At 40.2% G+C, this 276,959-nt stretch overlaps 1 protein-coding gene across 1 annotated transcript; it reads left to right on the forward strand.

Moving 5' to 3' along the window:
• Nucleotides 1–77,252: 77,252 nt before the first annotated feature.
• GOLGA1 (golgin A1) lies at nucleotides 77,253–243,159 on the forward strand. Its single transcript, XM_053695664.1, has 24 exons — nucleotides 77,253–77,410; nucleotides 117,487–117,778; nucleotides 126,352–126,442; nucleotides 128,019–128,093; nucleotides 156,143–156,240; nucleotides 156,330–156,362; nucleotides 159,315–159,443; nucleotides 160,094–160,263; nucleotides 171,305–171,416; nucleotides 171,785–171,880; nucleotides 177,320–177,439; nucleotides 185,168–185,263; nucleotides 188,581–188,676; nucleotides 190,848–190,943; nucleotides 198,769–198,921; nucleotides 199,001–199,096; nucleotides 200,608–200,697; nucleotides 202,293–202,395; nucleotides 202,488–202,648; nucleotides 209,308–209,460; nucleotides 218,834–218,893; nucleotides 223,835–224,008; nucleotides 232,283–232,369; nucleotides 240,785–243,159. Exons 2-24 carry the CDS (start codon nucleotides 117,644–117,646, stop codon nucleotides 240,863–240,865), a joined length of 2,505 nt encoding a protein of 834 aa, XP_053551639.1. The 5' UTR covers nucleotides 77,253–77,410; nucleotides 117,487–117,643; the 3' UTR covers nucleotides 240,866–243,159.
• Nucleotides 243,160–276,959: the final 33,800 nt, after the last annotated feature.

Genomic DNA, 276,959 nt, shown 5'->3' on the forward strand with positions numbered 1-276,959 from the left:
TAATGAGCAATGGAGAAGGTGGTGCAGTTTCACAGTGTCTGTGCTGCCACCATCAAAGGATCACCGGTTGTAATAATTGTGAGGTTTACACTTATGATAACAATTTTTCTTATGTAAATGTGTAATCACTTACACTTATTGGTGTGTTAGAGTTAAATTCACTGTTAATTCTCACTCTATTTACTATAACTTGACAGGGGAATTATATTTTGAGTAGTATTTCTTTTTAACTAAGGCAAAGACGTAAGAAATAATGATCGCCGCCATTAACACCAACCACCCATGGTACATAGCTTTGGAACAATGTTGGTTAGCATGTCCATTTTTTTTTGATGGCCTAGAACCACCGTCGGTTAGAACATCTTAGATTTTGGATTCAAATCCAACAAGTAGCATTTAATATGTTCTTAGATGCCACATTTTTAGAATTTGTTTAGAGGTTGTTTTTTTCGAGCAGATGCAAGCCTTGAAGAAATAAGTATGTGGAAAGGTAACCATTGTTTTTCAGTATTCAATACATGTTTATAAGTAATAAACACAATAAAGAAGGGTAAAAGATCTATGCAAAGGATTAATTTCAGTACGGTTATATAACTTGCAATACTAGTTAAGTTGTACCTAATGTATACAAGTTTAGGGAAGAGAAATTTGATAAGCACACAAAAATTAGCCACATTCTTCTGTGATCATGAACACTCCTATTTGTTGTTACTTTGACTCGTTTCCTCCGTGTGTTTCTTTAGCCACAAAATAATGGCTGGGATTTTGCAGAGAGAATTAGTAACTAGCACAGTGTACATTGTCTAACGTTTTAAGATGTTGTATAGCAATTTAGAAAAATTAGTATAAAATTAAAACAAAATCATGTTCAATCTTTGTAAACTGAATAATGTTGATGTTTTACTACCGTGAAGTAATGTTTAAAGATTAGTTTACATTATTTTAGTACTGTTCTCTTAGGAATTTAAAAGTATGGAATATTTTCATACCATTAGCATACGCTTGTTTTTCTTTGAAGTTCAACAAAGCCTTGACCGAAGCCTCATGATTTTATTTTGTTTGTCTTGCTGTGGAATGTATTTTGTATTTAAGTCTCAGCTCAAGAAGATCTGAATAGTGTTAAAATTTGATATTATGCAGGCCTCTCTTGCAATAATGGGTTAAATGACTGATGTCGGTAACCATAGCTGTCTGTTTAATGGAGCTGATGTTTTAAAGCCAAATATATTTAGATTAATTATGAGTGCAGTGTCGTGACAAGGGGGGACCTTGTTAGCTTAGTATGTGTTGGTTTGTGAGATAAGTAGGTATGACGTTTTGTGTTGAATGTTTGCCTCTTTATTTTAACTAAAAATTCAAGGTTTGATATTTGTATTCAAGTAAGAGTTCTGTGCCACAGGAAGGACAGCACGGTCTGTAAATGTTCAAATCGCCGTCATAAAAACGATACAAGTGTGAGTTGGGTTGTTTTCTGTGTTAGTCTTGAAAGTTTAAAACCGCAAAATAAACAACAGATACAGATGTGGTTATTCATTTTGACATATTGCTTGATGTCTGTGATTAAATGTATGGACATTCTCCTTCAGAATAAAGTTTTTTTTCCATAAAATTACCATTGTTATTTGTTTTCTTTTTGTTACTGATATGAGAGTACCAAATGCCAGAATTTTTCCTGTTTTGCCAGACAAGTATAATTTTTTTTCTCATTTCACTGTGATATATACACTAGCCTATTTTTGTTAAAAAAAAATCTCCTTTCCTTTATATATATACACCCTCTTTCCTCCTAGTTTTAGCTCTGTTTCTACCTATATGGAATATGATAGTGTAGACTGTAGTTCTGCTCCTGCCTGAAGTGTTTTGTGTATTGAAATGAAGAGTATAAACCCTCCTTGTATGGTTTCCTGCTGCAAGGGTCAAGCCACCTCAAGAGCTTAAAGAATTGTCTCTGGTTAGCAGGGACCAAATAAGCAGGACCCTGCAAAATAAGAATATGTTTTGATTTGGTCTTATAAGTCTGTTGGAGAAAAATTACTTTGCTAGACCCGCAACTGACATGTGAAAATGAGAAGATCTTTATGTCATTGTTCCTCTAAGAAAATGTATACTAACAGAGGTGGTCATTCTAAATGGACTTAGAACATATTGCATGGCCATTTCTAGAAAATGAGGGGAACCTGTTCAATTGTTATGGACTATGATAAGGCATTGGAGAAATTGAAGAAAAGGTATTATGTAAGAAACAATTTACATGTATACATAAGAGTAAGGATTTATTGAAGGAAAATTTGGAGAATGTAAAATTCCTATAGAATCCTCTAATCAAAAATAGTATTTATTTTGTATAATGATGGTGGTCCACATTCCTCCATAGCATATGGGATATATTTCCAGCCACAAGGAGTAGGTCAATAACCCATATCACAGTTTAAAATCCCTCCCATCTCTCTTAGTTTTGTTCTTGGCTTTGTAGGAGAAGGCTGATAATAGAATTGTTCCAGTTACTTGCTTATGATTTTAAATTTGGGAGCTCAAACCAATATGAGACTCATAATCCCTTGGAGTTAACATTCATAAAGAAGATAGAAGTGAGACTTCACAGCAGCTGAATAATACAGGGCCATAGGAATACCATGTTATGTGCACAGTATTTCCCTGTGGGACTTTAGCCATAACTACCCTCAGGCATCACAGGGACTTGTCCTTAGCCTCCACCTGTGGGACACAAGTATACCCTACATATATTTACCGCGCTTACCTGTTGTCAGGGTTTTTTCCCTGATCTGTTTGCCATGTGCTGCTGGCAGCCATTTTACTCACCTCTCTTCCTGACTCTGGTGCATACTGTGTGATGCTGCTCATTTCCTGCACTTCCTTTTATGGCCAGACTGGTGTACATCATCCGTGTGAGACAGGATGCAGTCTCAGAATTGTGATGTCATCACTTATTATTAAAAGGGCCTCTGTTTAGTATGCTTTGCCCTTGCGTTTTCTCAGACCTGTTTGTGAGAGCTCCTGTGTATTACCTGGCTGTCTGACGTCCCTCCTGGTTCCTGATCCCTGGCTTATTCCTGACTCTGCTGTTCTCCTTGTTCCTGATTCCGGCTCGTCTGACTATTCGCTTTGGCTCCTGACTCGGCTCGTCTGACTATCAGTTCTGGTTTTTATTCCTGGCTTGTTATTTGACTTGTGGACTTTTTATTATTTTTTGCTATTAATAAAGGTGTGATTATTTTTGCACTTCTTGTCTCAGTCTGATTCCTGGCACGCTGACATTACGCAAGGGCCATGAATCCTAATGGTGCTAATAATCCACCTTTACCTGCCATAATTTCCAGGATGGATGAACAGGATCACCGTTTGGATCAATTTGCACTATCCCTGCAAACCCTGCTGACTCGCACTGCACATTTGGACCAAAGTGTCCCGCAAGTTATATTAGAAAAGATTGACCTCTGCGCCTATTGACAACCTATATGCCCGGGGAAGGGGTAATCCTAGCTGTTACCCAATGTACAAGAAGAAAATTGAGGTGTAACCCAAGGCGCCTACCCTAAGGAGGCTAGGTGTATAAAATGTAAAATCTAATTAAGATTTAAACTTCAGTGTAGTCTAAAAAATGTTTTTAATACATAAATAAAAATGTTTTACAGATAAAACAAATATACATATAATGTCTCAGGTAAACATACAATGCTTCATGGATCCATGATAAATAACAGTGAAGTAAAATCAAATTTAAATAGAGTAAAACAGTAAAATAGAATGTAGAGGTAATAATATACAATACTAAGTTATACAATAGCAGCGAAAGATATAGTTTCGGATGATTTTGTTTGGGGATTCTCTGATGGATAAATTAAAATGTGAGGAGAAAAAGTTGAAGATGTGTAAAAAAACTCCTCTAATTGTGTAGGTGAAAGGAACTTCAAAATGTGCTCTAAAAAAATCAAAAATAATCCTCAAAAAATATATCTCAAAGAAATATACATATATATTCCACAACAGTGTAGTCCAAATTATTGTGTAGATCAAAACCGGTGAAAAAAATGGAAAAATTAGTGGAGTGAAAAGTCTGAAATGATTCTAATTGTTCCGGTTGCTGAGTTTCCTAAATCCCAGTGGAAAGTATAATAGTTTTTTCAGAAAAAACAGTACAAATGTTGAAAATAAGAGTGTCAATAATGGTGTGAAAAAATATATTGTCAGTAATCCATTATTCCTAAAGGTCCTTAACCTTCAATCCAATAAAAAATATTTGCGCAAAAAAGTAGTAGTGCAAAAAACAAAAAACAAAAAAATAAAAATTAAAAAATTAAAAAACAGAGAACGATAACCTGTAGAGAGAGAAGAGAAAAAAATATAGTGTAGATTGTCCTAAATGTTCAGCAAATAATGAAATAAGGCTTACCAGCTGGTCAACGCGTTTCGGCCCGTGCTAGGCCTTTCTCAAGACCCTTGAGAAAGTCTTGAGAAAGGCCTAGCACGGGCCGAAACGCGTTGACCAGCTGGTAAGCCTTATTTCATTATTTGCTGAACATTTAGGACAATCTACACTATATTTTTTTCTCTTCTCTCTCTACAGGTTATCGTTCTCTGTTTTTTAATTTTTTAATTTTTATTTTTTTGTTTTTTGTTTTTTGCACTACTACTTTTTTGCGCAAATATTTTTTATTGGATTGAAGGTTAAGGACCTTTAGGAATAATGGATTACTGACAATATATTTTTTCACACCATTATTGACACTCTTATTTTCAACATTTGTACTGTTTTTTCTGAAAAAACTATTATACTTTCCACTGGGATTTAGGAAACTCAGCAACCGGAACAATTAGAATCATTTCAGACTTTTCACTCCACTAATTTTTCCATTTTTTTCACCGGTTTTGATCTACACAATAATTTGGACTACACTGTTGTGGAATATATATGTATATTTCTTTGAGATATATTTTTTGAGGATTATTTTTGATTTTTTTAGAGCACATTTTGAAGTTCCTTTCACCTACACAATTAGAGGAGTTTTTTTACACATCTTCAACTTTTTCTCCTCACATTTTAATTTATCCATCAGAGAATCCCCAAACAAAATCATCCGAAACTATATCTTTCGCTGCTATTGTATAACTTAGTATTGTATATTATTACCTCTACATTCTATTTTACTGTTTTACTCTATTTAAATTTGATTTTACTTCACTGTTATTTATCATGGATCCATGAAGCATTGTATGTTTACCTGAGACATTATATGTATATTTGTTTTATCTGTAAAACATTTTTATTTATGTATTAAAAACATTTTTTAGACTACACTGAAGTTTAAATCTTAATTAGATTTTACATTTTATACACCTAGCCTCCTTAGGGTAGGCGCCTTGGGTTACACCTCAATTTTGTCCCGCAAGTTATGGCTGCTCCTGTTTCCGCTGTTGCACCTAGTCCTACCAGGAGCATGTCTGGTTCTGCACCTCTAACTCAGCGATATGGAGGCGATCCTAATCAGTGCAGAGGGTTTTTGAACCAGGTTGGCATGTTACCTCAGGCGTTTCCCTCTGACAGAGCTAAGGTGGGATTTCTCATCTCGTTACTCGCTGACACAGCTCTTGCCTGTGCTAATCCCTTGTGGGAGACTAATAAACCTGTGATTTCAAATTTCCCTGAATTTGTGGCCTCTTTTCGAAGGGTATTTGATGTTCCGGCTCGCTCCTCCTCTGCTGCTAAACGACTCATGTCCATTCAGCAAGTTACAAGATCTGTTGCTCTGTATGCCATTGAGTTCCATACGCTTGCAGCAGAGGTAGGTTGGAACAATGAAGCCCTTGTTGCCGCCTTCTTTCATGGGCTCTCTGATGCACTTATGGACGAAGTTGCTGCCAGAGATTTACCAGAAGATCTCGAGGCATTGGTGTCTTTTTTGATTCTAATTGACATCAGACTAAGTGAGAGGCCCTCTTTCAAGGAGCGCTTGTGGAAGCCTCCTGTTCCGTTGTCTCCTACGTGTTCGTTCCCACCCATGCCTCCCTCTCCTCCCATGCCTCCTGGTCCAGAGTCACCAGGTACTGCTGAGCCGATGCAGTTGGGATTCATGCGTCTCTCCGTGGCGGAGAGGGCCTTTAGGAGGAGGGAGGGGCTCTGCCTCTATTGTGGGTTACAGGGCCACCTTTTGAAGTCTTGTCCTACACGGCCAGGAAACGCTAACACCTAAGGTCCTGTCAGGGGCAGACCTTGGGTGGTTTATCCTCGTCCCCGGAACCGCTAAAAGAGAAACCTTTGGTCACAGTTGTCCTTTCCTGGGTGGACTCCTCCATAGTCACCCAGGCTCTTGTTGACTCCGGTGCTGCGGGCTATTTCATTGACAGTGCTTTTGTATCAAAGCACTGCATTCCTGTTTTGCCTCAGTCCGTTCCGCTTGCTATTAAGGCCATTGGTGGCAGGCCCTTTCAGCCCGCATTCATTACTCACGAAACTGCTCTCTTATCCATGGCTGTTGGGGCTCTCCATTTTGAAACCCTCCAGTTCCAGGTGATAAACTCTCAGCATTTTCCGGTTATTCTGGGTTATCCCTGGCTCCAAAAGCACAATCCCCTTCTCGACTGGCGCAGGTCCGAAATTTTGTTGTGGTCTCCGCAATGTATTTCCACTTGTCTTCGCAAACCAGTTAAAGTCTTGTGCACATCTTCGGTATCTCAATTGTCAGAGGAGTACCGAGAGTTCCTAGACGTTTTTGACAAGGTGCGTGCCAGTACGTTGCCTCCTCACCGGTCTTACGATTGTGCCATAGACCTGCAACCCGAAGTCATTCCTCCTCGGGGCCGGGTTTACCCTCTGTCTGTTGCGGAGAATTGTGCTATGGAGGAGTATGTTGCCGATGCTCTGTCACGGGGGATCATCTGCAAATCCTGCTCTCCTGCAGGGGCTGGCTTCTTCTTTGTGAAGAAAAAGGGCGGCGAGTTAAGACCATGCATCGATTATAGGGGTCTTAATTGTCTTACCTTTAAGAATGCTTACCCTATTCTGCTCATTACGGAACTCTTTGACCGTCTCAAGGGAGCTACGGTCTTTACTAAACTTGATTTGAAAGGAGCGTACAATCTCGTTAGGATCAAGGAGGGCCACGAATGGAAAACAGCATTTAACACCAGTAGCGGGCATTATGAGTATCTCGTAATGCCCTTTGGCCTATGTAATGCTCCTGCTGTTTTCCAGGAATTTATTAATGATATCCTACGAGATATGTTGCAACAGTGTGTTGTGGTGTACTTAGACGACATCCTCATACACTCACCCACACTTGAGGCTCATCGTTCTGATGTTACACAGGTTCTTCAGAGACTACGTGAGAACGGCCTGTTTTGTAAACTCGAGAAATGTGAGTTCCATCAGACTCAAGTAACCTTCCTAGGTTATGTTATCTCTGTTGCAGGGTTCTCCATGGATCCTGACAAGTTATCTGCAGTTCTGCAGTGGCCTCGCCCAGTTGGTCTTCGGTCTCTTCAACGTTTTTTGGGGTTTGCCAATTACTATAGAAAGTTTATTAAAAACTTTTCTTCCTTGGTCAAACCTATCACAGACATGACCCGTAAAGAGAATGATCCACTCCATTGGTCACCTACTGCCATTAAGGCCTTTGATAGTCTTAAGACTGCCTTTGCTGCCGCTCCAGTTCTGGCTCATCCTAACCCTGTCCTGCCTTTCGTTCTTGAGGTCAGTGCGTCTGAGACTGGAGTAGGTGCCCTCTTGTCTCAACGTCCTACGCCTGACGGTTCCTTGCATCCGTGTGGTTTCTTCTCTAAGAAATTGTCTCCAGTGGAGTGCAATTATGAAATTGGCGACAGGGAATTACTGGCCATAATTTTGGCACTCAAGGAATGGAGGCATCTTCTCGAGGGTACTAGCGTGCCAGTGCTCATTCTTACTGACCACAAGAATTTAACTTATCTATCTGAAGCAAAATGTTTGTCACCCCGACAGGCCAGATGGGCTCTATTTTAGTCTCGGTTTAATTATGTGGTCTCCTACCTGCCTGGTAGTAAGAATGTTAGGGCTGATGCCCTCTCTTGACAATTTTCGCCTCTGTCCAAGGAGGAGTCTGTACCTACTCCTGTTATACCTTTTGACCATATTTTGGCTACCATACGTACTAATCTGACTTCTCCCTTGGGGGAGGAGATCCTGGCTGCACAAACCAATGCACCTCCTGAGAAACCTAGTGGTAAGTGTTTTGTTCCTGAGAATCTTCAAACTAAACTTTTGCACACTTACCACTATCCTAAAGCCGCAGGTCACCCAGGCAAGAACCGAATTATTTGGTCTCTCACTCAACAATTCTGGTGGCCAGCTCTTCGTTCTCATGTTGCTGCATATGTTGCCTCCTGCTCAGTTTGTGCACAGAATAAGACTCCTCGACGTCTTCCTGTGGGTCTTCTTCAACCTATTGCTAATAGTAAGCGTCCTTGGACACATCTTTCCATGGACTTCATTGTCGAGCTCCCTGTTTCCAATGGCAATACTGTTATCCTTATGGTGGTTGACCGTTTTTCTAAAATGTTGCATTGCATTCCCTTGAAGAAGTTGCCTACCGCTCAGGAGCTTGCTTCAATTTTTGCCCGTGAGGTCTTCGATTTACATGGGTTACCCAAGGAGATAGTGTCGGACCGGGGTAGCCAGTTTGTCTCCAGATTTTGGCGTTTCCTTTTGTGCTCAAATGGGGATCCAGCTTTCCTTCTCCTCGGCATATCACCCTCAATTCAATGGGGCTGCGGAACGGTCTAATCAAGCTCTGGAACAGTTCCTCCGTTGCTATGTCTCAGATCACCACAATAATTGGTCTGAACTGTTACCTTGGGCAGAGTTTGCTCATAATAGTGCTATTAATGCTTCCTCCAAGTTATCCCTGTTCATGGAGAATTATGGGTTTCAACCATCCTTGTTGCCCGATTCATTCATGTCTCAGGGTATTCCGGCTTTGGAGGAGCATCTCCGGCAACTCACACGTTCCACGTGTGTGCAGATTCAGGATTGCCTTCATCGTTCTATGCAGTGCCAAAAGTTCCAGGCTGATCGTAGGCGTCTGCCCTCGCCTTCCTACCAGTTTGGTGAGAGAGTTTGGCTGTCCTCCCGCAACTTGAACCTTCGTGTGCCTTCCAATAAACTGGCTCCCCGTTATGTTGGTCCTTTTCGAATACTCCGACGGGTCAATCGTGTGGCCTACGCTCTTGACCTTCCTCCTGCAATGCGCATCTCCAATGTTTTTCATGTCTCCCTCTTGAAACTATTGGTTTGTAATCGGTTTACCACTGTGTTGCCTCATCCCCTCCCTATCTTTGTTTGACAACCATGAGGAGTATGAGGTCAGCAGCATTATTGACTCTCGTATGTCCATGGGCCGCGTACAGTATTTGGTTCACTGGAGGGGCTACGGTCCGGAGGAGCGTTCATGGGTTCCCTCCTCTGATGTTCATGCTCCTGCCCTCCTCCGTGCCTTCCATGCCCGTTTCCCCAATAAGCCTTTTGTCCTCCCGCGGGGGAGGGGTCATTGAGGGGAGGGTACTGTAAGGGTTTTTTCCCTGATCTGTTTGCCATGTGCTGCTGGCAGCCATTTTACTCACCTCTCTTCCTGACTCTGGTGCATACTGTATGATGATGCTCATTTCCTGCACTTCCTTTTATGGCCAGACTGGTGTACATCATCCGTGTGAGACAGGATGCAGTCTCATAATTGTGATGTCATCACTTATTATTTAAAGGGCCTCTGTTCAGTATGTTTTGCCCTTGCGTTATCTCAGACCTGTTTGTGAGAGCTCCTGTGTATTACCTGGCTGTCTGACGTCCCTCCTGGTTCCTGATCCCTGGCTTGTTCCTGACTCTGCTGTTCTCCTTGTTCCTGATTCCAGCTCGTCTGACTATTCGCTTTGGCTCCTGACTCAGCTCGTCTGACTACCAGTTCTGGTTTTGATTCCTGGCTTGTTATTTGACTTGTGGACTTATTATTTTTTGCTATTAATAAAGGTGTGATTATTTTTGCACTTCTTGTCTCAGTCTGATTCCTGACACCTGTACCTGCACTGTATGGGCTCTCTACTGGATACTGCTGCAGCTGCTTTGACAAGGGTTTGCAATGCCTGGTAAGCTGGTGGAGAGGTACTACTTTAAGGTAAGTGACTTGGCACAGCACACATACAGCCCAGATACTATTTGCAGGTACTCTGACACAGATACAGCATAGCCAGGAAACTAAGCTTGCACTCCTCGTGACACACTTTCTTTCAGGTCCCTGTTGGTCATATCCTTATCAAGGAAACAGCCAGGTAAGACTGAACCCATTAACAGCCCTCTGGTAGCTCTTGGGAACCTTTTTGGGCACTTTATTTATAATAGGTGCCTGGCCCTTTAAGAAAGCAGTTAATTATTGCACAATCCAGTTAGCATGGGGTGGGCATTTTATTTAAGGTTTTGGGACTGTATTATGCATGGTGCACACTATTCTTATTTTTATCACACTAAAAGCCACACTGAGGCATTGGCATTTCAACGGGCAGTAACTCCACCCCACTACAACTTATAGTCAAACGAGGTTGACAATTTTCCTATAGAAGGGTCGTTTCTTTGGGGAATATTTTATCACCCAGTGAGTTGAGGACTCAGACCCACTAGCTCATGGTTGGAGGTGAAGGGAATGTATGGATGTGGAAATAGTTCATGCATTCCTTGTAGTTGAATCTAGAATGACAGGAAGACAATATCTAGTTCAGTTGTGTGTAAATTGTAGAACCACAAATGTTGTTTATTTGATTTGGTGCACTTGTTGTGACAAACAGTATGTAGGGGGGCGGAGCCTGGCCACGCAGGAAGATGGCTGCTTGAACCTTGGCTCCTAAGCCCCACACCCGATTTAAACTTAATAAAAGTGCATCATTTTATACACATTCTGCCTAAACTTGGGCAATCACACAACAACATGAGGAGACATTGACCGACAAGCTCAAGATGGAGAGGTGGTAAATCTTAGCACTACCTGGGCGTTAGCGGCCTACACGGCCCTGAAACCTTACCTCAGGCGCAACACCCTCAGGCCACTACCGACACAAGTGCTCAATGATCGGAGCAATCACCCAAAATAAGCGGCAGCCGAACATATAGCCGCCCTGCTGCACCAGATAGCAACCAAGAAGTACAGGATTCAAGCGCGGCCTAGACAAGCACCTGACAGAAGCGCGGAAGACGTGCTTCCCCGCAGACAGGACATTGCTCTGTTGCACGGGTGATGCTCTGTTGCACGGGTGACTGCAGGCACAGCCAGTTTTGTCGAGGCGGAGACGAGGTCCGAGCACTAGGAATCACACATCGGCAGAGAGAGTCTCAGCCGTCACCACACGTGGGACAAGAATCCAGCGTACAGAGGTGAGACCACATTCAGGGACAGATTAGCACAGGCTAACTACCTAAACTAATCACTTGGTGCTGGGGCCCTGGGACAATTATACACCCAGTGCAGCCTTACCTCACAGATATAAAGGCCTCAATAACAAAAGCCTCACTTTGCTCCCACATCTCACAGCGCGTGTCGTGAGGGTGCAGAGGCTCCTAACTGATATTATACAGATTCAAAGGCCTCTTTAACAAACGCTGAAGGGGACGGTAATAGAAAAAGCAGGACATTAGTACATATAGGACACTGCTTTACATGGAAGCATCATACTTTTCCCTTGTTCCACAACACAGTTCATTCATAGTGAGTTCATTGAGACGTGATAAGTCAGGCTCCTAACAAACATTATACAATAGATTTTGAGAAACCCGCCCCGACATACAGGCAACAAGGCTAATTGACATACATAGAGAAGAAAACTGCCTTTACAACAAGCGTTCTCAACCACAACTACAGAGGTGATTAAGCTCCTGAGGGTACTACAAAAAATAAAACTACAAACTCGAGATTAAGACATGTCTAATAGAAAACAAAACAGGGCAGACAAGGGCCCGAAAAATATAGGCCTTGATAGCTATCTCAGGCCGGTTATACTGAGAGCAGATAAGATGAGCACAGAACCCCCTCCAACTGCGCCATTGTCACCTACTGAGAGCCCCACATTAGAACCACAGCACATAGAACCCTTAACCAGAGAAGATCTCAATGTTATTTCCTCAAAAGTGGACATACATGCTGTGATGACGGAGATGTGATCATTATTTGGTGACCTAAAGAAAGATTTCTATCAGGTCAGTCACCAGGTTCAAAAGCTGGAAACTAAGCAAGAGGCTCTGCAATCGCAGGTCACCTCCAACTCACAACATATCCAAGATCAGGAGGAGAACATACAATTCCTGCTGTCAAGGATTGAAGACTTAGATAACAGGGGGAGACGGAATAATATACGAATCAGAGGTGTCACTGAGACAGTCACGCAGACCGCACTGTAGGGGTACCTACAGGCCTTGTTCAGAACAATAAAAGGTACCCCAAATTCGATAGATATTCCACTGGAAAGAGCACATAGGGCTTTAAGACCAAGACCTTCCCCTAAAGCGCCTCCAAGAGACGTTATAGTCAAGTTTTTGAGCTACAAAGCCAAGGACACCATATCACAAAAAGCGAGAATTCTCAAAGACGTGACACATGCTGGAATGCCCATACAGATCTTCTCAGACCTGAGTCAAATCATGTTACAGAAAAGGAGAGAACTTAAGTTCATTACCAGCGAACTACAGTCACATAAAATCCAATACAAATGGGGCTTCCCAGTATGTATAATTGCAACACGTAATGGGACACACGCCATCTATAGAACACTATCTGACCTGCCGGATTTCTGTAAAGCACTAGATATTGACATACCATTCCCAAATAGAGGGATAAATCCCTCACAAAACCAAGACATACAAGAAGATGGCCCTGCTGGGTGATTGTTTAGTGCTGGACAGACTTTTAAAGCTTCAAAATGCTGCTACAGCATTCTTCCACAAAGAAGTACTGTTTTGTTTTATATGCTTGTCTGAGATCTGTTTTATGTTGCCTTATTTTTGCACGTTCCTTAAATGTAAGCATGATGTTGATGTTTTAAGTTGTGCAATTCTGGGTCACCACTAACTGTAACTAAACTGTAATTAAAAGATCCGAAGGCAATTTTGCACATTGAACACTTTTTTAACACAGCTCATTGTGTTCCCATTTTGTCCATCCATACGCACATATTCAGGATTGTTTCAAAAAGCGGGACACTAATATTGGACATTATTAGCAACTTTTTAGTATTTCACTGGATACAAAGCAGCAGCTGTATCCGCTAGCTTTTAACGATAGTTACAGCTTTTATTTTTAACATGGTATTGTGATTTTAGGATGTTCATATGTATTTTGGCATAATATTTTATGTATAATTATTTTTACAAGTATTTTGACCACCGGTGGTATTAGGTATTTTAATTATTTTCCATTGTTCTATAATAAACATTACAGTTTTAATCTCATTAGCTGCTTTGATTTAGCGCTCCTTAGATATACGGTTGTGCTGTTGTGTGTACTCATGTAGAGCCTTATGTGCTGTTTTGTTTGTATGTTTGTTCGAGACTTGTTTTATGTTGCCTTATTTCTTTACATTCCATAAATGAAAGCATGATGTTGATGTTTTAAGTTATACAATTCTAGGTCACCACTAAATGCAAATGTGAGGGTCCATGGGTACACACTTGACAGACACTTCTAGCTACTAGAATGGGCCGAACGGCTATCAATCCCTCCTGAGTGGGGGTATAAGCAGGACTCCCTTAGATATATGGCAGTATTATTATGTGGACTCATGTAGAGCTTTATGTGTTACCTTTAAGACTGACCAATTGCCTTCTTTGGTTATGTTTCTTGTATTCGATATATAGCCAAGTTTATTCCCAATATCTGATTGACTCACAATCTGATGACCCTATCACCTTACATTGACATACATCTTTCCTTTCGGGTGTGGGGATACTGATCCCACACTTTACTGTTCTGATCTATCCCTTATTCTCTGAAACAACCAGGATAGGTTGTTCTTTCTTTGCTCACTGCATTCTTCCCCTATACACACCTATTACACCTGAACTAGCAGTCACTACTGCAGTTAGCTGACCTTAGGTAACCCTCATATCCAGCTGGGGACACTGACTTTAGGTGACAGTCTCTTGTCTCTCCCCTTCTTCTTTAACCAACTCTAACCTCTTTACCTTATTCCCCCTCCCCCCCCCCTTTCCCTTTTTTTTTCTTCTCCTTTAACAAAAAATGCCCTCACACAGTGTTCATAACCTGACGGTGATGACCCTAAACACCAAAGGACTCAATATTCCAGAGAAGAGAACCCACCTGATTAGAGATGCCACTAGATTGCATTGTGATATACTATTGATACAAGAAACCCATTTCAAGAAGGGCAAGGAACCAAAATGTCTCAACTCCAAATTCCCAATCTCCTACTTTGCATCAGGCAACACAAAAAAAAAATGGGGTGGGAGTACTAATCAATCACTCATCCCCCTTTTCCCCAATTCACATAGAAAAGGATATGGAAGGGAGGTTTCTAATAGTTGTGGGCAGTCTACACAATAGAATAGTCACCCTGGTCAATGCATATTTCCCGAACCAACACCAAAACAAATTTATGACCTCCCTAATGAATAAAATCTTAGAACTATGAAAAGGAGCACTGATCATCAGCGGCGACTTCAATCTCCCATTAGACCCCCAATTAGACACATCTAGAACTACTGCATCTATCTAAAAAAATAATACAGTGTAATGCCAGACTTGAAGAGCTAGCAGTCCATGACACATGGCGAACACTACACCCAACACACCGGGACTACACCTTCTTTTCACACCCCCATGACCTTTTCACAAGGATCGACTACATTTTCATGGACCAATCCACTTTAGCCTCGGTCACAAACACACAGATACTTACCATGACGTGGTCTGATCATGCACCAGTATTTGCAAATTAAAATGGCCCACTATCCCTGACTGTCCCTTCATTTGGAGATTCAATGACTTCATGTTAAACAACCAGGTAATCAAGACCCAAGTGGAGAACACACTTAAAGAATACTTCCAACATAATGACATTGGTGAATCACCTAAACATACTGTTTGGGAGGCGCACAAGTGTGTGATGAGAGGAGAGCTTATTAAACAGAAAGCTCTGCTCTCTAAACAAGCTAGGATTGAATACTCTTCCATCCTTTCAAAGATACATGGATTAGAAGTAAAACACAAAAAAAACACCCACTGACCCCTCAATTAAATCCGAGCTTCAGTACGCAAGGGCAGAAATACAAAATCTACACTCGATAGAACATCAAAAAACAGCCCTAAAATTACAACAGAAATATTATGAATTTGGAGACAAACCTGGCAAACTATTAGCCAGGGCTTTGAAGAGGAAACGGCTCAAAACACATATTCATAAAATAGACAACCAACACAGCCACACGTCCTCTGATAGCCTAGCTATAGCGGAGGTGCTGCGAACATATTACCACAACTTATACAATATACAAAACTCCGGGGATATTCAGGGAGGGGAGGATAAACGCCCAACTTTACCGGAAATTGACTTGACTTGTATCTTTCACACTCCCCTCACTATCACAAGAGGAGGCTGCAGAGCTAGAGACCCCCTTCACAGCAGAGGAAGTAGCGCACACGATAGACACACTACCGGTAGGTAAAAGCCAAGGTCCCAACGGTTTTAGTGTCAAATACTATAAGCTATTCAAACACATACTTTCACCACATTTGGCATCATTATTTAACTCAATAGAGGACACACAGGGGTTTCCCCCTTCTATGCTACTGGCCCATATAACCACTATCCGGAAAACCACCTAACTGTCCGGAAAACTTCAGACCAATATCATTACTGAATGTAGATTTGAAAATCTATGCCAAAATACTCTCGACCAGACTAAATACATTTCTTCCACGACTAATATCTCCTGATGAGGTGGGATTTGTCCCTGGACGCGAAGCCAGGGACAACACCATAAAAGCCACTCTCCTTGTGAATTATGCACAGCATAATAATATTCCATCCATTCTTATAAACACTGACGCAGAAAAAGCCTTTGACAGGGTTAGCTGGACCTTTCTCAGGGCTACCCTGTCAAAAATGAACTTTGGCCAACATTTTATAAATAAGGTCTTCTCATTGTACTCAGCTCCTACCGCACAGGTTTAAATAAATGGCATCCTATCAAATCCCTTTCCCATTAGCAATGGCACCCGGCAGGGATGTCCGCTATCGCCACTGCTATTTGCGTTAACGATCGAAGTATTAGCACAAAAATTAGAGACAATAGAAAAATCTCGGGAATTACAATAGGCAACCAGGAACACAAATTATGTTTATACGCGGACGATGTCCTACTGGCCGTCACAAACCCCCTAATTTCACTCCCAGAGATCCTTCGTGAATTTGAGGAATATGGCAAAATGTCCAATTTCCATCTGAATCATGCCAAGTCAGAAATATTGAATATAAATCTCCCCCAAGCGGACCTATGCCAGCTAGCTGGCATATGTAATTTACGGATCCAAACTCGCACACTCCGGTACCTAGAGGTTAATCTCACACCGACCGTAGAAGCTTTATTTGATGCTAACTATACACATTTACTCTCATTAATAACTTGCGATCTCTCCTCCTGCAAAAACAAAAAAACATAATTTATGTAAGAACTTACCTGATAAATTCATTTCTTTCATATTAGCAAGAGTCCATGAGCTAGTGATGAATGGGATATACATTCCTACCAGGAGGGGCAAAGTTTCCCAAACCTCAAAATGCCTATAAATACACCCCTCACCACACCCACAAATCAGTTTAACGTATAGCCAAGAAGTGGGGTGATAAGAAAAAAGTGCGAAAGCATAAAAAAATAAGGAATTGGAATAATTGTGCTTTATATAAAAAAATTATAACCACCATAAAAAGGGTGGGCCTCATGGACTCTTGCTAATACGAAAGAAATTAATTTATCAGGTAAGTTCTTACATAAATTATGTTTTCTTTCATGTAATTAGCAAGAGTCCATGAGCTAGTGACGTATGGGATAATAACTACCCAAGATGTGGATCTTCCACGCAAGAGTCACTAGAGAGGGAGGGATAAAATAAAGACAGCCAATTCCGCTGAAAAATAATAATCCACAACCCAAAACAAAAGTTTTAATAAAAACTGAAATTATAAGCAGAAGAATCAAACTGAAACAGCTGCCTGAAGTACTTTTCTACCAAAAACTGCTTCAGAAGAAGAAAACACATCAAAATGGTAGAATTTAGTAAAAGTATGCAAAGAAGACCAAGTGGCTGCTTTGCAAATCTGATCAACTGAAGCTTCATTCCTATACGCCCAGGAAGGAGAAACTGACCTAGTAGAATGAGCTATAATCCTTTGAGGCGGATTTTTACCCGACTCGACATAAGCATGATGAATCAAAGATTTTAACCAAGATGTCAAAGAAATGGCAGAAGCCTTCTGACCTTTCCTAGAACCGGAAAAGATAACAAATAGACTAGAAGTCTTTCGGAAATCCTTAGTAGCTTCAACATAATATTTCAAAGCTCTAACTACATCCAAAGAATGCAACGACTTTTCCTAGAATTCTTAGGAATAGGACACAATGAAGGAACCACAATTTCTCTACTAATGTTGTTAGAATTCACAACCTTAGGTAAAAATTTAAAAGAAGTTCGCAACACCGCCTTATCCTGATGAAAAATCAGAAAAGGAGACTCACAAGAAAGAGCAGATAATTCAGAAACTCTTCTAGCAGAAGAGATGGCCAAAGAAACAAAACTTTCCAAGAAAGTAATTTAATGACCAGCGAATGCATAGGTTCAAACGGAGGAGCTTGAAGAGCCCCCAGAACCAAATTCAAACTCCAAGGAGGAGAAATTGACTTAATAACAGGTTTTATACGAGCCAAAGCTTGTACAAAACAATGAATATCAGGAAGACTAGCAATCTTTCTGTGAAAAAGAACAGAAAGAGCAGAGATTTGACCTTTCAAGGAACTTGCAGACAAACCTTTATCCAAACCATCCTGAAGAAACTGTAAAATTCTAGGAATTATAAAAGAATGCCAAGAAAAATGATGAGAAGTATTAGCACAAAAATTAGAGACAATAGAAAAATCTCGGGAATTACAATAGGCAACCAGGAACACAAATTATGTTTATACGCGGACGATGTCCTACTGGCCGTCACAAACCCCCTAATTTCACTCCCAGAGATCCTTCGTGAATTTGAGGAATATGGCAAAATGTCCAATTTCCATCTGAATCATGCCAAGTCAGAAATATTGAATATAAATCTCCCCCAAGCGGACCTATGCCAGCTAGCTGGCATATGTAATTTACGGATCCAAACTCGCACACTCCGGTACCTAGAGGTTAATCTCACACCGACCGTAGAAGCTTTATTTGATGCTAACTATACACATTTACTCTCATTAATAACTTGCGATCTCTCCTCCTGCAAAAACAAAAAAACATAATTTATGTAAGAACTTACCTGATAAATTCATTTCTTTCATATTAGCAAGAGTCCATGAGCTAGTGATGAATGGGATATACATTCCTACCAGGAGGGGCAAAGTTTCCCAAACCTCAAAATGCCTATAAATACACCCCTCACCACACCCACAAATCAGTTTAACGTATAGCCAAGAAGTGGGGTGATAAGAAAAAAGTGCGAAAGCATAAAAAAATAAGGAATTGGAATAATTGTGCTTTATATAAAAAAATTATAACCACCATAAAAAGGGTGGGCCTCATGGACTCTTGCTAATACGAAAGAAATTAATTTATCAGGTAAGTTCTTACATAAATTATGTTTTCTTTCATGTAATTAGCAAGAGTCCATGAGCTAGTGACGTATGGGATAATGACTACCCAAGATGTGGATCTTCCACGCAAGAGTCACTAGAGAGGGAGGGATAAAATAAAGACAGCCAATTCCGCTGAAAAATAATAATCCACAACCCAAAACAAAAGTTTTAATAAAAACTGAAATTATAAGCAGAAGAATCAAACTGAAACAGCTGCCTGAAGTACTTTTCTACCAAAAACTGCTTCAGAAGAAGAAAACACATCAAAATGGTAGAATTTAGTAAAAGTATGCAAAGAAGACCAAGTGGCTGCTTTGCAAATCTGATCAACTGAAGCTTCATTCCTATACGCCCAGGAAGGAGAAACTGACCTAGTAGAATGAGCTATAATCCTTTGAGGCGGATTTTTACCCGACTCGACATAAGCATGATGAATCAAAGATTTTAACCAAGATGTCAAAGAAATGGCAGAAGCCTTCTGACCTTTCCTAGAACCGGAAAAGATAACAAATAGACTAGAAGTCTTTCGGAAATCCTTAGTAGCTTCAACATAATATTTCAAAGCTCTAACTACATCCAAAGAATGCAACGACTTTTCCTAGAATTCTTAGGAATAGGACACAATGAAGGAACCACAATTTCTCTACTAATGTTGTTAGAATTCACAACCTTAGGTAAAAATTTAAAAGAAGTTCGCAACACCGCCTTATCCTGATGAAAAATCAGAAAAGGAGACTCACAAGAAAGAGCAGATAATTCAGAAACTCTTCTAGCAGAAGAGATGGCCAAAGAAACAAAACTTTCCAAGAAAGTAATTTAATGACCAGCGAATGCATAGGTTCAAACGGAGGAGCTTGAAGAGCCCCCAGAACCAAATTCAAACTCCAAGGAGGAGAAATTGACTTAATAACAGGTTTTATACGAGCCAAAGCTTGTACAAAACAATGAATATCAGGAAGACTAGCAATCTTTCTGTGAAAAAGAACAGAAAGAGCAGAGATTTGACCTTTCAAGGAACTTGCAGACAAACCTTTATCCAAACCATCCTGAAGAAACTGTAAAATTCTAGGAATTATAAAAGAATGCCAAGAAAAATGATGAGAAAAAAACCAAGAAATGAAAATCTTCCAGACTCGATAATATATCTTCCTAGATACAGTTTTACGAGCCTGAAACATAGTATTAATCACAGAGTCAGAGAAACCTCTATGGCTGAGAATCAAGCGTTCAATCTCCATACCTTCAAATTTAAAGATTTGAGATCCTGATGGAAAAAAGGACCTTGCGATAGAAGGTCTGGTCTTAACGGAAGAGTCCACGGTTGGCAAGTGGTCATCCGGACAAGATCCCCATACCAAAACCTGTGAGGCCATGCTGGAGCCACCAGCAGAATAAACGAACGCACCTTTAGAATCTTGGAAAAAGAACTAGAGGCGGAAAGATATAAGCAGGATGATACTTCCAAGGAAGTGACAATGCATCCACTGCTTCCGCCTGAGGATCCCTGGATCTGGACAGATACCTGGGAAGCTTCTTGTTTAGATGAGAAGCCATCAGATCTATTTCTGGAAGTCCCCATATTTGAACAATCTGAAGAAATACCTCTGGGTGAAGAAACCATTCGCCCGGATGTAGCGTTTTGGCGACTGAGATAATCCGCTTCCCAATTGTCTATACCTGGGATATGAACCGCAGAAATTAGACAGGAGCTGGATTCCGCCCATACAAGTATTCGAGAGATTTCTTTTATAGCCAGAGGACTGTGAGTTCCTCCTTGATGATTGACATATGCCACGGTTGTGACATTGTCTGTCTGGAAACAAATGAACGACTCTCTCTTTAGAAGAGGCCATGACTGAAGAGCTCTGAAAATTGCACAGAGTTCCAAAATGTTGATTGGTAATCTCACCTCCTGAGATTCCCAAACCCCTTGTGCTGTCAGAAACCCCCATACAGCTCCCCAACCTGTCAGACTTGCATCTGTTGAGATCACAGTCTAGGTTGGAAGAACAAAAGAAGCCCCCTGAACTAAACGATGGTGGTCTGTCCACCACGTCAGAGAGTGTCGAACAATCGGTTTAAAAGATATTAATTGAGATATCTTTGTATAATCCCTGCACCACTGGTTCAGCAAACAAAGCTGAAGAGGTCGCATGTGAAAACGAGCAAAGGGGATCGCGTCCAATGCAGCAGTCATAAGACCTAGAATTTCCATGCATAAGGCTACCGAAGGGAAAGATTGAGACTGAAGGTTTCGACAAACTGAAACCAATTTCAGACGTCTCTTGTCCGTCAGAGACAGAGTCAAGGATACTGAATCTATCAGGAAACCTAAAAAGGTTACCCTTGTCTGAGGAATCAAACGAACTGATTGGTAAATTGATCCTCCAACCATGATCTTGAAGAAACAACACTTAAAAAAGACTGGAAAGGTTCTTTCTAGTGAAAATGAGCAAAGGGAATTGAATCCAATGCTGTGGCCATAAGACCTAAAACTTCTATGCATATAAAACAACTGAAGGAAATAATAGAGACTAAAGGTACCGATAGACGGAACCCAATAAAAATTATCCCTTGTCTGATAGAGACAAGGACATTAACACAAACTATCTGGAAACCTAAAAAAGGTGACCCTTGTGTGAGGAATCAAGAGCTTTTGAAAAAAAGATCCTCTAACTATGTCCTGAAGAGCAAGTGAATCATATGAGATTCCGCATCCTCAGAAAATAATCTGAATGAAAACAGAAAAATGAAAATATGCATTTATTGTATCTAATGAAAACAAATAATGCTATCAATGACCATAAAAAGGCAAAATAGTTTGAATAAAACTCCAAAACCCGGTTCCTCAAAAGGAACTGGAAGAAGAACCCCAGAAGATTCCATGTCTGAGCAGAGCTTGAACCCCATGGGTGCCCAGCCATGCTTCAACAGTACCCAAAATATATAGGACAGAAACACAGTTAAAGTGTTAGCCTTACTGGAATAAAATCAAAGAAATTTGGAAAAAATAAATTTCAAAGAAGTCTTAACCTGCCCCTTACCAGCCAAGCTGGAATACGGCACGTACATCGCAATATTAGGGAGCTGATTTCGAACTCCAATTATAAACATGTTACTTGGGAAAGAACTCAGGAATTTATTCCTTAATAAGAACAACCAAACTAGTATAAGCTTAAAGTTTTAGTCTTAGAACTCAATCTTGAAGCCCAGAGTAACAGTTAAGAATTGAATACAATTATAAAACAAATAATTGATTATCTCAAAAGAAATAAGGATTTTTTTTTTATTTTTTTTAAATCACAAAATTCTTCTAGCTAAAAAAGCTAAAGACATAGATTAACCCTCATTTGCGAAAATATTCAATAAAATAAAGGCACAAATGAAATTATTAGCATGATAGTCCAGTTTAAAGGACCAGCAAACATAGCGGACCTGCATAAATCAACAAATGCAAAACAACAAGACAAATGCAACAGCACCTAGTCTAGTAAATGTTGTCCCTTAAACAATGCTAAAATAAATCATAATCTGATACTTGATCTTAAAGTAAACAGAGAAAATTAAGCAATTGCAAAATCCAAATAAATCACAGGACCAAGAAAAGTACCTGAAACTAAATAATTTTCCATAAAAAAGATACAACTATCTAAAGGAAAATAAATACTATTTTGCTATAGAAACAATAGCATAATTAGTAGAATTAGAGATAGCCCCAATAAATTGAAGAACCCTCCAAATTGAATTTAACTGCTGGCAAAGAATATAGTTTAAAACCTTTGAAGAAGGAATAAAAGAAAATTCTCAGCCTATTCCATTCCCTAGTATGGGGAATTGGAAAGAAAAACCTCTGAAAACACAGAAGAAATAAATAGGCAGAAATAGTGTCAGCTAGTCTAAAGAACTAGTTACCTTAATATCCAAAATAATCAACACCTTTTCAACAAAAAACAAATGTATTTTAACAATAAAAAAGTATATTTGTTAGTGTCAATATCTGATGAAGAAAATTTCTGAAAGAGAAAAAAACATCATCAGAGAAGGATAAATCAGTATGTTGTTGGTCATTTGAAACTTCAATAATTAAAAAAGAAGTGAAAAAGACCTAAAAATTTTATTAGAAGGCACGAAGTCAGACAAAGCCTTTAAAATAGAATCAGAAAAATATTTCTTATAAATCTTCTAAATATTTCTTGTAAGAATGGAAATATATAAAGCATAAATACTAATGGATTCCGCATGTAAAAGTATATCATAATAACTTATTACAAAACATAGCTAAAGATAAACATTTATAACATTTAAAATAAATGAACTTAGCTTTGGTAGAACTGATACTCAGTTAAGCGTTTTTCCAGAAGTGGCTTCTGATTCAGGGACAATCTGAGACATCTTGCAATATGTAATAGAAAAAACAACATATAAAGCAAAATTGATCAAATTTCTTAAATGACAGTTTCAGGAATGGGAAAAAAATGCCAATGAACAAGCTTCTAGCAACCAGAAGCAATAAATAATGAGACTTAAATATTGTGGAGACAACAATGACACTCGAATTTTTTAGCGCCAAAAAAGCCGCCCACATTATTTGGCGCCAAAAATGGCAACGCCGACATTTTTTGGAGCAAAAACGTCAAAAAAATGACGCAACTTCCGGCGACACGTATGACACCGGAAATGACAAGAAAATTTTTGCGCCAAGAATGTCGCAATAAAATTAAGCATTTTCAGCCCCCGCGAGCCTAACAGCCCACAGGAAAAAAGTCAAATTTTAAGGTAAGAAAAAAATGAATTATTCATATACATTATCCCAAATATGAAACGGACTGTCTGAAAATAAGGAACGTTGAACATCCTGAATCAAGGCAAATAAATGTTTAAACACATATATTTAGAACTTTATATAAAAGTGCCCAACCATAGCTTAGAGTGTCACAGAAAATAAGACTTACTTACCCCAGGACACTCATCTACATGTAGTAGAAAGCCAAACCAGTACTGAAACGAGAATCAGTAGAGGTAATGGTATATAAGAGTATATCGTCGATCTGAAAAGGGAGGTAAGAGATGAATCTCTACGACCGATAACAGAGAACCTATGAAATAGACCCCGTAGAAGGAGATCATTGAATTCAAATAGGCAATACTCTCTTCACATCCCTCTGACATTCACTGCACGCTGAGAGGAAAACCGGGCTCCAACCTGCTGAGGAGCGCATATCAACGTAGAATCTAGCACAAACTTACTTCACCACCTCCACGGGAGGCAAAGTTTGTAAAACTGATTTGTGGGTGTGGTGAGGGGTGTATTTATAGGCATTTTGAGGTTTGGGAAACTTTGCCCCTCCTGGTAGGAATGTATATCCCATACGTCACTAGCTCATGGACTCTTGCTAATTACATGAAAGAAAATGTCATGGCTGGGTAGAATCGAAGTAATTAAAATGAACATCCTTCCCAGAGTATTATATTACCTACAGACTCTTCCAATATCCTTCCCGTCACACTACCTACAAAAATTACAGGGCACAATAGAAGATTTTTTCTGGGGAGGGGTAAAACCTAGGATTGCGAAGAACACACTTTATCAAACAAAAGAAAGAGGCGGCACAATTCTTGGGGTGCAAAATGTGGGCTCCCTGGGGTGGATCTCCCCTAGAACTAGGCCAAAACTTATCAGCTCCTACCCACTTTTTAGAGAGTTCTTTGCACAATGGGACAGAACACTAACTGAATCCCCTTATATCACTTCAAACCCCTCCCCCCTGACCCCCTTTGTCCACAAGCCAGACATGCCTTTCACAAACACACATCAGGTGAACTTAAATTAATCACAACTGGCTCAAACAGCTTTTCATAGACTGATCTTAGACAATAAACTCAAAAAATAGAGGACTTGGAGCGAAGTGGCCTAAAAATTCCCTGGTATTTCCACACACAATTACAACACTACTTATTGACCCACAAAAGACAGATAAGTATAACCAGACAACCAACCTTACTGGAAACACTTTGTTTATTACCCCACACACCGGGGCACCTTATTTCCATACTGTACTGCCTGTTAACTTCACACAAAGACACACCTTTGCCATCCTACAGCAGACAATGTGATAGAAAACTAGACAACTCCCCCACAGACAAGGAATGGTTGAAAATATTCCATAACCACACCAAAGCTTCAGTCTCAGCCAGACTCCTTGAGTCCAATTATAAATTTCTCTCCCGCTGGTACCTTACGCCAGTCAGGATTAACCAAATATATAAACAGATGGATGGGAGATGCTGGAGAGGGTGTGGGGAGCAGGGAACATTTTCCCATATTTGGTTGTCCTGTGGATTAATTAAAGCATATTGGCAGAGTGTTCTGGACACCATAGATACTAAACTACATATCACAATGGACAGAGGGCCTGGCCTCCTGTTTTTTCATGGCCTCCCCAAACTTATTGAAAAACATAAAAAGCACCTTCTGTACATCATGCTCAATAGTGAAAAATCTCTTGTCCCCAAAAATTGGAAATCCATAAACGCTCCCACACTCGACGACTGGAAAACGCAAGTCGACAGGCACTTACAACTAGAAAGGTTCCGATACCTTAGAGACGACAAAATTGAAATCTATAAATACATGCTGGGGATCTGGAATCCCTAGGTCACATAGAGTACCAAACTCACCACCACGCCCCTAGGGTTATGACACAGTTCACACCTGGCCTTATGATTTCCCCGCTCTCCCCCCCCCCCTCCCCAAAAAGGGGAAAAGAGGAAAGAAAATAAGGGAAAAGCTGCATCCTCCTACTTCACACTTCCCATGTTTCTCTTCTTCATCCTATCCTTCCCCACTCTCATTATTATTATAAATAACCGACTTGCGTCAAGGTTCGACGTATGTCGGGATTTGAATATATTGTTTGAAGTACGTTATTATACCTTTAAAAAATGGTGTACAACATTTACTAGACTACTACCTATGTATAAGGGTTCTCAGGGCAAATCAACACTTGACAAAACCGAGATGAGTTCTTGGAAAGGGACATTAGCTATGATACACGGTCAATGAGATAACATTATAGACATCCACTGTCCTACTATATGAGAAATGTGTATAATAGAGACATTATCTATTCCAGCTGACCAATAGCAAAATTCTAAAAGGCGATTTTATTCTCACTATTGGTTAATGCACCTGAGACCCTCAAATATGTAACTGTTGTTTTGTGATTATGCATTTCTTTTTCATGTACTGTTATTACGAAATTTAAATAAAGCTTTTGAAAACTCAAAAAAAAACCCCAAAAAAAACAGTATGTAGGGTGCACCTCTCATTAGATGAGAGAACGAATTAGAGAGCATCTCTCTGACATTAAAAGATCGGATGAATGCTCAGAGCTTACTAAACACTTTTTTCTTCTTAAATGGAAAGAGTCAACAGCTGCATTCATTACTTTTGGGAAATAAGAACCTGGCTACCAGGAGGAGGCAAAGACACCCCAGCCAAAGGCTTAAATACTCCTCCCACTCCCCTCATCCCCTGTCATTCTTTGCCTTTCGTCTCAGGAGGTTGGCAGAGACGTGTCTGAATTTTTTACTTTTTAATTTTTGTTTTTGTCTCTTATGGAGTTTTAAGTAGTCCTGTCAGTCTCTCAGTGAGGGCTTGGATGAAAGTTAGAGTCCGAGATGCAGGAAGTCTCTTTCTTTCCTAAGATATGGTGAGTCCACGGAATCATCAGTTACTAGTGGGAATATCACTCCTGGCCAGCAGGAGGAGGCAAAGAGCACTATAGCAAAGCTTCTATATATGTCACATCCCTTACCCATAACCTCCAGTCATTCTCTTCGCCTGTGGTGCAAGGAGGAGGTGAAGTTTTGGGGGTCGATCCGATATAAAGCGTCGCCCGCAAAAGCCGGCGACGCCAATAATTGCGCGGATTTGGTATCCTATATACGGCGTAAGCTAGAAGTTACGCGCGTATATTTCTGCCGTCGCCCGCAGTTTTTTGGGCCATAGGCAGGTATACCAAACCCGCGCAGTTTGGTATCCAATATGCAGCGTAAGGACTTACGTGGCGAAAATGGAGAAAACTTACTCCATTTTCACCTCGCCACAAAAAGCAGCCGTAAGAAGCCTTACGCTGACTATTGGAGCCCCGTAACTCCCTAAACTAGCTGCTAAAATAAACCTAACACCTAACGCATGCGCAATGTCTATCTCCCTGTCAACCGCGATCTGCTAAAATAAACCTAACACCTAACGCATGCGCAATGTCTATCTCCCTGTCAACCGCGATCCCCCCCCCCCGAAATCCCTAATAAAGTTATTACCCCCTAAAACGCCGCTCCCGGACCCCGCCGCCATCTACATAAACTAACCCCCTACTGTGAGCCCCTAAAACCGCCGCCATCTACCTTATCTATCCCGTAATCTGACCCCTTACACCGCCGCCACCTATATAAAAATGATTAACCCCTAATTTAATCTACCTACCCCGCCGCCAGCTATGTTATCTATATTAACCCTAAGTATATTATAGTTAATATAGTTATTACATTATATATATTAACTATATTAACCCTAATTATATTAGGGTTAATATAGTTAATATAGTTACTATAGTATTTATATTAACTATATTAACTCTATCTAACCCTAACACCCCTAACTAAATTTATATTAAATTAATCTAATTAATTTATAAACTAAAATATTCCTATTTAAATCTAAATACTTACCTATAAAATAAACCCTAAGATAGCTACAATATAATTAATAATTACATTATAGCTATGTTAGGGTTAATATTTATTTTACAGGTAAATAGTTAATTATTTTAACTAGGTATAATAGATATTAAATAGTTATTAACTATTTAATATCTACCTAGTTAAAATAATTACCCAATTACCTGTAAAATAAATCCTAACCTAAGTTACAAATACACCTACACTATCAATAAATTTAATAAACTACAAACATCTATCTAAAAATACAATTAAATTAACTAAACTAAATTACAAAAAAAAACAAACACTAAATTACAAAAAATAAAAAAAAGATTACAAGATTTTTAAGCTAATTACACCTATTCTAAGCCCCCTAATAAAATAATAAACCCCCAAAATAACAAAAATTCCCTGCCCTATTCTAAATTAAACAAATTTCAAAGCTCTTTACCTTACCAGCCCTTAAAAGGGCCTTTTGTGGGGCATGCCCCAAAGAATTCGGCTCTTTTGCATTCAACAAATACAATCCCCCCCCCCATTACAACCCACCACCCACATACCCCTATTTTAAACCCACCCAAACCCCCCTTAAAAAATCCTAACACTACCCCCCTGAAGATCTCCCTACCTTGTCTTCACCACACCGGGCCGAACTCCTGATCCGATCCGGGCGATGTCGTCCTCCAAGCGGCAGCAAAGTCTTCATTCTTCCGGCGGCATCTTCAATCTTCTTTCTTCGCTCCGCCGCCGCGGAGCATCCATCCCGGCCGACTGCTGAACTTGGAATGAGGTACCTTTAAATGACGTCATCCAAGATGGCGTCCGCCGAATTCCGATTGGCTGATAGGATTCTATCAGCCAATCGGAATTAAGTTAAAAAAATCTGATTGGCTGATTGAATCAGCCAATCAGATTCAAGTTCAATCCGATTGGCTGATCCAATCAGCCAATCAGATTGAGCTCGCATTCTATTGGCTGATCGGAACAGCCAATAGAATGCGAGCTCAATCTGATTGGCTGATTGGATCAGCCAATCGGATTGAACTTGAATCTGATTGGCTGATTCAATCAGCCAATCAGATTTTTTTAACTTAATTCCGATTGGCTGATAGAATCCTATCAGCCAATCGGAATTCGGCGGACGCCATCTTGGATGACGTCATTTAAAGGTACCTCATTCCAAGTTTAGCAGTCGGCCGGGATGGATGCTCCGCGGCGGCGGAGCGAAGAAAGAAGATTGAAGATGCCGCCGGAAGAATGAAGACTTTGCTGCCGCTTGGAGGAAGACGTCGCCGGAGGAAGAATTCTTCTTTGCCGCTTGGAGGATGACATCGCCGGAGGAAGATTTCTTCTTTGCCGCTTGGAGGACGACATCGCCCGGATCGGATCAGGAGTTCGGCCCGGTGTGGTGAAGACAAGGTAGGGAGATCTTCAGGGGGGTAGTGTTAGGATTTTTTAAGGGGGGTTTGGGTGGGTTTAGAATAGGGGTATGTGGGTGGTGGGTTGTAATGGGGGGGGGGGATTGTATTTGTTGAATGCAAAAGAGCTGAATTCTTTGGGGCATGCCCCACAAAAGGCCCTTTTAAGGGCTGGTAAGGTAAAGAGCTTTGAAATTTGTTTAATTTAGAATAGGGCAGGGAATTTTTGTTATTTTGGGGGTTTATTATTTTATTAGGGGGCTTAGAATAGGTGTAATTAGCTTAAAAATCTTGTAATCTTTTTTTTATTTTTTGTAATTTAGTGTTTGTTTTTTTTTGTAATTTAGTTTAGTTAATTTAATTGTATTTTTAGATAGATGTTTGTAGTTTATTAAATTTATTGATAGTGTAGGTGTATTTGTAACTTAGGTTAGGATTTATTTTACAGGTAATTGGGTAATTATTTTAACTAGGTAGATATTAAATAGTTAATAACTATTTAATATCTATTATACCTAGTTAAAATAATTAACTATTTACCTGTAAAATAATATTAATTATATTGTAGCTATCTTAGGGTTTATTTTATAGGTAAGTATTTAGATTTAAATAGGAATATTTTAGTTTATAAATTAATTAGATTAATTTAATATAAATTTAGTTAGGGGTGTTAGGGTTAGATAGAGTTAATATAGTTAATATAAATACTATAGTAACTATATTAACTATATTAACCCTAATATAATTAGGGTTAATATAGTTAATATATATAATGTAATAACTATATTAACTATAATATACTTAGGGTTAATATAGATAATATAGCTGGCGGCGGGGTAGGTAGATTAAATTAGGGGTTAATCATTTTAATAGAGATGGCGGCGGTGTAAGGGGCTTACATTAGGGGTTAATAATTTTAATATAGATGGCGGCGGTGTTAGGGGCTCACTTTAGGGGGTTATAGATATAATATAGCTGGCGGTGGGGTACGGGAGCGGCGGTTTAGGGGTTAATAACTTTATTAGGTTGCGGCGGGGTACGGGAGCGGCGGTTTAGGGGTTAATAGCATTTTTATTGTTAGGCTAGTGAGGGGGGATAGCGGATAGAGGGTTAGACAGTGCGGGCTATGTTAGGGAGGCGTGATGGCTTTTAAGCAATTGGGAACTTGTGGGGTGTAATCCTCACTGCGTTTTACCAAAACATTTTGCTGCCCTATTTAGATAGCCTGAGTAAGTTTACTCAGGCCTAGATTTGGAGTTTGGCGGTAGCCGTGAAAACCAGCGTTAGAGGCTCCTAACGCTGGTTTTAGGCTACCTCCGGTATTTGGAGTCAGTCAAAAAAGGGTCTAACGCTCACTTTTCAGCCGCGACTTTTCCATACCGCAGATCCCCTTACGTCAATTGCGTATCCTATCTTTTCAATGGGATCTTTCTAACTCCGGTATTTAGAGTCGTGTCTGAAGTGAGAAATCTAACGACAAAACTCCAGCCGCAGGAAAAAGTCAGGAGTTAAGAGCTTTTTGGGCTAACGCCGGTTCATAAAGCTCTTAACTACTGTACTCTAAAGTACACTAACACCCATAAACTACCTATGTACCCCTAAACCGAGGTCCCCCCACATCGCCGCCACACGATTAAATTTTTTAACCCCTAATCTGATGACTGCCACCTACGTTATACTTATGTACCCTAATCTGCTGCCCCTAACACCGCCGACCCCTGTATTATATTTATTAACCCCTAATCTGCCCCCCACAACGTCGCCGCCAGCTACCTACAATAATTAACCCCTAATCTGCCGACCGCAAAGCGCCGCCACCTACATTATAGCTATGTACCCCTAATCTGCTGCCCCTAATACCGCCGACCCCTATATTATATTTATTAACCCCTAATCTGCCCCCCACAACGTCGCCTCCACCTGCCTACACTTATTAACCCCTAATCTGCCGAGCGGACCGCACCGCTATTATAATAAAGTTATTAACCCCTAATCCGCCTCACTAACCCTATAATAAATAGTATTAACCCCTAATCTGCCCTCCCTAACATCGCCGACACCTAACTTCAAACATTAACCCCTAATCTGCCGACCGGAGCTCAACGCTATTCTAATAAATGTATTAACCCCTAAAGCTAAGTCTAACCCTAACACTAACACCCCCCTAAATTAAATATAATTTTAATCTAACGAAATTAATTAACTCTTATTAAATAAATTATTCCTATTTAAAGCTAAATACTTACCTGTAAAATAAATCCTAATATAGCTACAATATAAATTATAATTACATTGTAGCTATTTTAGGATTAATATTTATTTTACAGGCAACTTTGTAATTATTTTAACCATGTACAATAGCTATTAAATAGTTAAGAACTATTTAATAGTTACCTAGTTAAAATAATTACAAAATTACCTGTAAAATAAATCCTAACCTAAGTTACAATTAAACCTAACACTATACTATCATTAAATTAATTAAATAAAATACCTACAATTACCTACAATTAAACCTAACACTACACTATCAATACATTAATTAAATACAATATGTACAAATAACTACAATGAAATAAACTAACTAAAGTACAAAAAATAAAAAAGAACTAAGTTACAAAAAATAAAAAAATATTTACAAACATAAGAAAAATATTACAACAATTTTAAACTAATTACACCTACTCTAAGCCCCCTAATAAAATAACAAAGCCCCCCAAAATAAAAAATGCCCTACCCTATTCTAAATTACTAAAATTCAAAGCTCTTTTACCTTACCAGCCCTGAACAGGGCCCTTTGCGGGGCATGCCCCAAGAAGTTCAGCTCTTTTTACTGTAAAAAAAAACATACAATACCCCCCCCCCAACATTACAACCCACCACCCACATACCCCTAATCTAACCCAAACCCCCCTTAAATAAACCTAACACTAAGCCCCTGAAGATCATCCTACCTTGTCTTCACCTCACCAGGTATCACCGATCCGTCCTGGCTCCAAAATCTTCATCCAACCCAAGCGGGGGCTGGCGATCCATCATCCGGTGGCTGAAGAGGTCCAGAAGAGGCTCCAAAGTCTTCATCCTATCCGGGAAGAAGAGTAGATCCGGACCGGCAACCATCATCTTCCAAGCGGCATCTTCTATCTTCATCCGATGAGGACCGGCTCCATCCTGAAGACCTCCGACGCGGACCCATCTTCATCCGGCGACGTCCAACTGAAGAATGACGGTTCCTTTAAGGGACGTCATCCAATATGGCGTCCCTCGAATTCCGATTGGCTGATAGGATTCTATCAGCCAATCGGAATTAAGGTAGGAATATTCTGATTGGCTGATAGAATCAGCCAATCAGAATCAAGTTCAATCCGATTGGCTGATCCGATCAGCCAATCAGATTGAGCTTGCATTCTATTGGCTGATCGGAACAGCCAATAGAATGCGAGCTCAATCTGATTGGCTGATCGGATCAGCCAATCGGATTGAACTTGATTCTGATTGGCTGATTCCATCAGCCAATCAGAATTTTCCTACCTTAATTCCGATTGGCTGATAGAATCCTATCAGCCAATCAGAATTCGAGGGACGCCATCTTGGATGACGTCCCTTAAAGGAACCTTCATTCGGCTAGTAGGCATCGGGAGAAGAGGATGTTCCGCGTCGGATGGAAGATGATGGCTCCCGAAGAAAGAAGATTGAAGATGCCGTTGATAGAAGACTTCATCCGGATCATGGACCTCTTCAGCTCCCGTTTGGATGAAGACTTCAGCCGGATCATGGACCTCTTCAGCTCCCGCTTGGATGATGACTTCAGCCGGATCATGGACCTCTTCAGCCCCCCGCTTGGGCTTGGATCAGGACATCGGAGGAGCTCTTCTGGACCGATCGGTGAACCTGGTATGGTGAAGATAAGGTAGGAAGATCTTCAGGGGCTTAGTGTTAGGTTTATTTAAGGGGGGTTTGGGTTAGATTAGGGGTATGTGGGTGGTAGGTTGTAATGGTGGGGGGGGGGGGTATTGTATGGTTTTTTTTACAGGCAAAAGAGCTGAACTTCTTGGGGCATGCCCCGCAAAGGGCCCTGTTCAGGGCTGGTAAGGTAAAAGAGCTTTGAACTTTAGTAATTTAGAATAGGGTAGGGCATTTTTTTATTTTGGGGGGCTTTGTTATTTTATTAGGGGGCTTAGAGTAGGTGTAATTAGTTTAAAATTGTTGTAATATTTTTCTTATGTTTGTAAATATTTTTTTATTTTTTGTAACTTAGTTTTTTTTTATTTTTTGTACTTTAGTTAGTTTATTTCATTGTATTTATTTGTACATATTGTATTTAATTAATTTATTGATAGTGTAGTGTTAGGTTTAATTGTAGGTAATTGTAGGTATTTTATTTAATTAATTTAATGATAGTATAGTGTTAGGTTTAATTGTAATTTAGGTTAGGATTTATTTTACAGGTAATTTTGTAATTATTTTAACTAGGTAACTATTAAATAGTTCTTAACTATTTAATAGCTATTGTACCTGGTTAAAATAATTACAAAGTTGCCTGTAAAATAAATATTAATCCTAAAATAGCTACAATGTAATTATAATTTATATTGTAGCTATATTAGGATTTATTTTACAGGTAAGTATTTATCTTTAAATAGGAATAATTTATTTAATAAGAGTTAATTAATTTCGTTAGATTTAAATTATATTTAACTTAGGGGGGTGTTAGTGTTAGGGTTAGACTTAGCTTTAGGGGTTAATCCATTTATTAGAATAGCGGTGAGCTCCGGTCGGCAGATTAGGGGTTAATAATTGAAGTTAGGTGTCGGCGATGTTAGGGAGGGCAGATTAGGGGTTAATACTATTTAATAAATAGTTAATCACAGCACCACTAAAGCATTCTATCCACTGTCGAAAAAATAAGTAAAAGATTATATATATATTTAGGGTGCAAGAGTTTAGTAAAACCTCCAATTCTACTATCTACAAATAACAAAAAAAGGAACTCAGCACACCTCAATTTAGCAAAAGTGTAAATGCAATTTATTATAAAGTATCTAAATACAATTCTATGGTATGAATCCACAACTTTCAGTCCATCCACACATGCAAACCACTTTCATTCATAAAACAATTGGATTCAACCCAGGCGTCCCTGGAAGAATCAGCCAAGGCTCTCAGAAAACCGCTATTTATGTCTTAGAAAGTTCATATAGATGAAAAAATGAACAGTCCCTTATACATGCAGAACTTTCACAGTTATTTTGAATATAAAATCTTTGATGCAATTTTTCAGATATAGTTGCTGTAAAAAGATTCTTTTCGATTACAAATATATCTTCTTAGGCATGAGATTTGAATAACATTCTGAACTCTGTAATCATTCCCTTGTTCCGCATACACCTTTTTATGATGAGTATAAGCACATTTATGGGTTAGTGCAGAACAAGACAAGAAGCCGTTAGTTCATCCAGCATATGCATTCAACTTTATGTTAACACTCAATATACTCCAAGGCTCTTTCCAAATTCCCCTCTTTAAACCACACTTGCGGTTGGGTAGTATTCAGCCCGGGTATCGGTGCTTAACTATTCTAACAGTTCATGTTGTAACATATGCATAAAGTTTCTAACACTTCCCAGTATTAGAGTGTTAATGAATTATAGCGTCTCTAATGTGGTAGAAGCCGTGTGTTAAATCAGCAAGTGTATCACCAATCATCTGTATTGCGTCTGTATTAGTATAGAAGCTGGCCAGTTAGAACATGCATGTTAATTAGCTTTATAATACTTGCGATTTCATATCCTTTTGAATAAATGGAGATGCCCCCGACTTTTATCCACTCGTGCGGACGGGAGAACAAATACTTGATTCGGTCTTATGTCTTTATGGAACAACGGCTCTTTTCTGTAATCTTTTTGCATCAAAGTCCTTGTATCGACAAGCGGTTCAGTGAGCTGCCTTACACTCCGACGCGCGTTTCGGGACTCCGCCCTTTCTCAAGGAGTATACGTCATCATGGAAACGGCCTCTTTTAGAAAGGCCCAAGCGTGATTCTATTGGTGCATACACACACACCTATCTAATGCGTCACCCATTCAGCTATTATATGAAACAAAAATAATGTGACTTAAGACTATTTTAAAACTAACTAAATGTGATAATCTCACTACAAGAGATTAATAATTATTGATGCAGCAATGATGCAACAAAATGACACAGTTATCGCAAACCAAACGAACATATGAAAATAAAAGTTCGTTCTTAGTCTACATATTTTTTGTTACTTAAACATGTATAGACCCGATTACGCGAATAGGGTCTCTTTATAAGGGATTAAATTCTCACTCAACTTGTTGAATATTATGCTAGATTCAATCTACCTGTATTGTTACGAACCTAAATTAGACTCTATATCACCATTACTGTTTGCTGACTAGGGTTGTAAAACAGAGAGATGGGGGCAAAACAAATATCTACATAGGGATTATTTTATGCAAACTATCTAAATATTTGTTATTGTGTTCTAAGATCCCATTGAATATTTAGTTACAATGGGAAAATCTTATTCATACAAAATGCCCCCAGGAAATATCTCTATTGAGACCCCTAGGTGACAGTGTGTCCAATTTTCTTATCCATTGGGCTTCTTTCTTAAACAGTGCTTTTTGTCTATCCCCTCCTCTCCTAAAAGGAGGGACATCGTCTACTATTTGAAACCGCAATTGGCTTTTATTATGGGATGCCATTGTGAAATGATGAGATACTGGAGCATCCCAGTCTGAGTTGCCTATGGCTGCTTTATGTTGTCTGACCCTGTCACGGACACATTGGGTGGTCTCTCCCACATAGGCAAATCCACACGGACACTTAATAACATATATCACATAGCTTGAGTTGCATGTGTATGTGTTTTTAATTTCTATCTTACGTCCAGTGTGTGGATGTGTCACAATATCGCCTTTTATCATAGAATTGCATTGTGCACAATTATAGCAAGGGAAACAACCTTTCTTTTGTAAAGATGGAGCTGGACTTCTAGTCCCTAGATCAGCTCTAACGAGTACATCTTTCAGGTTTTTGTTTCTCTTGTATGATAAAAGGGGCGGATCTTTGAAAATTTCTGCCAATTGTGGTTCCTCTTTAAGAAGGTACCAATGTTTGTTAATACAGGTTTTAAGTTTTCTACTATGGAACCCATATTGTGTTACCAGGGGTACAGAGAATTGTTTCTTTTCCTTGAGTTTAGGTTCAAGGAGAGCAGTTCTCTCAATCTGATCTACTCTTTCCAAATTTTCTTGTATTACTTGATTAGGATATCCTCTTTCCCTAAATTTGCTTGCCATTTCATCTAATCTAATTTGTAATTTGTTGGAATCAGATACGATTCTTTTCGTTCTGAGTAGCTGGCTATATGGTAAGCTTCTTATGGTATTAGGAGGATGAAAGCTATCAAAGCTAAGTAAATTATTGCGGTCTGTTGCTTTTGAGAATATATCACATTCTAATCTACCTTCTTCAATATATACCATTGTGTCTAAGAAGCTAATTCTCTCTGTACTGCTTTCCATAGTAAATTTTAGGTAATCTGTTTTTGAATTAAGGGTCTCTAAAAAATGTGTAAGAGTATGTTCTTCTCCTGTCCATAATAGGAATACATCGTCTATATATCTATACCAACATTTTATGTTGGTCTTAAATGGATCCTCATTATAGACAAATTGTTCCTCAAATTTTCCTACAAAAAGATTTGCGTATGTAGGAGCTACATTAGAGCCCATCGCGGTCCCTTTGGTTTGTACATAGAAGGTGTCTTCAAACATAAAGTAACTTTCATAAAGGATTATTTTAAATAAATCAGATATCAATCTTCTTTCTGAAGGTGTAAATAGCCTTTCTTTATCAATGTAATAGAAGACACCTTCCATGCCCAATTCATGAGGAATAGAAGTGTATAAATTTGAAATGTCCATAGTAACCAAAATTGCATGGGGGGGTACCCTGATCTGTTTAATTTTATTTATGAAATCAGTAGTGTCTTGTAGATAAGATGCAATACTTCCCAAGAGCGGTCTAATTAAAGTATCTAAGAATATGGCAATAGGTTGAAAAATTGAATCTGTGCCTGCCACTATTGGGCGGCCAGGAGGCTTTTTCAAATTCTTATGAATCTTGGGTAAGATATAAAACACTGGAATAATAGGATGTTGATTATTTATTACAGGGTTAGTGAGGCGGATTAGGGGTTAATAACTTTATTATAGTAGTGGTGCGGTCCGCTCGGCAGATTAGGGGTTAATAAGTGTAGGCAGGTGGAGGCGACGTTGTGGGGGGCAGATTAGGGGTTAATAAATATAATATAGGGGTCGGCGGTGTTAGGGGCAGCAGATTAGGGGTACATAAGGATAATGTAAGTAGCGGCGGTTTACGGAGCGGCAGATTAGGGGTTAAAAATAATATGCAGGGGTCAGCGATAGCGGGGGCGGCAGATTAGGGGTTAATAAGTGTAAGGTTAGGGGTGTTTAGACTCGGGTACATGTTAGGGTGTTAGGTGCAGACGTAGGAAGTGTTTCCCCATAGCAAACAATGGGGCTGCGTTAGGAGCTGAACGCGGCTTTTTTGCAGGTGTTAGGTTTTTTTTCAGCTCAAACAGCCCCATTGTTTTCTATGGGGGAATCGTGCACGAGCACGTTTTTGAGGCTGGCCGCGTCCATAAGCTACTCTGGTATCGAGAGTTGGAGTGGCGTTAAAAATGCTCTACGCTCCTTTTTTGGAGCCTAACGCTGACATTATATGGACTCTCAATACCAGAGTTATTTTAAAGGTGCGGCCAGAAAAAAGCCGGCGTTAGCTACGCGGGTCCTTACCGACAAAACTCTAAATCTAGCCGTCAGTCTTTCTGTATTTCCACAGGTCCATGTGAGGGATGGCATCCTCTCAAACCAAGTGAGCTGTCCTACTGCCGGACAGAAAAATGTTAAGGTAAGTGCCATTTTTATTTTTCTATGTAAGCAGGGAAAAATTTGGCACTTATTCAGCTGAAACGCTGCAAGGGACGTTTTTTCATTAGCAGGTTTTTATGGCAGTTTTTGCAGGCACTGTTAGTGTGAGGAGTTATTTATTTTATTGATGGCTCAGTAAGGATCCGTTTTTTGGTAACGGATTATGTACTTTTTTTGGGGGGGGGGTATTGTTTGTTTTTAAGCCTGTTTTCAAGAAAGTTGTTTTTAAAAAAATGGCTTTTTTGTTTGCTGTAGGACCGCCCCTTTTAGGGAGGTTCTGATTCTTTGATGTCAGAGGTTTTTTTGGCACTTTTTTCACTTCCTGTAAGAGTGAGGTGCGCATATTTCTGATGCTCTGCTGTTTAGAAGGCTTCATGTGTTTTTGCTTCTTTGGAAATCCGGATTGTAAACAAGATTGTTTTTTTTCCTCAGTTTGCTGTGGGTTGCAGGACCAGGTAGGGCACCTCAGTAATTCTGCTGAGGTGTAGAGTGGTACCTGGGGTATGTTTTCTGGATTTGGTAAATTTAAGGGCAAAATTTATTTAAGAACATTTTTTTTTTTGGGGGGGGGGGGGCGGGGGTTTTGTTCTGTATTATATCCTTTAACAGATTAAACAAAAAAAAAAGTTAGATTTATTTCCTTCTTTTTTTGTGTGTATTATGGTTCAGGAGGCTGTGCAGGATGTTACCTGTAGCTTATGTTTTGATGCCCAGGTGGAACCCCCAGTACGTTTTTGTACTTCATGTATTGAAAGAACTTTAGCTTATAAAAATAGATTTTTTGATTCTGAGCCATCATTCGCTAAGGCGGATGCTGTTCAGGAGCCTCCTGTTTCAGATGTGCCGCAGCTTTCTACTCAAGCGTCCCAATCCTATTCATCTGCACATGCAGTGCACTGTGTTTCCTCTCATGCTCCGTCTGGAGTTACTTTGCAAGATATTACTGCCCAGGTATCTTCTACGGTATCTGAGGTGCTGTCTGCTTTTCCCATGCAGGGAAATTGCAAAAGGAATTTTAAATAAATGGTAAGTAAGGTTTCTGATCCTGAGGTGGCTAATCAAAGTCTTTCCTCTCAGAAGTCTGATTTTTGTGCATCTGAGGGTGAAATTTCGGATTCAGGCAGTATAATTCCTTCTACTGATGCTGAAGTTGTGTCCTTCAGATTTAAGCTGGAACACCTCTGCTTGTTACTTAAAAAGGTTTTGGCTACCTTGGATGACTCCGATACTACTATCGTTGTTAACCCTAAGAAATCTAGTAAGCTGAACAAGTATTTTGATGTTCCCTCTGCGGTGAAGGTTTTTCCGGTTCCAGACCGTGCTTCTGAGATTATTGCACGGGAGTGGGAGAGACCTGTTATTCCTTTATCTCCATCTCCTATTATTAAAGAAAATGTATGTTCACCAAGCTCTTCAATGGCAGCCTGTGGTGTGTATTGCTACTGTTACCAGCGCTGCAGCTTACTGGTTTGATGCCTTTTCTGATTCTATTCAGACAGATACTCCTCTTGAGAAGATTCAGGACAGGATTAAGGCTCTTAAGGTTAGCCAATTCCTTTATTTCGGATGCTTCCTTACAGGTTATTAAACTGGGAGCAAAAAATGTTTAGTTTTGTGGTTCTAGCTCGCAGAGCCCTTTGGTTAAAATCCTGGTCTGCGGATGTTTCTTCTAAATCTAAGTTATTAGCTATTCCCTACAAGGGTAAGACCTTGTTTGGGCCTGGTTTGGCTGAAATTTTTTCAGATATCACAGGAGGAAAGGGATCTTTTCTTCCTCCTGTGAATAAGCAGAAATGGCATCAGAGTAATTTTCGTTCCTTTCGTAACTTTAGAGGTAAACCCTCCGCTTCCTCTTCCAAGTAGGAAACTATCCAAGTCTTCCTGGACGTCTAGTCAGTCTTGGAACAAGGGGAAACAGTCTAAGAAACCTGCGGCTGACTCCAAGTTAGCATGAAGGGTCGGCCCCCAATACAGGAAGGGATCTAGTAGGGGGCAGGCTTTCTCAATTTGCTCAGGCTTGGATACGAGATGTCCCAGACCTGTGGGCCGTGGAAATTGTATCTCAGGGGTACAATATAGAATTCAAGACTTTTCCTCCCAGAGGTAGGTTTCTTCTCTCAAGATTATCTGTAGACCAGATAGAGAGAGAGGCATTCTTAAATTGTATCAAAGATCTTTTTGCCCTGTGAGTTATAGTTCCAGTTCCTCTGCAGGAAAAGGGTCTGGGATTTTATTCAAATCTGTTTGTGGTTTCCAAGAAAAAGGGGACTTTCAGACCTATTTTAGACCTAAAGTGTTTAAACAAGTTCCTTAGTGTACCGCCCTTCAAGATGGAGATTATACGTTCCATTCTTCCTTTAATTCAGGAGGGTCAGTTTATGACAACCATAGACTTAAAGGATGCGTACCTTCATGTTCCCATTCACTGGGACCATCACAAGTTTCTAAAGTTTGCTTTCTTAGACAATCATTTCCAGTTTGTGGCTCTTCCTTTCGGCCTTGCCACAGCTCCCAGAATTATCTCTAAGGTACTGGGGGCTCTTTTGGCAGTTATCTGGTCTCGGGGCATTGCTGTTGCGCCTTATCTGGAGAACATTCTGGTTCAGGCGCCGTCTTTTCAACAAGCAAACTCTCATATGGAGATCTTGTTGTCTTTTCTTCGCTCCCACGGTAGGAAGGTAAATCTAAGAAAGAGTTCTCTGATTCCAGCCACAAGAGTAGTGTTTTTAGGGACCATAATAGACTCCCTACTAATGAAGATATTTCTGAGAGGTCAGAAAAACAAAGATCTTCGACTCTTGTATTGTCCTTCAGTCCTCTCCTCGGCCGTCAGTGGCTCTATGTATGGAGGTAATTGGTCTGATGGTAGCTTCCATGCACATCATTCTGTTTGCTCAGTTCCATCTCAGATCTCTGCAGTTATGGCAATGGAACGGGGACTATGCCGATCTGTCTCCGCAAATAGTTCTGGATCAGGCGACAAGGGACTCTCTTCTGTGGTGGTTGTCTCAGGATCACCTCTCCCAGGGAACTTGCTTTCACAGACCTTCCTGGGTGATCGTGACCACGGATGCCAGCCTTCTAGGTTGGGGAGCAATTTGGGGGTTATTAAAGACTCAGGGTCTTTGGACTCAGGAGAAATCAGTTCTCTCTATAAACATTCTAGAACTGAGAGCGATTTTCAATGCTCTACTGGCCTGGCCTCAGCTAGCCTTAGCCCGGTTTATCAGGTTCCAGTCGGATAACTTCACTTCAGTGGCGTACATCAACCACCAGGGGGGAACTCGGAGTTCCTTGGCCATGTCAGAGTGGCCCGGTTAATAAAAGTGGGGGGAGTCTCACAACTTGTCTTTCTGTGATCCACATCCCAGGAGTGGACAATTGGGAGGCAGATTTCCTGAGCAGACATACCTTTCATCCGGGGGAGTGGGAACTCCATTCGGAAGTATTTTCCAGTTTAATCCTCTATTTGGGGGCAGCCAGAACTGGATATCATGGCTTCTCAGCATAATGCTAAGCTTCTGAGGTACGCCTCGAGGTCAAGGGATCCACAGGTTTTTTTGATAGATGCTCTGGCGGTTCTTTGGCATTTCAGTCTAGCATACATATTTCCTTTCGCTCTCCTGCCAAGAGTCATTGCTCGGATCAAGCAGGAGAGGGTTTGGCGATTCTCATAGCGCCGGCGTGGCCTCACAGGATCTGGTATGCAGATCTAGTGGATATGTTGTCTCTACCTCCGTGGAGACTCCCTCTGAGGAAGGACCTTCTACTTCAGGGTCCTTTTCTTCATCCAAATCTCGTTTCTCTGAAGCTGACTGCTTAGAGATTGAACGCTTGATTTTATCTAAGCGTGGGTTTTCAGAGTCGGTCATTGAGACCATGATTCAGGCTTGTAAGCCTGTGACAATAAAGATTTACTATAAGATATTGCGTAAATATCTGTATTTTTGTGAATCCAGAGGATTTTGTCTTTTCTCCAGGAGGGTCTGGAGAAGGGTTGTCAGCTAGTACTCTGAAAGGTCAGATTTCTGCGTTGTCTATTTTGTTGCATAAGCGTATGGCGGATGCGCCAGACGTGCAATCTTTTTGTCAGGCTTTGGTTAGGATTAGGCCTGTGTTTAAGCCCGTTACTTTTCCTTGGAGTCTTAACCTTGTTCTTATAGTTTTACAGCGGGCTCTGTTTGAACCTATGCATTCCTTAGATATCAAGATGTTATCTTGGAAGGTTTTGTTTCTTGTTGCTATTTCTTCTGCTCGGAGAGTTTTGGAACTCTCGGCTCTGCAGTTTGATTTTCCTTATCTTATTTTTCATTCTGATAAGGTGGTTTTACGTACTAAATTAGGTTTCCTACCTAAAGTTGTTTTAAACAAGAATATTTATCAGGAGATTGTGGTTCCTTGTTTGTGTCAGTCTTCTGCTTTGTTTGTTTGTTTTTCTGGGAAGCGCAAGGGTCAGAAAGCTACAGCTACTTCTCTTTGGCTAAGGAGTATTATTTGTTTGGCCTATGAGACTGCTGGACAGCAACCTCTTGAGAGTACCACTGTTCATTCTATGAGGGTTGTTTCTTCTTCCTGGGCATTTAAAAATTAAGCTTCTGTGGAACAGATTTACAAGGCTGCAATTTGGTCCTCTTTGCATACTTTTTCAAAGTTTTATAAATTTGATACTTTTGCCTCAGCTGAGGCTTCTTTTGGGAGAAGGGTTCTTCAAGCGGCGGTGCCTTCTGTTTAGGTCTACCTGTCTTGTCCCTCCCTTATCATCTGTGTCCTCTAGCTTGGTGATTCCCACTAGTAATTGATGATTCTGTAGACTCACCATATTTTAGGAAAGAAAACATAATTTATGCTTACCTGATAAATTTCTTTCTGGATATGGTGAGTCCACGGCCCACCCTTTATTTAAGACAGTTATTTTTTCTAAAACCTCAGGCACCTCTACACTTTTGTGTTATCTTCTTTTTCCATTGTTCTTTTGGCCGAATGACTGGAGGTTATGGGTAAGGGAAGTGACATATATAGCAGCTTTGCTGTAGTGCTCTTTGCCTCCTCCTGATGGCCAGGAGTGATATTCCCACTAGTAATTGATGATTCCGTGGACTCGCCATATCCGGAAAGAAAGAAATTTATCAGGTAAGCATAAATTATGTTTTCTGCGAAACCACCCCGAATCATGTTAACAGCTCCTCAAACAATCAGCGTTGTCGAACTTCGCTCCGCTGCCTGCTTTCTTCTCTCAAGTCCATGGCGGAGGCAATGCCACTATTCATCACACTTGAAAGGCCGTGTTCCTGTTCCACGGCGTTGATCCCGGTAAGATCGTTTAATTTTACTTTATTCAATGTACTGTATTATGAATGTTTTCCGTGTGGCTATCACATAAGGGTCTCAGTGAGTCTCTGTTAGTATCTTGGAATCAAGGATTAACATCTCCTGAGGGGGGTTGTTGGACAGGGGGGGTTTATAATCATGTTTGTTATGTGATTCAACCTGCTTATGTGTAGGATTTATGGGCTTGTGGTTTTGGAACTTTGAGGCCTTTTGGTAGTGACGCGATCTTTTGACTAGGCGCGCTTTTTGGACTGTACAGTTCACCCTGTGTCTGGGTGTGGTTACGCTCTGTTCTCATTTCCGCATTCCTGTACATCTGGCGACTGAGATATTCTAGTCCGCAGGGTTCTGGTCTTAGGAGGTGGTGAGTGCCCCAGCCATTGGTAGTGTAAGGTGCCGTTTTTGTTTTTTTATTGTTTATAGTCCATATTCCTATATCCTCTTTACAGTTATGGGGGATGCTGATGCTGAGCCTGTGATCATTTCAGATTCAGTTTCAGAGGGTTCTAATACCGAGACGATTATATAATCAGATTCAGATTCTGTGTCCGGTGCCAAATCATGTTTGGCCTCGTTGATTCCTGTCAACCAGTTTTGTTCCATATGACATATGAGAGCTCCTGGTTCCTCGAGCACGGGAAATCAGGGATCTGCTGAGCCATCCGCCTCTGGTGGTCCTGTCTTCCAGGGGGCGAGTTCCCTACCGATTATTCCTCCTACTCATGCGGGTAACCAAGTTTATGGTTTCTCCACACAGGGTGGCATGTTCCCCCGGGAGCTTGCAGCACGTTTTCGTTTGCCAATCTTGTTGCTGCTTGCTCGTCTGCAGGGTCCAGACGTTTCTATGAGAATGTGCTCATGCCCTATTGTCCTGTCATGCCCTATTGTCCTGGGTGTTCCACCTTGGGGGGCCTCCGCAGCCTGAGGTTGCTGTTTCGGCGTGTTGTGCCTTTCGGTACCAGATTGTGCACCTACGCGTTTGCTCAGACATCTGTTTGACTTATTGAATGATCCTGTAGTTCTCAGATATGGAAATTTTCAGACTGATAGTCCGAATGGTACAACTCGTTAGACATGTGAGGATGAGGTAATATCCTTTTGTCTTTGTTTTAGAGTTCTTTCCTAGTTTTGACAAGAGGGCTCTGTTTGGCTGGTCCTATGGGTAGGCCTGTGTCTTTTTTGGGCGTTAACCTTTGGGTTGCCTTATATTTTATTTTGTATCTGATGGGATGTCTTTTATTTTCGTTCTGTTTCCTTCGGGAACCTTGTGGGATTGATACTCTTTATTACTTCTTCGGAAGTTGTTTGGACATGTTAGTCCTATGTTTAATAATGTCTGTTTTCCTTTTTTCCCCTATGTGCGAGAATTTATACAGCTTGCTGGTTAGGACCCGGGGTACAGGCTGGTCCTGTCGGGTCCATCTTACGCTCGTTCCTGTACCAGTTTCGGGATTCTTTTGTTACCCTATTTTGGATTCCTGTGGCTGGGTTGATCCAGCTGAGTGTGGATCTGCAGGTCAGGACGTCAGAGCGGTCTCCGAGTCGCAGTCTCCTCTGGAGGTTGCACTGTGTCTATCCTGATAGCTCAGTCTCCTAGGAGATGGTATTTCCTTTCCCCTTGTTCCTTTGACAGGAGAGGGTTTACTCTTCCTTCAGGTTCTGAAGGGATACTCTCCTTCTCGGGGGGCCTCAATGGAGGCTTTGTGTTCCCTTCTTTAGGGACCTGTAAGTAGGTCCGGCGGCTTAGATTGCCTGGAGCATGCCCTCTGTCGAGGAGCTGTTTTGTGCGGTCTGTTTTCTTGATGACCGCCTCCTTTCCGTTGCAAGCTCCCTTTGTGTCGTCTTGTTGTGGACTCTGTGTTCTCAAACTCAGGGTTTTCACCTGGGTCTTTTACACGCTTTCGAGGTCAAATACTTTGGTATTCTAGGGACTGGCGCTGGGAGAACTTTGTCTCTTTTAGTTGCGTCCATGCTTGCAGAATGATGGGAAGACGACAGCTTTTCTGTCTCCGTGCCTGGTGGTATCCCGGGTTTCAATTGGTATAGGTGTGGCCTCCTTCCCTGTTTGGGTCCTGTGAGCTGGGCCCACTCTTGGAGGTGTTCTCTTTTGTATTAAGGGACCTTTCGGTTTCCTCGGTCCTTCTTTGCCTCATCCCTTTGAGGATTTCAGCTGGTTTCCCCTTCATTGGTGGGGGACCGTCTGTTGGCAACTGTCAGGACCATAGTCAGGAAGAGAGGTGAGTAAAATGGCTGCCAGCAGCACATGGCAAACAAAACAGGGAAAATCCTGACAGTACCCTCCCCTCAACGACCCCTCCCCCGCGGGAGGACAAAAGGCTTATTGGGGAAACGGGCATGGAAGGCACGGGGGAAGGCGGGAGCATGAACATCAGAGGAGGGAACCCAAGAACGCTCCTCCGGACCGTAGCCCCTACAGTGAACCAACTGTATTGTACACGGCCCCTGGACATACGAGAGTCAATAATGCTGCTAACCTCATAATACTCCTCATGGTTGTCAACAAAGATAGGACGAGGACGAGGCAACACAGTGGTAAACCGATTACAAACCAATGGTTTCAAGAGGGAGACATGAAAAACATTGGAGATGTGCATAGCAGGAGGAAGGTCAAGAGCTTAGGCCACAGGATTAAACCGTCGGAGTATTCGAAAAGGACCAACATAACGGGGAGCCAATTTATTGGAAGGCACACGAAGGTTCAAGTTGCGGGAGGACAGCCAAACTCTCACCAACCTGGTAGGAAGGTGCAGGCAGACGCCTACGATCAGCCTGGAACTTTTGGCGCTGCATAGAACGATGAAGGCAATCCTGAATCTGCACCCACGTGGAACGGAGTTGCCGGAGATGCTCCTCCAAAGCCAGAATACCCTGAGACATGAATGAATCGGGCAACAAGGATGGTTGAAACCCATAATTCGCGATGAACGGGGATAACTTGGAGGAAGCATTAATAGCACTATTACGAGCAAACTCTGCCCAAGGTAACAGTTCAGACCAATTATTGTGGTGATCTGAGACATAGCAACAGAGGAACTGTTCCAGAGCTTGATTAGACCGTTCCGCAGCCCCATTGGATTGAGGGTGATATGCCGAGGAGAAGGAAAGCTGGATCCCCATTTGAGCACAAAAGGAATGCCAAAATCTGGAGACAAACTGGCTACCCCGGTCCGACACTATCTCCTTGGGTAACCCATGTAAACCGAAGACCTCCCAGGCAAAAATTGAAGCAAGCTCCTGAGCGGTAGGCAGCTTAATCAAGGGAATGCAATGTGACATTTTAGAAAAACGGTCAACCACCATAAGGATAACGGTATTGCCATTGGAAACAGGGAGTTTGACAATGAAGTCCATGGAATGATGTGTCCAAGGACGCTCACCATTAGCAATAGGTTGAAGAAGACCCACAGGAAGACATCGACGAGTCTTATTCTGTGCACAAACTGAGCAGGAGGCAACATATGCAGCAACATAAGAACGAAGACCTGGCCACCAGAATTGTCAAGTGACAGACCAAATCATTTGGTTCTTGCCTGGGTGACCTGCGGCTTTAGGATAGTGGTAAGTGTGCAAAAGTTTAGTTCAAAGATTCTCAGGAACAAAACACGTACCACTAGGTTTCTCAGGAGGTGCATTGGTTTGTGCAGCCAGAATCTCCTCCCCCAAGGGAGAAGTCAAATTAGTACGTATGGTAGCCAAAATATGGTAAGGAGGTATAACAAGAGTAGGTACAGACTCCTCCTTGGACAGAGGCGAAAATTGTCGACAAAGGGCATCAGCCCTAACATTCTTACTACTAGGCAGGTAGGAGACCACATAATTAAACCGAGACAAAAATAGCACCCATCTGGCCTGGCGGGGCGACAAACGTTTTGCTTCAGATAGATAAGTTAAATTCTTGTGGTCAGTAAGAATGAGCACTGGCACGCTAGTACCCTCAAGAAGATGCCTCCATTCCTTGTGTGCCAAAATTATGGCCAGTAATTCCATGTCGCCAATTTCATAATTGCACTCCGCTGGAGACAATTTCTTAGAGAAGAAACCACAAGGAACCATCAGGCGTAGGACGTTAAGACAAGAGGGCACCTACTCCAGTCTCAGACGCATCGACCTCAAGAACGAAAGGCAGGACAGGGTTAGGATGAGCCAGAACTGGAGCTGCAGCAAAGGCAGTCTTAAGACTATCAAAGATATTAATGGCAGTAGGTGACCAATGGAGTGGATCATTCTCTTTACGGTTCATGTCTGTGATAGGTTTGACCAAGGAAGAATTTTTTTTAATAAACTTTCTATAGTAATTGGCGAACCCCAAAAAACGTTGAATAGACCGAAGACCAACTGGGCGAGGCCACTGCAGAACTGCAGATAACTTGTCAGGATCCATGGAGAACCCTGCAACGGAGATAACATAACCTAGGAAGGTTACTTGAGTCTGATGGAACTCACATTTCTCGAGTTTACAAAACATGCCATTCTCACGTAATCTCTGAAGAACCTGTGTAACATCAGAACGATGAGACTCAAGTGTGGGTGAGTGTATGAGGATGTCATCTAAGTACACCACAACACACTGTTGCAATATATCTCATAGGTCATCATTAAATTCATGAAAAACAGCAGGAGCATTACATAGGCCAAAGGGCATTACAAGAAACTCATAATGCCCGCTCCTGGTGTTAAATGCTGTTTTCCATTCGTGGCCCTCCTTAATCCTAACGAGATTGTACGCTCCTCTCAAATCAAGTTTAGTAAAGACCGTAGCTCCCTTGAGGCGGTCAAAGAGTTCCGTAATGAGTGGAATAGGGTAAGCCTTCTTAATGGTAAGACGATTAAGACCCCTATAATCGATGCATGGTCTTAACTCGCCACACTTTTTCTTCACAAAGAAGAAGCCAGCCCCTGCAGGAGAGCAGGATTTGTGGATGATCCCCCGCGACAGAGCATCGGCAACATACTCCTCCATAGAACAATTCTCTGCAACAGACAGAGGGTACACCCGGCCCCCGAGGAGGAATGGCTCCGGGTTGCAGGTCTATGGCACAATCGTAAGACCGGTGAGGAGGCAACGTACCGGCACGCACCTTGTCAAAAACATCTAGTAACTCTCGGTACTCCTCTGGCAATTGAGATATCAAAGAAGTGCACAAGACTTTAACTGGTTTCCGAAGACAAGTGGAAATACATTGCGGGGACCACCACAAAATTTCGGACCTGCGCCAGTCGAGACTGGGATTGTGCTTTTGGAGCCAGGGATAACCCAGAACAACTGGAAAATGCAGAGAGTTTATCACCTGGAACTGGAGGGTTTCAAAATGGAGAACCCCAACAGCCATGGACAACGGAGCAGTTTCGTTAGTAACGAGTGCGGGCTGAAGGGGCCTGCCATCAATGGCTTCAATAGCAAGTGGAAAGGACTGAGGCAAAACAGGAATGGAGTGCTTTGATACAAAAGCACTGTCAATGAAATAACCCGCAGCACCGGAGTCAACAAGAGCCTGAGTGACTATGGAGGAGTCCACCCAGGAAAGGACAACCATGACCAAAGGTTTCTCCTTAAGCGGTTCCGGGGACGAGGATAAACTACCCAAGGTCTGCCCCCGACAGGACCTTAGGTGTGAGCGTTTCCCGGCCGTGTAGGACAAGACTTCAAAAGGTGGCCCTGTAACCCACATTAGAGGCAGAGCCCCTCCCTACTCCTAAAGGCCCTCTCCGCCGTGGAGAGACGCGTGAATCCCAACTGCATCGGCTCAGCAGTACCTGGTGACTCGGGACCAGGAGGCATGGGAGGAGAGGGAGGCATGGGTGGGAACGAACACGTAGGATACAACGGAACAGGAGGCTTCCGCAAGCGCTCCTTGAAAGAGGGCCTCTCTCTGAGTTTGATGTCAATTAGGGTCAAAAAAGATACCACTGCCTCGAGATCCTCTGGCAAATCTCTGGCAGCAACTTCATCTTCAATCGCATCAGAGAGCCCATGAAAGAAGGCGGCAACAAGGGCTTAATTGTTCCAACCTACCTCTGCGGCAAGCGTACGGAACTCAATAGCATACTGAGCAACAGATCTTGTACCTTGCTGAATGGACATGAGTCATTTAGCAGCAGAGGAGGAGCGAGCCGGAACATCAAATACCCTTCGAAAGGTGGCCACAAATTCAGGGTAATTTGAAATCACAGGTTTATTAGTCTCCCACAAGGGATTAGCCCAGGCAAGAGCTGTGTCAGAGAGTAACGAGATGAGAAATCCCACCTTAGCTCTGTCAGAGGGAAACGCCTGAGGTAACATCTCAAAGTAAATGCCCACCTGGTTCAAAAACCCTCTGCACTGAATAGGATCACCTCCATATCACTGAGGTAGAGGTGCAGAACCAGACATGCTCCTGGTAGGCATAGGTGCAGCAGCGGAAACAGGAGCAGCCATAACTTGAGGGACACTTTGGTCCAAATGTGCAGTGCGAGTCAGCAGGGTTTGCAGGGCTAGTGCAAATTGATCCAAGCGGTGATCCTGTACATCCATCCTGGAAATGATGGCAGGTAAAGGTGGATAATTAGCACCATCAGGATTCATGGCCTTTGCGTAATGTCAGGGTGCCAGTAATCAGACTGAGGCAAGAAGTGCAAAAATAATCACACCTTTATTAATAGCAAAAAATAATAAAAAGTACACAAGTCAAATAACAAGCCAGGATTCAAAACCAGAGCTGGTAGTCAGACGAGCCGAGTCAGGAGCCAAAGCGAATAGTCAGACGAGCCGGAATCAGGAACAAGGAAAACAGCAGAGTCAGGAACAAGCCAGGGATCAGGAACCAGTAAGGACGTCAGGCAGCCAGGTAATACACAGGAACTCTCACAAACAGGTCTGAGACAACGCAAAGGCAAAGCATACTGAACAGAGGCCCTTTAAATAATAAGTGATGACATCACAATTCTGAGACTGCATCCTGTCTCACATGGATGATGCACACCAGTCTGGCCATAAAAGGAAGTGCAGGAAATGAGCAGCATCCCCCACAATGCACCATAGTCAGGAAGAGAGGTGAGTAAAATGGCTGCCAGCAGCACATGGCAAAAAAAACAGGGAAAACCCTGACAGCGACGGTGTCTCTTGGTGAACTGTTGGCTCAGTTGAGTCCGTTTTTGCGGTCTCTTGTTTGGCTCTGGACTAGCTGGGAGTCAGTGTCATTGGGACTTTTCTTTTAAAACCTTTGTTCTCAGCTTCGGTTGAAGCTGTTTTTTTTGTGGGGTGGAGGTTCAGGTCTGGTACCCTCAGTAGGGGCCGCCTTTTTGTACCCTCTGATCTTGGCATTCAGTGTCCTCTATAGCTTGGGTATTGGTTTCCCAAAAGTAATGAATGCAGCTGTGGACTCCATTTCCATTTAAGAAGAAAAACATAAATTATGCTTACCTGATAATTTCCTTTTCTTCTGATGGAAAGAGTCCACAGCTCCCCACCCGTAATTTTATGTGGGGACGTCCTTATTATTCTTCTGGCACCTTTTCACCCTGATATTTCTTCTACTGTTCCTTGTTCCTCGACAGAATGACTGGGGGATGAGGGGAGTGGGAGGAGTACCTAAGTCTTTGGCTGGGGTATCTTTGCTGCCTCCTGGTGGCCAGGTTCTTATTTTCCCAAAAGTAATGAATGCAGCTGTGGACTCTTTCCATCAGAAGAAAAGGAAATTATCAGGTAAGCATAATTTATGTTATTACAAAACATCCTAACGTTAATTCCACATTTAGATGGATGGTAATAGAAAAAAAATAAACTACCCAAGCGTGGAGGTAATGTAACAAAGCTAATGTACAAAAGAGAAGCTTTTTAGATTTTCACCATTTGCACTAGTGTTCCCAAGGGCTTTAATTCAGCCTATGATGTTACTAATTTTTGGGTATAATACATATATATCCCTTTGTGAGAGATTTTTATATTATACTATTCCAGTTCGTATACAATGTATAATTATTAACATTAATATAGAAATGACTGTAACATTGGTTATGAATGTTTATTAATATTAGAAATAATCACTAGACAGAACTTGAATAGTCCTCTTTAACACTAAATGAGAATGTGTCACATAAGTTGTGATCCAATAATATAATGGTGTGCTTTATAAATATGTACATTGTTTTAATTAGGTTACATCTATGATTAAGGTTTTCAGCCAAAACATGTAAGGCCTTACCTTGCTGTTTTTGTGTTTTAATCTATGTGACAATAAAGTCTTGATTTTACTGGAGAAGTGCCGAATTTTCAAAAATTTTTGGTAACCCTACCCTCTTGGCTTTCTAAGCTTCCCTCTTCACACAGTAGCTGTTGCTGGGCAGAAAAAACAGCTCAGAAGACTTCGGGGTAGTTTATTTCTTATTTAGTAATCCTTTCTCCAAGCACTTCCCCTTGCAGGAGCTGCCAGGGGCTTACTTGGTCTAAAAGTCTGGAGCCTGGGAGCAATTAGTGTGGATCTTTGGGGCCTAACAGATATAGATCTGAGGGCCTCTCATTTGAACATCAAACTTTCCAGGGATCCTTAAGAAGAGGTAGTGGATGCTCTAGTAGTTCCTTGGTCATTTCAACCTGCTTATCTGTTTTCTCCTCTAGTTCCTTTTTCCTGAGTGATTCTCAAGATTGGAATTAATTTGTAATCCTGATTGCCCTATGGTGCCATTACAGGATTTGGCATGCGGATCTGTTTCAAATGTCTAGTTATCCACCTTGGCCTCTTCCTCTGCGGTCTGACCTTTTTGTCTCAAGGTCCTTTTTTACATCTGGATCTTTAGTCTAAAACTTCATGAGACATAGAAGTTTCTCAGAAAACTTGTCTCAAGGAAAATGTATCACACAGTTTCGAAAACTTACAATGATGTATAGATCATAATTTTCCTGACGTTCTTTTAGAATCCCTCAGATTCTTCAGTTTTTGCAGGATGGTTTAGATAAAGATTTTGCTGCCAATTAACTGACAGTGCAGATATCTGCTCTTTCTTTTTATTTTTTCGGGAGATTGCTAGTCTTCCTTATATTACTTGTTTTGTTCAGGCCCTGGTCCGAATGAAACCTGTTATCAAACCTTCTACTTCTAAGAGTTTTAACCTAATGTTAAAGGGTTTTACAGACTCAGAACTAAGATGCGTCTTCTCTAACACCGCCATATGTGTAGTTTGGATCTCAAGGACCTTTAAAATACTTTTCAGTTTTATAGGGGAGGTAATCCCCCCATGTTTTAAATTAATATGTTAAGAGTGCTATCCATCCTAAGGGTGGAATCTCTTCACGTGTATTAGGGAAGGATGCAAAAGAGAGTATAGAATACATAATAGTTGGAGTAGGGTGGGTATGTGTTGTTTAACCTTACTAAAGCATCGGTGGGCAGTCAGGATCATTAGGTTTTTTTAAGTCTCCAGGAAGGGAAGTTTCAATTAACTTCTGTGTCTTAGAAGGAGTATAACTATATCTAACAAACATATAAAAATAAAAAAAGAGAGGAAAACTAGCCACAATATAACTGTACAAACATTTTTGATAAACTAAGTGATGTCTCACTCGACCAGCTAACCTTGCCCCACCATCATGGTAAAGGATACAGTGTGCAAGAACATTTTTCTTAAAATATATTTTCAAGGGTAGGTAACCCAAACAGAGCTTTATGTAAGTCTAATCTTTAAGGGCAGACTCATGAGTCATTTTCCTGGGATGCCTCTATCAAATCTTCTTGAGCAGGCCTCATTGCACTGTCTTCTGTTTCTAAATAAATTTGCAGAAGTTTGTATAAAAGAAATTCAGTCCTTTTACCATTTGCCACTTTAAACATGCTGGATACAAGAATGCCACAGATCTTCCCTATGCCAGTTGTTGTTTACAATAGGGATAGAATTCCTTACAACGTTTTGAGATCTCAAAATAACTATCTTTTTACTTTCTTACTGTAGGTGGGCTGAGTTGTCTGTAGGTTCTCAAAAGTCAGATTCTGTCCTTAATATGAAGGTATTTAACCAAGACACAAGATTTAGAATTCCCTGCAGCTGTACGGGGTTGACCCACACGATGAGCCCTCTCAGTCGTGCAAGTTGTTTCTGTGTCTGAGAGTTTAAGCAAGTTAGGCAGAGTCTTCTCAGCAAATTGCAAAAAGGAGGCACCTGTCACTGTCTCCGGCAGGCTGACAATACGTAGATTATTTCTTCTTGATCTGTTTTCCAGATCATCCAAGAGTGCCATCAGCAGTTCTGTAAATTTGTGACTCTAGAGGCTAACTCACGTTGTCTATCTTCATGGTCTGAGATGCGGTATTCTGCATGCGTGAGTCTTTGGGAGAATTGTTTAAACTCCATATTTAGTGAGTCCACTCCTGTTTGCATTTGTTCTATCTTTGGTAAAAATAAAGCATACAACTGCGTTACTATAGGATGAGTTTCTGTGCCAATACAAGCATTGGAAGCCAGATCAAAGGTCATGAAAGTTTGGTGGACCTCTGCTTGGTGGCACAGAATCTTTTCTGTTGCTTTAGCCTTTGCCGCCATTGTGTTAGAAGATTTGGGAAAACCGGAATAGTACTTCTGCATACAGGGTATCAGTGATCATATTAAAGACACAAGTTTTATCAGGAATGTTCCTTTGTGCAAAATCTGACAATATCAAAATGTTGTTTAAAAGATTTTCTGCTTGATGTCTCACAATATTAGTTAAATGGTTCTGTGTAGTAAGTCAGCATTAAGACCTTATACTCAACCTTCGTGAGCAGTAATTATTTAGAGATTCCTTCTCAATACAGAGGCTAAGGTGTTAAACTAGGGTTCCCATATATATATAAAGTGCATATCCAAGGTGAGGGGGGGTTAGCTGTGTATTTTGTCCCTTTCAGCACATAGGGTCTGGAGAGCTTGAAGTAATTAAAAAAAGAAAAAGAGAAGCTGAGCCCTTTGTCTCATCTAGTGTACTCCACCACCCAATATCTGCAGTTAGTAAAACTAAGGCTGAAATAGGATGACAATTGTAGCGTTTCAGGTTATGAGTAACGTGTGTCACACTTCTGAATAAAAATAAAGCACAGCTCTACACAGCTGTTATGCTTACATGCAAGATTCCGTCTCTGGCAGCCCCTCCTGGAACGATGCTGTGCTGTAGCTGTGTGTCAGACCTTTTTTTTCAAGTTTATTATTTTATTTTATTAGTTTTTCAAAAAGATGGTGGAAATATACAACAATGTTATAACAATTACAACAATATTGTAAATAAAGAAAATAAATCTGGTACAAAATATGCGTTTACAATCATATTTTAAAGTCAAGTTTGTGCTTTAGGAAGTAAATCAGCACAACGTTCAGGGCCGTCTTTAACACAGGGCAAAAGGGGCAGCTGCCCAGGGCCAAGTTTCTGTTGAGGGGCCCAAGAGTCCTAAAAAAAAAAAAAAATTTTTTTTTATGGTTCATACCATGTGACATGGGGAACACGCACATTCAGTCCTAATACTGTCACAGTCAAAAGTACTCTGTTTATATATATATTTTTTTTTTTTAAACTGTGCCAGACCGTGCCGGTGTCATGTGACAAGACAAGCTATTGCCATGTGCTGTTTTAGATGTGCACTGTGCAGCACTGAATGCAAAGCCCTAACTAGGCATCCAGCCATTCCCACTGCATCAGAAAAGGTCCTACTGGGGTTACCACTGTTACCAGGTCACTGCTCTGGTGGTGGGGATTTTTTCTGGGTAGGGCTGACTGTAGGCACATGCAGCAGAAAGATGGAGCGGTAAGGATGTGAGGATTTCAGCATATGTGCAGCTGCATACACTGCTCTCTTCAGTCTTGAGGCTGTGTGACTAATCTCACAGTGTATCCATGCAGCCTTGGACAGACAGCATCCAGTCTGCTGGTCCCTTTAGCCCTGCTCTTTCTGCTGTGGCCCTAAGATCAACTAACTGAAGTTTGTTAGGGGAACAGTGCTTTGTAGAAAGGTGTCAGTGGGAAGAATAAGTGAGTGCACACACACCCCTCCCCATGCAGCATTGTCTAGTGCAGGGTGAGAGGGAACTTGTTCCTAGCAAAGACGTGACATGTACTGCTGTGGCTGATGTATAGTGTCATGCTGATAGTTCACACATTAATGTAAGGTTTATTTTTATAGTTTTTGTTTTCTCTCTGTCTCAGATTTTACAGTTTCCCATAGTAGTTCTGCTGTTCCAGTCACTAAACTTATATTTGTCTGCACCTCTATGCTTCCTCCTCAGTCTTTTTTAAAAATTTTATTTTTATTATAAACATAAGTTATCACAATTCTTTGAAACGTTACAGATATGAGGTAAACACAGCAATCACAAAAAAGATATCTCACATGGCATTAACATGACATAAATATTGCATAATTAAACCAGGCGTTCATCTCCATTCCTAATAGACCTAAAGATCAAACTATAACTGAGTGGAAGGTGAAATGAGGAGTGAGTAGCAGTGTTCACAGATTGGGTGAATCGTTGTCAGATGGTAGAGTAAGATTTTGGCGTTTTTCTCGCCTTTTGTTCTGCTTTCTTTAAAAGCGGAATTACGCTAGTAGCTAGTTATCATGCGGGTATTGCCTGTATAAGCAATGGAGCGGAAGCTAGGGCCGACGAGGGCCACCGCTCCAAAGAAGTGAAATCAAGCTTCAATCATCTTTGTAGTATCGTGGGCGAAAGTACCCCCTATGAGGGGGGAGAGGGTAGTATGTAAGGGGAGGGGGGAGGAGGGGAGGGGGGGGGGCTCATTGAGTGGGGGGAGGGAGGGGGGTGAGGGGGGGGGGGGAGGAGGGTGGACAGATCATCCTGTACCCGAATCAAGGGCCTGTAATACTAAGGGGGCAGGAAGTCCTAGGATTTAGTTCTGAGACTCTGCAGGTAGGCTTCCCAGGGTTCCCAAACAAGACAGAAATTTTCCGACTTGCGCCGGACTCTGTAGACATAGTCTTCCATGGACTTGACATAATTCAGGTATTCCAAGACACTCTGCCACTTTGGGGGGTGCACTTTTTTCCAGTTCCTGGCAATTGTCATTTTAACTGAGGTGAGTATGTAAATAAGAAGGGTTCTCTGGTGCGGAGGCATTTTCTCCAAACCCAGGTGTAGGAGAGCCATTCCAGAGTCTTTTATCTCTGGGAGACCCATCAAACCACAGATCTTACTGGTCTTATCCCAGAGTGACTTTAGGTTAGGACAAGTCCACCAGGTGTGCAGTGGGGTGCCAATGCCACCACAGTTCCTCCAACAGGTTGGAGGGTGATTAGGGTAGAGGGTTTGCAATCTGGTCGGGACCAGATGCCACCTAGTGAGCATTTTAAAGTAGAGTTCGTACATCGTGGTGCAATGTAAGGCGGCCTTGGTTGTAGCAATAGCCAATGTCCATTTCTTAGGCGAGTATACCTTTTGCAGCTCTGCCTCCCAGGAGAGCATATGTCTCGTCTTAGGAATTACGGGGGGAACCAGTAGGCAACGATAGTGTGCCGTGAGGGGTTTATAGGTCTGAAGGCCCGTTTTCCATCGCGCTTCCCAAGCTGTAAGAGGCCGTGGGGCATCACTCAGGAATCCCCAGGCTTTCAGTAGAGATCTTAGTCTTAGAAGTTCAAATGTCAGTTGCCGCGGGACCTCAAAGTTTGCCACCATCTCTTCTTGCGTTAGAAGCTGATCTGCTACATAGAAATCGCCTACTGTCAAAATTCCGGCCTGCCGCCATAAGTTCAGTCTCATATTGGGAAGGGTCTGAAGTATGGGGAGTACAGGTTGGATAGGAGAAGGATGGGGGGCGATCTGAGTGTGGTGTCGCAATTTATACCATAGCATTTGGCATCCTCTAACAATTGAGTTAGAGATGGTGTGAGCGGTGGCGAGATGCGGGGGAAACCACAACAAATCAGCCAGATCTATATAGGCGGGTAATGAAGCCTGTTCCAGGTCCCTCCATCTCGTGGGGGGGAGGTCTCGTCCCCAATTCCTCCTCAGTCTTTACCTTGCTTTGCTCCTATTGGCTGCCCTAAATCTCTTTAACCAGCTAACCTCACACCAGATTCACATTCAAAAGAATATTAAATTAATCCACAGTGGAGGAATTTATATATTTATTTACTTATTAGTACTGCTTAGGCCAAGTTTCACATATTGCAATTTATTTAATTTTTTTAAAATGATTAGCCCAGCAGTGGATGATCCACTGCTGGGCTAATAATGAAAAAAAAATTGATTTAGTTGGGGGGGCGTGTCTAACCACCGATCGTGATGGCTGCTTTCTAACTGGGGCTCAACAGAGAAGTGCTTAAAACTGCTGTTTTTCACACCTATTCACCACATACTAAGTTTAATTTGAGATAATTTGTGTTTGTGGAGCAGTATTGGACATTATTTACTGTTTGACTTTAGCCCAGCAGTCCAGAATCAATGAGGTACGCAGCAGAGGCCTGTTGACGGCCTGGAACCTCATTCACCCCTCCATAGTTCTGAAGATATCAGATATAATCAGCCGGTTGTGCTGACAATTGAACTGTTCTCTATGCATCACCTTGTCATAAGGGTAGGATGACAAATTGAACACGGAACAAACCTGAGATATATTGCGTACAATAGTGCATCTATAAGTTTTGGGAAGTACAGTCCTAATACTATAACTTGAGCAGTGGTGGGGACAATATGGCGGCGTCAAGTACTTGGCAAGAATCGATGATACAGCTACTAGATAGACGCTTTGAGGAACTGGAACGAAGCCTCATCAGTATACTATCACATGTTTCTGATCACTCACCCCCGGTAGAGGGAAAGCGAAGCCCACAGATGCAGGGAGCTTCTTCGGACTCATTGCTCAATGTGGCGGCTAATGAGAGAGGACAGTTGCTGTTGGATGCGGAATCCATTTGTGTCTACCCGGGACTTTGTGCCTACCTACATGAGGAGAATCCTATTTACCCAATTGCCGCTACTATGGTGAGTCAATTGCCCTGCTCCTTGGCTTTGGACGGGGGAGATTTGACCAGCCCCTTGCAATCCTACTGCACTTTTACCTCAGACCTGAATGATGCGATGCATCAGCAAGCCGCTCAGACCACAGCTGAAGGACCTGCGCCAGACATACTTGAGGCTGCGGTGTTGATGCAGCGAGCCCTATATAAGCCGGCTCTAGTCCTTCATAGTCCAACGGAACAGGGAGAAGATCTGGACATTTTGCCCTACCTGATTGAGCCGGGCGGCATGTTGAGCACGCTGAGTAGCAGCTATTACATGAAGGACACACTACCGGAGACCTGCCCTATCATACTAGCGCTGGAGTGGGGCGCAGCTACGGACTCCGACAAAAGTACATTACTGAAGATCCATTATCAAGAGATGGGGGAGAAAGAAAAATTGGTTAAGCTGGTGCGGGAGTCCTGGGAGCCGATATCTGACCAACCGCAACTTACTCTACAAGCATCACTGACATCTACAACGGCTGCAGCTATTGAGCAGATACAGGGGAATCTTCATTTTAACTCAGAGCGCAAAACACCCTCACATCCCCCGCAGCTGTGGCTATCAGTATACCATACAGGGGTAAGGCACTTGACTCCTGCTCTAGCAATAAATCAGAGTGTTTGGCTAAAAGGTTTATATTCTCATCCAAACCTGTACCCTGGCATGCCGGAATATCAAGCCGCTTTGTTCTTCCCTCTTACTACCCCCTCTGCTATGGAGAAGATTGGCGTGGGCTAAAATGACAATCAAAGAGAAAAGTCTGGTTTTATTGGACATCGACCCTTAGCCTCTGTTATGACCTAACCAGGATTATTATACTGAAGTGACTAAGAAATTTCAAGTTTTAATTTAGTTAATGTTTAATTTGTTTAAAGTCTATTCTCAATTTAGCATCTTGCTGTTAAGTTCTTTTTATTATGACAGTTGAAGTATGCACATTGAGGTCTATGTTCTGATGGGATATATTGTTTGGACTGCTGTGGGGAAAGTGGGGAGAGCGTTTAAGGTGTATGTAAAAGCAATATATAATAGTCTCCATAATGCATCCCCCTACTACTACAGCTGCACACTTATTGTGTTGTCTTATCTAAGCTAAGATACTTCTTAGATTATACTAAAGTATGAGTCTCCATTGATGTAAACAACATGAGGTGCTAGAACTTAGTTCAACTACTAGTTGTTTATCTATCCCTCTGGGTCTTGCTGATGTTCTATATCTGATGATGTGAAACTAGGTATGCTCTAGGAAACGTTAAGTTTTGTTTGTCTTATTGCGCCCTCTACTGGTATATAGTCCCATACATATAATCTGGCTGAAGTGTGAAGGCCCCTTCTTATTTATCACATGGGTATATTGTGTGGTATCTAGTAGTAGGTAGCATGTAATTTAATAATTTGGTTATATCTTTACTCTATACATTTTTATAATATACCATGCATAGTCCCCATAAAATATTATTAGCCAGCAAGGCTTAGGTTTAATGGTTATTTTTAAATATCTGTATCAAAATCCCTGTGGTATATAACTGTAAGTGTATCTGCCTACTTCGCCAAATTAATTTATATTACAACTCTCAATGGGTACAGTCCACCACCCCCTGTGCAATGTCAAGCATTGTTTACATTACGAGGTCCCTTACTGGCTTGTGCTTTTATATATTCACTAGTTGGGTTTGTTTCAAATAGATATTAAAATAAAAACAATAAAAAATGAGGTTAGATATTTGGGACCCAAAAGTGGTCTCCCTTGACCAGGATAACTTCCTGTGAGACTGTTCTTAGGTTGCAGGGTTCAAAAGTGGCCTTGGGTGTTATTCAGGAAGTTGACGCACTGTTTGGCATACTGCTTATATAATAATTTCTGTAATATTTTCCTATATTGTTTACTGTCAAATGGATCTTTGTATTTTTTTCTCTTCTTTTAGTTTTTGTATGCCTTATATGGAACCTCAATAAAAAAAAAAATTAAAAAAAAAAAAAAAAAATTTGATTTAGTTGTTTTTTTGGGATGATGGGGGGGGGGGGCCCAAGAACATTTTTGCCCAGGGTCCAGTCAATATTAAAGACGGCCCTGACAACGCTTGCCTATTTATCCAACATATCCTGAGAGTGAAGGCTTGCGACGGACGGACCCCATAGCTTGTAACCCTCTGGTAGATGCCTGGAGAAGGATTAAGGAGCGGGAGAATGTTTACTATTATGTTGAAGTGCATAATGTATTTGCCTTCTTCTCGTCCCAATAGAACACGACCTGGGCAAAGTAATCATTTTTCCCTTTATAATTATATGCCATTTGTTCTAATTTTAAGGTATAAGTTACTTGATTAAAGGAACATTAAACCCAAAAAATGTATTTCATGATTCAGTCAGAGAATACAATTTTAAGCAACATTCCAATTTACTTTTATTATCTAATTTGCTTCTTTATTTAGAAATCCTTTGCTGAAGAAATAGCAATGCACATAGGTCAGCCAATCACACGAGGCATCTATGCGCATACACCAATCAGCAGCTACTGAGCATATCTAGATATGCTTTTCATTAAAGAATATCAAGAGAATTAAGCAAATTAGATAATAGAAGTAAATTAGAAAATTGTTTAAAATTGTATTCTCTATCTGAATCATGAAAGAAAAAAAAATTGGGTTTAATGTCCCTTTAATCCACTCTTTTGGGCTTGGAGGTTATAGTTTTTTCCAATATCTAGAGATGAGCTTCTTGGCCACATTTATTGGTATTCTAAATAGGGTTCTACGATGGTGGCATGGAAGCTCAATATGGCCATTCAACATTAGTGACAATGGAGTTGTGGGGATGGAGCAGTTCAATAAGTGTTCTGTTATCTTATGTATAGTGTTCCAATATGGGGTTATAGCTTGAGACTCCCACCAAATGTGTAATAGAGTTCCTTTGTGTCCACAATTCCTTCAACATCTATCAGAGTCTGAGGGGTATATTTGATGTAGTCTTTGAGGTGTGAGGTACCAGTGAGAAAGAAGTTTAATATTAGTTTCCAGTGTGCTTACTGCCAATGAACTTTTGGCTGCTGTTTGTAGTATTGATTGTCTTTTGGTGAAAGGGAGATTTGTAAATATATTTCCCATTTGGTTAAATATAGGGGGTCAGGCATGTTGTCTGAATTAGCTATCAATTTGTAAAATAATGATAATAGATGTCTTGTGGGAGTACCTGTGTAGCATACATGTTCGAATGTGGTCAAGGGGCGAGTAAGATTGTTTTTTGATTTTTGCGTATGTATGTAGTCTCTAATTTGGAAATATGATAGCCAATGAATGAAGGGAGAACCAGGTTCACACTTGAGTTCTGTCATTGTTTTTAATGATCCTGATTGCAGGATGCTGTAAATTGGAATGTTACACATTAAATTATCGCTGTTCATTTGGGGAGAGGTGTTTGTAAATGGGAGGTCTGGGTTTCTTAAGATAGGAGTTAGAGGAGATGGTATTATGGACAGTGTTTTATGTTTTTTTTATTACATTGTCCCATATTTTGAGAGTGTCTATTATTGGATTGTTATTAAGTGTATGGATATGTCTGTTTTTTTCACTAAGTCCACAAATGCTGCCCAAGTTACCTACATTGGCTATTTCTTTTTCCAGTGTCACCCATTTTTTTCTGTTCTCCACCCCTGTGCCAGTTCCATATACGGACCAGGTGTGACGCTTGATGGTATAAAAGAAGGTTGGGGATTCCCAAACCTCCTCTTTCTTTAGGCCTATATTTTTGGTGTTTTGCCATCCTAGGTCTCTGGTCCAGACACTTATAATTATGTAAAATGGGATTGTATTGTGCGGAAAAAGGAGCTGGGGAGTGCTATTGGGATGGTTTGAAATAGGTATAAAAATGTGGGTAGAATATTCATTTTTACTGCCGCCACCCTTCCAAGCCAGGGCATCTGTTTCAGGCGAAATGAAGTCCGTTCTTGTTTTGTGGTTGAGAGAAGTGTAGTGTGTGTCAGACCTTTTATGGCTGGTAGGGATTTCTAATGCGGTGCTTCAGTATATTTGGTTTTATATTGTATCATAGGCTAGAACAATATGTATATTTCATATTGACCACTAGTAGGAGGTATTGGAACTGAATACTATGAAAAGGTTAATATACAACTGTATAGGTAATTAGCTCCTCCTAGAGAGGGTATAAAATGTGTGCTTTCTTTCATGTAATTAGCAAGAGTCCATGAGCTAGTGACGTATGGGATATACATTCCTACCAGGAGGGGCAAAGTTTCCCAAACCTCAAAATGCCTATAAATACACCCCTCACCACACCCACAAATCAGTTTTACAAACTTTGCCTCCTATGGAGGTGGTGAAGTAAGTTTGTGCTAGATTCTACGTTGATATGCGCTCCGCAGCAGGTTGGAGCCCGGTTTTCCTCTCAGCGTGCAGTGAATGTCAGAGGGATGTGAGGAGAGTATTGCCTATTTGAATGCAATGATCTCCTTCTACGGGGTCTATTTCATAGGTTCTCTGTTATCGGTCGTAGAGATTCATCTCTTACCTCCCTTTTCAGATCGACGATATACTCTTATATATATACCATTACCTCTGCTGATTTTCGTTTCAGTACTGGTTTGGCTTTCTACAACATGTAGATGAGTGTCCTGGGGTAAGTAAGTAAGCTTATTTTCTGTGACACTCTAAGCTATCGTTGGGCACTTTTTTTATAAAGTTCTAAATATATGTATTCAAACATTTATTTGCCTTGACTCAGGATGTTCAACATTCCTTATTTTCAGACAGTCAGTTTCATATTTGGGATAATGCTTCATTTTATTGCGTCATTCTTGGCGTGGACTTTTTTGGCGCAAATTTTTTTTTCTGTTTCCGGCGTCATACGTGTCGCCTGAAGTTGCGTCATTTTTTACGTTCTTTTGCGTCAAAAGTGTCGGCGTTCCGGATGTGGCGTCATTTTTGGCGCCAAAAGCATTTAGGCGCCAAATAATGTGGGCGTCTTATTTGGCGCTAAAAAATATGGGCGTCACTTTTGTCTCCACATTATTTAAGTCTCATTATTTATTGCTTCTGGTTGCTAGAAGCTTGTTCACTGGCATTTTTTTCCCATTCCTGAAACTGTCATTTAAGGAATTTGATCAATTTTGCTTTATATGTTGTTTTTTTCTATTACATATTGCAAGATGTTCCACGTTGCAACTGAGTCAGAAGATACTTCAGGAAAATCGCTGCCCGGTGCTGGAGCTACCAAAGCTAAGTGTATCTGCTATAAACTTTTGGTATCTGTTTCTCCAGCTGTTGTTTGTATTGAATGTCATGACAAACTTGTTAATGCAGATAAAATTTCCTTTAGTACTGTTACATTACCTGTTGCTGTTCCGTCAACATCTAATTCTCAGAGTGTTCCTGTTAACATAAGAGATTTTGTTTTTAAATCCATTAAGAAGGCTATGTCTATTATTTCTCCTTCTAGTATACATAAAAGTCTTTTAAAACTTCTCTTTTTTCAGATGAATTTTTAAATGAACATCATCATTCTGATACTGATAATGGTTCTTCTGGTTCAGAGGTTTCTGTCTCAGAGGTTGATGCTGATAAATCTTCGTATTTGTTCAAAATGGAATTTATTCGTTCTTTACTTAAAGAAGTATTAATTGCATTAGAAATAGAGGATTCTGGTCCTCTTGATACTAAATCTAAACGTTTAAATAAGCTTTTTAAATCTCCTGTAGTTATTCCAGAAGTGTTTTCTCTCCCTGTTGCTATTTCTGAAGTAATTTCCAGGGAATGGAATAATTTGGGTAATTCATTTACTCCTTCTAAAACGTTTTAAGCAATTATATCCTGTGCCATCTGACAGATTAGAGTTTTGGGACAAAATCCCTAAGGTTAATGGGGCTGTCTCTACTCCTGCTATATTTTTAGCGGATGTTGCTGCAGCTTCAACTTTTTGGTTAGAAGCTTTAGCGCAACAAGTAACAGATCATAATTCTTATAGCATTATTATTAATCTATAACATGCTAATAATTTTATTTGTGATGCCATCTTTGATATCATTAGAGTTGATGTCAGGTATATGTCTCTAGCTATTTTAGCTAGAAGAGCTTTATGGCTTGAAACTTGGAATGCTGATATGTCTTCTAAGTCAACTTTGCTATCCCTTTCTCTCCAGGGTAATAAATTATTCGGTTCTCAGTTGGATTCTATTATCTCAACTGTTACTGGAGGGAAGGGAACTTTTTTACCACAGGATAAAAAATCTAAGGTAAATTTAGGTCTAATAATCGTTTTCGTTCCTTTCCTCACAACAAGGAACAAAAGCCTGATCCTTCATCCTCAGGAGCGGTATCAGTTTGGAAACCATTTCCAGTTTGGAATATATCCAAGCCTTATAGAAACCCAAAGCCAGCTCCTAAGTACCCATGAAGGTGCGGCCCTCATTCCAGCTCAGCTGGTATGAGGCAGTTTATGTTTTTTTCAAAGAAATTTGGATCAATTCCGTTCACAATCTCTGGTTTCAGAACATTGTTTCAGAAAGGTACAGAATTGGCTTCAAGTTAAGGCCTCCTGCAAAGAGATTTTTTTCTTTCCCGTGTCCCAGTAAACCCAGCAAAGGCTCAAGCATTTCTGAAATGTGTTTCAGATCTAGAGTTGGCTGGAGTAATTATGGCAGTTCCAGTTCTGGAACAGGGGCTGGGGTTTTATTCTATCTCTTCATTGTACCAAAGAAGGTCTATTCCTTCAGACCAGTTCCGGATCTATCAATATTGAATCGTTATGTAAGGATACCAACATTCAAGATGGTAACTGTAAGGACTATCCTGCCTTTTGTTTAGCAAGGGCATTATAGGTCTACAATAGATTTACAGGATGCATATCTGCATATTCCGATTCATCCAGATCACTTTTAGTTTCTGAGATTCTCTTTTCTAGACAAGCATTACCAGTTTTGTGGCTCTACCGTTTGGCCTAGCATCAGCTCCAAGAATTTTTACAAAGGTTCTCGGTGCCCTTCTGTCTGTAATCAGAGAACAGGGTATTGGTATTAACTTATTTTGGACGATATCTTGGTACTTGCTCAGTCTTCACATTTCGCAGAATCTCATACGAATCGACTTGTGTTGTTTCTTCAAGATCATGGTTGGAGGATCAATTTACCAAAAAGTTCATTGATTCCTCAGACAAGGGTAACATTTTTAGGTTTCCAGATAGATTCAGTGTCTATGACTCTGTCTTTGTCAGACAAGAGAAGTCTGACATTGATATCAGCTTGTCAAAACCTTCAGTCACAATCATTCCCTTTGGTAGCCTTATGCATGGAAATTTTAGGTCTTATGACTGCTGCATCGAACGCGATCTCCTTTGCTCGTTTTCACATGCGACCTCTTCAGCTCTGTATGCTGAACCAATGGTGCAGGGATTACACAAAGATATCTCAATTAATATCTTTAAAACCGATTGTACGACACTCTCTGACGTGGTGGACAGATCACCATCGTTTAGTTCAGGGGGCTTCTTTGTTCTTCCGACCTGGACTATAATCTCAACAGATGCAAGTCTTACAGGTTGGGGAGCTGTGTGGGGGTCTCTGACGGCACAAGGGGTTTGGGAATCTCAGGAGGTGAGATTACCGATCAATATTTTGGAACTCCGTGCAATTGTCAGAGCTCTTCAGTCTTGGCCTCTTCTGAAGAGAGAGTCGTTCATTTGTTTTCAGATAGACAATGTCACAACTGTGGCATATATCAATCATCAAGGAGGGACTCACAGTCCTCTGGCTATAAAAGAAGTATCTCGATTTTTGGTTTGGGTGGAATCCAGCTCCTGTCTAATCTCTGCGGTTCATATCCCAGGTATAGACAATTGGGAAGCGGATTATCAGTCGCAAAACGTTGCATCCGGGCGAATGGTCTCTTCACCCAGAGGTATTTCTTCAGATTGTTCAAATGTGGGAACTCCCAGAAATAGATCTGATGGCTTCTCATCTAAACAAGAAACTTCCCAGGTATCTGTCCAGATCCCGGGATCCTCAGGCGGAGGCAGTGGATGCATTATCACTTCCTTGGAAGTATCATCCTGCCTATATCTTTCCGCCTCTAGTTCTTCTTCCAAGAGTAATCTCCAAGATTCTGAAGGAATGCTCGTTTGTTCTGCTGGTAGCTCCAGCATGGCCTCACAGGTTTTGGTATGCGGATCTTGTCCGGATGGCCTCTTGCCAGCCGTGGACTCTTCCGTTAAGACCAGACCTTCTGTCGCAAGGTCCTTTCTTCCATCAGGATCTCAAATCCTTAATTTTAAAGGTATGGAGTTTGAACGCTTGATTCTTGGTCAAAGAGGTTTCTCTGACTCTGTGATTAATACTATGTGACAGGCTCGTAAATCTGTATCTAGAGAGATATATTATAGAGTCTGGAAGACTTATATTTCTTGGTGTCTTTCTCATCATTTTTCCTGGCATTCTTTTAGAATTCCGAGAATTTTACAGTTTCTTCAGACTGGTTTAGATAAAAGTTTGTCCGCAAGTTCCTTGAAAGGACAAATCTCTGCTCTTTCTGTTCTTTTTCACAGAAAGATTGCTAATCTTCCTGATATTCATTGTTTTGTACAAGCTTTGGTTCGTATAAAACCTGTCATTAAGTCAATTTCTCCTCCTTGGAGTTTGAATTTGGTTCTGGGGGCTCTTCAAGCTCCTCCTTTTGAACCCATGCATTCTTTGGTCATTAAATTACTTTCTTGGAAAGTTTTGTTTCTTTTGGCCATCTCTTCTGCCAGAAGAGTCTCTGAATTATCTGCTCTTTCTTGTGAGTCTCCTTTTCTGATTTTTCATCAGGATAAGGCGGTGTTGCGAACTTCTTTTGAATTTTTTACCTAAGGTTGTGAATTCTAACAACATTAGTAGAGAAATTGTGGTTCTTTCATTATGTCCTAATCCTAAGAATTCTAAGGAGAAATCATTGCATTCTTTAGATGCTGTTAGAGCTTTGTAATATTATGTTGAAGCTACTAAGTCTTTCCGAAAGACTTCTAGTCTATTTGTCATCTTTTCCGGTTCTAGAAAAGGCCAGAAAGCTTCTGCCATTTCTTTGGCATCTTGGTTGAAATCTTTAATTCATCATGCCTATGTCGAGTCGGGTAAAACTCTGCCTCAAAGGATTACAGCTCATTCTACTAGGTCAGTTTCTACTTCCTGGGCGTTTAGGAATGAAGCTTCGGTTGATCAGATTTGCAAAGCAGCAACTTGGTCCTCTTTGCATACTTTTACTAAATTCTACCATTTTGATGTGTTTTCTTCTTCTGAAGCAGTTTTTGGTAGAAAAGTACTTCAGGCAGCGGTTTCAGTTTGAATCTTCTGCTTATGTTTTCATTAAACTTTATTTTGGGTGTGGATTATTTTCAGCAGGAATTGGCTGTCTTTATTTTATCCCTACCTCTCTAATGACTCTTGCGTGGAAAGATCCACATCTTGGGTAGTCATTATCCCATACGTCACTAGCTCATGGACTCTTGCTAATTACATGAAAGAAAACATAATTTATGTAAGAACTTACCTGATAAATTCATTTCTTTCATATTAGCAAGAGTCCATGAGGCCCACCCTTTTTTTGTGGTGGTTATGATTTTTTTCTATAAAGCACAATTATTCCAATTCCTTATTTTTTATGCTTTCGCACTTTTTTCTTATCACCCCACTTCTTGGCTATTCATTAAACTGATTTGTGGGTGTGGTGAGAGGTGTATTTATAGGCATTTTAAGGTTTGGGAAACTTTGCCCCTCCTGGTAGGAATGTATATCCCATACGTCACTAGCTCATGGACTCTTGCTAATATGAAAGAAATGAATTTATCAGGTAAGTTCTTACATAAATTATGTTTTTTGTGCATACAACATGATTAAAGGGATGGTAAACTCTTCAATATAACTTTAAAAAAAATTAAAGTTCATGCCATAATTTTTCTAAAAACCTCTTCATTTTTTTTTTTTATACTTCTATTAAATTAATTTTTATTCACCTATTAGCTTATAGATTATGCTTCCCTGCCAGCCTCCCTCCTCTGTTTTAATTTTTTCCCTTTTTTTCTGCCCAATCAAAAGCTCAGCCATCTGGTCCTTTCAAGCTTGCATAGTAACCACAGTCTGTCAGTGCTTACTACTTTTCTACACGAGTGGCACAAAAAAACAGGATTCCTAATTTATCTCAACTGATTGATGCTCATCAAAATTTCAAATTTTTGTAAATGCTCTTTTTTTCATGATCAAAGCGTATTTTTTTTTCATTCTACTTTCAATTTTTTTTATTTTAGACAAGCTGATTGGAGGTATGATAAAAAGCGCACACGATTGCAGGATGAGAAGCAAACCAAACAACTAGAAAAACTAATTGTATGAAGAATACAATAGAATTCACAGCAGAGATTGCCACAGATTATATATCATATGAACTCCAAATAATGGATTCAGATAAATATTACTTTATATGTTTTAAAAAGTTCCATAACATTCATACCTTGGAATCTTTATTAAAGCAACTAGGAACCAACATTCACACAGTAGTAGCGGTTGGAAAATTAAAAACACTTAAACCCAGTCATACATATTTGTTTTGTTGTATATAGATATATAGATCAACATGGGCATACTTGGAATTATATAAAGAGTAAGCTAAGCCCTTACAATCCGAGGGCTGATTAACTTTTAACTATTAGTCTAAAGTAGGCACCATGATTGACCCGCTATTAGCAGAACATTTCTAGTTTTTAGACAAGGGTAAGCAAGTTAAAAACGGCAGACAGGAGAGACAGAGCTGCTCCTGCTGGACCCCTGACGCGCGTTTCACAGAACGCTTCCTCAGCAATACGTTTGAAGGGGAGGTGTCTAAAAGAAAAAAAATATTTGAAAACGTTCATTTGTTGTGAACGTGCGGCTCTACTTCTATTGATGTGTACTCAAAGTAGTTGTCCACAGCACTATAATTCTTCTTTTAAGTCTTTATTAAAGTACAGACATGGAAAAAAGCGACGTTTCGAGTATAATAACTCTTATTCATGTGGGCAGGACTGCTGTACACGTCACTTTACTTTTGAGGCAACGTTTTCTGAGGGAAAGAGATCATAAAAATAATTGATCGCTTTCGCCTAATTGATTTTCATTGATGCAAATCACTCTGATCATAGTGATGTGTACAGCGGGCGGGACTGCTGTACTCGTCAGTTTACTTTGAAATCAATATTTTCTGAGGGACCGAGGTAATAAAATTAGGGGAATAACTCTACTAGCGATGTGCACAGCAGGTGGGACTGCTGTTCATGTTTATAAGGTGCTAAGAAGCTACATTGATGGGCGGAGCCAAAGAAGTGATTGACAGGAATTATAGGATACAAAAATAATGAATATATAATAATGTAAGATTTTAAAAAAAAATAATAATAATGCAATTTGTTTATAAAACATGAAATAAAACATTTGGCAAATGTCATTAATTATACAATTTACCATCCCTTTAAGGTCAGTTGGACTGAAACGTGCTGATTTATCCTTTGGTGATGTCCAAATAAACAGAGTTTGAACAAGACAAGTGGTGTTGCTTTTTAGGCTTTTATATCGCTTATGCAATGGCGGCCATGGGACTGGCAGTCCGTTATTACCTTCCTTGTAATGGATTGTGGGCCTCGGGGGATAGAGCGGATGGATTAAACTTCCCACCCCATGTCCAGGCATGTCTAAAATGGTGCACACCAAGAAGCGCAGTTGAGGGCTCGATGACGGATTTGTTATTTAAACTTAGAGCGTGGCTAACGGAGCTCTTGTTCTTTGCAGCTTCCATCCATGCCCTCCCACCGGAAGTCCTCCAGAATCTCACCATCTTATGAAAGAAACAATCTTAAGACTTGTAAACGTATGTGAGTCACCTCAAGGCTATAGTGTTCATAAAAATCATTACTCAGTCTTTGTATCTTTCAACTGAACTTTCTTTCGAAGAGACATTTAAATCCAAAAATGGCATGCTCTGATTAATTACAGCATGTAGTTTTTGCATTATTGACCCTAGATAACTATAGATTACTTTCTGTAGTTTGATTATTATTATATCACTATTATTGTTGAAAGCTGCCATTTCATTGTTGATGAAATCACAATCAACCATTTTCGTTGTTTATTTGCAGCACTTATTTTTAATAATAGTTCGGTGAAAATGGTCCTATACTTGACATGTGCCAGCCCTGTTTTCCTGATAACGATCCAAATTCTCATAACATAACTACAAGGCCATTATTCACTTATCAAATTCCACAACTATAAGGACTTGATAAACCTAGGACAAGACTTTTCAAATTCTTAGCTAGTATCTTAAAACGTTTTTGAAGGTAAAAGTATTTTTTTGTATGGACACTAAAATTATCCACCAACATCTTCAATGACATTATAAAGTTATGAACCCTATTTGCCCTATCAGAGTGAAAAGAATAATAAGCACTTTTAAACTAATAAAAATTATTAAACGTAAATATGCCAAACACCGAGACGAGATCTGTAGCTAAGATCCATGGCTGAGAGCGATCCAAGTGACTTCACAAGAGGACAGATGAGGATTTTCTTCACTCTTTCGGAGCCTATACCTTACCTCATATGATTGAGGTGTTATCTGGTAAGCATACATCCACTTACCTGTGTACAACTGCTCACATTGGATATTTGGATTTAGTGAAATATCTACATAGATTCAAAAACTACAAATTTTTCCATCAATCACCGTCCTTTTTTATGTAGAGACTGTTTCTGTGCGCTCACCTTCCAATTGATTTCCTCTTTATTATTAGCATAAAAAATATATATATTTAAAAACAAAAGCTCAAATCCATCTTAGCACCCAGGTGGGAAATGGCTTAGCACTCAAATGGTTTAAGTGTATATACTGTATATTTTATAATTAAAGGTTTATAATCCTAATTGGTATTGTGTCCCCCCCCCCCCCCCTTCATTTGCTCTTTTGGCTGGACTGTGATGTATAGAGCAGTCCTACCCACTCTCTACATAGGCTTTCTAAGGACTTTAAAGGGGCCTGACTTCAAGATTGTCAAATGACACACATGCTGATTGGATGTTCACTTGAATTGCCATTAAAAAAGAAAAGAGTTCTTCCAAGTGGGCCGGCAATAACATTGCAATAGAAGCATTACTATATGCACTCATTTAACTCTTTCACAGATGGATTAAAAACAAAAAAGGGTACACATATACTTTTTTAAGGGCAAAGATTACATTTATGGCATTTAATTAGTAAAAGTTGGCCATCACTTTAACATGCCCCTGTTTAAATCCCTTAAAAAGACATACACATATATCTCTGGTTTTGGAGCAAAATAGGATAATTGTACACAATGTAGTTTGTCCTTCATATGTGCATTTGGTTTTTGGATTACAAAATCAGGTGGCTAACAATGAAAATATCAATATCATGTTGCTTTCAGAAGGTAACTATTTACAGTTTATGAGTAATTAACATCAGAAGCATTTTAGAATTGTGATCAATGGAAAATTGCACTAACAATATTGGCTGAGGGTCTGACATCATCATCAAAGATAACAAGTACAAGTTTGTGATTGACTCCTTTATGTTTAACCCTTACAAGGGAAAGTGGTCAAGAAACGATCCCTGTGGCACCCCAACAGAAAATGGAAAAGAGGTAGAGCATGGCTAAACAAATTTGTTTAAAATCTAGGAGCCATTCATAAATTTAGTGGTCCTCTCTTAAGCGCGGATATGATAGAGAATTGCTGTAAGACAATCTCTCAGTGGTATTTAACTCCGGTCATTACTTCTCACACCACAAAAGAAAGTTTAAACTTATGTTACAGAGGCTATGGGGGATATATAAACATAAAAACATATGTGGTGGGATTGCCCACACTCAAGAGGGATATGGGAGGAACTCTCTAACAGGCCCATTTATCAAGCTCCGTACGGAGCTTGAAGGGCCGTGTTTCTGGCGAGTCTTCAGACTCGCCAGAAACACAAGTTATGAAGCAGCGGTCTATAGACCGCTGCTTCATAACCCTGTCCGCCTGCTCTGAGCAGGCGGACAGGAATCACCGGAAATCAACCCGATCGAATACGATCGGGTTGATTGACAGCTCCCTGCTGGCGGCCGATTGGCCGCGAGTCAGCAGGGGGCGGCGTTGCACCAGCAGCTCTTGTGAGCTGCTGGTGCAATGTTAAATGTGGAGAGCGTATTGCTCTCCGCATTTAGCGAGGTCTTGCGGACCTGATCAGCAGTGTCGGATCAGGTCCGCAAGCCCTTTGATAAATGGGCCCCCAGATGTCTTAATTCTATTCTAAATGAGCCTATACAGTTGACAATAGTACAAGCATTATGTCAGGATATCTGTGAGTGTTATTAAGTGATATATATATCTATATCTACACCAAATAATTTATTTATTTGTGAAGCTGTTTGTAACACAACCCCCCTTTCTCATTTGTCAAGGGCGCATTGCAAACATGTCCCAGTCTATAAAGAGTCTGTGTTCAATACCTTGGCTTAAATAATTGCCCTAATAAAAGTCCAGATAGATGATAACCCCATGCAGGAAATACAGTCGCTCGGTCTAGAGCTAATCCTTTGAAGCACAAGTATATGTAAGAGTTAATTACCCTATGATGAGTTGAATACACAACTTCCTCCAGACAAACTGGAAATGTAAATCTTTATTTTAAAAGGGGAAATTAGAACTCCATGTAAAATGAATTGTGTAATTTTCAAATGTTTCCTTGATACTCAGACTGTATAAATGAGATATATATATATAATATATATTAATATATATATATATATATATATATATGGATCTGGGAAATACATTTCAAATTTGTAATAGATTAAATGAACAACTGTATAGCCTTATTTTAAAGATGCATGACACAAATAACATCATCTTGATTTTTTTTTCCAGGGGTATAGTGAACCACTCAGAGGAGATAGATACTGACCAGATAAGTTTATTGAACTGGAAGATATGAATATATCAAATATAGAGAGAAAAATACCAATGCAGGAAGACTCATGCAATAAGTTGTCCCATAAATTGTACCTAAATTGTGTTTTTGTGCATTCAGAGTGACACTGTAAAGAGATGTACAAATATGTGGGCTATATTTATATTGAAAAGAAATGTGACTTTTAAACGCATCTTTTAAAATATTATAAGTAGTATATCACGTTTAGTATGAAAATACACAGGGTAAATAGTATAAAATAATCCCATATATACTGTATAATAAACATATAATTTATTAATTACCTTTGATGAATTAAAGCCCGTTTTTTAAAAATACTATTAAAAACAGGGGCACTTTCATTCATCAAAGTTGAGAAAGCAGCCGATTTGTTTAAAAACTTACCTCTCTTCTTTGCACAGCCAGAGCAGCTTCCCCCACCCGGAGATCTTCTCTACACACGTCAGCAATGACTAATCCGGCTTCGTCCAATCATGGCACAGCCTCAGGCAATAACTCGCCTGGGGGGAAAGCCGTGATTGGAGGAAGCCGGATTAGTCATTGCTGATGTGTGTAGAGAAGATCTCCGGGTGGGGGAAGCTGCTCTGGCTGTGCAAAGAAGAGAGGTAAGTTTTTAAATAAAACGGCTGCTTTCTAAACTTTGATGAATGACAGTGCCCCTGTTTTTAATAGTATTTTTAAAAACCAGGCTTTCATTCACCAAAGTTTACCTTCACTTTAAAGGGCCATAATACCCAAATGTTTAAACACTTGAAAGTGATGCAGCATAGCTGTAAAAAGCTGACTAGAAAATATCTCCTGAACATCTCTATGTAAAAAAGAAAGATATTTTACCTCAAAAGTTCCTCAGTAGCCACCTCCCATTGTAAAGGATTTCTAAGCAGCATTTTAGTGTGTCTGTCCTGGGACATCTTAGGGGATGAGCCTCGTGAACTCTCATATTATTTCACCAATCAGGTAAAGGAAGCTTACTATGAAATCTCATGAGAGTTAAGTCAAATCTCATGAGATCACAGTAAGAGTTCATGACCTCAGCACTGCTGATGCTGATTGGCTGCTGTACATTTCTTCATTTTTTTTATTTTTACCTGCAGCTGGGAGCAGGTGAAGTATAACTTTTTACACAGAACTTACTCTGCTGAGCTGAGGAGATTGTGAGGTAAAATATCTTCCTTTTTTACATAGAGATGCTCAGGTGATATTTTCCTGTCAGCTTTTTACAGTTATACTGCATCAGTTTCAAGTGATTTAGCATATGAGTATTATGTCCCTTTAAGCCTCCTTTATCTGCACTTCACATTGCCTAAAAAAAATCCAATTGTGTGTTGGAAACCTTAATATGTCATTCATTCATTGTAAAAAAACTATATATGTTTTGCTGAAATGACACCTGATGTAACTATCTTCTTTTTCTTATTTCTTTAAAATTCAATGAAAATTATTTCAACATAAATTTAGTGGCCCAGCATCTTTTGGCCACTCTTATGATATTTACAGTGTGTGTGTGATATATATAAAATATCATGTGTTTCCACTATATTACTGACAGCTCAGTCCAGCCTCACACATCAAATCAAGTGACATTAACACTGTCCTCACTCCCAACACACATATCTCGTCATTGGTAAAGAGGCTTCGCAGGAAGTATAGTTACATTTGTATTTTACAACTGTGAAGCCTATAAAGGATCCAGCTGCACCAGGCTACAGGGATGGGGGGGGGGGGGGGTTATCAGTGAGTGTTGATGCTCCAAACCAGGGCACCAGTGACTCCCTGGCAACTGAGTTTGTTGTGTCCTGGGGTAGAGGATGCACTATAAAAGGATGCATACAGTTAGAGGCATAGTATTTGTTTTGTTCTTCCTGTGTCACAAATGCTATAGGATTGAAGTTTTATTTACAGTAGAACAAGGTAGTTAACAGCAGTAATGGCTGCTGAGAGATCAAAAGGAAGTAACAGATACTGCCTTAAGACTTGACTGTGAGTAAGTCATTTGTGACCCTAAAGGGACATGATACCTAAATGTTGAAGGACTTAAAGTGATATGAAACCCAATTTTTTGTTCTTTCATTATTCAGATAGAGCATGCATGCAATTTTCTAATTTACACCTATTATCAATTTTTCTTCGTTCTCTTGCTATCTTTATTTAAAAAGCAGGAATGTCAGCTTAGGATCCGGACCATTTTTGGTTCAGAACTTGGGTTATGTTTGTTTATTGGTGGCTAAATGTAGCCACCAATAAGCAAATGATATCCAGGGTGCTGAACCTAAAATGGTCTGAATCCTAATCTTTACATTCCTGCTTTTTAAAATAAGATAGCAAGAGAACGAAGAAAAATTGATAATTGGAGTAAATTAGAAAGTTGCTTAAAATGGCATGCTCTATTTGAATCATGAAATGGCTAGAAAATATCACTTGAACAGCTCTATGTAAAAAAGGAAGATATTTTCCTCAAAATGTAAAGGGACTTTAAGCAGCCAATCAGGATGCAAGCCCCAGGACTTGCAAGGGGGTGTGCATCTAAATTTACAGGAACAGTCATGTTATTTTCCTATTCAATTTAAGGACGTTTTCTATGGAATCTCACAAGATCATAGCAAAGCATAGCATGACCTCAGCACTGCAGATGCTAATTGGCTATTTTTTTTTTCTATTATGTTCAACTTGCAGCTGCACAGTAGCTGAAGAATAGCTGTTACTAGAGCACTTACTCTTATAAGCTAAAAGAAATGTTAAAGGGTCAGTCTAGTCCAAAATAAACTTTCATGATTCAGATAGGGCATGTCATTTTAAACAATTTTCCAATGTACTTTTATCACCAATTTTGCTTTGTTCTCTCTGTATTCTTAGTTGAAAGCTAAACCTAGGAGGTTCATATGCTAATTTCTAAGCCCTTGAAGGCTGCCTCTTCTCTCAGGGCATTTTGACAGTTTTTCCCCACTAGAGGGTATTAGTTCATGTGTGTCATATAGATAACACTGTGCTCACGCACGTGGAGTTCAGGTGAGCCAGCTCTGATTGGCTAAAATGCAAGTCTGTCAAAAGAACTGAAATAAGGGGCAGTTTGCAGAGGCTTAAATAAAAGATAATCACAGAGGTAAAAAGTATATTATTATAACTGTGTTAGTTATGCAAAACTGGGGAATGGGTAATAAAGGAATTATCCATCCTTTAAAAGAATAAAAATTCTGGTGTAGACTGTCCCTTTAAGGTAAAATAGCTTCCTTTTTACATAAAGATGTTCAGGTGATATTTTCTTGGTGTTTTACAGTTATGGTGCATCACTTTCAAGAGAATTAGCATTTGGGTATTATGCCCCTTTAAAGGTTTATAAAAAAATGCATGCTTTAATTCATTAGAAATTTTAATTGATCACTAGCAACTCTGCAATGCTATGTATTTTACCTTCACAAAGGGGTTAAATACATAGTTAAAATAATGCTCTGGAGCACAAAGCTAGAATATTGGATTGTTTGGCTCAAATTCCAAAGGGTCAAGATGTGAGTTTGATCTGAAAAGATGTTATAAACATGTATACATGATCTTTCAAGATTTTTTTTTAGGCAAGAGCAATTAGAGATGGTTGGGGTGGTAAGTACAAGTGAAAAATAAAATGTGAAGTATCCAGTCCTACATCTGCCAAAGGGGCTGTAGCAGCAAATAGTTTTGCTAATACTAAAGCTATGGTTGACCGCACAGTATATGTACATGCAAGCAAGAAAGAACCACAATCCCTTACTAATGGGTGCACAGGTCAGCCGAACCATATCACGTGATTTATGCAAGCTGAGAGAAAGACTACAGATCTGCGCCTGCGTGTGACATTTGACATAGCCGATGAATGACAACAATTCTAGACCAATCAGGTGCCATTTCACGAGAACTGCACTCCACACCGCCTCCTCCGCGCTCAGCCAATCAGAAGGCCTTTCACCTGCCCAGTGATGTGATGACGACATCAGCCACATCTACCGTACATTTGTGCTTACCGGGGACAGCTGGAGACCGAAAACTTGAGACATTGGACTGACTTATTGATACCGGCAAGTGGTGACACAAGGCTAAAACACTCCCTATACGGATATATAGTGAGAAAACACCGGAAACAGCTACACCGAGGTAAACAGACCTGGGTATGCTCAGTGTCTTTGTAAGTGTGTCTATATGTAAGTGTATGTGTGAGTATCAAGGTGAGTTTGCTTGTGACTATGTAATGTATTGTGAGTGTGACTGCTAGTGCATGTGTATATGTGTGTTTCAGAGAAAGTGAATACATGTGTTACCCTTTCTTATTTCATAATGTATATGAGTCTATTAGCATGTGTCTGTGTCTAATATATATATATATATATATATATATACATATACACATATACACACACACACACCTCTGTAAATGTGTATACATATATATACACTGTATGTATACAAATGTGTTTGTATGTGTGTGTGTGTATATATATATATATATATATATATATACACACACACCTCTGTAAATGTGTATACATATATATACTGTATGTATACAAATGTGTTTGTATGTGTGTGTGTGTATATATATATATATATATATATATATATATATATATATATATATATATATATATATACTATACTATAAAAGCAATGAAGAGGTTTATATATATATATATATATATATATATATATATATATATATATATATATATATATATATATACTCCTGTATATGTGTATACACACACTTCAGTATATGTGTGTGTGTGTATAATTGTCAGTTAGTGGTTGAAATGTGAGTGGTGGTGTTGACGACTGCACTTTTGTCAATGTGGTTTTGTTATTGTGCCACAAAGAGACCTTTTGCTTAAATGTGTCACTACTGATCTGTTCCCATCACAAATAAAAATACACAGGTCACTATATTCAGCAGTATTGCATGTAATGTATCAGTTTTCTGGCTGTTAATGATATCGTCATGTCTTTTGAATGGATATGTTTATCTGGTTGTATGTACAGTAGATATACATTTCTTTGCTGAGAGAGATAGTGAATTGAAGTCTATTTGTCTACTATTTACTTAAAGAGACACTGAACCCAAATTCTTTTCTTTCATGAGTCAGAGCATGCAATTTTAAGCAACTTTCTAATTTACTCCTGTTATCAATTTTTCTTCGTTCTCTTGGTATCTTTATTTGAAAAATCAGGAATGTAAGCTTACAAGCTGACCATCTTTGGTTCAGCACCTGGGTAGTGCTTGCTGATTGGTGGGCAAATGTAGCCACCAATCAGCAAGCGCTATCCAGGGTGCTGGACCAAAAATGGGCCGGCTCGTAAGCTTACATTCCTGCTTTTTCGAATAATGATACCAAGAGAACGAAGAAAAAGTGAGAATAGGAATAAAATAGAAAGTTGCCTTTAACTTGCTTATTTGTATTGGTATTGACACCTTAGCATAACAGATTGCTAGGCTTATATAGTTTTTTAATATATGTTTGTCAAGGTTGGCTAATATATCATCAGTAGATACTAATAGACCAGTGGTATCATATATTTATACAAATGTGGTTATGTTTTCTCTTCATAAACATGTACATGAAATAATATTTGAACTTTTTGATATTTTTATTGAATAAACTTATGCCCCAATATATATATATATATATATATATGCAACCACCAATCCGCAACTAGAACCTAGGTTCTTTGCTGCTTCTGAGCTTTCCTAGATAAACCTTTCAGTAAAGGATAACACGAGAAGGAAGCAAATTAAATAAAAGTAAAATGGAAAGTTGTTTAAAACTGGATGCTCTGTCTACATCATGAATGTCTAATTATGACTTTACTGTCCCTTTAAAAGAAATTACACAACTGATATGTCTGTATTTCAGAGATTCACAGAAAACACTGAATTAAAGGGCCAGTCAAGCCAAGATTAAACCTTCTTGATTCACATAGAGCACACAAGTTTAAACAACTTTCCAATTCACTTCCATTATCTAAATGTGCACAGTCTTTTTATATGCACACTTCCTGAGGCACCAGATCCTACTGAGCATGTGCAAGATTCACAGAATATATGTATATGCCATTTGTGATTGACTGATGGCTGTCACATGACGCATTAGGAAAGGAAGGAAAATGTAACTGACATTTGTCTGAAAAAAATCTACTCATTTGAAATTCAAACTAAGCGCTTTTACATTTTCTCTTTATTATGCATGTATTGATTATGCTATACTACTTTTAGTGGTTTAGTACTCAGCCTGACCCATATAAGTAACATGTTACATAATAAATTATGTTTTTAACTTTATGCAATTTGCCAATAGTGTTCTGAGTTAAGAGTACCGCACTTCTGTGTTTTCCAGCACTCTTTATTACTAGCTTATACTAATTTAGAGTGTTTTGTGTGATAATCGCACACATTTTACTCACCTGTCTATCAGAAGTTGCACGCTTACTTTGTGTTTAGTATTGAGCACCGTATGGAACTGTATTTCAGAGATCATCAACTAGACATGAGAGTTTAATCTTTGATTTCAACCACAGTTGTCTGAACTATGTTAGACGATATGTACCACATCTTTGGGACAGATAAGAATTTGTGGCAATTGGTTTTTCTTGTAGGCTCTTCATAGCGATGTGGAAGACTCCCATTTCTTCAACAGGGTGCGGATGAGCAAGGCAGGCAGCTTGACAAGGATTTGTTTTTGGAAAAGACAAATTTAAAAGAATACTAAACACAATATTTTTTTTCTATCATGATTCAGATAGATCATGCAATTTTAAGCAACTTTCTAATTTACTTCTATTACCAATTTTTCTTCATTCTCTTGCTATCTTTATTTAAAAAGCACAAATTAAAAAAACGTAAGAGATGGCTCATTTTTGGTTGAGAACCGGGGTTATGCTTGCTTATTGGTGGCAAAATGTCAGCCACCAATAAGCAAGCACTATCCATGGTGTGGAACCTAAAATGTGCCAGCTGCTAAGCTTTACAGTCCTGATTTTTTAAATACAGATAGCAAGAGAACAAATACAAATTGAAAATAGGAGTAAATTAGAAAGTTGCTTAAAATTTCTGCTCTATCTGAATCGTGAAAGAAAAAAATCTGGGTTTAGTGTCCCTTTAAAAGTCATTCAAATAAGGAGAGCCAACTTTTCAGGATTTGTTTGTTTTCCAAAAGTGGTCAACTTAATGTTTATTTTAGATTGTTATAGTATCATTCTGTTTCAGTCCTCAGAATGATGAGAAGGTTCTGCTTCATTGGCCGTACTCATGTTTTTTCTTTATTGCTGTGATAGTACCAATGCTGTTATATAAGAGAAAGTTTTGCTCTCTGTTATTGCTTTTTAATAAGGCAGTAAACTTGCAAAGGGGCTCTGGTTGGCTGAATTGAGTTTACATTCATATTATTGGCCTGTGTTGACAGGTTGCAAGTTTGATTGGACAGCGAAGCTTCAGTTGGACAACTGTGCAAAACTCTCATTGCATGTCCAGTTTAATATGTTCATATCATTGTCTTCATGTCTTAAGACCTATGCAAGGTGTCTGTATTGTCCCCATTTGTATGTTCATATGAGAAGCTTTGGAAATAGCACAGCTAATACCTGGAATGGACAATATGATAAGGACACCGCAATGGGCTAAGCATATCCTATTTCTCTAGAATGAATTGAATGGGTGACAAACAATAAACATTCTTGATGACACCTCTTTAACTATGCTGAACTTGATTCTCAGACATGGTAACCTTACTTGCATGAAACCAATGGCTTCAACCTCAAATTCCAGGACATTCAGCTACAAATCATTTACAGTAGCTTAGGATTTGTGGTGCAAACCAGAACTTCTTAAATTTTATTTCATCCCTTTTTGCATTGGAATTTTTTTTGGCGACCCATATTATTATAATAAAGTCCAAAACAAACCGTTTGTCAGATGGGTATACATTTTGTTCTTGTTATGCATCAATATGTCACACAGGTTGGGGGAATATTAGCGAAAATAAGTAAATTCAACTTTTGTAGTCATTGCTAATGGCTAATATTTGGTCTCTATTTATCTAGCTACAGTGTTCTCCACAGAAAAGCTTGCCAGCGTTGTGGCATTATGAAGTAACCGGGTGTTAGCAGTGTAATACTTTGCTATATTATAACATTTTCTGTTACTTCAAGTGATGGTAAATCCTAGTGTTTCAAAAACGCTAATATTGACAGTGCTGTAAATAAAAGGTACCTTCATTCATGAAGTTTAACCCCTTAACGACCAAGGACGTGTCAGGCACGTCCTACAAAAAAATACAGTTAAGGACTAAAGACGTGCCTGAAACGCCCTCTGGGGTTTCAACCACTGGAAGCGATGGTGATCGCTTCCAGACGCGTTCAGGGTATTGCAGTGATGCCTCTATTGAGACATAACTGCAATACCCTTTTTTTACCCACTGATGCAGAGAGGGCCACCCTGTGGCCTTCTCTACATCGGCCATCGATGGTGCTGATCGTTGGTGGGTGGGAGCAGCATCAGGGAGGCGGATGGGCGCACGGGGGAATGTGGGAGGGGGTACGAGCCACATTCATATTACATTAATAATAGAAATGTTTTTTTTTGGCAAACTGGGTACTGGCAGACAGATGTGGGAGGCTGATCTCTACACTAAAGCTAAAATTAACCCTACAAGCTACCTAATTAACCCCTTCACTGCTGGACATAAAACACGTGTGGTGCGCAGCGGTATTTAGCGGCCTTCTAATTACCAAAAAGCAATGCCAAATCCATATATGTCTGCTATTTCTGAAGAAAGGGGATCCCAGAGAATCATTTACAACCATTTGTGCCATAATTACACAAGTTTGTAAATAATTTCAGTGAGAAACCTAAAGTTAGTGAAAAAGTGAACAATTTTTTTTATTTGATCGCATTTTTCAGTGAAATGGTGGCATGAAATATACCAAAATGGGCCTAGATCAATGCTTTGGGTGGTCTACTAAAAAAAAAATATACATGTGAAGGGTTATTCAGGGATTCCTGACAAATATCAGTGTTACAATGTAACCATGGCTAATTTAAAAAAAAATAAAAAAATGGTTTGGAAATAGCAAAGTGCTACTTGTATTTATGGCCCTATTACTTGAAAAAAAGTGTAAACATTGGGTATTTCTAAACTCAGGACAAAATTTAGAAAACTATTTAGCATGGTTGTTTTTTGGTGGTTGTAGATGTGTAACAGATTTTGGGGGTCAAAGTTAGAAAAAGTGTGTGTTGTTTTTTTTCATATTTTATATAATTTTTTTTTTTTTTATAAAAATAAAAAATTATAGTAAATTTATATGATTTGATGAAAATAATGGTATCTTTAGAAAGTCCATTCAATGGCGAGAAAACCAGTATATAATATGTGTGGGTACAGTAAATGAGCAAGAAAAAAATTACAGCTAAACACAAACATCGCAGAAATGTAAAAATAGCTCTGGTCCTTAAAGGGATAGTAAAGTCCAAATTAAACGTTCATGATTCAGATAGGGCATGTCATTTTAAACAACTTTCTAATTTACTTGTAAATTCAAATTTGCTTTGTTCTCTTGTTATTCTTAGTTGAAAACTAAACCTAGTTACTCTCATATGCTAATGTCTAAGCCCTTGAAGACTGCCTCTCAACTGAATGCATTTGACAGTTTTTCGCAGCTGAGGGCGTTAGTTCATGTGTTTCATACAGGTAACACTGTGCTCATGCATGTGAAGTTATTTAAGAGTCAGCACTAATTGCCTGAAATGCAAGTCTGTCAAAAGATCTGAGATAAGGAGTATGAAGAAAGTACCTTTTATTTTGCTCTAAACTAAGCGCCTCTGGCTAACCATGGCAAAACTTAAAAAAAAAAAAAAAAAAAGATTTGTACAATAAAAACATTTCTTATTAGCTAATTTAGCTTTATAGTGGCTTATATTTTAGCGGGATGGTCAATAAAAAAATTAAAGGACCCCTAGGGGTCCCAACGCCTTGTTTAAAACGCACTGGCTTAACCTCTAGTTAAAGTGAATGTAAATTTTTCAGTTATTCAACATAAATATAGCTTCCTAATAACTCTATTATTGATACCGCATTCTGATTTTCTTAAAAGATTCTAAATATAACATGATATTTTATTGTTCAACTTAGCTCCGTTTTCAGTCAGAGCTCCTCCCATCCATTACTTCCCTTCTTTTCTTCGCATAAAGTATAGAGCGGTCCCACCCACTCTATGACGTATTAGCAAAGCGAGTTCACGATCGCTCGTTTTTGTGCACATGCGTTTCCAATTTCCTGCCGAATATGCACATGCGTTTACATTTTACTTCAGAAATTGCACATGCGTTGATAAACAATGGTGTACTCGCGAGCATAGATACTTACTTGCTGTTCCGAGTAAATCTAGTCAAGTTATGGCAGCGGGCTTTTTATGCGCATGCTTACAGCGTGTACGCGCAGCGCTTCAAAATCCAAATGAAGTTTGTTTAGAAAAGACGCATGCGCATAAAGTAAGAGTGACGTTTTTATAAAGGGGCTGGACGCCACGGGGTAAAACAGATTATTTGTTTAGTCAACTGTCAATCAAAGTACTAAACGTGGAACAAAATGGCGGGCGGAGGGAGAGAGCAAGACGATTATAAAGAGATAAGTATATATATCGATATAATATAATGTTTTAAAAAAAACGATGACTTAAACTTTTATGCTATTTTTGGGAGATAAATCAGTTCGCATTGTCTACTATGAGTGACTTTACATCCACTTTAAAGAGACAGTAAAGTCCAAATTAAACTTTCATGATTCAGATAGGGCATGTCTTTTTAAAAAATCTTTCCAATTTACTTTTTCATCAAATTTGCTTTGTTCTTTGGTATTCTTAGTTGAAGGCTATATCTAGGTAGGCTGATTTCTAAGCCCTTGAAAGCCACCTCTTATTGGAATGCATTTGAAAGTTTTTCCCAGCTAGATGGTGTTAGTTCATGTGTTTCATATAGATAACATTGTTGCTCATGCCCGTGGAGTTATTTAAGAGTAAGCACTAATTGCCTGAAATGCAAGTCTGTCAAAAGAACTGAGAAAAGGAGGCTGTTTGCAGAGGCAAGGTAATCAGAGGCAAAAAAAGTATATTAACCCTTTCGTGACAGGGTTAAAGTGTCTACATCGGAACACCTGTTCCGATGTAGACAAATTGAAACTACGCGATCGTGCATACGATCGCGAGATTTCAATTATTGGATCGCATCTGGGGGGCGTCCCTACAACCCTAGGAACGCCCTCCAGACCGCGATCAAGTCCTTGAAGCGCAGAAGGCTTCAGGACAGCCGTTTGATATGACGTTCTATTCCGTCATAACGGCTTTAAAGCCCAGTGTAAATATGACGGAATAGAACGGCATAACGGCGTTAAAAGGTTAATATAACAGTGTTGATTATGCAAAACTGGAGAATAAATAAAGGGATTATCTAGCTTTTTAAACAATAAATTTTTTTGATGTTGACTACCCCTTTAAAGGGGCATAAAACACAATTTTGTTTCTTTAATGATTTAGATAGAGGATACAATTTTAAACAACTTTCCAATTTACTTCTATTGTCACCTTTTTCTTAATTTTCTATTTATCCTTGGTTGAAAAGCAGGAGAATAAGTTTAGGAGTGTGCATATGGAAGCAGTTTTGCAACAATGTTATACATTACTCCATTCTATTTTGTTTTATCAGCAGAAGGAAAATTCCCCACTATCCTGGATTTAAAGTGATGGTAAACTTACCTCTAGTTCTATCAAGCATACCATTATGGGTGCAAAATAAGTATAAGGTTAATTCATCATTTTTAATAAGTTATTGTATATATCAAGTTATCACCTTTAGAATGGATTACCTGAACGTTCTCTAATTCAACCCCGTATATGTATTTTTTTTTCGCTCTTTGTCACGTTTTTTTCGGCACCAATTGAAAATTCGGCCATTAGGCGGCCGTCCCACCGCGTCACCCGCCCCTTTACTCCTCTACGCATGCTCTGTTAAATAGATTTAAAGATTTATTATTATTCGCGCTCCTGTTTTGCGCATGCGTCTTACTTCCAAGTAAGGAATCCTTTCCTACGTCATCTGCTTGTTACGGATGTCTTCGATACAGAGAAGATCATCACTTGATTTCCCACAGTGTTCATCAGAACAAAGTGCTGCATTTGTTCGATAATATAATTCTTTAAATCAGTGATTCTCAACCAAAGTGATCTCAAGGCCCGGTTAATTTGAGCTGGACATGTCCAGGGCCCGGTAGTTATAGGCCCACAAATGGCATCTCCATGGATCCTGGTGCGTTCCTTAAAGGGACACTGAACCCATGTTTTTCTTTTGTGATTCAGATAGAACATGCAATTTTAAGCAACTTTCTAATTTACTTCTATTATCAATTTTTCTTTGTTTTCTTGCTATCTTTATTTGAAAAAGAAGGCACAGGACCCTGGACAGCACTTGTTTATTGGTGGGTGAATTTTTCCACCAATCGGCAAGAACAACCCAGGTTGTTTACCAAAAATGGGTCGGCATTTAAACTTACATTCTTGCTTTTTAAATAAAGATACCAAGAGAATGAAGAAAATTTGATAATAGGAGTAAATTAGAAAGTTGCTTAAAATTTCATGCTCTATTTGAATCACGAAAGAAAAAAATTTGGGTTCAGTGTCCCTTTAATCTGGAGTTTTCAGTTGCCCTATCAGTAACTAAGCAGTTAAGTGTGGGTTTATTGGGGGCCCTGGAGTGTGGGGGATCCTGCCGGGGGTCTGTCGCTGTGAGGGCCATGGAGTGTGGGGTCTGGCCCTGAAGGTTGGAGGCCCTTTATCTGGCCCTTAATGTTGGGGGTCCTGGCTCTGGAGGTTGAGGGGCATGTTGGGGGCAGGGCAGGGAGGCTACCATGTTCATTTGCATTACATTGAATACTGTTGGGTCAGTGTGAGACAGTTTTCCTGGGGCCTTGATTGGTCTCAGTCTGCCCCTGGTGTGCAGTGGGGTAAGAGTGTGCAGTGGGGGCATGACAGGTTGGGGCCCACCAGCAGGGCTATCACGGCCCGGTACTGGGCCACGGCCCGGCTGTTGAGAAACCAGGCTTTAAATTATATTTTAACATTGACGTTTTGCGCATGCGCAAGTGTGACTGCAGCGTGAACGCGCATTTGAGAAACACAGAGAGCGTGTCGGAGCGCTCAAGACGTCACAACCATAAGAAGACGGAAGTAGGGCTTGGGAGGAGTCGTGTGCTAAGCGGTAGGGACTTTAAAATATAATTTTCAAGGCAAAATGTTGAAGTAATCGAAAAGAAAACTTAGCGACTAGATTAGGGACATATGGATAAATTCTAGGTTGTGTTGAATAAAGTCAAACTTTACCTTCACTTTAAGCAGACATGAAACCCCATTTTTTTTCTTTTCTGATTTATAGAGATCATACAATTTTTAAATAGTTTCCAATTTAATTTCTTTTATCAAATTTTCTTTGCTCTCATGCTCTTCTTTGTTTAAGAGATATCCAGATACGTAGCGTGCTCATGAAGCACTACATGACAGGAAATGGTGCTGCCACCTATTGCTCTTTAAAATGGATAACATTCTTCCAAAACTGCTGCCATATAGCAGATACGTGCGCACTCTGGGGCTTACGTCCCTGCCTTTTAATAAAGAATACCAAGAGAACAAATACAATTTGATGATAGAAGTTAATCAGAAATTGTATGTTTTTTTCTGAATCATGAAAACTTTTTTGTTTCGTTTCGTGTCCCTTTAAAGGGACACTGAACCCAAATTTTTTCTTTTGTGACTCAGATAGAGCATGAAATTTTAAGCAACTTTCTAATTTACTCCTATTATCAAATTTTCTTCATTCTCTTGGAATCTTTATTTGAAATGCAAGAATGTAAGTTTAAATGCCGGCCCATTTTTGGTGAACAACCTAGGTTGTCCTTGCTGATTTGGTGTATAAATTCATCCACCAATCAAAAACTGCTGTCCAGAGTTCTCAACCAAGAAAAAAGCTTAGATGCCTTCTTTTTTATATAAAGATAACAAGAGAACGAAGAAACATTGATAATAGGAGTACATTAGAAAGTTGCTTAAAATTGCATGCTCTATCTGAATCACAAAAGAAAAATTTGGGGTTCAGTGTCCCTTTAAGCTTTTACTTATGTCATCATGGGATAGTAACAATGAAGAAGCCCATTAAAATAGTTATATAATTGTCTTTTTTTATACTTCTATACTTTTTAAAAATAAATAAGGAAACAAACGGCTTTATTTATATTTTAGCTTTATCATTTCAGGCAGTTGACAATCCTGATTTCAGATTTTGTAGTGACATTGCTATGGAAACGTAACTTCACATATACATGCAATAAAAGATACTAAAACAAGCATCTTGTTTTTTTATCACCTAGAGTGGCAGAATCTGAAGTTTCACTTAAAGGGACAGTATACACTTATTTTCATATAACTGCATGTAATAGACACTACTATAAATTATAAGATGCACAGATTCTGATATAAAAGTCCAGTATAAAACTGTTTAAAAACTTACTTAGAAGCTCTCAGTTTAGCTCTGTTGAAAAGGTAGTTGGAAAGCCCACTGCAAGTGGGAAATAAGACCCTCCCCCCCTTCTTTTGCATATGAAAAGACCCTTTACACAAACAGGAGCAAGCTGGAGTAGGTAGCTGACGGTATTCGCATAAAACTTTGGGGCTTGGTTCGGAGAAGAGCTGCAACAACTAATCGGCATAATCGATAATAAATTATGAAAATAGTTGTCAACGAATCTCATAATCGATTAGTTGGTCTCTGCACTGCACCAGCTGCTTTACTCCGATGAGCTCCTGCACATGGTATTGTGTTTTATGGTTATGTCCTTAGCCTAAAGGACGTCTGCAGATGTTTACTTTTCACTTTTTTAGGACACTATAAGTTTTTTCTTTTTAAGTTTACAACTATTCCTGTCTTATGTGCAACCCAGAAATAAAATAGGAGTCATAGTTTGGATTGTTTATATAAAATCAGGTGATTTGGGACTATGCTTTGCATGATATAGTGCTGAGCTTGTTTTTAACACCTAGGGCTCCATGTACTAAGCCGTCAATTCATCCGTCATTGTAGACGCGGATAAACTCGCCGTTACTCGCCGCGGGCGAAATGGTGTCCGCTGTCGCTATGTACTAATATTCCCCCAATAAATAGACAAGTCTAGCCCGCCGCGAGCAGTTGCGGATTGTTGATAAATTTGACGCCTCGCTCGCCGCGACTAAGCTGATGGTACTTAACTTTCAGTTGAATTGTCTGGCCAATTATTAACACGTGACATGCAAGGTGTCACGAACATCATAGTAGTCGCGGGAATAGAATTTTGCTCCTATAAAAGTTCAACTTATCTAAACAACTTTATTATTGTTCAAAATTTTTTGAAGAGTGATAACAGAGCGTTATTTTTGTAATATTTATTTACAATTTGGATATGGCTTCATCTGGATCTGATAATATATAAATATTAATATAAAAATAATTATAAAGATTGACAACTAACAATACAAATTTAAATAGATTACTCTTTTTATTTACAGTCGACAAATTGGGCGCAATTTATGTACATGGAAATGAGAGACAAATTAGACGCCAGTTATGCTGTAAGTACAATGCTGATATTACTGCCTTTTATATATGTCTAGACTGGCGTCCAGATTGACTTTCCTATTGTTTTGTACCTTGCCCGCCACCTAAAAGGTGGCGAGGCAAAAATAGCGAGGTGGGAGCGGAAATTGTAGCGAGCGGACAAATAGATTTTTTAGTACATTCGTTTTTTGGCGAGTTGGTGGTCAAATGTGTCTAATTACAGTGAAAAATGGAGCGGTAGCGAGGTTTGGCGGATAAGTACGCTCGCAATTTTAAAGATGCGAGTTTTAACATAATTGACGGCTTTGTACATATCAGTTTGCGAGTTTTGACGCGAGATTTGTTGCGGGTAGCTCGCTGACTGCTTAGTACATGGAGCCCCTAGCCCTAAATTGATGGCATTTGTTATATGAATTGATGTCACTATTACCTGTTTGTTCAATTTTTAGCGGATCGCTTGCTATTGCTGATATACTGTATGTACTCTATAGATAAATGTGTAAGGCTGTGTCCTGTTACTGATATAGTATTTAGCCCGTTTGCCTTTTTTATTCTTTCTATTGTTAATTAATTGGAATATGTACCCAATTCAACCTCTAAGTGTATGTGTATGTATATATATATATATATATATATATATATATATATATATTATTATTAATAATAATAATAATAATAATAATAATAATAATAATAATAATATTATTATTATTTTTTTTTAAGAGCGGACTAGAGATTTTTCCCCCTAACCCTAACATTTTTGCATTTCAATTCAAAGTTTCTGAAAGAGTGAATAACAGAATGTTATAAACAGTGGTAGCCTCTCTCTTTCTACTTCTACATCTTTTCAAACAGTTTGTGGTTTTGTTTTGCATAATTATAAAAATGTGTTCTGCTGCTTAAAAATTTGACCAACAGTTGTTTTAATGTAAAGTTTTAGTATGAAGTTTATATTTATAACACTCTATATGTGGATTTTATTTTAGTTTTAGGAATTTTTTTATTTTTTTATCCGATTAGTCGATTAATCGAAAAAATAATCGGCTGATTAATTGATTATGAAAATAATCGTTAGTTGCAGCCCTAGTTAGGAGTCTAAATATCAGAGCAATGTTATTTAAAACATTAGCAAAACTATACATTTAAAAAATACAAAAAAAACTTTATGGGCTATATAAATAGATCTACAAAACATTTATGAAAAAAAAAAAAAGTGTATAATGTCCCTTTAACAATTTTTTTAGCTTTCTACAGCTTGTCTGCCCAGTTTTACTTCCTTACGCTCTTTTGTTTCTTTCTCTGTGTAGCTCTTTGACAACCTCAATATATGTAAACTGACTGAACCGCTCTCTGGGAGCACAAGGTAGCGCTATGTACTTGACGATAATAATAATTGCAATATAATCAAAACTTGAAGGTAAAAGTAAATATAAAAATCAGAAAATAAAAAGTATAAAATATAATAAATAAAAAAAAAAGATATGAGATATATATATATATATATATATATATATATATTTATATATTATAAATAATATTAAAAGTTAATACTTCAGTCCAAAAGATGTTCAATACAGTCCATCCTAAGATAACGTGGATTTTGAATAAATCAGTCTATCAATCCAGTAATCAAGGAACTGTGTCTTGAAGTATAGAAATGAAGAACAGGGATCTTCTTAACCCCAAGTCACACCAGGGTACGGCTGCGCCTTTTCTTAACCCCTAAAGGTAGCGGTAATGGTCAAAGGTTCCTGCAAAAAGAACAAACAATAGGGCGCCTCCTGTGTGTATCAGTAATTCCAAATGGTACTCCTATTGTGGTTTGTATATGTGCAGGTAGCAAAACTGGGACCAAACGGTTTGTTTAAAATTTAAATGTGAATGTAATCATAAAGATAGAATAGATAAAAAGGTCATGTAGGCCCATAAAGACCAGGTTAACCCTTAATGCAATGCAACGCGTTTCTCTGCTTCCCAGCAGTTTCTTCAGGCATATAATATTAACCTTCCAAGCTACTTTCATATATACAAACATAAAAACATTTTGCAGCTGCCAGGTGTTGGTGTAATCAAGGGAATGGTAAAACATCACTGACTCCTCCCTCTGCAATCGCAATGGATCACATATAAAAAAACAAATGCATAAACCATCAATATAAAGCATAAAAATGCACAAACATATCATAATTTGTACATCAGAACAAATGAAAATAAAATACAATATCCTAAACAGTTAAAAATAGTAATTAGAAATGTAAGGACGCGTGAAACCCACATGAACTTAAAATATACACAAGCTGGATGTCATAAATCTGAACATTACAAGTAAGAAAGTAACTAAATCCGATAACGTAGTAACAGTTGTTAAAACCCAAAACAAAATACACAATTGGATACATTGATACTCTCCAACTCCATGTGGCCAAATTTTTATTTTATTTTTTAGAGATTTTTAAACTGGGCTAAGGGATAGCATTTAGTAAATATATATTTGTCTGATTTAAGATTGTAAATTTGGCCACATGGAGTTGGAGGATATCAATGTCTCCAATTGTGTATTTTGTTTTGGGTTTTAACAATTGTTACTACATTAGCGGTTTTAGTTACAAGTAAGAAAGTAACGTTGAGATTTATGACATCCAGCTTGTGTATATTTTGGGTTCATGTGGGTTTCACGTGTCCTTACATTTCTAATTACTATTTTTAACTGTTTAGGATATTGTATTTTATTTTCATTTGTTCTGATGTACAAATTATGATGATATGTTTGTGCATTTTTATGCTTTTATATTGATGGTTTATGCATTTTTTTTTATATGTGATGCAACCAATAATAATTGAGATTGCAGAGGGAGGAGTCAGTGATGTTTTACCATTCCCTTGATTAGACTGACCACTGCCAGCTGCAAAAATGTTTTTATGTTTGTATATATGAAGGTAGCTTTGAAGGTTAATATTATATGCCTAAAGTAACTGCTGGGAAGCAGAGAAACGCGTTGCATTGCATTAAGGGTTAACTAGTCTGTTAATACCCTGGTATTTGTGGGTCTATATGACCTTTTTATCTATTTTATCTTTATGATTAAATTCACATTTAAATTTTTAACAAACCGTTTGGTCCTTGTTTTGCTACCTTCGATACACCTATCATTGGAGTTCCAGATTGCTGGGGAATAGTGATCTGAAGCATTACAAATCTTCAGTCTGCGTCTATAAGCACAATAGGATGACCATTTGGAATTACTGATACACACAGGAGGGGCCCTTTTGTTTGTTCTTTTTGCAGGAACGTTTGACCTCAATGTATGTAAAATTCAGACTGGAGGGGGAGATGTTTCTGGGAAGAGGAAATAGCACTGGTGACTTCAGAAGTTTTCTTTCTTGTCAGTTAAGCACGGCACTACTTATTGTACTCATGTGCTTTCACTCTTAATGTGAAGAAATACTTTTCACAATGTTTTAAAGGGATATAAAACCCCAAATTTTTGTTTCATGATTCAGATAGAACACGCAATTTTAAACAACTTGGCTTCTCTTTGCTTTTATAAGAGGAACTGGACCCAGGGGTACATCGAATATTTATAGTCTCCTTCAGGTACCATCCAATCCCACTTCAAGAAATATATGTAAAAAAGAAAGTCTAAGAATATATGTCCCAATGGCACTAGAGGAAAATTCACAATAGTGTAGTATGCCTATAAACAGCCCAAAAAAAGAATGTACTCACAAGATGTGTAGATAATTTTTTGGCCAGTTTATTGAAGGTCAAATAAACAGCTCCTTCATGTAGTAATACTCCCTTTTTTTTATCCCAACGCGTTTCAATAATCCCATCCCTTTTCTCCAACATTGGTGTGTCCGGTCCACGGCGTCATCCATTACTTGTGGGATATTCTCCTCCCCTACAGGGAAAGGCAAGGAGAGCACACAGCAAGAGCTGTCCATATAGCTCCCCCTCTGGCTCCGCCCCCCAGTCATTCTCCTTGCCGCTCTGAACAAGTAGCATCTCCACGGGGATGGTGAGGAGTTTGTGGTGTTAGTTGTAGTTTTTTATTTCTTCTATCAAGAGTTTGTTATTTTAAAATAGTGCTGGTATGTACTATTTACTCTGAAACAGAAAGAGATGAAGAGTTCTGTTTAAAAGAGGAGTATGATTTTAGCAGCAGTAACTAAAATCGATTGCTGTTCCCACACAGGACTGTTGAGATGAGAGAACTTCAGTTGGGGGGAACAGTTTGCAGACTTTTCTGCTCAAGGTATGACTAGCCATTTTTCTAACAAGACTGTGTAATGCTGGAAGGCTGTCATTTTCCCTCATGGGGATCGGTAAGCCATTTTCTTAGACTCTAAAAGAATAAAGGGCTTATTATGGGCTATTAACTGGTGGACACTCTTAAGGGCTAAATCGATTGTTTATTTAAGTTTTTATTTAAAGTTTGAAGTGGATTTCACACTTTTATTATTTGGGGAACGTTTTTTATCGCCAGGCACTAGTTAAGACACCTTTCCAGTCAGGAAGGGCCTTTCACTGTATTAGGCAGAGCCTCATTTTCGCGCCATTATTGCACAGTTTCTTTTAAGTACAGTGCATGCAGATGCATGTGAGAGGGTCTGATGTCCACTGAAAAAGTTCCTAGAAGGCTTGAAATACCCCCCTGGGATAGTTGAAGTCACAACAAAGGCTGTGGCTGGGACTGTAGTGGGGTTAAAATTGCAAACGGCTCCGGTTTCCACATTTTAAGGGTTAACAGCTTGAAAATTGGGGTGCAATACTTTGAATGCATTAAGACACTGTGGTAAAGATTGGATAATTCCTTCATAGTTTTTCACATATTCAGTAATAAAGTGTGCCCTGTTTAACATTTAAAGAGACAGTAACGGTTTTGTTTTAAAATGGTTTTTGTAATTTATTAACCAGTTTAAGCCTGTTTAACATGTCTGTACCTTCTGATAGATCATGTTCTGTATGTATGGAAGCCAATGTGGTTCCCCCTTCAAATATATGTGATAATTGTGCCATAGCGTCCAAACACAGTAAGGACAGTATTGTCACAAATAGTAAGGTTGCCCAGGATGATTCCTCAGATGAAGGAAGTAGAGATAGTTCTACATCTTCTCCTTCTGTGTCTATACCAGTTATGCCCGCGCAGGCGACCCCTAGTACTTCTAGCGCGCCAATGCTTGTTACTATGCAACAATTGACGGCAGTAATGGATAACTCCATAGCTAATATTTTATCCAAAATGCCAGCATTTCAGAGAAAGCGCGATTGCTCTGTTTTAAACACTGTAGAGCAGGAGGGCGCTGATGATAATTTTTCTGTCATACCCTAACACCAGTCTGAAGTGGCAGTGTGGGAGGGTTTCTCAGATGGAGAAATTTCTGATACAGGAAGAATTTCTCAGCAGGCAGAACCTGATGTTGTGACATTTAAATCAGAGCATCTCCGCGCATTACTTAAGGAGGTGCTATCTACTCTGGATGATTGTGACAATCTGGTCATCCCAGAAAACTTGTGCAAGATGGACAAGTTCCTAGAGGTCCCGGTGCACCCTGATGCCTTTCCGATACCTAAACGGGTGGCGGACATAGTGAATAAGGAGTGGGAGAAGCCAGGCATACCTTTTGTCCCTCCTCCTATATTTAAGAAATTGTTCCCTATGGTCGACCCCAGGAAGGACATATGGCAAACAGTCCCTAAGGTCGAGGGGGCGGTTTCTACACTAGCCAAACGCACGACCATTCCCATTGAGGACAATTGTGTTTTCAAAGATCCTATGGGTAAAAAATTGGAGGGTTTGCTTAAAAAGATTTTTGTACAGCAAGGTTACCTCCTTCAACCTATTTCGTGCATTATTCCTGTCACTACAGCGGCGTGGTTCTGGTTCGAGGAACTGGAAAAGTCGCTCAGTAGGGAGACTCCGTATGAGGAAGTCATGGACAGAATTCACGCACTTAAGTTAGCTAATTCCTTTATTTTAGACGCCGCTTTGCAGTTAGCGAGATTAGCGGCGAAAAATTCAGGGTTTGCAATTGTGGCGCGCAGAGCGCTCTGGCTAAAGTCTTGGTCGGCGGATGTATCTTCCAAGACAAAATTGCTTAATATCCCTTTCAAAGGTAAGACCCTTTTTGGGCCAGAATTGAAAGAAATTATTTCAGACATCACTGGGGGAAAGGGCCATGCCCTCCCACAGGATAGGCCTTTCAAGGCTAAGAATAAGTCCAATTTTCGTTCCTTTCGCAATTTCAGGAACGGACCGGCTTCTAAATCGGCAGCCTCTAGACAAGAGGGTAACGCTTCCCAGACTAAACCAGCTTGGAAACCAATGCAAGGCTGGAATAAGGGTAAACAGGCCAAGAAGCCTGCTACTGCTACCAAGACAGCAGAGATGTTCAGGATCCCTGGACACTAGAAATAGTCTCTCAGGGTTATCTTCTAGAATTCAAGGAACTACCCCCAAGGGGAAGGTTCCACATTTCTCACTTATCTTCAAACCAAATAAGTAGACAGGCATTCTTACATTGTGTAGAAGACCTGTTAAAGATGGGAGTGATACACCCAGTTCCAACTGTGGAACAAGGTCAGGGGTTTTTACTCAAATCTGTTTGTAGTTCCCAAAGAAGAGGGAACTTTCAGACCAATTCTGGATTTAAAAATTCTAAACAAATTTCTCAGAGTCCCATCGTTCAAAATGGAAACCATTCGAACAATTTTACCTACAATCCAGGAGGGTCAATATATGACTACCGTGGATTTAAAGGATGCGTATCTACATATTCCTATCCACAAAGATCATCATCAGTTCCTAAGGTTCGCCTTTCTGGACAAACATTATCAGTTTGTGGCTCTCCCATTCGGACTAGCCACTGCTCCCAGAATTTTCACAAAGGTGCTCGGGTCCCTTCTAGCGGTTCTAAGACCAAGGGGCATTGCAGTGGCACCTTACCTGGACGACATTCTAATTCAAGCGTCGTCTCTTTCCAAGGCAAAGGCTCATACAGACATTGTTCTAGCCTTTCTCAGATCTCACGGGTGGAAGGTGAACGTAGAAAAGAGTTCCCTGTCTCCGTCGACAAGAGTTCCCTTTTTGGGAACAATAATAGATTCTTTTGAAATGAAGATCTTCCTGACAGAAGTCAGAAAGTCAAAGCTTCTAAACGCTTGTCAAGTTCTTCTCTCTATTCTGCAGCCTTCCATAGCTCAGTGCATGGAAGTAGTAGGGTTGATGGTTGCAGCAATGGACATAGTTCCTTTTGCTCGAATTCATCTAAGACCATTACAACTGTGCATGCTCCAGTAGACAGGATCACCTGTCTCAGGGAATGCGTTTCTGCAGACCAAAGTGGGTCATTGTCACGACTGACGCCAGTCTATCAGGCTGGGGCGCGGTCTGGGATTCCCTGAAAACTCGGGGTTTATGGTCTCGGGAAGAGTCTCTTCTCCCGATCAACATCCTGGAACTGAGAGCGATATTCAATGCTCTCCGGACTTGGCCTCATCTAGCGAAGGCCGGATACATAAGATTCCAGTCAGATAACATGACGACTGTAGCTTACATCAACCATCAGGGAGGAACAAGGAGTTCCTTGGCGATGAGAGAGGTATCCAAGATCATCAAATGGGCGGAGGATCACTCCTGCCACCTATCTGCAATCCACATCCCAGGAGTAGACAACTGGGAGGCGGATTATCTGAGTCGGCAGATTTTCTATCCGGGGGAGTAGGAACTCCACCCGGAGGTGTTTGCCCAGTTGACTCAATTATGGGGCATTCCAGACATGGATCTGATGGCGTCTCGTCAGAACTTCAAGGTTCCTTGCTACGGGTCCAGATCCAGGGATCCCAAGGCCACTCTAGTGGATGCATTAGTGGCGTCTTGGTCGTTCAACCTAGCTTATGCGTTCCCACCGTTCCCTCTCCTTCCCAGGCTTGTAGCCAGGATCAAACAGGAGAAGGCCTCGGTGATTCTGATAGCTCCTGCGTGGCCGCGCAGGACTTGGTATGCAGACCTGGTGAATATGTCATCGGCTCCACCATGGAAGCTACCTTTGAGACAGGATCTTCTAGTACAAGGTCCATTCGAACATCCAAATCTAATTTCTCTGCAGCTGACTGCTTGGAAATTGAACGTTTGATTTTATCCAAGCGTGGGTTTTCAGATTCAGTGATAGACCCAGAAAACCTGTGTCTAGAAAGATTTACCATAAAATATGGAAAAGATATATCTGTTGGTGTGAATCCAAGGGATTCTCCTGGAGTAAGATTAAAATTCCTAAGATCCTCTCCTTTCTCCAAGAAGGTTTGGATAAGGGATTGTCAGCGAGTTCTCTAAAAAGGACAGATTTCTGCTTTATCTGTCTTGTTATACAAACGACTGGCAGCTGTGCCAGAGGTACAAGGTTTTGTACAGGCTTTGGTCAGAATCAAACCTGTTTACAGACCCTTGACTCCTCCTTGGAGTCTAAATTTAGTTCTTTCAGTTCTTCAGGGGGTTCCGTTTGAACCCTTACATTCCATAGATATCAAGTTGCTATCTTGCAAAGTTCTGTTTTTGGTTGCTATTTCTTCTGCTAGAAGAGTTTCTGAATTATCTGCTTTGCAGTGTGATCCACCCTATCTGGTGTTCCATTCAGATAAGGTTATTTTGCGTACCAAGCCTGGTTTTCTTCCAAAAGTTGTTTCCAACAAGAATATTAACCAGGAAATAGTTGTTCCTTCTTTGTGCCCGAATCCAGTTTCAAAGAAGGAACGTTTGTTACACAATTTAGATGTAGTCCGTGCTTTAAAGTTCTATTTAGAAGCAACAAAGAATTTTAGACAAACCTCATCCTTGTTTGTCGTTTACTCTGGTAAGAGGAGAGGACAAAAAGCTATTGCTACCTCTTTTTCTTTCTGGCTGAAAAGCATTATCCGATTGGCTTATGAGACTGCCGGACGGCAACCTCCTGAACGAATCACAGCTCACTCCACTAGGGCTGTGGCTTCCACATGGGCCTTCAAGAACGAGGCTTCTGTTAATCAGATATGTAAGGCAGCGACTTGGTCTTCTCTGCACACTTTTGCCAAATTTTACAAATTTGATATTTTGCTTCTTCGGAGGCTGTTTTTGGGAGAAAGGTTTTGCAAGCCGTGGTGCCTTCTGTTTAGGTAACCTGATTTGCTCCCTCCCTTCATCCGTGTCCTAAAGCTTTGGTATTGGTTCCCACAAGTAAGGATGACGCCGTGGACCGGACACACCAATGTTGGAGAAAACAGAATTTATGCTTACCTGATAAATTACTTTCTCCAACGGTGTGTCCGGTCCACGGCCTGCCCTGGTTTTTTAATCAGGTTTGAAAATTTTTTCTTTTTCTTTATACGCTACAGTCACCACGGCACCCTATAGTTTCTCCTTTTTCTCCTAACCGTCGGTCGAATGACTGGGGGACGGAGCCAGAGGGGGAGCTATATGGACAGCTCTTGCTGTGTGCTCTCCTTGCCTTTCCCTGTAGGGGAGGAGAATATCCCACAAGTAATGGATGACGCCGTGGACCGGACACACAGTTGGAGAAAGTAATTTATCAGGTAAGCATAAATTCTGTTTTTTATCCCAACGCATTTTAACAATCCCACCCCTTTCAGTGATACATCAAAGTATTCCAATTTAGGGGTGTTGCAAGTAAAATTAGAACACAATTTCTTAAACTACATCATAGTTTCCTGATTTAAAAAATTCCATTAAAAACTAAATTAACACAAATAAAACCTTAAAGGGACACTGAACCCAATTTTTTTTTATTTCATGATTCAGATAGAGCATGACATTTTAAGCAACTTTCTAATTTACTCCTATTATCAGTTTTTCTTCGTTCTCTTGCTATCTTTATTTTAAAAGCAGGAATGTAAATCTTAGCAGCCAGCCCATTTTAGGTTCAGCACCATGGATAGCGCTTGCTTATTGGAGGCTGACATTTACCCTCCAATGAGCAAGCATAACCCTGGTTCTCAACCAAAAATGGGCCAGCTCCTATGCATCACATTCCTGCTTTTTAAATAAAGATAGCAAGAGAACGAAGAGAAATGGATAATAGGAATAAATTAGAAAGTTGCTTGAAATTGCATGCTCTATCTGAATCATCATGTAAGGAAAAAATGTGGGTTTAGTGTCCCTTTAACCTTTTGCTATGTACACACTTTTAAACTGACCAATTAATTACATTCTAAAAGGCTGACCAGTCAGCATTATTCCAATTCAGTTCTCAATCAAGTTCTCGTGTCATCAGTTCCCCATCAGGTACATATTGAGGGTTCCGATCACGTGGTTCCAGCTGTCCAATCCGTGTCTATCAAAAGACTTTCACTTTATGTTTTTTTTCACTTTATGTTTCCACCGTCGCATGAGTTCATAAGTTCCCATAGATAAAGTCCATAATTGAGATATAGGGGATATTGCACTTTATCGAAAATAAGAGAAATATGTGATAGAAGTAGTATATCAGACAAAGTCAGAAACTGAGCATTACTAACTGTATAAGGGACATTGCTATATTTTATATCTACATACATAAATACAAGTGATTACATAATCAAATAGGTTCCATAAAAACAAAAACATTGCTGTGTCTTTATATTATAAAATTGTGTTATTCTTTACATATGCGTATTAATCATAGTAACTTACTTATCCTGGTATCTATATAATGATACCTGTTATTTTAGAAATTAGTGAAAAATGTGAATATAGAAAATATCAAAATATAAGAAAATATAAAAATGTTATATATAAAAAGGCAGCAATGTTAACGTCCTTATTCATACCCCATTGTCCATAAGTTTTCATGGTGTGAATCCACCATAGTTCTCTGTGATTTAATTGCCTCTCCAGTGAACTGAGACTTTTTCCACACCCAGCCACTGAAAGGATTGTTTGTTGAAACGCATACAGCTGTTACAATGTAGTGGCACCTCATGGTCATCATATTTCTTGTCAATTTTATTTAGGTGCATTAGAATTCTAGTTTTCAGAAATCTGGAAGTTTGTCCCACATATTGACTTTCACATCCACATTGTAACATATATGATATATTTTAGATTTGCAAGTAATAAAAGTTTCAATTTCAAATTACTTACCGGTTATTGTTGAAGTGAATGTGCTTCTGTCATCAAATGTTCTTTGTCTTCTTGTTATCCTTTTGTTGAAAAACTGGAAAGTACGTTCAGGAGTCTGCAGCACTACATGGTAGCAGTTTAGCAACAATGTTATACGTTAGCAAAAGCACTAAATGGCAGCACTATTTCTGTCATGCAGTGCTTTAGGCATTTTCACAGAGCCTACTTGGCAGGAAATGTTCCCCCATCTCCACTATCTTTTTTGCCTCTGTCTGGGGGTTCAAGCAGGGAAAATCGCCCCCCCCCTTTGTAAACCTCATTCCCCAAGGTCCACTTGGGGTGGAGGCCATAGGATCGGCGGGGTGCTGCACAGATCTTAAATCCCTTGGCATCCACTCTAAGTGGAGGCAAAAACATAGTGGAGATGGGGGAATTACGGTGGAGCATATATATGTGTCTGATCAAATGGACAGTCTATTTCAAAAAATTTTCATTATTCAGATAGGGCATGCAATTTTAAACAATTTTCAAATTTACATCTATCACCAATTTTGCTTTGTTCTATTGGTATTCTTAGTTGAAAGCTAAAACCTAGGAGGTTCATATGCTAATTTCTAAGCCCTTGAAGGCCGCCTCTCATCTCAGGGCATTTTGAAAGTTTTTTACCACTAGATGGTGTTAGTTCATGTGTTTCATATAGATAACACTGTGCTCACGCACGTGGAGTTACCTAGGCGCCAGCACTGATTGGCTAAAATGCAAGTCTGTCAAAAGAACTGAAATAAGGAGGTAGTCTGCAGAGGCTTAGATACAAGGTAATCACAGAGGTAAAAAGTATAGTAATATAACTGTTGATTATGCTAAACTGGGTAATAAAGGGATTATCTATCTTTTAAAACAATAAATATCCTGGCGTAGACTGTCCCTTTAAGAACACCTACACTGGGCATGTTATTTTGCGAGTTAGGATCTCCCCCTTCTGCAGTTACAGCCAATCAGCTCTTGTCACATTCTGCTAAGTGGGATCTGGGAAAATGCTGTGGACGCTACCTATTTAGCTATCTCTTCAACAAAGAATCTGTTTAAAATTTAGTAGCCAATAAGAATATTTAGGAGCCAGACAGTGGTATTGTATATAGATATGTGAGAATAACCCAGAAAGTTAGGAGTTAGGGGTACAATTCTATGAGTCAGTGGCTCCCTGGCTCCTGGGTTTGTCAAGCCCTGCCTTAAAGGGACATTAAACTGTAAAGTACAGTAGCAGATTAGTACTCACCATGTTGTTATTTTCCCTCCTGTACCTGCAGCTCTCCTTAAAGGAATAGTCTAGTCAAAATTAAACTTTCATGATTCAGATAGAGCAGGCAATTTTAAGCAACTTTCTAATTTACTCCTATTATCAATTTTTCTTCGTTCTCTTGCTATCATTATTTGAAAAGGCTGGAATGTCAGCATAGCATTTTTGGTTCATCACCTGGGTAGTGCTTGCTGATTGGTGTCTAAATGTAGCCATCCAATCAGCAAGCGCTACCCAGGTGCTGAACCAAAAATGGGCCGGCTCCTAAACAAACTTTCCAGCTTTTTCAAATAAAGATACCAAGAGAATGAAGAAAATGTTATTATAGGAGTAAATGAGAAAGTTGCTTAAAATTGCATGTTCTGTCTGATTCATGAAAGTTTTTAATTTTGACTAGACTATCCCTTAAAAGCTGTTATTAAACTACTTACAGAATTCAGCTGGTAAAGCTCTGCATCTTATACTGGGCACTGCCATCTTGTTCGTATTGTTGCATCTTGTGACAGAGGTGTGCTTTTAGAGATATGTGATGTTACCGGCTTTTTGACAGCTGTACCTTTTACTTCCGTTTACATCACATAATAGAGAGTAGAAGCGTTACGTTTTGCAAATATTTGCCCAGTTTTAATGTTACATGACCCTATGACGGATATAAGCCCCAAGATGACGTTGCCCAGTGTAAAGATGCAGAGCTTCACCAACTAATATGTGTAAGGTGTTAAAGGGACAGTCTAGTCAAAAATAAACTTTCATGATTGAGATAGGGCATGTAGTTTTAAACCACTTTCCAATTTACTTTTCTTTCATGTAATTAACAAGAGTCCATGAGCTAGTGACGTATGGGATATACATTCCTACCAGGAGGGGCAAAGTTTCCCAAACCTTAAAATGCCTATAAATACACCCCTCACCACACCCACAAATCAGTTTTACAAACTTTGCCTCCAAGGGAGGTGGTGAAGTAAGTTTGTGCTAGATTCTACGTTGATATGCGCTCCGCAGCAAGTTGGAGCCCGGTTTTCCTCTCAGCGTGCAGTGAATGTCAGAGGGATGTGAAGAGAGTATTGCCTATTGAATGCAGTGATCTCCTTCTACGGGGTCTATTTCATAAGGTTCTCTGTTATCGGTCGTAGAGATTCATCTCTTACCTCCCTTTTCAGATCGACGATATGCTCTTATATTTACCATTACCTCTACTGATTCTCGTTTCAGTACTGGTTTGGCTTTCTACAAACATGTAGATGAGTGTCCTGGGGTAAGTAAGTCTTATTTTCTGTGACACTCTAAGCTATGGTTGGGCACTTTATTTATAAAGTTCTAAATATATGTATTCAAACATTTATTTGCCTTGACTCAGAATGTTCAACTTTCCTTATTTTCAGACAGTCAGTTTCATATTTGGGATTATGCATTGAATTATCATATTTTTCTTACCTCAAAAATTTGACTTTTTTCCCTGTGGGCTGTTAGGCTCGCGGGGGCTGAAAATGCTTCATTTTATTGCGTCATTCTTGGCGCGGACTTTTTTGGCGCAAAAATTCTTTTCCGTTTCCGGCGTCATACGTGTCGCCGGAAGTTACGTCATTTTTTTGACGTTATTTTGCGCCAAAAATGTCGGCGTTCCGGATGTGGCGTCATTTTTGGCGCCAAAAGCATTTAGGCGCCAAATAATGTGGGCGTCTTATTTGGCGCTAAAAAATATGGGCGTCGCTTTTGTCTCCACATTATTTCAGTCTCATTTTTCATTTGCTTCTGGTTACTAGAAGCTTGATATTTGGCATTCTTTCCCATTCCTGAAACTGTCTTATAAGGAATTTGATCTATTTTGCTTTATATGTTGTTTTTTCTCTTACATATTGCAAGATGTCTCACGTTGCATCTGAGCCAGAAGATACTACAGGAAAATCACTGCCTGCTGGATCTACCAAAGCTAAGTGTATCTGCTGTAAATTTTTGGTAGCTATTCCTCCAGCTGTTGTTTGCAATAATTGTCATGACAAACTTGTTAAAGCAGATAATATTTCCTTTAGTAATGTACCATTGCCTGTTGCAGTTCCCTCAACATCTAAGGTGCAGAATGTTCCTGATAACATAAGAGATTTTGTTTCTGAATCCATAAAGAAGGCTTTGTCTGTTATTTCTCCTTCTAGTAAACGTAAAAAGTCTTTTAAATCTTCTCTCTCTACAGATGAATTTTTAAATGAACACCATCATTCTGATTCTTTGGACTCTTCTGGTTCAGAGGATTCTATCTCAGAGATTGATGCTGATAAATCTTCATATTTATTTAAGATGGAATTTATTCGCTCTTTACTTAAAGAAGTACTAATTGCTTTAGAAATAGAGGATTCTAGTCCTCTTGATACTAATTCTATACGTTTGGATAAGGTTTTTAAAGCTCCTGCGGTTATTCCAGAAGTTTTTCCTGTTCCTAATGCTTTTTCTGCAGTGATTTCCAAAGAATGGGATAAATTGGGTAATTCATTTACTCCTTCTAAACGTTTTAAGCAATTATATCCTGTTCCGCCTGACAGGTTAGAATTTTGGGACAAAATCCCTAAAGTTGATGGGGCTATTTCTACCCTTGCTAAACGTACTACCATTCCTACGTCAGATGGTACCTCGTTTAAGGATCCTTTAGATAGAAAAATTGAATCCTTTCTAAGAAAAGCTTATCTGTGTTCAGGTAATCTTCTTAGACCTGCTATATCATTGGCTGATGTTGCTGCAGCTTCAACTTTTTGGTTGGAAACCCTAGCGCAACAAGTAGCAAATCGTGATTCTCATGATATTATTATTCTTCTTCAGCATGCTAATAATTTTATCTGTGATGCCATTTTTGATATTATTAGAGTTGATGTTAGGTTTATGTCTCTAGCTATCTTAGCCAGAAGAGCTTTATGGCTTAAGACTTGGAATGCTGATATGGCTTCTAAATCAACTCTACTTTCCATTTCTTTCCAGGGAAACAAATTATTTGGTTCTCAGTTGGATTCTATTATTTCAACTGTTACTGGTGGGAAAGGAACTTTTTTACCACAGGATAAAAAATCTAAAGGTAAAAACAGGGCTAACAATCGTTTTCGTTCCTTTCGTTTCAACAAAGAACAAAAGCCTGATCCTTCGTCCTCAGGAGCAGTTTCAGTTTGGAAACCATCTCTAGTCTGGAATAAATCCAAGCCTGCTAGAAAGGCAAAGCCTGCTTCTAAGTTCACATGAAGGTACGGCCCTCATTCCAGTTCAGCTGGTAGGGGGCAGGTTACGTTTTTTCAAAGAAATTTGGATCAGTTCTGTTCACAATCTTTGGATTCAGAGCATTGTTTCAGAAGGGTACAGAATTGGTTTCAAGATGAGACCTCCTGCAAAGAGATTTTTTCTTTCCCGTGTCCCAGTAAATCCAGTGAAAGCTCAAGCATTTCTGAATTGTGTTTCAGATCTAGAGTTGGCTGGAGTAATTATGCCAGTTCCAGTTCCGGAACAGGGGATGGGGTTTTATTCAAATCTCTTCATTGTACCAAAGAAGGAGAATTCCTTCAGACCAGTTCTGGATCTAAAATTATTGAATCGTTATGTAAGGATACCAACGTTCAAGATGGTAACTGTAAGGACTATATTGCCTTTTGTTCAGCAAGGGAATTATATGTCCACAATAGATTTACAGGATGCATATCTGCATATTCCGATTCATCCAGATCATTTTCAGTTCCTGAGATTCTCTTTTCTAGACAAGCATTACCAATTTGTGGCTCTACCGTTTGGCCTTGCTACAGCTCCAAGAATTTTCACAAAGATTCTCGGTGCCCTTCTGTCTGTAATCAGAGAACAGGGTATTGTGGTATTTCCTTATTTGGACGATATCTTGGTACTTGCTCAGTCTTTACATTTAGCAGAGTCTCATACGAATCGACTTGTGTTGTTTCTTCAAGATCATGGTTGGAGGATCAATTTACCAAAAAGTTTTTTGATTCCTCAAACAAGGGTAACCTTTCTGGGTTTCCAGATAGATTCAGTGTCCATGACTCTGTCTTTAACAGACAAGAGACGTCTAAAATTGATTACAGCTTGTCGAAACCTTCAGTCACAATCATTCCCTTCGGTAGCCTTATGCATGGAAATTCTAGGTCTTATGACTGCTGCATCGGACGCGATCCCCTTTGCTCGTTTTCACATGCGACCTCTTCAGCTCTGTATGCTGAACCAATGGTGCAGGGATTACACGAAGATATCTCAATTAATATCTTTAAAACCGATTGTTCGACACTCTCTAACGTGGTGGACAGATCACCATCGTTTAATTCAGGGGGCTTCTTTTGTTCTTCCGACCTGGACTGGAATTTCAACAGATGCAAGTCTCACAGGTTGGGGAGCTGTGTGGGGATCTCTGACGGCACAGGGAGTTTGGGAATCTCAGGAGGTGAGATTACCGATCAATATTTTGGAACTCCGTGCAATTTTCAGAGCTCTTCAGTTTTGGCCTCTTCTGAAGAGAGAATCGTTCATTTGTTTTCAGACAGACAATGTCACAACTGTGGCATACATCAATCATCAAGGAGGGACTCACAGTCCTCTGGCTATGAAAGAAGTATCTCGAATTTTGGTTTGGGCGGAATCCAGCTCCTGTCTAATCTCTGCGGTTCATATCCCAGGTGTAGACAATTGGGAAGCGGATTATCTCAGTCGCCAAACGTTGCATCCGGGCGAATGGTCTCTTCACCCAGAGGTATTTCTTCAGATTGTTCAAATGTGGGGGCTTCCAGAGATAGATCTGATGGCCTCTCATCTAAACAAGAAACTTCCCAGGTATCTGTCCAGATCCAGGGATCCTCAGGCGGAGGCAGTGGATGCATTATCACTTCCTTGGAAGTATCATCCTGCCTATATCTTTCCGCCTCTAGTTCTTCTTCCAAGAGTAATCTCCAAGATTCTGAGGGAATGCTCGTTTGTTCTGCTAATAGCTCCGGCATGGCCTCACAGGTTTTGGTATGCGGATCTTGTCCGGATGGCATCTTGCCAACCATGGACTCTTCCGTTAAGACCAGACCTTCTGTCGCAAGGTCCTTTTTTCCATCCGGATCTGAAATACTTAAACTTAAAGGTATGGAGATTGAACGCTTGATTCTTAGTCAAAGAGGTTTCTCTGACTCTGTGATTGATACTATGTTACAGGCTCGTAAATCTGTATCTAGAGAGATATATTATAGAGTCTGGAAGACTTATATTTCTTGGTGTCTTACTCATCATTTTTCTTGGTATTCTTTTAGAATTCCGAGAATATTACAATTTCTTCAGGATGGTTTAGATAAGGGTTTGTCCGCAACTTCCTTGAAAGGACAAATCTCTGCTCTTTCTGTTCTTTTTCACAGAAAGATTGCTATTCTTCCTGATATTCATTGTTTTGTACAAGCTTTGGTTCGTATAAAACCTGTCATTAAGTCAATTTCTCCTCCATGGAGTTTGAATTTGGTTCTGGGAGCTCTTCAAGCTCCTCCGTTTGAACCTATGCATTCATTGGACATTAAATTGCTTTCTTGGAAAGTTTTGTTCCTTTTGGCCATCTCTTCTGCCAGAAGAGTTTCTGAATTATCTGCTCTTTCTTGTGAGTCTCCTTTTCTGATTTTTCATCAGGATAAGGCGGTGTTGCGAACTTCTTTTGAATTTTTACCTAAGGTTGTGAATTCCAACAACATTAGTAGAGAAATCGTGGTTCCTTCATTATGTCCTAATCCTAAGAATTCTAAGGAGAAATCGTTACATTCTTTGGATGTTGTTAGAGCTTTGAAATATTATGTTGAAGCTACTAAATCTTTCCGAAAGACTTCTAGTCTATTTGTCATCTTTTCTGGTTCTAGAAAAGGCCAGAAAGCTTCTGCCATTTCTTTGGCATCCTGGTTGAAATCTTTAATTCATCTTGCCTATGTTAATTCGGGTAAGACTCCGCCTCAGAGGATTACAGCTCATTCTACTAGGTCAGTTTCTACTTCCTGGGCGTTTAGGAATGAAGCTTCAGTTGATCAGATTTGCAAAGCAGCGACTTGGTCCTCTTTGCATACTTTTACTAAATTCTACCATTTTGATGTATTCTCTTCTTCTGAAGCAGTTTTTGGTAGAAAGGTACTTCAGGCAGTGGTTTCGGTTTGAATCTTCTGCTTATGTTTTTCATTAAACTTTATTTTGGGTGTGGATTATTTTCAGCAGGAATTGGCTGTCTTTATTTTATCCCTCCCTCTCTAGTGACTCTTGTGTGGAAAGATCCACATCTTGGGTATTCATTATCCCATACGTCACTAGCTCATGGACTCTTGTTAATTACATGAAAGAAAACATAATTTATGTAAGAACTTACCTGATAAATTCATTTCTTTCATATTAACAAGAGTCCATGAGGCCCACCCTTTTTTGTGGTGGTTATGATTTTTTGTATAAAGCACAATTATTCCAATTCCTTATTTTATATGCTTCGCACTTTTTTCTTATCACCCCACTTCTTGGCTATTCGTTAAACTGATTTGTGGGTGTGGTGAGGGGTGTATTTATAGGCATTTTAAGGTTTGGGAAACTTTGCCCCTCCTGGTAGGAATGTATATCCCATACGTCACTAGCTCATGGACTCTTGTTAATATGAAAGAAATGAATTTATCAGGTAAGTTCTTACATAAATTATGTTTTATCATCAACTTTTGCTTTGTTCCCTTGGTATTCTTATTTGAAAGCTAAACCTAGGAGGCTCATATGCTAATTTCTTTGCCCTTGAAGGCCACCTCTTATCTGAATGCATTTTGACATTTTTTCACAACTAGATGGTGTTAGTTCATGTGTGTCATATAGATAACATTGTGCTCACGTCCGTGGCGTTATTTGAGAGTTAGCACTGATTGGCTAAAATGTAAGTCTTTCAAAACAACTGAAATAAGGGGGCAGTCTGTAGAGGCTTAGATACAAGGTAATCACGGAGGTAAAAATTATTTTTATATAACCGTGTTGGTTTTGCAAAGCTGGGGAATCTGTAATAAAGGGATTATCTATCTTTTTGGACAATAAAAATTCTGGAGTAGACTGTCCCTTTTAATTTATCTCCAATCTTTTTATATCACTGGCCCTTCTTGCAACAGCATTTTTTAGTATAATCAGGCGAGAGTGGTCCAGTTACCAGAAGCGACCATTCTTCCCATTAGATTTTACACAGCATGTCCACTGGGCTGCAGCACGTGTGGTATATTGCAGCAAGCCATTAATCTAATTCTAGAAACATTTTCTCTTGTTAAGTGTAGTCAGTCCACGGGTCATCCATTACTTATGGGATTATATCTCTTCCCTAACAGGAAGTTGCAAGAGGATCACCCAAGCAGAGCTGCTATATAGCTCCTCCCCTCACATGTCATATCCAGTCATTCTCTTGCAACCTAACTAAAGACAGGTCGTTGTGAGAGGGCTGTGGTGTTTTAAACTTAGTTTATTTCTTCAATCAAAAGTTTGTTATTTTAAACGGCACCGGAGTGTGCTGTTTGTTCTCAGGCAGCATTAGAAGAAGAATCTGCCTGCGTTTTCTATGATCTTAGCGGACGTAACTAAGATCCACTGGCTGTTCTCATACATTCTGAGGAGTGAGGTAACTTCAGAACAGGGGAATAGCATGCAGGGCCCCCCTGCAAGGAGGTATGTGCAGTAAATTATTTTTCTAAGGAATGGAATTGACTGAGAAAATACTGCTAATACCGATGTAATGTAAGTTCAGCCTTAAATGCAGTGGTAGCGACTGGTATCAGGCTGATGAGTGTGTGTGTACACTGAAGTATTTTTCTAGGGAATGGAATTTTACTCAGAAAATACTGTTAATACTGAAGTAATGTATGAGCCTTCACTGCAGTAAAAGCGACTGGTAGCAGGCTTATTAATAACACTTCATAACTTTAAAATACATATTCAAAACGTTTACTAGCATGTTAATCGTTTTTTGTGAGGTACTTGGTGATAAAACTTATTGGGCATGATTTTTACCACATGGCTATCGTTTTTTCTGCATAGAAACAGTTTACTGAGCTTCCCCACTGTTGTAATATGAGTGGGAGGGGCCTATTTTAGCGCTTTTTTGCGCAGTAAAAATTCAGTCACAGTCTTCCTATTTCATCCTCCATGATCCAGGACGTCTCTACAGAGCTCAGGGGTCTTCAAAGTTCGTTTTGAGGGAGGTAATCAGTCACAGCAGACCTGTGACAGTGTGTTTGACTGTGATAAAAACGTTAATTATTACAATTGTTATCCGTTTTTGGGTATTAAGGGGTTAATCATCCTTTTGCTGGTGGGTGCAATCCTCTGCTAACTTTATACACTTACTGTAAAAATTTGGTTGCTATAACTAATTTGGTTCATTGTTATTTCAACTGTGACAGCCTTTTGTGCTTCTTAAAGGCGCAGTAGCGTTTTTTTATATTGCTTGTAAATTTATTTGAAAGTATTTTCCAAGCTTGCTAGTCTCATTGCTAGTCTGGTTAAACATGTCTGACACAGATGAATCTGTTTGTTCACTATGTTTAAAGGCCAATGTGGAGCCCAATAGAAATTTGTGTACTCAATGTATTGATGTCACTTTAAATAAAAGTCAAACTTTGCATGTAAAGAAATTATCACCAGACAACGAGGGGGAAGTTATGCCGACTAACTCTCCTCACGTGTCAGTACCTTCGCCTCCCGCTCAGGAGGTGCGTGATATTGTGGCGCCAAGTACATCAGGGCGGCCCATACAAATCACTTTGCAAGACATGGCTACTGTTATGACAGAAGTATTATCTAAATTGCCAGAATTAAGAGGTAAGCGCGATCACTCTGGGGTAAGAACAGAGCGCGCTGATAATGGGAGAGCCATGTCCGATACTGCGTCACAATTTGCAGAACATGAGGGCGGAGAGCTTCATTCTGTGGGTGACGGATCTGATCCAGGCAGACTGGATTCAGAGATTTCTAGTTTTAAATTTAAGCTTGAGAACCTCCGCGTATTGCTAGGGGAGGTATTAGCGGCTCTGAATGATTGTAACACGGTTGCAATTCCAGAGAAATTATGTAGGCTAGATAAATACTTTGCGGTACCGGTGTGTACTAACGTGTTTCCTATACCTAAGAGGCTTACAGAAATTATTAACAAGGAGTGGGATAGACCCGGTGTGCCTTTTTCACCCCCTCCTATATTTAGGAAAATGTTTCCAATAGACGCCACCACACGGGACTTATGGCAGACGGTCCCTAAGGTGGAGGGAGCAGTTTCTACTTTGGCTAAGCGTACCACTATCCCGGTGGAGGATAGCTGTGCTTTTTCAGATCCAATGGATAAAAAATTAGAAGGTTACCTTAAGAAAATGTTTGTTCAACAAGGTTTTATCTTACAGCCCCTTGCATGCATTGCGCCTGTCACTGCTGCGGCGGCATTCTGGTTTGAGTCTCTGGAAGAGGCCATTCGCACAGCTCCATTGGATGAAATTATGAACAAGCTTAAAGCTCTTAAGCTAGCTAACTCATTTGTTTCTGATGCCGTCGTACATTTAACCAAACTTACGGCTAAGAACTCCGGATTCGCCATCCAAGCGCGCAGAGCGCTGTGGCTTAAATCCTGGTCAGCTGATGTGACTTCTAAATCTAAATTGCTTAATATTCCTTTCAAGGGGCAGACCTTATTCGGGCCCGGTTTGAAAGAAATTATCGCTGACATTACCGGAGGTAAGGGCCATGCTCTGCCTCAAGACAGGGCCAAATCAAAGGCTAAACAGTCTAATTTTCGTGCCTTTCGTAACCTCAAGGCAGGAGCAGCATCAACTTCCTCTGCTCCAAAACAGGAAGGAGCTGTTGCTCGCTACAGACAGGGCTGGAAAGCTAACCAGTCCTGGAACAAGGGCAAGCAGGCCAGAAAACCTGCTGCTGCCCCTAAGAGAGCATGAAGTGAGGGCCCCCTATCCGGAAACGGATCTAGTGGGGGGCAGACTTTCTCTCTTTGCCCAGGCTTGGGCAAGAGATGTCCAGGATCCCTGGGCGTTGGAGATCATATCTCAGGGATATCTTCTGGACTTCAAAGCTTCTCCTCCGCAAGGGAGATTTCATCTTTCAAGGTTATCAGCAAACCAGATAAAGAAAGAGGCGTTCCTACGCTGCGTACAAGACCTCTTACTAATGGGGGTGATTCACCCAGTTCCGCGGACGGAACACGGGCAAGGATTCTACTCAAATCTATTTGTGGTTCCCAAGAAAGAGGGAACCTTCAGACCTATCTTGGACTTAAAGATCCTAAACAAATTCCTAAGAGTTCCATCATTCAAAATGGAAACTATTCGAACCATCCTACCCATGATCCAAGAGGGTCAGTACATGACCACAGTGGACTTAAAGGATGCCTACCTTCACATACCGATTCACAAGGATCATTACCGGTATCTAAGATTTGCCTTCTTAGACAGGCATTACCAGTTTGTAGCTCTTCCCTTCGGGTTAGCTACGGCCCCAAGAATCTTTACAAAGGTTCTGGGCTCACTTCTGGCGGTACTAAGACCGCGAGGCATAGCGGTAGCTCCGTACCTAGACGACATTCTGATACAAGCGTCAAGTTTTCAAACTGCCAAGTCTCATACAGAGATAGTTCTGGCATTTCTGAGGTCGCATGGGTGGAAGGTGAACGTGGAAAAGAGTTCTCTATTGCCACTTACAAGGGTTCCTTTCCTAGGGACTCTTATAGATTCTGTGGAGATGAAAATTTACCTGACGGAGGCCAGGTTATCAAAACTCCTAAATGCTTGCCGTGCCCTTCATTCCATTCCACACCCGTCAGTGGCTCAGTGCATGGAGGTAATCGGCTTAATGGTAGCGGCAATGGACATAGTACCATTTGCGCGCCTGCATCTCAGACCGCTGCAATTGTGCATGCTAAGTCAGTGGAATGGGGATTACTCAGATTTGTCCCCTCTGCTAAATCTGGATCAAGAGACCAGAGATTCTCTTCTATGGTGGCTTTCTCGGCCACATCTGTCCAAGGGGATGTCCTTTCGCAGGCCAGATTGGACGATTGTAACAACAGACGCCAGCCTTCTAGGTTGGGGCGCAGTCTGGAATTCCCTGAAGGCTCAGGGATCATGGACTCAGGAGGAGAAACTCCTCCCAATAAACATTCTGGAATTAAGAGCAATATTCAATGCTCTTCTAGCTTGGCCTCAGTTAGCAACTCTGAGGTTCATCAGATTTCAGTCGGACAACATCACGACTGTGGCCTACATCAACCATCAAGGGGGAACCAGGAGTTCCCTAGCGATGTTGGAAGTCTCAAAGATAATTCGCTGGGCAGAGTCTCACTCTTGCCACCTGTCAGCGATCCACATCCCAGGCGTGGAGAACTGGGAGACGGATTTTCTAAGTCGCCAGACTTTTCATCCGGGGGAGTGGGAACTTCATCCGGAGGTCTTCGCACAACTGATTCATCGTTGGGGCCAACCGGATCTGGATCTCATGGCGTCGCGCCAGAACGCCAAGCTTCCATGTTACGGATCCAGGTCCAGGGACCCGGGAGCGGTGCTGATAGATGCTCTGACAGCACATTGGGTCTTCAACATGGTTTATGTGTTTCCACCATTTCCGATACTTCCTCGATTGATTGCCAGGATCAAACAGGAGAGAGCATTGGTGATTCTGATAGCGCCTGCGTGGCCACGCAGGACCTGGTATGCAGATCTAGTGGACATGCCGTCCTGTCCACCATGGTCTCTACCTCTGAGGCAGGACCTTCTAATTCAGGGTCCTTTCAACCATCCAAACCTAATTTCTCTGAGGCTGACTGCATGGAGATTGAACGCTTGATTCTATCAAAGCGTGGCTTCTCGGAGTCGGTTATTGATACCTTAATACAGGCTAGGAAACCTGTTACCAGAAAAATTTACCATAAAATATGGCGTAAATATTTATATTGGTGCGAATCCAAGAGTTACTCATGGAGTAAGGTTAGGATTCCTAGGATATTGTCTTTTCTACAAGAGGGTTTAGAAAAGGGTTTATCTGCTAGTTCGTTAAAGGGACAGATTTCGGCTCTGTCTATCCTTCTACACAAACGTCTGGCAGAAGTTCCAGACGTTCAGGCTTTTTGTCAAGCTTTGGCTAGGATTAAGCCTGTGTTTAAGACTGTTGCTCCGCCGTGGAGCTTAAACTTAGTTCTTAACGTTCTGCAAGGCGTTCCGTTTGAACCCCTTCATTCCGTTGATATCAAGCTGTTATCTTGGAAAGTTCTGTTTTTGATGGCTATTTCCTCGGCTCGAAGAGTCTCTGAGTTATCTGCCTTACATTGTGATTCTTCTTATCTGATTTTTCATTCAGACAAGGTAGTTCTGCGTACTAAACCCGGGTTCTTACCTAAGGTAGTCTCTAACAGGAATATCAATCAAGAGATTGTTGTTTCATCATTGTGTCCTAACCCTTCTTCAAAGAAGGAACGACTTTTGCATAATCTGGACGTAGTCCGTGCCCTAAAGTTTTATTTGCAGGCAACTAGAGATTTTCGTCAAACTTCTTCGTCGTTTACTCTGGACAGAGGAGAGGTCAAAAGGCTTCGGCTACCTCTCTCTCTTTTTGGCTTCGTAGCATAATACGTTTAGCCTATGAGACTGCTGGACAGCAGCCTCCTGAAAGGATTACAGCTCATTCTACTAGAGCTGTGGCTTCCACTTGGGCCTTTAAGAATGAGGCCTCTGTTGAACAGATTTGCAAGGCTGCAACTTGGTCTTCACTTCACACCTTTTCAAAATTTTACAAATTTGACACTTTTGCTTCTTCGGAGGCTGTTTTTGGGAGAAAGGTTCTACAGGCAGTGGTTCCTTCCGTGTAAAGTTCCTGCCTTGTCCCTCCCGTCATCCGTGTACTTTTAGCTTTGGTATTGGTATCCCATAAGTAATGGATGACCCGTGGACTGACTACACTTAACAAGAGAAAATATAATTTATGCTTACCTGATAAATTCATTTCTCTTGTAGTGTAGTCAGTCCACGGCCCGCCCTGTTTTTTTACGGCAGGTCTAAATTTTAATTAAACTCCAGTCACCACTGCACCCTATAGTTTCTCCTTTCTCGTCTGGTTTCGGTCGAATGACTGGATATGACATGTGAGGGGAGGAGCTATATAGCAGCTCTGCTTGGGTGATCCTCTTGCAACTTCCTGTTAGGGAAGAGATATAATCCCATAAGTAATGGATGACCCGTGGACTGACTACACTACAAGAGAAATGAATTTATCAGGTAAGCATAAATTATATTTTTACTGCAGATAAGAACCATAGGCTCAACAAGTCTGCCCAAACTCTCCTAAAAGTGTTAACTTATTTAGTTAGTAGGATAGTTTTATGTTTATCCCAGGCATTCAAGAAGTCCCCCACAGTGTTTGTCATTACCACCTCTTGTGGAAATTTATTCCATCAATCAACTGTCCTTTCTGTGAAGAAGCGCTTCTACAAAATACTCCAGAACCTGCTACCCTTTAGCTTGAGATCATGACCCCTTGTTCTGGAATTGTTCTGTTTCTGAAGAATACTAACATCCTCAGCTTTACTAAGCCCCTTAAAGGGACATGAAACCCAATTTTGTTTCTTCCATAATTCAGATAGAGCATACATTTTTAACCCCTTAAGTGCTAATGACGGCTCTGAGCCTTCACAGAGTTTCCTACTCTGGTGCTAATGACGACTCAGAGCCGTCACTAGCACTCTCCCACCTTGAGGGAGATCTGGGGGCTCCCACCTGCTCCTAGCCTGGCGATCGGGCCTGCATAGTGACGGGCATCGCCGGGGCTTCACGTTATGTGCGGTGACATCACGCGCAATAACGTGATGACGTCACCGTGCAACTTTATTTATACTTAACAATGTTAAGTATAGGAGCAGGGGGCATGCTGCTTAGAAGCCTGTATCTCAGGCATCTAAGCAGCTACATACCCCCAAGACCCACCATTGGAAATAATCGCCTAACCTTTCCAACAGTGTAAGTATTGGGGGTCTGAAGAAAAAAAAAAAAAAAAGTTCAAGAAATTTTGTTAAAAAAAAATAATAAAAAATTAAAACATCTTAGCATCCAGGTGGGAAAGTGCTTAGCACTCAAGGGTTAAACAACTTTCCAATTTAATTCCATTATCAATTTTGCTTCATTCACTTGTTATCCTTTGTTGAAGGATCAGCAATGCACTACTGGTAGCTAAATGAACACATTGGTAAGCCAATGACAAGGAATATATGTGCAGTCACCAATCAGCACCTAGCTCTCATCTCCTGAGCCTACCTAGGTATGCATTTCAATTAAAGTGACAATGAACCCAAAATTTTTCTTTTATGATTTAGATAGAGCATGCAAATTTAAGCAACTTTCTAATTTACTTCTATTATCAATTTTTCTTTGTTCTTTTGCTTTCTTTATTTGAAAAAGAAGGCATCTAAGCTATTTTCTTGGTTCAGGACCATGGAAAGCACTTGTTTATTGGTGGGTGAATTTATCCACCAATCGGCAAGAACAACAGTGTGTTCACCAAAAATGGGCCGGCATATTAACTTACATTCTTGCATTTCAAATAAAGATACCAAGAGAATGAAGAAAATGTGATAATAGGAGTAAATTAGAAAGTTGCTTAAAATTTCATGCTCTATCTGAATCACGAAAGAAAAAATTTGGGTTCAGTGTCCATTTAAGGATGCCAAGAGAACTAAGCACATTTGATAATTGTTGTAAACTGGAAAGTAATTTTAAAATTGTATGTTCTATCTGAATAATGAAGGAAAATTTTTGAGTTTCAAGTCCCCTTAATATACTTTAAAGTAACTACCTCTTTCCCTTCTCTCCTCTAAGCTTTACATATTTAGCTAATTGAGACTTTCCTGGTAAGTTTTATTTTTTAGACCATGTACCATTTTGGTAGCCCTCCTTTGCACAGATTCAAGTTTTTTTATATTCTTCTGAAGATATGGCCTCCAGAACTGCACACAATACTCAAGATGAGGCCTAACTAATGATCTGTAAAGTGGCATAAGAACCTTACTATTTCTGCTGCAAATGCCTCTATCAATACATCCAAGCATTCTACTGGTGTTACTCGCTGCATTGTTTACTACATTTTAAATCATCTGAAATAATAATTTCCAAGTCTCTTTCCTCCATTGTAACAGTCAGTAAAGTGTCATTGAGTCTGTAATTAACATTTGTATTTTTCTTTCATAAATGCATAACTAAACCGTGTGTCGGCACGCTATATAAATCTAATGGCACTAGCCCTTCCTTCCCCGTCAGGCACGCTATATAAATCTAATGGCACTATCCCTTCCTTCCCCGTCAGGCACGCCATATAAATCTAATGGCACTAGCCCTTCCTTCCCCGTCAGGCACGCTATATAAATCTAATGGCACTAGCCCTTCCTTCCCCGTCAGGCACGCTATATAAATCTAATGGCACTAGCCCTTCCTTCCCCGTCAGACACGCTATATAAATCTAATGGCACTATCCCTTCCTTCCCCGTCAGGCACGCCATATAAATCTAATGGCACTAGCCTTTCCTTCCCTGTCAGTCACAAAGTTTTCTTATTATAATAAGGCGAATGCTCACCCCTGATTATAATAAAGAAACAATGCAGCAAGGGGGTCCAGTGATATAAAAAGATAGGATGCAAATAATCCAGCATCTTTGGGCTATTATGTTTTTTACCGCATATTAATCTGTTGAATGCCACTTTAATATATTTTTTTTACTATCTCTAACTCCAGGTGCAAATACAAATTGTTTTAATGTCCCTTTAAAATAGGATGCAGTTATACATTATATTAATAAAAATACAAAGAAAAGCAACTCTGAACGTGTGTTGTTTTTAAGCCTCTCCTGTTACTAGGTGAAATGTAAAATCTTTGTCGCAATAAAACCGTGCTCTACAAACCCCGGAGCCACTGGCTCCTAGAATTCTACCCCTGTCGCCTAACGTTTTGTGTTATTATCCATATATCTAATACTAATACCACCGTCTGGTTTCTAAATATTCTTACTGGCTGCTAATTTTTAAATAGATTTGTTGAGCACTGCAATAAAAATCTGTGTAAAATGTTTAAATGAAAGGTTGTTAATAAAGCTGTGTGTACAGAAGGTTAGTTGTATTATTTTCTGTTCTTGCTAATGGAATGTGTTTGTTCCCAGATGTATGGATTGCTGTCAGATGGTCAGAGAGTTTATTGAGCGCAGATCAGCAGTGTAACACACATCTCCATCCATCCAAAACTTGCTTCACATTGACCGAGCAAGTCAAACGTCCTGAGGCCTGTGCTGGTGAGAAGCGTGTCCAGGCTGGAAAACCATGTTTGCCAAGTTGAAAAAAAAAATAGCCGAAGAGGCCACTATCACTCCGCGTCCAGGAGGGCCTGCTCGAATCCCACGCACCATCAGCAAAGAGTCCATAACATCAGCAGGAGCAGACTCGGGAGATGACTTTGTAAGTCCTGGGCTATTTATCACATTGTTTAGGTGATCACAATAGAACCGGTTGGATGCTAAAGTTACAAATCTGTCACATTCGCCGGAATTATGCGCCATGGAATCTGTGTGATCTGATAAGAAAAGAGGACTAGCTATTAAATGGACCGTGTAACTGTTTAACTAACTTTACAGAATAAAGGGATGTTTTAATAATTCAAAGTACCTTTTATTAAAGGGACACTAAACACAAATTGTAAACTACATATAAACCTTAATATATAAGAATAATTTTGGAATAAAAACTGCAGATTTATTTTGTTAAATTAGTATATTGTTTTATGCTTGTTCTTTTCACTGATTTCCCTGTCCCGCAGAACAAAATAATCCCTGCTAACCAATCACAAACTAATATTCAGATATAGCACAAACTCTGTTTGCACATGTGCAGACTGGGGTAGCCTGCCCTCTTGTATTCCCTTAAAGGGACACTGTACCCAAATTTTTTCTTTCGTGATTCAGATAGAGCATGGCATTTTAAGCAACTTTCTAATTTACTCCTATTATCAAATTTTCTTCATTCTCTTGGTATCTTTATTTGAAATGCAAGAAAGTAAGTTTAGATGCCGGCCCATTTTTGGTGATCAACCTGGGTTGTTCTTGCTGATTGGTGGATAAATTCATCCACCAATAAAAAAAAGTGCTGTCCAGAGTTCTGAATAAAAAAAAGCTTAGATGTCTTCTTTTTAAAATAAAGATAGCAAGAAAACGAAGAAAAATTGATAATATGAATAAATTAGAAAGTGGCTTAAGACTGCATGCTCTATCTGAATCATAAAAGAAAAAATGTGGGTTCAGTGTCCCTTTAAGGAGGTTTAGCACTGATTCAACTTAGTTACTGTTGCAAACAATGATTTTCCTATCATGTTTGCCTGATAATCCACCTTTTAAAAGCATGTGACACCATAGAAGCTTTGGGAGGGAGTGAAAAGTAAACAAAGGCTCACATAAATTGCCTAAAAGTATTAACCCAAGCCTCCCTGGGAGAGAGTGAAACAAACACGTTATTTAGATATATTTTACAACAAAAGGCTGCAAAATAAATAATGAATATTTATTGCAATAATGTTTCACAAGCAATAATGCAGCACTTCTTTTACTTGTAATAGCATGCGGATTCCTTACCTTCCTACCGCCATATAATTATAAACAGTGGATCGAGATGCTTATGGTGTTGCAATTCACTGGTTTCATAGCTGACACAGTGTGCAAGAATAATTTAACCCTTTGACCTCAATGAGCAGCCATAAAACATAAACCTAGTATAAAACAATTAGTATCTTTAAAGGGATAATGTTCTTATTGCGCATGCATGGTTTAACAGGAGCACACTCTATCAGAAATGAATTGGGGTGATCGGTCTCTTTCCAAGTGGCTGAACAGCTTGCAGCAGAAAAAAGAAGAAAAATGCTGCACGCCTAAAGGGTCAGGAAACCCCAAAATTTTCTTTCATGATTTGGATAGAACATACAATTTTAAACAACTTTCCAATTTACTTGTATTATTAAATTTGTTTCGTTCTCTTGTTATCCTTTGCTGAAGGAACAGCATTGCACTACTGGCAGCTAGCTCAACACATCCAGTTAGCCAATCACAAGAGACAAATGTGTGCAGGCACCAATTAGCAGCTAGCTCCCACTAGTGTAGGATATGTGCGTACTCTTTTTCAACAAGGGATACCAAGAGAACAAAGCACATTTGAAAAGATAAGTGAATTTAAAAGTGTCTTAAAATGACCTGTTCCATCTGAATCATGCAAGCTTCATTTTGACTTTGGGATAGGAAAGTCAAAATTCAACTTGCATGATTCAGACAGAGCATTTAATTTTAAGACACTTTTAAATTCACTTTTACTTTCAAATATACTTTTGTTCTTTTGGTATCTTTTGTTGAAAAATAATATGTACATATCTTATACTAGTGGGAACTAGCTTTTGATTGGTGCCTGCACACATTTGTCTCTTGTGATTGGCTGACTAGATATGTTCAGCTAGCTGCCAGTACTGCAATGCTGTTCCTTCAGCAAAGGATAACAAGAGAATAAGGGAATTAAATTGAAAAGTTGTTTAAAATTGTATATTTTATATGAATCATGAAAGAAAATGTTGGGGTTTCCTGTACCTTTTTAAAGGCATCCTGGAGTGCCCTATCAGACTGACTCAATTTAACACTGAAAACAACAATTTCTACTGTCATGTAAAGGCAGATTTACTATATACATTTTAGTTTAATAATATATTATTAGAATGTCATTATATTTACTGTCCCTTTTTAAGGGATAGTAAAATTAAACTTGCATGATTCACGTTAGTTACATCTATTGTTGTGCCCTAACTTATCTTATCACTTCGGTTAAAATGTCTTTTTTTTTTTATATGAAAGAGGTAAAAAAATTATTACTGTCTTGCTTTAAAGGGACAGTAAAGTTAAAATTAAACCTGCGTGATTCAAATAGAGCATGTAATTTTAAGAAACGTTTAAATTCACTTATCTTTTTAAATGTACTTTGTTTTCTCGGTATCCTTTGTTTAAAAAGAATATGTACATATCCTACACTACTTATAGCTACCTGGTGATTGGTGGCTAAACACCTGTATCTTGTAATTGGTTCAGCTAGCTCCCTGTAGTGCAATGGTGCTTAAACACAGTTTTATACAAGCAATAATGCAAGAATAAAATGTTCCAACATATTAAAGGGATATAAAAGTGTAACAAGAAAATGCCCTAAGTTATGTTTTACCATCAGCACATAATTTATCCCATGAGCCTGAACACTATAGTTCTTTAAAGGGACATGAAACACATTTTTGTACTTTTAGGATTCCGATAGAGCATACATTTTTAAACAACAAATAACTTAAATGATCAATTTGCTTCATTCTCTTGGTATTTTTTATTGAAGGAGCAACATTGCACTACTGGGAGCTAGCTGAACACTGGGAAGCTAATGAAAAGAATCGTATATGGACAGCCACCAATCAGCATTAGCTCCCAGCTCCCGAGCCTACCAAGTTATACTTTTCAGCAAAGGATAACAAGGGAACAAAGCAATTTAGATAATAGAAGTAAATTGGAAAGCTGTTGAAAATTGTGGTCTCTAATGGAATCATGAAAGAAAAATGTTGCTTTTTATGCCCCTTTAAATTTTGCATCTTGTTCCAAATATTTTGGATTACTCTGCATGGAGGTCTATATTTATTATTATTTTTTTCTACCTCCAAAAAACCCCACAATCTCCTAAGTCAGGGTTTGACAAATCCATGCGCTAAGGAGCCACTGACTCCTTAAAATTAGGCCCTATCACCCTGGTTTAGAGTCCACCAAGACACCCATAGGTACCCACTCCTTCCTCCGCGCCGGTCGCTACTAGTCACACCTAAAATGTAGTAGGTTAATGTCGATAGATCCTTTCTTGGCCTCAAAGCTTTAAAATACAAATACAACTTTTATAATGTTATTATATAATGTGTGTGTGTGATAAAAAAAAAATATATATATATATATATATTATTATGTTGTAAATATATTTCATATGGATGGCCAAAAGTTTCTAGATATTGAACTTTTTTTTAAATGTATTTTCTTCATAAATGGAAAGAGTCCACAGCTGCATTCATTACTTTTGGGAAATAAGAACCTGGCCACCAGGAGGAGGCAAAGACACCCCAGCCAAAGGCTTAAATACTCCTCCAACTCCCAGGAGGTTGGCAGAGAAGTGTCAAAAGTTTGTTTTGTCTCTTATGGAGGGTAGTACTCTTCGACATGGGACGGGAGTTTTTCAATAGTCCTGTCAGTCTCTCAGTGAGGGCCTGGATGAAAGTTAGAGTCCAAAGATGCAGGAAAAGTCTTTCTGCGAAACTATCCCGACTCATATTAACAGCTCCACAAGCAATCAGCGTTGACGAACTTCGCTTCGCTGCCTGCTTCCTTCCCTCAAGTAGATTCTGGTAAGATTGTTTCATTTTACTTCATCAGAATGAACTGTAGCTTATTATGCTTCCCGTAAGGTACTATCTTGTGGGACTTATTAAGTATATAATATAGGGCCACAGTAAGGCTCCTTTGGTATCTTGGAATCGAGGGTTAATATCTCCCGAGGGGGATTATTGAACAGGGTTTTTTTTAATCATGTTTGTTATGTGATTCAATCTGCTTATGTGTAGTGTTTACTGGGCTCTCGGCTTAGAACATAAGGGCATTTGGAAGTGACGCAACCTTATGGTTGGGCGCGCTTTTTTTGGACTATACGGTTCCTCTGGTGACTGGACGTGTTTACGTTCTGGTCTTCCATTTCCGCATTCCTGATGTGTGGCGACTGAAAAAATGTTGGTCTGCTAGTGTCTGGTTCCTAGGAGGTGGTGAGTGCCCCAGCCATTGTGGGTATCAGGTGCCGTTTAGAATTTTCTTAGTCCATATTTATTATATTCTCTATCTAGTCATGAAGGATTCTGATGCTGAGACTGTTCAAATTTCAGATTCGGATTCTTCGACTTGTGAAGAATGCGAATTGGCCCTGTTGACACAGGTCAATCAGTTATGTTCAATATGCCGTATTAGAGCGCCTTGTTCCTCGGGCTCGGGGAATCAAGGGCCCCTCTGAGCCATCCGCCTCTGGGGGTTCTGTCCTCCGAGAGGCGACTTCCCTACCGCTCCCTACTACTACACATGCGGGTAACCCAGATTATGTTTATCCCTCCTTGCAGGGCGGCTTGTTCCCCCTGGAGGTTGCAGCTTGTTTTCGCTTTCACATATTTTTGGCGATTATGCATCTGCAAAGTCCAGACGTTTATTTGCGTTTGTGCTCGTGCCCTATTGTCCCGGATCTCCCAGCCTTGGGTGGGCCTATACAGTTCCCTGCGGGTGTAGCTGTCCCTGAGTGTTGTGCCATTCGTTACAGAATAGCGCGCCTTCGTGTTTTACTCAGATATGTTTTTGAGTTGCTAGAGGATCCTATCCTTAACGGATACGGGAATCTGCAGTATTCTACTTCGAATGGCTCACCTCATTAGACATGAGTGGATGACGTAATCTTCTGATTGTCGGTTATTGAGATTTTTCCCAGTTTTTGCTGGAAGATCAGGGTTCCGTTTGGCTGGTCCTGCGGGTATGCCTGTTTCTTCTTGGGCGTTTACCTACGGGTTGCCTTATGTTTTCTTTTATACGGTTAGGATGACTTTTATTTTTGTTAGTTTCCTTCGGGAACTTTTTTTTTGGATCGATTCTCGCTGTTTACTTCTGAGGAAGTTTGTTAAGGGACATGTTAGTCCTATGTTTTTTCACTGTTATTCTCTTCCCCTCTGAGGGAGGATTTCGGCAGCTTGACAGTTATGGCCCTGTCTGCAGGCTGGTCCTGCTTGGGTTCAGATCATCTGTCTCGTGGCCTGTTCAGACATGTGGCGCCTGTTCTGCCTGGCTGGTCCGATTGAGGCGCCGAGTGCTCACTTTATTATGGTGTTTCTTATTTTTATTTTACAAGTTTCAGCTAAGCATTCTAACGAGGACTCGTGGGTCCGCGAGGCTGGAAGGATTGTTTCAGTCCTTATTGAGCCTTCAAGCTGGTTGACTGGGTCAGCGGCATTCCGCTGCGTCACTCCTTTTTCTTCCGATTCTCTTGGGACCTAGTGTATTCTTCCTCACGTGGGAGGATTGGGGGTTTAGCGCCTCCTTATCCCTGGTTAAGGAGGTTTGGCCTTTAGGAGGCTCTAGTAATTGTCCTGTTGGACGCGTTCCTTCCGTGCTTCTCTTGTCAGTGAGACCTTGGTTTTCTCCATGGGGGTTAGGTCTCCTTATGGGGCCCTGGGTTTTCCTTCGGGAGATGGTTGCTCTGTTCTTTGAGACCCTTTGGATTTTATCCGTTCCTCCATGTGAGCTGGTTCTCCTTTGGGGACCTGAATTTCCTTTCGAGAGAGTTCTTTTGGATTCTGCTTAGGATTTTTCCCGGACCTGGGGATGTTCTGCATCCTTGGTTTTAGGTACTCCTCTGTCTCGTATGGTGAGGTTGAGACTAGCTTTTGATCGAGTGACCTTGTCCTCGTGGTATTCCCTTGCTTTGCACGTCTTGTGGCAGTTGAATGTCTATAGGCTCTAGTGTCTTGGTTCGAGATGCCTTAGCTCCTTTGGAACGTTGGACTTCGGCATGGGGTGGTCTCTTCCTTGGGTCGGGACTTGCAAGTTGTTCTTGTTCTTCGGGTTCTCCTGGATATTATATTAATATCTCCCTGTGGGTCTGTTTTCTATATCAGACGGGGTGTTTAAATGTCTGGGAGATTGTTTTTGTTTGTTTGTTAGTTTGTTTGTTTGTTTTAAACAATTGGCGGTTCGAATCTATCATTGTCCTTGTTCTTCCGGGTGCTGAGGCTTTTGCTTAGCATTTTCTCTTGTGGATCCTGTTGCGGGTTGTTACTGGGCTTTTCAGGATCTAGGGCGGGTTCGGGGCTCTCCTGTTCCGGGAATTTGGGCTATAACCTTTTAGTCTGGCTAGTAGATCTGGTCACGGTTGGCCAGATTTCCTGTGGACAGCTACTCTTTGGCTTTGCCTATGCTCAATGTACGGTTTCCCCTGGACGGTTTGCTGAAGTAACCTGACGGCTTTGCGGTTCTGCAGGCGAAGGATTATAGGGTAACCGCTGCAGCTAATGCACCCTGTCTGTGCGCTAAGTTTTCAGGGGATTCCTTCCAGGTTCATCTGTGTTGGAGAGTGCTCTCTGATTCAGCCTGAGGCCTTATGTCTCGTGGACAGGTGCTCTGTCTCTAATGGCCCCCTTTTTCTTAGGGGGGGGGCTTATTCTCCTATGAAGGCCTGGTTTTAGGACTCTTCCTAGATTCAGGGGATGGAACAGATGGTTTAACCTATTTGGAGAGAGGCACGCTCTCTGGGTTGTTCTGTTCTATCTGGAGTCTTGCTGGCTCTGCGTAAAGATGGACCTTTGCTAGACTCTTCTGGGTCTTCGGCCCCGTCGACTGTCTTTATGGAGTTTTGAGGGGGGTTCTTGGGCTCTGTGGAATGACTGAGCCATTTTTTTCCACTCTTTTGTGAGCGGGTGTTGGGGTTCTTCTGTTCCCCTGTTTTGGACCTTCTGACACTTGGACTGGCCCGGCTGGGAGTAGGTCCTGAGATGTTATTCCTGGGGGGTGTAATGGGCCTAGTTGAGGTTCTATGACTCTACCCTTTTGGGACCTATGTGTTGGTCTGGCGGCTGGGATTGCCTAGAGGGTGTCCTATGGCTTGCAGTTTTATAATTCGATATCTTGTTTAGCCGCATTTTACTTCTTAGTAAGTATTCTCTCTTGGGTCGTCCTGATGACGGCTGCATGTCCTTGACCCGGGTGTTTACCTCTTCTGTGTCTGCCACACGTATTTGTGTTGAATACTTCAGTATTCTAAAGGCTCACAACTTCAGGATAAGTCTTTAGTTGTTGTTTTGGTGCTTCCGCTCGACATTGAGAGTAAGGATCGCTGTTCGGATGCCCGGTCCTAGACCTTGTGTTATTGTTGGTCTGGGCGTTGCCTCCCCTTATTTGTCATGGACCCATTTCAGTCTCTATGAGCTGGGCTCGTTCTGGGGGTCTTCCTTTATGGAATTTTGTGGTGTCCTTTCCATTTCCTTTGATTTTTTTTCTTGCCCTGTCCCTTTGGGAGTTTTGGACTGGTGTTCCCTTCGCTAGTAAGGGTTGTGTGGTTGGGGGCCGACCGCTGGGTCTACAGTGTCTCCTGGAGGACTGTTGGCTCAGTTGAGTCTGATTTTTGCAGTCTCTAGCAAGGCTTCCGGACTATCTACGGGTCAGTGTCCTTGGGGCTTTTTCCTTTCAATGTTCTCGGCTTCGGACGAAGCGGGGTTTTGTTGGGTAGTGGTTTCAGGCCTGGTGCCCTCAGAATAGACCGCCTCTTGTACCCTCCCGTCTTGGCATTCAGTGTCCTCTATAGCTTGGGTATTGTTTTCCCAAAAGTAATGCATGCAGCTGTGGACTCTTTCCATTTATGAAGAAAAACATAAATTATGCTTACCTGATAATTTTCTTTTCTTCAGATGGAAAGAGTCCGCTCCCCGCCCGCATTTTTTATGTGGGGCGTCTGTATTTTTATTCTTCTGGCACCTTTTTACCCTGGTATTTCTTCTACTGTTCCTTGTTCCTCGGCAGAATGACTGGGGGATGAGGGGAGTGGGAGGAGTATTGAAGCCTTTGGCTGGGGTGTCTTTGCCTCCTCCTGGTGGCCAGGTTCTGTATTTCCCAAAAGTAATGAATGCAGCTGTGGACTCTTTCCATCTGAAGAAAAGAAATTGATCAGGTAAGCATAATTTATGTATATTTGTTAACCCCTGATGTGTTCTTTCTATATACAGTCAAATTGTAGACTGCATTGCCAAAAGGAATCTGACGACGTGATTCATAGCAGAGCAAATCTTGCAAGAGCTAATACATTTCTTTACATACTTGTAGGGTCAGGAAGGAGTTGTGTTTAATTCTTTTACACTAAAATTAAAATGAGTCTCTCTTATGATTACTCAGCTATGTTGTTTTCTGTTCTCACAGGCATCTGATGGCAGCAGCTCCCGGGATGATCTGTCTTCACAAATCTCTAGGAGAAATGAGCAGATCCGCAGGCTGGAAGCCAAACTGTCAGGTACCTGTAGAACCGTAATATAAGCACAAACGGTTATGTTTATGCTCTAGACACGTGAAGTTGATTGTTTGTTTTACATTAATCTAATTAATTCTGATGTGGTCAGTAGAGATCTTCTGTTGTAGAATTGCAGTTTTTTTCATTGTTACAATTTGTACATTGATGTTGTGCAGTGCAGTTCCTGTTTATTAGTACGCTATGCTCATCTTATAATAACCTGGACCGTTATGAGTTACACATGCTTCAGGGTTTGCAGGGAGGAACATGACTAGAGCTGCCCTGCAGCATGTGTAAGTCATAACTTTGGCTTCAAATGGCTGACGTAGCAGCCCCAGTTGTAGTTTTAATGGACATAAAACGCGTAGCACGTGGCTAATTTGCCAAACCATAATGCCTATGAAAGCTTATACTAGGATACAAACACCATGCCTTCTCAAAGAGCTGGGGGTGGTGTGTTGCTTCTGAAGGTGTAATTTGTGTCATTCAAGCCACTGCTGACTCTCTGAGCAGGCACAGTGTTTGTATACAAGTGCACGGCCCCTCACAGCATATGTGCGTATGCCGCAGAAAATCAGTAATAACTTTTACTAGAAGCATTTTTGCTAATGGAAATCTATTGCAAAAATGCTTCTAATTCACATTTTTGAACTATCTATACCTTTTTTTAAAAAAACAGAACAAATTAGAATGGTTGGATACAAGTACGCGGATTTGTCTGTACACTCCATGAATCGGCTTGTGTATCACGACTGAGCGTACATGACGCTTATAAATCACTAGAGCATCTCTAGGGGCCTGGATTGGAGGCGATTAATCGTGCTTTAATACTTTAAACCATGTCAATTCAACATGTGTGACCCTGCAATGCTATGTGTTTAAAGGGATATGAATCCCAAAATGATTTTTTTCATAATTCAGATAGAGCATACAGGATCTTATTTACTTCTATTATCTAATTTGCTTCATTCTCTTGGTGGAAAAAGCAGTAATGCACTACTGGGAGCTAGCTAAAAGCCAATGAGAAGAGGCATATATGTGCAACCACCAATTAGCAGCTTCTGAGCATAACTAGGTATATGTTTTACCAAAGGATACAAAGAAAAGAAAAAAATTAGATAATAAAAATATATTGGAATTTTTTTTTTAAATTGAATACTCTATCTGAATTATGAAAGAAAAAAAAATTGGGTTTCATGTCCCCTTTAAGCTAAGATAAGCTTTCATATGCCTTATGCTGGGGCTATATAAGCCCTTATTGGCTGAAAGTCATGTGTGCCATTAATGTCACCTGTTTGTCCGCGTACTTCCTCAATACGAGTCCTACACTTATTTACTTTCACCCTCCCCGAGCTTTCCATTCACACCGTTAAATGTCCAGTCTGGTAGATGTTGTTAGCTGAGAGCCTTAGATGATGATGTTAGAAGTGTTAATTTCCCTCTCCTTTTCCCCCACTCATGGTTTTGTTTTTTTGTTTTGTTGTTTGTTTTTTTATGTTGTCCACCTGTTATTTTGTTTTCCCCTCCACTTTGTCCTCTTTTTGTTCTCCTGCCGTTTTTGTCTCCTTCACCGTCAAAGATTACGCAGAACAGGTCCGAAACCTGCAGAAGATGAAAGACAAGCTTGAAATTGCTTTAGAAAAACACCAGGATTGTACGTATTTATTCTGTCCCTTTTTACCTTTCCTTTTCTGTCTCCGACCAACATCTCGTCCTTTAATTTGACACAAACAAAAATAAATAAATAAAGTCTGCAAGTTTTAATTACATGCTCTCTAATTTATGGTTTTATATTTTATAATGCAATCGTATACAAAAATAAATCATGCACGTGTTCGCTAGACGCTTAATTGTACAACAGAAATGTTAAGATGATTTTGCTCCTCTTTATTGATATGTGTATTTGTCTTCGTTCTTAAATGGTGAGAACTTTTCTTTTAGGTGTTATATTTTTTGTATTAGCCATAAAGGAAATTTCAACACACGTAAAATATGTCTAAAAGTTATGTTATATGTTTGGTTTGCCATATAGTTATATTAAAGGGATAGTCTAGTCAAAATGAAACTTTCATGATTCAGACAGAGCAGTAAATTTCAAGAAACTTTCTAATTTACTCCTATAATCATTTATTCTTTACTCTCTTTGTATCTTTATTTGAAAAAGCAAGAATGTAAGCTTAGAAGCCGGCCCATTTTTGGTTCAGAACCTGGCTAGCACTTTCTGATTTTTGTCTAAATGTAGCCACCAATCAGCAAGCCCTACCCAGGTGTTAAACGAAAATGGGCCGGCTCCTTAGCTTACATTTGAATAAAGATACCAAGAGGACGAAGATTAATTGATAATAGGAGTAAATTAGAAAGTTGCTTATAATTGCATGCTCTATCTCAATTATGAAAGTTTAATTTTGACTTTACTGTCCCTTTAAAGAGCCATAATAGTCACAAAATGGCATACGCTAATTCGTTTGTGCATGTAATTTTGAGAGTGGCAAATCTAAACTACAAAGGGGTGAAACGAACAGTAGAAGTACCGCTCTGGATCCGCTCAGGACCAGCAGTGCTCTGTAGGTCCTGAACGGAACTTCTATTGTGTGTTTAACCTCTTTGTGGGGGTTAAACACATAGCACTGCAGTGACGCTAGTGTTACAATTGTATGCGTTAACGAATTAGACCATGTCATTTTTCGACTATTATGGACATTTAAAGGACCAGTCAACACTGTAGATTTGCATAATCAACAAATGCATGATAAGAAGACAATGCAATAGCACTTAGTCTGAACTTCAAATGAGTAGTAGATTTTTGTTAAATAAATTGCAAAGTTATGTCTATTTCCACTCCCCCTGTATCATGTGACAGCCATCAGCCAATCACAAATGCATATACGTATATGCTGTGAATTCTTGCACATGCTCAGTAGGAGTTGGTGACTCAAAAAGTGTAAATATAAAAGGACATGTGCACATTTTGTTAATGGAAGTAAATTGGAAAGTTGTTTAAAATTGCTGCTTTATCTGAATCATGAAGTTTAATTTTAACTTGAGTGTCCCTTTAAATGGAAATATGACATTAATTCAAGAAATTTAATTCTCATGTGAAAAAGCAAGGGAATTTACCGGTCTAAATTTTCAACATAAATTTAAAACTTAAAGGCTTCTTCACCACCACTTGGATGCTGCACCATGCATTAAAATTACATTAAAATTATACCCTCCTACCCGGGAGATCTTCATTTAATGTTATTTTTTTCTTTTGTGTGTGTGTGTGTGTAGGGGAGGGGGGGGGGTTACAAATTTATGTAACAGCAGGAATTTGCCTACTTCTTGAGAATCTTTAAATATTCCACTGTTTCTCTCTCTTTCTCTTCTCCTTCTCCTCCTCCTTCTCTTCTCCTCCTCCTCCTCCTCCTCCTCCTCCTCCTCCTCTTCTCCTCCTCCTTCTCTTCTCCTCCTCCTTCTCTTCTCCTCCTCCTTCTCTTCTCCTCCTCCTCCTTCTCTTCTTCCTCCTCCTCCTCCTCCTCCTCCTCCTCCTCCTCCTCCTCCTCCTCCTCCTTCTCCTCCTCCTCCTCTCTTCTTCTTCTTCTTCTCCTCCTCCTCCTCCTCCTCCTCCTCTCTTCTTCTTCTCCTCCTCCTCCTCTCTTCTTCTTCTTCTTCTCCTCCTCCTCCTCCTCCTCCTCCTCCTCCTCCTCCTCCTCCTCCTCTCTTCTTCTTCTCCTCCTCCTCCTCCTCCTCCTCCTCCTCCTCCTCTCTTCTCCTCCTCCTCCTCCTCCTCTCTTCTCCTCCTCCTCCTCCTCCTCTCTTCTCCTCCTCCTCCTCCTCCTCTCTTCTCCTCCTCCTCCTCCTCCTCTCTTCTCCTCCTCCTCTCTTCTTCTTCTCCTCCTCCTCCTCTCTTCTTCTCCTCCTCTCTTCTTCTCCTCCTCCTCCTCTCTTCTCCTCCTCTCTCTTCTCTTTCTCGAGTATATCATATATAAATGAAAATGTCTTTTACAGAGATGGTACTAATATATTATATCTCTTGGGTGAGATTTCAGACTTGCAATCCTCACATTAAAGGGATATTAAACACTAAATACTAGGTTTGTGCATTCGTTTGTTATACGGCCACAGGAAGCAGCATTCAGCTATTTTCAGCACCAAATTTATTAGTGTCAAATCCAGATATTTGTGTGATGCACTTTTAAAGGGACATTAAACACTAAATAAATCATTGCTTGGATGGTGTATTCAGAGCATAGATTAGCCTAAGAATAATTTGTATATGGATTTTTAAAAATTATATTAGTTGTTTATATAGTGAAAAAATAAGATTAAAGTGATTGCCCATAAAGCAGTGGCCATCGCCATATTGTAACTTAGGTTACCTTTTCTGCTGAGGCCAATGAGGAATGGTTATAAATGGCTTACTAGAAGGTGCAACCAATGACTGTAAGGAATATAGCGCTGTCTGCACTTCCATGTTTAATATTCCGAATTAAATTACAGGAAAGGAGAACAAAATAAATAATAAAAGTATAATTTAAAGCTGTTTTTCTACATGTAATTAAAACAATTTGAGGTGTTTAATGTCCCTTTAATACTAATAAATCTGGTGGCGAAAGTATCTAAATGCCACTGTCCTCGCCATATCTGGCATTCGTTTGTGAAATGAATTGCGAATAATTAAAGGGCCATAATACCCAATTGTTTAAACACTTGAAAGTGATGCAGCATAGCTGTAAAAAGCTGACTAGAAAATATCACCTGAACATCTCTATGTAAAAAAGAAAGATATTTTACCTCAAAAGTTTCTCAGTAGCCACATCCCATTGTAAAGGACATCTAAGCATCAAATCAGTATGTCTGTCCTGGGACAACTGAAGGAGCGAGCTTACGTGCACACTCATCTTATTTCCCTATTCAGTGTAAGGAAGTTTACTATGAAATCTCATGAGAGTTAAGTGAAATCTTATGAGATCACAGTAAAAGAGTTCATGACCTCAGCACTGCTGATGCTGATTGGCTGCTGTTCATTTCTTCATTTTTTATTTTTTTATTTTTTTTTAACTGCAGCTGAGCAACAGCTGAGTATAACTTTTTACACAGAACTTACTCTGCTGACCTGAGGAGTTTGTGAGGTAAAATATTTTCCTTTTTTACATAGAGATGCTCAGGTGATATTTTCCTGTCAGCTTTTTACAGTTATACTGCATCAGTTTCAAGTGATTTAGCATATGAGTATTATGTCCCTTTAACTAATGCACATGCCAAGTAAGTACATTTTATAAGTATAGTATTGAGGTTATTCTCACCTCCCTCTAGTAATGGGTGCTGCTGTGTTACAATCTAGCTATACACTTTAGTGCTGACCTATTTGCACATGTTCAGTAACTCTCCTTCAGATCCTTTCAGTATAACCTAGGTTTCAAAATGGTGGCACCCATAACGACATAAATCAGACATCTAACATACTTTTCCTGACAACATACAGCAGATTCATTTTTCAGTAACAGATCCATATCATTTTTAGTTTGATTTTAAATGTTATGCTGATTTAACTCTTATTTTGACTGTGATCTAAATCTAAAATGGGTCAGCTCCTAAGCTTTACATTACTGCTTTTTAAATAAAGATAGCAAGAGAACGAAGAATAATTGATAATAGGTGTAAATTAGAAAGTTGCTTAAAATCGTGTGCTCTATCTGAACCATGAAAGAGAAAATTTGGGTTTAGTATCCCTTTAACACTACGTATCTAAAGTCCTGGTGATTGTCAAGCTGCGGGAACTTAGCTAGTAGTACATAGCTGGTGAGCCGTTAGAGGCAGACAAATGTACCTGCCAAGTCCCCAGCTGTGTCCTGGTCAGAAGCTGCACTTTAGCTATGTATTTACTAGACATGTGCATTCGGAGGTTTCGGATTTATCCGAATGTGAAAGAAGACAGCTGCCCGCGGTATTCAGCCATTGTCGGAGCCGGATTTCTTGTTCTCAAAGTGCAACACACTAAGAGATGGATTTGCACAGATCTTAATTTGTTGCACGTTCACAAGAAGAAATCCAGCTCCGAAAAGAGCCGAATGCTGTGATTGGCTGCTGCCTTCTACATTTGGATACACCCGAAACCTCTGAATGCACAGGTCTAGTGTTTACCAGCTTTGTGAGGTTAAAGGGATAGGAAAGTCAAAATTAAACTTGCATGATTCAAATAGAGAAGGTCATTTTAAGACACTTTTAAATGCATTACTATTTTTAAACGTACTTTGTTCTCTTGTTATCCCTTGTTGAAAAAAGAATACGCACTTATCCTACACTAGTGGGGGCTAGCAGCTAATTGGTGCCTGCACACATTTGTCTCTTGTGATTGGCTAACTAGATGTGTTCAGCCAGCAGCCAGTGGTGCAATGCTTTTCCTTCAGCGAAGGATAACAAGATAATGAAGCATTGTTGATAATAGAATTAAATTGGTTGTATGAAATTGTATGTTCTGTACAAATCATGAAAGTAAATTTGGGGGGTTTCTGTCCCTTTAAACATATAGGCCTAGCTTATTTATTTATAAAATATTTTACCAGGAAAGATACATTGAGATTTCTCTCGTTTTCAAGTATGTCCTGGGTCCACAAAACATTGCATTGATACAATAGGGTACAATAAAATACAAAAACAATAATAATACACAATATATGCAAACATTTTACATAGAATAGGTAGGAAATATATAATCAGCCATGACAGGTGCATTCTGTTTTGAGATATGAAGAGAGGGATCTCTTAAAGGATATTAGGCATGGGGAAGGTTTGAAAGTGTGCGGGAGGTCGTTCCATAATTGTGGTGCTCTGTAGGAAAAGGAGGATCGAGCTGCTTTCTTTTTGTATTGAGGCAAGCTAAATAATGTGCTGGTACTGGATCGGAGGTTATAGGAGGTGGGAATAACCGGTGAGAGCTTCTGCTCAGGTAGGGTGGGAGCTTCCCAGAAAAGCTTTTAAACACAAGGCAGGAAAGATGGAGGGTGCGTCTGGATTCCAGCGACAGCCAGTTTAGTTCTTTTAGCATGTCACAATGGTGGGTCCTGTAGTTACATTGTAGCACAAAGCGGCAGAACGAGTTATACAATGTATTAAGTTTATTAAGGTGAGTTTGCGGTGCTGGTGCATATACTACATCCCCATAATCCACGATTGGCATCAGCATTTGCTGTACAATCTTTTCCTTTACAGTAGGGCTGAGGCAGGATTTGTTTCTGTACAGGGCACCTGTTTTTGGATAAAGTTTAGATGCCAGTTTTTCTATATGGAGGCCAAAAGATAGATTGGGGTCTAACAACATACCCAAGTATTTAAAAGAGTGGACTGCGGTCAGTGTGCAATTTGATTTTGTTTTGATGCATAGATGGGAATTTTGTAGTTTGTGTAGTTTAGGTCCTGTTCCAAAGATCATTGTGACAGTTTTGTCAGTGTTTAGGAAGAGTTTGTTTTTTGAGATCCACTTTTCTACCTCTGTGAACTGGTCTTGGAGTACTGTTTCAAGCTGCGGTAGATCGGAATTGTTTGCATAGATTACCGTGTCATCTGCATACATGTGTACAGTTGGGGATTTGCAGACATTAGGCAGATCATTTATAAACAATGTGAATAGCAGGGGGCCGAGAATGGAACCTTGGGGAACACCACACGTGACTGGGAGAGGGAGGGAGTCGCTGTCAGAAATGGAGACATATTGTGATCGATCCGATACATATGATCGAAACCAGGTTAGCGGACGATCACCAATACCTGAGTTTTTTTAGTTTGAGCAGTAGTATGTCGTGGTCTACTGTGTCAAAGGCCTTTGCAAAATTAAGGAAAATAGCTCCAGTTAGGTCTCCTTGTTCCATTCCAGTTTGGATATCGTTGCAAACTTTTAGGAGGGCAGTTGTAGTGGAGTGATTTGTACGAAAACCTGATTGATCAGGGGTCAGATAGTTAGATTGTTGGTAATATTCACATAATTGCGTATGGACGCATTTTTCTAAGATTTTTGACAATACTGGGAGCAATGATATTGGGCGATAGTTAGAAACCAAGGTTATCTACCCACTTTTATGGATAGGCACTACTCTTGCAGTCTTCCAGAGTTTGGGTATGTATCCAGACACCAAGGATTCGTTAATTAGGGTTGTGACAGGTTATGCAATTGCTGGCGCACTAAGCTTCAACAGCATTGCTGGGATTTGATCAGGTCCAGACTGGTTTTTCATTTTTAGGTTATTAAGGTGTTTCTTAATGACATTGATGGGTACAGGTCTAAAATTGAACTTCTCTATATTGGGTCTTTGCTGATTTAGTGGGGCCTGATCCACATTTGTTGCTTCAGGATGCGTGCCATTTATTAGTTTGTCAATCAGGGTGGTGGAGCATCCGACAAAATATTTGTTAAAGGCATTTGCTACATCTAAGGGGAGTTGCAGGGTTTGGTTGTCCACATTGATAGTGGAGGGTTTGGGAGTGGATTGGTGGAGTTTGTAAATTATTTATGACTTTCCAAAACTTTCTAGGGTTTGATATATTATTGTTCAGATTTTCACAGAAATATTGGGCCTTGGCCAATTTTGTTTGTTTAGTGCATATATTTCGCCATTGTCTATATACACAGTGATCGTTTATAGAGCCAGTATGCTTGAACTTTGACCACAATGAATCTTGAAACTGGTACATTTGAATGAGGTCAGCTGTGATCCAATTCAAGTGTGCTCCTTTCACTCTCACCTTACGCAGCGGGGCATGTAAATTCCAAACTTGTAGGAGTTCGGACTGAAAGAATTCAACTGCAGAGTCAAGGTCTAGGATTAGGTTTAATCTGTGCCATGGGAGGTTCTTGATGTCATTTAGAAATGATTGAAGATTAAATTTTTTGTAGGATCTGGTGATTTTAACCTTGGGAGAGGTTTAGTTGCCTTTATTTTGCGCACACAGTACACTAAGCAGTGGTCACTGAAATTGTTAGGGAGAACACCTGCCTCCTGGATTCGGTCGGGAGAGGTGCTGAGAATCTAATCGAGCAGGGTGTGATTATGGCTTTTGTTGTTTATGCGAGTTGGGGAGGAGATTAATTGCGTTAGCTGCAAAGACTTAAACATAGAGCAACAACTATTATTTTTTGGATTCAGCCAATCAATATTAAAATCTCCAAAAACCAAAACTTCACTTTTTGGGTTTTGAGCTATGGTTTCACTAAGGAGATGGGCTATGTCTGAAAGGGAATGTACAGGAGAGCTAGGTGGGCGGTAGATTCCAACAACAATGATTGATTTACTGCACGGGATCTCAATTGTGCCAGAAAGGAAATCAAAGTTGGCAGGAGAGCTAGATTTTTGTGGAGTTGTCAACATAGATTACAATGCCGCCTCCTCTCTTTGCTCTGTCATTTCTATGGCATGAATACCCATGTATTGCAATGGCAGAGTCGGGTATTTTTGCGGTTAGCCACGATTCAGAGATCACAATGATTTTGGGCTTGTATTGTAAACACCAAGCTTGTAGTGCATCGATTTATGGTATGCTCGGTCTGAATCGTGAAAGAAACATTTTGGATTTATGTCCATTTTAATGGGGGGGGGGAGGAATAAGACATATAATAGGCATGACAAATATAATATTGGCCAATATTGGGAGATATTGTGATATAATTTGCTGAAGTATGTGTGAGATATTGTGGTAGCATTTGCTGAAGGATGAGTGAGATATACAAGTGGAGCTCAAAAATATTAGCACTATTGATCGCTAACATAGCTCAATTTAAATGAATAGCTCTCCTATTCTTGCACTCGTGATATCTGAATCATAAAGGAAAAGAGAGAGAAGGAAATTATATTGTAAAATTAAATTGAAAAGTTATTTGAATTGGTATGCTCGGTCTGAATCGTGAAAGAAACATTTTGGATTTATGTCCATTTTTAAGACATTTGCTGAAGGATGTGTGAGATATTGTGGTATCACTTGCTGAAGGATGTGTGAGATATTGTGGTAGCATTTGCTGAAGGATGAGTGAGATATTGTGGTAGCATTTTCTGAAGGATGTGTGAGATATTGTGGTAGCATTTGCAGAAGGATATGTGAGATATTGTGGTAGCATTTGCTGAAGGATGTGTGAGATATTGTGGTAGCATTTGCGGAAGGATGAGTAAGATATTGTGGTATCATTTGCGGAAGGATGTGTGAGATATTGTCATAGCATTTGCTGAAGGATATGTGAGATATTGTGGTAGCATTTGCTGAAGGATGTGTGAGATATTGTGGTAGCATTTGCTGAAGTATGTGTGAGATATTGTGGTAGCATTTGCTGAAGTATGTGTGAGATATTGTGGTAGCATTTGCTGAATGATGTGTGAGATATTGTCCTAGCATTTGCTGAAGGATGTGTGAGATATTGTCGTAGCATTTGCTGAAGGATGTGTGAGATATTGTCGTAGCATTTGCTGAAGGATGAGTGAGATATTGTAGTATCATTTGCTGAATGATATGTGAGATATTGTAGTATCATTTGCTGAAGGATGTGTGAGATATTGTAGTATCATTTGCTGAAGGATATGTGAGATATTGTGGTAGCATTTGCTGAATGATATGTGAGATATTGTGGTAGCATTTGCTGAAGGATATGTGAGATATTGTGGTAGCATTTGCTGAAGGATGTGTGAGATATTGTCGTAGCATTTGCTGAAGGATGTGTGAGATATTGTGGTAGCATTTGCTGAAGGATGTGTGAGATATTGTAGTAGCATTTGCTGAAGGATGTGTGAGATATTGTGGTATCATTTGCTGAAGGATGTGTGAGATATTGTCGTAGCATTTGCTGAAGGATGTGTGAGATATTGTGGTAGCATTTGCTGAAGGATGAGTGAGATATTGTGGTAGCATTTGCTGAAGGATGTGTGAGATATTGTGGTAGCATTTGCTGAAGGATGTGTGAGATATTGTGGTAGCATTTGCTGAAGGATGAGTGAGATATTGTGGTAGCATTTGCTGAAGGATGTGTGAGATATTGTGGTAGCATTTGCTGAAGGATATGTGAGATATTGTGGTAGCATTTGCTGAAGGATGAGTGAGATATTGTGGTAGCATTTGCTGAATGATGAGTGAGATATTGTGGTAGCATTTGCTGAATGATGTGCGAGATATTGTGGTATCACTTGCTGAAGGATGTGTGAGATATTGTGGTATCATTTGCTGAAGGATATGTGAGATATTGTGGTAGCATTTGCTGAAGGATGAGTGAGATATTGTGGTAGCATTTTCTGAAGGATGTGTGAGATATTGTAGTATCATTTGCTGAAAGATATGTGAGATATTGTGGTAGCATTTGCTGAAGGATATGTGAGATATTGTGGTAGCATTTGCTGAAGGATGTGTGAGATATTGTGGTAGCATTTGCTGAAGGATGTGTGAGATATTGTCGTAGCATTTGCTGAAGGATGTGTGAGATATTGTAGTAGCATTTGCTGAAGGATGTGTGAGATATTGTAGTAGCATTTGCTGAAGGATGTGTGAGATATTGTGGTAGCATTTGCTGAAGGATGTGTGAGATATTGTGGTAGCATTTGCTGAAGGATGTGTGAGATATTGTGGTAGCATTTGCTGAAGGATGTGTGAGATATTGTGGTAGCATTTGCTGAAGGATGTGTGAGATATTGTGGTAGCATTTGCTGAAGGATATGTGAGATATTGTGGTAGCATTTGCTGAAGGATGTGTGAGATATTGTGGTAGCATTTGCTGAAGGATGTGTGAGATATTGTCGTAACATTTGCTGAAGGATGTGTGAGATATTGTAGTAGCATTTGCTGAAGGATGTGTGAGATATTGTAGTAGCATTTGCTGAAGGATGTGTGAGATATTGTGGTAGCATTTGCTGAAGGATGTGTGAGATATTGTGGTAGCATTTGCTGAAGGATGTGTGAGATATTGTGGTAGCATTTGCTGAAGGATGTGTGAGATATTGTCGTAGCATTTGCTGAAGGATGTATGAGATATTGTCGTAGCATTTGCTGAAGGATGTGTGAGATATTGTAGTAGCATTTGCTGAAGGATGTGTGAGATATTGTAGTAGCATTTGCTGAAGGATGTGTGAGATATTGTGGTAGCATTTGCTGAAGGATGAGTGAGATATTGTAGTAGCATTTGCTGAAGGATGAGTGAGATATTGTGGTAGCATTTGCTGAAGGATGTGTGAGATATTGTAGTAGCATTTGCTGAAGGATGTGTGAGATATTGTGGTAGCATTTGCTGAAGGATGTGTGAGATATTGTGGTAGCATTTGCTGAATGATGAGTGAGATATTATGGTATCATTTGCGGAAGAATATGTGAGATATTGTGGTATTTGCGGAAGGATAAGTGAGATATTGTGGTAGCATGTGCTGAAGGATGAGTGAGATATTGTGGTAGCATTTGCTGAAGGATGAGTGAGATATTGTAGTATCATTTGCTGAAGGATGAGTGAGATATTGTGGTAGCATTTGCTGAAGGATGAGTGAGATATTGGGTAGCATTTGCTGAATGATGAGTGAGATATTGTGGTAGCATTTGCTGAATGATGAGTGAGATATTGTGGTATCATTTGCGGAAGAATATGTGAGATATTGTGGTATTTGCGGAAGGATAAGTGAGATATTGTGGTAGCATTTGCTGAAGGATGAGTGAGATATTGTGGTAGCATTTGCTGAAGGATGAGTGAGATATTGTAGTATCATTTGCTGAAGGATGTGTGAGATATTGTAGTAGCATTTGCTGAAGGATGAGTGAGATATTGTAGTAGCATTTGCTGAAGGATGAGTGAGATATTGTAGTAGCATTTGCTGAATGATGTGTGAGATATTGTAGTAGCATTTGCTGAAGGATGTGTGAGATATTGTAGTAGCATTTGCTGAAGGATGTGTGAGATATTGTAGTAGCATTTGCTGAAGGATGAGTGAGATATTGTAGTAGCATTTGCTGAAGGATGTGTGAGATATTGTAGTAGCATTTGCTGAAGGATGAGTGAGATATTGTAGTAGCATTTGCTGAAGGATGAGTGAGATATTGTAGTAGCATTTGCTGAATGATGTGTGAGATATTGTAGTAGCATTTGCTGAAGGATGTGTGAGATATTGTGGTAGCATTTGCTGAAGGATGTGTGAGATATTGTAGTAGCATTTGCTGAAGGATGTGTGAGATATTGTAGTAGCATTTGCTGAAGGATGTGTGAGATATTGTAGTAGCATTTGCTGAAGGATGAGTGAGATATTGTAGCATTTGCTGAAGGATGAGTGAGATATTGTGGTAGCATTTGCTGAAGGATGTGTGAGATATTGTAGTAGCATTTGCTGAAGGATGTGTGAGATATTATAGTAGCATTTGCTGAAGGATGTGTGAGATATTGTAGTAGCATTTGCTGAAGGATGAGTGAGATATTGTAGTAGCATTTGCTGAAGGATGAGTGAGATATTGTAGTAGCATTTGCTGAAGGATGTGTGAGATATTGTAGTAGCATTTGCTGAAGGATGTGTGAGATATAGTAGTAGCATTTGCTGAAGGATGTGTGAGATATTGTAGTAGCATTTGCTGAAGGATGAGTGATATATTGTAGTAGCATTTGCTGAAGGATGTGTGAGATATTGTAGTAGCATTTGCTGAAGGATGAGTGAGATATTGTAGTAGCATTTGCTGAAGGATGAGTGAGATATTGTAGTAGCATTTGCTGAAGGATGAGTGAGATATTGTAGTAGCATTTGCTGAAGGATGAGTGAGATATTGTAGTAGCATTTGCTGAATGATGTGTGAGATATTATAGTAGCATTTGCTGAAGGATGTGTGAGATATTGTCGTAGCATTTGCTGAAGGATGTGTGAGATATTATAGTAGCATTTGCTGAAGGATGTGTGAGATATTGTAGTAGCATTTGCTGAAGGATGAGTGAGAGATTGTAGTAGCATTTGCTGAAGGATGAGTGAGATATTGTAGTAGCATTTGCTGAAGGATGTGTGAGATATTGTAGTAGCATTTGCTGAATGATGTGTGAGATATTGTAGTAGCATTTGCTGAAGGATATGTGAGATATTGTAGTAGCATTTGCTGAATGATGTGTGAGATATTGTAGTAGCATTTGCTGATGGATGTGTGAGATATTGTAGTAGCATTTGCTGAAGGATGTGTGAGATATTGTAGTAGCATTTGCTGAAGGATGTGTGAGATATTGTAGTAGCATTTGCTGAATGATGTGTGAGATATTGTAGTAGCATTTGCTGAATGATGTGTGAGATATTGTAGTAGCATTTGCTGAAGGATGAGTGAGATATTGTAGTATCATTTGCTGAAGGATGTGTGAGATATTGTAGTAGCATTTGCTGAAGGATGAGTGAGATATTGTAGTAGCATTTGCTGAAGGATGTGTGAGATATTGTAGTAGCATTTGCTGATGGATGTGTGAGATATTGTAGTAGCATTTGCTGAAGGATGAGTGAGATATTGTAGTAGCATTTGCTGAAGGATGAGTGAGATATTGTAGTAGCATTTGCTGAAGGATGAGTGAGATATTGTAGTAGCATTTGCTGAAGGATGTGTGAGATATTGTAGTAGCATTTGCTGAATGATGTGTGAGATATTGTAGTAGCATTTGCTGAATGATGTGACCTTCACACTTAGAGTAATCACTGCTGAGGGAGTACAATCCAGACTGCAATTAAGTAAAGAGGAGGCGCTGGTTAATCTGACAGTTACCTGAGAATGAGAACCGTGTTCTGCACAAAAGGTTTTGTCAGCTGGTGGCATTGTGAAGTAGCCATGTTTGGACAGTGCAATATTTGGCTATAGACTGGGGTGGTCGTACAAATGGCGTGTGCCACACAAACTGATGCATATTGCTGTGATCACACTTCTGACAACTAGTGAATAATGCAGAATCAGATTGAGGTAGTCTTATCAAGATTCACCGGAGTACTACACAAGTGCTTCCCCATACATTTAGCTTTTTATATAGAACATCCCACAAACGTGTTTAAAATCCGTTTTCAGCAGGAGAGTAAAGGATGACAAGGAGAGCAAAGATAGAGGTTCTGTAAAATAGATGGTGTGTGTGTTGTTCCTGGCATTCGTTCTTGTTCTGGGGTTGCAGGGAAAGGCTGCATCTGCCACACTAGCTGCTGATTGCCACCACTGATTTATAGAACCTGCTCCTGACACAGTTTTTGGATTTACTCATAAATGTGATAGTATGTGGTGGTGTTTATTTTTATTCATTTGTTTTTGGGGGTTTTCGTCACCCATATTTATCCTTTTTGTGGAAAGAATTTTAATTATTAAAAAAAAAAAAAAAAAAAAAAAACTTCAGACAAGTTAAACTAACATTGAACAGCTCTGGCTTTGGTGTAAAAATTACAATTGTCCCCACACTCCCTAGAGGCCGAAAAAAGCAAATTCTGTAGTCTGTGCACACAATGCAAATTAAACAGCTGGTTTAGGTATTTTGCAGCATTTTGAAAACCTATTTTACAGATTTGCTTTTTGGCCTTTACACAAACAAGAGGGGTTTAGTGTTCCTTTAATGGACACGGACAATCCTCAGAAGAAAAAGCAGATTTATTGCACATGGGATGCAAATTCTGTAATTCCTTCTTAAAATACCGTTTTTAAAGGAACAAACGTATTGCCCACATACAATTGCTGCTATGTATTATCTGTCACAGCTAATAGACATCTGTTTGAGGGACTTGATTTTCAATATTGTTAAAGGAACATGAAACCCCAAATTATTCTTTCATGTTTCAGATAGAGAATACAATTTTAAACAATTTTCCAATTGACTTCTGTTATTTGCTATATTCTCATGGTATCTTTTGTTGAAGAAACAGCACTACATATAGGTGAGCCAATCGGCTGCTCCTTAAGCCTACCTAGAATTACTTTTCAACCAAGGATACTGAGAGAACGATAGGAATTAGATAAAAGAAGTAAATTGCAAAGTTGCTTAAAATTGCATTCTCTATTTGTATCATAAAGAGCTGGCGCGTGCGCTAACTGGTTGTTGTACATTGTACACTAACTTGTGTGTCAATAAAGCTAGTGCACCAATCACAAGTACATTATTCTATTGGTACCTGGTGGCATTTTAGAGGTGCCGATCTCATGTTTATAGAAAATAAATACAAAGCAAGGCAAAAGCAGCTTTTTTTTTAAACACACTTTGCGTTGCAGAGTGCTCTACAAAAGTATGTTGCGTTTCTTGTCACTTTAACTGATATTGTGAGCATGTCATGGAGCTGTGAGCAACAGTTGAACTTCCTTCTTAAAAGGGACAGTATACACCAATTTTCATATAACTGCATGTAATAGACACTACTATAAAGAAGAATATGCACATATACAGATATAAAGATCCAGTATACAACCTTTTATAAACTTACTTAGAAGCTCCCAATTTAGCACTGTTAATGAGATTAGCCTGGAACACCCACTGAAAGGGGCCGATAGCAGAACCTCCGCCCTTCCCTGCATACGAAAAGACCCATTATACAAACAGAAGCAATGTGAAGTCTGTAGACATCAGTATACATCTTAAACCCAGGGGCTGGTTAATCAGCACAATGTTATTTTAAAAATAAGCAAAACTAAACATTGTTACAAAAACACCCCTAAATGGGAGATATAAATGGATCATCTACAAAACATTTATTCAAAGAAAATTCTAGTGTACAATGTCCCTTTAACAGAGACCATTTGTTTTGAAAATGTGACTTGCAAATAAAACACTGAACATATTTCACTTTTGCATGTTCTTATATAAATGGACATTATGCACTAAACTATTCTCTACTTTAATGTGTTCTCAATGGTCGTTTTTACCGCTGGAGTGTATTTAATAATTAGCAAACCGCACCTTTATCTTTATTTTGTCATTTGAAATGTTATCTGATTTTGTCAGTAGAAACCACCACTTACACTGAAAATATGGATAACAAATGTATTCTCTGTAGAAAAGATATGTGAACAGGAGACAATATCACTAATCTTCCAGTGCGGAAGTTGGAAGTGATATTTTTGTATCTGAAATAGCTGGTTGTGCCCAGCCATAATTAGCATTTTAATTCCTAACTATGTTTAAACATAGATAACACTAGCAGGCCTGCTTACCTACATGCTCAGCCCATTTGTATGGGTGTGTCCTTGAGTAGAACAGGCAATGGGTTTGATGAACAAAACCAGCTATTTCAAATACAGAAATAAACACAAAGGAACACATTTCCATACATTGTAATGCTGTGCAGTAGGTATAACAAGTGATTTAGAACAGATTAAACGGACATAAAACCCAAAAAGAAATTCTTTCAAGCTTCAGACAGAACATGTGATTATAAACGACTTCCAATTTGCTTATATTATCTAAATTGCTTCATTCTTTTGGTATCCTTAGTTGAAAAGCATATCTTGGTATGCTCAGGAGCAGCAATGCATTACTGGGAGCTAGATGCTGATTGGTGACTGCACAAAAATGCCTCCTTTCTTTCTTAAGACACAGTGAATCCACGGAATCATCAATTACTGTTGGAAATATCACCCCTGGCCAGCAGGAGGAGACAAAGAGCACCACAGCATAGCTGTTAAGTATCACTTCCTTTCCCACAACCCCCAGTAATTCTCTTTGCCTTCAGTGCAAGGAGGAGGTGAAATTTAGGTGTCCGTATAAGATTCTTCTATCAAGATTTTTTTATTTTGAAGCCAGAGCAGGCCTGCTCTGATCTTCCCTAACAAGCTGGGTTTAGCTGTACTCCACGATAGTCTCTTCAGTAGGGCAGTAGTGGCTTTAAAGCAGTTTGGAACTTGTAAGGTGGGCCTTGCTGCGTTTTCCTATCACTTTGCTGCCCTAGTATAGAAAGCCAGAATAGGTTTATTCTGATATGATCTTTTTTTCTACAGGCCTCTGTGGGGAGCAGCATCCTCTTATGCCGGGTAAGCTGTCCTCCTGCTTGACAGCTAGATGCAGGTAAGTGCTCAGTCTTCTTTGTTTTGGGGGACTTGCACTTTTAAAGAATTTGTCTGCATTATTCTGGGACATTTTATATCCTTGGGAAGGATATTTTTAAGGCAGGATGCAGGCACTGGTGGCTAGGAGGGGATAATTATTGCCCTGATTATTGAGTTCATTAAGGGTTAATTGGGATTCCTGGGTAAATCTATTCGGTATGGGCTTGTTAGCTGTTTAATTCTACATAGCTAACCGTTCAGTCTGTTATGGCACTTATTGCAAGAAGCCTGCTGCAATGTGGGTTACAAATAGTGCGAGCGTGCTCTTTAGTGAATGTAATGAGCAGCGCCTTTTATGGGCTTCAGTACTTGTTCAGGGTTATGGTCCCTAAGTACGTTTATTTTGCCAGTAACACTGTGTGCTTTTTTCTCCTGATAATGCGTGCTTCATTTCTGTAATGACCTGTGTGTTACTACTAGGAATAGCTCCTGCGTGGCTTAGTAAGTCCCGCCTTTTTCTTCGTTTGGATGGAGAAGCGCCATTTTCAGCTCTATCTGTTCCGATCTGTAGCCACGCCTCCTTGTTACCGATAGAACGGAGGATGTTTCCTTAAGTACATCCTCTCTGTGGAGGCTATTTTCATAGCGTTGCTATGTTATTCTGTTTAATGTACAAGTCTCAAAGTTCCTTGTGATGCTTATGCAAAAAGTTATGCGTTCACTATCTTTAACCTTTAAGAAAAGGCGGAAGGAGATGTACATATTTATTTAATAAAAACAGGTCTTTCTCAGGCCTATACTTTATTATATTGTACTACATTGTGTTAATTTATATTGCACTAATAATGGGTCTCTTACAGTTTATAAGGGGCTAAGTCTGGTTTCTTTTTTGAAACAGAAGCCTGCTGCTGTGTGTAATGTATGCTGTCTCTTGCGCTACAAGAGTTTTAACATACAACTGTGATTCATACCCTGTTTTTCTGACAGGTATATCATTTAACACATATTGTTTCTCTGTGACACAATTGGATTGTTTATCCCTGAACTCAATATCTCTTAGGATGCTGCTGCTCCTTCCTTGTCCCAAGCCTTATTGACATCACATGCAGTGCCCTGCAGTTCCTCTCAATCTCCTGGAGGAGTGTATTTGCCTGCAGATTGCAGCTCAGCTAGATAAAAGAAGCTGTAGCTGCGGCTTTATCTGCCTTTCCTATGCTTCAGGGAAAATGCAAGAGGACATTTGCTATACTCAGAATGTTTCTGCTCTGCACAGGTTGCTTTTCCTCCTATGTTTGGTGAGGAGAATTTGCCGGTAGTTCTGTGGGTGAACTCTGATTCAGACAGTATAATTCCTTCATCTGGTCTGAAGTGGTTTCTTTCAGATGCATGCTTGCACACCTCGTGTACTGTTAAAGGAGGTTCTGGCTACTTAGACAACATTGATTCCCCTGTCGCTGTCAACCTTTGAAAGTTTTTTGTGAACTTGCTCATTTCAATGTTGCCCCTTCTTTTGAAGAATGACGTGCTTTGGATATTTTCACAGAAATGGGAGAAGCTAGGGATACCTTTTTTCCCTGTATGCCGTCCTTGAAAACATTTTCCTGTTTCTGAATCCTTTATTATGCACATAGTTTTTCTACTATGACTCGGAGAACTTCGATCCTAAGGAGGGTAGCTGTTTTCTTACAGATCCTTGGATAAGCAGCTGGAGGCTTATTTGTTTATCTAGAGCAGTGCCTTGCTTTTCTAGACTTGCGGTGCTAGCCGCCAGGAAATTGTGGCTGACTATTGGCAGGCTGAAAGGCCTTCCTGTAGCTTAGCGGTACAGCCCAGGCTTATAGATCTGCAGTTTCAATATTTTGTGTTTCCCCCAAATCCATACTTCTGGCGTTTCCTTTTCAAGGAGGAGACCTTGTTTGGTCTTGGTCTGACAGAATTATCCTCTGACTTTGGGGGTGGTAAGATGTTTTCAACTACACGTCAAGAGAGTAGGACTAAAGGAAAGTTTTCCGGTTTCCTTATCCATTGTCAGTCATGTCTTTGGAGTCCAATCTTGGTTTTCCTCCCAGGAGCAGATTTCTTTTTTTGAATATTTGCAATCCAGATGATGAGACTTTTTCTCTTGTTAAGTGTATCCAGTCCACGGATCATCCATTACTTGTGGGATATTCTCCTTCCCAACAGGAAGTTGCAAGAGGATCACCCACAGCAGAGCTGCTATATAGCTCCTCCCCTAACTGCCATATCCAGTAATTCTCTTGCAAGTCTCAACAAAGATGGACGTAGTAAGAAGAGAGTGGTGTATTATAGTTAGTTTCTTAACTTCAATCAAAAGTTTGTTATTTTTAAATGGTACCGGAGTGTACTGTTTTATCAAAGGCAGCATTAGAAGAAGAATCTGCCTGTGATTTCTATGATCTTAGCAGAAGTAACTAAGATCCATTGCCGTTCTCACATATTCTGAGGAGTGAGGTAACTTCAGAGAGGGAATGGCGTGCAGGTTTTCCTGCAATAAGGTATGTGCAGTAAACATATTTCTAGGGATGGAACTTGCTAGAAAAATGCTGCTGATACCGGATTAATGTAAGTTAAGCCTAAATGCAGTGATTTAATAGCGACTGGTATCAGGCTTATTAACAGAGATACATACTCTTATAAAAGTGTAATATAAAACGTTTGCTGGCATGTTTAATCGTTTTTATATATGCTTTGGTGATAAAACTTATTGGGGCCTAGTTTTTTCCACATGGCTGGCTTTATTTTTGCCTAGAAACAGAGGCTTTCCACTGTTATAGTATAAAAGTTACAGTTGGTGCACTTAAAATAACAAACTGTGACATTCAGCTTCCCTCAGCAGTCCCCTGCATGCTATAGGACATCTCTGATGGGCTCAAAAGGCTTCAAAAGTAGGAGCTGTGGCAGTTGTTATGACTGTTTAAAAAACATATTTTTCATTTTGTTAATCTGTTTTTTGTATTAAGGGGTTAATCATCCATTTGCAAGTGGGTGCAATGCTCTGCTAACTTGTTACATACACTGTAAAAACTTTGTTAGTGTAACTGCCTTTTTTCACTGTTATTTCAAATTTTGCCAAAATTTGTTTCTCTTAAAGGCACAGTAACGTTTTTTATATTGCTTGTTAACTTTGTTTAAAGTGTTTTCCAAGCTTGCTAGTCTCATTGCTAGTCTGTACAAACATGTCTGACACAGAGGAAACTACTTGTTCATTATGTTTAAAAGCCATTGTGGAGCCCCATAGGAGAATGTGTACTAAATGTATTGATTTCACCTTAAACAGTAAAAATCAATCTTTATCTATAAAAGAATTGTCACCAGAGGGGTCTGTCGAGGGGGAAGTTATGCCGACTAACTCTCCCCACGTGTTGGACCCTTCGCCTCCCGCTCGAGGGACGCACGCTAATATGGCGCCAAGTACATCAGGGATGCCCATAGCGATTACTTTGCAGGACATGGCTGCAATCATGAATAATACCCTGTCACAGGTATTAGCCAGATTGCCTGAATTGAGAGGCAAGCGCGATAGCTCTGGGGTTAGACGAGATACAGAGCGCGTAGATGCTGTAAGAGCCATGTCTGATACTGCGTCACAATATGCAGAACCTGAGGACGGAGAGCTTCAGTCTGTGGGTGACGTCTCTGAATCGGGGAGACCTGATTCAGAGATTTCTAATTTTAAATTTAAGCTTGAGAACCTCCGTGTGTTACTTAGGGAGGTATTAGCTGCTCTGAATGACTGTGACACAATTGCAGTGCCAGAGAAATTGTGTAGGCTGGATAAATACTATGCAGTGCCGGTGAGTACTGATGTTTTTCCAATACCTAAAAGGCTTACAGAAATTATTAGTAAGGAGTGTGATAGACCCGGTGTGCCCTTTTCCCCACCTCCTATATTTAGAAAAATGTTTCCAATAGATGCCACTACACAGGACTTATGGCAGACAGTCCCTAAGGTGGAGGGAGCAGTTTCTACTTTAGCAAAGCGTACCACTATCCCGGTTGAGGACAGTTGTGCTTTTTCAGATCCAATGGATAAAAAAATTAGAGGGTTACCTTAAGAAAATGTTTATTCAACAAGGTTTTTATTTTACAGCCCCTTGCATGCATTGCGCCTGTCACTGCTGCGGCGGCATTCTGGTTTGAGGCCCTGGAAGAGGCCATCCATACAGCTCCATTGACTGAAATTATTGACAAGCTTAGAACACTTAAGCTAGCTAACTCATTTGTTTCTGATGCCATTGTTCATTTGACTAAACTAACGGCTAAGAATTCCGGATTCGCCATCCAGGCACGTAGGGCGCTATGGCTTAATTCCTGGTCAGCTGATGTGACTTCAAAGTCTAAATTACTTAACATTCCTTTCAAGGGGCAGACCTTATTCGGGCCTGGTTTGAAAGAAATTATTGCTGACATTACTGGAGGTAAGGGTCATACCCTTCCTCAGGACAGGGCCAAATCAAGGGCCAAACAGTCTAATTTTCGGGCCTTTCGAAATTTCAAGGCAGGTGCAGGATCAGCTCCCTCTACTTCAAAACAAGAGGGAACTTTTCCTCAATCTAAGCAGGCCTGGAAACCTACCCAGTCCTGGAACAAGGGCAAGCAGGCCGAAAGCCTGCTGCTGCCTCCAAGACAGCATGAAGGAGCGGCCCCCTATCCAACAACGGATCTAGTAGGGGGCAGACTCTCTCTCTTCGCCCAGGCGTGGGCAAGAGATGTTCAGGATCCCTGGGCGTTGGAGATCATATCTCAGGGATATCTTCTGGACTTCAAAGCTTCTCCCCCACAAGGGAGATTTCACCTTTCAAGATTATCTGCAAACCAGATAAAGAAAGAGGCATTCCTAAGCTGCGTGCAAGACCTCCTTGTAATGGGCGTGATCCATCCAGTTCCGCGGACGGAACAAGGACAGGGGTTTTATTCAAATCTGTTTGTGGTTCCCAAAAAAGAGGGAACCTTCAGACCAATTTTGGATCTAAAGATCCTAAACAAATTCCTCAGAGTTCCATCATTCAAGATGGAAACTATTCGAACCATTTTACCCATGATCCAAGAGGGTCAGTACATGACCACAGTGGACTTAAAGGATGCCTACCTTCACATTCCGATCCACAAGAATCATCATCGGTTCCTGAGGTTTGCCTTTCTAGACAGGCATTACCAGTTTGTAGCTCTTCCATTCGGGTTGGCTACAGCCCCAAGAATTTTTACAAAGGTTCTGGGCTCACTTCTGGCGGTTCTAAGACCGCGAGGCATAGCGGTGGCTCCTTACCTAGACGACATCCTGATACAGGCGTCAAGCTTTCAAATTGCCAAGTCTCATACAGAGATAGTTCTGGCATTTCTGAGGTCGCATGGGTGGAAAGTGAACGAAGAAAAGAGTTCTCTATCTCCTCTCACAAGGGTTTCCTTCCTAGGGACTCTGATAGATTCTATAGAAATGAAAATTTACCTGACAGAGTCCAGGTTATCAAAACTTCTAAATGCTTGCCGTGTTCTTCACTCCATTCCGCGCCCCAGGGTGGCTCAGTGCATGGAAGTAATCGGCTTAATGGTAGCGGCGATGGACATAGTGCCATTTGCGCGCCTGCATCTCAGACCGCTGCAATTATGCATGCTCAGTCAGTGGAATGGGGATTACACAGATTTGTCCCCTCTACTAAATCTGGATCAGGAAACCAGAGATAGTCTTCTCTGGTGGTTATCTTGGGTCCATCTGTCCAAAGGTATGACCTTTCGCAGGCCATATTGGACCATTGTAACAACAGACGCCAGCCTTCTAGGTTGGGGTGCAGTCTGGAACTCCCTGAAGGCTCAGGGTTCATGGACTCAGGAGGAGAAACTCCTCCCAATAAATATTCTGGAGTTAAGAGCAATATTCAATGCTCTTCTAGCTTGGCCTCAGTTAGCAACACTGAGGTTCATCAGATTTCAGTCGGACAACATCACGACTGTGGCTTACATCATCCATCAAGGGGGGACCAGGAGTTCCCTAGCGATGTCAGAAGTCTCCAAGATAATTCGCTGGGCAGAGACTCACTCTTGCCACCTATCAGCGATTCATATCCCAGGGGTAGAGAACTGGGAGGCGGATTTTCTAAGTCGTCAGACTTTTCATCCGGGGAAGTGGGAACTCCATCCGGAGGTGTTTGCTCAATTGGTTCTCCGTTGGGGCAAATCAGAACTGGATCTCATGGCGTCTCGCCAGAACGCCAAGCTTCCTTGTTACGGATCCAGGTCCAGGGACCCAGAAGCGGCACTGATAGATGCTCTAGCAGCGCCTTGGTTCTTCAACCTGGCCTATGTGTTTCCACCGTTTCCTCGTCTGATTGCCAAAATCAAACAGGAGTGAGCATCGGTGATATTGATAGCGCCTGCGTGGCCACGCAGGACCTGGTATGCAGACCTAGTGGACATGTCATCCTTTCCACCATGGACTCTGCCTCTGAGACAAGACCTTCTAATACAAGGTCCTTTCAATCATCCGAATCTACTTTCTCTGAGACTGACTGCATGGATATTGAACGCTTGATCCTATCAAAGCGTGGCTTCTCCGAGTCAGTAATTGATACCTTAATACAGGCACGAAAGCCTGTCACCAGCAAAATGTACCACAAGATTTGGCGTAAATATCTTCATTGGTGTGAATCCAAGAATTACTCATGGAGTAGGGTTAGGATTCCTAGGATATTGTCCTTCCTCCAAGAGGGTTTGGACAAAGGACTATCAGCTAGTTCTTTAAAGGGACAGATTTCTGCTCTGTCTATTCTTTTACACAAGCGTCTGGCAGAAGTTCCAGACGTTCAGGCATTTTGTCAGGCTTCAGTTAGAATTAAGCCTGTGTTTAAACCTGTTGCTCCCCCATGGAAATTAAACTTGGTTCTTAAAGTTCTTCAAGGGGTTCCGTTTGAACCCCTTCATTCTATTGATATCAAACTTCTATCATGGAAAGTTCTTTTTCTGATGGCTATTTCCTCGGCTCGAAGAGTCTTGGAGTAATTTGCCTTACATTGTGATTCTCCTTATCTGATCTTTCATTCAGATAAAGTAGTTCTGCGTACAAAACCTGGGTTTTTACCTAAGGTGGTTTCAATCAAGAGATTGTTGTTCCATCATTATGCCCTAATCCTTCTTCAAAGAAGGAACGTCTTTTGCATAATCTAGACGTAGTCCGTGCATTGAAGTTTTACTTGCAGGCTACTAAAGATTTTTGCCAAACATCTCACCTGTTTGTTATTTACTCTGGACAGAGGAGAGGTCAAAAGGCCTCGGCAACCTCTCTTTCTTTTTGGCTTCGGAGTATAATCCGTTTAGCATATGAGACTGCTGGACAGCAGCCCCCTGAAAGAATTACAGCTCATTCTACTAGAGCTGTGGCTTCCACCTGGGCCTTTAAAAAATGAGGCCTCTGTTGAACAGATTTGCAAGGCTGCGACTTGGTCTTCGCTTCATACCTTTTCAAAATTTTACAAATTTGATACTTTTGCTTCTTCGGAGGCTGTTTTGGGGAGAAAGGTTCTACAGGCAGTGGTTCCTTCCGTTTAAGTTCCTGCCTTGTCCCTCCCATCATCCGTGTACTTAAGCTTTGGTATTGGTATCCCACAAGTAATGGATGATCCGTGGACTGGATACACTTAACAAGAGAAAACATAATTTATGCTTACCTGATAAATTTATTTCTCTTGTAGTGTATCCAGTCCACGGCCCGCCCTGTCCTTTTAAGGCAGGTCTAAATTTTAATTAAACTTCAGTCACCACTGCACCCTATGGTTTCTCCTTTCTCGGCTTGTTTCGGTCGAATGACTGGATATGGCAGTTAGGGGAGGAGCTATATAGCAGCTCTGCTGTGGGTGATCCTCTTGCAACTTCCTGTTGGGAAGGAGAATATCCCACAAGTAATGGATGATCCGTGGACTGGATACACTACAAGAGAAATAAATTTATCAGGTAAGCATAAATTATGTTTTTTGAATGGGTTCAGGACATCTCTCTATGGGAGTGATATTTCCTGTCCCTGTCTGAGAACGGAATCTAGGTGTTTACCTCAAGTTTCTCAGGTTCTGACCTTCAAGTAGTATCCATTCTTTTTGTTCAAGAGGGCCTGTTTATAATGAACATAGACCTGAAGGATGTTTATTTTTTGTTCCCAGGATTCGGGATCTTCTCAAGTTTCTGAGTCTGTCCCACAAGGGCTTAGTAGTAAATTTTTCTACTTAAAAACTGAAGGTCTAGAGTTCAAATCCAGCTGTGGCTTTGTGTTCCTTTCAGCGAGTTCCCCCTCTCTGAGGGGTTTCTAATAGCCTCTACTAAATCATGATTTGCAGGCTACGGAATTTGCCTTTCAAGTCCTAGAATGACTTTTAGTTCCTGGGGTAGTACAAGAGTTCTGAACAACATAGGGTTCAGGTGTCATCCTTGTCAAACCTACTTTCCCATAGTTTGGAAATGAATCTGGAGGAAAGTCCCCTTTTTCTATCTACAAGGGTGGTTTATTGGAGACCTTATTAGATTCTATGTCTAGAAGAATATTCTGACAGAGGTCAGATTATTAAAGATTTATTGTTTTTACTTTTTCTGCAGTCCACTATCTGGCCAACAGCAAGTTTCTTGTGGTCCGGTAAATAGCTGGATTTTTTGCAACCAGAAGGTTGGACGGATCTAGCTACAGTTGACTTAAAAGGACAGTCTAGTATAAATTAAACTTTTATTATTCAGATAGGAATTTTAATTTTAATCAACTTTCCAATTTACTTTTATCATCAAATTTGCTTTTTTCTCTTCGTATTCTTAGTTTAAACTAAACATAGGTAGGCTCATATGCTAATTTCTAAGCCTTTGAGGGCTGCCTCTTATCGCATGCTTTTTAAATCTCTTTACAACACAAAGAGACAGAAAGTACACGTGGGCCATATAGATAACAGTGTGTTCAGGCACAGGGGGGTTATTTAAGATTTAGCACAAAACAATGCTAAATTTAAGACAATAGATAATAAACAGTCACAGTCATGTGATCAGGGGGCTGGAAGAAGGTTCCTAGATGCAAGGTAATCAGAGGTAAAAAGTATATTAATATAGCTGTGTTGGTTGTGCACAACTGGGGAATGGGTAATAAAGGGATTATCTATCTTTTAAAACAATAACAATTCTATGGTAGACTGTCCCTTTAAATTCTATTTTCAGTGCTTCAATGTATGGAGGGAATTGGGTCTGATGGTTTTCATGGACATCATTCCTTTTGCTGTTTTCCATAAAATAGAGAACATTCAGATCTGTCTCGGAGAATAGATCTAGGTCAGTCGACAAGAGTCTCTACCCCGTAATGGTTTCTCAGGAGTAGCTATTTCAGGGTGCATGTTTCTAGAGACATTCCTGAGTGTTGTGTCCACAGATGCCAACCTGCTGGGCTGGGAATCAGTCTGGGCCTTGTTAAGAGCAGGGATTTTGGACTCTGAAGTGTCTGCTCTCCTCTTTAACATCTTGGAGTTGTGAGCGTTTTACAATGCTCTGATGGCTTGTCCTCAGTTGTCCTTAGCTGGGTTCCAGTCGGACATTCTCACCTCAATGGTTTTTATCAACTACCAGGGAGGAACTCCGAGTTCCTTAGCCATGTAGGAGGTGGTTTAGATTGTTCAGGTGGCGGAAGCTCACAATTGTGTCTATCTGCAATCCACATTCCAGGTGTGGAGGTCTGGGAAATGGATTTCCTGAGCAGACAGACTTTCCATCCCGGGGAGTGGGAACGCTATCCGTAAGTGTTCTTCAGTTTAACAACCAAATGGGGTTGCTGGAATTGGAGCGGATGGCGTCTCGTCAGAACGCCAAGCTCCTGAAGTCCGGTTCGAGGTCGAGAGATCCTCAGGCTTTTTCTGGCAGTTCCTTGCAATGTCAGGTTAGCATATCCCTTCCTCCATTTGCTCTCCTTCCACGAGTCATCGCTCGGGGCAAGCAGTCAGTGATTCTAATAGCTCCTGCGTGGCCTTGCAGGATTTGGTATGCAGATCTATGTCGTCTCTACCTCCGTGGAGACTTCCTCTGAGAATGGACATTCTACTTCAGGGGCCCTTTCTTCATCCAAATCTCGTTTCTCTGAAGCTGACTGCTTAGAGATTGAAGACATGGATTTCCGAATCGGTCATTGTGACCATGATTCAGGCTCCTAAGCCTGTCACTAGAAAGATTTACCGTAAGATTTGGTGTAAATATCTTTATTGGTGTGAGTCTAAAGGTTCTTCTTGGAGTATGGTCAGGATCCCTAGGATCTTATCTTTTCCCCAGAAAGGCCTCGAGAAGGTATTATCTGTCAGTACCCTCAAGGGTCAGATTTGCGCCTTATCCATTCTGTTGCACAAGCGTCTGGCGAACGTGCCGGATGTTCAATCCTTTTGCCAGGCCCTGGCCAGAATCAGGCCTGTATTTAAATCAGTTGCTCCTCCTTGGAGCCTTAACCTTGTTCTTAAAGTTTTACAACAGAGTTGTTTCGGACAGAAATATTAATCAGGAAATTGTGGTTCCTTCTCTCTGCCCTAATCCTTCTTCTCATAAGGAACGTTTGTTGCACAACATAGAAGTTGTGCGGGTTCTTTAATTCTATCTACAGGTGACTAAGGATTTTCGCCAATCTTCTGCATTGTTTGTTTAATTTTCTGGAAAACGTAATGGTCAGAAAGCTACTGCCACTTCTCTTTCTCTCTGGTTGAGAATTATTATTCGTTTGGCATATGAGTCTGCTGGACAGCAGTCTCCTGAGAGAATTACAGCTCATTCCACTAGGGCTGTTTCTTCTTCTTGGACCTTCAAGAATCAGGCTTCTGTAGAACAGATTTGTAAGGCTGCGACTTGGTGGTCTTTGCACACTTTTTTAAATTCTATAAATTTGATACTTTTGCTTCGACTGAGGCTTCTTTTGGGAGAAAGGTTCTACAAACAGTGGTGCCTTCTGTTTAGGTTACCTGTCTTGCCCTCCCTAATCATCTGTGTCCTCTAGCTTGGGTATTGATTCCCAACAATAATTGATGATTCCGTGGATTTGCCGTTTCTTAAGAAAGAAAACAAAATTTATGCTTACCTGATAAATTTCTTTCTTTCTTGACATGGTGAGTCCACGGCCCTCCCTGTTTTCTCATTTTTTTTTTATATAAACCTTAGACACCTCTGGACCTTGTGTTATTTCCTTTCTCTCCTTTTCCTTTGGTCGAATGACTGGGGGTTGTGGGAAGGGAAATGATACTTAACAGCTTTGCTGTGGTGCTCTTTGCCTCCTCCTGCTGGCCAGGAGTAATATTCCCAACAGTAATTGATGACTCCGTGGACTCACCGTTTCAAGAAATAAATATATTTATCAGGTAAGCATAAATGTTGTTTTTCATTGGTTCACAAGGTCTTCAGATAGCTCCCAGTAGTGCATAGCTGCTCCTTCAAAAAAAATTAAAAAAATACCAAGAGAATGAAGCAAATTTGATAAAAGAAGTAAATTGGAAAGTTGTTTAAAATCACATGCTCTATTTTGAAAAGAAAAATATTGGGTTTACTGTCCCTTTAGGGGAAATATACTTTATAGTATAGTGTCTCTTTAACAATCTTTAAACTGAGCCATGCAATCATTCAGAAAGACTCTGCAAACAATGGCTGGTATTGAGCGTAATACGTTTAGCTTAGGCCTTCATCACTTTGCGCATAATGAAACAGGTCTCTGTGCATAATTAAATTTGTTTTCTGCTGTTGGTTAATACTCTGTTTTTATCACAGCATCTATGCGGAAGCTGCAAGACCAGAATGAGGCTTATCAAGCTAACAGAGCGAAAATGGCAGAAGGGTTTGCAGTCACATTGGAACAGAAGGAAAAGGTTAGCGCCTAGCACATTACACCCTGTGTGATTTGTTATCAGATGGAGAAATATTCTAGTAATGGAATTTCTCTCTCTTCCCCATCTAGGAATGGACAGACAAACTGGCTGACATAGAAAGGGTAAAGATGATTTATTTATCTAACCTATTGGAACATCTGTCTAACTCTAACGCATTGCTTTTGTGTTAAAGGAACACTCTAATGGAATAATAAAATGCTCAATTTATACAAATGAGTTAAATACATAGTTAAACACACTCCTCTACCAGTCCTAAACAGTACACAGCCTGTGATAGGCGGGTACATGCATATGCTGCTGCTGATTTGCTCACAAGCCATGTATTGAGGTTCCTGAGTAGGAGTTTAACATGTCAAAATTTTAAATAGAGCGTGCAGCTTTAAACAACTTACCAATTTACCCCCGTTATCAACACAGTCTTTTTATATGCACACTTTCTGACACAACAGCTCCTACGGAGCATGTGTTTTTGCATTTAGACATTGATTGTCTTTAAAGGGACACTCAAGTCAAAATTAAACTTTCATGATTCAGATAGAGCACACAGTTTTAAACAACTTTCCAATTTACTTCCATTATCTAAATGTGCACAATTTTTTATATTTACACTTTGAGGCACCAGCTCCTACTAAGCATGTGCTGCAAGATTCACAGGATATACTTATACAGGGAGTGCAGAATTATTAGGCAAGTTGTATTTTTGAGGATTAATTTTATTATTGAACAACAACCATGTTCTCAATGAACCCAAAAAACTCATTAATATCAAAGCTGAATAGTTTTGGAAGTAGTTTTTAGTTTGTTTTTAGTTATAGCTATTTTAGGGGGATATCTGTGTGTGCAGGTGACTATTACTGTGCATAATTATTAGGCAACTTAACAAAAAACAAATATATACCCATTTCAATTATTTATTTTTACCAGTGAAACCAATATAACATCTCAACATTCACAAATATACATTTCTGACATACAAAAACAAATCAGTGACCAATATAGCCACCTTTCTTTGCAAGGACACTCAAAAGCCTGCCATCCATGGATTCTGTCAGTGTTTTGATCTGTTCACCATCAACATTGCGTGCAGCAGCAACCACAGCCTCCCAGACACTGTTCAGAGAGGTGTACTGTTTTCCCTCCTTGTAAATCTCACATTTGATGATGGACCACAGGTTCTCAATGGGGTTCAGATCAGGTGAACAAGAGGCCATGTCATTAGATTTTCTTCTTTTATACCCTTTCTTGCCAGCCACGCTGTGGAGTACTTGGACGCGTGTGATGGAGCATTGTCTTGCATGAAAATCATATTTTTCTTGAAGGATGCAGACTTCTTCCTGTACCACTGCTTGAAGAAGGTGTCTTCCAGAAACTGGCAGTAGGACTGGGAGTTGAGCTTGACTCCATCCTCAACCCGAAAAGGCCCCACAAGCTCATCTTTGATGATACCAGCCCAAACCAGTACTCTACCTCCACCTTGCTGGCGTCTGAGTCGGACTGGAGCTCTCTGCCCTTTACCAATCCAGCCACGGGCCCATCCATCTGGCCCATCAAGACTCACTCTCATTTCATCAGTCCATAAAACCTTAGAAAAATCAGTCTTGAGATATTTCTTGGCCCAGTCTTGACGTTTCAGCTTGTGTGTCTTGTTCAGTGGTGGTCGTCTTTCAGCCTTTCTTACCTTGGCCATGTCTCTGAGTATTGCACACCTTGTGCTTTTGGGCACTCCAGTGATGTTGCAGCTCTGAAATATGGCCAAACTGGTGGCAAGTGGCATCTTGGCAGCTGCACGCTTGACTTTTCTCATTTCATGGGCAGTTATTTTGCGCCTTGGTTTTTCCACACGCTTCTTGCGACCCTGTTGACTATTTTGAATGAAACGCTTGATTGTTCGATCATCACGCTTCAGAAGCTTTGCAATTTTAAGAGTGCTGCATCCCTCTGCAAGATATCTCACTATTTTTGACTTTTCTGAGCCTGTCAAGTCCTTCTTTTGACCCATTTTGCTAAAGGAAAGGAAGTTGCCTAATAATTATGCACACCTGATATAGGGTGTTGATGTCATTAGACCACACCCCTTCTCATTACAGAGATGCACATCACCTAATATGCTTAATTGGTAGTAGGCTTTCGAGCCTATACAGCTTGGAGTAAGACAACATGCATAAAGAGGATGATGTGGTCAAAATACTCATTTGCCTAATAATTCTGCTCTCCCTGTATGCATTTGTGATTGGCTGATGGCTGTCACATGATGCCTTAGGAAGGAAAATGTAGCTAACTGACATTTGTCAGAAAAAAGTCTACTACTTATTTGAAATTCAAACTAAGTTCTTTTGCATTGTCTGTCTTTTTTTAAAATTTATTTAAATGATCAAAAATAACTATTTTACTTTGCCCGCAAGTTACAATCTTCTCTGCCTGTGACTTTGGTCTGGCTTTTGTGATCTAAAATGTATTTAAAATGGCAAATGATTACAGCACTGTACTATCTTTCCGAGAGTACTATGTATACAAAAGTGTTAAACTATATAAAACTGCCCACCCCTTCTCCAAACTGTCACATTTTACAGATGCAAATATTCCAAAATCCAAACTATTCTGAAATCCAAACCTTTTCTGTTCCAAGCAGTTTGGCTAAAGAGTTTTCTACATGTTCTATATCACAAGTTTACTAGCGCATATCTATATATTTCTTGGAGCTCTTACACCTTTTCTTAGATATACAAAGATGGTGACATCTTTTATTTAGCGATTCAGACCACAGGTAATATCAGCTATGCCTTTGTACATGTAGTCAGTTACAGTGTAGTGATGTCTAGGGCAGTGTTTTTCTACTCTAGTCCTTAGGGCACATCAACAGGCCAGATTTTCATGAGATCTGAACCAGAGCACAGGTAAAATGATCTTCTGATGAGTAAGAGCAGGTTAGTAATTATGATCATCTGATTATTTTACCGGTGCTCTAGTTCAGATCTCATAAAAATCTGGCCTGCGGATGAATCTAGTTGATTTGATTGTGTAAAATTTGGGTGCTTTTTTATTTGTTCTTTAAGGAAAACAGAGAGCTTTCTGCCCAGGTTAAAGTCATGAAGGAGCAGAGTTTGTCCTTGTTCCAGAAAAGAGATGACCTAGATGAATTGGAAGGTTTTCAGCAACAGGAAGTGGCTAAAGTCAAGCATATGGTAAGTAGGCTCCAGCATTGGTCACTAGAGTACTGACGCGTTCTGCAATCAAGGAGAGCTATTAAATTGTATCTGGCTCATATTTATGGCTTTAAGATGACAATAAAGTCATAATTAGACTTTCATGGTTTAGACAGCATAACATTATAACGACTTTCTAAATTACTTCTATTTTTTTATTTGCTTCCTTCTCTTGTTATCCTTTGCTGAAAGGTTTATCTAGGTAAGCTCAGTAGTAGCAAAGAACCTAGGTTCTAGCTGCTGATTGGTAGCTGCATATATATATATATATATATATATATATATATATACCCCGATTGTCATTGGCTAACCCATGTGTTCAGTTAGAAACCAGTAGTGCATTGTTGCTCCTTCAACAAATGATACCAAGAGAATGAAGCAAATTTGATGATAGAAGTAAACTGGAATGTTGTTTAAAATTGTATTCTCTATCTGAATCATGAAAGAAATATTTTGGGTTTCATGTCCCTTTAAATATCTTGCAATCATGTTATAGTACAGGCTAATGACTGAGTTTACCAGGAAATGTCTGTGTTTTTTTTAATATTGTTCATTTTCACACACCTATTCTTGTATAATATATTATAAATTGTTTCATCTTTTAATAACCCATTGGATGATGATTGCAGCTGCTGAAAAAAGAAGAGTTGCTCAGCAAAACACTGCAGGATTTGGAGACACAAAGGGCTGAATCTGCTGCATCTCGAGTGGAGCTGGACAGCATGAGGACTTCGCACACTCAGCTGAGAGAGGAGTTGCACAAGTTGCAGACGGAGAATGCTCAGCTGGTACAACAGAGGTGTGTAATCTAGGATTGGAGTACAATGGAAGCATCAGAGCAGGAGCTTCTGGGTGTTCTGATCATTGTATTTATGTGCTGGAGGTTTTTCCACTATCCGAGGTCAAAACATTAGTGGATTAATGGTGCTCATACGTTGTTTTCTTTCCTAAGACATGGACAGTCCACAAAGTCATTCCAATTACTAGTGAGATATTTACCCTTGGCCAGCAGGCGGAGGCAAAGAGCACCACAGCAAAGCTGTTAAGTGTCACTTACCTTACCCATAACCCCCAGTCATTCTCTTTGACTTTGTCAGTGGTGGAGGTGAATTTCAGTGTCTGAAGATATTGATTCCTTTTTCGGGTACTTTTCCCTGCAAGCAAGGATTTGGGTTTAGCTGTGTCTACGTCAATCTCTTACTCAAGAGATTGACGTGGATACAGCTAAACCCAAATCCTTGCTTGCAGGGAAAACTACCTGAACAAGGAATCAATATCTTCAGACACCGAACTTCACCTCCTCCACTGACAGAGGCAAAGAGAATGACTGGTGGCTTTTAAGCAGTTAGAAAGTGGTGAGGTGGTCCTAACATATTGCTGCCCTAGTCACAGAAAGCCAGAGTTGGTTACTCTGTTCATTCTTTTTTCTACAGGGTCTCTGTAAGGACTGTGTCCTTTCACGCCTTTTGCTGCAATTTTATATATAGGTTTTACTTAGGCAGGGTGCAGGCACTTTTAGTATGTGACAGGAGACTAAAGAGTTAATCTTCCCTTACTGTAGGAGAAACCTTAACATGTAATGTTTTATTAAGTGGCTCATATCTGTTTATTGGGGCTCTGTTGTGGGACTGATTTGGGGATTTCCCAATTCCGGTCTTACACAGCTATTTATAGAAACGCGTGCTTTCATTTTTGTTTCTTTTTTCGGTTGGTCATGTGACTTTCCGCTCTTCCGCTTACAGACTGAGCTGGGCAGCGTTTTTTCTGTGACAGCCTCTCCTGTGATCATACAATCGGCAGGATAGTCCTTTTGATGTTTTGCAATATTAAAAATACTCCGGAGGTTCAGGTAGGGCAGCTCAGACTGTCTGAGGTGTAGAGGTCCTTATTTAGGGGTATTTTTTGGGGTGCAAATTCGCTCTGAAGGATTTAAGATTTAAAGTGACAGTGTCATTGTTAAATAATTGTCATTCCTCTAATTTTTGGGACTCTTTTCAGCTATGAACATAGAGCAGGAGTCTATTTCTATGTATAGATGTTTATTGTGTCTAGAGGCCCAAATTGTTTTACCTATGCAATTTTGTTCCTCATGTCTAGAAACAAACCTTAAAATTTAAGGATAAATTACTTGTTTCTGAGCCTAATGTCTCTCAGGATGATGCTGTTCAGGCGGTACCACAGCTTTCTCCTCTAACGTCCCAGGCCTTAACGGCTTCACATACAGTGCCCTGCAGTTCCTCTCAGTCTCCTGGAGGAGTATATTTGCCAATAGATTTTGCTGCACAGATATCTTCTACGGTATCTGCAGCATTATCTGCTTTTCCCATGTTGGGGAAGCGTAAGAGGAAAACTAAGCATTTTTCAGATAGTAAGGTGTCTGTCCCATCTGCTGCCGGGAAGGTTGACCTCCCTCATAAGTCGAATAAGGAGGATACCTCCGTAGCTTCTGAGGATGAAATCTCAGATTTTGACAGTATAAATTCTTTGTCTGATTCTGAAGAGGTAAACTTCAGATTTGAGCTTGAACACCTCCGTTTATTGCTTAAGGAGGTTTTGGCTACTTTGGACGACTCCAATGCTTCTGTTGCCGTCAACCCTAAGGAATCTAGTAAGCTTAACAAATACTATTATGTTCCTTCCTCTGTGGAAGTTTTTTGATCGTGTGACCGAGATCATTGCACAGGAATGGGATAAACCTGGGATACCTTTCTCCCCGTCTCCCGTTTTTATAAGGATGTTTACTCTTGCTGACTCCATTTGAGACTCGTGGCACACAGTGCCTAAAGTAGAAGGGGCTATTTCTACTCTTGCTAAGATAACCACAATTTCTCCAACATAGGTGTGTCCGGTCCACGGCGTCATCCTTACTTGTGGGATATTCTCTTCCCCAACAGGAAATGGCAAAGAGCCCAGCAAAGCTGGTCACATGATCCCTCCTAGGCTCCGCCTACCCCAGTCATTCTCTTTGCCGTTGTACAGGCAACATCTCCACGGAGATGGCTTAGAGTTTTTTAGTGTTTAACTGTAGTTTTTATTATTCAATCAAGAGTTTGTTATTTTAAAATAGTGCTGGTATGTACTATTTACTCAGAAACAGAAAAGAGATGAAGATTTCTGTTTGTATGAGGAAAATGATTTTAGCAAACCGTTACTAAAATCCATGGCTGTTCCACACAGGACTGTTGAGAGGAATTAACTTCAGTGGGGGGAACAGTGAGCAATCTCTTGCTGCTTGAGGTATGACACATTCTAACAAGACGATGTAATGCTGGAAGCTGTCATTTTCCCTATGGGATCCGGTAAGCCATGTTTATTAAGATTGTAAATAAGGGCTTCACAAGGGCTTATTAAGACTGTAGACTTTTTCTGGCTAAATCGATTCATTATTAACACATATTTAGCCTTGAGGAATCATTTAATCTGGGTATTTTGATAAGTTTATATCGGCAGGCACTTTTTAGACACCTTTCTCTTTAGGGGCTTTCCCAAATCATAGGCAGAGCCTCATTTTCGCGCCGGTGTTGCGCACTTGTTTTGAGAGGCATGACATGCAGTCGCATGTGTGAGGAGCTCTGATACATAGAAAAGACTTTCTGAAGGCGTCATTTGGTATCGTATTCCCCTTTGGGCTTGGTTGGGTCTCAGCAAAGCAGACACCAGGGACTGTAAAGGGGTTAAAGTTAAGAACGGCTCCGGTTCCGTTATTTTAAGGGTTAAAGCTTCCAAATTTGGGGTGCAATACTTTTAAGGCTTTAAGACACTGTGGTGAAATTTTGGTGAATTTTGAACAATTCCTTCATATTTTTTCGCAATTGCAGTAATAAAGTGTGTTCAGTTTAAAATTTAAAGTGACAGTAACGGTTTTATTTTAAAACGTTTTTTGTACTTTGTTATCAAGTTTATGCCTGTTTAACATGTCTGAACTACCAGATAGACTGTGTTTCTGAATGTGGGGAAGCCAGAGTTCCTTCTCATTTAAATAAATGTGATTTATGTGACAATGACAATGATGCCCAAGATGATTCCTCAAGTGAGGGGAGTAAGCATGGTACTGCATCATTCCCTCCTTCGTCTACACGAGTCTTGCCCACTCAGGAGGCCCCTAGTACATCTAGCGCGCCAATACTCCTTACTATGCAACAATTAACGGCTGTAATGGATAATTCTGTCAAAAACATTTTAGCCAAAATGCACACTTATCAGCGTAAGCGCGACTGCTCTGTTTTAGATACTGAAGAGCATGACGACGCTGATAATAATGGTTCTGAAGGGCCCCTAAACCAGTCTGATGGGGCCAGGGAGGTTTTGTCTGAGGGAGAAATTACTGATTCAGGGAACATTTCTCAACAAGCTGAACCTGATGTGATTACGTTTAAATTTAAGTTGGAACATCTCCGCATTCTGCTTAAGGAGGTATTATCCACTCTGGATGATTGTGACAAGTTGGTCATCCCAGAGAAACTATGTAAAATGGACAAGTTCCTAGAGGTCCCGGGGCTCCCAGAAGCTTTTCCTATACCCAAGCGGGTGGCGGACATTGTAAATAAAGAATGGGAAAGGCCCGGTATTCCTTTCGTCCCTCCCCCCATATTTAAAAAATTGTTTCCTATGGTCGACCCCAGAAAGGACTTATGGCAGACAGTCCCCAAGGTCGAGGGAGCGGTTTCCACTTTAAACAAACGCACCACTATACCCATAGAAGATAGTTGTGCTTTCAAAGATCCTATGGATAAAAAATTAGAAGGTTTACTTAAAAAGATGTTTGTTCAGGGGCAGACTCTCTCTCTTCGCTCGGGCTTGGGCAAGAGATGTTCTGGATCCTTGGGCGCTAGAAATAGTCTCCCAAGGTTATCTTCTGGAATTCAAGGGGCTTCCCCCAAGGGGGAGGTTCCACAGGTCTCAGTTGTCTTCAGACCACATAAAAAGACAGGCATTCTTACGTTGTGTAGAAGACCTGTTAAAAATGGGAGTGATTCATCCTGTTCCATTAGGAGAACAAGGGATGGGGTTCTACTCCAATCTGTTCATAGTTCCCAAAAAAGAGGGAACGTTCAGACCAATCTTAGATCTCAAGATCTTAAACAAGTTTCTCAAGGTTCCATCGTTCAAAATGGAAACCATTCGAACAATTCTTCCTTCCATCCAGGAAGGTCAATTCATGACCACGGTGGATTTAAAGGATGCGTATCTACATATTCCTATCCACAAGGAACATCATCGGTTCCTAAGGTTCGCATTCCTGGACAAGCATTACCAGTTCGTGGCGCTTCCTTTCGGATTAGCCACTGCTCCAAGGATTTTCACAAAGGTACTAGGGTCCCTTCTAGCTGTGCTAAGACCAAGGGGCATTGCTGTAGTACCTTACTTGGACGACATTCTGATTCAAGCGTCGTCCCTTCCTCAAGCAAAGGCTCACACGGACATTGTCCTGGCCTTTCTCAGATCTCACGGATGGAAAGTGAACGTGGAAAAGAGTTCTCTATCTCCGTCAACAAGGGTTCCCTTCTTGGGGACAATAATAGACTCCTTAGAAATGAGGATTTTTCTGACAGAGGCCAGAAAAACAAAACTTCTAGACTCTTGTCGGATACTTCATTCCGTTCCTCTTCCTTCCATAGCGCAGTGCATGGAAGTGATAGGTTTGATGGTAGCGGCAATGGACATAGTTCCTTTTGCGCGCATTCATCTAAGACCATTACAACTGTGCATGCTCAGTCAGTGGAATGGGGACTATACAAACTTGTCTCCGAGGATACAAGTAAATCAGAGGACCAGAGACTCACTCCGTTGATGGCTGTCCCTGGACAACCTGTCACAAGGGATGACCTTCCGCAGACCAGAGTGGGTCATTGTCACGACCGACGCCAGTCTGATGGGCTGGGGCGCGGTCTGGGGATCCCTGAAAGCTCAGGGTCTTTGGTCTCGGGAAGAATCTCTTCTACCGATAAATATTCTGGAACTGAGAGCGATATTCAATGCTCTCAAGGCTTGGCCTCAGCTAGCGAGGGCCAAGTTCATACGGTTTCAATCAGACAACATGACAACTGTTGCGTACATCAACCATCAGGGGGGAACAAGGAGTTCCCTGGCGATGGAAGAAGTGACCAAAATCATTCTATGGGCGGAGTCTCACTCCTGCCACCTGTCTGCTATCCACATCCCAGGAGTGGAAAATTGGGAAGCGGATTTTCTGAGTCGTCAGACATTGCATCCGGGGGAGTGGGAACTCCATCCGGAAATCTTTGCCCAAGTCACTCAACTGTGGGGCATTCCAGACATGGATCTGATGGCCTCTCGTCAGAACTTCAAAGTTCCTTGCTACGGGTCCAGATCCAGGGATCCCAAGGCGGCTCTAGTGGATGCACTAGTAGCACCTTGGACCTTCAAACTAGCTTATGTATTCCCGCCGTTTCCTCTCATCCCCAGGCTGGTAGCCAGGATCAATCAGGAAAGGGCGTCGGTGATCTTGATAGCTCCTGCGTGGCCACGCAGGACTTGGTATGCAGATCTGGTGAATATGTCATCGGCTCCACCATGGAAGCTACCTTTGAGACGAGACCTTCTTGTTCAAGGTCCGTTCGAACATCCGAATCTGGTCTCACTCCAGCTGACTGCTTGGAGATTGAACGCTTGATCTTATCGAAGCGAGGGTTCTCAGATTCTGTTATCGATACTCTTGTTCAGGCCAGAAAGCCTGTAACTAGAAAGATTTACCACAAAATTTGGAAAAAATATATCTGTTGGTGTGAATCTAAAGGATTCCCTTGGGACAAGGTTAAGATTCCTAAGATTCTATCCTTCCTTCAAGAAGGATTGGAAAAAGGATTATCTGCAAGTTCCCTGAAGGGACAGATTTCTGCCTTGTCTGTGTTACTTCATAAAAAGCTGGCAGCTGTGCCAGATGTTCAAGCCTTTGTTCAGGCTCTGGTTAGAATCAAGCCTGTTTACAAACCTTTGACTCCTCCTTGGAGTCTCAACTTAGTTCTTTCAGTTCTTCAGGGGGTTCCGTTTGAACCCTTACATTCCGTTGATATTAAGTTATTATCTTGGAAAGTTTTGTTTTTGGTTGCAATTTCTTCTGCTAGAAGAGTTTCAGAATTATCTGCTCTGCAGTGTTCTCCTCCTTATCTGGTGTTCCATGCAGATAAGGTGGTTTTACGTACTAAACCTGGTTTTCTTCCAAAAGTTGTTTCTAACAAAAACATTAACCAGGAGATTATCGTACCTTCTCTGTGTCCGAAACCAGTTTCGAAGAAGGAACGTTTGTTGCACAATTTGGATGTTGTTCGCGCTCTAAAATTCTATTTAGATGCTACAAAGGATTTTAGGACAAACATCTCCTTGTTTGTTGTTTATTCCGGTAAAAGGAGAGGTCAAAAAGCAACTTCTACCTCTCTCTCTCTTTTTGGATTAAAAGCATCATCAGATTGGCTTACGAGACTGCCGGACGGCAGCCTCCCGAAAGAATCACAGCTCATTCCACTAGGGCTGTGGCTTCCACATGGGCCTTCAAGAACGAGGCTTCTGTTGATCAGATATGTAGGGCAGCGACTTGGTCTTCACTGCACACTTTTACCAAATTTTACAAGTTTGATACTTTTGCTTCTTCTGAGGCTATTTTTGGGAGAAAGGTTTTGCAAGCCGTGGTGCCTTCCATCTAGGTGACCTGATTTGCTCCCTCCCATCATCCGTGTCCTAAAGCTTTGGTATTGGTTCCCACAAGTAAGGATGACGCCGTGGACCGGACACACCTATGTTGGAGAAAACAGAATTTATGTTTACCTGATAAATTACTTTCTCCAACGGTGTGTCCGGTCCACGGCCCGCCCTGGTTTTTTAATCAGGTCTGATAATTTATTTTCTTTAACTACAGTCACCACGGTTTCATATGGTTTCTCCTATGCAAATATTCCTCCTTAACGTCGGTCGAATGACTGGGGTAGGCGGAGCCTAGGAGGGATCATGTGACCAGCTTTGCTGGGCTCTTTGCCATTTCCTGTTGGGGAAGAGAATATCCCACAAGTAAGGATGACGCCGTGGACCGGACACACCGTTGGAGAAAGTAATTTATCAGGTAAACATAAATTCTGTTTCCTATTAAGGATAGCTGTTCTTTTAAGGATCCCATGGACAAAAAGCTGGAGGCTTATTTAAAGAAAATGTATGTGCATCAGGGTCTACAATGGAAACCTGCAGTTTGTATTGCCACAGTAGCTAGTGCAGCATCTTATTGGTGCGATGCCTTGTCCAAATTGATTTTAGAGGAGACTCCATTGGAGGAGATCCAAGATAGGATTAGGGCTCTCAAATTTGCCAATTCCTTTATCTTTGATGCTAACATGCAAGTCATTAGACTGGGAGCCAAGATGTCTGGCTTCACTGTTCTAGCCCGCAGGGCTCTGCAGCTGAAATCTTGGTCAGCTGATGTTACCTCCAAGTCTTCTTGGAGACACAATCAGTCTTGGAATAAGGGGAAGCAATCAAAGAAACACTCAGCTGAGACTAAGTCAGCATGAAAGTTTTGGGGGGCAGACTTTCCCTGTTTTGTCAAGCATGGATACGAGATGTCCCAGATCCTTGGGCTGTGGACATAGTACCTCAGGGGTACAAAATAGAATTCAAATCTCATCCTCCCAAGGGCAGATTTCTCCTCTCAAGGTTATCTGCAGATCAGGTAAAAAGAGAGGCATTCTTAAAGTGCGTTCAGGACCTTTTCTCCCTGGGAGTGATTGTTCCAGTTCCAGTAAGAGAACAGGGTCTAGGATTTTATTCAAATCTGTTTGTGGTTCCCAAGAAAGAGGGAACTTTTCGACCTATTTTAGACCTCTCAACAAGTTTCTCAGGGTTCCGTCCTTCAAAATGGGAACCATGCATTCCATTCTTCCTTCAAGAGGGTCATTTTATGACGACCATAGACCTGAAGGACGCTTACCTTCATGTTACCATCCACCGGGATCATCACCAGTTCCTGAGATTCGCTTTTCTAGACAAGCACTTTCAGTTTGTTGCGCTTTCTTTGGCCATGCCATAACTCCCAGAATTTTCTCAAAGGTTCTGGGAGCTCTCTTGGCAGTTGTCAGGTCTCGGGGAATTGCGGTGGCACCTTACCTGGATGACATATTGGTTCAGGCGCCATTTTTTTCAACAAGCAAACTCTGATACAGAGATCTTGTTGTCTGTTTTACGTTCCCACAAATGGAAACTGAATCTGGAGAAGAGTTCCCTTATTCCATCTACAAGGGTGTGTTTCTTAGGGACCATCATAGATTCCCTATCTATGAAGATTTTTCTGACGGAGGTCAGAAAATCCAAGCTTCTCTAGTCTTGCCTCTCGCTACAGTCTACTGTTTGGCCATCAGTGGCTCAATGTATGGAGGTAATTGGTCTGATGGTCGCTTCCATGGACATCATTCCCTTTGCTCGATTCCATTTAAGGGCTCTGCAATTATGCATGCTCAGATAATTGAACGAAGATCATTCAGATCTGTCTCAGAGGATAGATCTGGACCAGTTGACAAGAGACTCTATCTCGTGGTGGATTTCTCAGGATCATCTGTCTCAGGGCACATGCTTCCGGAGACCCTCCTGGGTGATTGTGACCACGGACGCCAGCCTGCTAGGCTGGGGAGCAGTCTGGGACTCGTTAAAGGCTCAGGGCCTATGGAATCGGGAGGAGTCGTCCTCTCCCCATAAACATCTTGAAGTTGAGAGCAATCTTCAATGCTCTGATGGCCTAGCCTCAGTTGTCATATGCCCGGTTTATCAGGTTTCAGTCTGACAACATCACCTCAGTGGCTTACATCAACCACCAGGGGGGAACTCTGAGTTCCTTGGCCATGAAGGAGATGACTCGGATTATTCAGTGGGCGGAAGCTCACAATTGTCTTCTGTCTGCCATCCACATTCCAGGAGTGGACAACTGGGAGGCTAATTTCCTGAGCAGACAGACTTTTCATCCCGGGAGTGGGCTCTCCATCCGGTGGTATTCTCCAGGTTAACCCTCAAGTGGCCGGAGTTGGACCTGATGGCGTCTCTGCAGAACGCCAAGCTTCCAAGGTACGGTTCAAGGTCAAGAGATCCTCAGGCCGCTCTGATAGATGCTCTGGCGGTTCCTTGGGATTTCGGTCTAGCATACCTTTTTCCTCCGTTTGCGCTCCTTCCACGAGTCATTGCTCGTATCAAACAGGAGAGAGTGTCTGTAATTCTAATAGCTCCTGCATGGCCTTGCAGGATCTGGTTTGCAGACCTAGTGAGGATGTCAACTCTTCCTCCTTAGAGGTTACCTCTGAGGAAGGACCTTCTAACTAGGGGTCCTTTCCTCCATGCAAATCTCGTTTCTCTGAAGCTGACTGCTTTAAGATTGAACGCTTAGCTCTGGCTAATCGTGGGTTTTCTGAGTCGGTCATCGATACCATGCTGCAGGTATCGCAAGCCTCTTACTCGTAAAATTTACCATAAGATATGGCGTAAATACCTTTATTGGTGTGAATCGAAGGGCTACTCTTGGAGTAGGGTCAGGATTCCTAGAATTTTGTCTTTTCTCCAGGAAGGTCTGGAGAAAGGATTGTCAATCAGTTCTCTGAAAGGTCAGATTTCTGCATTATCTATTCTTTTACATAAGCATCTGGCGGGTGTGCCAGATGTTTAATCTTTTTGTCAGGCCCTGATCAGAATCAGGCCTGTGTTTAAACCTGTTGCTCTTCCTTGGAGCCTTAACCTAGTTAGAGTTTTGCAGCAGGCTCCATTTGAGCCAATGCATTCCATAGCTATTAAGCTGTTATCTTGGAAGGTTTTTGTTTCTTATTGCTATTTCTTCTGCTCGGAGAGTTTCTGAACTCTGCTCTGCAGTGTGATTCTCCTTACCTTATTTTTCATGCGTATAATGCGGTCCTTCGTACTAAATTGTGATTTCTCCCTAAGGTGGTTTCAGATAGAAATATTAATCAGGAAATTGTTGTTCCTTCTCTCTGTCCTAATCCTCCTTCTCACAAGGAACGTCTGTTACATAACTTGGATGTTGTGCATGCTCTCAAATTCTACCTACAGGCGACTAAGGATTTTCGCCAGTCTTCTGCCCTGTTTGTTTGTTTCTCAGGAAAGCGTAAGGGTCAGAAGGCTACTTTTACTTCTCTTTCCCTCTGGTTGAGAAGTATGATTCGTTTTGCCTATGAGTCTGCTGGTCAGCAGCCTCCTGAGAGAATTACAGCTCATTCCACTAGGGCTGTTTCCTCTTCTTGGGCTTTCAAAAATGAAGCTTCTGTGAAACAAATTTGCAAGGCTGCAACATGGTCCTCTCTGCATACTTTTTCCAAATTTGATACTTTTGCCTCGGCTAAGACCTCTTTTGAGAGAAAGGTTCTTCAAGCGCTGGTGCCTTCTGTTTAGGTCTACCTGTCTTGTTCTCGCTCCCTGTTCATTCAGTGTCCTCTAGCTTGGGTATTGGTTCCCACTAGTATTTGGAATGATGTTGTGGACTCTCCATGTCTTAGAAAAGAAAATAATATTTATGCTTACCTGATAAATTTTCTTTCTTTCCGGACATGGAGAGTTCACAACCCCACCCTTTAGATTAGACAGTAATTTTTTACTAAACCTCAGGCACCTCTACACCTTTGTGTTTCTTTTTTTTCCATTTCCCTTCGGCTGAATGACTGGGGGTTATGGGTAAGGGAAGTGACACTTAACAGCTTTACTGTGGTGCTCTTTGCCGCCTCCTGCTGGCTAGGAGTGAATATCCCACTAGTAAATGGAATGACGTCGTGGACTCTCCATGTCTGGAAAGAAAGAAATTTATCAGGTAAGCATAAATTTTATTTTTTCTCTCTTCCTCAACACAATAGGACAGAGCTGACTGAGGCACAAAATGGAGCTGAACAGAAGATAACAGAACTGGAGAGTAGACAGCAAGAGCTCCAAGACTTCATCCAGAGTCTGTCTCTGGACTTGCAGAAGGTCAGTTAAATATGCTTACTGTCTTTGACTTAGCCTTGTTCACCTGAATATTACAGGAGCATAAGATAAGATATACACTATCAGTATGAGCTTTGTATTAGAGGCTTGACAGAAGAGAGAACCACTCTTCCAGGCAACAAACAGAGGCATAATAGTTCTGTGGCGAATCAGCGCCCCAGGGGCAGCTTCATTTAACCCAAATTGAAACTTTTACTGAGAACTTTCCTGTTGTATATCAGTCTGGTCCCACCTTAAAAAGAAGGTCCACCCCAAAATCACCTTTAATGCATGCAAGTGCATGGTTATCTGACTTGCAAGCTCTCTGTTCTGCTTTGCACTTTCTCTAATAATTTGTTTGGTCTCTCTAGGCACAATCGTCGGCCTCGGGCTGTGAAAAGAAACTAAACCAGGTCCAGTCAGAATATGAATCTCTGAAACTGCAGCACCAGCTGCTTCAATCCAAGGTATTATTGTATATAATCATTGAGGTGCAGGTTCCAGTTATATCACTGCTGATACCACTGTATTGTGAGCACCTGGTGGTGCACAATTGTCTATTGTATTGTGAGCGCCTGGTGGTCCACAATTGTCTATTGTATTGTGATCTCCTGGTGGTGCAAAATAGTCTATGTATTGTGATCTCCTGGTGGTTCACAATTGTCTATTGTATTGTGAGCGCCTGGTGGTCCACAATTGTCTATTGTATTGTGATCTCCTGGTGGTTCACAATTGTCTATTGTATTGTGATCTCCTGGTGGTGCACAATTGTCTATTGTATTGTGATCTCCTGGTGGTGCACAATTGTCTATTGTATTGTGAGCTCCTGGTGGTGCACAATTGTCTATTGTATTGTGATCTCCTGGTGGTGCACAATTGTCTATTGTATTGTGATCTCCTGGTGGTGCACAATTGTCTATTGTATTGTGATCTCCTGGTGGTGCACAATTGTCTATTGTATTGTGATCTCCTGGTGGTGCACAATTGTCTATTGTATTGTGAGCTCCTGGTGGTGCACAATTGTCTATTGTATTGTGATCTCCTGGTGGTGCACAATTGTCTATTGTATTGTGATCTCCTGGTGGTGCACAATTGTCTATTGTATTGTGTGCTCCTGGTGGTGCACAATTGTCTATTGTATTGTGATCTCCTGGTGGTGCACAATTGTCTATTGTATTGTGATCTCCTGGTGGTGCACAATTGTCTATTGTATTGTGATCTCCTGGTGGTGCACAATTGTCTATTGTATTGTGATCTCCTGGTGGTGCACAATTGTCTATTGTATTGTGATCTCCTGGTGGTGCACAATTGTCTATTGTATTGTGATCTCCTGGTGGTGCACAATTGTCTATTGTATTGTGATCTCCTGGTGGTGCACAATTGTCTATTGTATTGTGATCTCCTGGTGGTGCACAATTGTCTATTGTATTGTGAGCTCCCAGGGGGGGTAGAGTCTCCCCTTATATCTTGAGATCCTTGGGGGGCAAGATTTCCTCAGGAGACAGGTCTTTCATTATTTTATGAGCTCCATGGAGGCGCAAGACCTTCAAATTAAAATGAAGCCCATTGAACCTATATGCACATTTTACTTTGGATTGATGGAATTATCTTCTTTATAGTAAATGTTTTTTTACTAGGGGTAACCAATATCAAGTCAACTCTCTGATACACTATAAAATAAACTATACTATTTACTCTTTAAAACCCAAGTTTTAACCCTATGGGTATAAATGTAATAGTTAAAGTGAAGGTAAACTTTCAAGAATTTTTAAATATAATATTAAAAACAGGGGCACTTTCATTCATGAAAGTTTACATTTCACCCGTTTTCTTAAAATACTCACCTTTTCTTCTTGAAGCCGCTCCAGCGCTTCCCCAGCCCGTCGCAAGCCTCTTCATATGTCAGCCATGACAATTCCGGCATCCTCCAATCACGGCTTCCCCCCTGGGGGAAACATTGCCTGAGGCAACGCCGTGATTGGAGGAAGCCGGTTTCAGTTAACCAGGAAGAAGCAGACGGGGCATCGTTTCAGAAGAAAAAGGTAAGTCCGGTGCAATGTCAATTTTCATGAATGAAAGTGCCCCTGTTTTTAATTGTTTTTTTTTTTAAACTGGGCACTTTCACATGAAAATTGACATTCACTTTAAATTTAGAGTAATGCAAAATAAGCCAGCATGAACCAATTATGCAATATGCCTTACTGTAACGGATAATTAGAAAAATGAACCAAATATTATTATTAAAAGCTTTACTATGATAATCTAATAATATACTGTCTAATTATCAGATCCCAAATAAATGTTTATAACCAAAAAAACAGATAAAAACTCTAACAATTTAACACGTCTTAGCCTTAGAGAATACAAGGTAACTATAATTGAATATAACACCCAGAATTTGCTTGATAATAAATTAAAATTAATTATACAGTATCTATAAAATGGCACCCTGTATCTCTCTCACTAGATGAATTAGTCATTGAATTTTTTTATTTTTTTGTTATAAAAAAAACGTTGACCTGCCACTGCCTGCACTGATATCATGTGAGTGTGACATGATGCTTCACTAGTGTCTCTGACTACAGGGGTTAGTGTTTCTGTTTTACCCATTGATGTTTATGTGTGTGTGTGTGTGTGTATGTGACTGTGTGTGTATTTATGCATGTATGTGTGTGTATGTGTATGTTTGTGACTGTGTGTGTATTTATGCATCTATGTATGTGTGTATGTATGTGTATGTGTGTGTGTGTGTATGTATGTGGCTGTGTGTGTATTTATGCATGTGTGTATGTTTGTGACTGTGTGTGTATTTATGCATGTGTGTATGTTTGTGACTGTGTGTGTATTTATGCGTGTGTGTGTATGTTTGTGACTGTGTGTATTTATGCATGTATGTGTGTGACTGTGTGTGTATTTATGCGTGTGTGTGTATGTTTGTGACTGTGTGTATTTATGCATGTATGTGTGTGACTGTGTGTGTATTTATGCGTGTGTGTGTATGTTTGTGACTGTGTGTATTTATGCATGTATGTGTGTGACTGTGTGTGTATTTATGCGTGTGTGTGTATGTTTGTGACTGTGTGTATTTATGCATGTATGTGTGTGACTGTGTGTGTATTTATGCGTGTGTGTATGTTTGTGACTGTGTGTATTTATGCATGTATGTGTGTGACTGTGTGTGTATTTATGTGTGTGTGTATGTTGTGACTGTGTGTATTTATGCATGTATGTGTGTGACTGTGTGTGTATTTATGCGTGTGTGTGTATGTTTGTGACTGTGTGTATTTATGCATGTATGTGTGTGACTGTGTGTGTATTTATGCGTGTGTGTATGTTTGTGACTGTGTGTATTTATGCATGTATGTGTGTGACTGTGTGTGTATTTATGCGTGTGTGTGTATGTTTGTGACTGTGTGTATTTATGCATGTATGTGTATGTTTGTGACTGTGTGTGTATTTATGCGTGTGTATGTTTGTGACTGTGTGTGTATTTATGCATGTAAGTGTGTGTATGTTTGTGGAACCAGCAAATTACAGACCTTGTTACTACAGCATGGGGGGTAAACAGTGTCAGTCTATACAGTACCACTATATACAGTATGGGGGGGCTGGACCATGTCACAGACTACTGTGGTCACTTTATAAAGTACTGGTGCGAGTAGGGTCAGGCCAGCCATCTTTCCGGCAGATTACAGACTGTATCACTAACTCACTATATATAGTACTGGTGGGTTAAACAGTGTCACTATACAGTACCACTATATACAGTATGGGGGGGCTGGACCATGTCACAGACTACTGTGGTCACTTTATAAAGTACTGGTGCGAGTAGGGTCAGGCCAGCCATCTCTCCGGCAGATTACAGACTGTATCACTAACTCACTATATATAGTACTGGTGGGTTAAACAGTGTCAGTCTATACAGTACCACTATATACAGTACGGGGGGCTGGACTATGTCACAGACTACTGTGGTCACTTTATAAAGTACTGGTGCGGGTAGGGTCAGGCCAGCCATCTCTACGGCAGATTACAGACTGTATCACTAGATCACTATATATAGTACTGGTGGGTTGAACAGTGTCACTATACAGTACCACTATATACAGTATGGGGGGGGGGGGCTGGACCATGTCACAGACTACTGTGGTCACTTTATAAAGTACTGGTTCGGGTAGGGTCAGGCCAGCCATCTCTCCGGCAGATTACAGACTGTATCACTAGCTCACTATATATAGTACTGGTGGGTTGAACAGTGTCACTATACAGTACCACTATATACAGTATGGGGGGGCTGGACCATGTCACAGACTACTGTGGTCACTTTATAAAGTACTGGTGCGGGTAGGGTCAGGCCAGCCATCTCTACGGCAGATTACAGACTGTATCACTAGATCACTATATATAGTACTGGTGGGTTAAACAGTGTCACTATATACAGTATTAGGGGTCAGACCATCTCACAGACTGTGGGCACAGGGTGTTTTGCAGACATGTAATCTCATTCACATTTTTTTTTCTGTGTTAAATGTAAAAAAAAAAAAAAAGATATGTATCAAATTCACTTTTTTGGGGGGGTGGGGTGGGGGCTTCTTAGATTCTTGCACCTGGGCCTTGTGGTTTCTAGTTACGCCTCTGATTAGAGCAGTCACATATAAAATAGGTCTAGACTCTAGTCAGGCCTATTTCTAATAGTGCCTTTCTTAATGAGGATTTTAAATGCAATAAATAAATAAGTTAAATAAGTTTTAATAGCTCTTATACTTTCCACAAATTTCTGCTTTCCAAGCCTTAAAGGGACATGAAACCCAAATTTTTTCTTTCGTGATTTAGAAAGAGCATGCAATTTTAAACAACTTTTTAATTTTACTTATATTATCTAATTTGCTTCATTCTCTTGATATACTTTGCTGGAAAGCATATCTAGATAGGCTCAGTAGCTTCTGATTGATGGCTGCACATAGATGCCTCGTGTGATTGGCTCACTCATGTGCATGGCTGTTTCTTCAACAAAGGATATCTAAAGAATGAAGCTATTTAGTTAATAGAAGTAAATTGAAATGTTGTTTAAAATTGTATTCTCTACCTGAATCATGAAAGAAAAAAATGTGGGTTTAGTATCCCTTTAAGTATCTCTGGCCATCTCCCATGTTAGGTATAGCTGGTTGTAATTTTATTAACTGACCACAAGATGGGGAGTATGAGTTGCCAGATAAAGGAACTATGGCTTATAATAATTCTTTGTAGAATTTATTGTCACAAAGCAGTTGGGCTATTAGGCTTACATGCTAAGGGGGTTCATATGTTTAAGGTCTATGTATATCTATTTTAAATAAGGTTATAAGAGTGACTATATGCCCAGCTTTAAAAAATAATGCCTAAGTGATAACCCATGGATATATAGTTATTTATATTTGGTCGATTTATAAAGTCTAGCTCATATATTCGATAAATGAGTATAAAAAAAATAATAAAAAAAAACATATATATATTTTATTATTATTATTTTTATACTCCTTTATCGAATATATGAGCTAGACTTTTGCACCAGATATACATAACTATATATCCATGGGTTATCACTTAGGCATTATTTTTTAAAGCTGGGCATATAGTCACTCTTATAACCTTATTTAAATTAGATATACATAGACCTTAAACATATGAACCCCCTTAGCATTTAAGCCTAAGAGCCCAGCTGTTTGCAGATCACCTTCATAAGAGCCGACTACAACAGTCCGACTCTCGGCAGGGCCCTCTACCTATTTGATCCCTATAAATGTTACCTTGTATACCGCCTATGTTTATAGCGCTGCGGAATCTGTTGGCGCTCTACAAATAACTGATAATAATAATAATATTAATAAATCTTATGCGTTGGATCTAATAAAGCATTTCTTTACTAGGTGGCAATGGAGGCTGAAGAAAAGGACAATTTGATCAAACGTCTTCAAGAAAAGATTTTGTCACTGGAGAAGACCCTGGAAGGGACTGGGGAGGAAGGCGTGCACGAGCTCCTTAAAGAGGTAATGTTTTGTTAATCAAAGATGGTGCATTTAAGAGGTTACAATCTATAGGTCTTTTCTATTGGGCTGTTGCCCTTTTTTTTTTTGGGCCGGTAGAGAACAAAAAAAAAATGTAAGAAAGTTTGTGACGGATCTTCAGACTGTTGCAACTATAGTTATCAGGGTGGATAAAAATCAATGTCAAATAAAAAAAAAAATGATTTTTATATTCTTATTTAAATTAGTTTTTTTTTGTTTTTTTTATTTAAATAGTTTTTTTTGTTTTTTTTATGAAATGCTTTTTGAGACAAGATCTGTCTATCTAAATAGAGTTTCTATTTAAGGTACATTATAATCCAAAGCTTATTCATCCGGAAATAAGGATTTGTTTTAAATTATATAGCAAGATGCTGTAAATTCATGGCTGTGATATTTAATTTGTGTTGGTAAATTAAAGGGACAGTCTAGGCCAAAATAAACTTTCATGATTCAGATAGAGCATGTAATTTTAAACAATTTTCCAATTTACTTTTATCACCAATTTTGCTTTGTTCTCTTGGTATTCTTAGTTGAAAGCTTAACCTAGGAGGTTCATATGCTAATTTCTTAGACCTTGAAGCCCACCTCTTTCAGATTGCATTTTAACAGTTTTTCACCACTAGAGGGTGTTAGTTCACGTATTTCATATAGATAGCACTGTGCTCGTGCACGAGAAGTTATCTGGGAGCAGGCACTGAATGGCTAGACCTCAAGTCTGTCAAAAGAACTGAAAAAAGGGGCAGTTTGCAGAGGCTTAGATACAAGATAATCAGAGGTTAAAAGTATATTAATATAACTGTTTTAGTTATGCAAAACTGGGAAATGGGTATTAAAGGGATTATCTATCTTTTAAAACAATAACAATTCTGGTGTAGACTGTCCCTTTAATTCTATTAATCCATTCACAATATCATGCTCTTCTGAAGGTTTCTGTATGATTATTTTTGGACATTCTTTCTGTTATTATCCCATATTATTGGTTTTGTAGTTCTCAAAACTGTGAATTTGTGTCTTCAGAAATAACATGACTCTTCTTCTAAGCAAAAAATGTTATAAAATTAACATACAAAGTGGAGAAATAGACCTTACAATTTTAAACAACTTTCAGATTAACTTTTTATCAAATTTGCATTCTCTTGGTATGCTTTGTTGAAGGAGCAGTAATGCAATGGAAGGTAGCTGAACACACTGGGTGAGTCATAGACAGGACACATAAATGTGCAGCTAGCTCCCAGTAGTGCATATCTGCTCCTGAACCTACCTAGGTAGGCTTTTCAACAAAGAGAACAAAACAAATTAGATAATACAAGTAAAATGTGAAGTTGTTTAAAATTGCATGCTCTATCTGAATCATCAAAGTTTAATTTTGACTTGACTGTCCCTTTAATCCCTTTGTTTACCTGCAATTATATGTACACAGAATCAACCCCTACTTAATTTAAAGGGACATGAAACCAAAACTGTTTCTTTCATGATTCAGATAGAGAATACAATTTTAAACAACTTTCCAATTTACTTCTATTATCTAATTTGCTCCATTCTTTAGATATCGTTTGTTGAAGAAATAGCAATGCACATGGTTGAGCCAAACACAGAAGGCCTATTTAGATATGCTTTTTAACAAAGGATATCAAGAGAATGAAGCAAATTAGATAATAAAAGTAAATTTGAAATTTAAAATTGCATGCGCTTTCTAAATCATCAAAGGAAAAAAATTGGGTTTTGTGTCCCTTTTTAAAGTAGCTCAATGAATAGAAGATTGATTGTTTGGGGTAAAATAGATCTGCACAAGGACCTAAGTGTGAGGAAAGAGGGAGAAGCAGTACAGATAAAAGTGAAACCTATAATGTTATTGTTTTAGTTGAATAAAACTATTTATTTATAATTATTATTATTATTATTATTATTATTATTAAAGGGATAGTTTACCCAAAACATTTTTCCCCTTTAATTTGTTCCCAATTATCAATTTTACCTGCTGGAGTGTATTAGATTGTTTAGACGTAGCTAGTTTACCTTTATTTCGCCATTTAAAATAGCTGATTTAGCCCATGGTATCCCTATCTATACTTAAAGTTTTGTGTACTTAAAGTGATGGTAAATCCTAGCGTTTGTGAAACGATAGGATTTACCATTGGCACAAATAAAGGGGACTTTAATTCATGAAGTATAAAATACTTCATGCTGAAAGCTCCTTTTATTTTCTCCCAAGCAATCACCGCACTGAGCTGCTAAGGCAGCCCACAGGTCGAACGCTATTTTCGCTATTTGGCTGAGAGGTGACGTTTCCACCTCTTAGCCAAGATTTCCCGCACAGCTATTGGCTAAGAGGTGGAAACGTCAGGGACACTGTACACTAGATTTTTCTTTGCATAAATGTTTTGTTGTTGATCCATTTATACAGCCTATCTGGTAGTTTTTGTAAAATTTATATTTTTGCTTATTTTTTAAGAGTGTTGGGATGATTTTCAGACTCCTAACCAAGTCCCACAGTGCCAGATGTATACACGCATTTACAGACTCCTGCTGATGTTATCTTTCTTTTGATATGCAGGGAGGGGGGAGGTGGGGAGTGTCTGTCTGTTTAATCAGCCCCTTTCAATGGGTGTTCCAGCTAACCTCATCAACAGTGCTAAACTGGGAGCATCTAAGTAAGTTTTTAAAAGGTTTTGTACTGGATCTTTATATCGGTGTCTGTGCATATTATTCTTTATAGTAGTGTCTATTACATGCAGCTATAAAAAAATTGGTGTATACTGTCCCTTTAACTCCTTGCTATTGACAGGCAATGTAAACACAGCCAGAAGAAGAAATTGCACTCCTGGTGGGGTGTAGAAGAGATAACTAAGAAAATTATCATTTTCCATTGTTCTCTCAAGTATTGAGCTTTGGTTTACAGACAAATATAGGATAAGGAAGCAAGCGTGTGTACACAAAGAGATAATATGATATCTGATATTACCTGCAAGCTCAACCCATTGTAATAGGCTGTAGCACAAAACCAGCTATTTCTTATACACAAATAAACCTGATAATACATTTTCTCATACATTTTATACTCTGCAGCTGGTATAAAAAGTCATTGACAATACATTAAGGGAAAAACAATTTTACAGTACACCGTCCCTTTAAGATAATGATTATCTTTCTTTAGTTAAATAAAACTATTTAAATTGTTATTATTGAGGTTATGATTATTTTTCTCTGTCCAATAAAGCGCAGCTGAAAAGTTGATCAAATATAAATGATTGAAGATAGTTCACCTCCCAGTAATTTAATAACCATGTATCTATGTATTTCTAATGCTGTATAACTAAATCAGTCATTTTCTTATGTAGCTGTAAAAATAATCTGGTCTTACTGACTAGAGCTTTAAACTGCGGAATCTGTTGGCGCTCTACAAATACCTGATAATAATAATAATAAACTGCGATTTAAATCAAATCCACCCTGATAGTCTCCCTTCTGTATTCCAGCTAAAAGCTTTGAGTTTCTGATTTGGCTAGAAGACCGTCCTTTGTGTAAATAGATTGTAAATATGAAAGAAGATTTACAATTGATCGGTCCACTGTTACGTTAGTAGCTAGTTCTTTTGTTTGTTTGTTTTTCTTCTTTCTTTCTTTCTTTCTTTCTTTCTTTCAAAGCACAAAGGTATAATTTAGCTGTTTAGTGTCTAGTTTGTATAGACCAAGTTTATAAAAAAATACAAATCTGCATTTCTAAGCTTTCTCTCTCTCGCCCTGTGTGATGCATTCTACATGTATATTCCATTTGTAACAGTATAAAAAAAATGGCAGATGCTTTTAAAAACATTAAAATTGTGCAACACAGTGCTTGATTGTTGTTAAGTAATTTTCAGAGGTTTGCTTGATTCGTGTTAATACTTTGCTTTTCATTTATTTGCCACAGCTTGTCTTTAAGTACCGAAAGAAACCTCAGCTTGAGATGCTGATAATTATTCCTGTAAAACGTGTATAAAACAGCTTATGCATGTAAACCCTTCAGTTGTCTGATACCAGCTGATACTTGTTACAATAGACCGGTTTGTAGGACAAAGCTCACATAGTCAAAAAAATATATATATATATATCTATCCTGTGTGTGGAAGATTATTTTTTAGAGCTTGTGCACATTCTGCATGTACTTGCATCACATATTGTCCAATATTGTCAATTACTCCTATGCCTTAATAATGAATGATGCCTGTGTCAGTTGCCAGAATGAATAAACACTTTTCCTGCTTTATATTTAAAATGTTTTTATTTTTTTTTACTCATTTGTTTGAATAACAAAACTTTAATTTCTCCAACATAGGTGTGTCCGGTCCACGGCGTCATCCTTACTTGTGGGATATTCTCTTCCCCAACAGGAAATGGCAAAGAGCCCAGCAAAGCTGGTCACATGATCCCTCCTAGGCTCCGCCTTCCCCAGTCATTCTCTTTGCCGTTGTACAGGCAACATCTCCACGGAGATGGCTTAGAGTTTTTTGGTGTTTAACCGTTCTAAACCTGGTTTTCTTCCGAAAGTTGTTTCTAACAAAAACATTAACCAGGAGATAGTCGTGCCTTCTTTGTGTCCGAATCCAGTTTCAAAGAAGGAACGTTTGTTGCACAATTTGGATGTAGTTCGTGCTCTAAAATTCTATTTAGATGCTACAAAGGATTTTAGACAAACATCTTCCTTGTTTGTTGTTTATTCTGGTAAAAGGAGAGGTCAAAAAGCAACTTCTACCTCTCTCTCTTTTTGGATTAAAAGCATCATCAGATTGGCTTACGAGACTGCCGGACGGCAGCCTCCTGAAAGAATCACAGCTCATTCCACTAGGGCTGTGGCTTCCACATGGGCCTTCAAGAACGAGGCTTCTGTTGATCAGATATGTAAGGCAGCGACTTGGTCTTCACTGCACACTTTTACTAAATTTTACAAATTTGATACTTTTGCTTCTTCTGAGGCTATTTTTGGGAGAAAGGTTTTGCAAGCCGTGGTGCCTTCCATCTAGGTGACCTGATTTGCTCCCTCCCTTCATCCGTGTCCTAAAGCTTTGGTATTGGTTCCCACAAGTAAGGATGACGCCGTGGACCGGACACACCTATGTTGGAGAAAACAGAATTTATGTTTACCTGATAAATTACTTTCTCCAACGGTGTGTCCGGTCCACGGCCCGCCCTGGTTTTTTAATCAGGTCTGATAATTTTATTTTCTTTAACTACAGTCACCACGGTATCATATGATTTCTCCTATGCAAATATTCCTCCTTTACGTCGGTCGAATGACTGGGGAAGGCGGAGCCTAGGAGGGATCATGTGACCAGCTTTGCTGGGCTCTTTGCCATTTCCTGTTGGGGAAGAGAATATCCCACAAGTAAGGATGACGCCGTGGACCGGACACACCGTTGGAGAAAGTAATTTATCAGGTAAACATAAATTCTGTTTTTGACTTTAGTGGCCCTTTAAGTACACCAGCACTGCAGACAGAGCACCAAGCAGCTTACATAACTATATTTCTCCTACATTGGTGTGTCCGGTCCACGGCTTCATCCTTACTTGAGGGATATTCTCATTCCCTACAGGAAGTGGCAAAGAGAGCACAACAGCAGAGCTGTCCATATAGCTCCCCCTCTAGCTCCGCCCCCCAGTCATTCTCTTTGCCGCTCTGAACAAGTAGCATCTCCACGGGGGTGGTAAAGAGTATGTGGTGTTAGTTGTAGTTTTTTATTTCTTCTATCAAGAGTTTGTTATTTTAAAATAGTGCCGGTTTGTACTATTTACTCTACAGCAGAAAGTGATGAAGATTTCTGTTGAGAGGAGTATGATTTTAGCACCAGTAACTAAAATCCATTGCTGTTCCCACGCAGGACTGTTGAAGCCAGAGAACATCAGTTGGGGGGGGAACAGTTTGCAGGCTTAACTGCTTTCAGGTATGATCAGTCATTTTTCTAACAAGACCATGTAATGCTAGAAGACTGTCAGAAATTCCCTCTGGGATAGATAAGCCATTTTTTCTTAGAAATTAAGCCTGTCTACAGACCTGTGACTCCTCCATGGAGTCTAAATTTAGTTCTTTCAGTTCTTCAAGGGGTTCCGTTTGAACCTTTACATTTCATAGATATTAAGTTACTATCTTGGAAAGTTTTGTTTTTGGTTGCTATTTCTTCTGCTAGAAGAGTTTATGAATTGTCTGCTTTGCAGTGTAATTCACCCTATCTGGTGTTCCATACAGATAAGATCGTTTTACGTACCAAACCTTGTTTTCTTCCAAAGGTGGTTTCCAATAGGAATATTAACCAGGAAGTAGTTGTTCCTTCTCTGTGTAATAATCCAGTTTCTAAAAAGGAACGTTTGTTACACAATCTAGATGTGGTTCATGCTTTAAAAATTCTTTCTAGACGCAACAAAGGATTTCAGACAGACATCTTCATTGTTTGTCGTCTATTCTGGTAAGAGGAGAGGTCAGAAAGCTACTGCTACCTCTCTTTCCTTCTGGTTAAAAAGCATCATCCGATTGGCTTATGAGACTGCCGGGCGGCAGCCTCCTGAACGAATTACTGCTCATTCTACTAGAGCTGTGGCTTCCACATGGGCCTTCAAGAATGAGGCTTCTGTTAAACAGATCTGTAAGGCAGCGACGTGGTCTTCTCTGCATACTTTTGCCAAATTTTACAAATTCGATACTTATGCTTCTTCGGAGGCTATTTTTGGGAGAAAGGTTTTACAAGCAGTGGTGCCTTCCGTTTAGGTTACCTGACTTGCTCCCTCCCTTCATCCGTGTCCTAAAGCTTTGGTATTGGTTCCCACAAGTAAGGATGAAGCCGTGGACCGGACACACCAATGTAGGAGAAAACAGAATTTATGTTTACCTGATAAATTTCTTTCTCCTACGGTGTGTCCGGTCCACGGCCCGCCCTGGCTTTTAGTCAGGTTTAAAATTTTTGTTTTTGTACACTACAGTCTCCACTGCACCCTATGGTTCTCCTTTTTCTCCTGACCGTCGGTCGAATGACTGGGGGGCGGAGCTAGAGGGGGAGCTATATGGACAGCTCTGCTGTTGTGCTCTCTTTGCCACTTCCTGTAGGGAATGAGAATATCCCACAAGTAAGGATGAAGCCGTGGACCGGACACACCGTAGGAGAAAGAAATTTATCAGGTAAACATAAATTCTGTTATTAGTGACAAAGTGAGGTGGTTATGACACTGTGTATACAGCATTGATGAAATCTCAGCTGGAAAACCTTCACTATATAATTTATGAAAGACAATGAGAACTAATATTAAAGGGACATAAATCCCAACATTTTTATGTCATGATTTAGGTAGAACATACCATTTTAAATAACTTTCCAGTTTACTTCTATTATCAAATTTGTTTCATTCTCTTGGTATCATTTGTTGAAGGAGCAGCAATGCACTACTGGTTTCTAACTGAACACATGTGTGAGCCAATGACAATCAGTATATATATGCAGCCACCAATCAGCAGCTAGAACCTATGTTCTTTGCTGTTCCTGAGTTTAACTAGAAAGACCATTCAGCAAAGGTTAACAAAAGAAGGAAGCAAATAAAATAATAGAAGTAAATTGGAAAGTTATTTAAAAATATATGCTCTGTCTAAATCATAAAAGTCTTATTATGACTTTACTGTCCTTTTAAGCTAAGGTATGAAAGTGTGAAAGTAATCTCTATTAACTTGTCATTCGTTGTGTTCTTTCTGCAGAAAGATGCCTTGGAGATGAGACTGGATGATGCCCAGCAGAAGCTGTTGGATGCCAAGGTTACGCATGCAGCGTTAGTCAAGCAGCTGGATGACCAGGTAATCGAGCAGGGCACCATATGTTGGTGTGTACTGATTTATAATGTTACAGAAGTACTCTACTAGCTCTGTCCCACATTCATTCCAGATGTACATCACTGTCACACCCATTAATTATTTACTGGCCCCATAACACTTCCTTGAGGTACTCCACTGGCTCTGATCACACTGATCCAAAATTTTACTCAATTGGTCTTCATTACATACATTCACCATGTGCTTCCCATGATATAGATCCATGAAATGTAAGAACATTCTGGAACTGCTGCAGTTTATTCTTATTCCCTACGATTTTACTTGTGATAGAAAATTTTTCTTCAGTAATGTGGGACCTCAATGGGTTCTAATGTCATGCCTGCATATCCGTGTTTGTATATGTGCCACAGCATTGCCTGGGATTGAACCTGGGTCTCCAGATTCACAGCCTGAAGCCCTGTCTCTGTGCCACCAGAGGACTTTAGCTTGTGCTGATGCTTTGGGAGACCTGTTACCTGCACTAGTTGTGCTCTTTAGCTCCAGCTGCATGTAGTTTCCTTGTCAGCACTGCTATTAAAGGCAGCCTCACAAACCACTCCCTGCCCTGACATTGTGGTTCTACCAATCTTTTAGTGCCTCTGACCTTGCCTGAGTTCCTGTTTGTTTTTTCCCTCTGGTTCCTTAAGTTGGCTTGGCTCCTGACTACTCTCTTAGATATCCCTTATTCTTGATGAAAATTCGGGCTGCTATTCTGGTATACCGAACTTAGCCTTGTCTCCTGACTACTCTAACGGATTCTCCCTGTATTTAGTGTCTTACCTGACTGCTCTCTGGTATCTGACTCTCGGCTCGTCTCCTGGCTATTCCCTAATCGCCAGCCTGTCACAGCTGCTTGTTGTACTGTGTCACCATCCTGCCTTCTTTGGTATCCTGCTTCTGTACCTAAGACCTGCTGAGAGCATCTGTCAAGTTCCTGTACCCTAGCTCTACAGAGGGTATCTGCCATGTGCCAGTCTCCAGTAACTACACCCAACCTCTGCAGAGGATGTCTGTCAAGTTCCTGTACCCTAGCTCTACAGAGGGTATCTGCCAATTTGCCAGTCTCCTGTTCCTGCTTCCTTGCCCTGCAGAGGGTGTCTACCAGATACCACTATCAAGCTATTGTACTCAAACTCTGCAGTGGGTGTCCATCGAGCTTCTGTAACCTGTTCCAGTCTTTTGGCCTTAAGTGGGCATGCCTGTCTTTTGGCCTTAAATGGGCTTTTATTATATCAACAATTAACAAATTGAGTCATTGCTAGATGGTAAAAGCATCTTAGGCTCTCAGAGCAAGTGCTGGGTTTAAAATGCTGGTGCACGGTGCATACTTAAATATAGTTTTGAAAATGTATAGCTTTTATTAGAAGCATTTTTGCTAATACATGTATATTCCAAAAAGGCTTCTATTCAAAATTGAAATGCATAAATGTAGATTCCGATTTTGGCTGGGGTGGAGGTCTATTTCTCAGTTTTTTATGTTTACCTCATAACATTGTCACTTTTAAGAAGAGGTTTTTCTACAGGCACAAATTCACAGTCTTGAGAACTACAAAACCAAGAATATGTGATAAATCTTGTAGATAGAAAAAAAATCCCAATATATTCTTACAGAAACCTGTGGGAGAGCAGGACATTGTGAATGGATTAAAGGGACAGTAAACCCAAAGAAAATCTTTTATGATTTGGATAGAGCTTACAATTTTAAACAATTTTCTTTTATTATCTAATTTGCTTCATTCTCTTGTTATCCATTGCTGAAGGAACCAATCACACAAGACAAATGTGTGCAGGCACCAATTAGCAGCAGCTCCCCCTAGTGTAGGATATGTGCGTATTCTTTTTCAAAGAACAAAGCACATTTAATGTCTTAAAATGACATGCTCTATCTGAATCATACAAGTTTAATTTTGACTTTCTATACCTTTCATATAATTAATTTACCAAAAAATAAACATTGCAGCCATGAATAAGCCTCATGCTACATAACTAAAAAATAATCCTTATTTCAGATTCAGAATAAATAACTAGATAGATTTTTTTCCTCAAAAAGCATTTTATTTTAATAAAAATCTGATTTAAATAAAAAAACTAAATTTTATCTTTTAAAAAAAATAATGGATTTGTATCCACCCTGCTTTAGTTGGCATTATGTTATGAAGTCTCCAAACTTTAGGGTATATTATGATAGTGAAGTCACTATAATGTCATAGGGGGTGTGTCAGCTGATGTTTTTATAAATATGGTGAGTTTGTGGCATTTTGTATCAGTCTGAGGATGGGACGGAGCCCTGAAACGTAGTTGTGTATTATACCATTGCTATGAATAAATAACTACTGATTGGAACATTGGGTGTGCCTGCCTTCCTCTCTTACTAAGTGCAACAGGAGTACCGACTTAGCTCTGTCACACTTCCAGAGGTACATCACTGTCGCACATAGGAATTATTCCACTGGCCCCACTACACATCTTTGAGGTACACCACTGGCACAGACCACATAGATCCACATTATTCTCAACTGGTCTCCATTATATAGATCCACAATGTGCTTCACTGGCATTTCCCATTACCTAGATCCATTATCTCCACCACCACTGACCCATTAAGTCTCCCATTACAGATTCACAACAATAACTACTGGCCCACATCACATAGAATAAGCATGGTCTCCATCACATAAATCCTCCACATGTCCCTCAGGCCTTCCATTAAATAGGTCCAAGACGTACTTCACATCTCACAGATCCATGGCTTATCCCACTGTCCAAAAAATAGCGGAGGGTTTCACTTGATGGCTCTGTGAGTGTACAAAAAGTCACATGTGAAGACTGTAAGGGTTAATCCCAGGTGCCATTTAAACAGGTGTATCTGTCTATTTTTTTAACACATGATTAAGGGGCATGTGCCCTGAAACGTCGTGCTTTTTTGATCCTGCTCTGAATATAAGTTTATGTTAAAGAATCTTTTGCAGTAAAAAAGAGACCTTCCTGTAGTAGCTCCTGACGGGTCTTCCTAATTTGGATTGTTTCCTCTTATCCCACTGTCCTTCATTACATTTGATAACTGGTGTACTCCACTGGCCTTGGGTCCCTAATATATTCCTTTCGGCCCTATTACAATAATCGTCACTAGCCATATCATACATGTGGTGTTCTCTGTTGTTGACTTCTTTTAAATGTAATTAAGTTGGAATCACAAACTCTGAAAATGTGATAATAATTTTTAGCTGGGAACATTTTTACCTGTGTTACTATAAAAAAAAAAAAGTTTCTGAAAGTCGTATTTTTGTGATCTGTTTAAAAAGGCAACCAAACTTAACCGCGAAGTAGAGGAAGCTCGAGATCTCCTGACACAGAAGGAGGAGGAACTTGCCCATTTCAAAGAAGAAAGCTCATCACAGGTAAGACTTTTTGTTCCATCCTTTGATTGTCTGAATTGAAAACGACCTCATTTCCACAAGGCAGAATGTAGGAACAAAACCACATTTGGTCATAGTTGTTTAATCCAGCTGAGTGTAACTGTGCTGCCTATTTGGACATGGAGAGGATTCAGTAACTCCAACCTTCAAAAACTATTAATAGAAAAGGTTTAAATGGAACACGAACACAAATATCTACCTGAAGATTTTATTTAAGAGTCTGATTATTTACCCAACATGTCTAGCAAAACCGAGCTTCATATCCGTGTAAGCAGGATAATTGGCAGCTCGCCTAATGCCTTTCTAAACAAGGTGCCAAGAAGAGGACATTAAAACCATAACATAAGTTAAACAATAGCTGGAGACCAAAATGTATCAAGATTTTAATTAGTTTTCTATTGCAAACTCATAAATTGTATGTGTACGTCTTCTACTGGTTTTGACATCAAGATAACCATAATTTGCCCAATACCTAATCAGTAAAAAAAAAGAAGCCTGCATGTAAAATACTACACCCATATTCTTTCTTGAGATAAGATTTAATTGTTCCTAATTTTGTCTTTTCAAATTACATGTGTCTGCAATTTGACTTAAATAGATATATGCAAGACCCCCGGCTACCTGTCATTGAGTGGTAGGGCTAATCAAAAGCCATATCTCTTGCCCCATTGTGTAAAAGCAGAACCGCCGTTTTATTTTTTATTTTTATTTCTTTTTTCAATGGCTTTGATAGTGAACTGCATGGGGATTTTGCAATCTCGCTACTTTTGGGGTTGTTAACGAATTATCAATGTCTGATTTGTTCAGTATGGCAATTTACTAAACAACCATTGCAGAGGTTAGTTAATTCAATGCTTTAAAAAAATACATTTACGGTCTCTTTAATCAGAAAATAAACCTATTTTTTAATCTAGTAGACACTTTCTTTGCATTTCCGAAGAAAACCATTTTCTGAGACTATTTAAGGACCGTCTAGAGAACAAGATGACAGGCCAATCATTCTGTAGAACAAGATCAGAAGCATTTTTGTAATATACTTTATTAAGCAAATATTGATTGTAGCAGAAGTTGTTACTGTTTTAGATATTGCTTTTACTGTACAAGTGACTTGCGGAGCATACTTAAGTATCCATTCTGCTCTCACATTCAGTGCTTGCAGGTGCTGAGCATGTAGGTAGTGATAAGTACAGGTAGCCCTCAGTTTACGCCGGGGTTAGGTTCCAGAAGGAATGGTTGTAAATCGAAACAGTTGTAAATTGAAACCCAGTTTATAATGTAAGTCAATGGGAAGTGAGGGAGTTAGGTTCCAGGCCCCTCTCAAAATTGTCATAAGTAACACCTAATACATTATTTTTAAAGCTTTGAAATTAAGACTTTAAATGCTAAAGAGCATTATAAACCTAATAAAATAATCACATCACAGAATATATAATTAAACTAAGTTACATAAACAAAAAACATTTGCTAAACAGCATTATAAACCTAATAAAATAATCACACAACACAGACTTTATTTGCATTTTTCTGCAAACAATTATTTCTATGCATTCCATTCTGGACTGATTTATAGACCGGAAGATCTTGTTCCTATGAAAGCTGCACGATAGCTCAGGTCTAGTTATACTGATTCATTTTATCTTGCTTGCTTGCATATCTCTGCTGCAACACAAGCGGACAGCTCCACCTACTGGCTATTTTAATCAATGCACTGCTTCTCAATGCTTTTCAATAGCAGTCACATGACTGAAAAAAAGGTTGTTATTCTGAAACGGTGCAAATTGAACCGTTGTAAATCGAGGGCCACCTGTATTGTGTAGGAACTGATTTGGTATGAGCCACCACCAGCTGCCTGAGTAGCCCAAAATGTTAAATGCAAGTGCACAAGGCATACTTAAGTAGGCGCTACAAGTCACATACACCGTAAAAGCAAGATCTTCAAATGTGATAGCTTTTAATAGAAGCATTTTTGCTAAATAAAGTGTATTGCGAAAATGCTTCTAATAGAAACTGATAGACAAATATCTGCATATCAGTTTTGCTTCGAATGGAGTGTTTTTGTCGGGTTACTTGTTTAATTTGCATTTTGTAGAGATGTTGCGCTGCAGATGCCCACCCAGTAATGCACAGGCTGCTGTTTTGTTCTTGTCTTGTAGCTAATAGATCTGCAGCAGACATTAAAGACAACCGGTGAGAGGCTGGAGAGATTACAGGAGACGCTGGAGTCAAAAGAAGAGCAGGTGACCTCTCTGGTGAGAATCCTGTACAAATATATTCATTTATGTTGTAAAGAACGTCAAGATAATGATAGCAGCGATGGTAAATAATCTAGCTTTAAAAGTTATAATTAGAAGTGTTATCAATAGAAGAGTCGCTGTATTCATTTCATTAACATAATTATAAAAACATATCATTTTTTTTTATGTTTCGATTCTTGCTCTTCTCTTCACCCCTCTTTTCCCTTATTCTGTAGTGTTGTGATGTAGAGTGGTTCCACCAGCTCTCTATGTAGCAGATAATGTGCGCTATTGCTTTGGATCAAATGCGCATGCGTGCGCAGACCTTCAATACAGCCACTCCATTCACTTCATTGTTTACGCAGAGAACTGCACGGAGGTCTGCTGCGTCTGCAGAGAGCACAGCTCCTTACGCTTATCTTAATTATTTCTCGCAGTAATCCAACAGTGAATTATAATAACAGTTCCAATTCAGTGTTTAAGATTTAAGATCACTGGGTCTCCCATTTGAATGCATTTGTGCAAGCGCTTGCTTTGCATGAACACACACAACGTACCATAAGACAACTGTGATGACTGTGTTTGTGCATGCGTTATGTTATGTTTGACACAGCCACACACAAAACAAGAGCAAGCCGTATGCCTAAAAAACTGCTTGCTGCAAGCATAGAACGTCACAAGAAAAAAATATATATTACTGAAGGAGGCTGATGGCAGATTAAAGGGATGGGAAATGCAAAAATAAACTTGCATGATTCAGAAAGAGCATTTAATTTTAAGACCCTTTTAAATTCACTTCTTTTTTTCAAATGTACTTTGTTCTCTTGGTATCTCTTATTGAAAAAGAATACACACATATCCTACACTAGTGGGAGCTAGCTGCTGATTGGTGCCTGCACACATTTGTCTCTTTGGATTGGCTAACTAGATGTGTTCAGCTAACTGCCATTAGTGCAATACTGTGCCTTCAGCAAAGGATAACAAGGGAATGAAGCAAATTTGATAATAGAATAAATTGGAAAGTTGTTTAAAATTGTATGTTATGTCCAAATCATGAAATAAAATTTTGGGGTTTGCTGTCCCTTTAAAAAGTAAGTAAGATAAAATAATATAATTTATACATATGCAATTATTTAAAAAAAACAAACTAAAAACATCTCTCATTTTTGACATCGTAATTGTCGCATATCAGATTTGCAGACTGTTCACTTTACCATCGCTTTATGTTAAATCATGCGAAAGTACATCATTTGTCTCGTAACACATTTTCTATTAATTTAAAATAACACAGATGTATACGAAAAAGAAAAAAATCCCTGGATTTCTGATTTACATTAGCCATAAAATGTCATCTTCAACAAAGTGAGTTTATCCATTCCGGGCCTTGAAGATTGCGCTAAAAAATAGAACTGTCCGTAAATAACAGTTATGTAGTACCAGAGGGCAGTCTATTTAAAAAAAAAAAAAAAAAAACTACAACCCCCAAAGCTAAAATTACAAAAAAATTAAAGATTTAAAATTACAGAAAAAAATAAACAAAGCTATCCAAAATAAAAATGTTAAACCTAAACTAATACCCCTATAAAAATAAAAAATCCCCCTCCCCCAAATAAAAACACTCCCTAATCTAATACTAAACTACCAATAGCCCTTAAAATGGCTTTTTTAGGGCATTGTCCTAAGTTAAACAGCTCTTTTACCTAAAAAAAAAAAAAATACCAATTACCCCCTAACAGTAAAAACCCACCACCCACCAAACCCCCCCAAAATAAAAAAAAACTAACACTAAAAAAACCTAATCTACCCATTGCCCCAAAAGGGGCATTTGTATGGGCATTTCAGCTCTTTTACTGCCTTTAAAATCTCTAATCTTAAAAATAAAAAACCTCCCAAAAAAATAAATAGTGCTCTAGATAATTGCACTAAATATATATATATATATATATATATACAGGGAGTGCAGAATTATTAGGCAAGTTGTATTTTTGAGGATTAATTTTATTATTGAACAACAACCATGTTCTCAATGAACCCAAAAAACTCATTAATATCAAAGCTGAATAGTTTTGGAAGTAGTTTTTAGTTTGTTTTTAGTTATAGCTATTTTAGGGGGATATCTGTGTGTGCAGGTGACTATTACTGTGCATAATTATTAGGCAACTTAACAAAAAACAAATATATACCCATTTCAATTATTTATTTTTACCAGTGAAACCAATATAACATCTCAACATTCACAAATATACATATCTGACATTCAAAAACAAAACAAAAACAAATCAGTGACCAATATAGCCACCTTTCTTTGCAAGGACACTCAAAAGCCTGCCATCCATGGATTCTGTCAGTGTTTTGATCTGTTCACCATCAACATTACGTGCAGCAGCAACCACAGCCTCCCAGACACTGTTCAGAAAGGTGTACTGTTTTCCCTCCTTGTAAATCTCACATTTGATGATGGACCACAGGTTCTCAATGGGGTTCAGATCAGGTGAACAAGGAGGCCATGTCATTAGATTTTCTTCTTTTATACCCTTTCTTGCCAGCCACGCTGTGGAGTACTTGGACGCGTGTGATGGAGCATTGTCCTGCATGAAAATCATGTTTTTCTTGAAGGATGCAGACTTCTTCCTGTACCACTGCTTGAAGAAGGTGTCTTCCAGAAACTGGCAGTAGGACTGGGAGTTGAGCTTGACTCCATCCTCAACCCGAAAAGGCCCCACAAGCTCATCTTTGATGATACCAGCCCAAACCAGTACTCCACCTCCACCTTGCTGGCGTCTGAGTCGGACTGGAGCTCTCTGCCCTTTACCAATCCAGCCACGGGCCCATCCATCTGGCCCATCAAGACTCACTCTCATTTCATCAGTCCATAAAACCTTTGAAAAATCAGTCTTGAGATATTTCTTGGCCCAGTCTTGACGTTTCAGCTTGTGTGTCTTGTTCAGTGGTGGTCGTCTTTCAGCCTTTCTTACCTTGGCCATGTCTCTGAGTATTGCACACCTTGTGCTTTTGGGCACTCCAGTGATGTTGCAGCTCTGAAATATGGCCAAACTGGTGGCAAGTGGCATCTTGGCAGCTGCACGCTTGACTTTTCTCAGTTCATGGGCAGTTATTTTGCGCCTTGGTTTTTCCACACGCTTCTTGCGACCCTGTTGACTATTTTGAATGAAACGCTTGATTGTTCGATGATCACGCTTCAGAAGCTTTGCAATTTTAAGAGTGCTGCATCCCTCTGCAAGATATCTCACTATTTTTTACTTTTCTGAGCCTGTCAAGTCCTTCTTTTGACCCATTTTGCCAAAGGAAAGGAAGTTGCCTAATAATTATGCACACCTGATATAGGGTGTTGATGTCATTAGACCACACCCCTTCTCATTACAGAGATGCACATCACCTAATATGCTTAATTGGTAGTAGGCTTTCGAGCCTATACAGCTTGGAGTAAGACAACATGCATAAAGAGGATGATGTGGTCAAAATACTCATTTGCCTAATAATTCTGCACTCCCTGTATATGTGTGTGTATGTGTGTGTATATATATATATATGTATATATGTGTATATATATATATATATATATATATATATATATATATATATATATATGTGTATATATGTGTGTATATATATATATATATATATATGTATGTATATATATATATATATATGTATATACGCACACACATTGGCATGTCCGTGCTATAGAATAACATTACGGAGCTTAAGTTGTAATGAACTTAAAATGAAAGTAAATCCTAGCGTTTTACAAACGCTAGGATTTACTATTGAAACAAATAAAGGGCACTTTCATTCATGAAGTATTAGATACTTCATGTAGAAAGCTCCTTTATTTGATTCAACCGATCACCGCTCTTAGCTCCTACAGCTAAAAAAAATTTTGGCTAAGAGGTGACTTTTTCACCTCTTAGCCAATAGCCGTGCTGTAAATCTGTCTCCCATGGGTGCCAAGCCGGATTTACTGCATGGCTATTTAGCCGTGTGCTGCTGTAGGAGCTAAGAGCGGTGATCGGTTAAATCAAATAAAGGAGCTTTCTAAATGAAGTATCTTATACTTCATGAATGAAAGTGCCCTTTATTTGTTTCAATAGTAAATCCTAGCGTTTGTAAAACGCTAGGATTTACTTTCACTTTAAAGACAAAATTATACTCTTATCAACATTAATTCCAATACCTGCCAATAATTAATTGTGGTGGCTGTAAAAATCCTCAGTTGTGAATCATATTTACGTTTTGGCATACATAGTAGACTTTGATTTAGGGATTAAAACCAGTAGAGAATTTTTTTCAATAACTCAATTTTAACAACCATTGCAGCCTATCTGTCAGATGAACAAAATAAAGGAATATCGATCTGCCGACAATTTAAAATTTATTTCCAGAAATATACAGTGATACACGGAATTAAATACTCATGTGTTGAAGTATTACACACTATACAAACAGAACAGTCCTCTACACTAAGTTTCCCCAATGATATTATATCCAATATCCAACCTGGTTACGATGGCTATTTAAGCCACACATATATATATATATATATATATATATATATATATATATATATATATATATATATATATATATATATATATATATTTAATATAAGAGTTCATTCTGTTGCAAAACTTATATTAATCTAGTGGACCACGTACTAATTACAGCCTCCTTTCTCTGATCTAGGCTACATTTTAACAAGCAGCATTACAATATGTCTCTACTCTAGATATTATCCGCATGGTGTGGATTCCTGCTTGTATTTAATATACAACAAAGGCAATACTAACTAATAAAACGGAATCCAGTCAATGGGTCTTTAGTTGTTTTTAATGTGTTTCCACACTCTGGGTCCCATATTTTTAATGTAACCTGAATAAACGTTAAATTTTAACTTTCTTCAGTTTCTCTACTCTCAAGTCCAAGCTTTGAGTGCTATTAGTGCAGCCTTTCTGTGGGTTCTTCCCTCACAAGCTTGTTCCTTTCAACTGCTACACAGCACCTCTCCCCTTTCTTTACTTTATATTAAACATATATATATATATATATATATATATATATATATATATATATATATATATATATATATATATATATATATAGCCTCAGAAGTATTTAACTATTAGGGAAGCCATCCTTAGTGATGCCATTGTACAGCCAGTGTCCTACAATTTTACCTTGCATTCATTGCAATAGAGCTACTAAAATCCTATTGGCTGTTCAAATCAGCCAATAAGATTTCAGTAGCTCACATCCTATTGGCTGATTTTAAAATTTCAGCCAATAGGAATGCAAGGTACCTCAATAAATATGGGGTACCTTGCATTCAATCTTCAGTGTGCGACGGACGATCGCATGAAGAGGAATCTCGACTCCGCCGAGGACCGCTGCCATTGAGAACTGCCATTGAGGATTCACGCATCGGTGAAGCCTTTGCTCCGGATGAAGATAGAAGATGATGGCGCCGCCTGGAAGAAGACCTTCTCCGCCGGACTAAAGGAACGGTGAGTACCTATTTGGGTCTTAGTGTTGTTTTTTTATTTTTTTTTATTTTTTTTTTTGGGGGGGGGGGTTATTTTTAAGATTAGGAATTTAATGGGCTGGAAAAAGAGCTGATTGCCCATTTAAGGGCAAAGCCCATACAAATGCCCATTTAGGGGCAATGGGTACTTTTAGGTTTTTTTAGTGTTAGTTTTTTTTATTTTGGGGGTTTAGTGGGTGGGGGGATTTAGTAATTTTTAAATGTAAAAGAGCTGTTTGAATTAGGGCAATTCCCTACAAAAGTTATTAGTAGTTTAGTTTAGGGGGTGTTTTTATTTTGGGGGGGCTTTTTTATTTTCATAGGGATTAGGTTTAAATTTTTTTATTTTTGATAATTTTGTTTATTTTTTTCTGTAATTTTAGAGTTTTTATTTTTTGTAAGTTTAGATTATTTTTTTGTAATTTAATGTTAGGTTTTATTTAAGTGTAACTTAGTATTGGGGTTAATTTAAGGGGTGTTAGGTTAGGGGGCTTAGTAATTAAATTGGTTATATCCGCCAAACCCCCACATCGCAATAAACCTTGGTTAATTAGGTTTATTGCGATGTCGGGGTTTTGCGGTTTAGGGGTTAATAGGTGAATTGGATTTATTGCGCTGTTGGGGTTGGTGGTTTAGGGGTTAATAGGTTTATTAGGTTTATTGCAATGTTGGGGGGTTAATGGGTTAATTAGGTTTATTGTGATGTGGGGGTTTAGGGGTTAATAGGTTTATTAGGTTTATTGCAATGTTGGGGGGTTAATGGGTTAATTAGGTTTATTGTGATGTGGGGGTTTAGGGGTTAATAGGTTTATTAGGTTTATTGCAATGTTGGGGGGGTTGGTGGTTTAGGGATTAATGGGTTAATTAGGTTTATTGCGATATGGGGTTTGTTGGTTTAGGGGTTAATTAGGTTTATTGCGATGTGAGGGGCTGGCAGTTAGGGGGTTAATATTTTAATTATGTTATTTGCGGATTAGGGGTTAATTACTTTATTATTTTGCAATGTTGGGTTTGCAGTTTAGGTGTTTGTTAATACTTAGTGCGGGAGGTTAGGTTTTTTATTTCTTGCAGGCAGTTTAATGTTTTTTAGTTATTTCGTGCGGGCAGTTGCGTGATTTTGTTTTTTAAGGCTTCGGGTTTGCCTAGGCTGCTTCCAGGTGGATTGTTTTGGCTGCACGCGCAGCCAACATTCTTTTGGCTGCCTCGCGCATCCAACATTCCTTTAAAGATGCGTGCGCAACTGGCGATGGACGCTTTACAAACAAAATTATAGTATAGATGTGGTTGTCATGTTTAATATCCAACAAAGTGTTCATCATAAAGTGTACAATTACATTATAGTTATCATTGTGTCCTGTTAACACAATGCTTTATAAATGTTGCCATTTTTTTCTGACAGCTAAGAAGTAAAGCAGGATTTCATAGCATTTTAAATTGTAATGTTAAGCATGTGCGCTATGTTACTTTAGAGGTAGAAGATTATTGTTACCCTAGACTGATCCAGACCGTGATTGTTCGAAGCGTGTTCTTGCGCAAGAACAGGGGGCAGCTGTAGCACAAGTATCTGCTTGCGCAATGGTAACTAGAGGCTGCGAATGTTGTCCGATCGCCTCAATCCTGATGTACAGGTTGCCTGACTGAGAACATGATCCATCTGTGGAATGATACATTGGGCTGTATGTCTTGATACAGTTTATTGTTGCCATGTGAAATGTTATTAGCCACTATAGTGCTAATATATAGTAACATTTCAGCAGTTAAAGGGATGGTAAAGTCAATAGTAAACTTTCATGATTTAGATAGATCTTGCAACTTAACGCAGCTTTCCAAATAACTTTTATCAAATTTGCTTAGTTCTCTTGCTATCCTATGTTGAAGAGTAAACTTAGGTAGGCTCAGGGGCAGATATTTACCACTGGTAGCTAGTTTAGCACATTTGATGAGCTAATGACTATATTAACTATATTATAGCACCCTGGCAGTTTTTGTTCGATGGTGAGAGTGCAAACACCCTACCAGCTATATATATATACACATACATAGTCACCAGCTAGTTCCCAGTAATGCATTGCTGCTCCTGAGCCTACCTAGGTATGTTTCTCAACATGATACCAAAAGTAAATTAGATAATAGAAGTAAATGGAATATTCTCTTGAATTTGCTTTATTTTACATTCATGTCTCTTTAAATATGTTATGATAAGTTACATTTTGAGCTTAATATTCCTTTAACTGAAGTTAGTTGGTATTAAAAGTTGTCACCCACGTACTGAACCGCTGTTTCCCTTCTGCCTATGTGCAGCAGTCGGAGCTGGCGTCTGAGAGCAGCAGACTAGCACAACAGCTGGCAAGTGTGAAGCAGCAGTGCACAGAAAAGGTGGAGCGGCTCGAGGCGCAGGTGTCTGCTCTGGAGTCAGCACGCGACTTTGACAGGACGGCGGCGCAGCACAAGATTGTAAGTTTTTTTTGTTTTCCAAACTCATTGTGCGCCGTGAGCAACGATAAGGGCATCTTACTGTCTGCTTCCTACATAGAGTCAGCTGGAGCAAGAAAATAAGGATTTTGAGGCAAAGAGAGAAGAGCTGGAGGCTGCACTGAAGAGGCAGGAGACAGAGCAGGAGAGGCTGAAGGTAGAGAGTCATTTAAATGAGGTCGCCAGAATCTTGCTGAGGAGTCTCTTATGTAGCCTTGTGTCTCATTATTTATGTTCATTCTATGTTACCTCCTACTTTTATTGCCAACCTTTTTGACTAATTTTCTGCATTTTGGTTATGTAACGCCTCTCTGCTTAATGCTGTCTCTAATTCTCATGCTCTTACTCTTTTTCTTGTACCACTGCCCTTTAAATATTATTCTTTTACTTTCCTTCCCCTTTTGAGTTTCTCATTTAACTTTAGGACTATCTGGATGTGTATATACATCAATGGTTTCTGGCCTTTAAGGACTGTATTGACATTTATATGTCCAGATAATCTAAAGATCTTTGAACTTTTACCACACAGAAGCTGTAGTGCCCACGCTAATATAGAATAGCAGAGCCTCTCCTTATGCTGTGCTCCCGCCTACCACATGGAGAACTAGAGAAGCTGAATTTGCATGTGATATGCAGTCGCACATCATAAGCAGAGGTGGGTGAGCGCGTTGTGCTATTCTATATTTAAGTGGGTGGTAACATTTCTGAATTGATGCACTGCGAAATGGGGGACAGAAAGTTGAAGTCCCAGATTGGGACAGATAAATTAGCTTTAAAAAAATATGTCCCTTTAAAGGGTTATACATTCATTTTCACCGTCTTTACTCCCCATGCTCCCTTTATTTTACACTCACTCACTTGTTTCTTGCGCTCTCAAATCACACCCTTGTCTCTTGGACTCTCAACTCATACACTTGTCTCTTGCGCCCTCACCTCACACACTTGTCTCTTGCGCTCTCAAATCACACACTTGTCTCTTGCGCTCTCACCTCACACACTTGTCTCTTGCGCTCTCACCTCACACACTTGCACCAGCATTTTAAATACTGCAGCGGGTGGGGCTTGTGTCATGTCAGCAATGAACAAATTGAGTCATTACCAGATGTTACAAGCACCATAGCCTCTCTGACCAACTGCTGTGTTTAAAATGCTGGTGCATACTTAAATACATCTATATTACAACAATGCTTCTATTCAAAACTGAAATGCACTCATGTGGATTCCAATTTTGGCTGGAATGTCCCTTTAATTACTGAGCAGCAGGATCTGTTGTGAATTGTAAAAAATAGAACACTCAGGTGGCACACAAAATGAGGCAACAGCGCAATAAAGACGATGTTGCCTCATATTGTGTGCCACCTGAGTGTTCTATTTTTACTATATATACCATCACCCTGGAAGGAAGGTCCTCCAGGTGTGCACCTAAGTCTATTTGATGTAAGCTATACGGGATATTTCCCAAAGGTGTGTGCTGGTCCTGCTATTTCTCTACATCTGTTGTGAAATGTGTTTAACGTCTCTGTCAGTCTCTTCAGAATGCTTGTTCTCCGTGTGAACCTCTTGCTGCTTTGCATCTTGTCATTTATGTCACAGAATGCTTCTTTCATCTGTGGACTTAGAGAGACTTATTTTTTTATTATTGTCCTCTCAATAAGTGAATTCTTGCAGGAAGAGCTGAGTAGCAGGGAAATGGTGAGCGTGGAGATTGCAAAAGCATTGGAGGAATGCAGAAAGCAAAAGGAAGATCTTCAGCAGGAGGTTAGAATTATTATTGTTTTGTTTCTAATGCGCAAATTCTCTAGCCCTGAATACGTGGGTGCCGCTAACACAATGACACTTTTTCATGGTAAAAATAAATAAATACAGGTAGCACATACAACAAACTCAGCAAACCAAATCAATACAGAACAAGGGCCCTGATTTGAAGATTTTACAATCTACTGGTTGAAGGGTGAGCAAATAGGTATGGGGTAGTTTATCTTGTGGGCTATAGTTGCTGCAGTGAAATTAAGCATGGTATACAGTGGTCGCCACCTATAATCATTGGCCACTTTGGGGTACAGTAAGTAAGATTCTGGACATGAGATGTTGCAACGACTTTCCATAACATTTGTTGATATTTGGGGGGGGGGGGGTTGCAGGAAATACTATAGGTTCCCATCATAATTAGGGGCCAGTTTAGAATAATGGAGACAGGCGGTGACTGTTTAGAGAGCTAGGAGTTGCAGTTCACGTGACTTAGATTCATGTCCCGTGTTATTATTATAAAGTAACTCTGTGGCAATCCTGGCGCCATAAATAGTCACAGATCACAGCTCAGGCACAATATAAGTAAATAAAGAGAGAAGTTGAAGAGGAGCGTGCCAAGCTTAGATTAGGTGTAATGCTAAAATGAATGATAGGACTCTCAGTAAATGGTCTGCTGATTGAAATGTAGTCTGTCAGTGGGTTTTGTGAATCTGAACTTTAATGGGGCAGGTAAATCCAATCATCGTGGTGTGAAGACCATACTGATCTGGTAGCCACGTTATGCTTTAAGGGACATAATACTCATATGCTAAATCACTTGAAACTGATGCAGTATAGCTGTAAAAAGCTGACAGGAAAATATCACCTAAGCATCTCTATGTAAAAAAGGAAGATATTTTACCTCACAATTTCCTCAGCTCACCAGAGTAAGTGCTGTGTAAAAACTTATATTTCAGCTGCTGTCCAGCTGCAGGTTAAAAAAAAGAAGAAGAAATAAACAGCAGCCAATCAGCATCAGCAGTGCTGAGGTCATGAACTCTTTTACTGTGATCTCATGAGATTTCACTTAACTCTCATGAGATTTCGTAGTAAACTTCCTTACACTGAATAGGGAAATAAGATGAGTGTGCACAAATGCTCGCTCCTTCCGCTGTCCTGGGACAGACATACTGATTTGCTGCTTAGAAGTCCTTTACAATGGGGTGTGGCTACTGAGAAACCTTTGAGGTAAAATATCTTTCTTTTTTACATAGAGATGTTCAGGTGATATTTTCTAGTCAGCTTTTTACATCTATGCTGCATCACTTTCAAGTGTTTAAACATTTGGGTATTACGGCCCTTTAATCTAAAGTTTGAGAGTTAAGATGTGTTTGAGCAGACTTCACATTCAATGTTGAGCAATCTACTTCTCACATCAATAGTGGTTGATTATTTGGTTGCTAAATTAGCAGATTTAAACTTTTAGACATCATTGCTAGAGAAAACCAACTAGAATTGCTGCAGATTCTTTGTTTCTGTGTCTTCTATATTATAAATAGACCGCAAAAGGAAAAGAGCAATCCTTATATCTTCTTTATCCTATTTCATTCTGCTCTGTCTCTCAGGTGATGAAGCTATCCGCAATAATCAATGATCACTCACTGGCAATGGCACAAACAAAGGAGGAGCTTGCGAGAAGAGACCAGGAAGCTGCCAGACTAAAGGAGGGTGAGGTTTGCGCGTCAGTTGTATACGCTGCGACACACAGTGTTATTGGATCTCTAGCTCATACTGAACTCTATTTCCTGTGTTTGCATTAGATTACGATGCCGCATTGTTACGCATACAGCACATAGAGGCTGAGCTGGAAGACCACAAGTCCAGAGCGAATCAGAGCAAGGCATCTGCTGAACAGCACGCCAGCGAGGCCACGGCACAGCTGCAGGAGCACAAAGAGGCTTTATTGGCCAGTGAGTCTGAGGTATGAGGCTGCCCAGGGATTTGCCTGCTGCTCCCACATAAATAAAATGCATCTAAGGATTTAAAGGGACAGTGAACACCTTATTGCAGACATTTCTCCAACATAGGTGTGTCCGGTCCACGGCGTCATCCTTACTTGTGGGATATTCTCTTCCCCAACAGGAAATGGCAAAGAGCCCAGCAAAGCTGGTCACATGATCCCTCCTAGGCTCCGCCTTCCCCAGTCATTCTCTTTGCCGTTGTACAGGCAACATCTCCACGGAGATGGCTTAGAGTTTTTTGGTGTTTAAATGTAGTTTTTATTCTTCAATCAAGAGTTTGTTATTTTAAAATAGTGCTGGTATGTACTATTTACTCTGAAACAGGAAAGAGATGAATATTTCTGTTTGTAAGAGGAAAATGATTTTAGCAACCGTTACTAAAATCGATGGCTGTTTCCACACAGGACTGTTGAGAGGAATTAACTTCAGTTGGGGGAAACAGTGAGCAGACTTTTGCTGCTTGAGGTATGACACATTTCTAACAAGACTCGGTAATGCTGGAAGCTGTCATTTTCCCTATGGGAACCGGTAAGCCATTTTCTTAGTTTAAGTAAAAGAATAAAGGGCTTCATTAGGGCTTAAAAAACTGGTAGACATTTTTCTGGGCTAAAACGATTACTTTACTAAGTATATTTGGCAGATTATTACTTTTAATAGTTGTTAAATCTTGGGGATTGTTTTAATATAAACGGCAGGCACTGTATTGGACACCTTTTTCACTGGGGGCCTTTTCTAGTCATAGACAGAGCCTCATTTTCGCGCCTCTAATGCGCAGTTGTTTTTGGAAAGCATGGCATGCAGATGCATGTGTGAGGAGCTAAGAACCACTGAAAAAGCTTATAGAAGGCATCATTTGGTATCGTATTCCCCTCTGGGCTTGGTTGGGTCTCAGCAAAGCAGATACCTGGGACTGTATAGGGGTTAAATGTAAAAACGGCTCCGGTTCCGTTATTTTAAGGGTTAAAGCTTTCAAATTTGGTGTGCAATACTTTTAAGTTACTGTGGTGAAATTTTGGTGAAATTTGAACAATTCCTTCATACTTTTTCACATATTCAGTAATAAAGTGTGTTCTGTTTGAAATTTAAAGGGACAGTAACGGTTTTATTGTAAAACGTTTTTTGTGCTTTGTTGACAAGTTTAAGCCTGTTTAACATGTCTGAACCATCAGATAACGATGTTCTATATGTATGAAAGCCAATGTGTCTCTCCATTTAAATATATGTGATATATTTGTGTCATAATGTCCAAACAAAGTAGGGATAATAATGCCATAGATATGATATTGCCCAAGATGATTCCTCTAATGAGGGGAGTAAGCATGGTACTGCATCATCCCCTTCTGTGTCTACACCAGTTTTGCCCACACAAGAGGCCCCTAGTACATCTAGTGCGCCAATACTTATTACCATACAACAATTAATGGCTGTAATGGATAATTCTATTGCATGCATTTTTTCCAAAATGCCTACTTATCAGAGAAAGCGTGATTGCTCTGTTTTAAACACTGAAGAGCAAGAGGACGCTGATGATATCTGTTCTGACATACCCTCACACCTATCTGAAGGGGCCAGGAGGGAGGTTTTGTCTGAGGGAGAAATTTCAGATTCAGGGAAAATTTCTCAACAAGCAGAACCTGATATTGTAACTTTTAAATTTAAATTTCAACATCTCCACGCACTACTTAAGGAGGTATTATCTACTCTGGATGATTGTGACAATTTGGTCATTCCAGAGAAATTAGGTAAGATGGACAAGTTCCTAGAGGTTCCGGTGCCCCCCGATGTTTTTCCTATACCCAAGCGGGTGGCGGACATAGTAAATAAGGAGTGGGAAAGGCCCGGCATACCTTTTGTCCTCCCCCTATATTTAAGAAATTAGTTCCTATAGTCGACCCCAGAAAGGACTTATAGCATACAGTCCCCAAGGTCGAGGGGGCGGTTTCTACTCTAAACAAACGCACTTCTATTCCTATAGAAGATAGTTGTGCTTTCAAGATCCTATGGATTAAAGGTTAGAGGGTTTGCTTAAAAAGATGTTTGTTCAGCAAGGTTACCTTCTACAACCAATTTCATGCATTGTTCCTGTCACTACAGCTGCGTGTTTCTGGTTCGAAGAACTAGAAAAGTCGCTCAATAAAGAATCTTCGTACGAGGAGGTTTTGGACAGAGTTCAAGCTCTTAAATTGGCTAACTCTTTTTTATTTTAGATGCCGCTTTGCAATTAGCTAGATTAGCGGCGAATAATTCAGGGTTTGCTATCGTGGCGCGCAGAGCGCTTTTGCTTAACATCCCTTTCAAGGGTAAAACACTGTTTGGCCCTGACTTGAAAGAGATTATTTCAGACATCACTGGGGGAAAGGGCCACGCCCTTCCTCTGGATAGGTCTTTTAAGGCTAAAAAGAAGCCAAATTTTCGTCCCTTTCGCAGAAACGGACCAGCCTCAAATTCTACACCCTCTAAGCAAGAGGGTAATACTTCTCAAACCAAGCCAGCCTGGAGGCCGATACAAGGCTGGAACAAGGGTAAGCAGGCCAAGTCACCTGCCACTGCTACCAAAACAGCATGAAGTGTTGGCCCCCGATCTGGGAAGGATCTGGTGGGGGGCAGACTTTCTCTCTTTGCTCAGGCTGGGGCAAGAGATGTTCAGGATCCTTGGGCGCTAGAAATAGTTTCTCAAGGTTATCTCCTGGAATTCAGGGAACTACCCCCAAGGGGAAGGTTCCACGGGTCTCAATTATCTTCGAACAGGCATTCTTACACTGTGTAGAAGACCTGTTAAGCATGGGAGTGATTCATCCTGTTCCATTAGGAGAACAAGGGATGGGTTTTTACTCCAACCTGTTAATAATTCCCAAAAAAGAGGGAACATTCAGACCTATTTTAGATCTCAAGATTCTAAACAAGTTTCTAAGGGTTTCATCATTGAAAATGGAAACCATTCGAACGATCCTTCCTACCATCCAGGAAGGTCAATTCATGACCACGGTGGACTTAAAGGATGCGTACCTACGTATTCCTATCCACAAGGAACATTTTCGGTTCCTAAGGTTCGCCTTTCTGGACAAGCATTACCTGTGGCACTTCCATTCGGATTAGCCACTGCTCCAAGGATTTTCACAAGGGTACTAGGGTCCCTTCTAGCGGTGTTAAGACCAAGGGGCATTGCAGTAGTACCTTACTTGGACGACATCCTGATTCAAGTGTCGTCTCTGTCAAAAGCAAGGGCTCATACGGACATTGTCCTAGCCTTTCTCAGATCTCACAGGTGGAAAGTGAACATAGAAAAAAGTTCTCTGTCCCCGTCAACAAGAGTTCCCTTCTTGGGAACAATAATAGTTTCCTTAGAAATGAAGGTTTTTCTGACAGAGGCCAGAAAATCAAAACTTCTAAGCTCTTGTCAGGTACTTCATTCTGTTCTTCTTCCTTCCATAGCGCAGTCCATGGAAGTAATAGGTTTGATGGTTGCGGCAATGGACATAGTTCCTTTTGCACGAATTCATCTAAGACCATTGCACCTGTGCATGCTCAGACAGTGGAATGGGGATTATACAGACTTGTCTCCGACGATACAAGTAGATCAAATAACCAGAGATTCACTCCGTTGGTGGCTGACCCTGGACAACCTGTCACAGGGAATGAGCTTCCGCAGACCAGAATAGGTCATTGTCACGACCGACGCCAGTCTGGTGGGCTGGGGCGCAGTCTGGGAACCCCTGAAAACTCAGGGTCTATGGTTTCGGGAAGACTCTCTTCTCCCGATAAACATAATGGAACTGAGAGCGATATTCAATGCTCTCAAGGCCTGGCCTCGACTAGCAAAGGCCAAATTCATAAGGTTTCAATCAGAAATCATGACGACTGTTACATATATCAACCATCAGGGGGTAACAAGGAGTTCCCTGGCGATGGAGGAGCATCCGGGGGAGTGGGAACTCCATCTGGAAATCTTTGCCCAAATAACTCAATTATGGGGCATTCCAGACATTTTTCTGATGGCCTCTCGTCAGAACTTCATGGTCCCTTGTTACGGGTCCAAATCCAGGGATCCCAAGGCGACTATTGGATACAATAGTAGCACCTTGGATCTTCAACCTAGCTTATGTATTCCCACCGTTTCCTCTCATTCCCAGGCTGGTAGCCAGGATCAATCTGGAGAGGGCTTCGGTGACCTTGATAGTTCCTGTGTGGCCACGCAGGACTTGGTATGCAGACCTGGTGAATGTGTCATCGGCTCCACCATGGAAGCTACCTTTGAGACAGGACCTTCTTATTCAGGGTCCATTCGAACATCCGAATCTGGTTTTCCTCCAACTGACTGCTTGGAGTTTGAACGCTTGATTTTATCAAAGCGTGGGTTTTCAGATTCTGTAATAGATACTCTTATTCAGGCTAGAAAGCCTGTAACTAGAAAAATTTACCATAATATATGGAAAAAATATATCTGTTGGTGTGATTCTTTCCTTTCTACAAGAAGGTTTGTAGAAAGGATTTTCTGCGAGTTCTCTGAAGGGACAGATCTCTGCTTTATCTGTTTTACTTCACAAAAGGCTGGCAGCTGTGCCAGACGTTTAAGCGTTTGTTCAGGCTCTGGTTAGAATCAAGCCTGTTTACAGACCTTTGACTCTTCCCTGGAGTCTTAATCTAGTTCTTTCAGTTCTTCAAGGGGTTCCGTTTGAACCCTTACATTCCGTAGATATTAAGTTATTATCTTGGAAAGTTTTGTTTTAGGTTGCAATTTCTTCCGCTTGAAGAGTTTCTGAGTTATCTGCTCTGCAGTGTTCTCCGCCCTATCTGGTCCATGCAGATAAGGTGGTTTTACGTACTGAGCCTGGTTTTCTTCCGAAGGTTGTTTCCAACAAAAATATTAACCAGGAGATAGTTTTACCTTCTTTGTGTCCGAATCCAGTTTCATAGAAGGAACGTTTGTTACACAATTTGGACGTTGTCCGTGCTCTAAAATTCTATTTAGATGCTACAAAGGATTTCAGACAAACATCTTCCTTGTTTGTTGTTTATTCTGGTAAAAGGAGAGGTCAAAAAGCAACTTCTACCTCTCTATCTTTTTGGCTTAAAAGCATCATCAGATTGGCTTATGAGACTGCCGGACGGCAGCCTCCTGAAAGAATCACAGCTCATTCCACTAGGGCCGTGGCTTCCACATGGGCCTTTAAGAACGAGGCTTCTGTTGATCAGATATGTAAGGCAGCGACTTGGTCTTCACTGCACACTTTTACCAAATTTTTCAAATTTGATACTTTTGCTTCTTCTGAGGCTATTTTTGGGAGAAAGGTTTTGCAAACCGTGGTGCCTTCCATCTAGGTGACCTGATTTGCTCCCTCCCTTCATCCGTGTCCTAAAGCTTTGGTATTGGTTCCCACAAGTAAGGATGACGCCGTGGACCGGACACACCTATGTTGGAGAAAACAGAATTTATGTTTACCTGATAAATTACTTTCTCCAACGGTGTGTCCGGTCCACGGCCCGCCCTGGTTTTTTAATCAGGTCTGATGATTTATTTTCTTTAACTACAGTCACCACGGTATCATATGATTTCTCCTATGCAAATATTCCTCCTTTACGTCGGTCGAATGACTGGGGAAGGCGGAGCCTAGGAGGGATCATGTGACCAGCTTTGCTGGGCTCTTTGCCATTTCCTGTTGGGGAAGAGAATATCCCACAAGTAAGGATGACGCCGTGGACCGGACACACCGTTGGAGAAAGTAATTTATCAGGTAAACATAAATTCTGTTTTCTATTTTGTTGCTATAGAATAACATGTCAGCTAAGTTTTTAAACATTTTTAAAGGGACATAAAACCCAAATTTTTTCTTTCATAATTCAGATAGAACGTACAATTTTAAACAACTTTCTAATTGACTTCTATTATCAAATTGTATTTGTTTTCTTGTTATCCTATGTTGAAAAGCAAGAAGGTAATCTCAGGAGTGTGCACGTGTCTGCAGCACTAGATGGCAACAGTTTTGGAAGAATGTTATACGTTATAGATGGTAGCACTATTTCCTTTCATGTAGTGCACCAGTCATGCGCACGCTACCAATCTGGATATCTCTTCAACAATAAATAACATGAGAACAAAGCAAATTTGATAATAAAATAATAAATAAAATATTTTTATATAATAAATAAACTGGAACTTTTTTTTAAATTGAAAGCTCTATCTAATTCCCTTTATCCTATGTCCCTTTAAAGCTAATTCTTTTATGCTGCAACAAGGCTAATCGCTGTCATAATGTTAGTATAAATGGTATTGTTTTGCAGTTATTATATGATATAGCTAATGGGGGGGGGGGGGGATTATGGAGCATGGTGTGCCTTGAGAAGCCAGCAGGGTGCATTTCAAGTTCTGAGAATTACAAAAACATTTTTCAGAGCTTATTTACACGAAAAGGAAGGGCAAGAAATAATGAAAACATATTGCGAAGTTGTATTATTATTAGCCTTACAGAATAAAGGGCACAGGACGTCTCCTTATTCTCACCCTATTGCAGTATTTATATAAATGTGCTTCTTCATGACTTGCTGTGTTGCTGCTTTGGTTTATGTCGGAGGCCATGTGTGCGCTACCTGTGCCAGCCTTGACAGGTTTCCTCTTTGCTAGGTGTCCTCATTACGGGACGAGGTTTCAGCGCTACATGAACAGCTGCACGGAGCAGGTGCACAGGAACAGAACGGGGAGATGAAGGCTGGGGACATTATGCAGCTGCAGAAGGAGCATCGAGAGATGGCACAACAGATAGCAGAGAAAAACAAGGTAACATTGGGATTTGCATCTTTCTTCCCTTTAATGAGTTCCCAGTGATCCATTTTGCCTGCTCGAGTATATCAAATTGTTTACAAATAGCTAATTTCCTTTGTTTTCACATTTGAAATAACTGCTTTTGCCTGTCGTATGCCCATTTGCACTGGCTATTTCAGTACTTAAGTACTGGTTACAGAAAGGTTATGTAAACAGGAATGCTTTAGAAGAAAACATGTCGGCATTGGAGGTGGAATAGAGATGTATAAAAATGTTTCATTTCAGTTGTTATCCCAGACAGAGGTAAGATGAGGAACATTTTGTGTTTTATATAAAGTGGTGCAATAATCAGATCAGTTCACCTTAAAAGCTCTGCCCATTTTAATGGGTTGGGGTTTCAAGGAGCAATAATGGCTATTTCATATACAAATATAAATATAAAGGATCAATTTCCTATACATTGTGTACTCTGCAACTGGTATAATCATTTGAAAAAACATTAATAATGTAAGTACAATGTCCCTTTAATTAAAATAAACTTAAAGGAAACATCTATAGACGGTGTAATATTTCAAGAATATCCCCATATACTGCTCGACCAGCAGTCTCTCTGATATTGGCTCGTAGGGTTATTAAAGGGACATAAAACCCAAACAACGTTTCATTAATAAGATAGAACATACAATTTTAAACAACTTTACATTCTACTTCTTTTGTAAATGTTGTTTGTTTTCTTGTTATCCTTTGTTGAAAAGCAGCAGTGAAAGCTCAGGAGTGTTTAAGTGTTTGCAGCAATATATGGGAGTTCTGCAACAATGTTATACCTTGGCAAGAACACTAGATGGCAGCACTATTTCCTGTCAGGTAGTGCATGTGTTCTGTTGAGGACTCCAATTCCTTGAAAACTCCAATCTGACGTCACTTCCGGTAACTTCTGTTTTTACTATCTGTTTTTGCCTCTGTCTGGGGGGCGCACCGCCGATCCTCTGGCATACACCTCATGTTAACCTTGGGGAATGAGGCTTTGCCCCCCTTGAACCCCCCCCCAGGCAGAGGCAAAATATATAGTGAAGATAGGCAATTACAGTGCCCATCTCATTGGTTGTGAATCCTGTCACTCACTGAGACACGGACCAATCAGATGTATGGAATCACCGGAAGTGACGTCAGATTGGAGTTTTCGATGTATTGGAGTTCTCGATAGAACACATGCTACCTATCTAGATATCTTCAACAAAGAATAACAAGAGAACAAAGCAAATTTGATAATGGAAGTAAATTGAAAACTTTTTTTAAATTGTATTCTCTATCTGAATCATGAAAGAACATTTTTGGTTTTCAGGTCCCTTTTTTATTGTAATTTGTGGAAGCATTTCTTATTTAAAGGGACATGAAACACTTTGAGATTGTAATAAAACATGTTTAATAATGCATAATAAAAAATCTTTTGCAATGCATTTCTTTATTTATTTTGCTCTCTTTTCCTATAATTTATTAAAGGGACACTAACATTAAACTCTCATGATTCAGATACAGAATGCCGTTTAAGAGACTTTCCATATTTTACTTCCATTATCAAATTGTGTACATTCTTATTACATACACTTTTTATTAGGCACCAGCTCCTCTTGAGTTCACAGTATATATGTATAAGTCTGTGATTGGCCGATGGCTGTCACATGATACAGGGGCCAGCAAATTAAAGGAAATTTTGAAATTTGTTATAAAAAAAATCCTTTGCTCATTTTAAATTCAGAGTTAGTGCTATTGCATTGTATTTTGATTACGCATTTCTGTTTTATTTAATGGTCATTTAAGTGTTTTTATTATCTATTTTTTTATTATTTATTATCTGTTATCAATCTGTTTTTGAATGAGTAGATTACATTATTTTTCAAAAGTTCATAAAAATGTGACCAACCCATCAGTGTGACCTATTGTAGCTGGTATAGGAGAGCCCTTATTAGAGTTTATAGATTTTCATTTACAACCGTTTTTTAAACATCTTTGCAGCTATATTGGAGATACTCCACACCCATTGGCAAAATTAAAAAGCATAAAATGGAGTCGCAGGCAATTGCTGCTTCTGAACAGAAACTGCCACTGACCCGCTTAGTAGTGGTTGTTATTCGACTAGGGACCAGCAGTACTTTAACTATGCGTTTAACCACCTTGCTGAGGTTAAACAGTTGCAGAGCACTCGTATTAAAATGACATGTTGTAATGAATTAGAGCATGTCATTTTACCAATACAATGGCAAGTGTTCGCACTCAGCTGTCATGTTTTGCAAGACCATAGTAAAGCTGTGTATATACACGGTGTGTCCCTTTTAAAATTAATGTAAACTTTCACAAATCAGTGCCCAGTTTTTAAAAATACTATTAAAAACAGGGGCACTTTCATTTATGAAAGTTTGCATTGCAGTGGTGTTGTTAAAATACTTACCTTTTCTCCAACATAGGTGTGTCCGGTCCACGGCGTCATCCTTACTTGTGGGACACTCTCCTCCCCAACAGGAAATGGCAAAGAGCCCAGCAAAGCTGGTCACATGATCCCTCCTAGGCTCCGCCTACCCCAGTCATTCTCTTTGCCGTTGTACAGGCAACATCTCCACGGAGATGGCTTAGAGTTTTTTAGTGTTTAACTGTAGTTTTTATTATTCAATCAAGAGTTTGTTATTTTAAAATAGTGCTGGTATGTACTATTTACTCAGAAACAGAAAAGAGATGAAGATTTCTGTTTGTATGAGGAAAATGATTTTAGCACCGTAACTAAAATCCATGGCTGTTCCACACAGGACTGTTGAGAGCAATTAACTTCAGTTGGGGGAACAGTGTGCAGTCTCTTACTGCTTGAGGTATGACACATTCTAACAAGACGATGTAATGCTGGAAGCTGTCATTTTCCCTATGGGATCCGGTAAGCCATGTTTATTAAGATAGTAAATAAGGGCTTCACAAGGGCTTATTAAGACTGTAGACTTTTTCTGGGCTAAATCGATTCATTATTAACACATATTTAGCCTTGAGGAATCATTTATTCTGGGTATTTTGATATGATTATATCGGCAGGCACTGTTTTTGACACCTTATTCTTTAGGGGCTTTCCCTAATCATAGTCAGAGCCTCATTTTCGCGCCGGTATGGCGCACTTGTTTTTGAGGACAGCATGGCATGCAGCTGCATGTGTGTGGAGCTCTGATACATAGAAAAGTCTTTCTGAAGGCATCATTTGGTATCGTATTCCCCTTTGGGCTTGGTTGGGTCTCAGCAAAGCAGATTCCAGGGACTGTAAAGGGGTTAAATATAAAAACGGCTCCGGTTCCGTTATTTTAAGGGTTAAAGCTTCCAAATTTGGTGTGCAATACTTTTAAGGCTTTAAGACACTGTGGTGAAATTTTGGTGAATTTTGAACAATTCCTTCATACTTTTTCGCAATTGCAGTAATAAAGTGTGTTTAGTTTAAAATTTAAAGTGACAGTAACGGTTTTATTTTAAAACGTTTTTTGTGCTTTGTTATCAAGTTTATGCCTGTTTAACATGTCTGAACTACCAGATAGATTGTGTTCTGACTGTGGGGAAACCAAGGTTCCTTCTCATTTAACTATATGTATTTTATGTCATAAAAAAATTTAGTAAAAATGATGCCCAAGATGATTCCTCAAGTGAGGGGAGTAAGCATGGTACTGCATCATCCCCTCCTTCGTCTACACCAGTCTTGCCCATACAGGAGGCCCCTAGTACATCTAGTGCGCCAATACTCCTTACTATGCAACATTTAACGGCTGTAATGGATAATTCTATCAAAAACATTTTAGCCAATATGCCCACTTATCAGTGAAAGCGCGACTGCTCTGTTTTAGAAAATTCTGTAGAGCATGAGAACGCTGATGATATGGTTTCTGAAGGGCCCCTACACCAGTCTGAGGGGGCCAGGGAGGTTTTGTCTGAGGGAGAAATTTCAGATTCAGGAAACATTTCTCAACAAGCTGAACCTGATGTGATTACTTTTAAATTTAAGTTGGAACATCTCCGCGCTCTGCTTAAGGAGGTGTTATCCAATTTGGATGATTGTGATTATCTGGTCATTCCAGAACCACTATGTAAAATGGAAAAGTTCTTAGAGGCCCCGGGGCCCCCCGAAGCTTTTCCTATATCCAAGCGGGTGGCGTACATTGTTAGTAAAGAATGGGACAGGCCCGGTATACCTTTAGTACCTCCCCCCATATTTATAAAATTGTTTTCCTATAGTCGACCCCAGAAAGGACTGATGGCAGACAGTCCCCAAGGTCGAGGGGGCGGTTTCTACTCTACACAAGCGCGCCACTATACCCATAGAAGATAGTTGTGCTTTCCAAGATCCTATGGATAAAAAATTAGAAGGTCTGCTAAAGATGTTTGTTCAGCAAGGTTCCCTTCTACAACCAATTGCATGCATTGTCCCTGTCACTGCAGCCGCGTGTTTCTAGTTTGATGAGCTAGGAAAGGCGATTATTAGTAATTCTTCTTCTTATGAGGAGATTATGGACAGAATTCGTGCTCTTAAATTGGCTAATTCTTTCACCCTAGACGCCACCTTGCAATCGGCGAAAAAATTCTGGGTTTGCTATTGTGGCGCAGAGCGCTTTGGTTAAAATCTTGGGCAGCGGATGCGTCTTCCAAGAACAAATTGCTTGACATTCCTTTCAAGGGGAAAACACTCTTTGGCCCTGACTTGAAAGAGATTATCTCTGATATCACTGGGGGCAAGGGCCACGCCCTTCCTCAGGATAGGTCTTTTCAAGACCAAAAATAAACCTAAGTTTCGTCCCTTTCGCAGAAACGGATCAGCCCCAAGGGCTACGTCCTCTAAGCAGGAAGGTAATACTTCTCAAGCCAATCCAGCCTGCAGACCTATGCAAGGCTGGAACAAAGGAAAGCAGGCCAGGAAGCCTGCCACTGCTACCAAGACAGCATGAAATGCGGGCCCCCGATCCGGGACCGGATCTGGTGGGGGGCAGACTCTCTCTCTTCGCTCAGGCTGGGGCAAGAGATGTTCTGGATCCTTGGGCGCTAGAAATAGTCTCCCAAGGTTATTCTCTGGAGTTCAAGGGGCTTCCTCCAAGGGGGAGGTTCCACAGGTCTCAGTTGTCTTCAGATCACATAAGAAGACAGGCATTCTTACATTGGGTAGAAGACCTGCTAAAAATGGGAGTGATTCATCCTGTTCCATTAGGAGAACAAGGGATGGGGTTCTACTCCAATCTGTTCATAGTTCCCAAAAAAGAGGGAACGTTCAGACCAATCTTAGATCTCAAGATCTTGAACAAGTTTCTCAAGGTTCCATCGTTCAAGATGGAAACCATTCGAACACTCCTTCCTTCCATCCAGGAAGGTCAATTCATGACCAAGGTGGATTTTAAGGATGCGTATCTACATATTCCTATCCACAAGGAACATCATCGGTTCCTAAGGTTTGAATTCCTGGACAAGCATTTCCAGTTCGTGGCGTTTTCTTTCGGATTAGCCACTGCTCCTAGGATTTTCTCATAGGTACTAGGGTCCCTTCTGGCGGTGCTAAGACCAAGGGGCATTGCTGTAGTACCTTACTTGGACGGCATTCTGATTCGAGCGTCGTCCCTTCCTCAAGTAAAGGCTCACACGGACATTGTCCTGGCCTTTCTCAGATCTCACGGATGGAAAGTGAACGTGGAAAAGAGTTCTCTATCTCCGTCAACGGTTCCCTTCTTGGGAACTATAATAGACTCCTTAGAAATGAGGATTTTTCTGACAGAAGCCAGAAAAACAAAACTTCTAGACTCTTGTCGGATACTTCGTTCCGTTCCTCTTCCTTCCATAGCGCAGTGCATGGAAGTGATAGGTTTGATGGTAGCGGCAATGGACATAGTTCCTTTTGTGCGCATTCATCTAAGACCATTACAACTGTTCATGCTCAGTCAGTGGAATGGGGACTATTCAGACTTGTCTCCGAAGATACAAGTAAATCAGAGGACCAGAGACTCATTCCGTTGGTGGCTGTCCCTGGACAACCTGTCACAAGGGATGACCTTCCGCAGACCAGAGTGGGTCATTGTCACGACCGACGCCAGTCTGATGGGCTGGGGCGCGGTCTGGGGATCCCTGAAAGCTCAGGGTCTTTGGTCTCGGGTAGAATCTCTTCTACCGATAAATATTCTGGAACTGAGAGCGATATTCAATGCTCTCAAAGCTTGGCCTCAGCTAGCGAGGGCCAAGTTCATACATCAACCATCAGGGGGGAACGAGGAGTTCCCTAGCGATGGAAGAAGTGACCAAAATCATTCTATGGGCGGAGTCTCACTCCTGCCACCTGTCTGCTATCCACATCCCAGGAGTGGAAAATTGGGAAGCGGATTTTCTGAGTCGTCAGACATTGCATCCGGGGGAGTGGGAACTCCATCCGGAAATCTTTGCCCAAGTCACTCAACCGTGGGGCATTCCAGACATGGATCTGATGGCCTCTCGTCAGAACTTCAGAGTTCCTTACTACGGGTACAGATCCAGGGATCCCAAGGCGGCTCTAGTGGATGCACTAGTAGCACCTTGGACCTTCAAACTAGCTTATGTGTTCCCGCCGTTTCCTCTCATCCCCAGGCTGGTAGCCAGGATCAATCAGGAGAGGGCGTCGGTGATTTTGATAGCTCCTGCGTGGCCACGCAGGACTTGGTATGCAGATCTGGTGAATATGTCATCGGCTCCACCATGGAAGCTACCTTTGAGGCGAGACCTTCTTGTTCTAGGTCCGTTCGACCCACTCCAGCTGACTGCTTGGAGATTGAACGCTTGATCTTATCAAAGCGAGGGTTCTCAGATTCTGTTATTAATACTCTTGTTCAGGCCTGAAAGCCTGTAACCAGAAAAATTACCACATAATTTGGTATATCTGTTGGTGTGAATCTGCAGGATTCCCTTGGGACAAGGTTAAGATTCCTAAGAGTCTATCCTTCCTTCGAGAAGGATTGGAAAAAGGATTATCTGCAAGTTCCTTGATGGGACAGATTTCTGCCTTGTCTGTGTTACTTCACAAAAAGCTGGCAGCTGTGCCAGATGTTCTAGCCTTTGTTCAGGCTCTGGTTAGAATCAAGCCTGTTTACAAAATTTTGACTCCTCCTTGGAGTCTCAACCTAGTTCTTTCAGTTCTTTAGGGGGTTCCGTTTGAACCCTTACATTCCGTTGATATTAAGTTATTATCTTGGAAAGTTTTGTTTTTGGTTGCAATTTCTTCTGCTAGAAGAGTTTCAGAATTATCTGCTCTGCAGTGTTCTTCTCCTTATCTGGTGTTCCATGCAGATAAGGTGGTTTTGCGTACTAATCCTGGTTTTCTTCCAAAAGTTGTTTCTAACAAAAACATTAACCAGGAGATAGTTGTGCCTTCTTTGTGTCCTAATCCAGTTTCAAAGAAGGAACGTTTGTTGCACAACTTGGATGTAGTTCGTGCTCTCAAATTTTACTTAGCAGCTACTAAGGATTTCAGACAAACTTTGTCTTTGTTTGTTGTTTATTCTGGTAAACGGAGAGGTCAAAAAGCAACTTCTCCCTCTCTCTCCTTCTGGATTAAAAGCATTATCCGATTGGCTTATGAGACTGCCGGACGGCAGCCTCCTGAAAGAATCACAGCTCACTCCACTAGGGCTGTGGCTTCCACATGGGCCTTCAAGAATGAGGCTTCTGTTGATCAGATATGTAAGGCAGTGACTTGGTCTTCACTGCACACTTTTTCTAAATTTTACAAATTTGATACTTTTGCTTCTTCTGAGGCTATTTTTGGGAGAAAGGTTTTGCAAGCCGTGGTGCCTTCCATTTAGGTGACCTGATTTGCTCCCTCCCTTCATCCGTGTCCTAAAGCTTTGGTATTGGTTCCCACAAGTAAGGATGACGCCGTGGACCGGACACACCTATGTTGGAGAAAACAGAATTTATGTTTACCTGATAAATTACTTTCTCCAACGGTGTGTCCGGTCCACGGCCCGCCCTGGTTTTTTTAATCAGGTCTGATAATTTATTTTTTTTAACTACAGTCACCACGGTAACATATGGTTTCTCCTATGCAAATATTCCTCCTTAACGTCGGTCGAATGACTGGGGTAGGCGGAGCCTAGGAGGGATCATGTGACCAGCTTTGCTGGGCTCTTTGCCATTTCCTGTTGGGGAGGAGAGTGTCCCACAAGTAAGGATGACGCCGTGGACCGGACACACCGTTGGAGAAAGTAATTTATCAGGTAAACATAAATTCTGTTTTTCTTCTTCCAAGCCAGACCAGCGATTCGTCCGCCCACATTTCATCTCTACTTACGTCAGCAATGACGAATCCGGCTTCCTCCAATCACAGCTCCCCCCCCCCCAAGCAAGCATTTCCTGAAGCCATGCCGTGATTGGAGAAAGCCGGTTTCGTCATTGCTGTGCTAAACACTGGTCCAGCTTGGAAGAAGGAGAAGGGTAAGTATTTTAACAAAACCGCTGTAATGTAAAATTTCATGAATGAAAGTGCCCCTGTTTTTAATGGTATTTTTAAAAACCGGGCACTGATTCGTGAAAGTTTACATTCGCTTTAAAATGTCACAAAATCTGATTTCATGCTTTAGATGTATAATAAATAATTCCTCTCCCAGAGGCAGAACTTTTTTCACTTTCTGCAATGAGATTGTTTTAGTGAAACTTTTTCTGTAGGCTATTTTTAAATATAATTCAATTTTAAATTAGGCAGTTACACTAAAGCAGTTCAACTGCAGTGTGTTGTTTAACTGGAGAATAAAGTAATTTTAAAAGTTTTATAATATATTGCAGCAGTTGAATATTGGATTGCAAATTAGCTGCAGACAAACACATTGTAAAATGTCTCTTGAATAAATTGGTTTCCTTTTCTCTTAGGCTAACATAGAAATGTAGTAATAAAAAAAGATGTATCGCTCATACGAATGTCTTACATTCAGAAAAAAAGGCAAGGCTTTGCAGTCTGGCAAAGGCTAGGTGGCGGGTTTGAAAAAATCTGGGAACCAGTCAACAATCAATGCTCTGCTGCTTTGCAGCTCTCCTGGATATTTCACTGTTCACTTCAAACAGCACTTTGCTGTGGATGCAGTGTATTAAGGAAAACTTACACAGTGCAGCCAGAACACAGCTCTGTTTCAAGAGAAAAGCCCTGATGTGCCAGTTTTTAGAATGGTTACTCCCAGGGTTCTCCTTTTCTCAGTTCTTTATGCACTCTATTAAAACAGTGAATGTTAAGGCCAATTGATTTATTACATCATATTTCTGTTTGTTTTATTCTGAACTTATAAAGGATTGTATTGATGTGTACGATGTCACTGATGATAATGATAAGCTGAAAGGAGAAAATCAGAAATCAATGTGACCGTTTTCTTTCTTACAGACTATAAAACAGCTACAGCAGAGGATGGCAGAATTAAAGAAGACATTGCAAAAAGAGTTGGTGAGTAACATATACACTCCCCGGCATAAACCAATCTCTATTAAAGATCATTTGTATTAAAGGGACACTCAAATCAAAATTAAACTTTCATGAATCAGATAAAGCAGCAATTTTAAACAACTTTACAATTTACTTCCATTAACAAAATGTGCAGTCTGTTTATATTTACACTTTTTGAGTCACCGGCTCCTACTGAGCATGTGCAAGAATCCACAGTATATATGTATATGCATTTGAGATTGGCTAATGGCTGTCACATGGTACAGGATGAGTGGAAATAGACATAACTGAAATTTGTCAAAAAAAAATCTCAAATTCAGACTATTGCATTGTCTATTATGCATTTGTTGTTTATGCAAAACGACTGTATTTACTGTCCCTTTAAGAGCTAGACTGAGCCGTACATAGAGACAGCCTGTGGTAGGGTTGTAAATCAAAGCAAGTGCCTCTATGTTTAACAAGTTAGAAAGCAAAGATACTAATTGTAAAATGATCAAAGTCTGTATTGTTGTCTCATAAATGAGTCTTTATTGGTGGGTACAGAGGTTAGCATTAAAGGGACACTGTACCCCAAATTTTTCTTTTGTGATTCAGATTGAGCATGGAATTTTAAGCAACTTTCTAATTTACTCCTATTATCACATTTTCTTCATTCTCTTGGTATCTTTATTTGAAATGCAAGAATGTAAGTTTAGATGCCGGCCCATTTTTGGTGAACAACCTGGGTTGTCCTTGCTGATTGGTGGATAAATTCACCCACCAATAAAAAAGTGCTGTATAGAGTACTGAAATAAAAAAAAGCTTAGATGCCTTCTTTTTCAATTAATGATAGCAAGAGAAAGAAGAAAAATTGATAATAGGAGTAAATAAGAAAGTTGCTTAAAATTGCATGCTCTTTCTGAATTACAAAAGAAAAAATTTGGGTACAGTGTCCCTTTAAAGGGACATGAAACCCATGATTCAAATAGAACATACAATTTTAAACAAATTTCCGAATTGCTTCTATTATCCAATCTTCCTCATTCTCTTGGTGTCCTTTGTTGAATAAGTAGCAATGCATTACTGGGAACTAGTTAACGTATTTGGGGAAGTTCAAAAAGAAACAACTTGTTTTCTTGCAAAATGAGCACTTAGAAATGCTCAGTGTAGCCACTGCTAGACAAGAGAGCTGACATGCAAAGAACTTAAAGGGACACTAAACCCAAATTTGTTCTTTCATTATTCAGATAGAGCAGGCAATTTTAAGCAACTTTCTAATGTTCTCATGTTATCAGTTTTCTTGGTATCCTTATTTAAAAAGCAGAAATGTAAGCTTAAGAGCTTTTCTTCCGGGAGAATGGTCTCTCTTACCCAGATATGTTTTTCATCTCATCTGAATAAATAACTTCCCAGGGGCCTATAAAGGTCCGGGAATCTTCAGGCGGAAGTAGTGTATGCATTGACATTTCTTTGGAATGATCTTTTTGCCTATTTCTTTCCGCCTCTAGTTCTTCTTCCAAAATTCTTATGGAGTATTTGTTTGTTATGCTGGTAGCTCCAGCATGGCCTCTCAGGTTTTGGTATACGAATCTCATTCGGATGGCCAGTTGCCAACGTTGGACACCTCCATTTAAACCAGACCTTTTCTTTCTCAAGGCCATTTTTTCCATCAGGATCTCAAATCATTACATTTGAAGGGATGGAGATTGAACGCTTGGTTTTTAGTCATAGAGGTTTTTCTGACTCATTGATTAATACTATGTTTCAGGCTCATAAATCTGTCTCTAGAAAGATTTATATTGAGTCTGGAAGACCTACTTTTCTTGGCATTCTTTTAAAATTCATAGAATTTTATTATTTTTTCAGGTTGGTTTGGATAAGGTTTTGTCTTCAATTCTTTGTTAGGACAAATCTCTTCTCTTTCTGTTCTTTTTTCACAGAAAGATTGCTAATCATCCTGATATTCATTGTGTTGTACAGGCTTTGGTCCATATCAAGCCTGTCATTAATTCAATCTCTCCTCTTTGGAGTCTCAATTTGGTGCTGAGGGCTTTACAGGCTCCTCCGTTTGAAACTATGCATTTTCTGAACGTTAAATTACTTTCTTGGAAAAGTATTGTTCCTTTTGGTTATTTCTTCTACTAGAAGAGTTTTTGAGTTATCTGCTCTTTTTTGTGAATATCCTTTTCTGATTTTTCATCAGGATAAGGCAGTGTTACTTCCTGATATTCATCACTTTTTTCAGGTTTTGATTCGTATCAAACCTGTCATTAAGCCAATTTCTCCTCCTTGGAGTCTTAATTGGGTTCTCAAGGTTTTTCAGGCTCTTCTATTTTGAGCATATGCTTGCTCTGGACATTCATTACTTTCATGGAAAGTATTGTTCTTTTTGGACATCTCTTCAGCTAGAACAGTTTTTGAATTATCTGTTCTTTCTTGTGAATCTCCTTGTTCTGATTTTTCATCAGGATAAGGTGTTTTTTTGCTGTCCTCATTTCAATTTTCACCTAAGTTGTGAATTCTAACAACATTAGTGGAGGAATTATTGTCTTTTCCTTGTGTCCTAATCCTAAGAATTCTTTGGTAAGATTCTTACATTCTTTAGGATGTGGTAAGAGTTTTGAAATATTATGTTGAAGCTACTCAGATTTCAGACAGACTTCTAGTCTATTTGTTATCTTTTCTGGTTTTAGGAAGGTCAGAAGGCTTCTGCCATTTATTTGGCATCTTGGTTAAGCTTTTGATTCATCATGCTTATTTGGAGTCGAATTATTCCCCGTCTCAGAGGATTACGGCTCATTCTACTAGGTCAGTTTCTACTTCCTGGGCTTTTTAAGAATGAAGCTTCTGTTGATCAAATTTGTAAAGCAATGACTTGGTCTTCTTTGCATACTTTTACTAAATTCTACCATTTTGATGTTTTCTCTTCTTTAGAAGCAGTTTTTGGTAGAATAGTACTTCAGGCAGCTGTTTCAGTTTGATTCTTCTGCTTATCATTTCAGTTATTTTCATTATTAAAATGGAAACTTTTGATTTGGGTAGTGGATTAATTTTTCAGCGGAATTGGCTGTCTTTATTTTATCCCTCCCTCTCTAGTGACTCTTGCGTGGAAGTTTCACATCTTGGGTATTTATATCCCATACGTCACTAGCTCATGGACTCTTGCTAATTACATGAAAGAAAACATTATTTATGTAAGAACTTACCTGATAAATTCATTTGTTTCATATTAGCAAGAGTCCATGAGGCCCACCCTTTTTTGTGGTGGTTATGATTTTTTTGTATAAAGCACAATTATTCCAATTCCTTATTTTTTTGATGCTTTCGCTCTTTCCTTATCACACCACTTCTTGGCTATTCGTTAAACTGAATTGTGGGTGTGGTGAGGGGTGTATTTATAGGCATTTTAAGGTTTGGGAAACTTTGCCCCTCCTGGTAGGAATGTATATCCCATACGTCACTAGCTCATGGACTCTTGCTAATATGAAAGAAATTAATTTATCAGGTAAGTTCTTACATAAATTATGTTTTTCACTGCTGGGTTGCACACAAAACTGGCCTAAGAGGTAACATTGGTTAGGTCCCATAATTCCGTTGGTCTATGGATGCGCTGTCAAACGGGTAATCTAAGGTTTATGAGTAGAGTGGGTTTATTGCTAGAGTTTCACATGCGCTGTAATGTTTCAATACGTATAAACACAGCTTGTTGCCATGACTTCTATAGAGAACAATACTCGAGGCAGTAGGCAACGAATATGTTGGGTATGTTCCAGTAGCATTATCTTCTTTGGGTCTCCTGTGCTGTGTGATCGTCATTTTTCCCTGGAGTAAACTAAATATTCAGTCCTCTTCCTGTTAGAACTTCCTTTGCAGTCTTCAGGTTGTATGCTCTATAATATGAGGTGTAGAGGTTACTATCTCAGCTACTATATCCATAACTGTTCATTTAATTACCTACTCTGCAGATATGTATTACAAGTTGCCCCTATTTAAATGTGCATGATAAGCAAAAATAGTAACAAAACGCGTGGCTTATAAACTTTCACACCACTTAGTTTAAAAATAAAATTGCATACACAAACAATGGTTCATCATTACTACAACAATCCAACGCGTTTAGTTTATCCCCTGTTAGCGACACTGGATGCCTAAAAACAGGTTCATAGTTTACATGTCTGCTGGTTGTTTTTCTGGCTTTATAAATTGAAATACATAAAGTGAGTAGGCTAGAGAGCAATGGTCCTTAAAGGGACATTTTAACACCAGAATTTTTGTTGCTTAAAAAGAAAGATAATCCCTTTATTACCCATCCCCCTGTTTTGCATAACCAACACTGCTATAGAAATATACTTTTTACCTCTGTGATTACCTTGTATCTAAGCTTCTGCAAACTGCCCCCTTATTTCTGTTCTGTTGACAGACTGGCATTTTAGCTAATGAGTTCTCCCTCCAGGGTAGCTTCACATGCATGCGCTGAATGTTATCTATATGAAACACATGAACTAATGCCCTCTAGTAGTCAAAATGCATTCAGATTAGAGGCAGTCTTCAAGGTCTAAGAAATTAGCATATGAACCTCATAGGTTTAGCTTTTAACTAAGAATACTAAGAGAACAAAGCAAAATTGCTGCTAAAAGTAAATTGGAAAGTTGTTTAAAATTACATGCCCTAATTAAATCATGAAAGTTTTTTTGGACTTGACTGTTCCTTTAAGTACCCCTAACAGGCCAGGTTTTCAGTATAGCTGAACTAAAGCACAGGTTAAATAATCAGCTGATGGATGAGAGCAGGTTGGTTACCATGAATACTGATCAACTGATTACTTCACCTGTGCTCTAGTTCAGCTATAATGAAAACCTGAACTGTTAGGGGTAATTGAGGACTGCAGTTGAGAAACACTGGGCTAGAGCATGTAAGATCAGTTCTCTCCTGTGCTCCAATAAAAGGTGTCTTTCTTTGTAGAAAATAAAACCGGAGCCCGAGGTTAACGAAATGCGTGAGAAGCCGAACTCAGAAATGTCAGCTCCCGCCTCTCTAACGGTGACTAATAACTCTGACCTGAACGATTCACGGGAGATAAACTTTGAGTATTTGAAACATGTAGTGTTAAAATTCATGTCTGCGAGGGAGACGGAGGTAAGGAATGCACAGTACATGTAACTGAATGATTGTGTTATTTGCATAACTAAGATGAGGAAATTTAACTTTCTTATTGGCCAAAAAAATAGGGAAATTTGCTTCAACTCTTGTGAAATCATTAGCAGTGTGTATTGCTGAATCAATGAGGGCACTAATCAGTCACATGGGGTAGGTTTTGGTTTAAATATTTTAACTTTTGTGTGCAGTGTAGGACTAAATCTCAGGATAAACTCATCCTTAGCCAGCTTAAAACCTCTTGGCAAGAGAATGTGAGGGCAGGCTCTGGTCTGTGTACACAGCTACATATTGACACTAATTTACGATGGTGTACTAATGTACAGATTGTTCTGGTTCTGTGGGGTATGAAAGACCTGAAAAGACAGACTAAGAGCTGTAAATTGCATAGACATTTTAGCATATAAGATTAATTTCCTTCCTAAGATAGGGAGAGTCCATGGCTTCATTCCTTACTGTTGGGAAATACAACACCTGGCCACCAGGAGGAGGCAAAGACACCCTAGCCAAAGGCTTAAATATCCCTCCCACTTCCTCATTACCCCAGTCATTCTTTGCCTTTGGTCACGTTAGGAGGTGGCAGAGAAGTGTCAGAAGATTTGGAGAGTCCTGAAAAAGGGTATCTGCCCTTCGAGATAGGACTGGAGTTTTAAGTAGTCATGTCAACCTCTCAGTGAGAGTATTGATGAAAGTTAGATTCTGGAGATGCATGGAAAGTTTTTCTGCCAAACCATTCAGACTACTGCTAACATCTCCTAAGCAATCAGTGTTGACGAGTTTCACTGCCTGCTTTCTCTCACTCAAGTCTATGTCAGGAGCGCTGCTATAAGACTGTCACACTTGAGAGGCTGTGTTTCTGTTCCACAGCATGGATACTGGAGGTAAGATTGTTTCAATTTTTACACATAAAAACGCTATAAGAGGGTCACAGTGTGTAGCTCCTTTATACTTTGATAGTATCCAGGGTTAATATCCTCTGAAGGGGTTTATTGAACAGTTGAGGTTAATTAATCAGTGTAATAATTATTTACATGCTTCTTTGTGTGATTTTTTTTTTCCCTGGGCTGATAGACTCTGTGTTTTTGGCTGGAACAAGCAGGTTTCACTTTTAAGTTTCACTTTAGTTTTTGAAAGTATTCCACAGCTGCTATTACTTGCTGTACTTGTAATAACAGGGGAAATACTGTCTTGCACTCCATGTGAACTGGTGTGGTCTTTGTTCATTTCCTGCATTCCGGCTGAGACTTGAACCTGAGGAGAGCGTTTCCTCTGTTAACTGTCTTGGTCTAGGAGGTGGGGAGTGCCCCAGCCATTGGGAGTATAAAGGTGCAGTTTACTATAATAAAAAATGCTTTTATTTGTGTCCTCCCATGGGTATAACCTGAGCTATGGAGGACTCTGACATGTTAGAAGGTACTCCTTCTGTACTAAATCATACCTGTATGATATATTGTGAGGAGGTTGAGGTTTTTCCGCCCACTCAATTATGTTCCACATGGTTTAACACCATTATAAAGTCTAAGAAGGGAGACAAGCCTGCTAAGGCTCTTAGTCCCTCTGAGCCGTATACCTCTCAGGACTCTGCATCCCATGAGATTACTACCCTTGCTACATTATCGACTCCACATGCAGTTCCCCATAGCACATCTAATCCTCCATCCGGAGGGGGCCTTCTTCTCTCGGACTTTGCCGCGCAGTTACAAACGGCGGTGTCTGCGGCCCTCAGGGCATTACCTCGCTCTAACAAACGCAAGAGAAAGGTTAAACATAGCTCTCCTGACCCGGAGTCATTTAAATATTTATTGGATTTAGCTATTATGACAGTTATCCGATTATGAGTTAACCTTTTTAGCTTCAGAGGGTGAACTTTCTGGGTCGGAGTCCCTTAGCGTCTAAACCTCCTGCGGAGGAACCGTCCTCTAGATTTAAAATTGAGCACTTGCGTTTTTTATTAAAAGAGGTTCTGTCTACGTTAGAGGTTCCAGAGGCCGAGCTGCCTGAAGAACCTATGATACCTAAATTAGACAGAGTTTACAAAGACAGAAAAGTTCCTTTGACTTTTCCTGTGCCGGTTAAGATGGCGAATATTATTAAGAACGAATGGGAAAGAATTGGGTCTTCCTTTTCCCCCTTGTCCACTTTTAAAAAGTTTTTCCCGGTACTAGGGGACCATTTATCAAGCTCCGGATGGAGCTTTGAGGGCCCGTGTTTCTAAAGACTGCTGCTCCATAACCTGTCCGCCTGCTCTGAGCAGGCGGACACACATCAACGGAAATCAACCCAATCGAGTACGATTGGGTTGATTGACACCTCCCTGCTGGCGGCCGATTGGCCGCGAATCTGCAGGGGGCGGCGTTGCACCAGCAGCTCATCCACCTTAAGAATGGGGCTCCATTCCTAAGGTGGATGGTGCTATCCCTACGCTTGCTAAACGTACTACTATACCTCTTGAGGATAGTTCTTCGTTCAGATAGCCGATAGATAAGAAAATGGAAACCTTTCTGAAAAAGATGTTTCAACATACAGGATTTTTGTTTGAACCGGCGGCTGCAGTTGCTGCTGTTGCCGGAGTGGCTTCCTACTGGTGCGACTTTTTGTTGGAACTCATTGAGGTGGAGTCTCCCCTCGAGGATATTCAAGACAGAATTAAAGCTCTGAGAATTGCTAATTCTTTTATCTGTGATGCGAACATGCAAATTATTCGCCTAAATGCAAAGTCCTAGCCCACGGTGCACTCTGGTTGGAGTCTTGGTCTGCGGATATGAATTCTAAATCCAGACTTCTTTCTCTTCCCTTCAAGGGAAAAATTTTATTTGGTCCAGGCCTGGAATCCATTATTTCTACTTTTATCGGAGGCAAGGGTGCTTTCCTACCGCAAGATAAGAAGAACAAGTCTAAGGGACGACAATCTTCTAATTTGCATTCCTTTCGTTTTGACAAATCCCAACGACAGCAATCCTCCTCCAAGCCCGAGCAACCCAAAAGTACTTGAAAGCCGGCTCAGTCCTAAAATAAATCCAAGCAGTATAAGAAGCCAGTCGAAAACAAATCGGCATGAAGGGGCGGCCCCTGATTTGGGATCAGATCGTTTAAGAGGCAGACTGTCTCTTTTTTTCAGATACCTGGTTTAAGGATGTACAGGATCCTTGGGTCCTGGAGGTGGTATCTCAGGGATACAAGATATACTTCAAATCTCATCCGCTAAGGGGCAGATTCCTTCTCTCGAATCTGTCTACCAGAACAGAAAAGAGGGATGCCTTTCTAGGGTGCGTTCGGGATCTATCCTCCTTAGGAGTTGTTGTCCCGGTGCCTGTCGAAGAAAGAGGTTTGGGGTTTTATTCAATCATTTTCTTGGTCCCAAAGAAGGAGGGCACTTTCCGCCCAATTCTGGACCTAAAGTGCTTAAACAAATTTCTCAGTGTCCCTTCCTTCAAGATGGAGACAATAAGTTCCATCCTTCCTTTAATTCAGGTAGGCCAGTTTATGACCCCAATAGATCTGAAGGACGCTTACCTTCATGTTCCAAACCACAGGGAACGCTTTCAGTTCCTGAGGTTTGCATTCCTGGACCAGCACTTCCAGTTCATTGCCCTTCCATTTGGCCTAGCTACTGCTCCAAAAATCTTTACGAAGGTTCTGGGGGCTCTTCTAGCCGTTGCCAGAACTCAGGGTATTGCAGTAGCCCCATACTTGAACGATATTCTGGTGCAAGCACCATCCTTTCGTCTTGCGGAAGAATGATCCAAGTCCCTTCTCAGTCTTCTTCGATCACATGGATGGAAGATTAACTTGGAAAAGATTTCTCTTATCCCAAGTACCAGGGTGGAATTCCTGGGTACTATAATAGACTTTATATCCATGAGGATATTTTTAACAGACCAGAGACGTTGCAAGCTAACTTCGGCATGTCTTGCCCTCCGGACCTCCTTCAGTCTCTCTGTGGCTCAGTACATGGAGGTGATTGGTCTCATGGAGTACTGCATGGACATCATTCCTTTTTCCAGGTTCTGTCTCAGACCTTTACAACTGTGCATGCTAAGACAGTGGAACGGCAATCATTCATATCTGTCTCAACAGATTGTATTATGAGCAATTTTCAAGGCCTTGAATGCTTGGCCACTTCTAGGTTCGTCCCAGTTTATCAGATTCCAATCAGACAATATAACCTTGATGGCTTACATCAACCATCAGGGGGAAATGAGAAGTTCCTTGGTGATGAAGGAAGTATCCCTGATTCTGGAGTGGAGTGGGCGGAGGCCCACAGATGTTCGCTATCAGCGATCTACATTCCGGGTGTGGACAACTGAGAGGCAGATTTTCTCAGCAGGCAATCCTTCCATCCAGGGGAATAGTTTCTCCATCCCAAGGTGTTTGCAGAGATATGCAGCAAGTCGGGGATGCCAGAAATAGATCTCATGGCTTCCCGTCTCAATACCAAGCTACACAGGTACGGGTTGAGGGATCCCCAAGCGGATCTAACAGATACAGTAGCAGTGCCCTGGAGGTTCAAACTTATATATCTTTTCCCTCCATTACCGCTTCTTCCTTGAGTGGTGGCCCGCATCAAGCAGGAGCGGGTATCAGTAATCCTAATGGCTCCATCATGGCCACGAAAGACGTGGTTTGCAGATCTAGTGGGGATGTCCTCATCTCCTCCGTGGAAGTTACCTTGTCGCAGAGACCTGCTGATACAAGGTCAATTTGTTCATCAAAATCTAGATTCTCTGAAGCTGACTGCATGGAGATTGAGCGCTTAGTTTAGCCAGGAGAGATTTCTCTGAGAGTGACATTGATGCTCTTATTCAAGCTTGTAAACCAGTTACTCAGTGTATCTACCACAAGGTGTGGAGGACTTATTTATTCTGGTGTGAAGAGCGTGGTTTTTCCTGGCACAGAGTTAAGGTTTCCAGGATCTTATCTTTTTCTCCAGGATGGGTTGGAGAAGGACTTTTCTGCTAGTTCCCTGAGGGGTCAGATTTTGGCCATGTCGGTTTTATTGCACAAGAGACTGGCTGAGCTCCCAGATGTGCAGTCCTTTGTTAAGTCTCTGATTAGCATCAGACCTGTGTTTAGATCTGGGGCTCCTCCTTGGAGCCGAAATCGGGTTTTGCAACAGGTTCCGTTTAAGCCTCTGTATTCCGTTGACATTAAATTCTTATCTTGGAAGGTTCTTTTTTTATTGGCTATTGCCTCTGCGCGCAGAGTTTCTGAGATCTCTGCTTTGCAATGTGAGCCCCCGTATCTGATTTTTCATGCAAATAAGGCAGTTTTAAGTTCTAAATTAGGTTTTCTTCCTAATGTTGTGTCAGATCGCAACATCAATCAGGAGATTGTGGTTCCTTCCTTGTGTCCTAATCCTCCTTCATCGAAAAAACGCTTACTTCACCATTTGGCTGTGGTTCGTGCCTTGAAGTTATTTTTTCAAGCTACTTAGGAGTTTAGACAATCTTCCTCTTTGTTTGTTGTCTATTCTGGGAAGCGTAAGGGGCAGAAGGCTACTTCGACTTCCCTATCTTTTTGGTTAAGGAGTGTAATCCGCTTAGCTTACGAGACAGCGGGACATTGTCCTCCTGAGAGGAATATGGCTCATTCAACTAGAGCCGTGGCTTCCTCTTGGGACTTTAAGAACGAGGCCTTTATGGATCAGATTTGTAAGGTGGCTACCTGGTCCTCCTTACATACTTTTTCAAAATTTTACAAGTTTGATGTTTTTGCTTCGGCTGAAGCAGCTTTCGGGAGAAAAGTTTTGCAGGCTGTGGTTCCCTCAGAATAGGGTCCGCCTCTTCCTTTTTGTTCCCTCCCATTATTCATTGTGTGTCCTGATATTTAAACATTTGGATGGGGTGTCTTTGCCTCCTCCTGGTGGCCAGGTGTTGTATTTACCAACAGTAAGGAATGTAGCCGTGGACTCTTCCTATCCGGAAGGCAAAGGAATTTACCTTGTAAGCATAAATTATGTTTTTATACACCACGCTGGTTCCATAAAAGGAATTCTAAGGCATCTTTGGCCAGTTGTATTTGCTTTGCAATTCTAAAAGCTTATGAGGCATTTGAAGAAGGAAGACCACATAAGGCCGTTGTTATCATTAAGGGCTTAGTATAATGGAACTTAGTTTGAATAAGTGTTTAAAGTAGTCGTCACCAGGTTCTGGTTAGCTTGATAGGTTGCTTCTTACAAACAGCATTTAGAATGAACATAGACTGTGCTGTGATCCAAATGAGGTGTGTCTCTCGTCACCCTTGCATTCATATGCACATTGGTACCTGAATATTATACCAGTACAAATTCTAAATTCCAAAGTTTTTCACTAAGATTTAAAAAAAAAAAAAAAAAGCAAAAATGACTATTTTCTCTGTTTGTAAGTCACAAAATTATTAAAACATGATATAAAACTACCTTTAGTTACATGTATAAGCTGTATTGTGATTGTTTAATATTGCCTAAATGACATAAGATAGTGTTGTTTAAACTTGGTTCCTTTCCCTCTCACAATTGACCCATTTTAAAGTGATAGTAAATCCTAGCGATGATCTTAGCCAATAGTGTGCTAGCTACCCGCCATAATGCCAGCTGGGCCGCACATTATTGGCTAAGAGGTGGAAAAATAGCATTCTGCCGTGGGCTACCTAAGGCGCTCAGCGCGACGAACACTGCAGACAAATAAAGGAACTTTCAGCATGAAGTATTTTATACTAGGATTTACCATCACTTTAAATATGCAAATATTCCAAAATTCAAACCTTTTCTGGTCCCAAGCAGTTTGGAGAAAGGATTTTCTACCTGTACTACGCATGTGACAAAAAAAATTATATTTAATTTATTAATTTCTTGATACTCAATGTAGTGCCATATAAAGCCTTACCAAGGAACAATTTCTTATGCTTGGTCTGTTTCTCAATGATATGTTAAGGGTCCATTCTTCTATTTCCTGTCTGAAATAGGTCCTAGTTTGGCTGTATGTGAACTGAAACCTTAATCTAAAGGGTATTTGGGCTGTAAACCCACCAGGGATAAAAACGTCAAAACTGAAATGTGCATGGTTGCATTTCAGTTTAACATAGAAGCATTTTGGCCCTATACTTTCATTAGCAAAAATGCTCCTAGTAAAAGTTATTGCTGGTTTTCAGTGGTATATGCACATATGCCGTGAGGGCCGTGCACCAGTATTAAAGCTTAGAAAGCAGGTGGTGGTGTGTATTGTGTCTGGGAAGACTTAATTTGTCTCATATAAGCCACTGCTGAATCTGAGAATGTAATATTTTAATATTGGTACATGGGGCCTTCACAACTTATGTGCGTATGACGCTGAAAAAGTGATAACTTTTACTAGAAGCATTTTTTGCTAATGGACATATATTGTGAATGCTTTTTAGTCTTGACCTCCGTGTCCCTTTAAATATGGTACAACTTGTGGCTAAATTAATTTATTAGCTACTATAAACCTGATATAACGAGCGGCTGTATGACAGGATTAATAACATGTAACTGAGCTTTTATTCGCATGTAACATATTTATTTGTGTTATGGAAATATATGAAATATTTTCCTGAAAAAGCTTTTCTTTCTGTAGATATGGAGAGTCCACAACGTCATTCAATTACTAATGGGAATATCACTCCTGGCCAGCAGGAGGAGGCAAAGAGCACCACAGCAAAGCTGTTAAGTGTCACTCCCCTACCCATAATCCCCAGTCATTCTCTTTGCCTCTGTCAATAGAGGAGGTGAAGTTTGGTGTCTGAAGAAATGAATTCCTTTTTCATGTACTTTTCCCTGCAAGCAAGGATTTGGGTTTAGCTGAGTCCACATCAATCTTTTCAGTAGAGTAGTGGTGACTTTTAAGCAGTTGGGAAGTTGTGATGTAGTCCTTGCTTTTGTTTCCTAACACATTGCTGCCCATTTTTCCTGAAAAATGTTTTCCTGTATGAATGAAACACTTCTGAAGCCAAGGAGCAGTTTCATTTCTGAAGCTTAGAAGTGCTGTCATCTTATAGAATATATAAAGAATGAATGATTATTACTAATCACTTTATTTCACTGGTTTTCAAACCTGTCCTCAGGCCTCCCCAACAGGCCAGGTTTTCAGGATCACCTTGGATGAGAGCAGGTAAAATAACCATGTTTACTAATCAGCTGGTTATTTCACCTGTGCTTCAGTATAGATATCCTCAAAATGTGGCCTTTTTAAGGAGGTCTGAGGGCAGGTTTAACAACTAGTGCTTTATTAGAACAGGTAACTCAACATTGTGTTTTTTTAGGCTTTTCACCTCATCAAAGCAGTGTCTGTATTGCTGAACTTCTCAGTGGAAGAAGAAAATCTGGTGAAAGAAACTTTAGAATATAAGGTAAGCGGTGCTCACAGTTATAACACGCTCATCATACTTTTTACTTAAAGGGATATGAAACCCAATTTTTTTCCTTTCATGATTCAGACGGAACATACAATTTTAAACAACTTTCCAATTTACTTCTGTTATCTAATTTGCTTTGTTCTCTTGGTATCCGTTGTGGAAAAGTATATATACGTAGGCTACTTGCTTATTGGTGGCTGCACATATATGCCTCTTCTCATTGGTTCACCCATTGTGCTCAGCTAATGGTGCATTGCTGATAATTCAATAAAGAATACCAAGAAAATTAAGCAAATTGGATGATAGAAGGATCAATTGGAAAGTTGTTTAAAATAGTGTGCTCTATCTGGATCATGAAAGAAAAAAAAATTGGGTTTTCTTATCTATTTAAGTTTATCTCAGTATTTTTAAGTTTTCTTAAACCTTTCCAGTATACATTTGTTTTTAATGTAATTTTTATGACAATCAATGTATCCTATTCACACCAAACCTTTTTGTATTACATGATATTACCTGTGTATATATAAACACATTGTTGCAATGTCTTCATTCCCCTCTAGAGGGCAGCAATGATCATATGCACGTCTATACAATCTGTAAGATTTCCATGATTCAAATGGATGTTACACTCTATCTTGAATATAGAGAGCATTATGTAAATGTGTATAGATGTATATTTAAATATATAAATATATATATGATGCATGTATATAGCTCACTGACTGGTAAGGACTCCCCCTGCTTTATGGGTAGATAGTGACTCACCTTACAAGCATTAAGACGTCCATTTTACAAAAAGATAAATTATACGTTTTAAAATTTCTTTTTCTAGATGCAGCAAGTTCATGCATTTTGTTTCCCTTTAAAGGGACACTTAAAGGCCATAATACCCAAATGTTTAAATACTTGAAAGTGATGCAGCATAGCTGTAAAAAGCTGACTAGAAAATATCTCCTGAACATCTCTATGTAAAAAAGAAAGATATTTTACCTCAAAAGTTCTTCAGTAGCCACCTCCCATTGTAAAGGATTTCTAAGCAGCATTTTAGTGTGTCTGTCCTGGGACAGCTTAGGGGATGAGCCTTGTGAACTCTCCTATTATTTCACCAATCAGGTAAAGGAAGCTTACTATGAAATCTCATGAGAGTTAAGTGAAATCTCATGAGTTAAGTGAAATCTCATGAGATCACAGTAAGAGTTCATGACCTCAGCACTGCTGATGCTGATTGGCTGCTGTTCATTTCTTAATTTTTTTTATTTTTACCTGCAGCTGGGAGCAGGTGAAGTATAACTTTTTACACAGAACTTACTCTGCTGAGCTGAGGAGATTGTGAGGTAAAATATCTTCCTTTCTCTTGTAAGGTGTATCCAGTTCACGGGTTCATCCATTACTTGTGGGATATTCTCCTTCCCAACAGGAAGTTGCAAGAGGACACCCACAGCAGAGCTGTCTATATAGCTCCTCCCCTAACCCCCACCCCCAGTCATTCTCTTGCAACTCTCGACAAGATAGGAAGCATCAAGAGATATGTGGTGACTTAGTGTAGTTTTACCTTCAATCAAGAGTTTATTTTTAAACGGTACCGGCGTTGTACTGTTTTACTCTCAGGCAGAAATTAGAAGAAGAATTCTGCCTGGAGGTTTGATGATCTTAGCGGTTTGTAACTAAGGTCCATTGCTGTTCTCACACATAACTGAAGAGTATGGGGAAACTTCAGTAGTGGGAACGGTCTGCAGATTACCTGCTTTGAGGTATGTTCAGTATTTTTATTTCTAGAGAGATGAATAAGTTCTAGAAAATGCTGACAGAGCCTTGTGTATTTGAACTAAGCTAGATGCAGTGATTTAACAACGACTGGGATTATGCTTACAAAACAGGGTAATACTCATGTTAATACTCATTAGTGACAAAACGTTTTACATGTTTCATAAATAGGACGTTTTTTCTCTGAGGGAGATAAGTCTTCATTTGGGGCCTAGTTTTCCACATGGCTAGTTAGATACTCCTAGGAGTATTTTCTTAAGGCCCCTCTGACATCCAGTACATGGTGGGAGGGGCCTATTTTCGCGCTCTAGATGCGCAGTTTTCCTTCAGACTGAGACATCCAGCTTCCCTAGAGGAGTCCTCTGGCATCTGAGGACCATTACAAAGGGTTTATTTCTGCACAAAATCATATTTGAGTGCAGGTAGGAGCCTCACCAGAGCTGTGGCAAGGTGCTCAACTGTCTAACGTTTTTTAAATCCGGTTTGGGGCTTAAGGGGTTAATCATTCATTTGCAAGTGGGTGCAATGTTGCTTTAGTCCCTTACACACACTGTAAAAATTTCAAGGACTTTACTATATTTTTACACTGTTTTGCAGTTTAAGTGCTAGTTTTTTTTCTCTTAAAGGCACAGTAACGTTTTTGTTCAATTGCTGTTTCACCTTTATTAAAGTGTTTTCCAAGCTTGCTTGTCTCATTACTAGTCAAACATGTCTGACATAGAGGAAACTCCTTGTTCAATATGTTTGGAAGCCATTGTGGAACCCCCTCTTAGAATGTGTACCAAATGTACTGAAATTTCTATAAACTATAAAGACCATATTATGGTGCTTAAAGATTTATCTCCAGAGGATTCTCTGACTGAAAAGAGGGAGATTATGCCATCTAGCTCTCCCCATGTGTCAGAACCTATAACTCCCGCTCAAGTGACACCAAGTACATCTAGCGCGTCTAATTCTTTTACCTTACAGGACATGGCGGCAGTTATGAATGCTACCCTCTAAGAGGTATTGTCCAAACTGCCAGGGTTTCATGGAAAGCGAGACAACTCTGGGGCTAGAACTAATACAGAGCTTTCTGACGCTTTAATACCTGTGTCCGATATACTCTCACAATACTCAGAAGCCGAGGCAGGTGAGCTTCTATCTGTGGGTGACATTTCAGACTCAGGGAAGGCGTTACTTCAGTCTGATTCTGAAATGACAGCGTTTAAATTTAAGCTTGAACACCTCAGCTTATTGCTTAGGGGGGTTTTAGCGACTCTGGACGACTGTGAACCCATTGCAGTTCCAGAAAAATTGTGTAAGATGGACAAATACTTTGCAGTGCCTGTTTACACTGATGTTTTTCCAGTCCCTAAGAGGTTTTCGGAAATTATTACTAAGGAATGGGATAGACCAGGTGTGCCGTTCTCTCCCCCTCCTGTTTTTAAAAAGATGTTTCCCATAGATGCCGCCATTCGGGACTCGTGGAAGACGGTCCCTAAGGTGGAGGGAGCAATCTCTACCCTAGCTAAGCGTACAACTATCCCCGTAGAGGACAGTTGTGCTTTCCTAGATCCTATGGATAAAAAATTGGAGGGTCTCCTTAAGAAAATTTTTATACATCAGGGTTTTATTCTCCAGCCTCTTGCATGCATTGCCCCAGTTACTGCTGCAGCGGCCTTTTGGTTCGAGCCTCTTGAGGAGGCTCTACAGGTGGAGACCCTGTTAGATGATATTTTAGACGGGATTAAAGCTCTTAAGTTAGCTAATTCCTTTATTTCTGACGCCGTTTTTCATTTAACCAAGCTAACGGCTAAGAATTCAGGTTTTGCCATTCTGGCGCGTAGGGTAAGTCCTGGTCAGCAGACATTACTTCAAAGTCTAAGCTTCTTAACATCCCCTTCAAGGGACAGACCCTATTCGGGCCTGGCCTGAAGGAGATCATCTCTGACATTACCGGAGGAAAAGGTCACGCCCTTCCTCAGGATAGGTCCAATAAGTTAAGGACCAAACAGAATAATTTTAGTTCCTTTCGAAACTTCAAGAGTGGTGCAGCTTCAGCTTCCTCTAATACAAAACAAGAGGGAACTTTCGCTCAGTCCAAACCAGTCTGGAGACCTTACCAGGCTTGGAACAAGGGGAAGCAGGCCAAAAAATCTGCTGCTGCCTCTAAGACAGCATGAAGGAGTAGCCCCCGATCCGGGACCGGATCTAGTCGGGGGCAGACTTTCTCTCTTCGCCCAGGCTTGGGCAAGTGACTCCAGGATCCCTGGGCCCTAGAGATTGTTTCCCAAGATAATAAGGTCTTTTAAATGATAGTGGTGAAAGATTATGACTAAGTAACCAAAATATGTTTCTTGGTTGAATTTCACATTACCCGTGAGTTAGGAATTTTTTTTTTTTATAAAATAATAGATTTAGTGATAGAATGTTTCCATATGATGAATAATATGACATGTTTAGCAAAATATAAGCAAGTTACACTTTATGTTATATTACTATTAAAATGTAAATGTCTTTGCTGGTAATCCTCATGATGGAGGGGATTGTCCTCTAGTCTGAGTTCTTCTGACTAATGTTATGGTTAACAACCATCCACACGGACTTTCCTTTTGAAAGGTGGGTCTAATAACCTTGACCCGAGTGGATTTGATTTGATGTTATCCCAGATATTTTTTGGTTACTGTGTTATATGTTATGTATTCATTCTTTTGTACTGATGTACAGTATGATATGTTTTTCTTTTTATGTTTGTTCAATAATTTCCAATAAAAGAAAAATAAACAAGTAAAAAAAAAAGAGATTGTTTCCCAGGGATATCTTCTGGAATTCAAAGGTTCATCTCCAAAGGGGAGATTTCATCTCTCACAACTATCTGCAAACCAGATAAAGAGAGAGGCATTCTTACGTTGCGTTCAAGACCTACTGGTTATGGGAGTGATCCACCCAGTTCCAAGGGAGGAACAGGGTCAGGGTTTCTATTCAAACCTGTTTATAGTTCCCAAAAAAGAGGGAACTTTCAGAACAATCTTGGATCTCAAGATCCTAAACAAATTTCTCAGGCTCCCATCCTTCAAGATGGAGACAATCCGAACCATCCTCCCTATGATCCAGGAGGGTCAATATATGACTACCGTGGACTTAAAGGATGCTTATCTCCACATTCCGATTCACAGAGATCATCATCAGTTCCTAAGGTTTGCCTTAATAGACAGGCATTACCAGTTTGTGGCTCTTCCCTTCGGGTTAGCCACGGCGCCAAGAATCTTTACAAAGGTTCTAGGGTCTCTTCTGGCGGTTCTAAGGCCATGGGGCATAGCGGTGGCTCCTTACCTAGACGACATTCTAATCCAGGCGTTGACTTTTCAAATCGCCAAGTCCCATACGGACATTGTTCTGGCCTTTCTGAGGTCCCACGGGTGGAAAGTGAACAGAGAAAAGAGTTCTCTCTCTCCTCTCACAAGAGTTTCCTTCCTAGGAACTCTGATAGATTCAGTAGAAATGAAATTTTTTCTGACAGAGGTCAGGATATCAAACCTTCTAACTTCCTGCCGTGCTCTTCATTCCACTTCTCGGCCGTCAGTGGCTCAGTGTATGGAAATGATCGGCCTAATGGTAGTGGCAATGGACATAGTTCCGTTTGCCCGCCTACATCTCAGACCATTGCAACTTTACATGCTCAATCAATGGAATGGGGACTACACAGATTTGTCTCCTCTGTTAAATCTGGATTAAGAGACCAGGGATTCTCTTCTCTGGTGGTTATCTCGGGTCCATCTGTCCAGGGGAATGAGTTTCCGCAGACCAGAGTGGACTATAGTGACAACAGATGCCAGCCTTCTGGGCTGGGGCACAGTCTGGAATTCCCTGAAGGCTCAGGGTTCGTGGACTCAGGAGGAAGCCCTCCTTCCGATAAACATTCTGGAACTAAGAGCGATATTCAATGCTCTTCAGGCTTGGCCTCAACTAGCTGCGGCCAGGTTCATCAGATTTCAGTCGGACAATATCACGACTGTAGCCTATATCAACCATCAGGGGGGAACAAGGAGTCCCCTGGCAATGATGGAGGTTTCAAAGATAATTCTATGGGCAGAGGTTCACTCTTGCCATCTGTCAGCTATCCATATCCCAGGAGTAGAGAACTGGGAGGCGGACTTTCTAAGTCGGCAGACTTTTCATCCGGGGGAGTGGGAGCTCCATCCGGAGGTATTTGCCCAGCTGATTCAACTATGGGGCAAACCAGAACTGGATCTGATGGTGTCTCGTCAGAACGCCAAGCTTCCTTGTTACGGGTCCAGGTCAAGGGATCCCCAGGCAGCGCTGATAGATGCTCTAGCAGTGCCCTGGTCCTTCAGCCTGGCTTATGTGTTTCCACCATTTCCTCTCCTCCCTCGTCTGATTGCCAATATCAAGCAGGATAGAGCTTTGGTGATTTTGATAGCACCTGCGTGGCCACGCAGGACTTGGTATGCAGATCTGGTGGACATGTCATCCTTTCCACCATGGACTCTGCCGCTGAGACAGGACCTTCTACTCCGAGGTCCATTCAAACATCCAAATCTAATTTCTCTGCGTCTGACTGCTTGGAGATTGAACGCTTGATTTTGTCAAAACGTGGTTTCTCCGAGTCGGTCATTGATACCTTGATTCAGGCTCGAAAGCCTGTCACCAGGAAAATCTATCATAAAATAATGTTGTAAATATCTTCATTGGTGTGAATCCAAGGGTTACTCATGGAGTAAGGTCAGGATTCCTAGGATTTTATCTTTTCTCCAAGAAGGATTGGAAAAGGGATTATCAGCTAGTTCCTTAAAGGGACAGATTTCTGCTCTGTCTATTCTTTTGCACAAGCGTCTAGCAGATGTTCCAGACATTCAGGCGTTTTGTCAGGCTTTAGTTAGAATCCAGCCTGTGTTTAAACCTGTTGCTCCGCCATGGAGTTTAATTTTAGTTCTTAAAGTTCTTCAAGGGGTTCCGTTTGAACCTTTGCATTCCATAGATATCAAGCTTTTATCTTGGAAAGTTCTGTTCTTAGTGGCTATCTCTTCGGCTCGAAGAGTTTCAGAGTTATCTGCCTTACAGTGTGATTCCCCTTATCTGATCTTCCATGCAGATAAGGTAGTTTTGCGTACCAAAGCTGGGTTTCTTCCTAAGGTAGTATCTAATAAGAATATCAATCAGGAAATTGTTGTTCCGTCACTGTGTCCTAATCCTTCTTCAAAGAAGGAACGTCTGTTACACAATCTTGACGTGGTTCGTGCTTTAAAGTTTTATTTACAAGCTACTAAGGATTTTCGTCAAACATCTGCATTGTTTGTTTTCTACTCTGGAAGGAGGAGAGGCCAAAAGGCTTCGGCAACTTCTCTTTCTTTTTGGCTGAGAAGCATAATCCGGTTAGCTTATGAGACTGCTGGCCAGCAGCCTCCTGAAAGAATTACGGCTCATTCTACTAGAGCGGTAGCTTCCACATGGGCTTTTAAAAATGAGGCCTCTGTTGAACAGATTTGTAAGGCGGCGACTTGGTCTTCGCTTCATACTTTTGCTAAATTTTACAAATTCGATACTTTTCCTTCTTCGGAGGCTATTTTTGGGACCACTGCACCCTATAGTTTCTCCTTTTTCTTGCTTGTCTTCGGTCGAATGACTGGAGGTGGGGGTTAGGGGAGGAGCTATATAGACAGCTCTGCTGTGGGTGTCCTCTTGCAACTTCCTGTTGGGAAGGAGAATATCCCACAAGTAATGGATGAACCCGTGGACTGGATACACCACAAGAGAAAGAAATTTATCAGGGAAGCATACATTTTGTTTTTTTACATAGAGATGCTCAGGTGATATTTTCCTGTCAGCTTTTTACAGTTATACTGCATCAGTTTCAAGTGATTTAGCATGTGAGTATTATGTCCCTTTAACTGAAAATTAACTTTTATGATTCAGATAGAGCAGCATTTTTAAGACACTTGCCAATTTACTTCCATTATCAAATTTTGCACAATCTTGTTATATTCATACTTTCTGTGGAACAAGATCCTGTGCAAAAGCTCACAAGGTATATGTATACTAGTCTGTGATTGGCTGATGGCTGTCACATGATACAGGGGCTGGAAAATAGGAGAAAAAATTAATTTGTCTGAAAAAAAAATCTACTGCTTATTTGAAATTCAGAGTAAGTTCTTTTGCCTTCTCTTTTCATTGTGCACTTGTTAATTATGCAATTCTACTGCACTGAGTGGTCCTTTAAATTAACAGTAAAGTAAACATTTACATTTCACCATTCCGATATTGTGCAGTTTTATTATCAGATTTGCTTTATTTTCTTGGTATCCTTTGTTGAAGAGTAAGCTAGATTGGCTCATAGGAGCTCAGGAGTGTGCATGTGTCTTTTGTATATTCTATGACAGCAGCATTTGCAACAGTGTTTACAATTTCTACTAATATTGTTGCAAATGATGCTGCTATAGAGTATTAAAAAAAACGTGCACTCTACTGATCACCTATGAGCCTACATAGCGTACTCTTCAACTAAGGACCCAAAGTGAACAAAGTTGATAATAGAAGTAAATTAGTTTTTTTTTTATAGTTGCATGTTTTATCTAAATCATGAAAGTTTAACTTAGACTCTACGCTTTGCTCTTTTCATTGTACTGTCTATACTTTGTTTTTCAGATGTCTTGGTTTGGGTCCAAACCATCCCCTAAAGGTGCAATCCGCCCTTCTATCTCCAAACCGAGAACTACTTGGTCCTGAGCGATCAGATGCCTGGAAATACGTCTTTCTGTGAAATGAACGTTGATTGATTGCAGCCTTGGGATCTCCGATCCTTAATGTAAATGAGAACTTTTGAGGCTTTTTAGAAGAATGTTGCCGGCTCTGTTCTGGGTGATTTGTGTGATTACCTTGTGCTGCAGCTTTTTTTTTATGGACTTCCGGGTATTCCACATATTTTATATTGCAGGCTGCGGATACAGCAGCCACCTCAGCGGAGTTCATGTTTATCATTTCCTTTAAACCAAACGAAATGAACTGTGTGTACCCTGCTGCCAAGCCATCAGTTTGGGGGCAGATCTGAGCAGCATTGCCTTATAAACGCTGCTTCTTTAGATACTATATACAGACACCAGGGATATCTGAGCCTACCATGTTCTTGTAGTCTTAATCCCAACATGGCTAAAGGGCTTTTACTACAGGACTTCTACTACGCCATCCTGTTCACTGCACACCAAGTATGATATTACGCGGTACAGTATAGACCTACTGTATATGTGCTCTAACCTACTAATAACTATTATTATTATTGTATTTATCTAACGGTTATTGCATTGCTAACCAGTGTAGCACTCACTAACTCATATTAGTAATAACCTGATATGCACTTTAGCACTGCCGTGCACTTGAAATATATAGCCACTGGTTGGTTGCGTATTACAGTAGCTGTAGGCATGGATATTTACATACACCAGCCCCAAGCTTTGAGCAGCTTGATATAACGGGACATAGTGTGCAAAAAACAACAACAACAACAAACAATCTGACTTATGTTTTTGTTCAAATTCGGGATCAAACCTTGTCTGGCAGTAGTCGCCATGTATATAGTTGTAACCTGTAGATATGAGGCCCTGCTTGTGATGATCGGGCTTTGTCTAAAATTGTGACAGATGAAGCATTTATAGAATATTTTATTTATTTAAATATCCTGCAGGACAGTAGAGATCCCCAGTCCAGTAGTAATACTGTGCAACAGCGTTGCAAATTTTTCCAAATCAAAAACTTTAAATCACCAAGTAAGACAATATATACTGTCTCAATGTTACAATAAAATTGCAGCATAAAATGTTTATCCATGGCAATAAGGTTTTGATTCTCTAGCATTATATATTTTTTTTTAATTGATGGACCACTCAAAAGGATAAATACAATAATCAAAATTGATTTACCCATAAGGGGTGGTACTGGCCTCCACATAAATACTATGAAGAAAACTAATTTTTGCAGTTCAGTGCATAGTTGCTGATGTATAATATTTATATAGAACATGACTTGAGTTGTAAAATTCTGTTTTTCTTTTAGGTTTAGTTTTTAGTTTAGTTTTTTTTACTTATTTGCTTCTGTAAGAATGTGCAGCGGATACTTCCCCTCTCGGCGGAGCCTACCTTGCACCAAGCATAACAATGTGCAGAAGAATGGTCGCCATTCTTGACTTTATAATATCTTGTCTTGTGAGTCTAGATATACAGCAAAACACTCCAAAGTAAACCCTACATTCCTATACATAAGGTTTTCTTTTCTTAACCTTCTCCGTAGTGTTCTCTAGCACAAGTATGAGCCGTAAACCTGGACTTAACCACTAGCAAGAAACAAAAAAAATGGCACAAGGACTTTTATCAGTTTTTAAAGGTTGTTTTTATCAGATCAGATCACCGTATGGCTCCTGTATTTTGTAAACTACGTAGAGCTGATGGATAATTTAATATAAATGTGATCATTTACAATAGCTCATTTTTAATTCTGGGTTGAGTTCGAATAACAATGTACTACAATTGTAATTTTATTAAGATGTTAGTATGTTCCTCCTCTGCTTGCTGCTTCATGTATGTTGTTATCATTACAGTTTGGCTTTTGCAAATGTCATATCATCAAGTGTGGTAGATACTTCCCACAAGTCTTCATCTTCTTCTCCCCTGTAATTACCCACTACTAATCTTTGTTTTATTCCTGAACATTTTTTCTTTTTTTCATGATATGGGAAGAAGATTATGCCTACTCTCTATGGTCTCCAGTTACCGCAGGGGTTGGGTCACGCCCTCATTATCAGGGCTGCCTTTAATGACCCCTGACAAATACCACTATAATTTACCAGTCAGAGGACACAATTTTATAGTCCACTGGGAAAAAATGACTAGTCCGCTCACTGATAAAAAAATATTAAAAATCCAAGTTTCTTCTACATCTCCTGCAATTTCTTAAATGCCTGAAAATGTTGACTCTGACCAAACTGATCCATTCATTCATAATGCTTGGGAATAAACCCTTTTGGGTGAAAATGTGTATCGGAGTATTTAATTGGATAACATCCTTGTATTCTCTCTACACTGATTTACTCTTTCTTTACTCTGCAGTTTGCCTTTCGTCTTGATCTTTTCTTTTTACATTGTATTGGGATACTGGTAGTATCTGCCATATTTGGGTCTTTTGGCAAGGTTTTTTTCCCATCAGATTTATTACAAAGCCATCCCTGATCTTTATGTGTGATTTATATAGTGCAGAGTCTCAAAAAGCTTCTACTGATAGAACAGGGACAATTTCTTCTCATTCTCCTTTAGCTTCTTCCTCTCATGCTATGCTTTTTTTATCAGATCAGAAAATGACTTGGAGATACTCATAAGCTACTGTGAGTTTCTCCCCTCCAAAGCAGGACTTGGGAACCCCAGGGGCATGGTCCAGGGACCACTATAGTTCCCAATAATAACCCAAAGTTAAGCAAAAATACCTTGAACTTGGACAGTTTTCCACGATTTGTAAATTAAACTTTTCTGAATATATATATATATATATATATATATATATATATATATATATATATATATATATATATATATATATATATATCATGTGTGTAAATTGTACTGCAGGGGCTGTGACCTTCCATGACTTTAGTTGGACTTTTGCCTTCTTCTGTCAGTTCTTATTTAGAGATTGTTGCATATATTAGTGGTCTCCTGCTCCCCTCGATGTTTCCTCCTCTTAAACTTTCTTGTTTTTAATGAAGGAAATGCGATTTATTCCCATCTTTTATATAGACAAAGTCAAAAGATTACCTCAAGAAGCAGTCACAGTATTTTTTATAAAAAAAAAAGCTACAGCCTCTAGATAAAACCGTACTGTACACATTGTTTTAAATGTGTGTTGTTTTTTATTCTTAAACCCTATGTCATCCCTGGAACTCCAGGGGACAGAGTTTGCAGCTCATAGGGGGTGCGGAATAAAGGATTTGTTATGAAGGAACTAGTTAAAATAGCATTTGATATTAGTGTCCCTTAAATATAGAGTAGGTTATGTAGAAGTAGGTTCTAAATATTCATACAACATACTTATCTGAACATATGTGGTATACGTTAACGTTAAGTAAACCACAACAACTAGAAAAATAATTTTTCAAACCTGCATCTCTTGTCCTTGTCTACAAGATCCTTAAAGGAAGTACCATACTTCAAAGAGTAGTGTATTAAAAGGACAGAACAAGGTCAAAAATTCCCACCTCTAGACCAGACATTACAAATCTGTTTTAAGGGTATTATGATAGTTCACTAGCATAGCAATTAAAACACTTTTAAATTATTATGTTTTTAATTTCTTCACTAAGACCACTAGTCAAAAGGACTAGATTAAAAATAACATTTTCATAATTCAGATAGAGCATGCAGTTTTAAGAGACTTTCCAATTTACTTCCATTATCAAATTGTGCATTCTTTTTAAAGGGACATTAAACACTAAATAAATGCTAGATAGAATGATACATAGTCCCAGAATAACACGTAGATGTATTTTTTTTAAAGTTTAACTAGCTGTTTAAATATTGACAAAATGAGTGAAAAGTTTTAGTGTCTATAAAACAATGGGAGCTGCCATGTCGTAACATAAATAACTCCACTGGAGTGAGCACAATGTTTTCTATATGGCACATGTGAACTTGCAGTGTCTAACCCTGAGAAACAGTTAAAATGCACTGAGATAAGAGGCGACCTTCAACAGTTTCAAAATCAGTTTGAGCCTACCTATGGTTTAGCTTTCAACAAAGAATACCAAGAGAACAAAGCAAATTTGAAGATAAAAGTAAACTGAATTATTGTCTAAAATTGCATGCCCTTTCTGAATCATGAAAGTTCAATTTGGACTTGACTGTTTCTTTAAGGCCTGATCCATATACTTTCTTTGCTTTAAAACATAAAGCTCTACTTGGACCTTTTTTTAAGCACAGATTTTATTGTATAAAACTTTCGGGGGTTAATGCATGTGAAAGATCACTATTCAAACTTGTTCAAATTTATTTTTGAAATAAATAAATAAAATGTTTGAACTGATTTTGAAACTAGTAGACAATGCGTGCTTGTGCAACTCCTACATCTTTATCAGTGGAACATCCCACAAGCATAAAAACTAAAGTATTTCCATCTAAAGGGGAGGAGAGTCCACAGCTTCATTTATTACTTGTGGGAAATAAGAAGCTGGCCACCAGGAGGAGGCAAACACACCCCAGCCAAAGGCTTAAATAACCCCCCCAGTCATTCTTTGCCTTTCGTCACAGGAGGTTGGCAGAGAAGTGTCTGAGATTCAGAGTAGTCTCTTATAGATGGTAGTACTCTTCAAAATGGGACTGGAGTTTTAAGTAGTCCTGTCAGCCTCTCAGTGAGAGTTTGGGTGAAAGTTAGAGTCCGGAGATGCAGAGAGAGTCTTTCTGCAAAACCATCCCGACTCATTTTAACAGCTCCATAAGCAATCAGTGTTGACGAGTTTCGCTGCCTGCTTTCTTCACTCAAGTCCATGTCAGGAGCGATGCTACTACACTGTCACACTTGAGAGGCCGTGTTCCTGTTCCACGGCATAGATTCTGGTAAGATTGTTTCAGTTTTTATACACGTAATGAAAACGCAGAAGACAGGGTCACAGTGTGATGCATTTTATCTTTATAGAATCAAGGGCTATTATCCCTGGTAGGGGGATTATTGAACAGGGGGGGTTGTACATAATATTGTTTATTGTGTCATTGCTGCGATATGTGTGAGATGAGGCTCTGGCAATGGGTGGACTTTTAGTTTAATTTCCGGGAGTTTTTGCGCTGCCGATTTGACGCGCTTTTCTCCCTAATGCAGGGGCAGTCCTGTGAGGCTTTCCTTCTGACCAGGTGTGGCCTAATTATCTTCCTCTGCTTTTCCGGCGGTTGCAGGAGACAAAACGGTTTCTGTGGTCTTGGTCATAGGAGGTGATGAGTGCCCTCGCCTTTGGAGGTTATAAAGGTGCCATTTTATATATTTTATATCTAGTCCGTAATAAAGGCGCAAGCTATGGAGGACTCTGATGCGTTAGAGGGTACTCCCTCTTTAACAAAGTCTAGTACCTGTGATTATTGTGAGGAGGTTCTGGTAGATCCGCCTGCTCAACTATGTTCCACATGCCTTGATAAAGTTACGACATCTGGAAAGAATAGAATGTCTAGTACTACTGAGCCATCCACCTCTAAGGGTTCTCCGTCCCGTGAGATGCGTTCCCTACGTTCATCTCCGATTACACATGCAACGCCCCAGGGCACGACTATTTCTCCTACGGGAGATTTCCGTTGCCCGCCAGATTTTGCGGATCAACTGCAAACGGCATTCTCTAAAGTGATAAGTGCCATACTACGTTCTTCTAAAAGCAAGCGTAAGGTAAAATATAGCGATCCGACCCAGGGGTCATCTACTCCAATGGATATTTCAGAAATATTATACACTGACGAGGACGACTCCGACTCTTCAGAGGACGTTCCTTCTGGGTCGGATTCTATGTCATCTAAAGCTCCGACTGCTGAGGAGCCTGACTTTAGGATGGAAAATTTGCACTTTTTGCTGAAACAAGTGCCGGAGGAACCTTCGATTCCTTCTAAACATCCGGAGGAACCTTCGATTCCTAAGCTGGATAAAGTATATGAGGACAGGGTGGTGCCTCAGACCTCCCGGGTCCTGTTAAGATGGCTAACATTATTAAGAATGAATGGAAGAGATTAGGTTCTTCCTTTTCCCTTTCTTATTCCTTTAAGAAACTGTTCCCAGTCCCGGACTCTCAGCTCAAGCTATGGGGGACTGTCTCCAATGTGGATGGTGCTATCTCTACTCTCGCGAAGCGGACGACGATTACTCTTGAGGATAGTTTGTCGTTTAAGGAGCCCATGAATAAGAAGTTAGAGAACATGTTAAGAAAAATGTTTCAATGCACGGGGTTTGTTTTTCAGCCGGCAGCAGCTGCGGTAGCCAGAGTTGCGACATATTGGTGATAATCTCTGTCTGACATAGTCAAGAGTTAGACTCCCCTCAACGAGATACAGGAGAGAATTAGGGCCTTGAGGGTCGCTAATTCCTTTATTTGTGATGCCAATATGCAAATTATTTGCCTCAATGCAAAGGTGTCAGGTTTTTCCGTATTAGCCCGCAGTGCTCTGTGGCTAAAATCGTGGTCTGCGGACATGACCTCTAAGTCCAGGCTGCTATCCCTTCCATTTCAAGGAAAGATCCTGTTCGGTCCAGGATTGGATTTGATCATATCCACGGTTATGGGAGGCAAGGGTGCTTTCCTACCGCAGGATAAGAAGGTTAAGTCTAAGGGATCAACTTTTCATCCTTTTCGTGCGGACAAGGCCCAACGCTAGCAGCCCACTGCAAAAGCCGATCAGTCCAAGGGAACTTGGAAGCCAGCTCAGTCTTGGAATAAGTCCAAGCAGAACAAGAAGCCCGCCGAAACAAAGTCGGCATGAAGGGGCGGCCCCCGACCGGTCTCCAGACCAAGTAAGGGGCAGATTATCTCTCTTCTCAGAAGCCTGGTTGCAGGACATGTAGGACCCTTGAGTTCTGGAGGTTATCGCCAAGGATACAGTATAGGGTTCAGATCTCATCCACCCAGGGGCAGATTCCTCTTGTCAAAACTGTCTTCCAGACCAGAGAAGAGAAACGCCTTCCTAGAATGTGTGAGGGATCTCTCTTCTCTCTGAGTTATTGTACCAGTACCCCCAGCAGAAAGGGGTCTAGGGTACTATTCAGACCTTTTTCTTGGTTCCAAAGGAGGGCATATTCCGCCCGATTCTAGACCTCAAATGTTTAAACAAGTTTCTGGCTGTTCCATCGTTCAAAATGGAAACGATCAGATCTATCCTGCCCCTAGTTCAGGAGGGTCAGTTCATAACGACAACAGACTTGAAGGATGCCTACCTTCATGTGCCAATCCACAGGGATCACTTCAGGTTCCTGAGATTTGCTTTTCTGGACCAACATTTCCAGTTTGTGGCCCTTCCCTTTGGTCTGGCGATGGCACTGAGAGTCTTCACAAAGGTTCTGGGGGCCAGATCCAGAGGCGTTGCCGTGATGCCCTATCTGGACGACATCCTAGTCCAGGCGCCGTCGTTCAGTCTCACAGAGGATCATTCGAGGGCCCTTCTTCTATTGCTCCAATGTCACGATTGGAAGATAAACTCAGGAAAGAGCTCCCTGATTCCCAGCAACAGGGTGGAGTTCCTGGGAACGATAATAGACTCTATATCTATGAGAATATTTCTCACAGATCAGCAACGCAGTAAGATTGCATCCTCCTATCTTGCCCTTCAGTCCTCCTCCAGTCCCTTGGTGGCTCAGAGTATGGAGGTGATCGGGCTCATGGTGTCTAGCATTGATGTCATTCCATTCACCAGGTTCCATCTCAGACCTCTTCAGTTGTGCATGTTGAGACAGTGGAACGGCAATCACTCAGACCTGTCCCTACAGATTTCTCTGGACGATCGGACGAGGGACTCCCTTTCTTGGTGGATCCGTCCGAAACAACTGTCCCAAGGGACATCCTTCCTGAGACCATTCTGGGAGATTGTGACCACGGACACGAGTCTGGTAGGATGCAGAGCTGTTTCGGGTGCCAGGATGGCACAGGGAAAATGGTCTTGAGAGGAATCTCTCCTCCCAATCAATATTCTGAAACTTTGAGCGATCTACAATGCTCTGATGGCATGGCCTCTCCTGGGGTCGTTCAGCTTCATCATATTCCAGACAGACAACATTACCTGGGTGGCTTACATCAACCACCAGGGGGGGACGAGAAGCTCTCTAGCAATCCACATTCCGGATGTGGACAACTGGGAAGCGGATTTTCTCAGCAGGCAATCCTTCCATCCGGGGAAATGGTCTCTCCATCCCGAGGTGTTTGCGGAGATTTGTCACAGATGGGGGACGCCGGAGATAGACCTTATGGCGTCCAGACTCAATTACAAGCTACCCAGATACGGGTCGCAGTCCAGGGATCCCCAGGCAGAGCTGATAGATGCCTTGGTGGTTCAACCTAGTTTAAATTTTTCTTCCGTTGCCACTTCTACCTCGTGTAGTGGCCCGCATCAAGCAGGCGCAAGCTTCGGCTAGTCTGATTGCTCCTTCGTTGCCGTGGAGGACGTGGTTCGCGGATCTGGTGGGATGTCATCTCCTCCATGGAGGTTACCCTGTCGCAGGGATCTGTTGGTACAGGGTCCTTTTCAGCCTCAAAATACAGATTCTCTGAGGCTGACTGCGTGGAGATTGAATGCTTAGTCTTGGCCAGAGGTTTTTCTGAGAGAGTGATTGATACTCTCGTTCAGGCTAGGAAGCCGGTCACTCGTCGCATCTATCATAAGGTGTGGAGGACTTATTTGTCCTGGTGTGAGAAACATGGATATCCTTGGCATAAGGTTAAGGTATCCAGGATTCTGTCCTTTCTCCAGGATGGTTTGGAGAAGGGACTTGCCGCCAGTTCCTTGAAGGGACAGATTTCTGCATTATCTGTTTTGTTGCACAAGAGGCTCGCTGAGCTTCCTGATATTCAGTCTTTTGTTCAAGCTCTGTCTAGAATCAGGACTGTTTTTAGACAGTCCGCTCCTCCCTGGAGCTTGAACTTGGTTTTTAGAGTGTTGTAGAGGGTTCCGTTTGAACCTATGCACTCTATTGACATTTAAATTCTTTCCTGGAAGGTTCTCTTTCTGTTGGCTATTGCATCGGCTCACAGAGTGTCTGAGTTGGCGGCCCTGCAATTTGAGCCTCCTTATTTGGTCTTTCACGTTGATAAGGCTGTTCTGCGCACTGGTTTGGGATTTTTCCCAAGGTTGTATCTAACCGTAACATCAATCAGGAAATAGTAGTTCCTTCTTTGTGTCCTAACCCCTCTTCTCCTAAGGAGAAGGTTACTTCATAATTTGGACATGGTTCAAGCTTTGAAGTTTTATCTTCAGGCTACGAAGGATTTCAGACAATCTACAGGGAAACTTAAGGGGCAAAAGACCTCTTCTACTACTTTGTCCTTTTGGTTGAGGAGCATGATTTGCTTAGCTTATGAGACAGCGGGTCATAAGCCGCCTCAGAGGATCACGGTTCATTCAACTAGAGCTGTGGCTTCGTCTTGGGCCTTCAATAATGATGTCTCTATGAAGCAGATTTGTAAGGTGGCTACCTACCTGGTCCTCCTCACATACTTTTACTAAATTTTACAAATTTTATGTTTTTGCTTCAGCGGAAGCAGTTTTTCAGGAGAAAGGTTTTACAGGCTGTGGTGCCCTCTGATTAGGGTCTGCATTCTTTTTGCCCTCCCGTTTTTCATTGTGTCCTCTAGAGCTTGGATAATTTGTTCCCACAAGTAATGAATGAAGCCATGGACTCTCCTCCCCTTTAGATGGAAAACACAAATTATGCTTACCTGATAATTTAATTTCCATCGAGGGGAGGAGAGTCCACGGCTCCCGCCCGTTGCTCAACTGGGTGGACCTAAATTTAGTTTTGTTCTTCTGGCACCATTTATACCCTGATATTTCTTTTACTGTTCCTTGTTCCCTCTGCAGAATGACTGGGAGATGAGGGAAGTGGGGGAGGTATTTAAGCCTTTGGCTGGGGTGTCTTTGCCTCCTCCTGGTGGCCAGGTTCTTTATTCCCACAAGTAATGAATGAAGCCATGGACTCTCCTCCCCTCGAAGGCAATGAAATTATCAGGTAAGCATAATTTAAGTTTTTTTCTTTTTAACACTGTAACATCCAGTTAAAAAATAAATAAAATCTGTCTTACTGTTTAAGTACAAAGAAAACAATGTCACTGTATATCTAGTTGGAATTCTAGATCCATATCTTCTAAAAGGATGTTTCAGCCAGCAGTCCTGTGAATCCCCCTCCTCACGGAGACTTTTCTGTAGTGCTGTTCTGCATGTACACAATTTATCCTTACAAAGGAACACTTTATTCCCTCTGGCAATCAGCCTGGAGGAGACTTCTATAGCAGACTTTACAAATGTCCCGATTTGTACGGGACAGTCCCGGATTCTGAGCTTTATCCTGGTAAAACAACCATATGACCCGCATTGCATGATTCCCACCTCCCCTCTCTATTGATGGGCTATTAGCTACTTCCACCGACCGCCATGACACATCCACAATAGTGACAATTATCCACCCATATGCCTACTCTTTTTGACATGGCAACGGCCCTTTTTATCCTCCTTAGTTTTCTTGCTTGATTTTCTTCACACCAAAGAAAGGAAAAACCCATTGTGCTCCCCCCTATGATTCCTAAATGTAACAAGGAAGCTGCTATGTTGGTGTGATACAGTTAGAACCCTGAAATATTATCTGGATATTAGAAAGGACATTTCTCTTATCATGGCGTATAAGTTCAGTGAGAAGGCTTCACCCATCAAGATGAAGCTGCAGAATGTACCTTGATCTCAGTGCAGGTAATTTGGAAGCTTCAGGGGTATTGTTGTGGATGGCAGCTTCATGGTTGTCTTGGCATACTTTCACAAAGTTCTACTGATTTCAATATGTGCATCTGCAACTAGCTAATTCTAAAGAGGAGTCTCTGCTAATATTTTGTTCTCCCTAACTACGTCATTTGGTTGTCTTTGATACTGGCCCATTTGTTCTGAATAAATGATCTAATGAGAAATAACAAGATTTATATGGTATTTGAAGGTTCACCCTCACTTCTCTGTTTTGCCTAATCTGTTCTCGCATTCATTGTTGGAGTAAATAATTATTTTCCCTCACATTGGTCCTAAATGGGTTACAAATTGAACAGAAATGACTTATGGGAAGTTTCTACCTACCTGCATCTGGTGCTAAGTAGTTGTTCTTAAAAATGGAGAAAAACATTGTTTATGATAAGCATAAATCTTTAGTTACAAAAGACAAGCAATCACTGTGTTGCTGGTATTGTAAAGAGCATGTGCATATTTATCTGAGACTGTTATGAAAGGCCTACAGTAAATGGCTTCTTTCTCCAAAACATACTTCTTTCTGTAACGCAATACAGAGCACAGCTTTTATACTATACAGTGCAATAACTCCATTCAAATGGACGTTCTAGTGTAAAAATATGTTTATTTAGATCGGTTAAAGAGACAGTAAACCCAAATTTTTTATTTTGTGATTCAGATAGAGCATGCAATTTTAAGCATCTTTCTAATTTACTCCTATTATCAATTTTTCTTTGTCATCTTGCTATCTTTGTTTAAAAAGCAGGAATGTGATGCATAGGAGCCGGCCCATTTTTGGTTGAGAACCTGGGTTATGCTTGCTTATTGGTGGGTAAATGTCAACCTCCAATAAGCAAGAGCTATCCATGGTGCTGAACCTAAAATGGGCTGGCTGCTAAGATTTACATTCCTGCTTTTAAAATAAAGATAGCAAGAGAACGAAGAAAAATTGATAATAGGAGTAAATTAGAAAGTTGCTCAAAATTCCATGCTCTATCTGAATCATGAAAGATTGTTTTGGAGTTCAGTGTCCCTTTAAATAAGTAATCAAAAGATGCACCCTTGGAACACCCTCATTCTGTTCCAGATGAGGATACAGCCAGTGACTGGAGTATACGCATGTATGCCTGATTCTTATTGGCTCACCAGCTCTATCATCATCTGGAGTGGCACAAGAGCACAACATTAACAATGTATGGCGGTAAAACACATGGTGAATGAAAAGAAGTTATAAATAGAACATTTTTGTTTATATATTAGAATGTCTCTTTAAACACGGTGGTGCCCGTTTATTAACCTGTGGGCAGACAAGGTTCCCAGTCAAGGAACTGATCCTTCTTGCATCTGCAGGGAGCGGGGCAGTATTTGCTGCAAAAAGCGATCATTGCACAATAAATCTCCGCCTCCTCTGAGGTAGCAGATAGGTTAGGAAGCAACAGCTTTATGACCGCGGCTTTCATGGCTGCTTAGTAGACAGGGATCACATAACCTTATAAAGTTTTATTTTATATTGATGTCCTTGATTAAAGGCACATAAAACACTTGAGATAATTGTACTATAAAATTCTTTATTATGTTTAGTAAAGAAACTTGGCCAAAAATTATTTGACCCCTTTTCCTGTTATTTACGTCTGAAAATTGAGTGTTTTCTAGTTGTGAGAATTGAAAGTGCTTATGGCTGGCTTCACAAGTCTAACCCTGCTACATACCTTTTCCTGTTAGGTCTCAGCAGGGATAATCTGATATCGAACTGCAAAACAATGGATATTTTGCTATCAAAATAACAGTGGCCAGCTGTGTACTTTAGTAACAAGTCCGGATTGGCTCCTCAAAATACGGCAAGTGTTGAGGGAGTTTGGCGATTGAAAAACAGTTGTAGTAAACAAGGTGTTATTGCATTCCAAAACAATTCAATGTAACCTAACATAAATTTATTTTAATGCAGCAGGAAACTCTTGTAATTACAAGGTTTTTACTGTCTCTTTAAGTTCATATTCAGCCACTTTAGGATACAGAACGTATAAGCAACAGAATCTGCTTTCATTAAATAAACCCATACAGAAGATAAAAATTAAAGGGACAGTCTAGTCAAAATTAAACTTTCGTAATTCAGATAGATCATGCAATTTTAAGCAACTTTCTAATTTATTCCTATTATCAATTTTCTTCATTCTCTTGTTATCTTTATTTAAAAAAACATAATGTAAGCATAGGAACTGGCCCATTTTTGGTTTAGCACCTGATTAGCACTTTCTGATTGGTGTCTAAATGTAGCCACCAATCAGCAAGCGCTAACCAGGAGCTGAACCAAAAATGGGCCGACTCCTAAGCTTACATTCAAATAAAGATACCAAGAGAACGAAGATAAATTGATAATAGGAGTAAATTAGAAAGTTGCTTAAAATTGCATGCTCTATCTGAATCATGAAAGTTTAATTTTGACTAGACTATCTTTAAATCCTTATAACAAAGGGGAATTTTTATTAATCATCTGAAGTCTCTTCTTTCCTCTCTTCTGTAAGTTGTCAGTAAAAATCAGTGTACATAGGAGGGTGAATCTTAAGTTAAAGAGCAATGTCTTGTATAAATTCTGTATGTAAACCACAGTGTAAATAGCCCCTGGGTGTAAGCATTTGTATACTATTCATCTTATTTAATTTTCTGTGCATTTTCTGATTAAATCACCTTTTTTTGCTCCTGAAATTGTTTCACGTGTGTTTATTATGCTGATATAGTTATGTGCTCACTAGTAAATGTACCCAAATGTTTAGATCCACCTCCAGTCTGTGAAATAGCCTTTACGTTAATAGATTACAATGGGTTCATGGAAACCCACCAATCAACAAGTGCTACCCAGGGTCCTGAACCAAAAATTGGTCGGTATGTAAGCTTACATTCCTGCTTTTTCAAATAAATAAACAGAAGAGAAGGCGTCCGTAGCGTAGTATGTTCCAAATATTGGTGGAGTATATAAAGGTGAATAATATGCACTCACATTTAAGGAAGCACTATCAAGTGCTATATGAACAGGCCATAAATTCTAGAGTAAACTGGCTAACGCTCTTCCTGTAGCAACAGCAGGTATAGATAGGAGAATATTTTATCTTCTTCCTTGAGATAAATCAGAAAAGAGCATCCATAGCGCAATATGTATGATACATATAAAGTATAAAAAAGATACCAAATCTTTTGCATTCACATTTGGTGAAGCACTTCCACGTGCTATACTCGCAGGCCAGCTATTCTAGAGTAGTCTGGCTAACTCTTTCGCCGTATCAGGAACAAAAATGGATATCTCTCCGTGGTTGATTGGATACAAAAAAGAAACATATGCCAAATAGCAAGAAATTGGCAGTATTCAAATATATACTACTTGCTAAAAAATGTGTATAAAAATCAGTTTTGATTAAAAAATATGATTTATTATCAAAACTAAAACACAGTGACGCGTTTCTCAGTATAACACTTTCATCAGGCTGATATTGTTACAAAGTTTTTGTGAGCACACAATAGTATCCACATAGTATCCAATCAAAGATGTTACAGTCAAAGACACTCCCCATCCTAGAAACTCCCCCCTGTGTAAAATTGACGCTAAAAAAGCCAATTAGAACTACACAATATCAGATGTTTAGTCACATAGCCACATGCATCACCAATAGCTTAAGGGTGCAGACACGCTAGTAAGAATGACAAAAACACGCCCACAAAATACGCTTTAAACAGCAATGACTGATATAAAATTCTACATGTTTTATGCAATTATATTGTGGCGAGATGTATTATCATACTGAGAATCACACAAAGAAGGGACTTTTATAACAATTTTTAATGATCATACTAAAGCTGTATTAAAGTGTCAATCTCACACAGGGGACAGTTGTAGGTTGTATAGGAATCAGCCAATTAGAACTACACAATATCAGATGTTTAGTCATATGGTCATACGCACCACCAATAGCCAAAGAGAGTAGACTCAATAGTGAGAATAATAAAAACACGCCCACAAATTACGCCTTAAACAACAATGACCGATACTAGAATTTTATACATGTTCAAAGCAATTATATTGTAGCGAGATGCATTATCACTTGGAGAGTCGCACAAAGAAGGGACTTTTAGAAAGATTTTAATGAATATGTTAAGGTCGTTTTTTAGCGCCAATTTTACACGGGAGAGTTTCTAGGAAGGGGAGTGTCTTTGAATGTAACATCTTTGATTGGATACTATGTGGATACTATTGTGTGCTCACAAAAACTTTGTAACAATATCAGTCTGATGAAACAGTGTTATACTGAGAAACGCGTCTCTGTGTTTTAGTTTTGATAATAAATATTTTTTAATCAAAACTGATTTTTATACACATTTTTTAGCAAGTAGTATATATTTGAATACTGCCAATTTCTTGCTATTTGACATATGTTTCTTTTTTGTATCCAATCAACCACTGAGAGATATCCATTTTTGTTCCTGATACGGCGAAAGAGTTAGCCAGACTACTCTAGAATATCTGGCCTGCAAGTATAGCACGTGGAAGTGCTTCACCAAATGTGAGTGCAAAAGATTTGGTATCTTTATTTATACTTTATATGTATCATACATATTGCGCTATGGATGCTCTTTTCTGATTTATCTCAAGGAAGAAGATAAAATATTCTCCTATCTATACCTGCTGTTGCTACAGGAAGAGCGTTAGCCAGTTTACTCTAGAATTTCTGGCCTGTCCATATAGCACTTGATAGTGCTTCCTTAAAGGGACATAATACTCATATGCTAAATCACTTGAAACTGATGCAGTATAACTGTAAAAAGCTGACAGGAAAATATCACCTGAGCATCTCTATGTAAAAAAGGAAGATATTTTACCTCACAATCTCCTCAGCTCAGCAGAGTAAGTTCTGTGTAAAAAGTTATACTTCACCTGCTCCCAGCTGCAGGTAAAAAAAAAAAAAAAAATGAAGAATTGAACAGCAGCCAATCAGCATCAGCAGTGCTGAGGTCATGAACTCTTACTGTGATCTCATGAGATTTGACTTAACTCTCATGAGATTTCATAGTAAGCTTCCTTTACCTGATTGGTGAAATAATATGAGAGTGCACGATGCTCATCCTTTCAGCTGTCCCAGGACAGACACACTAAAATGCTGCTTAGAAATCCTTTACAATGGGAGGTGGCTACTGAGGAACTTTTGAGGTAAAATATCTTCCTTTTTTACATAGAGATGTTCAGGAGATATTTTCTAGTCAGCTTTTTACAGCTATGCTGCATCACTTTCAAGTGTTTAAACATTTGGGTATTATGGCCCTTTAAATGTGAGTGCATATTATTCACCTTTATATACTCCACCAATATTTGGAACATACTACGTTATGGGCGCCTTCTCTTCTGTTTATTTATAGGTGTATCATCATAGTGAGAGGCCACCTCACTCCTGAAGAGCTGCCTGCATCTTGTCCTTTACACTATTTGGGATATCTCAACTACTTCTTTCCCAACTAAAAGGACTATAAGGGACTTTTTGAACATTCTCTTACAAATATCATATTTTTAGAGACTTTTAGTATATTTTATTATTGTTAACATTGTTTATTTTTATTGTTTTTTTATTTTATATATATATATATATATATATATATATATATATATTCTTTTTATATCTGTTACAAATTATTGTCAGATACAATAATTTCTATACAACACTTGGCGCACCTAATAACTCTTCCTTTAAGTGGTAGTGTTTTTGTTTTTTTCAAATAAAGTTTCCAAAAGAATGAAGAAAAAATTATACAAGGAGTAAATTGTACAGTTATATACATATATATATAAATACAGTTGCTTAAAATCACATGCTCTTTCTGAATCATGAAAAAAAAATGGGTTCATTATCCCTTTAAAGGGACATGAAACACAAATTTTTCTTTCATGATTCAGATAGAGTGCAATTTAAAAAAAGTTTCAAATTTACTTTTGCATCATTATCTTGTTATTCTTTGTTAACCCTTTAAGTGCTAAGCACTTTCCCACCTGGGTGCTAAGCTGATTTGAGGTTTTTTTTATTTTATTTATTTTTTTAAAAGTTTACTTTTATTTTTTTCTTTCATTCAGATCCCCAAGACATACACCGTTAGAAAGGTTAGGCGATTACCTTTCCAACAGTAGGTATTGGGGGTCTGTAGCTGCTTAGATGCCTGAGATACAAGTTTCTAAGCAGCATGCCCCCTTTCCCTATTCTTGTCACTGTATTTTGTTAATAAAGTTGCGCATGACGTCACCACGCATAACGTGAAGCCCCGGCGATGCCTTGTCACTATGCAGGCCCGATCGCCGGGGTAGGAGCGGGTGGGAGCCCCCAGATCTCCCTCAAAGTTGGAGAGTGCTAGCGACGGCGCTAAGCACCTGAGGAAAAAAACTAAACTGAAAAGTTGCTAAACGTTTAGCACACAGTGGTTGGTAAAAAAAAAAAAAAGTGGGGGAAACCCATGTCTACAGGACACAAATACCAAATGAGTGTATATTTTCTTAACTCCTTGATTACCACAGTTCACAAATGTAACTACTTGAGGCTCCATGTACTAATAGACAGACAGGGCTGACTGGGAATAAAAAGTAGCCCTGGAAAATTTGTAGACCAGCCCTATATCCGTTGAGTCAGTAGAATGTGCATACCCCATTTTTCTCAAAGGGGATTACTGGCATAATCCTCCCCCCAAAAAAAAATAAAAAAAATTTCAGCATTATATTTTTAGTTTGTATAAAAATAACAGTTGTTATATAGGCACCTTGCAACCCAATTGCATCCATTAAGCACCCCTTTAAATTGTAGCATTCCCGCCCTAGCTGCTTCAGCCCACCGGGAAATCTCCTGGTATCCTGGTAGGCCAATCCGGCCTTGTAGATAGACAAGGTCAACCTGGTACCTGTCCATCTGCATTTGTGGCAAATGGACAGCGGACACTTTACGCCTGCTTCCCGTATTTTCGATTGCCCAAGTATTTGTGCAGCGCTGCCCCCTGCTTTCACTTGCACAAGAGCAGGGCCTGTCAAGCAAGTTCAGGCCAATTTATCATCTCAACATCAGAGGTGGTGTATAGGCTAAAAAGCAGCGTCCCTATGACCGCCGATTTGCAACTTACAGTAAGCAGACCCACATGAGTGAACCTGCACTACAAGGGCTCCAAAGCGGAATCTGCTGCTTAGTACACAAAGCCCCTTAAGTAATATAAAGCTGCGTTTCTCCGCCTTTTTTGCAAGTACCCCAACAGGCATAAATGTTTGTCCTAAATACCACAACCATAACACATATTTAGGTTAAAAATAAGAGTTGTGCATATCCCAAAATGTGACAAGTTATCAAATATACTTTTCTTTCATCAGATGGTGAGAGTCCACAAGTTATCACGTGTGAATAGTCCCCTCATGACCACTTGGGGGAGGCAAAAGACACCCCAACACACCAGAACATTAAATCCCTCCCATTTCCCATAATGCTCAGTCAATTAATGTTGCCTCCTTGATGAGGAGTGAGGTGCAAGATCAAGGTTACTAATAAATATTCTGGAATCTTCATGGTTCTCCAGAGTTGACCCGACACCTCAGACACAAATCTTTTCTTAGATTTCATTCAGACAAAGTTACAGTGGTGACTTATGTCAATCATCAAGGAGGAACTCATGGTTCCTTAGCGACAAGCGAATTGTCCTGCATCATCAGCTGGGCAAAGTGTCCTCATTGCAGGATTTCTGCTATCCACTTTTGGGAGGCAGACTTTCTCAGTCACCAGACTTTTCACCAAAGGCTGCCTCAGTATTGTGCCAGGTCTTAGGGACCCTTGGGCGAGTCTTATAGATGCCCTAGTGGTCCCTTGGTCATTCAATCTGATATACATTTTCCCCTTTCTTTTATCAAGATCTCAAAACTCTCTGAATTTGATGGCATGGTAAATAAACACTTAATTCTGCCTCAGAGAGTTTTTTCTGACAAGATTATTGATACCCTGATTCAGGCTTGGAAACCTGTTACCAGACATATTTATCATAAGGTCTGGAAATTTTTTTGTGGTGTTCTTGGAAAGGTTACCATTGGAATTTTTTTTAGAATTCCTAGAGTTTTTAAGTTCATGCAGGAAGGCCTAGATAAAGGTTTATAAGCCAGTTATGTGAAGGGTTAGATTTTGGTTCTGTTTTGTTTCATAAGAAAATTGCTAAAAATTCCTGACTTTCAGGCCTTTGTTCAGGCTCTGATCAGAGTAAAATCAGTTATGTGTCCAGTTTCTCGTCCTTGGACTCTTTAATCTGGTTTTGAGGGTTCTTCAAACTCCTCCTTTTTAGCTAATGCATGGTTTAGACATTCAGCTTTTATCCTTGAAGGTTATTTTCCTCTTAAACGGGAAGAGTCCACAGCTGCATTCATTACTTTTGGGAAATAAGAACCTGGCCACCAGGAGGAGGCAAAGACACCCCAGCCAAAGGCTTAAATACCTCCCCAACTTCCCTCATCCCCCAGTCATTCTTTGCTTTTCGTCATAGGAGGTTGGCAGAGAAGTGTCAGAAGTTCGAGATAGTCTCTTATGGAGGGTAGTACTCTTCGCAATGGTACTGGAGTTTTAAGTAATCCTGTCAGCCTCTCAGTGAGAGCATGGATGAAAGTTAGAGTCCGGAGATGCAGGGAGAGTTTTCCTTCCTGTGAACCCATCCCGACTCATATTAACAGCTACTTGGTAATTAGCGTTGACGAGTTTCGCTGCCTGCCTTTCTTCACTCAAGTCCATGTCAGAAGCGAGGCTACTATCTGTCACACTTGAAGGGCCATGTTCCTGTTCCACGGCGTACATTCCGGTAAGATTGTTTAATTTTATTTTGATATGTGAATGTTATATTAACGAAACAAGGTAGGGTCCCAGTGGGACTCCTTTTATCTTAATGAGGAATCATGGGTTAATATCTCCTGAGGGAGGTTATTTAACAGAGGGGACTTTAATCAAGTTTGTTATATGGTTTTATCTGCATATGTGTAGCAATACCTAGGCTCATGACTTTTACAAAACATAACGGCCTTATTTTACTGACTCGATCTCTCAAGATTGCATGCCCTTTTTTGTGACTGGCACGGTGCACCTCGTGACGGATGCGGTTACGTTGCTTCTCACTTCCGTATGCTGACTGTGTGACAGAGAGAGTCTAGCTTGTGGGTTGTCTGGTTCACAAGAGGTGGTGAGTGCCCCAGCCATTGGGGGTGTAAAGAGGGTGCCAGTTAGTTTTTGTCATTTTTGTAATCCCAAGATTATGGAGGATTCTGATATGATGGACACTGATGGCTCTGATACGGAAAATGTGTCTTGTGATAAATAAGAAATGGCCCGGGTTATCAATGCTCATCAGTTATGTTCCGATTGCCGTCATAGGGTACTTTCTTCCCCTGAATCAGGGAGCTTAGAGTGCGTTGATCCATCCGCTTCCGAGGTTTCTATGTCCCGTGAGGCGCGTGCCCCAGACCCTTTCTCGGCTACACAAGCAGGTGTCCCTATGGCCTTTACTCCTCCGGAGGGTGGCTTGTTTCCTCCAGAGGTTACGGCACGGTTCCGCATGGCCATTTCCATGGCGCGGATTCATTTATATCTCCCAAATGAAATATTTCTTAGATATTGCCCGTGTTCTGTTAACCAGGGCCCATCGGGCGTGGGATAGCCTGATTCAGTTCGGCCTTCTGGGGAAGTGTCGGCCTTTGAGGCTTCAGGGCCCCAACCTCGGGGCCAGGGTCTTTCGTTGATCTGGCAAGAGATTATTTTGCCTTCCGTTATAGCATGGCACGTCTTCGTGTTCTTTTAAGGCACGTTTTAGCGATGTTGGAGGATCCCAGTCCTAGCGGACCGAGGGATCCGAGACCTTAGATGATGGATGGCAAATTGGATATGACGTTTGGGGATGAAGCCAATCTCCTTAACGTCTCAGTTTTTATTTTTATTTATGTTCCAGTTCTGAGCTTGGGTGAATGGGGCCTCTGATCAGCTGGTCCTATTGGCGTTTTCATTCACCTTGGGCGTTCACCCGATGGGTGCTGCCTTCAGTTTAATTTTGATCCGGATGGATGTGTTTGTTTTTTCTTTCTATTTCGTTTTTGGAACGTTCTTCTCTGGAACCGATACTTGCAATTTTGTGGTCGCATGGGCACTGCCTCGGAAGTTGCGCATTTTTTGAATAATAGAATTACATTTTCTAGTTCATTTATCAATCCTTCGGGTCGAATTTTTTTGGATCTTGGGCAGTTCTGGAGTGTTCTTATACCAGGCTGGTACTGGCTGGACGCTTTCGGCTGTTACCTGGGTTCATGTCACCCTTGTGGTGCTGATTAATCTCTTGGCCTATTGCTATGGACTCCGGGCTCGGATCCTATCGAAGTATGAGGCCTACTGTTTAAATACAACCCCTCTGATGCAGGGTTGTGAGTGCCGATCTAAGGTTGGCTGTTTCAGGCTACTCGCCTGGGATATGCAGGTGTTCGCAGACGTCATCATGGTTCTTTCAGGTTCCTAGGGACTCCGAACCGTAATTTCCATTCCTTGGAGTTGGGAGATGTGAGTGACCTATATGGTCTGGTGTTCAGAGTGGTGAACGATTTGCGTCTTCATGAGGTTCTCCGGATGCTGACTTTTTAGCCCATTAAGCATTTTTTTGCGGTGGCGGATTCTCCTTCCTTCCGCCTTGGGCAGATCATCTGGTCTGGAAGCGCGGGCATGGCCTTTTTCCTCCGCTCAGAGTTGCGTTACTCTAAGAGGTGGTGTGCAGGGGTTCCCTGCCTTCTGTGGGGAGCTGCGAGGCTCCAGCTTTACCCTGTGAAGAAAAGAGTTTTCTTTTTGGAAGATCGATCCTTCAAGGATCTCTGGCTGTTGTCTCTTCCATCTTTTACCCTTGGTCTGACCACGGTCTTTGACGTTCGGGTGTTTCTACGTCCTCGTTGCAACTCTAGCCTTGGGCTTAACAGTGAAGATTCGAGGCCTGTCTTAGACGGTTGCCCTTCTGGGATCAGGTAGTTGACCATTTATCCTTGATGTTCCATTGGGACTTTGTGGAGGGTGCCTTACGTCTAACTCTCTGGGATGGCGAGCAAGGTCAAGGGTTCTCATTCACCTTTGGGTGTTGGTTGCTATTTTGACAGTGTTTGTAACACGTGTTATCACTTGTCTACGATATTTTCCTTGCGATCCAAGTGCACTGAGTGCAGAATACTTCAATTGTTCAGGAGCTCTTTCAGACTCCTGGGTTTGAGGCTGTTGCTGGATCGCCAAGTCTACGGACTTTAGATGGTGCGTTCCTAATCTTAGGGTTCCTCTGGAAGTTAGATATTTAGATCGATTCCGTTTTTCAGCGACCCTGGCCTAGGTCCATGTCTCTCCCTAGAGGGGAGTGGACGGTTAGGTTTCACCTTAGGTGTTACGGTCCTGGGACCTCTCTCCGAGGGGGCGGGCTTTGTTATGGGGAGATGCCTATCTGCCTGTAGCTTAGGCTCTAGGTCTTCCTGACAGTCCCTACTCATCTTCTGGCGCATTTGATGTTCCTGTAGACTCCAGGTGTCTTCAACTGGGTTGGAGATATGGCCGAGGAATCTCGCCCCTATGGTAGGGTGTTTTTCGGCTTTTCCCTTCCCTTCTGTTCTAGAGCAAGGGTGAGGTTCTCTTGGTTTGGAGTTACCTTAGCATGGCTGTGTCCCACGTCGACTTAGTGGTAAACTGTTTCCTTGGAAGCTGTAGGTAAAGAGCTCATCTCCAACTATGGTTATGTACTCTTCATCAGACAAGTCCTACAATTATCCTTGCCTAACGCAGCTTTATATGGCGACCTGTGGGTCCTGTTTTCTCCTGTTAAGTGTGATCAGTCCACGGGTCATCATTACTTCTGGGATATTACTCCTCCCCAACAGGAAGTGCAAGAGGATTCACCCAGCAGAGCTGCCATATAGCTCCTCCCCTCTACGTCACTCCCAGTCATTCTCTTGCACCCAACGACTAGATAGGATGTGTGAGAGGACTATGGTGATTATACTTAGTTTTATACCTTCAATCAAAAGTTTGTTATTTTATAATAGCACCGGAGTGTGTTATTCCTTCTCTGGTAGAATTTGAAGAAGAATCTACCTGAGTTTTACTATGATTTTAGCCGGAGTAGTTAAGATCATATTGCTGTTTCTCGGCCATCTGAGGAGAGGTAAACTTCAGATCAGGGGACAGCGGGCAGATTAATCTGCAAAGAGGTATGTAGCAGCTTATTATTTTCTGACAATGGAATTGATGAGAAAATCCTGCCATACCGATATAATGTAAACTCAGCCTTAAATGCAGTAGCAGCATCTGGTATCAGGCTGTCATGTATGTATATTCTACACTTCAGTATTCTGGGGAATGGTACTTCACTGGAATTATACTGTGTACATAAGACTTTAGCCTAATTTGCAGGGACTGGCAACAGGCTTTTTAATAACTCTTAATTTATGTTAAACGTTTTTTGCTGGCATGTAAAATCGTTTCATTTTCTGAGGTACTGGGTGAATAAAATGTTTTGGGCACTATTTTTTTCCACTTGGCAGTTGTTTGATTTAATTATGACAGTTTACTGATCTCTCTCACTGTTGTGTGTGAGGGGGAGGGGCCTTTTTTGGCGCTTTTGCTACGCATCAAAAATTCAGTCAGAAGCTCATTGTTTTTCCTGCATGATCCGGTTCATCTCTACAGAACTCAGGGGTCTTCAAAACCTGTTTTGAGGGAGGTAATCCTTACAGCAGAGCTGTGAGATTGTAGCTGACTGTGATAAAAAACGTTTATTTCTGTAACTTTTTTTCTGCTATCAGGGTTAGTTATCCTTTGCTAATGGGAACAAGCCTTTGCTAAAATTGTGTTTTTACAAAGATTTGATGCTATAACCTTTTCAGTTTATTAACTTTCAACTGTCATAACTCTTTCTGTGCTTCTTATAGGCACAGTACGTTTTCATATCATAGTAATTTACTTGAATAGGATTTCCAAGTTGCTAGTTTATTTGCTAGTGTGTTAAACATGTCTGATTCAGAGGAAGACATCTGTGCTATATGTGCTAATGCCAAAGTGGAGCCCAATAGAAATGTATGTACTAATTGCATTGATGCTACTTTAAATAAGAGTCAATCTGTACAAATTGAACACATTTCACCAAACAACGAGGGGAGAGTTATGCCGACTAACTCGCCTCACGTGACAGTACCTGCATCTCCCGCTCAGGAGGTGCGTGATATTGTGGCGCCGAGTACATCTGGGCGGCCATTACAAATCACATTACAGGATATGGCTACTGTTATGACTGAAGTTTTGGCTAAATTACCAGAACTAAGAGGTAAGCGTGATCACTCTGGGGTGAGAACAGAGTGCGCTGATAATGCTAGGGCCATGTCAGATACTGCGTCACAACTTGCAGAACATGAGGACGGAGAGCTTCATTCTGCGGCTGACGGTTCTGATCCAAACAGATTGGATTCAGATATTTCAAATTTTAAATTTAAGCTGGAAAACCTCCGTGTATTATTAGGGGAGGTGTTAGCGGCTCTGAATGATTGTAACACAGTTGCAATACCAGAGAAAATGTGTAGGTTGGATAAATATTTTGCGGTACCATCGAGTACTGACGTTTTTCCTATACCTAAGAGACTCACTGAAATTGTTACTAAGGAGTGGGATAGACCCGGTGTGCCGTTCTCACCCCCTCCGATATTTAGAAAGATGTTTCCAATAGACACCACCACACGGGACTTATGGCAAACGGTCCCTAAGGTGGAAGGAGCAGTTTCTACTTTAGCTAAGCGTACCACTATCCCGGTGGAGGATAGCTGTGCCTTTTCAGATCCAATGGATAAAAAGTTAGAGGGTTACCTTAAGAAAATGTTTGTTCAACAAGGTTTTATATTGCAACCCCTTGCATGCATTGCGCCTGTTACGGCTGCAGCAGCTTTTTGGTTTGAGTCTCTGGAAGAGACACTTGAATCAGCTCCATTAGATGAGATTACACACAAGCTTAAAGCTCTTAAATTAGCTAACTCATTTATTTCAGATGCCGTAGTACATTTAACTAAACTTACGGCTAAGAATTCCGGATTCGCCATTCAGGCGCGCAGAGCACTGTGGCTAAAATCCTGGTCAGCTGACGTTACTTCTAAGTCTAAATTACTTAATATACCTTTCAAAGGGCAGACCTTATTCGGGCCCGGATTGAAAGAAATTATCGCTGACATTACAGGAGGTAAAGGCCATGCCCTACCTCAAGACAGAGCCAAACCTAAGGCTAGACAGTCTAATTTTCGTTCCTTTCGGAATTTCAAAGCAGGAGCAGCATCAACTTCCTCTGCTCCAAAACAGGAAGGATCTGTTGCTCGCTACAGACAGGGCTGGAGACCTAACCAGTCCTGGAACAAGGGCAAGCAAGCCAGGAAACCTGCTGCTGCCCCTAAAACAGCATGAATTGAGGGCCCCCGATCCGGGAACGTCCAGGATCCCTGGGCGCTAGAGATAATATCTCAGGGATACCTTCTGGACTTCAAATACTCTCCCCCAAGAGAGAGATTTCATCTGTCAAGGTTGTCAACAAACCAAATAAAGAAAGAGGCGTTTCTACGCTGCGTACAAGAGCTTTTATTAATGGGAGTAATCCATCCAGTTCCACGATCGGAACAGGGACAAGGGTTTTACTCAAATCTGTTTGTGGTTCCCAAAAAAGAGGGAACTTTCAGGCCAATCCTGGATTTAAAGATCCTAAACAAATTCCTAAGAGTTCCATCGTTCAAAATGGAGACTATTCGGACAATTTTACCCATGATCCAAAAGGGTCAGTACATGACCACAGTGGATTTAAAAGATGCTTACCTTCACATACCGATTCACAAAGATCATTACCGGTATCTAAGGTTTGCCTTTCTAGACAGGCATTACCAATTTGTAGCTCTTCCATTCGGATTGGCTACGGCTCCAAGAATCTTCACAAAGGTTCTGGGTGCTCTTCTGGCGGTACTAAGACCGAGAGGAATTTCGGTAGCTCCGTACCTAGACGACATTCTGATACAAGCTTCAAGCTTTCAAACTGCCAAGTCTCATACAGAGTTAGTACTGGCATTTCTAAGGTCGCATGGATGGAAGGTGAACGAAAAGAAGAGTTCTCTCTTTCCACTCACAAGAGTTCCCTTCCTGGGGACTCTTATAGATTCTGTAGAAATGAAAATTTACCTGACAGAAGACAGGTTAACAAAACTTCAAAATGCATGCCGTGTCCTTCATTCCATTCAACACCCGTCAGTGGCTCAATGCATGGAGGTAATCGGCTTAATGGTAGCGGCAATGGACATAGTACCCTTTGCACGCCTACACCTCAGACCGCTGCAATTGTGCATGCTAAGTCAGTGGAATGGGGATTACTCAGACTTGTCCCCTTCTCTGAATCTGGATCAAGAGACCAGAAATTCTCTTCTATGGTGGCTTTCTCGGCCACATCTGTCCAGGGGGATGCCATTCAGCAGGCCAGACTGGACAATTGTAACAACAGACGCCAGCCTACTAGGTTGGGGCGCCGTCTGGAATTCTCTGAAGGCTCAGGGACAATGGAATCAGGAGGAGAGTCTCCTACCAATAAACATTCTGGAATTGAGAGCAGTTCTCAATGCCCTTCTGGCTTGGCCCCAGTTAACAACTCGGGGGTTCATCAGGTTTTAGTCGGACAACATCACGACTGTAGCTTACATCAACCATCAGGGAGGGACAAGAAGCTCCCTAGCAATGATGGAAGTATCAAAGATAATTTGCTGGGCAGAGTCTCACTCTTGCCACCTGTCAGCAATCCACATCCCGGGAGTGGAGAACTGGGAGGCGGATTTTTTAAGTCGTCAGACTTTTCATCCGGGGGAGTGGGAACTTCATCCGGAGGTCTTTGCCCAAATACTTCGTCATTGGGGCAAACCAGAGATAGATCTCATGGCGTCTCGACAGAACGCCAAGCTTCCTCGGTACGGGTCCAGATCCAGGGATCCGGGAGCGGTCCTGATAGATGCCTTGACAGCACCTTGGACCTTCAGGATGGCTTATGTGTTTCCACCCTTCCCGATGCTTCCTCGATTGATTGCCAGAATCAAGCAGGAGAGAGCATCAGTGATTCTAATAGCACCTGCATGGCCACGCAGGACTTGGTATGCAGATCTGGTGGACATGTCATCCTGTCCACCTTGGTCTCTACCTCTGAAACAGGACCTTCTGATACAGGGTCCTTTCAAACATCAAAATCTAACTTCTCTGAAGCTGACTGCTTGGAAATTGAACGCTTGATTTTATCAAAACGTGGTTTTTCTGAGTCAGTTATTGATACCTTAATACAGGCTAGGAAGCCTGTTACCAGAAAGATTTACCATAAAATATGGCGTAAATACCTATATTGGTGTGAATCCAAAGGTTACTCTTGGAGTAAGGTTAGGATTCCTAGGATATTGTCCTTTCTACAAGAAGGTTTAGAAAAGGGTTTATCCGCTAGTTCCTTAAAGGGACAGATCTCAGCTCTGTCCATTCTGTTGCACAAACGTCTGTCAGAAGTTCCAGACGTTCAGGTTTTTTGTCAGGCTTTGGCCAGGATTAAGCCTGTGTTTAAAACTGTTGCTCCGCCATGGAGTTTAAACCTTGTTCTTAACGTTTTACAGGGCGTTCCGTTTGAACCCCTTCATTCTATTGATATAAAGTTGTTATCTTGGAAAGTTCTATTTTTAATGGCTATTTCCTCGGCTCGAAGAGTCTCTGAGTTATCAGCCTTACATTGTGATTCTCCTTATTTGATTTTTCACTCGGATAAGGTAGTTCTGCGTACTAAACCTGGGTTCTTACCTAAGGTAGTCACTAACAGGAATATCAATCAAGAGATTGTTGTTCCATCCTTGTGTCCAAATCCTTCTTCAAAGAAGGAACGTCTTCTGCACAATCTGGATGTAGTTTGTGCCCTAAAATTTTACTTACAGGCAACTAAAGAATTTCGAAAAAAAATGTCTTCCCTGTTTGTCGTTTACTCTGGTCAGAGGAGAGGTCAAAAAGCTTCTGCTACCTCTCTCTCTTTTTGGCTTCGTAGCATAATACGTTTAGCTTATGAGACTGCTGGACAGCAGCCTCCTGAAAGAATTACAGCTCATTCCACTAGAGCTGTGGCTTCCACTTGGGCCTTTAAGAATGAGGCCTCTGTTGAACAGATTTGCAAGGCTGCAACTTGGTCTTCGCTTCATACTTTTTCCAAATTTTACAAATTTGACACTTTTGCTTCTTCGGAGGCTATTTTTGGGAGAAAGGTTCTTCAGGCAGTGGTTCCTTCTGTATAAAGAGCCTGCCTATCCCTCCCGTCATCCGTGTACTTTTGCTTTGGTATTGGTATCCCAGAAGTAATGATGACCCGTGGACTGATCACACTTAACAGGAGAAAACATAATTTATGCTTACCTGATAAATTCCTTTCTCCTGTAGTGTGATCAGTCCACGGCCCGCCCTGTTTTTTTACGGCAGGTAAATATTTTTTAAATTATACTCCAGTCACCACTACACCCTTTGGCTTCTCCTTTCTCGTTGGTCCTTGGTCGAATGACTGGGAGTGACGTAGAGGGGAGGAGCTATATGGCAGCTCTGCTGGGTGAATCCTCTTGCACTTCCTGTTGGGGAGGAGTAATATCCCAGAAGTAATGATGACCCGTGGACTGATCACACTACAGGAGAAAGGAATTTATCAGGTAAGCATAAATTATGTTTTTCCTGTCTTGTAAGGGTTTTTCCCTTCTTGCGTTTTCAGAATCCTGGAAAGGGGGATGCGATGTAGTGTCTGGTCCCTCCGTTCCTGCAGCGGGAGGCTGAGGGTTTGATCCCTGTTGGGGCTCCTGCTGAATGTTGGATTCTGATATATAGATGCTGGGGGCCCTCTTCCCTTGGGAAGTGTTCCTTTTGGGGAAGACAGCAGTGTAGGGGGTCTCGTACCCGTGCACAATGCCTATCTGAATCACGGTAGAATGCCGTTTGTGGTAGTGGTCAGAGGTCTATCCGGGGGCTTTGTTCCTCGTTGACCATTCCTTTCTCTTACAGAGGTCTGGGACTCTTGTCTTCGGTCTTTAACTAGCCTTGGGCTGGGACCATTACCCTGGAGGGAAGCTCAGGATCGGTTACCTATGTAGTGTTGACCGTTTTTCTTCCAGAATTGGTTCTCCCCTTTGGTGGGAGGACTTTTGATGTCCTTCCCTTTTTTTCTACTGGCGTCTGGTACTGGGAGGGATCGCTCATGGAGCCCGGTCTTCGGAGGGCTATGAGTTTTTGGAAGGTTAAAAGTACAAAAAATTGACTGCACTACTGAAAGCTGAGAGAGATGTATGTGTTACAACTATTGTGTCAAAAAAATTAATGAATTAGTATGTTAGTGTAGATACAGTATAGATGCAGTGATTAGTACAAATACGAGTAAATACAATGTGTGAAAATAACGTGTATATGTATGTGAGAAAGGAATAATAAGTGTACAAAATTAGGTGAATAAACAAGTTAATAAACAAAACCTGTGTAATTATATAAAAGATCATTTAATTTCTATTAAAATCAATTGGAAGGAAAATATAAAAGATGCCGGCATCTAACAAAAACTTACAATATATTGGATCTGTTATACAAATATAATATCATATATTCTGATTAATATCAAAAGATAATCAATCAAGGGTAGTAACTAACAATAAGATTCTAACGAACAAATATGTGTAAACTAAATCGGTGGGAAACCAACAAGTATAAATATTACCACAGTATTGTTTCATTAAGGTTTAAAAGGCTGATGTTGCCATGGCAGGGGATTGCTTTAGAAAAAAGCAGCAGGTACAGTTCCTTTTGATATAGTCTCTCAAGATGCAATAACAGTGGATTCTGTTTAGAGTCTGTACATACGTGTAAGCTTTTTAAGCAATGTGATCCGAAGTATTGAGAAGTCTGGTTGATCAATTTGGTGTCTTCCTCTATTGGATGTTAGTATTTTTAGAGAAAGAGCTCTTTCGGTGGCTCCACGTTCAATCTGCAAATATTATGCGATTCAGGAAGACTAAAAAGCAAAAGGTAATTTGGATGGCAGATTCTAGGTACAGGGATTAGGCTTTTTTGAGTGCTCTCGTTATAACAAAGTGTCTCAAAGCACCTGTCCTACTGTCAGAGCGGCAGCAATGGTTTACTAGTCAGGGGATAAAAGCTACTAGCCCAGAGAGAAAGAGTAGTCCACTTAATGTTAAAGATAGGAAAAAGTAAGTCATCCGCTGCTATTTCTAAGTTGTCCGGGACCACTGGAAAGTTCAAGCCGTGTGTGTGTAAGATATTGTTACCGCTATATACTATCATATATATATTCTTTTAACAAATTGGATTTATGGGTATCATTACCAAGCAATACCTGAATAGTTCCAGTGATCCATTATGATCCGATTGACATTGAGATAGAGGTCCACTGGTATTACTATACCACAGGGAGATATCAAGGACTAGGGACACACAATATTCCATTTTTTGGTGCTTTGAGTATAGTAATTTTATCAAAAATAAGTTATCATATTGAAAATATCATGTATGTGAACCATTCACTAAAATAATTACTAGAAGTGCCATTAGTAGGACGTTTGATACTGTATATAATAGATGCAGAATTAATCAAGCATTACCATATATAACTTTTGTTTATATGGTGTAAGTCTTAAGATTAAGTTCTTTTTCAGTATCCAGTAATAGGCACTTGACACTTAGTACATACAATAGTACATGAGTGCTCAAGGGATGTGCAAGCACATATTGCACATCTTATGAGCATATATGTGGGCTATATGCCACTCAAATGAGATTGGCTATTAGATAACTAACTTATGCATGATCAATACCAATAACTACAAAATATAAACGTTTAGTGCTTTATTGCTCTGAACTTAACCTATACTCGCACTGATTTAATTACAAATGTATTATTACATGGGTCTCCCCAAAGCTGCAGCTATTTGACATGTTAGGTGCTGCTCAACAACACCTTTGTTGTTGTTGTTTTTTCCTCTCTATAGTCTTTAATTAATTAATTAATTTATTATTTTTTACTCCCATGGAGGAGACATTATTAAGTTTCTAACTACTCCTAAGGAGATACACTAAGAGTGGATATGAATGCAGCACATAACACATCTAATAGCTTGCTTTCAAGTTAATCATACATTTCCCTATCCTTCCCCCATTTAAATGTACACACCTGTTACATGATTAGGGCCACATTACAACCAATAATAAGTTAGGTTAGCCTATTTAAAGCTGCATGTTAGTAGTGGGCATTATGCAGTCTATGAGTAAGGCTCTATAGGAGCTGAAACGCGTCAGACATAGCCCACTATCTGTGCACCTAACAGCCCTTATCCATCTGGCCATGTTACCTTCAATGCCTGCAAGCTACTATTTCACAAGCTAACTCTTTATAGTTACTTGCAGAGCCGCTGTGTGCAAGCTTTTTTATATGCTATTTTTCTTTAATAAAAGAACCTGTTTTGAGAATCCTGTCCGGACACCTGTGTGTTTTTCTGCATTTTTCCAGGCGGTGGAGACCGCTTTCACGGACGAACACTCGACCGGTTCAAAGGGAGCAGTGAGGTACCGCATTAAGGAGGATTCAGTGACCACTTCATCTAAACCAATCCTGGCATCTATCTGCTTTGTGACTATCCGCACTTGCCGTAGAGTAGTTGCGACTACGGGCAGATTGGTGACGTCATCAGACACGGACGGAGGAGATGGAGCGCGGTATGGAGACCGCCACAGTTCAGCCCACGGTCTAGAAGCAAACAAACTAAAGAGGCCAGCTGTATGAGCAGCACTTTGGAGGGTAAGAGGAGGATATCTCCGTTAACTTTTGTTGTTATTCAAGAGCGCCTACCATAAAGTTTGGACTGCTACATTGAAGCGATCACAGTCTATTTTCTATTTGCTATTTGCTCTTTTTCTTGCTTGCTTGTTTGTATGCCTATTGGTATCTATTGACTGTAAGAGGGCGACTACTTCTCCTCTCCACAAGCATTATTCAACACTGTCAGGATATAACTAAGTGACGCTTTGAATTTGAATTTTGTTCTCACTCCCTGTATTGTGAAGCTCTTTTGATTGAGTGTGATACCCTTCATGCAATTTGTTTTCATTATTATTAATCACTTCATTCATACTCTCAGCTTGACTTCACATAAGGGATCCCTACCTTCAACAAAATACCTCTATCTGCTCACCCCTAAGACTGTGCAATTCTTGTTCATTTGTTCAACTAGTTGGCTATTAATATCTCATATAGCCTTGCACAGTATAACATTATTATAGCATCATACACAGCGATAGAAACATGGCACACCGCTTTTATTCCATGTTAACAGTGGCTACCCTGGAGGGGAATAGACCAAGCTTGGAGGAAACATTTGAAAATAAATTAAATTTGTTAGACATTGCAGATGTCTTTATGGCTATGGAGAATGCTCTCGTCAGGGAGTATAAATTATGGTGGGACAAACGGACTCTAGAAAAATATACATCTCTAGGCATGATTCCTAGAGGCCTACGAATTAAAATATTGCCTGCATTTATCACTACAGATGAAAAATTCATCACAGAATGGAATAGCATACTGACAGAATGCTCCTTGAGGCTTATGGCCCTTATCATCCAACACAAAGAAATCAAGCTAAAAGAGGCAAGAGATAATATTGAGAATATACAGAAAGATCTCAACACGTTCATGGAACATACTGATTATCCTAAGCTTGACAGCATCCTACAAGTGACTGTAGACAAGACCAAGAAAGAACTGGATATTATTAAATACAAAATATATTCCAGAGATCTAGATGATTATAAAGTAAATAGGATCTACAATTGGAACCCTAAGAGGAACTCAAGAAAAAGGAAATCAGCTAATTATAACAAGTCTAAACAACCCAAAGAAGGAAAGAAAATGGATAAAAAGGTGTCATTCTCTGATACTGACCCTGAGTCCAACGAAGATGATGACCTTCAGGACTTTGTGGCTTTTATGTCCAGTGGACAATCCTCTGATGAAGAAGAAACATCACCTGATAACATCACAACACAGCCACCCTCTCATCCCCCACCACCTACTCAATCTGGCCCTGTAGCATCTAATACTCAGATTACTGACAAATTAGAACCTAATAGAGCCATTCTGAAAAAAAAATATTAAAAAAAAAATTGATGCCCCTAAGCCACCTAGGGGCAACAAGTATAAAAAGGCTCAGTCAGTACAGGCAGCAGATGGAACCATGAGCCAACAGGTTTTTCAGCTGGCCCAGGGACCAGGAGAAGGAGGAAGAGGATCCACCAAACGGGGTTTACATCGAGACCAGTACCAACTGAGGAGGGGCAGACAGCTCAACAAATACAGGGATCCAACATCATAAATCTATCCAGTGTCCCCTTAACTAACCTAGAATTAGAGGTTTTGAGTCTAGGCCTTAATTTTGTTCCTACCCCTAAGTTTAATGTCTTTGACACCCTGATTGACATTAATAAATTTATACGTGGTCTCACTCTCAAAAAGTTTTACCAACTACACCCTACTATAGAGAAAGAGTTCCATATACCTGACACAAGTGCTAGGCATGATTATCTTAATCCAGCAGAAGCAAGGGATTTTCTAAATCTCCATCTGTTGGAAGTTGAAAATACAACAGATGAAGTAGCAATTGATAGCCATACTGGCTATAAGCCAAAATCTATCTTTTATCCCACGCAGTGCAGGGGCCAAGCATTAGAGAGCTTCCAAAAACGGATGGAGGAGGATCTCTTGAAATTGGAGAGGGAAACTCTGAAGTCTCAGAGTAGGGAACACGAGAATCTTACCACACAACAAAGAAAGGCACTCAAACAACTACAAGATAGAGACAACATCATCATCAAGCAGTCTGATAAGGGGGGATCCATAGTTGTTCTGGACAAATCCTATTATATTAAGGAAGCAGAAAGGCAATTACTTGACAAAGAGGTTTATACAAGATTGCCTGTGGATCCAACACAACGCTTTGGGTCCCTCCTACTAGATCTGCTTGATGATGGAAAACATCAGGGGATCATTGATGATGAAACATTTGACTATTTAAATGTTCAGCATCCGATAGTACCGATATTCCATTACCTCCCCAAAGTACATAAATCTTTGGAGGAGGTGAAAGGACGCACGATAGTTTCGGGAATAGGATCCCTTTTTGAGAATCTATCAAATTGGCTGGAATCCTTACTACAACCCATTGTGTTTGGATTGCCATCATACTTGAGGGATACTAAACATCTCTTGAGACTGATGCAAGAACATGCTTGGAATGACAAAATGGGTTGGCTAACGATTGATGTGGTTGGCCTTTATTCGGCCATTCCACACGATAAAGGGATAGTAGCCACAAGATACATGCTGGATAATTTCAGCAACTACAACACTGACCTCAAGGCATATATAGTGAGAGTGTTAGATTTTCTGTTAACTCATAACTATTTTGAGTTTTCGGGAAGCTTTTTTCTCCAACAGAGAGGGACAGCTATGGGTGCGAAATTCGCACCAGCCTATGCTAACATTTTCATGGGCTGGTGGGAATTGACGCACCTATACTCTGATCAGAACCCCTTCCTGTCATCAATCACTAGCTATAAACGCTATATTGATGACCTTCTAATTGTATGGTCTGGCACACAAGGAGATTTAGTAAACTTCTGTGAGTATATCAATGATAACACGGTGGGTTTAAGCTTTACCCACAGCTTTGATAAAGTCCAGGTACCATACTTGGATGTCATTCTGATAGGTAGGTCCTTGGAGAACAAAGTAAGTACCTCACTATAAACTAAACCAATCACATCCAACACTTTCCTCCATGCTAGGAGCTGTCACCCTAGACATACAAGCTATGGGATTGCAAAAGGCCAATTTTTAAGATTAAGGCGCAATTGCTCAGAGCATGACAGCTTCCTACGAGAGAGTCAATTACTTACCCAAAAATTTCTTGAGAGAGGGTACAATAAAAAGACTATAAATAGGGCCTTCAATGATGTTTTGCATCAAGATAGGTCTACTTTACTTAAAGAGAAACAAAAACAAAAGCCTTCTAGGAACAAACCTACTTTTGTAACCACGTACAGCTCTCAATATTACCAGGTCTGCAAAATTTTGCGGAGGAATCTTCCGATTCTGTTAGCTGATGACATCTTAAAAGATGAGATTAGGGAGGGTTGCTTTTGTGTCCCAAAGCGGAATTTAACAATTGGGAACCGATTTTCCCCCTCCTTACTCAAAAAGCAAAAACCGATAAGCAGCTGGCTAACTCAAAAAGGGCATTACAAATGTGGTAACAGCACTTGCAAAGCCTGTGGCTATGTGAGTGTCAATAGGACGTTCCAATCAACAGTCACACAAAAGGTATACACACATTCCTACTGTACAAACTGCCGAACGACATATGTTATTTATATGATTACATGCTTGGCATGTGATAAGCAGTACGTAGGTTGTACCTCCCGAGAGGCGAGAGAGAGGATACGAGCCCATCTCAATGACATTGAGCGGGGTATCCTAACTACAGGAGCAGCCAAGCACTTCATAGAGGTGCATCACAGAGATGTTAGGAATTTCACATGGCTAATCATAGATCATATTCCAAAGAAGCCGCGGGGAGGTGATAGATCAAGGGACCTCCTTAGAAAGGAGGCCTTTTGGATCTTCACATTGGGAACCAGACAACCCCTAGGTCTCAATATAGAAACAGATCTTATTAACCATTGGCAATCCTAGAGTGATTTCCCACCAATCCCAGCCAGGGATACATTAGCATTTATCAATACCTGAAAAAGATATTGTTACCGCTATATACTATCATATATATATTCTTTTAACAAATTGGATTTATGGGTATCATTACCAAGCAATACCTGAATAGTTCCAGTGATCCATTATGATCCGATGGACATTCAGATAGAGGTCCACTGGTATTACTATACCACAGGGAGATATCAAGGACTAGGGACACCCAATATTCCATTTTTTGGTGCTTTGAGTATAGTAATTTTATCAAAAATAAGTTATCATATTGAAAATATCATGTATGTGAACCATTCACTAAAATAATTACTAGAAGTGCCATTAGTAGGACGTTTGATACTGTATATAATAGATGCAGAATTAATCAAGCATTACCATATATAACTTTTGTTTATATGGTGTAAGTCTTAAGATTAAGTTCTTTTTCAGTATCCAGTAATAGGCACTTGACACTTAGTACATACAATAGTACATGAGTG

The sequence above is a fragment of the Bombina bombina genome, chromosome 12 (assembly GCF_027579735.1).
Source record: "Bombina bombina isolate aBomBom1 chromosome 12, aBomBom1.pri, whole genome shotgun sequence".
Lineage (NCBI taxonomy): Eukaryota > Metazoa > Chordata > Amphibia > Anura > Bombinatoridae > Bombina > Bombina bombina.

Excerpts from the sequence above, each read along its gene's own strand:
- GOLGA1 (XM_053695664.1), top strand. The coding sequence starts at position 117,644 with ATGTTTGCCAAGTTGAAAAAAAAAATAGCCGAAGAGGCCACTATCACT. Across the intron at positions 128,094-156,142 it reads TTTAGAAAAACACCAGGATT|CATCTATGCGGAAGCTGCAA; the intron begins GTACGTATTTAT and ends TTTTTATCACAG. Across the intron at positions 200,698-202,292 it reads AGGAAGATCTTCAGCAGGAG|GTGATGAAGCTATCCGCAAT; the intron begins GTTAGAATTATT and ends TCTGTCTCTCAG.